The sequence below is a fragment of the Eptesicus fuscus genome, chromosome 15 (genome assembly GCF_027574615.1).
Source record: "Eptesicus fuscus isolate TK198812 chromosome 15, DD_ASM_mEF_20220401, whole genome shotgun sequence".
Taxonomy (NCBI): domain Eukaryota; kingdom Metazoa; phylum Chordata; class Mammalia; order Chiroptera; family Vespertilionidae; genus Eptesicus; species Eptesicus fuscus.
In genome coordinates this window covers 63,987,463-64,213,385 of record NC_072487.1, presented here as the reverse complement: position 1 = coordinate 64,213,385, position 225,923 = coordinate 63,987,463, and the positions used below count along the sequence as shown (strand labels likewise).

The 225,923-nt window shown below is 45.4% G+C and overlaps 5 protein-coding genes, 2 long non-coding RNA genes and 2 pseudogenes across 12 annotated transcripts; 6 read left to right on the top strand and 3 right to left on the bottom strand.

Moving 5' to 3' along the window:
* Nucleotides 1-2,671: 2,671 nt before the first annotated feature.
* Nucleotides 2,672-2,799, top strand: LOC114235355 (U2 spliceosomal RNA; annotated as a pseudogene).
* Nucleotides 2,800-22,388: 19,589 nt separating this feature from the next.
* On the top strand, nucleotides 22,389-70,409 carry GSN (gelsolin). Of its 3 annotated transcripts, XM_028161451.2 has the most exons (18): nucleotides 22,389-22,430; nucleotides 33,069-33,156; nucleotides 49,979-50,183; nucleotides 50,641-50,795; nucleotides 54,372-54,533; nucleotides 56,065-56,214; nucleotides 57,344-57,433; nucleotides 60,012-60,144; nucleotides 61,430-61,518; nucleotides 61,679-61,894; nucleotides 63,600-63,733; nucleotides 64,648-64,738; nucleotides 66,516-66,686; nucleotides 67,290-67,464; nucleotides 68,490-68,614; nucleotides 68,855-68,932; nucleotides 69,193-69,253; nucleotides 70,044-70,409. In XM_028161451.2, the coding sequence occupies exons 3-18, from the start codon at nucleotides 49,988-49,990 to the stop codon at nucleotides 70,211-70,213; spliced, it is 2,196 nt and encodes a 731-aa protein (XP_028017252.2). In that variant the 5' UTR covers nucleotides 22,389-22,430; nucleotides 33,069-33,156; nucleotides 49,979-49,987; the 3' UTR covers nucleotides 70,214-70,409. The 3 variants fall into 3 exon arrangements, with proteins under 3 accessions (XP_028017252.2, XP_008150356.3, XP_008150359.2); XM_008152134.3 differs by lacking the exons at nucleotides 22,389-22,430; nucleotides 33,069-33,156 and adding an exon at nucleotides 48,403-48,531; XM_008152137.3 differs by lacking the exons at nucleotides 22,389-22,430; nucleotides 33,069-33,156 and adding an exon at nucleotides 48,613-48,651.
* Nucleotides 70,410-74,257: 3,848 nt separating this feature from the next.
* Nucleotides 74,258-102,276, bottom strand: STOM (stomatin). Its single transcript, XM_008152138.3, has 7 exons — nucleotides 102,130-102,276; nucleotides 88,748-88,851; nucleotides 87,743-87,815; nucleotides 86,637-86,719; nucleotides 83,056-83,259; nucleotides 82,014-82,148; nucleotides 74,258-76,192 (listed from the first exon to the last, which is right to left on the bottom strand). The coding sequence occupies exons 1-7, from the start codon at nucleotides 102,188-102,190 to the stop codon at nucleotides 76,001-76,003; spliced, it is 852 nt and encodes a 283-aa protein (XP_008150360.2). The 5' UTR covers nucleotides 102,191-102,276; the 3' UTR covers nucleotides 74,258-76,000.
* On the top strand, nucleotides 76,147-76,560 carry LOC129151618 (uncharacterized). Its single transcript, XR_008558255.1, has 2 exons — nucleotides 76,147-76,236; nucleotides 76,397-76,560. It is a non-coding gene; the product is annotated as an uncharacterized LOC129151618 (long non-coding RNA).
* A 3,703-nt stretch (nucleotides 102,277-105,979) lies between the features above and the next one.
* On the top strand, nucleotides 105,980-180,836 carry LOC129151677 (uncharacterized). The gene is made up of 5 exons (XR_008558327.1): nucleotides 105,980-106,072; nucleotides 167,330-167,434; nucleotides 174,634-174,883; nucleotides 176,798-176,903; nucleotides 180,316-180,836. It is a non-coding gene; the product is annotated as an uncharacterized LOC129151677 (long non-coding RNA).
* Nucleotides 116,748-131,288, bottom strand: LOC103295708 (glycosyltransferase 6 domain-containing protein 1-like). The gene is made up of 5 exons (XM_054727417.1): nucleotides 131,224-131,288; nucleotides 125,247-125,326; nucleotides 119,823-119,870; nucleotides 118,043-118,180; nucleotides 116,748-117,586 (listed from the first exon to the last, which is right to left on the bottom strand). Exons 2-5 carry the CDS (start codon nucleotides 125,318-125,320, stop codon nucleotides 116,920-116,922), a joined length of 927 nt encoding a protein of 308 aa, XP_054583392.1. The 5' UTR covers nucleotides 125,321-125,326; nucleotides 131,224-131,288; the 3' UTR covers nucleotides 116,748-116,919.
* Nucleotides 133,113-207,397, bottom strand: GGTA1 (glycoprotein alpha-galactosyltransferase 1 (inactive)). 4 transcript variants are annotated; one of them, XM_054727412.1, is made up of 13 exons: nucleotides 207,332-207,397; nucleotides 178,488-178,603; nucleotides 178,016-178,070; nucleotides 171,467-171,555; nucleotides 168,556-168,591; nucleotides 166,425-166,490; nucleotides 165,630-165,716; nucleotides 160,429-160,566; nucleotides 155,365-155,409; nucleotides 145,160-145,192; nucleotides 141,625-141,675; nucleotides 138,117-138,248; nucleotides 133,113-134,392 (listed from the first exon to the last, which is right to left on the bottom strand). In XM_054727412.1, the coding sequence occupies exons 2-13, from the start codon at nucleotides 178,490-178,492 to the stop codon at nucleotides 133,678-133,680; spliced, it is 1,452 nt and encodes a 483-aa protein (XP_054583387.1). In that variant the 5' UTR covers nucleotides 178,493-178,603; nucleotides 207,332-207,397; the 3' UTR covers nucleotides 133,113-133,677. The 4 variants fall into 4 exon arrangements, with proteins under 4 accessions (XP_054583387.1, XP_054583388.1, XP_054583390.1 ...); XM_054727413.1 differs by lacking the exon at nucleotides 178,016-178,070 and having other exon boundaries at nucleotides 207,332-207,391; XM_054727415.1 differs by lacking the exons at nucleotides 141,625-141,675; nucleotides 145,160-145,192.
* On the top strand, nucleotides 187,870-188,579 carry LOC103295687 (60S ribosomal protein L19-like; annotated as a pseudogene).
* Nucleotides 202,768-210,036, top strand: LOC129151586 (basic salivary proline-rich protein 2-like). Its single transcript, XM_054726860.1, has 3 exons — nucleotides 202,768-202,838; nucleotides 206,914-207,653; nucleotides 209,720-210,036. The coding sequence occupies exons 1-3, from the start codon at nucleotides 202,768-202,770 to the stop codon at nucleotides 209,743-209,745; spliced, it is 837 nt and encodes a 278-aa protein (XP_054582835.1). The 3' UTR covers nucleotides 209,746-210,036.
* The last annotated feature ends 15,887 nt before the right edge of the window (nucleotides 210,037-225,923 follow it).

Here is a 225,923-nt window from a genome sequence, read left to right as displayed (position 1 = left end):
TATATTCCCCTGGGGAGAATTCAGACACATGGTCACCCTTACCACAAGGGAGGCTAAGCAAAGATGGTTTGGTGGGGCAGCCATGTGCCTGGCTACAGGTCTACTCACAGGCAAAAAAGGGAAGAAGGGTTTGGTGAACAGTCAGCAGTTTCTGCCATATGCCATTCCAGATAGCCTACATTTCCTTGAGGATCTGTGTTAGTTTCCTAGGCCTGCCATAACAAAGTACCTCACATTTGGTGGCTTAAAACAGCAGAAGTTTGTTGTCTCACATTCTGAAGCCCAGAAATCCAGGTGTCGTTGGGGCCACGCGTCCTCATGTCTTTTCTAGCTTCTGGCCACTTCAAGGAGTTTCTTGGCTTGTAGATGCATCACTCCCATCTCTGTCCTGACGTGGCCTTCTCTGTGTGTCTCCGCATTGTCTTCCCTTTTATGTGTCTGTCTCTGTTTCTGAATTTCTCTCTTTTAAGGTCCCCACATGTATTGATTAAGGCCCACTCTCATGACCTCATTTTTAACTTAACTATTTCTGTAAAGAACCTGTTTCCAAATAAGTCCACATTTCAGGGTTAGGACTTCAACATATCTTTTTGGGAGGGATACAGTTCCGTTGATAGCAGGGTCTAATATTTGCAACCAACTTTTGGGCACTGATATCTGGATCACTTGTAACAGAAGCAAATTGAAGAATATTGGGAAACTCCTGGAATGGAAGGAACACTTGAATAATCAGGCTTTGGGAGGCAGAAATCAGGGCCACCCCAGGCCCAAATGTGGACATCTCTTTAGGGCCTGCCTTCTAGATGACACCGCTCCTGAGTACTTCTGGCCAAGTTTCCCTTCTCTCAAGACACAAATTCTTGGAAGAGTCCCTTAGGTCAGCCTGTAGTGGAGTCAGGGTTAGGGGTATGTGGATGAGATAAAGTGATGGGCAGTCTAGTTGGACCTCATGGGGTGTGGGAGGGGTAGTTCCTCCAAAGAAAGAGAGGGGCTTCTATCAAAAGATGGGGAGGAATGCCTGGCCTGTGTGGCTCAGTGGTTGAGCATTGACTCATGAACCAGGAAGGAGGTCACGGTTCCATTCCCAGTCAGGGCACATGCTATGGTTGCAGGGTCAATCCCCGGTAGGGGGCATGCAGGAGGCAGCCAATAGGTGATTCTATCTCTTTCTCACCAATGATGTTTCTATCTCTTTCTCCCTCTCCCTTCCTCTCTTTGAAATTAATAAAAACAACTTTTTAAAAAAGATGGGGGAAAGATGTGTTGTGCAGGCAAAACCACAGCTGTTTGCTACACATTGTAATTCATTTGAGAAAGATTGTCAGCTCAGGCAGTTATATTTCTAAATATTTTGGCATTTAAAGGAGCCATTTAGTCATCTGGAAAATGCAAATTAGTGGAAAAATGCAGTATCATGTGGTAGAAAGAGCACTTATGGTGGAACTAGGAGAGCAGGTTTTGTTATGTTTTTTTTAAATATTTGCAGATGGTATAATCCTATGCTGAAACCTGAAGCAAATTAACTGAAAAGCTCTTGGAAACAGCAGGAATGCTCAACCAAGTATCAAGTTTCTAACTGGAAATAAAAATAATGCAGTATAATCAATTAGGAAAAAAGCATAACAGAACTGAAGATGTTATTCAAATTAGCTACCAAGGCAATTTGTAAAGGATTCAACTCAGCAAAAACTGCAAAGGGTCTCAGATTCTAATTGGAGACATAAAGGATGAAGGGTGGGAAGACTTGTGATTATAAAGATATCATTACTCACTAAATTTATTTATTCAGTGCAAAAATCTCAGTAAAAAAATAAAGTCACCTCAGCCAACTAAAATCTTCATTAACTTTTTAACTTGAAAATATGAGTGTAAAATTCATAGGAAAATTGCCTGACCTTGGATGTCAGGCCCTCATAGCCAACAAGCTTCCTTCCAAGGGACAGGGCCTAGGTTTTGACTCTGGCTCTGCAAGTAATGTAATCTTTTCGGGACATAGTGTCCTTACTGTGATAATCATATCCTCCTGCTTACAGAGCTGAAGCAAGTATTACATGAGAGAAAATATTTGAAATAGTTTTATAAATTGTAAGGCACTCATTAAGCTATAATACAATTTTCTAAAAGTCCTCCAGCAATGCAAGATAAATTCAACATTGTGAATTTAACAATCACAATGAGAAATGTTTTCATTGCTCTCATTTTGCAAAAGGACCAACCCCTTTTCTCTCATTAAACACAGTTACAGATGATTAGTAAATACCTGATTCCTTTAGAGGAGAGAGAAAAGCTAATGTGAGCTGCTTATTGCACTAGAGAGGCAGCCATTGGTGTGGCCACTCCGGGGTCATGTGAACTAAGCAAGATGCTCATGCCTTCCACACCCCCTCTGCTCCACCCTCCTCACCTTGAGTTATCATTTATCTTCTGTAGAATGAAAGGTTAGGGACTTCATGAAGTTTGAGAACAAAAAGCCTGAAGTCTTCACAGATCTCAGTTTGAACCCTGGTGCCAGCATTTACCTTGAACAATTCATTTTTTCTTTTCCTGGGTTTAAAAATCTATCAGACAGGATGATAATATCTACCTTATCAAGAAGACCCAAGGCTTAAATGTAATAATACATACAAAGTGCCTGGAACATAGTAAATGCTCAATAAAAATGGCAGCTGTTATCGATTCTCGGCCTTTTGGCTAAGATCAAGTGTAGTATCTGTTCTTATCAGTTTAAAAATGGCAGCTGTGGTAATTACCATAAAATATTATATGTTAATATGATGATTATTATTGCTACTACTCTAAGGGCCTTTGAAACTCTGAAATTCTAGGATAATATGTCAGAGAAAAGCTAAAACAGGAAGAAAAGAGAAAAGATTCCCTTAATAGGACTTGAGTCAGTATTTGCAAGTGGGACAGTTTTCTAGAAGACAGGCCCAAGTGCTCACAGAGCCTTATTTAACCTTGGTGACTCACAACCAGAACTCACTGGCCCTGTCTGCTCTGGAAAAACGGGGAGAGAGTTAGACAAAGCCAGATGGGGCTGAACAGGGGAAAGTCCTGGCCTGGGAGGCTGCAGCTGATGACCCCTCAGAGAGTCTAGTCAGAGAGTTAAAAACTCTTATAAAATATATATTGAACTGTGGATATTTTTTCTGCAATTAATTTTTGAGATAGGCACCACTGGTGGCCAACCCAAAGCTATGCCCCTCTCCTTCCTTGAGGACAGAATCCTGATGTGAGTCAGGAGAGAAGAATGCAGTCTCAGGGCAAGGGCTAGGAGGAATTTTGATCATTCTTGCCAGTGGTTGGCTTAGGAATGGCCATGTGACACCATTTTGGCTAATGAGATAGGAGGGGATGTCTACTCTGAGGCTTCTGGGAAAATTTTCCTCATTGTTTAAAAAAAAAAAAAAAAAAAAAAAGCCCTACCTGTATTTTTCATAGGACTGCAAAAACAGTACAACCACTATGGAGGATGTATTAGGTTCCAGTTGTTACAAATTACCACAAACTTGGGGACTTAAAACAATACAAATTAGTCTCTTAAAGTTCTGGAAGACAGACGTCTCACTGGGCTGAAACCAAGATGCTGACAGGATGTGCTCCATCAGGAGGCTCTAGGGGAGATTCTATTTCCTCCCCTTTTCCACCTTCTAGAGCTTCATTCTTTGTATTCCCTGGCACATAGCTCCTCCCTCATCTTTAAGACAAGCAAGATAGTATCTTCAAAACTCTCTGCTCTGTTTTCTTATGGCCTTCTCTTCAGTGGTAAACTTTCCCTCTGCCTCCCTATTATAAAGGAACCTTATGATTGTATTTAGGGTTTGCCTAGATAATCCAGGATACTCTCCCTCTCAATATTCTTAACTTAATCACATCTGAAATCTCTTTGCCATAGAAGGTAACATATAGGAATTAGGATCTGATTATCTGTGGGAACCATAAATCAGCCCTCCCTCCCTCCCTCCCTCCCTTTTTCCTCCCTTTCTTCCTTCCTTTCTTCTTTCCTTTTTTCTCTCTCACTCCCTCCTGTGAACCTCCCTTCATTACATCCTCCCATAAGCATCTGTTGGTTCCTACTGTGGATCAGACCCTTGGCTTGAAACTAGGGATTAAAGACAAATGAGACATGGTTACTGTTCTGAAAGAGCACAGCAGGGGAGACAGATGTATACACAGCCCAAAATGGACATAATGTGGATGCATCACAGAGGGAGGGAGGACATTTAACTGGACCTCAAAGGGTAAGTAACATCACCAAACAGAGCTAATGAAGAAAAGAAGGACATCCTGTGTGGAGGGAAAGGAAGAGCAAATGCTTGGGAAGACAAGAAAGCATAGACTGCTGGTAGGGAGGGTAGGGAAAAGGTCCTGGTGTCTAGGAAAGAGTGAGAGCAGATGAAGGTGGTGCTAGATCAAACAAGGCCTTGAAGGTGGTGCTAAGAAGCTTGGAAGGTGCCTGGCTGGTGATGCTCAGTGGTTGAGCGTTGACGAATGAACCGGTCAGGGTTCAATTCCCGGTCAGGGCACATGCCCGGTTGTGGGCTCGATCCCCAGTGTGGGGCATGCAGGAGGCAGCCGATCAATGATTCTCACTCATCATTGATGTTTCTACTCTCTCCCTCTCCTTTCCTCTATGAAATCAATAAAAAATACATCTAAAAAAAGAAGAAGCTTGGAAGGTGATGGTAGCTGTTAAAGAGTTTTAAAAAGGAGCATGGTAGGATCCTGTTTGTAAGAAAGATCACTTGGAGGCCTTCTTGTGGTGGATGATTAGAATGAGGTTAGGCTGGAGGGGGCCCTGAGTCCAGTTAAGAGACGGTTGCAACACTCCAGACCAGAGATGATAAGGTAGTGTCTGAGGCAATGGAGATGGTGAGGGGGGAGCCATTGCACAAGCGATTTAGGAGATAGATTTGATAAGAGTTGGCAGTGGAAATACCTGCAGAGTGATATTTAGGAGATGTGGAAGAATAAGTATGAAGTGGCGCCTGCCATTTTAATTCCTTCCCAAATAATGTGACCTTATCTTCCATTCTTTTCAGAGGATATGTTTATATGATCTCTCTCTGAAGCTACCATCTTTCTTTTTTCTTTTTTGTTATGAATGGTTCTTCCTGATTTTAGTGGGCCATAATGGCTTTTTCTTCTCAGCCCCTGTTTCCTGGGGCCTGGTTCCTCCATAAAGATCTTGGTGAAAACTAGCCATGCCCGGGGACTTCCCACTGGTCACCTGTGATTGGGCCAGGTGCTGGGCCAATCAGAATTCTTCTCTGTGGTCTTGAAACTGGGTCAGAGGATATGGCTGCTACTCTCTGGAAAAGAATTAAAAAGTAGGTAGCTGTTGGCTGATGGTTCAAGTGGCTGTTTTTTAAGAAGTGAAAAAGGCTGTTTTTCAGTGAGTGGGAATAATAAAGTATAGGCTCAGAGAAACATGAAAGAAGTAAAGAGGGCCGTGTGTGTTCCCCACAGCACTTGGGGCCCTGATTCATCCTGATCCAGAGGCTAGGATGTTTCTAACCGTGGGGTTCCTTTTGCTTTAGATAGCTCTGGCCAACATTACTGAGCCCAAAAGCACTTTAATATTTTTGTTTACAGAAGCTATTACAAAAGTCACACACCAGTGATTGCATCTTCCAGAAGTGCCTTTGTGTTTGTGCAATTTACTCTCCCAATACTTCCCTTTTTTGCTTCTTGTTTGTTTCTTAGAATAAATTTTTAAATTGAAGTATAATATACACACAGCCAATGTTCATTGTTAAAAGACCCATTTGCAATTATTTTTTAAGACACTACTTAAAGGTAAATAGAAGACAAATTAATCAATTCTTCCCCAAACATTTACTGAAAGAATTCCCAGTGCCAGTAGGTAATGGGGAAGTGAAGATGAATAACTTCCAGTCTCTATCATCCAGAACACACAACCTATAAGGGGTGGGTGGATGGGTGTGAACAAAGACAAACAAAGTATTATTTGAAAAATTCTAAAATAGAGCATTTGTTTGACAAATATATATTTAGTGCCCACTATGTGACAGGCTCTGTGAAAGAGTCTATGGCAGGAAGTCAGTCTCACGGACCCTAAGTGCTAATGGAAGTATCTATATATATATATAAAAGGCTAATGTGCTAAGTGTCTGTCCGGGTAATGACATCATGTAGCAACACCCGGCTTCCTCTTCATAGTGACTAGCCTCCTTGCAGTTTCTTCAGCCCAGGAGCACAACTTGCTTCATAGCCAGGTGGAAACATTTTATACTTTAACCAAATGTCTGTGAAGCATTTTCCCTTGCCTCATCTCATTTGATCCTCACAGAAGTCCTGGAGTAGGTAGATAGGAGACTCAGTGGAATCCTATTTTCTTTTCATTAGCCAGAAAACAGAGATTTAGAAAGCTTAGAAACTTGATCTGACTGAAAAGAAGTAAGAAATGGTGGACCTTGAAAATGACTTCAGGTTTTCTCACTGTGCAGAATATAGCCAAACACTGCTGCAGTTAAATAATTTACCCTTTGTTCTCCCTGCATGATCAACAATAATAATCTGCGTCGTGTTGATACTTACTGCTGTGTTGCTGACAATTACCTGAAAGAGAAGTTAGGGTGCTTCACTGGGCTGGAAAAAGTTTAAATCAGAAAGCAGGTCTAATTAAACAAGTTTATTCTATACTAGAGGCCTGGTGCACAAATTTATGCACCAGTGAGGTCCCTCAGCCTGGCCTGCAGGTTCGGGCTGAAACTGGCTCTCCAACATTCCCTGAGGGGTCCCGGATTATGAGAGGGCACAGGCCAGGCTGAGGGACCCCACCGGTCCATGATTGGGGCCAGGGAGGGATGAGGGAGGTTGGCCAGCTGGGAAGGGACCGCGGGAGGGCTCCACGGTATGTCCAGCCCATCTCACTCAGACCTGATTGGCCAGACCCCAGCAGCAAGCTAATCTACTGGTCGGAGCATCTGTCCCCTGGTGTTCAGTGCATGTCATAGCAACTGGTCGACCAGTCGACTGTCTGCCCCCTGTTGGTCAGTGCACATCATAGCGAGTGTTGAGCGGCCTTAGCATATCATTAGCATATTATGCTTTGATTGGTTGAACAGATGACTGGACGACTGGACACTTAGCATATTAGGCTTTTATTATATAGGATATATAAAAGGCTAAGTTGACTCACTCGTGCACGATACATATAAAGCTCTTGCTGGTGCCAGTTGCACGCATGTGTTTTGATCTGTCATTGTCGATCGTGAATTTGGTTGACACTTCTATTATAGAGAAAGGGCGAATAGCAATATTAAAATATTTCTTCTAATTCATTTCCTTTCAATGTGTGCAAATTCATGCACTGGGCCACTAGTCCTATCTAATAAAAGAGTAATATGCAAATTAACCATCACTCTGCTATACCCACAAGCCACACCCATAAGCCCCTCAGGAGCGAGTACACAAATTAACCCAACCAAGATGGCTGCGGCCATGGAGAGAGCAGGAGGGAGGCTTGGGTTTCCCCGGCGATGGAGGAAGCCAAGCTTTCCGCATACCCTGGCCAGCCCAGGCCTCTGCTTAAGGCTACAAAGTTTCAATTATAGAAGATAAATAAATTCTAACAGAAATGGCTGCCACCACGGAGTGAGCAGAAGGCTTAGCTCTGCTCCAGGCTACAAAGTTTCAATTGTAGAAGATAAATAAATCCCAGATACCAGGGCCTCCACTTGGGTCGTTGGGGAGCATGGCTGGCCTGTAAACCACCACAGGCCCCTCGCCCAGGCTGCCCCACGCCCCAAGGGAACCCCCACCCTGATCCGGGACAACCTTCAGGGCAAACCAGCTGGCCCCCACCCATGTACCAGGCCTCTATCCTATCTAATAAAAGAGTAATATGCAGATTGACCATCACTCCAACACACAAGGTGGCTGCCCCCATGTGGACACAAGATGGCCACCACAAGATGGCCAGCAGGGGAGGGCAGTTGGGAGGGACCAGGCCTACAGGGAGGGCAGTTGGGGGCAATCAAGCCTGCAGGGGAGGGCAGTTAGGGGTGATCAGGCCAGCAGAGGAAGGAAGTTGGGGGCAAACAGGCTGGCAGGGGAACAGTTAGACATCAATCAGGCTGGCAGGGGAATGGTTAGGGGGTGATCTGGCTGGCAGGCAGAAGCGGTTAGGGGCAATCAGGAAGGCAGGCAGGCGAGCAGTTGGGAGCCAGCAGTCCTGGATTGTGAGAGGAATGTCTCCATCCCTCGACGGGTCCCAGGTTGGAGAGGGTGCAGGCTGGGCTGAGGAACACCCCCCCCCCCAATGCATGAATTTTGTGCACCGGGCCTCTAGTAGTATATAAAAAGAGATGTGGCCCTGAGGGGCCAGGAATGGGGAAGGTGGCATTTGAGCTGGGCTTAGAACTTGGGAAAGTGGAGAAGGTGGAATGGGGGCATTTTATGGTCAGGAACCAGCCTGAGCAAAGGTATGGGAGAGCAATGGTTCAAGGACATGGCTGGGGAGCTGAGAGATGACTCACATGACCATAGGTAGATTATGAGTTGGGAAGCAGGGTAGTGGCAGGATATGAAGCTGGATGAGATCCTGGGGCCAGATCACTAAGAGTCTTGAGTGCTATGTATCACAGATATATTTACTGCTCACCAAATATCCATCTACTCCCCACATTTCCTGTGGCTAGTTTTACCAATGTGCTGTAAATGGAAGTCACATGTGTCAGTTCTGGGCTAAAGTATAAAAAAGCTAGCTTTCCGTTAGCTTTCCTAGGAGCCTACACATTGCCACATTGACCAAGAAGGCTACACATTCTAAGTGGTATAGCTCCTTGATGATGGCCCTTCCATTAGTCTGGGTCCGTGAGTGATTATGTGGAGCAAATGTACCATGTGTTAAGTCATTGGGTTTTGGGGGTTAATTTGTTACTGCAGCTTAACTTAGTCTATCCTAACTAATGCACCAAGTTGAAAATTTTGGAATTTACCCTAGAGATGGAGAGTAGCCCTCAGAAAGTTTAATCAGGTGAGTAATATTGTCAAATTTGCCAGACCCTGTCATCCAGATTGTCCCTATTTACATGTAACAGCAGTGTCATTATCCACTGTCCCATCTTAGGAGGATTTGAACTTGTTCATTTCAGCTCCCACTTTTCTCGTTCCCTTTCCCCCACCAGGTACAGATGCCCAGAGCTTTCTTGTCATCACTCCACTGGGTCCAGGGTCCCATTCCTTTGCTCTGGGCTTATAGGTTTTGCCCTGGGGCATATATCACCTGGAGTAATAGGGCAGGTTCCTGTTGAAGTTGAATGGTATGGATGGGCATCTCTCCAGCTGGGCAGGCATCCAATGATTTACCAATGCTAATGGAGTGACCTATTTATTCACCAGTTGCCTACAGAGGCACAGTGTATATGGACAAGTTTGGTGCAGGCAAGAGGAGGTTCTCTTTCCGGTCATGGCTGAGCGATCGATCTATGGCAGTGACTTAGCTCGTGCCCCGTGCCTTGTGTCCCTTAAAGCCTTCTTGGCTAGTCACCTGGCTCAGCTGAGCTTCATGTCCTCTTCCTTTTTGGTAAACTGCCCCAGATCAGCTCCTAGGCCAGGGCGGTGCTTGTGGTGACCTTCTGTCACTTTCTTCTCCTCTTCTTGTTCTCTGATTCCTTCTACTTTAAGAAAAATCTTTCTCTTTTTCTGGCCTCTTCCATGGTACTTACTTCTCTCTCTCTTCTGGTTCCTCTGTTCTTCTCTAGTTCTTAACAGACTGTTGATCTATTAAATCTAGGGCCTGGTTCATCAGCAACTAATACAAACAAACCAAAAAAGAATGGATTTTCCTTTCTTTAAGCATAGGGAGGGCTCAACATTCAGACTGCACAATAAGTGAGGAAAAATAATTGCCCTAAGTTGGCAAGAAAAGGGAGGCAACTTCAGACTGTTTTAGTATGAAAACAAATTGAACCTTCACATCCTGCCACACATATAATAGCAGGATTTGGCCTCCCCCCAAACAAGCCACACCCATAAGCCCCTCAGAGTTCTAAAAGCTTTCAGCCTTACACCATTATAGAGAGCCATCTCAGGGCTGGAGGTCCATTCTCCTTACTTACTCTTATTTAGGCCCTTCTCGTCCCCTTTTTCTCCTCCCAGTTCCCAGTGCCCCCAACTCCTGCCCCTGGAGTCCACCCCAGAGGAGATAAAGAATTACTTAAAATCAGAACTACCTTTTCACCTAAAGAGATCATCCTTTACTTTCCGATGGTTCAAACCTTTCCCTTCCAGACTGGGCTCAGAGCTTTGGCTTTACACAACCGAAAGGCCCTTAGAAGTTTTGTGGGTTTTTTTTCCCCCCCCCTAACACAGGAGCAGTTTTCTCCAGAGGATGAATTCTTCTGCCATCCCTTTAGTAACAGCACATATAGTAATATTTTTGTGTCTCCACCACGTGTGTTTCCTGTCTATTATTGTTATTATTTTGACTAGAGAATACAGTCACATGGTTTAAAATTCAAACACAACAAAGGGTACCTACACACAGAAAAATCTACTTTCAGTCCCTATCTACCAGCCACCAGTACTCTCCCAGAGGTGGCCAATGTTACAGTTTCTTATGCGTCCTTCCACAGTGTTTTATACAAGTACAAGCAAGCACATACATCTATTCTTTCCACTATTTTTGACTTTTCACACATGCTACACATTGGTTTGTACCTTGCTTTTTTCAGTTAAAAATATTAATGTAGCTTGGGAATGCCCCCATCTTACTACATAAAGAGTTTTATCTTTCTATGGTATTCAGTATATGGGTGTTATGTAATTTATTTAAATAATCCCCAGTCACATTTATGTGATTTCTGTGTTTTTACTTTATTTATTTTATTTTATTTTTAAAAAATATATTTTTCTTGATTTCAGAGAGGAAGGGAGAGGGAGAGAGAGGGAGAAACATCAATGATGAGAGAGAATCACTGACTGGCTGCCTCCTGCACGCCCCCCACTGGGGATCGAGCCCGCAACCTGGGCATGTGCCCTGACCGGGAATCAAACCGGTGACCTCTTGGTTCCTGGGTCGACGCTCAACCACTGAGCTACACCCGGCTGGGCTCGTGTTTTTACTTTAAGCAGTGCTGCCCTGATAATCTTAGATATTCCATTGTGCACATTTTTTTAGTATATCTATAGAAAAAAAAATCCTGGAGATGCAATTGCTGGATCAAAGAGAGTGACAAATATTCTAATTGCCTGTCTTTGGCTTGTTCCAAATTACAGTCTTGCCAGCCATTAAGAGACACCCCCCCCCCCAACCCCCATAGAAAACATGTATTTCTAGAAAAACCCTCTAGGGCCGTGTAGGCGTTGGATAGGAGGGAGAGGACCTAGTAGTGCCTATGAGGGAGATGGTTTGTTATAGGTAAAATGGGGCAGGGGAGATTCATTCTCTTTGGGGATCAGAGGTTCTCTGAAGGTGAGGCTCTGGAAGAACCAAGAGCTCACCAGACACAGAGAGGAAAGTGTCTTGCTGGCTCTTCCTGGGAATTTAATCTGAAGAGATAATTTTGGGCCCTGGCTGGGTGACTCAGTTGGAATGTCATCCTATACACCAAAAGGTTGCAGGTTCGATCCCCAGTCAGGATGTGTACACAAGGCAACCAGTCGATGTTTCTCTCTCACATCTCTCTCTCTCCCTCCCTCTGTCTCTCTCTAAAATCGATCAATCAATAGATAGATAGATAGATAGATAGATAGATAGATAATTTGGGGAGAAAAAAAAAAAGCTATATGCCTGAGGAAGTACCTTGCAGAATTACCAATAAGAGTAAGGAATAGAACATCATTTGGTAAGGGTTAAGTAATGATATTCTATGGAAAAGCAAAGTAGGACAACAACAATAATATCAGCTATTGTTTATTAAGAGCTACTATGTGTCAACATTGGATTAAATATTATTTAAAACCCCATTTAATCTTTATACCAACTCTCTGCATAAGGCACTATTATTTCTAATTTACAGATGAGAAAATGGAGGATCAAAGATGACAAGTAACTTGCCCAAGGTAACATAACAAGGAAGTGGCAGAGCCAGGATTCCATAAAGGGGTATGTGACCCCCCACAGCCTGCATTCTCCAATTCATTAGAATGCCTCCTCTCAAGAGCTCTGGGAGAGGTGTCATCGGAGATGAAGAGATTACAGGTGAGAAAAAAGAGGCTCAGAAGGATATATGACTTTTTTGGGAGGAAATATAAAGAGTATATCGCAACCTAGAAAAATGTTTGCTAAATAACGAGAGAAAAAGCTGGTGTATAATTGTTTAAATATGAGGATCACACCTATGTAAAAGTAGAAATACTTGTGGGTGTGCTGCTTACCCACCCAAAATATTCTAGGGCAGTCCCAGGTTTAAAGTTTCTGGTTGTTGTCTGTCTTCTATCAGTGCTATGCTCTGACTAGGAAAGTTGGGGCATTATGGTTACTTTACTTACAGCTAAAGACATTTAAGTAGTGACTGTATTTTTAATACCATGAGTATTTATTATGGAACAAACACTGTGATGTTGTGATATAATAAGAAATATATATTTTGGGTTTTATGTTCTGATAGTTGGTCTTTGACCCCTGTTCCTGACAGAGTGCCTGAAGTCCTTGGAATTTCTTGGGTGATAGGAGCATTTATTGTTCTGATGAGGAGACTCTTGATGGGCTCCTGATAGCTTCAGGGTGAGGTCTGGTCACCAGAAAGACCAAGCCGTGATTAGAAACTTGGAACTTTCAGCCCTACTCCCCATCCTCTGGGAAGGAGAGAAGAACTGGAGGTTGAGTTAATAATTGATTGTGCCTATGTGATGAAGCCTCCATAAAAGTCCCTGAACTACGGGGTTCAGAGAGCTTCTGGGCTGCTGAACACACAGAGGTGGCACACCCACAGAGGCAAGGAAGGAAGCTCCACGCCCCGCCCCCCCCCCCCCCCACACACACACACCTTGCCTGATGCAGCTCTTCCAACTGGCTGTTCCTGAGCTCTGTCCTTTATAATAAACTGTTACCCTAGTAAGTATACTCTTTTCCTGAGTTCTGTGAACCATTCTAGCAAATTTGGAAACTCAAGAAGTGGGTCACGGGAACCCTTGATTTATAGCTCTTCGGTCAGAAGTACTGGAGGCCTGGACTTGCGATCGGCCTCTGAAGTGGGGGTAGGGACAATCTTGTGGGACTAGGCCCTGAACATGTGGGATCTGGTGCTATTTCCAGGTAGGTAGTGTCAGAATTGAATCGAATTGTCGCTGTCAGAAGTGAAGTTCTGTGGGAGTAGTAGAAAAGAAACTAGTTTTCCCTTCTCTCTCTCTCTCTCTCTCTCTCTCTCTCTCTCTCTCTCTCTCTCTCTCTCACACACACACACACACACACACACACACACACACTCACACACACACTTCAGTGTTGCTACAGTGACTCAAACTTTTTCAAAATAGGAAACTCGGAAACCCCAAGAGGTGATATTTGATACAAATCTAGAAGGTTAAGGAAGCAGACATTTTGCGAGGATATCTTAGCCTTACTAATTAATGTAAATTGATATCAATGTCTTGCCTATTCATTAAAAGGCTACTACAGTCATTGGATTTCTGTGGTGATTGTTTTTTAAAGGTTAACCTTGACCAACTCCATTATAATTTTTCAGCAGTACAAGTGCACAGAAGCAAGGCAGGAGCCTTATATTTATTTCAAACAGTGAAAGTAACAGAAAGGTCAGTTGGAATTCCTTTATGTGATCATTTGTTCATCCTGCCTTCATGTTAGTTCTTCTCTGTACTCATTCAGTTCCTTCATTTATGCATTTATTCCACATTGACTAGTCTGTTGTGTGCCAGGTTCTGTGCTGGGCACTGGGAGCATAATAGCAACAAGACTTGGTCCCTGCCCATAAAGGGTTTGCTGGTAGGGCTAGAAACATAAACAGATGAATATAACACAGTGTGATGTGCCATTTCCATTCAAGAAGTGTGTGTTGAGGTCTGCTCTGTCCAGGGTGCTGTGCTGGGCACTTTCATAGGCAGTAAAGAATGAGATATCTGGCCCTGCCCTCAGGGAGCCCATAGGCTAGTGGGGGAGAGAGAAAACAACCTGGTAAACTAAATCATTACAAATACCATCATTTCTAGGGGGATTAAACAGGGTCTGGTATGAAGAATAAGAGGACAGGGGAACCTATTTTGGCAGGATGGTCCAGGAAGTTCTATGATGAGTCATGGCAGGGAACTCTGGGAGCCTGGAGGGGCAGCTAATATGATATCCTCTGGAAGAGTCAGGAAATGCTTTGCCAAGGAGCTTCCCCAAAAACTGAGTCTGAAAAGGTAGGGAAGAGTTAAATAAGGGAATAATGTCAAGATGGGCAATCCTGAGGCAGAACTGGGGTACAAAAGCTTGGAGGTGTCGAGATGACAGAAAGCAGTATCTGCTCGGGGGCCATGGGTTCAGGGTTCAGGTGGGAGGGGACAAGATGAAGTTGGAGAGAAAGCAAGGCCAGGTCATGTGTGGCCACCAATGTCAGACTAAAGAAGCTTGGAATTTGTCTGAATGGTGATAAAATACATAGCTTACCAACCCATGGCCTTGGCACAGGAGGTTTCCGCAGCTTTTCATGGGTCCCCTAAAGTCAGACTGTATCGATATATTTTATGCCATGATTAAGTTGTGTACTTGAGAGAGAGGTCACAGGTTGCCAGCTGAAGATTTAACTGTTTTTCTTTTTTGGCTCCGGGGACAAATGACATTAAATGTCCTTTTGGGGTAACTCACCTTTAACTACCTAATGGTTGCTCCTTCGTTCCTGAAGGGGGACATGTAGGGCACCTGGAGACAAGATAGGGGGAGGTTTGGAGTCCCTAAGGGTGGCTATGCAGACACATTTTGATTCAGAGCTCCTGGCAGGCTGGGCCTTGGAGAATGGCTGTGTGAGACACTGAGGACAGGAACTGAGAACACTGTCTGGGCCAAGGAGTAAGGTTGCTGGACAGATAGCTCCTGAGACCCTGGCCCAGGGACCTGGGTCTTAGGGTCATCTGTCTGAGGTCAGGGTCAAAACAGCAAGAGGGGTGCACAGGGAGAAAGCAAAACTCCAGATTGCCTGCTTGGTGTGGGCGTGGGCTGACTCTGCCCCCATCCCCGCTGCTGGGACTGCATCAGCCTCTGAGTTTGGGGCATTCAAGAGGAAAGGAAACCTCCAACCAGGAAACATTGAGCTTCTCCTTAATCAGGCATTGGGTTTCTCAAGTTGGTGGTTTTGATTTGAGAGAAAATAGATCTAAAGTGATTGCACTTGCACTGTGAGTTTTTAAAGACATTTTTTACAAATTACAGATGTAAAATAAGGTAATCTAGGGTGACTTGACCTAGAGGGAAATGTTTTGAAGGAGAGTTTACTAGAACTTATGAGACAGATGCCCTCTGGTTCTGCTTGGGCAGGACATTCATGCTGAGGCCAGTGTAGCAGAACCAGGGACTGGAAGAACTCCTGGTTTTATGAGCCAGATGTAATTGCTCTTAGAAATTGTTACTTCTACTGTCCCATTTTGCAGATGAGGCAATGGAGGCTGAAAGGATCATCCTGTAAGAAAGAGGCAGGTGGGGAGTGAACTTGGGTGTCCCAATTCCTCTGGTGAGGCTATTTAGACTCTAGCAAAGTGCTGCTACTGCTGAAACAATGGTGAGAAAGGAGAAGAGGAAGAGGTGGGGGAAAATGAAAAAGAAGCACAATAGAATAGGGAGAAGGGAAGTGAGAAGGAGCAAAGTGCAAGAGGAGGAAAGTGGAGAAGGGAGATCAACTTTAGACTAAAACCTTAATCCAATCAGCAGTTGTGGGTAGTTTTGTGTGTGTTCTGTTTTGTTTTTTGTTTTATTAGTTTCTCCAAATCTCCTTAGAGGTAACGATTTCTAAGAGAGGTTACATCTGGCTCATAAAACCAGGAGTTTTTCCAGTCCCTGGATCTGCTGCAATGGTCTCGGCATAAATGTCCTGCCCCAGTGAGAGCCAGAGGGCACCTGTCTCATAAGTTCCATGAACTGTCCTTCCAACATCTGCCTTTAAGTCAAGTCACTCTAGGTGACTTGCTGGCCTGTGTGTTTTCACTGCAGCATGGAGCACCAGACGGCAGCACAACATTGAAAAGCCCATTGTTCCGTGTTGTGATTATATACTGTAGTTCAATGTGCAAAGTACTGTCCCTCCCACCCTGCTGGTAACCTGGGGAGACAGCTGAATGCCTTCTGGTCTGCTGAGCCCAGAAGAGTGGGGCTGGGCTTTCAGAAACAGCTGGGCTGATTCATCCAGAACAAAAGCCAGTTCTTCCTGCTAAATCCCTGGCAGGCATGGGCTTCGAGGCCAGCAGGCCCCTGTGCCCCTTCTTGATCCGGTTCCAACAGTGTCAGTCTCCTGCATGAGAGCCTTTGACAACTTCCCCATCCCTCTAGTCTGGCATATTCTCAGCCCCCACCCTCAAAGAGTGGGAGACAGTGGCTTTGGAGTGAAATCTGGGTTCTCAGCTCTGCCATTTCCCAGTTGTGCAATGTAAACAAGTGACTTCACTTCTCTGAGCCTCAATTTCTTCGTCTGTGAACTGGGAGTGAGAATAGTTCAATCTGAGGAATTTGTTGTCAGATTTGAAGGAGATAATGCTCGGAACAGGCACTCATGAATCCCGTTGTCTTCTTGCTGTCCTGTTATCTTCTTGCTGTCTAGTTTCGTCTTCCATAACTCAGTCCATGTACCCTGCACTCCAGACACTCTGGGACATGCTCACTCATCTTAAACACCTCCATGCCTTTACCTACAGGGTTCCCATAATGATACCAGCTACTGTTTATAGAGTCCTTTCTATGCCCCACTCTTTGCAACAAGCAATTGACGTGGACAATTTCATTTTCCCACAACTCTTTGAGGTGGACACAATTATCAGATCAAGAAACTGAGGCACAGGGAGGTGTCCTCCAAGGCCTAGCTCATCTTCTTCTTTGTAGTCTCCTTGGACCCTGTGTTCCCCAGCCTCTCATCCCATCCCCACCTGATCTTCCTCTATCTTAATTCCCATAACACCCTATTGTAAATGTCTGTTTCCTTGGCCACAGACCCTGCAAAGATTGAGTCTATGACTGATTTATTTGTATGCCCTTAGCCCCAAGTGCAGGGCCTGCACACAGCTGGTACTCAGAAAAGCAGTAAGTAAATAATAGCAAGGAAAAATACAGAAAGCATAAACTCCTTTTGTGGGTACAGTTTGAAAGAATACAAAAATAGCGCTGCCTCCAAGATCTTTTTGGTGTATGTGTTCAAGGGGTTTTATGAGTTACTTTTTATTTCTACAGCATAGGCGTTTACGGTCTTTCTTAAAATAAGTCTACATTTCTCAAGCAACTCCAAATAACTTCCATATAAAGAGACAGTGACTTGTCATAAAGCAGTAAGTGTACAGGGAAGGGGCTAACCTCAAGCCCTAACATTGTCCAGATGAAATGAAATAATTCCTGATCCTGAATAGGAGGCATGGAAAAGACCTTCCCTTCCCCTTGACTCTCTTTCACTTCTGCTGTTGGAAGAAGCTGGGCTTTGGCGACAGACCTGGGTTCAAATCCCAGTTTACCACTCACCCAGCTCTGGAGGCTTACCCGGGTTACTTATCTTTTCTGAGCCTGTTTATTTATTTGAAAAATTTAAGATAATTATACCTAACCTGGATGACAGTTGTAAGGCTTAATTGAAATAATAATGCAGCTAACATATAATAAGTGCCTAAAAAGTGGTAGTTATAATTACAATTTTAGTTGCTATTATGATGAGTGCCACTGTCATAGGACCACCTGTGTGCAGCTTCGGACAGCAGTGACAGGCCCGGTAGAAGGAGAAAGGGCATCTAGGTGCCTTTGCTATTTCCTTTAAATTCTAAGCTGGGAGGCCCGGTAGAAGGAGAAAGGGCATCTAGGTGCCTTTGCTATTTCCTTTAAATTCTAAGCTGGGAGGTGGATGGAGGGGAGATTTGCTGCTGGATAAGAGAAACAGTGACCTTGCTCAGGCTCATGCTGTCCAGCATCTGACTGGCGTTGTTGATGGGGCACAGGTACAGAATCGTGCCTGCCAGGGATCCATCGATGTGGAAATTCAACTGTGGGTTTTATGGCTGAGCTGACAGTGATCACATGGAACCAATACTCTAAGTTATCATTAAAATAATGGGACAAACACATTCCTGCCCGTGGATTCAGAAGACGTTAGAATTGGCAGCTCTTGGAATTCAAAGCACAACCCTCTGCTGAGTCCTCCTGATGCATCCCAAATTCATCTCCCATTTCCCTCATTTACTGATTAACTCAATAAAAATTTGCTAAGCCTCTGTTCTGTGACACTGGGGATATATTAGAAAAGCAAGCAACCACTTTTTCCTTCTTCTGAGTTCCCAGCCACTGAGGGAGATATACACATAAACAGGCACTCAGTGTAGAGGGATGAATGAGGGAACCCAGGGTATGGGTAGTTGTGTGCTGGTAAATGTTAAACAGCGGGCTCTGGGATCAGGGAGAAGGGAAGTCTCAATTTGCAGCCTTTGCTGATTTCTCCCACCATGGCTGATTTCAGATTACCAGTGTGATGTTACTGAATGTGGAATTGGGAAGTTATGTGTAATAGTACACAATTATATACTATTTCCACTATATAGGTAAATAGGTAATATAATGGGGATCAGGCCTAAGCCGTCAGTTGGACATTCCCTGAGGGCTCCCAGACTGTGGGAGGGCACAGGCCGGGCTGAGGAGACCCCCCCACCAAGTGCATGAATTTCATGTACTGGGCCTCTAGTTTAATTATAAGTTTATATAAATTAATTTTTACTGAAGGCTGTGTTTAACAAGTAGCTATCAAAATTCCTAGAAATTTAACAACCAGCTCTTGCAAGCTGATTCTAGCACACCACTGAAGGGACGGAGGCTGGAGCCAATAAAAGACTCCTTCCCTTCTTCCAGGCTTGTCTTCCTCCAGCCGCCACACCTTGGCTTGTTCTGTGCCCTTAGCAGATGCCATCCCGTTCCTCACCTCCATCCTTATTCTTTCTGTCCTTTCAAGGCTGATGTGTCCTTCTGCCTAGTAAAGCTGTATTTTCTGCCTGGCTTCCCCTCCCCTTTCTCTCCATCCACAGGCTACAGTGGGAGCAGCCAGGTTTGTGCAGTTAGGACCCTGCCTTTCTGGCTAGAGTCAATTGGATAAAAGGTAGGCATCTGACCCAAGTTAGTTATGGGTCACAGACAAAGATTTTAGCTCGCTGAAAGCAGAAATGCTTGTCTGAAGGGACACAGAGCAATAATAAGATGGGCAGCAGTGAAAGATGGGGGTGAGAGCACCTCCCCAATTTCCATTAGTACTCCGGTCCTGCTTTTGGTCTGACCCCGGGGCCCACTGTATCCCTGCCCTAGGGCTCCTAGGGATATTCCAGGATCTCCTGAGAGCACCCCCTCAATTAATCCTTGGCACAAATTTTCCATTTTGCGCTCTTTACTTCTAGGAACTTGCTATAAGGCATTCGATGCTCAATAAATACTTATCCTAACAACTAATTTTTCTGAAGTGAACTCCAGGAGAGGTCTGCACCCAAAAAAGCCCCACAGGTCCAGAAGTCTCCCCTGGCTAGCCCGGCCTTCTCCACTCTGAGTTTCTCCACACCCATCTAGCCACTTGATGAGGGTCTCACTGGCTTTCTCTGTGGAAAATGGCCACCTCAAATGGTGACGTTAGCCTTCAGAGATAACCAGTCCTCACTGGCCTCGTTAATTAGCCAAAATGGTTATGTCCCAAACTCTAACCCCAAATTATGATAGTCCAGCTTGGTTCTGGTAACTTTTCTTAACACTGTCGACTGTGTTTGGGGTGGGTGGGGGTTATAGTACAAACATGGGTGCCTAGCAAGGGCCACCCCTGTGGATGGGGAGAGGCCTTCTCAGAAGAGGGACTAAGCAGTGCCAAATTGTCTACTGCATGGCCTGGATGTGGCCTTTATTTCCCCAATTCCTCATTGTTGGTGAGGAGGTGGACTTCTGATAAAAGGATGCATCAGAATTATTTGAGAGGAGATCCATATCAGCGAGAACAAGAAGACATTCACTCTGAAGGTGAAGATTCAGGGCAAAAAGTCTTCACGGAGACCTAGACCCAAGGCGGGAGGAGTACAGAAAGGAATCTAGAAAGAAATGAGAATAAGACACCAAGGCAGAGGGTACGTCTAAGCATCCGTGCAAGACAGACTTTACCTTGACTGAAAAGTCAGACCAAGATACAGCTTGACCACCTGTGAAACGCATGTGTTGATGTATGCAAAGCAAAACACTAGGAATTTGGGTGGCCCTCCAGTATAAATATTGGTTATCATCATTATTTTAAATTATTTCTGGTGATAGCCTAGGTTTACGGGCTTTTCCAGTACAAAATGGAGCAATCACAGAGTTATGGGTGCAAGTCTCTGCTCTCTAGGCCTGAGTTCCCCCATTTCTACATTGAGGGGTTGGACCAGATGTTCTCCAGTGTCTCCTCCATCCCAATGTGATATTCTCCAGTTCAGTGGACACAGAGATTCAGAGGTTAACCTCTCCGGGCCTGAGAGAAGTTGCCAGGGTTGGAAATGATATGTTAGATAATAACAGGACATGTGTATGCTGGAAGTTGTAATCAAAGAGCTCAAAGCCAAACAGTCTGCATTTCTGCTTTTCTCCCCACCTACCCCAGAGTGGGCCCCAGGAGTCTGGAAAAAGCAGGGATGGCAGAGAGGGTGTGAGCCTCCCTGAGGTTGGGCATCCTGCTTCAGTTATGGGAGAAAGTGGAACTGGGCAGAGTTTCCCAAGTCAGGAAGGGTGTCAGAGTATGACACAGGACATTGAGCAAAGGAGAGAGGGCCAAAGACTCAGTCTGTGTGGTGTCACTTGTGTGCTCAGGACAGCTATTCAAACTTCTCTATGCCTTAGCTTCCCTATCTCAAAACTGCACCTGGTAATGCCTACCTTGTGTGTATATGTTGGGGGCAAGGGTAGGGAAGTGAGGTGGAAAGTTGGTAGCACCTGGGAAGCCTAGAGCATGGACCAGGTGTTCAAGAAATGGTTCCTCTAATTCCAAGTGTTGTACAAAAAGAAGGGTCAGGAGGAAGAGCCAGGCTGGGATTCCCCAGGCCCTCTGCTTCCCTGGCTGCTACTCAATGGAAAAACCAGGAACTGCTCTTGGCCTCTTTACTGCTCTGATTCCCAGCCTGACAGGTACCTCGTGTTAGAGGGAGATTTAACCCACCTGAACATGGGGCTGCTGCCAGCACCTGTGCTGGGAATGGACATCTTGGTCACCTGGTCCAGTCTCCTGTTGTGTGAGTCTCCTGACTTGGAGCCCCAGAGCAGCTGCAGGAGGCCGGGGAACCCACATTTGCACCAGGACTGCAGTCCTGCTCCATCCTAAATGGCTATCTCTCAAATGCATGTGACGTGCTTTGAGATAAATAAAATATTACACTTGTTTACATTACCTTGCATTCATCTTTCTAACTGTGGATTTGCTTAACCACCTAAAATAATATCTGCCTTCACACTAACAAGAACTTCCGTTTATAGAGAACTCACAGTACCTGCCATTGTGCTGAGTCCTTCTCTCACTGAGTCTTCCCAACAGCCCCATGAAGTCGCAATTTTACAGAGAGGAAACTGAGACTTTGACATGTTAAGTCACTTGCCTAAAGTTACGGACTAGTGTCAGGAGTTGCAACCCAGGCGGCCTGGCTGCAAAAGCTCTGCTCCCTGTTTTCACTTAAGGACAGGGATGCAATTTGCCATTTCTTGTTTCTTCGCTCTGAATGAAGTTGGGAATCATCCTTCGCATTTATTCCCTATCAGCGGGTCTAGCTGCTGCTTGCACCTTCCCTGCTTTTGTGAGTAGCTCATTTCACCCGCGGAAGGCTTTACTTGGGAAGTAGGACCTCGCGGGAGCTGAAATAAGCCTCCGCTGGTCCTAGTGGAACATGGCACGCTGCCCATCCCAACTGAGCTCTCGGACTCGAGCCCAGCCCAGTCGCTCCTCCCCGCCTCCAAGCTCCAGCAGCTGTCCCCGGAGTGCCCCGGGCCTCAGTTTCCTCGCATCTAAAGCAGGGAGCTTGTTTCCTTCCTGGGCAAGTAGCGAGGGTTGGCCAGGAGACAGAAGGTTAGCCCGAAGGCAGTGGAAGGCAGTGTCGCCATTCTCCCGGCAGCCTAAGGGAGGGGCCGGCGCTCCTGCCCCCTCCCTTCCCCCCTACACCCCTATCCCGGCCGCCCCGCCCCGAGGGCGGCTCCGGCCAGCGCCCTGCCCATCCCGGCCCACCGACCGCAGCGCTCTCGCCCGGCCCTCCCGGAACCAGCTGAGCACAGCTGGACCCAGCAGCCGCCGTCGCCAGCGCCGCAGCCGCAGGTAGGGGAAGGGGGCGGCTACGACCCGGGGCATCTGGAGATCTCGGTCCTATGGGTCCTCCCCCTCCCTCCCCACCCCCGGCCCCCATTCCGGTCTAGAGCTCCCCTCCCGGTCTGGCGCCTGGACCTCGGACGGCGGGGGCAACGCTGGAGAAGGGCTTTCTCTCTCACCTAGCTTGTCTTCCAGAGGACCAAGGAGGTTTGGGTTGGGGGGGGGGGGGGGTGGGTGGGTAGGCAGGGGAGGAGGGGATTGGGCCTCACCCACAGGCCCCGTTGTGCTGCAAACATCGACCCCGCCCCCGCGGCTGGTGGAACTGAGCCCAGGGCAACCTCGCAAGGCACTCGGTGTACCTGACCGGGGCTTGGAGGTAATCGCTCGCCCGAAGTCTGGGCGGTGGCTCCGCTGGGGAGCCTGCTCCACGAATTCTTGACTCCAGGGTAATATAATGCCTTTGCTTGCTCGTCCTGGGTGATGAGGAGCCTCCCACCTCCTTCCTCGTTCTGGACCCAGCACTGTTAGAAAGTTTTCCTTGCACTCGTGGGAAATCTTCTTGCATTTGCTACCAGTAGGTGTGGTCTTCTCAGTGCTACAGTATTTGTTCCCTTCCCTGACTCACAGGCAAACTTCTTTCAAAATTGAAGGTAGTGATTGGAATCTCCCTTTCTCCCTGGGTCCCCAGACCTCTGGGCCATGCCGAAGGGCAAGCCTGGGTCCTTGGAAGCTTTGGGACATCTTCTGTAGCCCCTCATCTGCCCAGACATCTACCCTTTATTCTGCCCTCACACCTTCCTCAGAGCAGAAGGCAGGGCTGCTGGGGGAGGTTCTGCTTTTGTTTGGCCTGGAGGACTTCTCAAAGACTTAGTCCTGCACATCCTGTTATCCCAGGATCACATTTTGACCAGGGCACCTCGACCTTTTCCTGCACTGTACTTTACAGTGAGCATAGCTTGCTGAAGTCTGACCCCAGCCCCATGCCATAGCTGAGAGAACTGAAGTGCGTTGAGAGTTTGTGACAGGCTCATAGTCACATAGTGAGGAAGGGGCAGGGCTGGGACCCAGTTCCAGTGGGCTCTCGGGTGACTCCTTCTAGCTGGTGGTACCTTAGACTCTTTTTTTTTTTTTTTTTAATAGTTTTTTGGTTTTTTAATCCTCACAAAGGATATGCTTAGAGAAGGAAGAGAGAAAGTGAGGGAGGGAAGAGGGGAGGGAGAGAGAGAGACATCAATGTGAGAGAGCAACATCAATCAGTTGCCTTCTGTAGCCCAGGTATGTTCTCTGACCAAGAATCAAACCAGCAACCTTTTGGTGCACAGGACTACGCTCAACCAACTGAGCCACTCCCACTGGGTCTTAGACTCTTTTTTTGAGTTTCCATTCACTAAGGGTACTTCTCCTCCACCCTTACACACACTTGGGGGTGCTGGTTGGTGTTCTTTGGGGATGTTAAGAGGAAGAGGCTTAGAACAGAGGAAGAAGGGAAGGAGAGGAGTCAGTGGGCATCCAGCTCCCTTGAGACTCCATTTTCCTTTCTGAGGCCTCACTATTTATAAATGCCAGGGAAATTGTAAACAGCCGGAGGAGCTTGAGTTGGCACTGGCGTGAGTTATACAGCAGCAAAGAAGGTTTCCCTGTGAATCAGGGAAGGAAACTTTACTCCAGAATTTTCCATAGTCTTTTTTATTATGGACTAATGTGAACTTGGAAAGCAGGCAGCTCCCTGGAGGGGAGGCTGCAGGGTTTGCCTCTCATGGCATTTCCTTCCTCCCTGCTTCCTTGATTCAGTACTCTTGGGTCTAGTGCCTTGTCCTGCGAGGGCCCAAGAACCCCTGAGGAGGACAGAGCTCTGTATCCTCAAGATACTTCCCATCTGGAGTGGTCGACACAGTCATGGGATACTGATAGTCTGTAAGAGGGGTGACTATGTCTGGGTGACCCAGGCCTCAGAAATGAGCAATAGTTTCCCAGGAGATAAAGAGATGGAGGGAAAAGACATTTTAAGAAACAGGAACAGCTTGTGCAAAGGCACTGAGGTTTTCTGAGCAATCCACTTGGCTATAATGGAGGATGGGGAAAGGGTAGAGTGATGGGAGTTGAGACTGAGTAAAGATGGAACTTGATTGTAAACTAAGGGTTTGGACTTCATTTTAAAGACAATGAGGAGTCGAGAAAGGATTTTTGGCTAGAGCAAAGATAAAAACTCTCAATCTGGTGGCGGATGGTAGGAGATGCATTGGATTTCCAAACTTGCCATAAATTTCATCTAAAAGCAGACAACAGGCTTATACCTATTGGATAAAGCTGCTAAGTTATTCTGAGTTTTGCTGTGTTGTTTTTTTTCTTCTTTTTTAAGCAAATTTATATTGTTAAAGATTCAAACATGGAGAAGAGTATAGAGTGACTTTCATCTCTCCAAACCCTCTTTTCCCCCAGAGGTAGTTACTGTTAACAGCTGTGTGTGCACTTGTGCCAAACTATTACAAGCAAGAGCTGTTGTTGATTGGCTGCCTTCACAACGTCTTGGCCATCCAGTGTCAGTAGGTTACTTCCCCCTGCTCATCTGTGTGGGTAGTTTGGGTCTTTCAGGAGAAATTGCCAAGTCATAGAAATGATTTATTCATGGTCTGTAGTCCTTAGCTGAAGCTTTGGTCTTTGATTTTCTTCAAGCAACTTTACAGCCTAACCCTACAATCTCTAAGGATGTACATATTCTTATTCGAGACTGTAGGACTGAGAGAAGTTAAAAGCACCGACTTGGGAGTGGAGCCACACTGTTAATTCTTCTGAGTGAACTTGGGCAAGTCCTGGCTCTCTGTAAAATGGGGGTGGAGGGGGGCGTTGATCTGCATCATAATCATAGAAAGCTGCCTTTTCGAATACCAACTGCTGGGACATTAATTACTTTGTTGATTCCTCACTACCATTCCGCTGAGGTCGAAATTATTATCCCTCTTCGAGAGGCTAAATAACGCGCCTTGGGTTGTGAGACTATTGGGTGATGGTACCAGGACTCCAGAGCTCTGATGAGAGAGCCAGAGATCTTAATCACTGCAGACATTCTCCAGAAGGTTCCATCTCGCTCTGACGTGAGTACTGATGGGGGAGTTTTGTTGTGGCTGTGACAGTGAACACGAGTCAGAGTGCATGGCTTGATCTTGTAGCAGAGAGGCCTGGAGGGGCCTCCCTGGGCTGTTTGTAAACACTTTTCTGTACTATCAAGAGGACTCCGGCTCACTTTTTCCTTTATTTCAGACAACGCAAGACTTGCCCAAGGTCACCTGTTGAGTTGGGAACCCAGCAAGAACCAGTCCTCTGTCCCTTTACCATTTGAGCCCATGTTCTGGAAAGTTTTCTGGGAAAGCCAGGAAAAGTGGAAGCCCCCCCACCCCTGCCCCACGGTTATTCCCTGAGAAAATGCCTGCAGAAGCAGGAAAAAGCAGGAGTTACGCATTTTGGGGGGCAGGGAAAGAAAGAGACCAGTGTTTAGGCAGCTGGGGGATGTTAAGTAAAAATATCTCCTCTCTTTCAAGTGCATGAGCGTGTGTCATATTTCAGCCTGATGTGGTTTGTGAGTTTGGAGACCACAGACAGGCTGGGTTCCTGCTGCTCTCGGGCTTCCCCTCTCTTCCTCATTCTGCCATTTGCCTGGGACCACATCAGCTACGTAAGGGCAGGGCAGAGAAAAGTGGTGAGCGTGGTCCTTCCTGGTTTTGCCACTGACAAAGCACGGGGTGACTTGTGCTAATATGTACCTTTCTCTGGGCCCCAGTGTTCACTCTGCACTAGTGGGGGTGGACAGGGTAATGTCAGGCTTTCTGGGTTCAGATGGCCTTGAGTCAGAGGGCTTTTTGCTCGGTGCAGGAACATGGGACCTGCACTTCTGGGAGCACAAAGTGAGCCCACAGCAGCTGTCTGTGTTTAAGTTACTTGTGCCAGTGCCAGCTGGAGAGTCGACCACTTTTCATGAATTTGGTCTTTGTGGACTGAATTGGTTGCCCCATTTTGCAGATAAGGAAGTTGAGGTCTGATTCATTTATGCATCCTATTCCCTGTTCTACAAGCAATAAGAATCATGGCCATCATATGTATGTAGGATGCTTACTGTGTGTGCTCACCTTTTGTCTATACTGTCTTGTTTAATCTTTTAACAGCCCTGTTAAAGAGGTGATAATGACTCAGTTTTACAGATGAGGAAACTGGGGCTTGGCCTAGAGAGATGAAATGACTTACTTTTTCTTCTTTGAGCCTCACAGGAGTCCTGAGGTTGTCATTATGGGCCCCATTTTACAGGTGAAAAAATCGAGGCCTGGAGATATGAGTTCTCTTGCCCAGGCCACATGGCCAGTTAGGTTCCTCCCTGGGCCCTCCATCCAACTCCTTCCTGGTGCCTTGTGTTTTCTGCCTCAGAAGGAGCCTCTGTGCCTCTTGCTTTCAATGCTTGGACTAAGGGATAACAGTTTTCTTCCTGGGCTGTAAAGCATCCCTGAAATGTTCTTTTCCCAAAGGGACTCCAGAAATGGTTTGAGCCATGGTGTCTCTCAGGGAACTCTGATGAAGGCACCACACCAGTGGGAATGGGTTCGTTGATTCTGCTGTTGAGCAAACAGCCTTATTACTTTCCAGCCTCAACAAGGATATCATGTGGGACCAGTTTATTTGCCAAGCAAAGAATATTTTTATGATATATGTAAGCTTTCAGGGTGGAGCCTAGCCCTTCATTTCCTTCCATAGCACCTATGGCTGGGCTGGGCCCTTGGTAGATACTGGGTAAATACTAGTTAATTTTTTTGGGAGTAGCAAAGTGCTACGGGTGGAATACCCATGGAATATGGGGCGATTTTTTTCTCCCCTCCTCCAAGAACCTTTTTTTCTTTTTCTAATTATAACAAATGTTGATGATAGGAAATTTGGAAAATAAAAAAGTATAAAAAATAAGAACTGTCTATAATTCTGCCAACCAGAGATAATCACTGCTAACATTTGGGCACATTTCCTTCCTGATGTTTTCAGTACTTTTTTTTACCCTCACATAACTGTGGTCATACCACATTTATAATTTTCTATTCTGACTTTTTGTTTCTTTCAACAGTATAACATAAATATTTTCTCATGTTTTTCAGGACTGTAAGTTTAATTTTTGTTGTTGTTAATCCTCACCGAGGATATTTTTCCATTGATTTTTAGAGTGAGTGGAAGGGAGGGGGAGAGACGGATAGAGAAAAACACCCATGTGAGAGAGAGACATTGATTGGTTGCCTTCCGCACACGTCTGACCAGGGCCAGGGATTGAGCCTGCAGCTGAGGTACATGCCTTTGACCGGAATCGAATCTGGGACTCCAGTCAGCAACCCGACGCTCTATCCACTGAGCCAAACTGGCAAGGGCTCTAAATTTAATTTTTAAATAATTTTTAAAGTATACTATAACATAAGTAGATAAATGCATGTCTATTGCTATTTTAAACCTTTTGTTCCAATAGTCCAGGGAATTAAAGAAGTGAAATTATGCATTTTATTTGTAAAAAAAATCAGGTTTTACCTTTTTATTATGAATATATGTGCTGATCTGACTTAATCACTCTATAATTATATCTGAGGAATGAATATACTGTGTTTCACTTAACTGACCCTCTATCAGTAGGCATTTAGCCTGTTTATAAACAGTGCTGCAATGAACATACTATTGCTTACATTATTCTTTTTTCATTATTTCTTTGAAGGGTACCCAAGAATTGGAGTTTCTGGGTCAAAATGATGTATTTTACAGGTTTTGCTACATTTTGCCAAGTTGCTGCCCAGAAAGGTTGCAGCCATTTTTATTCTCACCAGCCATTTTTATTTTCACCAGCCATGCATGAGGGTGACTTTGTGGGAGCCTCAGAAGCTGGTTATCAAAATTCTAGCTCAGGGACCATTTACGGAAATATCATACTTCATTCATTCTTTTAGCAAATGCATTTGCACAGTTCAGCATCAGTAGAATATAACGGTTAAGATCCGGGCTGAAGAGGTAGAGAGACGCTGGTTCTCATTCTAGTTTCTGCTTGGCACTTGCCATAAGACCTTGAGCTTAAGCCAGGTCACTGCTCTACCTCTGTGCTTAGAGCGGAAGGGCTTGACTTTGTGTCCCCTTGACTTTGTTGTGACTGTGGTGACCCTCAGCTGAAGACCAATCTCCTGACTCCCTTCTCACCTCAAAACAGTTTCCGGTCTTCAACCTTTAGAGTTTGGACCTTGGGAATCGCCTGGCCCCAACCCCTTACTTCATGGCTGGGGATCCTCAGGCTCAGAGATGGCAAGTGAGTTTCCTGAAGCACACAGCAAAAACCTAACCAGTTTCCCTCCACTTTGCACAGGAAGAGTCTAAATCCCTGTTCAGGGCTCAGACAAGACCACAGATCTCTCTCTCTCTCTCTCTTTTTTTTTAAAGATAGTGACCTTACTTCTTCTTCTTTTTAATATGTATTTTTATTGATTTCAGAGAGGAATAGAGAGATAGAAACATCATTGATCAGCTGCCTCCTGCACTCCCCCCACTGGGGACCAAGCCTGCGATCCGGGCATGTACCCTTGACCAGAATCGAACCTGGCACCCTTCAGTACGCAGACTGACCACTGAGCCAAACCAGCTAGGGCCCCCAGATCTCTTAATGTCTTATCTTTGAGGCTCTTCCTACCCATTGTATGTGCCTCCCTCTTCTCTTCCCAAACACTGAGTCGAACTATTTGGTCCACAGCTATGAGTTTCTAGAATCTGAACAGCCCTTGAAATATTTTGCTGCCTAATATCGCAGCAAAGTAGGGCCAGCTCTTCTCTAAGAGAGCGTGACTCAGTAGGAAGCAATCTGAGGGGGGAGAAATACAGCTGTAGGACCTAGCATTTGGCTTAAACATTTCCACCTGAAGTTTTTATATTTAAGACTGTAAACAGCAATTTCAACCTATAGATTGCAAACTATAGCCCTGGGGAGCCCCTAGATTGTTTTTGCATGCCTCTGAGCTGAGTGGTTTTTACATTTTCAAAAGGTTGTTAAAAAAATGTACACAAAATAAAAATCCAAACCCAAACCAGGAAGAATATGCAAAAGAGAAGGTATGGGGCCTGCAAAACCTAAAAATATTTACTGCCTGGCCCTTTACAGTAAAAGTTTGCTAACCCCTGATCTAGAGTAACCACAGCTTTATGTTTTTCTCTAGTGAGCAAGAGGCCTGGCCTCATATCTTGAAATTTAGTCAGACCAAGATGTAGGGCAGGCAGCCTGACTCGGAAGGAACTTTCGCCCAGACCTTCGTGGTGTGACTGTCAGCACATAATTTCACTTCTCTGAGCTTTGCCCGTCCTTCACCACATGGGGACAGTGATATTGCCTGGCAGAGTTATTGTGAGGATGCGAGATGATGTATGTCAGAGTTTAACACTTGGCAAGTGATCAAGAAATGCTAACTGTTCTCACTGGGTGGCCGTTTGAACCCTTCTGGCATTATTGGTCAGATACCATGTTTCTCCCATCAAATCTGAAGGTCCTCCCCGTGAGCTGGGAGCAATCTTTTAGGAGAAAAACACTTCTGCTCCAGTCACCCCTACCCCACACCCCAGGGCAGAAAGCTCCTCTGTGGTCACCTTCTAGACAGATGGGGTTCCTGGGAGCTTGCATACTTTCACTAATGGGGAGCTCTCTACCTGAAGACCAGCCTTTGCACTGGTGGGCAGCTCTGACTGTTAGAAAGTGCCTCCTCTCCCTATGCTCTAAGATGTAATTCATCAAACAGCCACTTAGCAAGCCTGGGCTGGGATCTGAATGCCGGAAGGAGCCGCCTCTCTTTATGGCTCTGTCTGGGGTGTGTGGGCGATGGACTAGAGTCAGCGGTTTGTGGACCTTGTTTTTAAGTTGCTGCAGCTTTTAAGTCCAAAATGGAAAACAGACCAACTTGTAGTTAGCTGGGGCTAATTCTAATTCTAAACCCAGCCAATTTTAAAACTCTGGGGCTCCCTGTGCCCAAATGCTAGAAAAGAGTGCAATGCTCTTTTAGCCTATAGATGGCAGCACCTGCACTCTTAGCCAGCTCTGTGTGAAGGTGTGCATGAGTGTGTTTACACGCATGATTCACTAGTTTCTTCCTTTAGTGAATCTTGAGCTGTTGTGGCCCCAGCCCTAGGCTAGGTGTTGGGATACAAGGGAGCAGATCTTAGTCTAATGGGGGAGGCTACTTGGAAACAGATCATAATACAGTATGACAGGGAAGACAAGAGGCCTGTGGGATCTCAGATGAGCTCAACCTCTAAGGGGAAGGGGAGTCCAAGAAGATTTCCGGGAGGAAAGCTGGGCTTGATCAAAGTGGAAGAAGAAAAGAAGAAAGAGTTCTGAAACAGGGGAAGCAGTCTGTGCGAAGATTAGACGAGGAATTAAGGAACAGAGTGCAGCTGTCTGGCTGGAGCTTGGGTGTGTGTGTGTGTGTGTGTGTGTGTGTGTGTGTGTGTAGGGGTGGTGGGGAGACAGGAACTGGTGAGAGTTGAGGCTCCAGGGGCTATGGTGGGGGCAGGGGGAAGATCATACATGATGTCGAATAGTGTGTTAAGGATCTTGGACTATCTGGGGGCCATAGGGAGCCATGGTGGAATCTGAGCCAAGGAGTGACATGGTCTGGGCTTGCTCTGAGGAGACTGCACTTAGGGAAGGAGAGAGGAAGTGGGAGGACCAGTTATGAAGCATTGCAGTCATCTAGGTGAGAGGTGATATTACTTAGACCAAGATGTTGGCAGTTGAGGGGAGGGGGAGAGAAGAGGATGCAAGGACTCAATGGTGTTGGAGGCAAGAGTGACAGAGAAGGGGAGGTTGAAAAGAGCGGTGCCCTGGTGTCTGGCCTAGTGTGAGTGGTGGGTGGTGGTGCTGCTGCTGAGATGGGGAGCACTGGGGGAGGAACAGGATGCACTTGGGAACAATTGTAGCACCGCCAGTGAGGATGAAGGTGTGATTTGGAGGTTTGTAGAAAAGAGGGGAGCTGGATTTGAAAGTCTCATTCTCTCACAGAGTTAACAGAAAGTGAAAGGTCATTAATCATTGGCAGGAACAACAAAACCCAGCTCTGCTTTGATCTGTCCTACATGGAAGGCCCACAGAGGTGGCATTTAATACCGACCTAGGGCCCAGATAAGGGTCCAGCCTCCTTCCAGATCTCCTGCTGTGCACCCGTGCCACTCACAATGCAGAAATCCATCAGGAATGTCTGGGCCATTTAATGTCAGCTGAGAACAAGGCCCCTTTTGTGTCTGAATCCCAGGAGCCTGTAGGGCCTTGCTCCATTTGGGAACCTGCGCTCTCTCTTTGGCTTGGAGAAGCTGGTTAGGGCAGAGAATTTTTCCAATGTAGGCAGGAGCCAGCTTACTTAGCTGTCCCTGGATGCAGATGACTGGGACTGTGGGACATGAGGTTGTCCATGAAAGGTGTGTGTGTGTGTGTGTGTGTGTGTGTGTGTGTGTGTGTGTGTTTGTGTTCCGGGGGATAGAAGGAGGGACTGGGAGGCTGGGCTGCTCAACCCTAGAACCCACATAGTCTGGTCCTTCATTCAGTCACCTAGCATATAGCCAGTGGTCTGCAGTTTGCCAGGCCATGTGCCAGAGCCAAAGCTTCAGAGGCAAAGCAGTCTGACGGAGCTCATAGTCTGTCTGATGGCAGAGAAAGACCTGTCACCAGGTACTGATAACACAGTCTTGCAAGAATAGAATGATACTTAGCCATACAGGTAGGATTATGGCAGGTAAGCAACTTGGGTCCCTGAACTACACAAGTTCAGGATGAGAAAGATACAATTTCTAGAAAAAGACTTAGGATTTAATTAATAATCAGAGTAAATATATGCACTGTTCAAAACCCTTGACATATTTTATCTAATTTAGTCCTTATAATGACTCTGTGGAGTGGGTTCTAACATAATCCATTTTTTACAGAGAAGGAAATTGAGACTCAGAGAGGTGCAGTAACGTGGTCAAGCTACATAGTTAGTTAACTGAAGGACCTTCGTGTCTACCTCCAGAATCCTCAACCACTGCTCTGAAGTTGATTGTAAGGGTTATAAGCTGAATTCATTCATGCAGTGGGATTACTTTAAATGCTAATGGGACTTTAGGCTGGATTAATAGAGGCATGATATCTGGAATGATAGAGGTGAGCTTGCTTGCTGTGGATAGAACTCATTAGAATGTCTAATTCTGGGTCTTTTTAAAAAAATTATTTTGGGAGGGACAGGATTTATTTGGAGTAGATCAGGGAAAGAGTAAGGGAAAGGACACCCTGGTCTCAGGAAAAGCTGGAGGAAAGGGGCTGTATAACTTGTAGAAGACTGAGGGCCCAGGACCACTGTTTTCAAGTCCCCAAAGAGCCACTGGGAAACAGGATGACAGACCTGTCCCTGGGTGACCGCAGAGAGAGATTTTAGCACACCCTAATGACAATTTTTTTAAACCAGCCAAACTCTCCAATAGAAGGTCTTGAAGCCTTGGCAGGAAGTGAGTGCCCCATTGTTGGAGGTGTGCAAATAGGGGCTGTGTGACCCTGGTAGTGGGGCTGGAGAGAAGTGGACGCTTTTGATTTGACCAGATGACCTTGAGCCCTTGACACTGAGAGTCTTGGTCCTTTATTTACAGGTGGTGCTGACACCTGCTTGTGCAGCTTTTGCCGTGGTCCCAGCACCTGCCCCTGGAACAGCCCCCTTCAGCCTCTGAGCCCTGCAAGGTAGGTCGAGTAGTGCAGACCCCGAGTCCTCCTAAACTCGGGAAGTCTGAAGAGGACAGTGGGAGCAGTGCTGGTTGCCATAGTGGATTCAAAGGTAGTTTCTGAGGTGTTTCTAGTTAAGCTCTGAGTACATTTCTGCCCATTACCTCATTTGCTTCTCACCTGCCCTTGAGAGGGCGACCGGGCAAGGGTGATCCTGTGAGAAAGAGGCAAGGACTGACTAGGCTGGGTGCCAGGGTGCCTGGGCCTCCACCTGGCTGTGCTGCTTGCTGGCTGTGTGACTGTATGTCAGTTGCTTTCCCTGTCAAAGGCCTCTTTTGGCTCTTTTGTAAGAGGGTGGATTTCCCTGAGGAAAAAGGAGATGCACGGATTCTCCACAGGAGGTGAGAGAATCTGGGGTGTGGCTGCCAAGTCTCTGCTTGTTGACTGGAGGAGGAGAACCTGAGGAGTGTGAGTCACGGGGAAGGGGATGAGTCAGCGCCACCTGGGGACCGCTGGCAGGGCTGGCAGGGTGGGGCCACCTGGCTATCGGGATTCCCAGGTGACCCTCCCAAGTGACCTGCTGAAGTGGGCTGAGATCCAAGGGGTGGGGTGCCGAGTCCTGGGCTTTTTCTGTCTTCTCTCCAGAAGCAGGAGACCCTGGTTACTTCCCAGCTTGGGCCTCGGTTTCTCTGCCTAAAAAAATGGGTGTGTGGGTCTCCCCTGCACCCACCTTGCAAGTTGTAGTGAAGACTGCACAAGCTCGTAGATGCTGAAGGGCTTTGTGAGCTGTGAAACAGGAAGGATCCCTGCTAGGGAACTAACCTAGCTTCTAACGCTGGAAAGGAAGTGAATTTCTAACAGCAAGGATCTGGAGAGCCTGGAAAATACCCTCCAGCTCATGACATCATCCTTGGTTGCCAAAAAGAGAAGGGGCTGAATGCCTACAGGCTTACTCATTGGTGGCCCAGCTGACTTCAGGGGGTGACAGCGACCACAGACAGAGCTGTTCCTCTTTCCCAAAGCTGAGATGAAAGGGCCTTCTGATGGTCTCCAGAATGCTTTGTCCTCAAAGCCAGGGTTCCTAGAAGGCCCACCAGGCCCAGAGAGGGGACTTGTCCCACTTCAGCCGAAGCCTGTTGTTCTGCTGAGCAAGGAGCAGCCCTGATGCTGCCCAGAGTGGAGGGATGGGGGCCGGTCTTGGTTCTACAGCTCCAGCTTTTGGGACTGAGCCCTGACCACTCCAGCTCCTAAAGCTGAATTGCCTTTAACTAATCTGTCACCAAAGAGTGTTACTCTCTGTTCATGCTGTTGGTGACAATGACACAGACCTGTCTTCTGCTTTCCCCACTTGTGCAGTCCCTGCAGGGCCAGGCTGGCTCAGGCCCAGATGAGTACCTGTTAACTAAGCTTGGCTGGCTCAGCCCCCGCACTGTGCCCACCTCATGCCCACTTCTGCTGAACTTGAGTTCAACCAAAGAGGCCCCATTGAGCTCCTGCTTGTCCAAATCCCGTGGTGTTTCCTCAGATCTCCATGTACCACCTCCTTGGAGCAGTTGAGAACATTCAAGAAGCTCTCTCCCCTCTTTGCTTCTGGGAGGCTGCACCATCCAGTTTATCTCCATTTCCCTGGCTTTCTCTGGACTCTGCTTTTCTGTCTCTAATGTTCACCAGGATTCTGACCACCATCTTGTCTTGAGTTACATTGTAGGTCCACTCGTTCGTTCACTTACTCACTCATTCATGGGTGTATTCACTTGACATATTGAGGCCTTGACTGGGTGTTGGAGAGCAAGGTTTTTCCATCCCTCGTGATCTTGTAGTCCTGGGTCTTACAGTAAGTCATTACACACATAGCAAATTTATTTCTTCAGCCATAAAGGAGACAACCAGGGTTATGAGCGCATATGGGATTGGGTGGGTGTGATGGAATTCTATCTGGACAGATGAGGGAGGCTTCCCTGAAAAGCCCAGACCTAAAGAGGGAATGGAAGGTGCTGTGTGAGCAGGGGAAGGAGCACCCAGGCAGCGGGAACAGTATGCCGAGGCTCTGAGACAGGAGGTCCCTTGTGGAGTTGTTGGGGACCTAACGGAAGGGAGCTTGGTGGGACAAGGGCCTGGAGACCATATAGCACCTTAGTCATGCAAGCCCTTGGGGACCTTGGTTAGAGTTTGGATTTTATCCTAAGCCGCTGGGCCTTGGTTAGAGTGTGGATTTTATCCTAAGCCGCTGGGAAATTTTAAAGTAAGGGAGAGATTTGCCCAAATTTCATTATTAGAACCCTGGAAAGAGATAGACCCAAGTCCCACGCTAATAAACCCCAAAGGTGTAATGTTTGGTCCTTCCACACTGTGGCGTTCTGACGCTGTGCCTCAGATGAGGCTTGGTCTTGGGCAATCTTGGCAAATGCGCACTTCCCAGCATTCTCTGGGCTCCTTGCATTTTTTTCATTGCTGAGCTTCTGAATGGAGAGGGGCGATGAATCAGACCTGCCCTGCCCTCGGAGATCCAGAATTGTGGTGGCTGAGCCTGGAGTCTTTGGGATAAGTCCCAGAGGAGCCAGGGAGGCCTTTTCCTCCTGAGTCAAGCACTAGGCTGAGGGCGCGTCGGACTTTCAGGCAGTCACATGTGCAAAGGTTTGGCCACTTGAAGCCACTGTGCTTGGGGCCTAGTGAGCAGTGCTGCTGCAGCAGGAGTGTGGGGTTGAGGTGGGGAGTGGCAGGAGATAACAGGGAGTGCAGGGCTAGGAGAGGCATTGAATGTCAGGTGTGGATCCTCTGGGTGCCAGGAAGCCATGGACGCATTTTCAGCTGGAAGTGGCTTGATTGACAGGATTTGAGCAGGAAGGGTGGATCAGAGGGGTTAACGCTGTACGCTGGTTGGAAAGAATGAGTATCACTAGGTGAAGCCTTCTTTGTCACTCCCACTCACCTATACACAAACACAGTAAAACACTCAATCCCTTTCTGTCCCCAGCCCTTGTTGGGTTGTTTCCCCATTGGTTAAATCATGGGAGCTGCCCTGTGTTGTTTTACTGCAGCACTGAGGTTTGGTTATACTATACTGGGCTCCAGAAGCAAACAGGATGAACCTGAAGCATCACTCTGGCTTGGCTTGCACTGTGGCCCTTGACATGTCTCTTAACCCCTCTCAGCCTCAGTTTCCTCATATGTGAAATGGGGGTGATCATAGGGTCGTTGGGGATTGAGTGATGGGGAACTCAAGTCCTAAGCATATGCCTGATGCATAGGGATGGCTGTTTTTATCTTTATTTCCCCATTGGTTGCTAACGGCTCAGACCATGTCGTAATCTGCCCTTTGGGGAGTCCTTCTCTGCAGCCATAAAATCTGTAATCTGAATTGAGAACAAGGTGTTCCCTGCAGCCCTGAGGAGGCCTCTAATGGGACTCTGAGGGGTTTGGAAATGCCTTTACATTTCCCACACTGGGGTCTGGCCCGGCTGGGCTCAGAGGGCTGGATGAGATCTTATTTGTCTCTTTAGCTGCAGCTCTCAGCACAAGGCTGGCCTATCTTGGTTCTCATTAACACTAAACAAAACAGTTTTAAATTTAAAAAAGTCATAGACTTTGAGCATTGTCTTGCCAGCACCTTCATCTCATGGCTGGGGCCCAGAGGAGAGTGACTCATCCAAGGTCAGCCAGCCCTTTAGTGGCAGGGATTGGACCTGTTCATTTCTCCTGGCTCCAATATGTATTGCAATTCTAATTTTTAAAATGCGGATAATTAAAATTTCAAGTCAGCTGGGGGAGGGGTAACAATGGAGTAGGCATTTTGGGTTTAGGGGCTCCCCAGACCATTCCAGAGAGCATCCTGACTACAAAGGCCTTAAGGATATCATCCAACCTCCTTAGTTTACATTTTGGGAAACAGGCCCAGAGAGAGGTGGTAGCTTGCTGTGGGTCCCCAGAGAGTGGGACGCAGAGAAGCAGTCACAAGGCCCACTTTCAGTAATAAGCAGTAGGTGGGCGGCTCTTGCCCCAGCCCACTGCCTCATGTTGAAATGTAGAAGTGGAGTGTGAGCAGTGGTTTCCTGAGGAAGTTTTGGTTTTTAAGTGTGTCAAGGAGAAGGACCATTTCCAGAGCTGTGTGTGCCCATGTGATATCTGTGGAGTTGGACCTGGCACAGTTATTTCAGACCAAAGCCACAGGCTCCTATTTATAGGCCGATGTGATTAGGTTGATGTGGTCAGGAGAGGCCTGCCTGCCCTCGGCCCAGCCCAGCTATGGACGGGGAAGAGGCCCTCGGGGGCAATTCTGACCCATGGGTGAGTAGTGAGGGATCTGGGTGGTCCCTGAAGCCTGCTGGGAGGTGGGGCTCTAGGGAGGCCTCAGGGGAAGTCCCAGTCCTGACTCCCAGTTTAGCTGCCTGCAGCAGGCCCTCTACAGAGATGAAACCAGTTCCCATCCTGTTCTCTCCCTGTTTAAAAATCCTCCCTGTCTGAGATCAGTTCAGGACTCCTACTAGGCCTTCCTCACCCACATGCCCAGGTCTCCACCCCAGGCACACCTCCTCAGTGTTTGTATTTCCAGTGTGAGCCACATCTCTGAGCCTTTGCTGTTCTCTCCACCTGACTTGCCTGTACCCAGTTTCCCAAAAACAAACCTTCGCTCATTCTTTGAGCCTCTGCTCAAATGCTCCTCCTTTGTGGCTTGTCAGGTCCTGGGTGCTCCCTGCTTGTATCACCTGAGTGATACCCGAGTTCACGTGTGCTGTCCACGGGGCCAGGAAGTCCTGAGGCACGACCCGACTCAGAGGAAGAAAAGGAGCAAGGCACTTGTGGTTGAGCACCTTCTGTGGTCATTCACTTGACATGTTTAATGAAATGCAACCTGCATGCCACTCTGCGCAGCACATGTGTTTCAAAGGTGTGTAGGCATGAAAGTAAGACTTCAAGGTCAGATAGTCCTAATTCATACTTTGCCCTGCACTTCCTAATAGTCATCCTTGGTCTGAACCTTTAGAGCTTCAGTTTTCCCATCTGTAAAATGGAAATGATGCTACCTATGGGTTTTGGGAAAGCATTGTCAACAAGACAAAGCTTATAAGTACTTATGTTCCCTGGTCCATAATGAGCTTCTTTGTGCAATTATGGTACTATTTACAGGTGGGGAAACCAAGGCTCAGTACAGTGAAGCACTGTCTCTAAGGCCCCACACAAGTCAGTGGCCAAGAGGAGAGACCAGGTCTTGGTCCTGGCCTCCAACTCCACCCTGTGTTCTCCTCTCCTCCCTCTCTTAGCCCCTTGGGCCTATTTTGTTCGCCAGATCAGGGGAAGCTTTGTTTGGGGATTGTTTTTCCTAAGAAGTTTCCTCTGTGGGGCCACTGGATGACTCAGAGCCCTGAGTCACCCGAGGAGGCTAAGGGCCAGGATGGAGTGGGGGAGAGAAGAGGAGGGGAAGGAGAGGAAAGACAAGGAAGGGGGCCCCCAATTCCAGCCCTGGCTCTCCCATTGCTTGGCCTCAGTTTCTGCAAGTGTGAAAGGAGATGTTGGGCTTTGGTAAATGGTTTCCAGTCCAGCCTGAGCCGCAGAATCCCAGATTTCCTGGGCCCCACCCTGACCTACCCTCAGAGGCTGGGCGTGGGGCCTGGGAATCTCGGTTTTCTGGAACTCCCCGCGTGATTCTGCTGCACACCTGATCTGCAGAGGTGTTTGGGCACCCAGCTGCTCAAGGCCACCCCCGGCAGGGCCTCAGAGTGGTTGCCAGCCTCTGCGGGCTGTCTCCACTAACTCACAGAGCCATGCCTCGCTGGAGGCTTTGTCCGAGTGGTGCATGGGCAGTGCATGGGCTTTTTTCCTTTTTAAAACAGTTTTATTCAAGTGTAATTTACATGAATTGGTGAAGTAAACTTATGTATAATTTATATACATATATTTACCCAGTTTAATTAATTCAGTGATTTTTAATAAATTTACAAAGTTGTGCCTCCATTCCCACAATTCCGTTTGAGAACATTTCTACCACCCCTCAAGAAGCTGTGCCTGCTTGCTGACAATCTCCACACCCACCCCGTAGCCCGTCACCAATCTGTCCTGTCTTTCTGAATGCCCTGTGTGCACCTCCCAGCTTCACCCTTTCTGGCTGTGTGACTTCGTGCAGATGATTGCCCCTCTCTGAGCCTTGGATTTCTCCTTTGTAGGAGAGGGAAAACTATCCTCCTTAAAGCTTATTGTTTGAATTTCACTGATGTGGTAGAGTGTGTGATATATGGCAGGAGCTGGGGAGTGGGAGCCTGGCATGCAGTACCTGGGACATAGTACAGGTACCAGGACATCGCACTAGCAAACATTTTACAGACTCACGCTGTGCCAGGCACTGGGCTAAGCACCTTAAATGTACTATCTCTTTTAATTCCCATAACAGCACTTATTAGGTGAGTGCCAATATCATTCTTATTTTATAGCTGGAGAAACTGAGGCATTGAGAAGGGAGGTAACTTTCCCAGGTTGCATAGGTAATGGTGGGTAGGGGTGGGCGTCTATCTCCAGGCTTGCCTTCCTTAACCGTCACCTGAAGATGGGAATCATGGCTCAAGAAATACCATTTGTGAGCCCAGGACAAGGTTCAGGGCACACACTTTTAAGGGATAGGATGTGATACAGTGGACACCGGATTCAAAAGATGGCATGTAGTACAGAGTGCATCAGGTACCGGATGTGACATGGTGCATGGAGCAGGATCCAAGGAATAAGTGACATGGGACACAGGACATGGGACATGCATCAGGGTAGTCACGCACACAAGGTATGATGAACCCAGGGCCTGGTATGGGGCATAGAGAGCATGCATGGCATATGTGATGCTGGACAGGGTACATGGGGACATGGTACCCAGGGTATAGTGCTTGAGCTTCAACAATGGGCACAAAGAGACCCTTTTCATGTCAGTGCCTGGGGCCCCAGCATGCAGTGGCAAAATCCAATTTTCTCTTCTCACAAACACCCATATATGTTTTTCCTCCTCCTCCCTGTCTCTGATGCCAAAGAGTATGTGTCTACCAGAGGACTGGGCCCCAGAGTACATCCCATCATCCCACCAGCTGAGACGGAGCTCAAGGCTTGGGGCCAAGTGCATGGCTGAGGAAGAGCCTGCCAGGCCCCCAGATCCTTGTCTTTCAGAGGCAGCTGTGAGCACTAGGGCCAGAGCCCGGTAATTTTCCTGTAAGCCATCCTCCCTCCTGCTCCCCTCCCTGGCTGCTGCTGCTGGCTGTAAACACTGCATTCCAGTGCTTAGGAGAAAAAGCTTAGCGGAGAGAGCCAGCAATGCCACTGGGGTTGCTGGGGTGGAGGTGCAGGGAGGAGGCAGTGTTTAGCAGGCTGGTGGTTCCTGAGCCCTCCTGGCACTCACTCCTTTATCTTGTCTCATCTGCACAAGCGCCCCCAATGAGACTGAGACTCAGAGAGACCAAGAGCTTGCCCATGGTCACATACAGCCAGAGGCGGATGGAGTCTAGACTCCAGCTCTCCTGGAGGCAGGAAATTGAGGCTGTATAGAGGCAAGGTTAGGTGGAGTGGAGGCTGTTGATGGGGGATCAGCAGGTGATGAGGCTGCAAGAGGCTGGGGAGTCTTGTCTGCTTTCAGTACGCACTGGGGACTGTGGAAAGGTCTTATATAGGAAATAATACAATCTTTAGGTATAATGGGAGAGTCGGAGGCCGTGAGGAATCTGGTGCAGTGGGACCAGAGGAAAGGTGGGGACCCAGAAACAGGACAGTGGCTGGGTTGTGGGGTGGGAAGCGAATGTGAAACAGGGGGTGCGTGGGGTTGAGCATCGCAGCTCTGGCCTCAGCCCTTATGTGTAGTCCTGGATGGCTGACTCTGGTTAGGCCCTGCCTCTAAGAGTGTCCCAGGGGGTTCTGGAAGCCCCAGAGGTTCAGGCACTTGGACACCCAGAGGAGGATGCTGGTGACTGGTGCCTGAATGGAGGTGAAGTGGGAGCACACCTGGGGAGAGAAGACCACACGTTTTGGAGCCCTACCGTGTGCCAGGCTTGTTTTGTGTGCTGGATCATTTACTTCTTCCATCTGGATACGATTGTCCTCTGAGCTTGGAAAAGAACAAAAGCATTCCAGTGCCATACTTCTGTTTATATTTAAGAGGGGAGAGTACTTTAAAATCCTACTAAAAGGGAAAGGATTCGTAACAATAACAAATATCTTTGAAACTCTGGAAATTCTACTGCAGTTAAGAATTTGAGAGCAATTGCAACGAATCTCTAATCATGCTATAACAGTTGGAGTTTTCCTGTAACTGATTTTTACTAGTATCAAGGGCTGGCAAGCCTGTGACATAGTCTCATCACTCTGTACCCAAGGACACAGGCTCAGAGAGGTTGAGTCACTTGCCCAGGGTCACCCAGGTAGTGGGTGGCAAGGCTGGGTTCAGATGGTGACTCCAAAACCTTTGTTCTTTTGGGTGGGAGTAGACGGGAGGAGAGGAGAGGGTGTCGTCAGGAGAGACTCGAGGAGGGGATGGGAGGCAAGGCAGGCTCCTTAGATTCTGGTTTGAGGTTCTCTCCTGAGGTTCCTTCCCATCCCTGGCACCAGCCACTACCCTGGGCTCTGGGCCTTGGTTGGGACCCTCCAGCCTTCCCCAGTTTTGGATATGGGAACACAGAGGTAGAGCTCGGGGGTGGGTATGAGGGGTGTGACCTGTATGTGTGCACGGCCTGGGAGCTTACCTTTGGACGTTATGGTTATTGAGTGCCTGCTGTGTGCCAAGCACAGTGCCCAGGGCTCCCAGGCACCCCACAGGGTAGGAATCATCGCCCCATTTTACAGAAAGGAAATTGAAATTCTGCAGAAAGCCTGTTTGCCAAGTCCCGCATCCCCCCCTCCATGGTAGGGATTTGGGCTCTATCCAAATTCATCCAGACATTCCCTGTATTCTCTAGGCTGGAAGGTGAGGCACCCCTCCCCCTGTTGGTCACTTTTGGCATCCTGAGCTTACAGAGGCTCAGCCCCTGCTCCTGGGGAAGAAAACTGGCATTTTGAACATCTATTTTCTGCCAGGCATGGTCCTAGGATCTTTCACATTTATTCAATCCTTTCCTCTTGCCTTGGAGAAATTTTATACCTAAGGAACTTGAGTCTCAGAGAGAGAACTTACCCAAGCCCCCAGCTAACAGCGATCATAGTTTCCTTTGTAGGTGTATACTTTGCCCAGCTCTGTGCTAAGCCCAAATGTATTTACCTGGTAAAATTCCCACAGCAACCCTAGGGAGGCATTATAATCCCCATGTTACAGATGAGAAATGGGGGCTCAGAGAGCAGAAGGGACTTGCTCAAACCACACAGTTAGAAAGTGGTGGGTCAGGCAGGGACTTCAACCCAGATTTTCCTGGAGGGAGCTCCTTCTAGTCATGCACATTGTTTTCCTCCCTCTTGGAAAGCCCTTCCTCTGTGGCGCAGGGAGCTGCCTCCTGGGCTCCTGCTCCTGCTGGCTCTGGCTGGGGCATCTTAGGCCCTGTCTTCCCAGGAGGTTTGCTGGTGGAGATTCTGTTCCGTCTTCTACTGGTCCTGCAGCCACAACACCTGCATTTGGGCCTCCGTGACTTGCTGCTGATGTGTTTGTGCCTGGGCTCCCCTGTTGGTGGGCTACAGGGTACCAGAGTGGCTAGGCTACTTGTTTGAAGCTATTTGCAGCGCAGCTGCTGGCCCAACCCTTCCAGGACCAGCTCCTCCCCCAGGAAAGGGGAGACAGAATGTAAAGTGGGCCCTGGCAGGCAGGGTGCTGGGCTTGCACCCATCACCAAATCTGGCTGCTTCCAGGGCACAGGGTCAGGAAGTGGTGGGGTCTGGCCTCCTCTGAATGTCCTGCCCTGGCTCTCAGCACTATGTGGGGTTGCCTCCGGAAGCTGGGAAAGGGCCAGTGGCTCTGGTCCCTGGGATAGTTGGCTTCCTGGAGGTGTCTTGAGCCAAGCCCCGCTGGCTGTCCCCCCGACAGCTGTCCACACCCGGAACAGACTGTGCCAACATAGAGGTCCAGCTGGCCCTTCCAGTGAGCCCTATCATGTCATGGAGACAGGCCTCAGCTCTGGCCTGGTCGCCAAGAGACCTGAGTCCCAGCTCTGTTCCTCCAAGTACTTGCATGTGACTCTGAGAAGTCACGCTCTCGTTCTTGGTGTCATCATCTACAGAGAGAGGATGGACTAAGGCTGCTAATGAGTCCTACTGTGTGTAGTGGACTCCAGCAGTCTCTCTCCAGAGCTCCCAACTGTCCTGCAACTGGGCATCACTCTAGCTATTTACAAATGAGTGGCCCAAGACTCGGAGAGGGACAGTAATTTGCCCCAGGAAACACAGCCCAGACCTGATCTCAAGAATCTCACTGTGAAGTCTAACCTTTCTCCTGCCCCACTGCTGTCATGTGGTGTGTCAGGGCTGAACAAAGGCCTCTGCAAAGAAACCAGACAGTTCAGGAAGAAGGGGACTCACTGTTGGGGAGCTCATACTGTGTGTCGGGCCTTGGGCCTCCTTGCTGCCCTGTGAGCTAGGCATCATTCCAATTTAAAGATAAGGAAACAGGCCCTGGTCACAGAAACTGAGTCTCCCAGATTCTTAAACAAGCCTCCTTCTGAGTCCATGGGGCTCTCCAGACCTCACTGAAGTCCTGTCCAGTTTCACTGGGTTTCATAACTGGCGTCTCTGTTTACTGACCATTGTCCTAATTAGCAAAATCCCAGCCAGACGGGCGGGAGCACCGAGAGAACAGCCGTGAGCCAGAAGGCAAACAAGCTCCGCGAGAGGGCTTCCCATGAGTGACCGGCTTCTCAGAAATCAAGAACAACAGTGTTTGGGGTGAAGAGAAAAGAACAGGGCGGTGTCTCCTAGGCTGGCCAAGACTTCTTGTACACTGTGGCTGGGGGCGGAGGGTGAGGCCGCTGTTTCCGGACTCTTGTAGCTGCCTTGGGAGGTCCAGAGACAAACCTGAGGTCCCAGAGGGGTGCAAGGAGGAGCTAGTTGTGGGGGTCTTGGGACCAACTACAGGGGAGGGATGTGGGTTGTACAACTCCTCTCTGTGGCTTATACTGAGAAGCTGCCTAACTGTGTGGTTGGCACTGGGCAAGAGCCAGGAACAACCAAGATCAGAGGTGAAGGGGACCTCTGAGGTCCAGAGAAGGGAAGGAACTAGGATCTGCTCATATAGTGAGTGGTGGCAGAGCCAGGCTGCCTCCCAAGACAAAAAAAAACTATCCCTGACCTGAGTGCCCAGGAGTGGCATAGAATATAGGTGCCACAGTCCATCTTCCACTCAGTGGCCACAGCCTGGGGACCTTCCTGGGACATGCCTTTGTCCTGGGTGCTCACACAGGTATGTGGGGGGCTAGAGGGCTTTCTTGATGCAGCCTCCTGCCCTGATCTGGAAGGTGTGGTGGGGATGGCTGCCCCTGAGACTCCTGGCTGCCAGGCTTGGCTTGGGTTTCACTGGTTTAGCAACTGTAACCCTTTACCTGGAAAGGACACTGTGCTCCCTGCCTGGGCCGGATGGTGCCAGGAGGTCCTGTTTGATCTCCCCAGACCTCACTGAGCTTGGGGACTGGAGCCAGCCGCACTTGTGTTTGAATCTCAGCAATGCCTCTTTCCGGCCGAGTGGCCCCGAGCAAGTAACTGAACCTCCATTTATGGGAACTTTAATGCCCCTTTCCCCTGCTATGAAGAGACTCAGTCTTGGACCCCCCTCTACTTTACTCCCTTGCTTCTCCCAGAGATGTCTTGGCCCAGAGGAGAGGTGGCATGCTGCCACGGGTGATGTGGTGCCTCCTGCAGGTCAGGGGTCCTTGATCGTCAAGTTCGGAAGGACCTGTGGAGGTGACCTGGTCCCATACCATTTTACAGATGGAAATCCTGAGGGTCAGAGACATGTAGATTCTGGATATGGTTGCAAGCCAGTATCTGGGAATACTGAGCTGGGAATAACATAGGGGCCTACCCCATCTTTACAATGGAGACCCTGAGGCCCAGAGGAAGATAGAGACTTGCCCAGAATCACCCAGGAAGTCAGTGGCGGAGCCAGGCCTAGCCCCGGAGCCTCTTCTTTTACTCCTAGGGATCTTGTTCTTGCACCAAAATCCCCTCCACTCTCCTGAGTGCATCCTCTTTCAGGCAGGGGGCAGCATAAGACCATGCTGCCCCCATCACAGGCTCACACATCACTGCCCTGTAGCGAGTTCCTAGGCTGCGGGCTCTCTGGGGCAGGGGCCAGGGCTCCTTCACCAGGTTTCCAGTGTTGAGGGACCAGGCTCCAGAACTATGTGGCGGGCAAAGCTGCAGGGCCTTTGTGATCATTAACCTGAGAGCCAGTGACCCTGGACTGCTTGTCAGACCCCTGGGGCCAAGGCCAAGCCATAGTAGCCCTCTGTTAATCAGCAACTGAGGATGTCAGGGACACACTGCTCCAAGAAGGGACTGGGCAGCTGCCCGCTCAGGTCAGCCTGAGGGCTGGGATGACAAGGACATTTCTTCCTACTTGTTTGGATTTTCCAAATTGTCTAATGAGCAGCCATAACTTTAAGCATATTTAAAAATGTATTATTTCTAGATCAGTGTTCTGATAAAAAAAAACAACTATATTGAATACATACTTGTAAGTAGTTTTTAACCTACAGCAGGTTTTTTTTTTTTTTAAGCAAGTATTGAGGTATAATTCACATACCATAACAATTCACCCACTGTAAGCAAGCGTCCAGCACTCTGAAGTTTAGTAGATTTTTGGTTATTTAATCATCACCATAATCCAGTGTTAGAATGTTTTCATCACCCTGACATGTTTCCTGGTGCTGACTCCAGCAACCCAGCCACTCACTGCAGCCTAAGGCAGCCGTGGCAACATCTGAGAGGGAAATTCTCCCCATAAGGATGTTTGCAAAAACGGATACCCTTATAAAAAAGAGGAGAGGAGCCAATAGTTGTACAATTTGCTTTTTGCCCTTGGAGATCTTGCCATGCTTATTGAGTGCCTACTATGTGCCAGGCACAGCCAGATCTAACTTGTTCTGTTTTCATAGCTGCAGAGTGGCCCATTGTATGGCGGCTCCATAATTTATGTGACCAGGAAATTTGGGTCCTTTCCAGTTTTCTTCAAACAATGCCGCAGTGAACATCCTTGCACGTATATTTTTGTGTTCCTTTGTAAGTCATTCTGAAGGACGTGGATCTGTGGTTGCTTTGTGTGTTTTGAATTTGGATAATCAAACTGCTATCCAGAGAGGTGACATGAGAACTGTGGGGTTTTTCTTATCTTCTGAAATGCCTATGGAGACGGAAGAGCTCTCTGAATTTAGGCCTGAGCTGGCCTCCGCAGGCCCTGAGAACTCAGCATCTCCCCGTGACACCCCCCACCACCCCACTCACTGGGATAAAGTGTAGAGTCTTCTGTGTGGCAGACAGGCCCCTGTGACTCCTGCCACCCTCTCCAGCCTCATCTTCTCTTGCTCGCTTGTTTCAGACTGGATCCCTCCGTTATTCGCTGCGTGTGCTCTTGTGTTTGCTTGCCCTTTGCCCATGCTGTTCCCTCTCTGAAAATGCCTTTTCTTCTTAATCTCCCGCCTTCCTGTCCTTCAACACCCAGGTTACAAGTCCCTTCTCCATGAAGTCTTATAATCCTTACACTCTGAATCATCTTCTCTGTGTGTGTGTTCCTTTAGTCCTTTATCTGACCTACAGACCCCCTTAAGTACAAGGAAGCTATGGTGGATGGAGGGCAAACTTGAGCCAGACTAAACAGAAGCTGGGATCCGGGAGGGGCTGGGACAGGTGGCTATAGCTGTGGGGAAGGAGGACGGGAACTCCCACTTACCTCATTGTCAGCCAGGCCATTTTCACACATTGAGACTGATTTAATCCTCAGCAACTACTGTACCCCTTTAGTAGATGAGGTGACTAGGCATAGAAAGGGAAAGTAACTTACACACAGTGGAGGTGGGAATCAAAGCCAGGTCTCCAACTCCCCAGTTCTCTTTCCAGGCAGTTGGGAAAGGAATTCTGGGAGGCAAAGAGACCTTGGAAATAGAGAAGCTGAGTCCAGTAGGGCGGTGAGAGGGAGGAGAGAGGGGTTGGCGGGACTAGGTGAGTCTGAATAGCACTTCTAACCCGAAGACTGTATGCCTCAGGAGTGGAGGCTGGAGGAATGGGAAAGGGGCCTGGGAATGGGGAAGAGACTTAAACCTTGTCTTCTCCGGGTCGTGTGTGTGTGTGTGTGTGTGTGTGTGTGTGTGTGTGTGTGGGACAATAGCTAGAACCTAGAACAAACAAAACAAAAAGCCCCCAAACAAACCAAAATTAAAAAACTAGAAACAACTATAAGAAGCAACAGGGATTGTTACTTAAGACATGAAGGTTAACCCTGAAATCATCAGCTAAAGGGGGGTAGATGTGGTTGCCCTGGGGAGAGGTAAGTGGGGTTGAGATGGAACAACTTTGTACAAATATGTGACTTTAAATCTTGATAAAAATTACCATTTTAAGAATAAAAACTTTTTTGATCGTCTAATCACTATTTTGTACACCTGAAACCAATACTAAATAATACACACACACAAAAAGAATAAAAATGTTTTAAAAAGAAGGAAAGAGGGTGGTCTTGAGTAAAGTAGAATCTGCATTCTCAGGAGGTGAAAGGTCGGCCCACCCCTCCCTGAGTTCTATTGGCTCATGGGTCCAGTCTGCCCCTGGCTGGTGGGAGGCTCATGCTGCCTAGGTGGGCAGGCCACCCAGGCTGCCTGGGTTCAAATCTTGGCTGTACCATTTCCTAGTGTGTGCAGGTTGCTTGACTATTCTGCATGTAGTTTTCCTCTCTGTAAAGGATAAAGAATGTTTTGAGGTGTCAGCCTTCATATAACATGTGGAACTACTTCAGTAACTACTGAAGATGTTAGCTGCAGACGTGGGAGGGGTCTTGCGTGGGTCACACAGGAGCCTGAGCTGGGCTCTCTGCTATTCGTGAATGCATGCGCCCATTTAGTGTGCACCGAGTTAGCTCCTGCTGTATGCCAAGCCCTGTGCCTGGTCTCCAGCCCAGAGCTGGGGTAAAGGAGTGGCCACGCCCAGTCAGTTCGGGGTGGAAACCCGAAGTCTCCAAAATCCAGGCCAGATCCCGCCCCTGCCGGTCCGCAGGGGCCGGGTCCTGCCCCAGGCACTCCCTGCGGGGCGGTCCCGGCTTGGGCGGGATGGGCCGGCAGCTACTTAAGGTCGGCGACCCGGAGTGGGCGGCTGTCGACTGGGTCTTCTGCTGTCGTCCTCGCTACCATGGCTCCGCAAAGCTCCGTGCCGGCAATGCTCGGCGCGCTGGTCCTGGCGCTGTGCGCGCTGTCGTCGCCCGCCGGGGCGGCCACCGCGTCGCGAGGGGCGACCCAGGCACCCGCGACCCAGGGGCGGGTGAGTGCCCAGGGTGCTCGGGGCTCCCGGAGTAACTCTCTATTGTCAGTTCTTTCAGATACAGCGCTAGGAAAAGGGGAGTAATTCAGGTCTAGAATGAACAAACTGTTTTGTTGTTTTGTAAGTATCTCTTGCTGCTTCCCGGGCTTCTGTGGACGGGGGTGGGAGCCGTGCTGACCTGGCTGTTTCCCTCCCTAGAGGCTAACCTCACCTTGGCCACCACCTTCTGATTTCTTACGCATCCTGCCGCCTGGTTTCCTCCTTTCCTTGTTTCGTGTCTCCTTCCCTCTTCTAATTTCTTCCATTTCAGATTCCTCTTTTTCATCTGATTGCTCTCCCTCTCTAGTATTTTCTCTTCTTTCTTGTATGATCTCACCGCTGTCTGCTTATCATCAATATGATTATTTATTCTCTCTGATAGCTCCTCTGCCCTGTCTGATTTCTCCTCTCTCCTGTTTCCCTTTTGTGTTTCTCCATCCTCTGCCTGACTTCTCTCTGTTTTCTCTGACTTTTCCCATCAGATATGTCCTCCGGCCAGGTGACCTGTACGTGCTGACTTCTGACCTTGGGCCCCAGGCTAACAGTCCCACTCTGCTCCGACTCTAGTCCTCCTGCATGTCTAATGGCCTTTCCCCCATCCTTAACCACCTTGTCTCCAACAGGTTCCTGCAGGCCCTGGCTGCATCCTCTCTGCCTTTTACAAGAAATGGAAATTGGGGTGGGATACTGGGGGGCAGGAGGGAGGAGGCAGACAGCACAGGAGACCACTTGGACTAAATCATTTAGACCCCTCTTGGGGGTGTGATGGGGACATGAATGGGGCATGGGAAATATTCCCACTTCCAAAGAGCAAAAGCAAACAGACTGTGTGACGTTGGGCCAGTCTCTTCCCCTCTTTGAGCCTCAGTTTCCCTATTAGCAGAGTTGGGTTGGGTGGTGATCTCTTTTAGGACCCTTCTAGTTTTAAGAGCCTCTGAGGATGCTGGAAGGGAGCACATTGAGCCCCTGGGGACCTCCAGGTTTACCATTTCCCTCTGAGGGAAATGGTCCCAGAGTCCATGCTCTTAGAGCTTGGGGTAATTCCTGCTACATCATTTCCTAGCTGGGGGTCCTTGGCAGAATCACTTCACCTCTCTGTGCCTCAGCTGTCCCAACCAATTGGCACTACGAAGGGAAGAAGAGAGGTAGAGCCCTTTGTCCCCCATCACCAACGAGCTGAGTGGGAGAGACAACACTGACCAAGGAGCCCAAACTCCGCCCTGTTTGCTCACACATCGAGACAGGGCTCGCAGAAGGAGTTGGACATGCCTCGGGGGTGGGCAGAGTTAGAAGCTCAAGTGAGATGCTCTTGGTGCTAGAAACCACCCTCCCTCGTGCCCCAGGGTCTTGGGGTCTCTCTCCCCACCAGGGCCTCTGCTCCTGCTCAGGCTCCGCCCTTCTCTTCCAGTCTGGCAGCATGGCCGCAGAACACCCGGAGTTCCTCAAGGCAGGGAAAGAGCCTGGCCTGCAGATCTGGCGTGTGGAGAAGTTTGACCTGGTACCCGTGCCCCCCAACCTTTACGGAGACTTCTTCACAGGCGACGCCTATGTCATCCTGAAGACGGTGCAGCTGAGGAACGGAAACCTGCAGTATGACCTCCACTACTGGCTGGGTGAGGCCAGACCCCACCCCCATCAAGCACTCAGAACTGGGGGTGACTTGGGGACCCTGGACCCCCTCTACAGCTTCCCTGGCCCAGCTCCAGCCAGGTCCCAGTTTACCCTTCTGAGTCGGGAACCTGAAGTCCCTGTCACAGCTCTGCTGTGTGACTCTGTAAGTCCTGCCCCCTCGCTGAGCTTCAGTTTTCTATTGAATTGATGCTCCCAGGCCTGATTTCATGCTCAGCAAGCTTGAGTGAGTGCAGGGGAATGGCTAAGAGGTGAGTGTAGGGGATGTGTTGGAGCTGGGAGGACTCTTCGAGACCATGGAGTCCGGCCCCCACCTCCCCCATTATATAGATGGGTTAACTGAGGTGCACAGAAGGCAAGGGATTGGCCAGCTTTTATAGCCAGGCAGTGCAGTGCTGGGGGCTCTGGAAGCCAGGCTTATGCTGCTCTGACATCCCCTAGGCAATGAGTGCAGCCAGGACGAGAGCGGGGCGGCCGCCATCTTCACTGTGCAGCTGGATGACTATCTGAACGGTCGGGCTGTGCAGCACCGCGAGGTCCAGGGCTTTGAGTCGGCCACCTTCCTCAGCTACTTCAAGTCCGGCCTCAAATACAAGGTGGGTTCTAAGCAGCAGGGATAAGTATACCAATGGCAGGGCTCATTCAGACTCACTCTCCTTCCAGCCTTGTGGGGTGATGTGGGCAGATAGGTCAGAGCTCAGCCTTTGGAGCTGGCCAGCCCTGGGTTTGATTCCTGGACCCTTCCTAGCTGTGTGATCTTGGACAAATCACACTCCCTCTCTTAGCCTCTGGTTCCTTATTTTAAAATGGAGATAAGAACATTCATTATCACTTTACAGGGTTGTCTTCCTAGCCCCAGAAGAAAGGGGTGGGCCATGGGTGGAAACCCAGCCTCGCGCTTCTCCTGGCCTTGTGCTGTGCCCTATTTCTGCATCCCTTAAATCTTACGCCCTGTCAACAGAGGGTCCCATGTTAGGTATTTGAAAGGACATCCTTGATCACATTCCTCTTTCTGTTCATTAGAATCCCCCTTGAACTTGAACTCTGAAGAGTCTGAGCCAACAGATCTTTCCTCCAGCCCCCAGCCAGGTGGGGCTGAGCAAAACCAAGCTAAGAGCAAGCCTTGAGAGGCTGTGTCCTGATATGCTGTGTGACTCCTGGCAAGCCACTTGGCCTCCCTGAGCCTCCCTTTCCTCTTTGGTTACATGAGAGCCAGTTACACCTGCCCTTCAGGCCTGGGGAGAAGATTTGGTGAAGGTGTAGCTGGGAAATGCCTTGCATGGGGCTGGGCATCTTGGAAGGGCTCAGAAAAAGCTGGAGTTTTGCAAAGCAGGGTTTCTCTTTGGTCAGGATAGGGAGTGGGTCACAAGCTTTGATAGCCAGATGGGCCTTAATGTCAGAGTCCAAAGCTCTTATTTTCAGGGATGGAGGGGAAACTGTGGCACAGAATGATTAAGCAACTGGCCGAGGGTCACACAGCAAGTCAGTCCCAGAGCTGGGACCAGAACCCAGATCCCCTGACTCCCAGCCTTCTTTTCACTACACAGCCTGCCTCTCCAGTCAAGTCTGTGCTGCTGATGCGTTGTGTGACTATAGAAGTCATTGTCCCATTCTGGGCATCAGGGTGCTCTGTGTCAACAGGGTGATGACCCTGTCTGCCCAGATGGGACACAGGGAATTGAATAATGGGAAAGTGCTAGTGAGACTGAGATAGCAAAGGGCAGGGTGTGTCTTGGGAACAAGGCCTCAGCCCTGGGCTGGATGGAGTTGGGCTGGATTCCCTGGAGCTTACTAGCTCCCCCTGTCTGTCAGTTCACCCATGCCCACAGCTCCTCCTGCTGAGCTGTCTGGCTCTACCTTCTTCTTGCACCCAATTCTGGTGCCAGGGTACCTTGAAGAAGGAGAGGTGAGAAAGTTAGGACCCAGACCACTGACCTGGAGAAGTACCTGGCCTTTTCGCAGCTCCTGGAATAGGAAGTGGAAAGAGCACTTGACCAGGAGCCAGAGAGATTAAGGTTCCAGTCTTAAGGCCACTCCTCTAACTGCGAGGCTTTGGGCCAGTTGTACAGTTGTTTGTTGCTGGGTGTGTGCTCTCACACATTCCCCATTTGGCATTTATTCAGCAAACATTTATCTATTATGTAACAACAGTCAGTGTCTGCTTATTGATGCTGCTGTGTGACAAGTCAAGCAGCTTGTATAGCTAATAAGTGATGGAGCTGGGATTCAAACCTAGGTGTGAAGGGCTAGCACAGAGCTGGTTCAGAGAACATTTCAAGACCTCCGGTCTAGGAATTGGCATGCTAGCAAGCCTCCCCCATCCTCTGGGTTTTTTTTCCCAGATGTTCTTGGGCCATATTCTAAGGAATGGGTTCCCAACCCAGGCCCAGATTTAGGACTTCAATCCTGAAAGGCCCTGGCTCCTGGTGCAAATGTGAGGTCCCAGGCTGGTCCTGTTTTCCACCTTCTGCAAGCCCTCCTGCTGCCCCGCGCTTGGCAGGCCCAGCCCAAGGTTCTTGGCCTGGAGCCCTCATCAATTATAGATCCCAAGGAGCAGAGCTTGTTATGCAAGACTTGTTCCTGTGAAAGCCTGCACCTCAGTGCCAGTTCTGTCCCTGGGTGTGTGAGAAGGGGCAGGGAGGGGCAGGAGCGACTACTAGAAAGGGCTGTCACAGGGCCTGGCTAGCTCATCTTGTTCGGCAACCCCCAAATCCTTTTAAAAGTCACTGCACTTTTCAGAATCTGTTGATCCCTCCTCCTCCTCCTCCTCCTCCTCCTCCTCCTCCTCCTCCTCCTCCTCTTCTTCTTCCTCCTCCACCTCCTCCTCCTTTTTCTCTTCCTCCTCCTCCTTTTTCTCCTCCTCCTCCTCCTCCTTTTTCTCCTTGACTCTCAGACAGAACCCTAGAGACCCCTTAGGGCTGGGTTATTTGAAACCCTTTGTTCAAACAGAATCTGGGCCTGCTGATCCCAGAAGCCCCTGGCCCCAAGGAGCACAAAGGGAAACAGAGTCACTGGAAGCCTTTCCGTGCGCCTTCCCATTTCTCAGATAAGGAAGTCAGCGCTTAATGGGTGGAGGGGACAACCCCAGTCACCACATTTTTCTTTGTTTTATAAACAGTTTAACATTTTGAAAAATGTAAATCTTTATAGGTTTTGTCCTTCATTTGTCTATAAGAATGCTGCAAGCTTATTGTAAAATGTCAAACATAGGAATATAGGTTTTCAAAGTAAAAGTCCCCCATGATCCTACTCTTGGAGTATATATGTATATTCATATAGATGTAGAATTATCTCTATATATGATATATGTATCATTACTTTAATTTGGAAAATGGCTTTTAAAACAATTTAACCTATTACATTTTGTTCAAATAATTTGGTGCCAGTTGCTACTCACCTAATGGTTAGACCATACAAAGCAGTAACTAATAAAAATTTCAAGATATTCCTGCCCCGTTTTTGTAGATCCACTGTCTTCTAAGAGCTTGCATATATATATATTTTAAATCTTTATTGTTGAAAGTATTACATATGTCCCCTTCCCCCCTCCCCCATTGACCACTTCTAGCCTGCGTCTGCCCCTCGCCCCAGGCCTTCACCACCCTGTTGTCTGTGTCCATGGGTTATGCATATATTGCTTTTATTATATTGTTAACTCATCTCTTCAAGTCTAATTTTCTAGATCAGAGAGAGTTAATTAGGAAATGCATGCCCACAATAATTAGAAATCTAGTATTCTTTTATTTTATAAATTTATATACAGAGGATTTATTGGAACCAAGATTTAGTACACAAAACAACCTTTTAAAAAAGAGAGGCCAGGATGGGGTGGCTGCTTCTCTGGCCTTTATAAAAGTGCTTCCTCCTCTACCCCCATGGGACCCTTTTCTTGAAGAATGTCTTGGGGCTGGGGTTCCTTAGAACATCCCTTGGGAAATGCTGGTTTTGAGAAAGGAATGTTTGCAGCTTTTGATCCAGGAAAGTGGCCCCAGAAGTCCTGTTAGTGGAGTTTGAAATTCAAAGGGGTGGCAGCAAGGTGCAATGGTATGGCATCTGCTGGAAGGCCCCTGGTCCACAGGCCAGATTTCCTTCAACTGAACCCTATTCCTTTCCCCCATGTGTGCTGCCCTGGACCCTCTCCCTGGACTGATCCTGTCTCCTTGACCCAACAGAAAGGAGGCGTGGCATCAGGATTCAAGCACGTGGTACCCAATGAGGTGGTGGTGCAGAGACTCTTCCAGGTCAAAGGGCGGCGTGTGGTCCGTGCCACTGAGGTGCCCGTGTCCTGGGAGAGCTTCAACAATGGCGACTGCTTCATCCTGGACCTGGGCAATGTGAGTCCTGCCCTGCCCTTTCCCAGGGGACACTGAGGTACTCCTGGCCTGGCAGGCTTGACTCTAGGGAGGTAGACAAACCTATGGTAACACATGCAAAGACACAGACAGGGAAAGCAACAGGCACACGTGCTCTGGCCTTGAATCAGACACACCTGCAAAGACTCAGATACAGGTGTACCCAGCACTCATAGACCTCCACACGTGTAGACTTAAGGCCATCATGTCATGGGCACAGCCCTCCTGCACAGTGTACTTGGATTTCAATTGACATATAGATTCCTTGACATCTTGTGTTCATATACACATCTTGTGTACCTTTTTACATATAATCCCTCACTTAAAAATGCATGGCAGGCATGTGCAAAAATGTTAGGCTCTTGCCCACCAAGCATGGACATGGCACCATTATCAATGCTTACACACATAAACTTGGGTGTGTTGTTCAAGGACCCACATATATATGTGACAGACGTGCAGCTGCACATGCACACTTGTATATGGAAATGTGTGTGGGGCACACTTACCCAGGCCCAACTTACAGATGTGTAATGCTTTGTACCCATTCATCCCAAATCCATGGGCCCTCATACCTGCAAATGAACGTGGACAGACATTGCACCCAAACCTCATGTTTACATGTGGTGTAATGTCTATGCAAATGCAGGCACACACTTATTTAAAGTATAATAGGCACACAGAAGAGTGTGTGAGTCATGAATGCACAGCTCTGTGCATTTCACAATGTGAACACACTGTGTAACCAACACCCAGATCAGGAAACAGAATATCACCAGCCCCCAGAAGGCCCCTCCTGTCCTCTTTCAGGCCCTTCACCTCCAGGGATAACCACCATCCTAAACCCTCTCAACAGCACAAAGTAGTTTTGCCTCTTTCTGAACTTTATATACATGGAACCATTCATTTTTATGTTTGACTTTTGCTCAACATTCCATTTCTGAGATCCATCCATATTGTAGATTGATCATTCTCCTCATTTTTGAGATTTGATTGGCTGGATATGCCACAATTTATTTATGCTTTCTGTTGTTGATGGGCCCTTGGGGTAGTTTCTGGGTTGGGGCTATTCCACCTGGTGCTCCTCTGATGTTCTTGCACAGGTCTTGTGGTGGATATCTGGATGTACTTGTTGGGCATAGCCCTTGGAGAGGGATGGCTGGCTCATAGGATATTGATAGACCGAGCTTTAGTAGCTATGACCAGATGGTTTTCCAATTGGTTGTACCCATTTCTGCTCCCACCAGCAGGCCAACATTTTTATACACATGCTCTGTGTAGTTGTATCTGTGAAAAAACTCATATTCCGAGCCATACACTCACATATTCTGGTGCACTCAGATCACACACATTGTGCTTGATGTGCACCTGTGCATGCTCCACCGGCCCTCACCATGCAAACAGAGACCAAGGAGAGCTTACACACGCCCCACAGTGTCCTCCTGACCTTATCACTGGGCAGAGCTTACACAAAGGCTGGGGCATTGCCTTACGTGGGGCCCCTCTCTTACAGAATATCTACCAGTGGTGCGGCTCTAACAGCAACCGATTTGAGAGGCTGAAGGCCACCCAGGTGTCCAAGGGCATCCGGGACAACGAGCGGCATGGCCGGGCCCAAGTGCACGTGTCTGAGGAGGGCGCTGAGCCCGAGGCGATGCTCCAGGTACTGACAGCCACGTCCCAGGAGTGTGGGGTGGGAGCTGAGCATGTAGACAGGATGCTCTTTACTTTCTTCCATTTAGTAGGCAATTTTGAGTTGAATTTGCTTTTCTATCCAGCTGGATCTCTTTAGGAAATGGGGAAGAGCAGCTTCCCTGACAACTCCCAGACTCCCCTGAGAGGTGGGCTGGAATCCACGACTTGCTGTTTGCTGGGGTCGTGAGCCACACCCTCCAGCTGGGAGTCCAGGTCCTCCAACGTAGCTGAGGAAGCGGGTCTCTTGAGAGCAAGCCTGGTGCTGGAGCCAGATCATAAAAAGACAACCGAGACCCAGTCCTCTCTTTTCTGCCCATTCCTGGTGGTTTATGGCCTGTTTAGTCAACTGCGTGATACAATTGTCAGCCATTTTGCTTTGTGAACGTGTCATTAGAGGTAAACCTCACCAGGAAAATGGGGGACACTATGATCCCTGCTCCACCCACTTAGCTCCTGCTCATCTTGGGGTGTTGGCATTTTGGTTTCTAGGAAGAGCAGGGAGTGATTATGATGAGGAGGAGCCTGGAAACAACCATGGCTTGGGAGGGTTGGTAGCTGGGGCGGTTGAGGCAGTTGAGGCTAGTGTGACCAGGATGGAGGAGTGAAGCAGGCTCTGCAGTCACAGGTTCAGTTCTGCTTGGCCACTTGTAGCTGTGTGCATAAGTCACTCCTTCTCTTCATCTCTTGGGACTTCTGTAAAGTAAGAGTGATAACCTGTGCCTCCTAGCATGGGTGTAAGCATTAAGTGGGATCGCCTAAAGGCACTGGGTGGAAGGTGTGGTCAGTAGCTGTGGTTATCGGGCTTAGAAGGCCTAGGAGGAAATGGTAGAGTAAATATCTGAAGGACCGTCCTGGAAGCAGAGGAGCAGGGATCCTCCGGAACTCTTAGAGACAGGGTGACAGGCCGATGTGGTTGAGGCATGTGAAGATGCAGGCTGTCTCTGGAGGGGTTTTCCCCTAACTGGAGGGTCGCTATGGATGCCTGTGTGGTCCTTGCCTGCCCAGGAGGGGGTCTGTCAGGAGTCCAGGCCCCTCCTGTGGGAGGAGGCTGCTGGGAGCTCACAGCCACCCTTTCTTCCACCTCTCCATCTCTGCAGGTGCTGGGCTCCAAGCCGACTCTGCCCGAAGGTACTGATGATACAGCCAAGGAGGACGCAGCCAACCGCCAGCTGGCCAAGCTCTACAAGGTGAGCCTCAGCTGCTCTGTCCCCTTGGGTCATGCCAGGGAAGTGGGGCACTGAGCCTTCCTGAGCTCCATTGTGTGAGGCCTTGAGCTGAGCATGCTTGGGGGGTATGGTAGGGGCTTGGCTTCTGCAGGTTTCCAATGGGCATCCATCTACTGCCTTTGCCTCCTGCACCAAGAGCAAGAGAAAGCCATTGACCACAGACACATCTGTGTCATGTTCATCCATGGGGTCTTGGCAGTACGTGTCCTCTCTCTGGGACTCGGTTTTCTAGTCTGTAAAATGGGGAGAAGGGCAGTAAAGTGAACTTTGCAGAGTTTCTGAGGGTCCACAGAGAAAAATGACAGGAAAGCGTTTTAGGAAAGTACTTGGGGAAATGCTACAGAAATGGGCATGTGGTGTTTTGTGGTTGTTTTGTTTTTGTTTTTTGCAGGGGGAGGGTTATGGTTAATGACTTTATTTATAATTTCTTCCTTGTGATTTTTAAAACTGAATTGAGGCTGCTCTTGAGCTAAGGAACTTTGGCCTGGTGGCTGAGCTCCAGGAGAAAGCCCCACGTAGCTATGACATTCCTGTTGTGCCTTGGGTTTAAATGGGGCACACATGTTCATTACCTCCAAAGAAAAACCACATTAGTGATTTTTATTTTGATAAAGAATGCATATTCACTATAAAAATAAAATAGCTATACTAAAAAATACAGATGATGTCTTATAGAATTTACACTTGAAACCTATATAATTTTATTAGCCAATGTCACCCCAATAAATTGAATAAAAATTAAATACACACACACACACACACACACACACACACACACACACAATGAGAGAGAGAGAGAGAGCGAGCGAGAGCGAGAGCGAGAGAGAGAGAGAGAGAGAGAGAGAGAGAGAGAGAAAGGTCCTAATGGGCTTGGCTCAGTGGATAGAGGGCTGGCCTGTGCACTGATGGGTCCCGGGTTCGATTGTGGTCAAGGGCACATGCCAGGGTTACGGGCTTGATCCCCAGTAGGGGGCATGCAGGAGACAGCTGATCAATGGTTCTCTCTCATCACTGATATTTCTATCTTTCTCTCCCTCTCCATTCCTCTCTGAAGTCAATAAAAATATATTTAAAAAAAAGAAAAAGAATCTCCTTAATCTGACTGGTTTAAGATAACCAGTACTATTTTGAAATGTATTTTAATTTCAAAAGTAACAATATGCAATTTAAAAAAATGGTTCCCTTCCTCCCCTCTCCATGGGTTACCATGGTTACCATTTAATGGGGGGAAAAAAAGTCCAGATTACATCTTTCTGCATCTAATTATATACTTTGTCCATCTCTACTTGATACAAATAGATCCAAACTATTCATGCTGTTCTGTGGCCTTCATTTCTCCCCCTCAGCTGTGGTCATGAATACCTTTGTAAACTAGACCCACATGGCTCTTTATGGTGGTCCATTTCAGGAGCATAAGAGTTTCAGCATATCCTTAATGATGGACATTAGAGGATGTTTCCGCCTTTTCCGATTGCAGACAGTCCGATTGCACTTGTGCTAAATATGGCAATAGAGCAAGTTCCCAGACACGGTCACAGGAAGACACTAGTTCTGGAGTCAGACTGCCTGGGCTCGAATCCCAGGCTGGTGCTCTCTAGTGTGCAGGTTGCTTCACCTCTCTGCGCCTTGGTTTCCATGTGATAAAATGGGGGTAGTAGTAGAACTATCATAGGGTTGTGGCAAGGATTAAGGAGTTCTATAATTATGTAAGTCATCAGTTACACAAATTGCTCCGAACAGTGCTAGCACATACCAAGTACTCAGTAAGTACCGAACACTCATTATGTAAAGTTCGGACACATATTATTACCAAGCTGCCCTCTGGAAGAGCTCCCAAATAGCCCTCCCCGGGGGTTTGAAAGTGCTTGTGTGCCCAGAGCCTTGTCCAAACTGGGTATTGTCAGTCTTCTGAATTTTGATTGATATAGTTCACTTTAAAAAAATAACTTAATGAACTTTTTATTTTGGAATTGTTTTTAGGTTTTCAGAAAAATTGCAAGGATAGTACAGAGTGTTCCCATATATCTCCTTCATCAGCATCTCCTTAATATGTAACATAACCAGGTACATTTGTCAAAACTAAGACATTAACACCGGTTCCACGCTAGTAACTGAACTACAGACTTTATTCAGGTTTCCCCAATTTTTTATTCCAGATTCCAATTCACGCTACCACATTGCATTCACTTTTATTTATTTATTTTTCCTGATGAGATTAACTATCTTCTCAGCCAATTGTACCATTCTTCTCCTACGCCGCCTGCATTTTATTCCCTTGCCCTTTCCATGTTCCACCTGTGTGTGGGCACAGACATGGCCGTGACAAAGCAGGAAAAGAGAAAGAAGACCTGAGAGAGCCTCAGAGCCTTCCAAGATGGTGGCTGTGGTTGCTGACATCAGAGGATGCAAGCCCAGGCATTACTCTGCCCTGTGTTTGTGGCAGGGTTGGGATGTGGACTTGTGTTGGCTTGAGGTGCCCTCTGGGCAGCCTTAGGTGGTGGAAGTTACTCACATCTGGGCTCTTCTCCTGTCCCCTTAGGTCTCCAATGGTGCGGGCACCATGTCAGTGTTGCTGGTGGCTGATGAGAACCCCTTCGCCCAGGGGGCCTTGAAGACAGAGGACTGCTTCATCCTGGACCATGGCAAAGACGGGAAAATCTTTGTCTGGAAAGGTACTGGGGGCTGGGAAAGGACTCTTAACTAACGGGGCCTTGGTGGGAGCTCCTAGAGCCTGGCAGGCACTCAGCTCAGGAGGGAAATAGAGTGTGTTCCATGGACCCCAAGGCAGTGGCATGCTCCTCAATGGAAATCGGGGGATCGAGCTAAAGCCCTGGCTTTGCGGTTGACTCGCTGTGTGATCTTGGGTAATTCACTTGGCTCTTTGGGTCCCAGACTTCCTATTCGGGCTAAAACCAGTGTTTCCCAAATGTGTCATAACACCAGTTTTTGAAGAAGTTAATTGGCATCATATAAAAAATATGTAAAAAATTAATATATAGCTTTGTGGTCCAATAAGTTTATGGTCAACACTGGGTGAAATTATGCTCACAGGCTTGTTTACTGCAGGACTTGTCCAGTGCCTTTAACTTGCTAATGTACTGGGGGCTTTTCATAAAGGTGGTCTGGTTTCTGTTGGAGAAATGCTGAGCTGGGGGTCGTGGACTCTGTGGGCTGTCTTGGGTGCTGATTAAGGGAGGCTCCTGGAAGATGCTGGCCCAAATGTTTCTGAGCAGGTGCATCAGCACTGTCCTCAGATGCTTTCTCATTAGTCCAGAGGAAGAAGACACAGGGGAGGGAGGCAGTGGGTGCAGAACATGGCAGAGAGAGGGAGAGAGAGTTGAACAGGTGTGGCTATTGTCATCGTCGTCGTCATCATCATCATCATCATCTTCTTCTTGGCTCCTCAACCTTGGCAATGAGAAGACTGGGGCCAGGAGCTGTCCAGACACCAGACACAGGGATGCTCTCAGGGTTGGGAAACACTTCAGACTGTGGAGTTGGAGGAAAGATGGCCTAGGAGAGAGTAGGAGCCTGAGTGTGTGGTATGCAGGCTTCAGAATCAATGGGGCAGTTAGAGCTTTCCCACTTGCTGAGTGGCTATGGTCAAGTCGCTTAACCTCTCTGAGACACTGGTTTCCTTATATGTAAATGGGGATGAGATAATACTGATCTTTATCACACCTAGGGTCATTAGGTGAATTCAATGAAAATACCTATGTGTAGTCCTAATCAGAGTCAATTGTCCAAGATGGTGGCTGTGGTTGCTGACATCAGCCAGGATCCCTGCTGGACTGCAGGGGATCTAGGAATGGTCAGCTCTAGGAGAGGGTGTCTCTCACTTTGGCTGCCCATAGTCTAAGAAGAGGAAGGGGGAGGTCTGGCTGCTACCTTCTCTGGACCCCGGAATGTTAGGGCGCAGCCCTGACCCCAGGTCCCTTATCTTCTGTCTGCCAATAGGCAGGGGGGCCAACACCGAGGAGAGGAAAGCTGCCCTCAAAACAGCCACTGACTTCATCTCCAAGATGGACTACCCCAGGCAGACCCAGGTGAGTCTGGAGTCGGGTAGGAGAGTGAGGGTGGGTCCAGTTTGGGTGAGAAAGGGCTGGCCTGGGGTGTGTGTCCCCCCTCAGTGTGGACTGAGGCTCCTAGGACCCCTCCTGACCTGGGGGTCCCAGCCACATCCTGCTCTTCTCTGACCCCTTCCAGGTCGCTGTCCTTCCTGAGGGCGGTGAGACCCCACTGTTCAAGCAGTTCTTCAAGAACTGGCGGGACCCAGACCAGACAGATGGCCTGGGCTTGACCTATCTCTCCAGCCACATCGCCAATGTGGAGAGGGTGCCCTTCGACGCCGCCACCCTGCACACTTCCACTGCCATGGCCGCCCAGCACGGCATGGATGATGACGGCACAGGCCAGAAGCAGGTACCTGGGGCTGGGGTGGGCATGTCCAGGCCCTTCCCTCGCTCCCTCCTAGGCACATCTGGCCCATGTACTTTTCTCTATGGGGTTTGGACCACAGTTCTGGTGGATGAGATACGTTTGTCTTAATTTTTATAGCCAGCATACTCTAAGCACCTACTGTGTGCTAGGCCCTGAGTGCCAAGTGTCTCAGGACCCACCTGCCTATGAGAAGTGCCTGGCCTGGGAAGGGAGGTGACATAGTCACAGCTGATTGAGCAGACCTGTGTGGTCAGTGGAAGATAGGAGGCCAGCAAAGGGATTATGGGGACAGAGGAAGACAGTGAGGGTAGGATGGTCTGGGCAGTCTTCACAGAGATGGGGGCACTGGGTTGGCTCTTAGTATGAATATGGACTTGCTGCCAGAGAGGAGCCGCGGGTCTTACAGGAGGCTGGAAGCTGTCCCAGAGCCTGGTGCTGAGGACATCCGCAAGGAGGGTGTGGACTTACCCTTGCAACATGTGGGTGCTAGCGATAAAAGCAGAAATGTGACAGGCTCCGTTCTGTGCTGTCAGAACTCTGTGAAAATGGATTAGAGGCAGGAAAATGAAGGTAGAGACCCCACGATGAGGTTGTTATGGTAGTTTAGGGAAGAGAAGACGACCTTGAGACCAGGAAGACAGTGAAGATGGCGAAGAGTGGGCTGGAGTTTAGAGATGTTTATGAGATAGAATCTGCTTCTAGCAAACATGGATCCCATTCCACATGATAGAAATAGCAAAAAGGTTAATTTTTAGTATCATCTGTATCATTGGTATCATTCATTCATTCATTCATTCATTCCTTGAGTGGGAGGAGAGGATGCAGTGAAAATGTTCAGGGTAGGGTAGTATGGAAAGAGCCCTGGCCGCCTGGCTGTGTGAAGTTGGGTGAGTAACTTAACCTCTTTGAGCTTCACTTTTTTTTACCTTTAAAGTGAGGTTTAATCCCACTCCATCACCTTCAAGAATTTTGAAGGTCCTGAGATTCTGGGCTTCTGTTTCCCGGGACTTGCAGGACTCAGAGTCTGTGCAGCACCACCAGGTGGCGCTGCAGGGCCCCATGGCCACCCGGAAAAACCCTGTCACCAGAGCTCTGAAAAGAGATCTGCCCGCAGGGATCATTCTGAGGTCACCTAGTGATGGCCCTGCCTCTGGAGGCCATCTGTAGCGTCCAGACAATTCAATAATAATACAGATAATGGCAAAATTAGTAATAACAACAGTAATAATTCTAATAATAAAGTAGCTGCCTCACTGCAGAGCTAGCACCCTGTGCCAGGCTCTGTGCTAGACTTTCATGAATAAACTCACTTGATCCTCACAACAACCTTTCCATTTTTCAGATGAGGAAACTGAGGTTCATAGAGTTTAAGCAAGTTGTTCCAGGTCACACAACCTCTAAGCGGGTGGAGGCTGGATCGTATGTTGATTTGTGCCCTCAGCTCTCGCTGTGCTATGCTCACTAAAAGCCAGCTGCCAGTGCCTGTGCTAATCCCTCTGAGGAGGAAGTACGGGAGAGTTTGGGGGAGGGGGGGGGCAGGAATTCAGAGAAGGGTAAATTATTTAGCTTCATTCTGAGCCCAGGTGGAGTCACCTATCAAAAGCTTGTCCCAGGGGGCGTCACTGTGGTGGGGCTGAACTGGGGGGTGGGGTGCCGCACCATGTTGAGTCCAGCTTTGCTCTGGCAGATCTGGAGAATTGAAGGCTCCAACAAAGTGCCTGTGGACCCCGCTACATATGGGCAGTTCTACGGTGGGGACAGCTACATCATCCTGTACAACTACCGCCACGGTGGCCGCCAGGGCCAGATCATCTATAACTGGTGAGGTACCGGGGCCACGTGCTGTGGGTGGAATGTGGGAGCCCTGAGGGCAGGGGGCAACCGGGGCTGAAGGGTGTGTCTAATTGTATGTGGGCCCGAGATGGGACACCACTCTGCTGGGAATGGCTCTCATGCAAAGAGCAACACCACTTGTCTTATTTCTTGGAAGGCCTTTTAAGCTGTTCTTATAAAAACATTCCGTGGCCATTGTAAGAGATGTGGTGAATAGGGATGGAATAGGGAGAAACAAACCTGCAGAAAATCTCCCCCACATTTCACTCTAAGTACTGTGCACACAGGTGTTTATCCTTCCACCTATTTTCTAATGAAAAATTATTTTTAATTTTTTTAAAAATAGGTAACACATTTTTGTAATTCAGAAAATCAAAACAGAATTAAAAAGTATGTATTTAGAAATCTTGTTCCCAGTCCTGTTCTCCAACTTCACCCCTCCATGGGTCGCCACTTTTATTAGTTTTTTTTGTATAGCCTTCCAGTAATTCTTCATGCAAACACAAGCAAATATGACCCTATATTCCTAGTTCTCTCCCTTCTTTACACAAAAGATAGCATACTTTATATATTGTCCTGCACTTTGCTTTTCTCACTTATGCTTCCTGGAGACTAATCTGTGTCAGCGAGTTTCCTTGCTTTTTTTGATAGCTGCATAATATTCCAGGGTGTGGCTGAACTGTAGTTTAACAGATTTCCTGCTGATGAATACTTGGATTATTGCAGTCTTTTGCTATTATGAACATTGTGTGGTTGTTGTTCAGAGAACCCCTTGCCCTCTCTGGTATCAGTTTGATTGCCTGTAATCTGGTAATTTGTGGGTTTATCATGCTCAGGTGCAAGGAGAGATTCAGGTCTCTGTGTGAACCCCAGTACTAAGTATCACTTCCTCCCTCTTCCAGGCAGGGTGCCCAGTCCACCCAGGATGAGGTCGCTGCGTCTGCTATCCTGACTGCACAGCTGGATGAGGAGCTGGGAGGTACCCCTGTCCAGGTGAGCCCAGTCCTGCGCCTCTCTGGGCCACATTCTGGTCCTTGTCTATCTGTTCACTCATCTGTCTATTTATCAATCCATCCATCCATCCATCCATCCATCCATCCATCCATCCATCCATCCAACAAACATTTAGGAGGACTCCCATGTGCCTGGCACTGCATCTGTAGCCATGAACACACAGACCTGCGCCTGACCTGATGGGTTTCTAGTCTAGGGGACAGAAAGACCTTTACCAGACGTAAACACACTGGAGATCAAATCACACGCTGTTACATGCAGTGAGAGAAAACCCTAAGACACTGTAGGAGAAAAACGGGAGAGCAGCCTGGCAGAGCAGCTCAGAGCATGGGCTTGGTGGCCGCCTGCTTAGGGCTGAAGCCTGTCTTCACCTGTGGGCAACCATGGGCAAGTCTCTGAGCCTCTTTACACTTTGTTCTCAGATTGTGGATAATAACAGCACCTATCTGGTAGGAGTACTGTGCAGATGAAGAGTTAGTATTTGTAAAGCATCTAGAGCCATGCCTGGCCCGTAGTAGGCCCCTTATACATGCATGTTAAGTGTAAGGATATAGATCCCAGCTAGGATGTAATCCGATTAGAGAAGGACCCCTATCCTCACCCTCTGGAGGAAGGGACTTGCAGCTGGGGCCTAACGAATGGGTAAGAGTTGGCCAGGTAAAGTGTGCAGGCAAGCACATTCCAGGCAGAGGGAAGAGTTACTGCAAAGACCCTGAGGTGGGGGGGGGGGTCGGGGGGATATTGGGTATTAGAATGATAGGAGTCTGGAGAGATGCTCAGAGAACACAGAAGCCATGGTGAGGATGTTGACCTTGATCCTGAGAGCAAGGGGATATTGTTGAGGGATAAATCTGATGTGAGGTGATTTGGGCGTCTGAAAGGTTGTTCTGGCTACAGGGTGGGGCCCTGGAGGGCAGCAGAGCCAGGTTGGGAAGATAAGGGGGAAGGAGACAGAATTCTCCCTCCTCTATCCTACACCTGGAGTAGGTGGGACTCTAGGTTTAGATCCAAGGTCTGTGCCCTGAACTTTGTGACAGTGGTGGTCTCTGGATGCTGGGCATTCTTGGCCTCATTTTACGAGGAAGAACCTGAGAGGTTGAGGCATGTGCCCAAAATGTCACCATCAGTGCGGTGCTGGGATCTGAGCTCTAACCCAGCAGTGGGGGTCATACTGGGGAGTGAGCAAAGTACTCCCTACACACACATGAGATTTCCTCCTAGATTTAGCTCGAGGGGCCACAACTAGGATCTGAGTGGGCACATGGGCAGGAGCAGATGTGATGTATCTTGGCCTATACCTGCAGCCTGCATCTGGGGCACTGACTGTGCGGGAGGGGTCTCCAGATCTGGAAGGTTCGCTTCTCACCACCACTGGCTTTTGTGCCTGGAGCTGATGTCACCGTCCTGGAAGCATGTCCGCGGACAGTCCCTGTGCTTCCATTTAAGGGAACATTTGCAAACATGGGCTCTCTTGCTTCTTGGCCTAGACTCAGGGTCAGGTCAGCAAAGCAGGTCCTCTTGGGATGGGAGAGCGACTGAGGCAGTGCCCGGGGGACCTCGAGTCATAGCAGTGTCTCCAGTTTTCCCAGAATTCCCTTTGCCCTGCACAGCCCTGTGTGCTGTAGGGTCAGCTCCATACCACACACACACAAGCGTGATGGCCTCGTTTGGGAGGCTGGCCTGGGCCATGCTATCCAGGGAGGGAGGAAAGACTAATGCCCCACTTTTCTGACTTGCTCTCTTGTCTTCCTGCCAGAGCCGTGTGGTCCAAGGCAAGGAGCCCGCCCACCTCATGAGCCTGTTTGGCGGGAAGCCCATGATCATCTACAAGGGTGGCACCTCCCGCGAGGGTGGGCAGACAGCCCCCGCCAGTACTCGCCTCTTCCAAGTCCGGGCCAGCAGCTCTGGAGCCACCCGAGCTGTTGAGGTAACTAACACCCAGACCGTGGACCCCAGAAGGGTGTGGCCTCCTAGAAACCTCCAAGGCTGATGAGCAGACCTCTGGATACAGGATTGAGTGAGGGGTTAAGAAGCAACTTTTTGTACCTGCAGCAGGATTGTCTTAGACTTCCCCTTGTTCAAGGATGCCCAGGGCCCCTTGCACATCTTCCATAACGGGGAGCTCACTACTTGCAGGGCGTTCAGGCTTTACCATCTGGGCACTTTCCGATTACTTTTCAGCTGGCTACTGTCCCTTTCATGATGGAAGGTACACACCTGAACGTAATCCTACGGAATGGTCTGAGCAGCCTGAAAGAGAATAGGACTATCACTTCCTTTATTCTGGGCACTCAACCTCTGTTCATGCATCCCAGAATTCTAGAATCACCTTGGCTAGCCACAGGGCATTAGTGACTCCTGGAGGTCAACCAAGCCCCTCAGTGTCCAACGTCTGTGCCCTCAGCTGGAATGGGCTGTGCTCATCCAAGTCCCCACCTAAGGTGGTCCTGCTGCAGTGTCTCCCGGGCGGTGAGAAGGGGGCTGAGGGCGTTTTGTCTGGTTTCCTATTAATCAAACGCTCTCCTCCCAGATAATGCCTAAGGCTGGTGCACTGAATTCCAATGATGCCTTTGTCCTGAAAACTCCCTCGGCCGCCTACCTCTGGGTGGGTACAGGAGCCAGCGAAGCGGAGAAGACAGGGGCCCAGGAGCTGCTCAGGGTGCTGCAGGCCCAACCTGTGCTGGTGGCAGAAGGCAGCGAGCCAGGTAGGAAGGACCGAGGGGCAGAGGAGCCTGCTGCTCTCGGTGGACTGCAGGTGTTAGGCTACCCTACCTTCCTTCTCTTTGGGGGCTCTATATCCTCACCCTTTCTCACTGCCTGTCTCCTAAAGTGTGATAAGTAAAAGCACGTTGGATGAAAATGAGGGCTGTGGTATGAGAGAGAGGCCTCCAGGAGTTAGAGAAAGGAGAGCTCAGTGTGGGCTGGGGCAGTCAGGGAAGGCTGCTGGAGGAGGTGGTCATTTGCTAGGAAGCCTTGAAAGACCATAGGCAGGGGCAGCGGTCTCTTCTAATCTTTAGACTCTGTGCACCAAACTGCCACGGGCCCCCCTCTGTTTCCAGAACACGAGCCAGGAGCATCTCTCTGCTCAGTCTCTCTGCTCTTCTTTTAATCCCACTCCCTCCTGCTTGGTGCTGCACAGACCCGGGAAAGAGCCGCGTGTCTGGTGGAACCTTCTGAGAGGGTGGACATGCTCTTTATCTGCCAGGTCCAATTTGGTGGCCACCAGTCACGTGTAGCTAATGAGCACTTGAAATGTCACTGGTGGGAATTAGCCTGAGGAACTGAATTTTTCATTGTATTTCATTTGAATGAATTTAAAATTTAAACAGTCACATAGTCTTTACTGAACATAGAGCAGGTATAGTGGACAGACTATGGGGATGGGAGTTTGGGAAGATCTGCATCCTGGCTTCACTCGAGTACTGGCTGTGTGATGTCCAGTGTGTTGCTGCATCTCTCTGAGCCCCAATCAGCTCATTTGCTGAGTGGGAATAATCTTCCTCATCCTGCCCTGCTGTCGTGCATCTACTGCCAAGTCTGTCCCTCCGGGCTCCGTTTCATCACCTTCCAATCTCTCAGGCCCCGTCCCTCCTGGGCCCCCTGGGATTTTAAGATGGAGGGTGGGGACTGAGAGCGGTGGCTGCTCTAGGGCAGGGCTTGTTCCAGACTGATGAGAAGTGCCAGGGAGGCAGTGGTGTCAGATGGCGATTTGTGTGGCCTCCCCTCACAGACAGCTTCTGGGAGGCCCTGGGTGGGAAGGCCACCTACCGCACGTCCCCACGGCTGAAGGACAAGAAGATGGACGCCCACCCTCCTCGCCTCTTTGCCTGCTCCAACAAGATCGGACGTTTTGTGGTGAGTGCCTGCGTGTCCCAGGGGTGGGGAGGTGGGGGAAGTGGGGAGGGGCATGTTTCAGGGAGCAGGGCCCAGGGCAGCAGGGGCAGGGAGAAGCAGATCTGCTGGCACAGCACAGAGGAGGGAGCCCCCTGCTGGCCAGAGCCGGCTCTGCAGCTCCCTCTGTGCTATGGGGAGCCTTCCCAGGGAAGGAAGGGGGCTGGCTGGGCGCTTTGTTTCACCTCTTCTGTTCCTTCCCAGATCGAAGAGGTCCCTGGCGAGCTCATGCAGGAAGACCTGGCCACTGATGACGTCATGCTCCTGGACACCTGGGACCAGGTGGGTGAAGGACAGAAGGCAAAGGCTCTCAGGGCCCGAGGGAGTGGGAGGACCTAGACTTCCAGCTCCAAGGTGTTGACAGAAGACTTAAAAGAGGCAGTGCCAGGTGTTGCTGGAAAAGTGCATTTCAAATCCTAGTCGTCTGTGAGCTTTGCCAGCTGAGGGTTTGTCCAGACCTGCGCCTGGAACCTCCCCTCCTCGTCCGGCAGTGAGTTTGGCCAGGACCCTCATGCACTTTTTATTTCACATCTCACCTCCAGGTCTTTGTCTGGGTTGGAAAGGATTCTCAAGAAGAGGAGAAGACGGAAGCCTTGAACTCTGGTGAGGACCCAAGTCTGCCTGTGGGTCGTTTCACACGGTGGGGTGGGAGCAGCTTCCTTAGAGTCTGGGAGTTCATGACAGTGGGGTGGGGACTTCCTCATCCATGGTCAGTCCCTCGGGAGCCCTGCCTGGGGTGGAGAGAGAACAGCTCAGCGCCAGAAAGCCTCAGGTCACGCCAGGGAAAGGAAGGAGCAGGGAGCAGCTGCTCGGGTTCCCAGAATGCCCAAGGACTGATCTTCCTGGGATTTCTGTGATGGGAAACAGAATGAACTTGATTTGGGAGCCGGAATTCCCAGAACTGGTTCTTTAACATCTCCCATTAGGGGACAGCAAGAGAGAAATGATCCAGGCAGGAGGTTAAGCTGTAACCCCGTCCCCTCCTGGGTTCCTGGGCGGGGTGGTGGGAGAATCCTGTGAGTATCATTGCATTTAAGGGACAGTGGTGTCCAGTGCAGAGACTGGGCATTAGGGACAGTAGGACCAAAAACCATCTAAGGGTGGTTGGCAAACTGCGGCTCGCGAGCCACGGTTTGCCGCTCTGTTGACTAATGAGTTTGCCGACCATTGGGATAGGGGCTTAATCACAAGGAACAACAACAGCCTGTAATTATTGGAATCGAGAGTCTAGGTCAGTGGTCGGCAAACTCCTTAGTCAACAGAGCGGCAAACCCTGGCTCGCGAGCTGCAGTTTTCCGACCACTGATCTAAGGTAACTCCTGCTCTGAACCCTCTCCCTGGCGAGGGAGGCACTGAGGATTCTGTTTTCCTTCTCCTGTATGTGTGTATGCAGCTAAGCGGTATATTGAGACGGACCCAGCGAATCGTGACAGGCGGACCCCCATCACCATGGTCAAGCAAGGCTTTGAGCCCCCCTCCTTCGTGGGCTGGTTCCTTGGCTGGGATGATGACTACTGGTCTACGGACCCCTTGGACAGGGCCCTTGCAGAGCTGGCTGCCTGAGGAAGGGCAGGCCCCACCCCTGTCACTGGTCAGTGCCTTCTAGAACTGTCCATCCCTCATAGTAGGGCCATCCTGATGTGTGTGTGTTTTTTACAGTAGCCAAAAACAGCCCTGCAAACATTCAGGGTCCTATCAAAATTGTCTCAAAAATCAGTGCTTTTGGAAATTAAATTCAATAAAAGCTTTTTTGAAGTGGGTTAGCCTGCTGTGTGGCTCAGTGCGTCCTGGTAATTACTCTGAGGATGCCCAGGGAGGGGCCTCACAGGTGCCTGGGTACAAGTGCAGCAGCTGCATTCACTCTGGGTGTTAATCCTGGTCCTTCAAGAAGCAGGTGCCAAGGTAAAATGAAATGAGCACAGGCTGTACTAGGGGAACTGTGTGTGGAGGGAACTGGGGAAGGCCTGAGAACGAGCAGACCCAGATGCAAGTCCAATCCCAAGTGAAGGAAAGTGAGAGAAGCTTGGATGGAAGCATGGTACATGTTGGGCAGTCCAGGAAGGTTCGGCCAAGCTTCTGGGGAATCCTTGAACCGAAGTCCAAAAAAATGTTTTTAATGGTACGTTCCCGTTTTGTTGTTATTTTTTGTGTGGTAAACTATACATAACATAATATATATCATTGTGACCACTTGTAAGTGTACAATTCAGTGGCATTAAATACAATGTTGTGTAGCCATCCCCAAACATCTATATATATAAAAGGCTAATATGCTAAGTGTCCCTCCTACCATCCGACTGGTCACTATGACATGGGCTGACTACCAGGGGGCAGACGCTCAAAGCAGGAGCTGCCGAGCTGCAGTGGTTCTCAGGTGACGCACCCTGGAACCAGAGAAGAGGGAGCCCAATTCCTCACGGGGCCACACAATTCTACCTTTGACCATGGGTTATGTTGTTGCTGGGGCACTGTCGGCCCAATTCTGCTTTACTGAACATTTGCATTTGCGTTCCACACCCTGTACGACAGCAACTTTGCAGAGTGCCCTCTCGCACTCTAGGACCCCTCAGGGGATGTCGGAGAGCCGGTTTAGACCCGATCCCCGCAGGCCAGGCCAAGGGACCCCACCTGCCGGAGGGACCCCGCTCACTCTACAGACGCCTTTTGAGCCACAGTGCCATCCCAGGTGCGGCCAGCCAGGAAGGGACCATGGGAGGTTGGCTCCATGGCGAGTCTGGCCATCTGTCTCTCCCAGTCCCACCCCACTGGCCACCTTCTAATTAATTTCCTTTCAATGTGCACAAATTTGTGCACCAGGCCTCTAGTTTGTCATAATCCCCAACATAAAATCTGTGTCCATTAAACAGTAATTTCTTATTCCCCCATTCCCTTCCCTGTTCCCCTAGCCTGTTTAACCTTTATTCTTTATGCCTTTATGAATTTACCATTCTAGGTGCCTCATATAACTGTAATCATCCAATATTTGTCCTGTGTGTCTGGCTTATTTCACTGATTCAAACATTTTTTAGCATATGTAAAAACGCCATTCCTTTTTGTGACTAATATGCCATTGAATGTATATGGGTAGGCCCCTCTTTCCAAAAGATCCCATTAGGTCTCCATCCTTTTGCGTAAGATCAGAATGAGTACTGTAACAGCTTTTATGTAAAAAGTCTTCGGATTTCCTCTGGTTAGCTAAACCAGGTACTAAAGTAGGTCTTTCACAAAAGCAAAGTGGTGCAACTTGCACTTTTGTAAAGCGGAGGATACTCTTTGTTTGATGCCATTTTGGCTTATGAAAGGTTTCATAGGAACACCCTCATTTCGGACAGCAGGGTACACCACATTTTATTTTTCCATCGCTGGACATACGGGTCCTTTCCACTTTTGGCTATTTGAATAATGCTGCTGTGAACATTGGTGTACAAATATCTTTTTGATTCAGAGTTGTTGTTAAGCCTAGGACGGAGAAAGGGGATAACAAGATGATAGGTAGACAGTTATTTTGTTGGAGACTTTTTAGGGGCCAGATGCTGAAAATAATTACTAATAGTAATGGTTCCTTTCAGTCCTGGGACATCTAGTAATTTTCAGAGGGCTTAATTTCCAGCCTGTTTCTCTCCCCCCTCCCCCCAACCCCCCTAAATTTTTAAGGGAAGATTCCTAGGCTCCATTGTGGTGACTAACTTTCTTGAGTTTCCTAAAATCTCAGTTTTCTTAGTGGTTTCAATTTCCTTTCTTAACAAACTCTTTTGGCTATAGGGCAGATTGAAAAGGGCTTTATCCTATTAGCACATGTGAATCCTTTTTAATGGTACCATAAACAGAATGAACCTGATTTGGGAGCCGGGATTCCCAGAGCTGGTTCTTTAACATCTCCCATTAGGGGACAGCAAGAGAGAAATGATTCAGCCTGATCTGAGCCCAGAGCTGCTAAAATTTAAAAAGATGTTAGAGATTATCCAGTTCAGGGGTTCTTAAATCTCCTGACAGGCAGAGTGATGGGGTCAGCACAAATTTGTATGAAATTTGAAGTTGTGTGCAAATTTGTGCTCTATAGCTTCCAACACATTCTCAAAAGATCTGAGGACCCAAACAGGTAAGAGTCCAATTTCTTATTTTAACAGGTGAGGCAAGTTCCCTGATATAGTGGGAAAGCACTGAAGAATCATGGTTTTAAACTAGGCTCTGTTGAATTCTCTGAGATGCTTCAGTGATTTTATGACTATTTGATTCAAATTCCATTTTTAAAGTGATAATAAATAGCACAGAGCTCTTGAAACAAAATGGAGGAATTAAGGAAATGTAGAGCCTGATTTAAGGCTGAAATTTCCTTTTATAACTTCAATGATTATTTTTGTTTTTTTGGATTTTCATTTGTAACTTTATTATTATTATTTTCTTTATTAATTAAGGTATTACATGTGTCCTTATTCCCCCATTACCACCCCAACCCCTCCCCCCATTCATGCCCTTACCCCCCTGTTGTATTTCTGTTTTTAAAACAGCCTCATTGATTGACATTAAGTAAATGTTATAAATGTGAATTTAAGAATTTATCCTGATAAGACACTTCAAATCTTTTACCAGTGTACAGTTTCCTTTGGGGAAAAAAAGAGGATGGAGTTTCTGCTAAAAAGTTTGAAAACTACTGGTTCACTATTTACTAGCTGAGCAACCTTGGGAAGACCCGATGTTGTGAAGATCACAGAAATAATGTAGTTTAAAGGGCCACATAAGCTTAAAGGTCAATGGAACCCGGGTATCCTCCAGCTCAGGCTAGTGTTGTAACATGTCATGGTTACAAACCCCCAATCTACTACCCTCACTTGGACTGAACTTTGGCCTAGCTCTGATGGCCCAAAATGAAAGTTCAAATTTAAGGCCTGTTTGGGTTGGAGTGCAAAGTTTCACTAATCAAATGAACTGTCAGTCTTGTGAAGGTGTTTTCTGTATATAAATGACTGCTGCTGGTCTGGTGTATATGGGGGTGGTTGGAGGCATTTAGACATCCTGAGTCTTTGGCACTAGATAGTTCCATGTTTGATCCCACCTCTGCTCCATGTGACTTTGAATAAGTTTTAACCTTTAAGCCTCAGTATCCTCATCTGTAAAATGGGGATAGTAAAGTATCTTCATCAAGCTGTTTTGAGGATAAAATGATAGAAAGTATGTACAAGTATTTGAGCACAGAGCTGGGTACCTGGTGCTTCACAAATGGAAGCCACTAAGTCAAGACAGTTCTTCGAAGGTTGAATGTTTCAGGTAACACCCAAATGACTGATTTCATATCATTTATTTGTCTCTTTTTAAAGTAGACAGTATGCCTGTGTGATTAGCTGGGTGATGGCAAGAAGTGAGTCCTATCCTGTTTGGAGTAAGGCAAAGGGAAATGAAAGCAGCCAAGGATTCAGGGGATGCCTGGATCTCAAATTCCCAGGGAAAATGTGTGGGCAGGTGCAACAAAGGGAAAGATGGCAGATGGACTACGGTAGCCTCTCCTCTTCTTCCGGCCCTGGAAGAGCACGTAATAAAGCCAAGACAGGCAGCCCCAGACCGGAGGATCTGCTGTGCCACTTCTGAAAAATGAAAACCACACACACTAAATGCAGGAAGAAACAGCTCGCACCCGAAGAAAGTTGGGACAAGCTCGCTCTTTATTATGGACGGCATTGGGAGGGGAGACTGCTTGGAACACACTCTTGCACTCACACTCTCATCCTAGACCTCCTCCCTCCCAGGCGATTTCATTCCAGACTCTGGGCTTTGAAGCCACAAGGCAGAAAAGCAGAGACTGCTTGGTATCTGGAGACAGGGAAACTCAAGGAACAGAAAGCATTGTTACTCAAGTCTGGGAAGAGATTTTCAGCCAGGATATGTGGTTGTTTTCTGGTCCTCAGTGGTCAAGAATGAGCCACCACACAAACGAGATAAAAATCATTATTTTCAAATTACAAATGCCACTTGAGTTCAATCATATATATCTCATAAACTAAGCTGGGAATTAGGATACACGGTGTTCGAGGTTTTCTAAAATAAACTTGGAAATGGAGTGTAGGGAAGGGGACCCTCACAGGCTAGGATTGACAGTGATCCAGATAAGGACAGATATGAAGAGCAGCTCTGGTTAAGGAAGCAGCTATTCTTAGACTTCTCTAGGTGAACTCAGAGGAGGTGACACAAATGTCACCAGCCAGAATTCTAGACCAGTAAGAAGAATACAAGGTTGCTCAGTCACAGATGCTTGTGAAGTAAAAGGTGCCTCCTAATATCACAGATGAAGCAACTGCGGTTCAAAAGGGCTAATCACTTCCCTTTTCAGCATCAACATACATGATAGAAAAAGAACAAGTAGGCAAATGAAAAAGATAGACATCTATATAAATATCCTCAGTTTGACAGTGTTTTCCCAAGCTCATTGGATATGATGTGCCCAATATATTGTGAATTCTTTATACATTTAATGAATGAGATTGGTAACTGAGGTATTTCCCAGAATGCAACAGTTAATAGCATGCAGTGAGTAAAATACAATGGTTTTCTGAAGATTTTTTTTAAAAAAAGTATTAGTTCTTAAGCTATTCAATTGGCTATAAAGACAACTGCTGTAGAATTTAAATTTTTATTTAAAAAATCAAAACTATTTAGGATCTGATATATGAAAATAGGCAAAAGTGAGAAAAAAAGCACTTATGTGACAGGTATATAGCTAATCTGAAGGGCCACATTATTTCAAAGGACCTCTATTATAGTGGATTTAAAAGTCTTTCAAAGATTAGGGTAATCATTTTCATTGATCTTAACCTTCCTCCAGAGCTAACAGGTACTGGCAAGAGAATGCTTAGTCTCAAGTGAGGATTATTTTGAAACATGGTTTGGGTTTAGAAAGTAAACGGATGTTACAAAATTGCCTTAAGTAAGATTCCCCGGAAGTAAGGCACATGTGGCCCAGAAAGCTGGTTGAAAGCATTTGTCCAGCCAAGGGTGTCAGGTGGTGGTTTCCTTTGGCCTGGCTCCTGATAGAGGGTGTAGAATAATTCCATGAAAGTAAAAAAAAGAGGGCGTTAACCTGGTACATAATGATCTAAAAATGTGGAGTTAAATATTTAAAGAGTAAGAGAGTATCTTATATAAATCTCACACACAGTATTTACAAGCTAACAATCTTTACCTGTTGCTAGGATCCCTGTACATTCTAAGAACATCACTCTCAATATATGGAAAAGGAAAGGGAGAGAGAATAGTCAAGGTTCCCACCCTACCCTCTCCTTATGGGTTAAAGGCTAATTTGGTCCCCCACGTCATCCTCGGAAGGGACGAGCTCATCTCTGTGTTGGCCTCTGTGCCTCATTACTTTCCCCTCATCATGCCTTGCAGCAAATCTATGGGCAGAGGGAAGACGATCGTGGAGTTTTTCTCAGAAGCAATGGTGGTTAGTGTCTGAAGGTACCGGAGCTGAAGGGCTGCAGGAGATTCACTGATGACTATGGATGCTTCTTTCAGAGCTCTGGATGCATTCATTTCTCCCTCGGCTGCAATGACCTGTGGAACAGCAGAAGGAGGGATCAAAATGGAGAAAACGGCAGGTGCAAAGCAGCAATGGCAAAACTTTCCAGGGAGTAGGCCAGAATAGTTTTAAGGAAATCCACTTCCAGTTACTAGTTTCCATATTCTTTTTCCTATAACTGAGTATGTGCCTGAGGTCAAGACATCCTTTTTTACTGTTGCCTTTCTCCCATTTTCCAGGGTACCAAACAAAGACAATTCAAAATACTGTGTATGGGTTGAGAAAGTGAATCACTCTTATGACTGCATACAAATATATTTGCAAGTCAGAGGTATTTCAAAGAAAGGAAAGAAGACCTTATCGAACTGAAAGATGCTAGATCATTAAAAATATTTTTTTTGTATGTGAAAGAGCACTTTATTTTTTAGCATATAAATTCAGAGGCAATGCCAAGAATTGCATGACATGAAACCTTCCACTTCCATCTATTTATTTATCTAAACAAGTTTTCTTAGTCCTTATACCTATAAAAATGAAAAGTAATAAAATTGATGCTGAGTCTTATCTCATTCTAACCATAAGTAATGGGCATCTACATGAATTCATTTCTCATTCATCTCATTAAGAGAAGCATTTCTAGTAAAAACTTACGTGTTTAGGAGAAATTCTGAAACATTTATAGCCTTATTTGTAATCAGAGGAAATAAAATAATTTTAACTTATAGACTAAATGTGTTGCAGTAGGATAATAAAATAATTCATGAAAAAATAGATCATATTAGGAAAAGAATTTGTGGTAGCGGTGAAATGGAAATATCAGTTCAAGGAGAAAAAGGAACCATGAAAAATTCTTGGCTGTTAAAAAAGAGCTTATTCACATATTTTTAAATAGATGATGAAGTCATTATGTCATTTAAATTTCGCTGGATACATTTTTTAAAATGATGTTAGCAGTTTATTTTAAAATATCAATATTTAAAACATGCCAGGAATTACACACTTGACAGTATATAAATTTAAAATGAGAAATTTCATATTCTATTTATAATGTGTGATGAAACATACCGTTTTCCTAAATTCTTTTAGGGTTACATAGGAAAAAAATGTTTAAGATTCAGAAGTGGTGGGGAGAGTAGGGCCTTTGGACTTAGATGAACTTGAACTCAAATCCCAGACCTACCCCTTACTAGCTGAATGTCCTCAGAAAGGTTATTTAACATTCTGAGCCTCAGTTTCTTATTCTTAAAATAGAATAGCGCCTACTTTATAGGAGGAAGACAGAGAATGTATATTAAGTGTTGAGGTATGAACAGAAGCTATTCTATAGGAATGGCAAGTGACAAGTCAGGACTTGATTTTTGGATCTACCAAATGCTTCAATTCATAAAAGATTCTAAAGCCAAATCAGCCCTGGCTGGTGTGGCTCAGTTGGTTGTCATCCTGTGCACCAAAAGGTTCCTGGTTCGATTCCCAGTCAAGGGTACATGCTCAAGTTGCAGGCTTGATCCCTGGTAGGGGACATGCAGGAGGCAGCCGATTACTGTTGTGCTCTCACATCAATGTTTCTCTCCTCCCTTCCTCTCTCTCTAAAAATCAATCGTGTTGGCATATATATATACTAGAGGCCCGTTGCACGATGATTCGTGCAATAGGTCTTCCTTCCCCTGGCTGCCAGCATGGGTTTTCCTCTGGCACCCAGGACTCAGGCCTTTGCTCTGGCTGCCGCCTTCAGTGTTCGCTCCGGCCAGAGCCTTCAGTCTTTTCCGCTCCTGCCGGAGCACTGCTCCTGTAGCTCCCTTTGCTCCCTGCCCTCCCCCTCATAGCAGGCATCCTGCTCTGCCCAGCCACTCCTCGCCTAACCCATTTTTGGTGGGTTAATTTGCATACTCACTCCTGATTCGCTGGTGGGTGTCATGAAGGTATGGTCAATTTGCATGTTTCTCTTTTATTAGTATATATATATATATATGCCAAATCAAGGCAGTTAGCTTTAATTCATAATCCTAGGAGAGGAGGTATAAATATACCATAATCACCAATATTAAAAGTACTAGACGCCCACTGCAGGAAGATTCCTGCAAGAATAGGGCTTCCTTGGGCCTATTCCTGCAAGAATAGGGCTTCCTGCAGCCGTCTCCGCTGTCCCACCTGCTTCCCTCCCTTCTCCACCGCCCCGCTTGCTTCTCCCAGCTTCGCTCCCTTCTGCAGCGCTTGGCTTCCTTCTATGCTGTCTTCTGTCTTTGCTCTGCGCCTGGATATGCAAATTAACCACCATCTTGGTTGGGTTAATTTGCATACTTGCTCCTGATTGGCTGGTGGGCGTGGCTTGTGGGCATAGCAGAGGTATGGTCAATTTGCATGTTTCTCTTTTATTAGATAGGATAGTTTCACTAGGTTGTTCTTATGGATCTAAAAATATTAATGGTTTGTAATGCTCCTGTGAATATTAGAACTGAAAGCCATGGTCTTATGAGCAGTGAAATTTCATTCGCTTCTCTGGTAAACTTTGGGGGCCTCCTAGGTGTCAAGCCCCATGTAGGGGCTAGGGATAAAGCATGAACTTCCTTGCCTCCCTCAGCTCCTGGACAAGTAGGGAAGACAGCCATGGAAACAGGTCACTTCACTGCAGTGTGGCAAATGCTGACAGAGATCTGTATGAGGCACAGTGCTGCACTACCAGGAAAGCACTTTGTGCAGAGGGTGAGGTGGTGAAGTGGTAGAAGTTCAACATTATAGAATGAAAGCATTGTTGTTTGGATTAAGATGAGGTTTGCAAAAGCTGGTGTATTCCCAAAAAAACTCTAAATGCTGAATAGTGCATGAGGAAGAGGGGAAAGGTGGGGTGTGAACGGGCAGGGTCTGGAGGCCAGTGGAGGCCAGGGCGCTGGTCTTCATTCTACAGGCAGTGGGAAGCCACTGGAAGATTTTCGGTAGATAACCTCATCAGATGCAGGTTTGAGAACCCACCGACAGATGTCTGAGGATCGATGAGAAGCTGTTAGTGGAAGTGCTTCAGGGTGGTTGGTGCAATTCACTGGTGTTGGGGACAGAGGAGGAGCTGGATGGGGGGCTATTCAGGAGGGAGACAGTATTCTGGAGGCTGACTGGGTATGGGGAGGAAGAGGGCACAGAGGCTGAGTTCCAGGTTTCTAGGTTTCGGCCGCCTGGATAGTGCCATTCAGTGAGAGAGTGGATACAGGATATGGTACTTACTGAGAGAAAGGACTGTTTAGGGGATAAAGAGCTTAATCTATCAAGACAAACCATTATGTCCTACCTAAGTCTGTGAGATGGGGCACGTGCCAGATGTGCTCAAAGAGAATCCTGTAACTGTGCTCCATGGCAAGCACATAGAGAGTGCACAATACACCTGCCACGAGGTCAGCGGGCTCTGATTTTTTTCCATGTCAGCTCAGATGTCCAATTAGGTACTTCGTTGGTTTTTTTTGTCTGGACATAGACCAACTGCAAAGATACCTCATCTCCCACTATCAATCAATACACAATCTCTTGGCAGGGAAGCCAGACCCACCAGGATGGACACACATTTTGTTAATAGAAAAGCTGCTCCCAGGGAGCTGCCAGAGATGTGAACCCAATACCACTGGCTTTGTCTAAATATAAGCCAAGTATACACCGTGGATAGGATCTTAGAAAGCGAAGCAAGAAACACGTGGGGCTTTTGCCAAATGTGCAATAATCCCATGTCAATAAACACTTTGTACTTATAGACCATCGTTTTAAAATCTGGCATTTTCAAGTACATGGGATTGGTACTGCTGCCTCCTTCGGCAGCCCAGGTGGGCTGGGCTTGGAGAAGGGCAGAGAAAGGTGATCTGTATTTTTGCACTCCATCCTCTCAATTAACAGATGACCAGGCCAGGAAACAGGAGCTTGAAAGCACGTCAAACATTTTTCTGAGGGTTCGTGAAAAAGGAAATAAGGAAGAATGCAGCATAAAAGAGATTACATTTTAAGAGTTAATCTAAAAACTTTAAAGAGATTCAGCTAACATACTGTAAAACTAGTGGGAGAGTCTGTCTTTTGTGACTGGCTCCTTTCTCATTATTTTCGGGAGCACTTGTATACTCAATCACTTTGTTATATAGTATTCCTTCATTCCAATAAACCATATTGGAATGAAGGAATGCAACTACCAATGGACATTGGGGTAGTTTCCAATATTCCCAGCAGAACTTCAATTACGAAGTTCTGAAGATTCTTAGAACCAATTCTAAGCAGTTGAGGATTGTTGCCTAGAGTGCTATAGAAGGTCAGGTCTAAGCTTGGTGGAAAACAGTGCTGTGGTTAATTACTGGCATGGGAATAGGAGGGTAGAGCAGCAGCTTCTGGGCCAGGTATTTGTCACCTTCAGAAGATCATCCCTAAGGGCCCTTTGGGCTGATACTCTATGTAGTCTGTGCATGACAAATTTTGTTATTCAACATGAGTTGAAAATGGGGCTTTTGGTTAATGACATATCCAGGTATAAGTGATTCCTAATTTTCAAAATGAGTAGATTCTAGCATATTTAACATTATCACAAATATAATTTAGTCTTATGTGATGATTTTGAGAGGAAGCACTTGGGGGTTCTGTAGTGTCATCAGGTTAGCATCACAAGCATCAATGACCACATTAGAAAAACATAAAGTGTCTGGTCAGTAGAAAATTCTGGATGTATTGTGTCAAATGAGCTACTATTCTATTTGGGGCTGGCTAAGAAATTATAGTGACCCATTTGTGGCTTAAAGAGCATTCTAAGAGAAGGGCAGGATTCTGTGGTTAGCCAGTTATCACCAGCTACTGCTATTTTTCCAACAACAGTGACAAATCGGTTTGCTCCTGTGTCTTGGGAGCTCTGTCAAGTCCACAGTAACGCCTCCTACCAAAACTTCCCCTATTCCTCCATACATTCCAGGCAAGGGGCTCTGTGACCTGATAAGTTAGTACCTGACTTTACCCTTTGACCAAAGTTGGACCAAAGATAATCTCTCTGCCTTGAATCTGGAATCAGGGCTGGTCTGTCTCTGTCACTGTTCACCTGGAGCCAGATAGTCTCCTCATCAAACTATCTGCAGCGAGATGCGGCCCAGGAAATGAAATGACTCACTCCCTTCAGTCTTGACCCCTTTCAGGTCTCTGGCTCCAATGTTGATGAGGCTCGACTCTATTTCCTACCCTTGGGTTTGGTGAGATATCCCTGGGTCCTTAAGCATTAGCCTCTCAATGGATCCTCTTCTTTAGCTTAAGTTAGCAAATATTGCCTTCAGCACCTCTCAGAGGGTCATGCATCGATGCAGGGTTCAGACATAGGCAGGGATGATGATGAAAAGAAAGAGGGGAAAGAACAGACACCAAAAAAAGAAAAGTGAAAAATAAACAAGGAGAGAGGACGTGGAAACAGGAAGAAGAAAGTAGATACAGAGAAAAGAGAGAATGAAAGAAGATGAAAGAAATGAATGGTAAGCAAACTGATGAGGTTGCCCATTTGCTCTGAAGTCAGAACTGTAATCTGTCCTTTATAGGCATTTGGGAGACTAGAGTACAGGACACAGTCAATAAAATAATGAGGCAACTTCGTGTGTAGTGATGCCCACGTGATGTTAAACGAAAAGAGCAAGGTGCAGAACAATATGCATAGTGTGACCTACTTCTGTAAAACAAATAAGCCAGTAGTCTAACAACCTAGTCAAATAAAACCCAAATAAACCCCAAATAATACCCTGGAAGGGAGGGCTTTCATCTTTACGAAATATTCAGGATTATTTCTAATTTTTATAACAAACCTGTTTTACTTTCTGTAATTAAGAAAATTCAATAGGAAAAACAAACTAAAAAAAATAAATAAATGACCTTGGCTCGGGCCTCCCGGGATGCTTCCGCTTCTGCAGCCATAGCCCTCTGGAGCTGCACAGGTAGTTTCACGTCCTTGATTTCCACACGCTCCACCTTGATTCCCCAGTCGTCAGTGGCTTCGTCCAGGGTATTCTGATGGGAAGAGAGAAGGCAAACTAAGACATTCAGCCCCAGTCCAGAGGCCGAAGGTTGCTGTGTGCATTGGGACTGGGAACAGATAAGGCGCTGGCTCACTGAGGAACTGACCCTGATTCTGTTACTAATAAGCTAATGCAGACAAACTTTCTCTAAAAAGACCAGATAGTAATTACTGATTCTCAGCCTGCCACAACTATTTAACCCTGCCATTGTAGGTCAAAAGCAGCCATGGGTAATACATAAACCAATGGGTGTGGCTGTATTCCAATAAAACTTTACTTCTTAAAACTAGTATCACTTCTAGTATAAGTATTACTGAAGCTATAGTAGCTCAGTATTACTCCCAAGCTAATGTGACTCTGTGCAAGCCATGTTACTTTGTGCTTCGACTTTCTCCCTTTACAATGGTAGGAAAGAAATGATACTATCTATTTCCTATAGTTATTGTGGGTATCAAATCAGATCATAGATTTTACACACAATGAAGTCTAAACAAATAATAAGAGTTCAGATTTACAGTGCTTTTGAACAGGTCAGGTTTAATTCATCATCTATTACTCATGCAACATTGGAAAGCATAAGACTTGCAAGTCATGGGACTTACACAGAGAATACAGCTTTAACTGCACTCATGCTATGCAAAATGGCCTCTGAACTATTATGCTAAAAAATACTAATTCTGGGGGAAAATACACAAGGAGGGGGAAAATGCATGCATCTGAGTGTTATCACCCATGAACTATTTGTGTGAAAAACATCCCCTTCCACCAAGTTTGGGAAAACCTTTCCACGAGGAAAAAAGGCTAGTGGTTCCCCAACTTGAATTGGTGAGTTCTCAGCCACTGAGCCTTTGCTTCAATGTTCAATTTCTCGTGAGGTACAGCATTGGCGCACTCCTCACCTGCATGTTGTGTGCAATTTCTTCTCTGTCAGAGAGGATCTGAGCAAGGTTCTTGGTGCCCAGGACGTTCCTCAGAGTAGTCTGTGCTAACAGACGGGTTGCCGAGTCAGCGTTGGTGATATTTGCCACAGCCAGGATTGCATTCTGAACGCGGTAATAGACCACACCATCCACACTAACTGTCACAGAATCCTTAGTGAGTATCTACAATGCAAAGGAAGCAAATGTTACATCTGTCATCCAGCTCTTCCTTTAATGTAACTGCAAGGAATGTTAGCTATTCTATACAACCTCTTCAAACGCTAGCTGACTTCTTTAGAAAGTACTATCAACTGAATGTTTGTGTTCCCTCAAATTCACTTGTTGAAACCTAATCCCCGATGTGTTGGTCTTTGGTTATGGGGTGATTAGGTCATGAGGGTAGAACCCTAATGAGTGGGATTATTACCCTTATAAAAGAAACCCTGGAGAGCTCCCTCACCCCTTTTGCCACATGAGGACACAGGAAAAGACAGTCATCTATAATCCGGGAAGCAGGACCTCATCGGACACCAAATATGCTGATGCCTTGATCTTGGACTTCTCAGCCTCCAGAACCGTGAGAAATAAGTTTATAAGCCACCCAGTCTATGTTATTTTGTTATAGCAGATCAGACGGCCTAAAATAGTAAAGCATCAGAGATTCTTTAAATTTTTATAAGACACATGCAGTTATTCAGTAATTCCATTACTTGACTCAATCATTCAACAAATGAGACACCACTTAGTAGCAGGCAATGTTCTATGAACCAAGGTAGGAAAAACCTTGGTTCCTACTTTCAAAGAGGCTGAGGAACCCAGGGAGACTTTAAGGAACAAAACATGGGCAGTTGCAGGTGGCAGGAGTGGTGCTTGAACTGAGTCTTGAAGGAAGGAATAAAAGTTTTCAGAGGGTGAAGGGTAGAGTGAAAGAGTATTCAAGGCAGAGAAAATAATGTATATGGGAGAGCCTAGTTTTGTAAGTATTACTAGAACTATAAGTAGCACAGTATTACTAGAACAAAATGTGAATGGGGAATGTTTTTACAGGGCGAGTCAGGGTAAAAATATCTCCACAGCATGCTACATAAAAATTCTTCATTGGACATAATGTGCCAATGTTTCCTACCCGCTGCAGGGCAAAGTCCAAAGTCTTTTGATGCCTGGCCTTTTGGCATTTGGCTCTCTGGCCTCACTCTATCCTACTCCCTCCTGCCCACACTATACTAGACGAGGTGCAGCATGTTCCATGTCCCCTCTGCCTGGATGTCCTGTCCTCTCTCCCTCATAACATCAGACTGGCACCTTCTTACTCATCATTCAAGACACGGCTCCAGTGTCCTTTTCTCTGTGAAACTTCCCTGACCCACTTGGCAGAGTATGCCCTTCCTTTTGCATCTCACTGCAGTGATACTATTTCTCTATCAGACTATGAATTTCTTGAGGGCAGTTTGTCTCTGTATCTCTATCACCAGCAGAATGCTTGATACATAGCAAGTCGTCAATAAACAAGAGATGAATTAAATTGAAACGTGGTCCTAGGAACACAGTGATTGATGAGGAGCACGGGAGTGAGAGTTAGGAGACCTGGAGTTTCAACTCTGCCTGCACCTCTTGGTGATCTCTAGCTTTTAAACGGTTTGACTTACAGCCCCCAGCCGGCTTGGCTTAGTGGTTGAGCGTCAACCTATGAACCAGGAGATCACGGTTCAATTCCCGGTCAGGGAACATGCGGGCTTAATCTCCGGTGGGGAGAAAAGGGGGGACATGCAGGAGGCAGCCGATCAATGATTCTCTCTCATCATTAATGTTTCTATCTTTCTTTCCCTCTCCCTTTTTCTCTGAAATCAGTAAAAATACTTTTTTTAAAAAACTGTTTGACTTACAGATTCCTCACTTGTGAGATGGGGGTAATAATACTGCCCAATTCTACATAAATTTCTTTGAAGATCAAACAAGAACATGTTTGTGAAGGAAGCCCTCTTGGAAGTGTTAAGAGCTATGGAAATAGAAAATAGTAATGACAATTATATTACATAGCTGTTTAGTCCTGCCAGATCAAAGTAGTAATCCTTTTTTTAGGGATCTAAATATACTTCTAACTTGAAAGAGAAGTGGGAGATTTATAAATAAATGTATTCACAAATGGCATATACATCACCATCTTCTGTGAAAGTTAATTCTTTCCCATGATGTGATGGGGAAATGTGTATCATTTCTAAACAAATTCTTGACAGTGACTTTGCCACAACCGGAGCTTTCTAACGCTGCAGGCTCTCTGCCTACTGTTTACCATCGCAGCGTGTTTACCTCCCTCGCAGTAAGTTCACAGGGGTTCGGAAAGAGGCCTGCCTGCCAAGTTCCCATCCGCTCTGCCTTCAGCAGCTGGCAGGAAAGCAGAGAGCGAGCCTGCCAGATGCCTACAATGTTTATAGAGGAAACAGCTACCCTGAAAGGGGAGTCCTTCTGAGAGTCAGTCTTTCCTGAAAGATGGGAGAACATGCAGAGAACACAGCAATGCTCTCAATCTTGTTCTTGGGGGCAAAAAATGATTTCTGATGTCATAACTATGTGTGGATTATAAGGTCTGACCTCACTGTCTACTTGGCTCTGTAGCAGCAAGGAAGTTCTGAAGCTCGTTTCTGGATTTTGTGATAAGAGAAGGCAAACTGGCCAGGCTCCACCATCCTGCTGGATACCTTGCTTTTGGCCAGGAAATATGGACAGTATTTTTCTGTGCCTCACTTCATCGTGACGTTAGGCTTTCTGTCTGCAATAGTTATTATCCTCCTTAGACATAAGTATCAGCATGGCCACCTCTCCCTTAAAGGGCCACCAGGGGGCTAATGCAGAATGAATTTAGCATAGAGTTATGCACAAAGCACCAGACAGGGAATAGAAAGAGCTGGATTTCCGTCCTGCTTCTGCCACTGTAGTCTGGAGGAATTCCTTTGTCTCACAGCAACTATATACTTTCTAGGGATTCTACTGTTTCAGCTGTGATAATATTTGTGAAGTAGTTTGAAAAAGCATGAAATAATCACTAATCTAAAACATTATATGCTTTATTGAAAATGCCAAATGAGCAGTTTCTTTTTTGGCTTTTAACCAATTTATCTAGAATAAAATCAAGAACTTGAGGAAGAAGAATATTATACTAAACAGTGTTTTCTGCTAGAAAACACAGAGAGGAGAAATGTGGTAGTAAAAATGACAATGATGATGTTAACATTATACTTACATTCACATTACACTGCATTTTATAAATAATAAGCAGTTATATAGCACTTAACTGTCAGCCACTATTCGAAGCACTTTACACATAACTCATTTAGTTGTCACAAAAATCCTATAAAATAGGTGCTGTTATTATAATCTCTATTTTATAGATTAGGAAACTGAGGCACAGAGAAATTAAAAACCTTCTCAAGGTCACACAGCTAGAAAAGGTCAAAGGCAGACAGGCTCTAAACTTATGCTCTAACCACTACACCTGCTGCCTCTCATTGTCAAGCGCTTTCACACATGGTATTTCAGTTACTCATAGCAAAAGTCCACCTTACCTCTTGAGGAGGAATGTCAAATGAAATAATTCTCATGTCCACTTTGACAAAGGTGTCAGTGCACGGCAGGACGAAGAACAGACCTGCAACAAAGATCCGTAGAAGATTACAGAGAGATACCAGCATCTAAATGGTTTACTTCACCCTTCAATTCTAATAGCAGCAACCTAATGGACTGTAAGTCACCAGTTCATCTCAGTGAATGAGCCAGAAGCTAGGAGTGTTATTCTTTACTCCTCTTGCTCAGTTCCCAACCCTAACTGTCCCCACCAAGGCAACGGATTTCATTTCCTTACTCCACTGTGACTGTCTGTTTTCACTAGACCAATGCAATCGATTCCAAGACATCTTTCTATTTCTTCCAGTGCCTCTCCTCCCATCCATTTTCTAAGCTGCAAACAGAGCAATCTTTACTGAAATACAAACTCCTGAATGAATCACACAAGGTTCTGCATGACCTGCTCCCCTTACCTCTCTTTCATTCCCCTCCCTTCATGCTCTCCTCTCTGGCTGGGCGACCTGCAGTTCCTGGAACCTGAAATACTCTCCTCTATATGGCTTTGAACATGTTGCTATTTCTGGGAGGAACACCTTCCCTAATACCTTTTCATGCCTCAAGACTCACCTAAGTGGTCACCTCCAGGAAGCCTTGTCTCATCCTACTCGTTCTGGCCTTTCACTCCTCTCTGGGTTTCTAAACTACCTGGATCATAATACTTATCACAGGGGACTGTAACTATCTGTCCCCTTGGTATCCCACCACTAGACAGTAAGATCCTTGAGGGCAGAAACTGTGTTATAGTCTCCCGTGAATTCCCAGAGCTTGGAACATGGTAGGAACTTAATCGAAGTTTGCCAAAAACAATGACTCAAAGCCTTTATTTTAGTAGGGATTCTCATGCTCCAACACTTATCTCAAATGGGAAGGGGAAGGGAGAGGAAGGAAAGGGTGGTTACAGCAAGACTGTCTAGCACCCCTGCTGTTTGTTATACAGCTTTTGTTATAAGAACTCTTTTCTAATTCAACAGAGAAGAGAAACTATAAGGGAAATCGCATCAATAAAAGGAAGAATGGCAGTCTTCAAATCTAGAATCCGAGTACTGACCAGGTCCTTTGGCTCCTCCTTGTAAAATGCGACCCAATCTAAAGATGATGGCTCTTTCATATTCTTTTACGATCTAGATTAAAAACACAAATAAATAATAATTTAATATGAAGAGTACAAATATTTATATGCATAGCTTTTAAAATATATATTTCTGCTTTAAACAGGTTACATGCCTCCATTTTGTTTTCTTCTCTCTAATCCAAATTATATCCACAAATATGTCCAATGTTTAGTACCTCCACTAAGTATGACATTTATTTACTTTAGTTTTTACTAATTATAAAAGCAAAAGATATTCATTGTATAAAATCTGGAAAGTTTAGAATAGTATAGAGAAGCAAATCTATTTATAACCTCATTCCTCAGCTGTTAAGATTATTGAATATTACCTCCTGCATTAATATAGAAAAAAAAGCTGAACTTCTCATAGTTTGTCTCCTGATTTCTTAAATTATAATAATAAACTTACCTGAAAATTCTTAGAGCACATTCTTATCATTTTAGGAATATATAAATTATAGTCATTTATTAAAGTATTATAACTTTATAGAAAAAATAAGCAGCATTTGGGAAGCACATATCATGTGCCAACCACATTTAATTACATTAATTCATTTGATCTTCACAATGGCTCTATGGAGTGGGTGTTATTATTCCCCCCCGTTTTACAGGTGAGGAAACATGGTAAAGATCACACCAAAAACAATGGAGCCAGCAGTCAAACCTCAGCATCCTGACTGGAGAAATTCTCATAGGACCACCCCATATCCCTGACTCCAACTTCCAATGGTGATCTTAAACCCTCGGGAGAGACTGACTAAACTATGGCTGAAAAGAACCGTTAAGATTCTATTATAGTAGGTGACCAGAGTGAATTTTCCAAAAGAGAGATGAAGGAAAAAGAATTGCAAGCCAGTATGGTCTCTATTTCTCTTACACACATGTACACACCAAGTGGGTTTATGTTGACACCTTTCCAGATGTAGATGAAATATTATTTACCTTTATGCACATCCATATTGATAATGGGAAAGTTATAATTGTTAAAAAGAATGAGACATACACCAAAATCCATCCACAAATTCCAAGGCCTGCATCGGGGGTCTCTGTGAAAACAAAAAATACACAGCTCTTATCATTGTTACCAGCACAATCGCCACCATCTTCATTCTTATTCACTGAGCGCCTATGCTTGGCATTATACTAGATGTTTTACATAAATTTTCCCATCTAATTCTCATAACAACCTGAAGTGTAGGTGCTTCTTTCCCTAATATACTTAACATGATAACACAAGTATTTTTCACATTATTCTTTTCTTTGTCCAGCACCTAATATTGATTATGCACTGTACTTTGCACTGCAGTCATAAAAGTGAATAAGACCAATCCTAGCTATCAAGGTGAAAGTTTAGTGGGAAAGATAATCCTACCTAATAAGCCTATCTAATAAAAGGGTAATATGCAAATTAACCGTCACTCTGTCACAAAGATGGCGGCACCCATAGTCACAAGATGGCGGCACCCAGTCCTCTCAGCCCCACCGGAATCCCCCAGTCCCAGGGCAGCAGCCACTGAGAGCGGGCAGTGTGAGCAGCCTGGCGAAATGCTTGCTTTGTCGCTGTGCCTGGCTCAGGCCAGCCCCCCAGAACTGGAGCCGACATGGACAAGGACAGGGGGGCCGGCCTGCAGCCTCTGTGGCCAAGCACAAACCCAAGAGGAGACGGGGGGGGGGGGGGGGGCTCCCGCGGAAGCAGCATGGTCCCTCCCACCTCCCACGGAATGAACGTGGGTCTCTCCTGCCTCCCGCAGAAGCCGCACGGCTCCCGTGGAAGCAGTTCCTGTGGAAACAGCGTGACTCCCGGCAACGCACTGCGGTTTCCGCTGGCTCCTGCAGAAGCAGCAGGTGGCCTACTGAGCACGATATTGCACAATGGGCTACTAGTTAGATTATAATACTAGATGGTAAGTGCAAATATAGAGTATCTGCTCAAAATATTTTTAAAACACAGATTAGGGGTAACACACAGTTGGGATGGAGGTGAGAGTGGAGCGGGGTTGGGTGGGTAAGTGATGATGCTGGTTGTCATGGGGCCTTCTTGTGGGATGTAATGATTCAGGGAAATACCAATGAAAAGAAAGTAGAAAGAAGGAAAAGGACATTGAAGCTGAGGGTATAGCATAATTAAAGGTGAAAACTATATATGAGGATAAACTCATTTAGATCCTCTTTTTAAAAATGACACCTGTAAAATATTTCACTAGGTATATGAACCGTAATTTATTAAACATTTCCTGATTAGACAGTTGTTTCTGATTTCTTAGGATTATAAAAATGCTGTAATGAACATCTTTGTACATAGTTTTCCTCTCACATTTCTAATTGTTTTTCTTTTCTGTAACATGAAATAGCTTTTTGTCTGATTATAAAGATAATTCATGCCCCAATGCAAAAAACTCAGAAAAGTATAAAAAAGGGAAACATTACATAATCCAAAGATAATATTCTTCTAAATGTTTTCCTTGTACATGTTTTTATAATAAAATTTGTAACCTATTTTTCTTCCCTATAGATGTAACCCTAACCTTCAGCCTTTATTGCTATGCATTCATGCTTTTCCTGTTTTAGTTTTTTTTTTTTTAATCAGTTATACTTGCATCAAGTTAAAAGAATCAAATAGTTCTACAAGAATAACACAAAAAGAGAGCAGTTCCCTGTCCACCTCTTCCAATTTCTCTTTCCTCAACGGCAACTGCTATGGGTTATTTTGGTATTTACCTCCATGTTTTCAAATAGTTTGCTTATTTTGTTACTTCTTGCTTTTTCAGTTTTGAGCATTATCTACCGACTTTCCACTATGGAAGAGAATTTAGTTCTCTTTCCTCCCCTTCCCCATATAAATATACCCATCCTTTCAATAACATCATAATTTTTATTAGATCAGTATCAAATTTTATATTATGAATATCAAAATGCAATTCAAAGCTACACTATGTTGTAAAGAATAGTTTTCCTTTCCTATACAACTCCCCCCTCCGCAACCCCCCGGAGACATTGTCTTATTTTTTCCCTTTGCTTAGTTCCCTGCCCCCCGCCCCCACTTTGCTTAGTTTTCAGGTGCTTATTAATTTAACCTCAAACTTTTAATCAAATGTGTAAATCTCTCAGAAGGGTCAGGTACTCTATCAATTCCATCTTTCGAGAAAGAGTCTCTCTTGGAGCAAAGTCTGTACTCATTATCTCAGTTGGTGTGCCCAGCTGTCACTGTGATTGCCTTTCACTATCATCCTGGGAAATTCCCTTTACTTCCTGTATCTAGTGTCTTCCTTGTTTTTAGTTTGTTTTTCTTTGTTTGTGAAGAACAGAGGGAATGAGTAGGCCAAGGGATACCATCAATTTTCTTATCAACTACAGAAGGCTCCTGCTCTATTTCCAAGAATTGTTTTAATCATTGGAGGGAGACTGGCAAGAGGGGAACAGGTATGCCAGTCACTGCTCAGGGCAAAGATGGCAGAGACAGAACTGAATAAATAGGAGGCCAAAAAATAAACAAAGTTAAGGCTGGGCACATGGGAATAAAAAGAGAGACACAAGTTGCATCCAGGTCAAGTGCTCCAATGCACAGAGTACTTCGGTCATCTATGACTTCGCAGTCTTCCGATCCTGTGTCCTAGTGTGAGGTAAACATCCTTATGCATGCTTAAATAAAAGTGATCTAAGTTAATCCTGGAGGTTTCTAAGTTGTAATTTTGGGGGGTATACACATATTCACTGAGAGAATATACCCAGCAAGGCCACATACTAATAATAACACCTGATAGAGGCGTGTGGAGCAGCCTCTATCAGGTGTTACTATGAAATTGCCCTAGCCATTTTTAAATGGTTCATTATACACTAGGTGCACTGTGTCAAATTACTTTAGATGTATATCTCATTTACTGCTTACAAGGCCCTGTAAAGTATTTTTTTTTTAAATATATTTTATTGATTTTTACAGGGAGGAAGGGAGAGGGATAGAGAGCTAGAAACGTCGATGAGAGAGAAACATCGACCAGCTGCCTCCTGCACACCCCCCACTGGGGATGTGCCCGCAACTAAGGTATATGCCCTTGACCGGAATCGAACCCGGGACCTTCCAGTCCGCAAGCCGACGCTCTATCCACTGAGCCAAACCGGTTTTGGCAAGTATTTTTAATTCCATTTACAAATGAGGTGACTGCAGCAACATGACTTTCCCAAGGTCACACAAGGGAGGACCTGGGACTCAAATACAGGTCATCTTACTCCAAAGCCCATGTTCTAAATCAACTCACTCTGACCCTTTCCCTCTGAATAAAATAAAATAAATCTTCATTTAATTTTCGTGTTTGGAGCACTCTCTTAAGACAGTATTCAAACTAGGAAAGCAAGATAGGAGTTCTGAGAGTGAAATCTGATATTCCTACAGAGGAAGCTCTCTTAATTCCAGCCGTGTCTATTTATAGAAAACTAGTCTCAAGGCTCTTAGCCAGACTCAGGTCTAGGTTTCCAAAGTGAAATGGATTTCAAACAAGGAACAGATTGGCCACAAAGACTTATGTGACAGCTCTCGGTGCTTTCTAAAATACCCCTGTATTGCTCCAAGTCTCCCTTCTCTGTGTCTCAAATAGACTAGACTATAGACTCTCTGAGGGTAGGAATGTTTATTATTTGTTTTTTACTCTCAATCTCTAGCACAGTAACCATAATATAGTGGTTGTAAAATAAAATCTTACCAAGCTTTCCAACTAGATGTGTTTTCCTTCCTCTGAATCTTGATAGCACTTTTTTAACTTCTCTTATGACACTTATATTATACCTAATACTTTAATTTATTGTGCATTCATATCCCTTATTAGACTGAGATTTCCTGAGAATAGGGAGCATCTAAGTTTCCATTTAAATTCTGTTACTTCTTAGTTGTGTGATCTTTACCTCTTTGAACTTTAGTTCCTTCACCTGTAATCCTATCTAATAAAGAGGGAATATGCTAATTGACCCTAAAGTGGTCGCAAAGATGGTGGCGCCCACACCCAATAAGGAGGGAATATGCTAATTGACTGTCACGCCTTCAAAGATGACGGCGCCCAGTCCCCTCAGCCCTGCCAGGGTGGCAGGTGTGTGGCAAGGCTTCCGGAGTCCCCCAGTCCCCTCAGCCCCCCAGCTGCCCAGGGCTGGCCCGAGGTGCAGGTAAGCCTTGGATGGCGGCTTCCCAGCCGATGCCTGAGGCACAGGCAAGCCTCAGATGTCAGTTGCCCAGCTGCCCAGGGCCGCCCGAGGCTCAGGTAACCAGGGCCAGCCGAGGCTTGCGCTGCCAGCAGTGGCAGCAGCAGAGGTGTGATGGGGCATTGCCTTCCCCTAATCACCGGGTTGCCTCCCGCCCCTGAGGGCTCCCAGACTGTGAGAGGGGGCAGGCTGGGCTGAGGGAACCCCATGCACTGGGCCTCTAGTATAAGGATAATTACTAGTAGACTGGCTTTGTAGTGTTGAGGTAGTGCTCAATAAATATGGATGGCAGTTTTCAGTAATCCTCCTGATTTAATCAAGTGTTCAACTTTTCCCAATAAAAATGGGAAAATAGGTAGCATTTACCTATTTTGATAAAAGCCTCTAAAACTTGTACTTAATTTTCCCCTTACTTCATGCCTCCCTCCTGTCAGACTAGGCTTGGACATTCCAAGACCCTCAAAAATCTCATTTATTAATTGAATTACTAAATTTTTGAATAATTATCTACAGGAGGACAAGCCAGAATGTCTAGTCCAGTTTGTGTGTGTTTTTGTGTGTGTGTATGCTCAGTTTGCATTGTCACATTATAAGTATTCAGAATTATAAATCAAGAGGAACAAAAGAAATTAAGTGGATATTCTGAAAACTGGGCCTGGACTTTCACATTTCAAATGCTCAGCTAGAAGTAATCAAAGTGTATACAATGGGGAAATGTCATCATATTATTCTAGTGCCTTTAAAATAAAACTATCCTATTTTCAACCCTCAGAATTCTTCACTTGGTCATAGCTCAAAAACTCCACAAATCACATTCCTCAGAGAGGTAAGGTTTAAACTCCACCAGGCCATAAATGAACCTTAGTCACCTACCACTTATGGGCTAAACAGCAACATGTTCACATCTAAATATATATTTATATCCCATTGTTTCATGGAATATTTATATGATGAACATTTCAGTTGTGTCCAGTTTTCTCAATTACAAACTCTGCTGCATTTAATATACTTTTAGCAAAATTTTCATAATCCTTATTATGTATAGTAATTTTGCTGAAGAGATGAAATTGCATAATTCTTAAATTTCTCTTATTTTGGAGGTATCTTTTTATTACTACTAATAAAAACCATTTATTGAATGCCTATCACGTCAGCCACAAGCTCTTGTTTCTTATATACATTATTTCTAATGTTTACAAAAATCTGTAAATATGTATAAAGTATTCCTCCCAGGAATCCCAAAGTAATAAAGCAAAAGACTTTCTTGGAAGAGACTAAAGAAAACAAACAAAAAACATGAAACGAGTAAAAAAAGTTGTACAGTAATTTTTGTTTGGTTAGCTTCCGGAAAAGTAGTAAAATATTCTTTTCAATATGTTAACAGGCATAATTTCAGAGCACTGTATAGTATTAATGATCCCATGTCAGCTGATTTATGTTAAGGTCTACTGAACTTGGCACTGTGTACTGGCAATCACATGGAAAAATACTTTCCATTTAGTAATGCCACTTTATTCTAAAACTTAAAAGATACTGGATTTCCTCTTCAGGGGAAGGCCAGAAACATGTCTTACACAATATCTGAAAGTCTGACACAGATTCATATGCATGATTACACACACAGCAAGGAACGGATAAGCCAAAGAAATACCTAAGTAGCAACCTGTAAAGGACAACCCTTTCCTTCCCCTTTTCTGGAACAAAGGTGAAACACTTGATGTTGTAAATTGCTAAGAATAGTTTGGGTGGGGAAAGAGAGGATGGCTAGGAGTTTAGTCTAAAAAATACATGCTATCTGGTTCTAACAGCACCAGTAGGTCAAAATGAAATACTTTTTTAATTTTTCTTAAAAGCATATACATTAGGATATATGTTCTTTTTGACTGCTACTATTCCTCATCAGAAATTATATGTCAGGATTTGGCAAACTTCTCCTGTAAGGGGTGGGAAAATAAACGTCTTAGGCCTGGTAGGCCATAAGTCTGTTGCAATTACTGAATACTCTGCCCAGTAGTACAAAAGTAGTCAAAGACAACAGTACATAATTCTCTCTCATCATTGTTGTTTCTATCTCTTTCTCCCTCTACCTTCCTCTCTCTGAAATCAATTAAAAAATTTTGTTTAAAGAGTACCTCTTCAGGTAAAACTGTCATATTTCAGATGACATAATACTATATATAAAGAACCCTAAAGATTGTAACAAAAAACTACTAGAACTGATAAATGAATTCAGTAAAGTAGCAGAATACAAAATAAATATTCAGAAATCAGGTGCATTTTTACACACCAATAATTAACTATCAGAAAAAGAAACTAAGAAAACAATCCCATATACAATTTCTGGAAAAAAGAGAGAAATACCTAGGAATAAATTTAACAAAGCAGATAAAAGATCTAAATTCGGAAAAATATAAGACATTGAAGAAAGAAATCAGAGAAGATACTAATAAATAGAAGTATATGCTGTGCTCATGGAAAGAAATAATGAACACCATTATAATGTCCATAGTACCAAAGCAATCTATAGATTTAATGCAATTCCTATCAAAATATCAATGGCATTTTTCAAAGAACTAGAACAAACAAAACAAAAATTTGTGTGGAAACCCAAAAGACCCCGAATAGTGACAGCAATCTTGAAAAAGAAGAACAAATTTGGAGGTATCAAGTCACCTAATGTCAAACTATACTACAAGGCCATAGTAATTAAATCAGTATGGTACTGGCATAAAAACAGACACATAAAATCAAAGAGAGCCCAGAAATAAATCTACATCTATATCGTCAATTAATCTATGAAAAAGGAGACAAGAACATACAATGGGGTAAAGACGATTTATTCAATAAATGGTTTTAGGAAAATTGGACAGATACATGCAAAAAACGAATGTAGGTCACCTTCTTACAAGAATAAACTAAAAATGGATTAAAGACTTAAATGTAAGACTTCAAACCATAAAACTCCTAGAAAAGAAAACATAGACAGTAAAATCTCAGACATCTGGGAAACCATCAACAAAATGAAAAGACAACCTACTGAATGGGAGAAGATATTCATCAATGGTACATCTGATAAGGGGTTAATATCCAAAATGTCTAAAGAACTCAGACAACTCAACACCAAAATAATAAACAACCCAATTAAAAAGTGGGTAGAGGACCTGAATAGACAGTTCTCCAAACAGGACATACAGGTGGCCAATAGACATATGAAGATACTCAACATCACTAATCATCAGAGAAATGCAAATTAAAACCACAATGAGACACCACCTCACACAAATAACAAGTGCTGGTGAGAATGTGGAGAAAAGGGAACCCTTGTGCACTGTTGGTTGGAATGCAGATTGTTGCAACCATTATGGAAAATAGTGTGAAGGTTCCTCAAAAAATAAAAAATGAAACTGCCTTATGACCCAGCAATTCCACTTCTGAGTATACATCTAAAGAAACCCAAAACACTAATTTGAAAGAAGATATGCACCCCATGTTCATTGCAGCATTATTTACAACTAGAGGCCTGGTGCACTAAAATTTGTGCACTCAGCCTGCGCCCTCTCGCAGTCTGGGATCCCTCACGGGATGTCCACCTGCTAGCTTAGACCCGCTCCCCAGGGGATTGGGCCTAGGCTGGCAGTCAGACATCCCTCTGGCAGCCCAGGAGCCCTCAGCGAATGTCAGATGGGGAATAGGCCTAAGCCATTAGTCGGACATCCTTAGTGCTGCCTTGGAGGCGGGAGAGGCTCCCACCACCACTGCTGCGCTGGCCAGCCATAGGTGGCTTCTGGCTAAGCGGTGCTCCCCCTGTGGAAGCGCACTGACCACCAGAGGGAAGCTCCTGCATTGAGCTTCTGCCCCCAGGTGTTCAGTGTGTGTCATAGTGACCTGTTGTTCCGTCTTAGGGTCAATTTGTCTATTACCCTTTTATTATATAGGATAGCTAAGATATGGAAGCAACCCAAGTGCCAATCAATGGATGAGTGGATAAAAAGCTGCTGTACATATATACAATGGAATATTACTCCACCATAAAAAAGAATGAAACCTTACCATGTGTGACAGCATGGGTGGTCCAAGAGAGTATTATGCTAAGTGAAATAAGCCAGACTAAGAAAGACAAACAACATATGATTTCACTTATATGTGGAATATACAGAACAAAATAAAAGGACAAACAAAATAGAAACAGACTTATAGATACAGAGAACAGACGGACAGATGCCAGATGGGAAGGGGTTAGGGGGCAGAGAGAAAAAAGGTGAGGGGATTAAGTAGCACTAATTGGTCGTTACAAAGTAGGCATGGGGATGTAAAGTAAAGCATAGAGAATATAGTAATAATGTTGTGGTTATTGTCTATGGTACCAGGTGGGCACATGAATTACTGGAGGGAACACTTGGTGAACTATATGAATGTCCATCTGCTGTGCTGTACATCTGAAACTAACATAAAATAGTGTTGAATGCAAACTGTACTTGAAACATTTTTTAAAAGGTTAAAAAAAAAGAGGACCTCTTCAGGGGTTAGTGTGAAGAATAAATAAGCTAATATGGAAGATACCTAGTACCTAACAGGTACTAAAAAAATAATTGTCAAATAAATAGTTGTTGAATGAGTAGAGTGATTCTGCCATTTCTTTGGGAGGAAGACTGCCTATTACATAAGTGAAACTGAAACTGCATGCCAGCAGACAGGATCCAAGAAATCAGTTCAGAATCATCCTCTATCCCAAAGCATTGTCGTATTGCTTTCCTCAAATATGCTCTTTTCTCTTTTTAAAATAAGACCTTTTTGCCTGGCTGGTGTGACTCAGCGGTGGAGCACTGACCTATGATCTAGGAGATAAGATTTGGATTCCTGGTCAGGGCACATGTCCAGGTTGTGGGCTCGAACCCAGTTGTGAGGCGTGCAGGAAGCAGCTAACAAATGACTCTCTCATCATTGGTGTTTCTATCTCTCTCTCTCCCTCTCCCTTCCTCTCTGAAATCAATACAAATGTAAAAAAATAAATAAAATAAGACCTTTCCCATCCATGAAGTTAGAGAATTCAGAAAGGGCTGAATATGACCCATGTCTGAAAAAAAATAGCAACAGTTACATTCAGAAAAATGTGAGAGAAAAACAATTTCATAATGGTATTAATTAAATTTAGCCTGAAATATATTAGGCCTAAAATAAATTAAAACAAAACAAAACCCCCCTACTTTTTTTTTTCTTTTCAGCTCTTTCACTTGGACATCTTAAAAGTATCGCTAACTAAATTTTTCTTCTGAAAGTATTTGGAGGTTACCATCATTTTAATTTTTTAAAAAAATGGGAAATAGAAGCATTATGAAACTAGATCATAAGGCTCCTAATTCTTTAGCTGAGGCCCAACAGCTTAGCAGTAGCCAAGAGCTTGCTTGGAGATTTGGTGTCAGATTCCAATTCTAGCACTAAATTTTCTCATTAGTAAAATGAGGAAAGAGAACAGTACTTATACAGTTGTTAATGAAGATTAAAAGAGAAACTATGTAAAGTGCTTGACACTTAGGAAGCATTCACTAAGTAGTAGCCATTATTATTATCACAATTTTAAGACCATTATTGATATAGTTCATAGGAATAAACTTTTTACTAAACGAATTACCTTCTGGACCTGCACACCATAGAGAAAATATCAAGACTAACTATCTCCTTGGGGACTCAGACCACATTGGGGTAGATAAGTCAGAATTCTAAACTTTCTTGTACTGTCTTCATATAACTTTTTAAATTTTCCTGTATAATTACTAGGCTTTCTGAAAAGTCATTAACTTTTTTCTCTTCCCCATTAAATATCGTAATAAAATTTACATTTTAAAGTTGCAAGAGGACATTCACATAAATTTTCTCATTTGATATTCAAAACCTTGGGAGATAGATATTGCAGTAAGTTTATGCCCAATTACATCTGAGGAATTGACTATGGGAGTTGCCGAAGATAACCCAGGTAGTAAGAGATGGTACTGAGATCCTTAGGGGGTTCATAAAGAGAGCCCACAAACCTCTCAGGAGTACTGGTTCCCTCCACTCCCAGGGGCTCTTGGCGACCCAAAGGAATCATTTCTACGGATGGAATTTCAGACCGGATGACATGGAGAAAGAAATTTAGGGGACTGGGTTGGCTTTGCCAGCACCCCCACAAAGAACACTATAGTGAACTCATCTATACTGATTATTCGTAAAGCCAGCCTTGTCCGCCCATCCCCTATGAGCTGCATTTCCCTTGCTCAGCGAGCCTTGTCTTTAGTTCCAGGAGTATCAGAAGAATTATAGAAACCTTTATCCCCACTTTTCTCTAGTGAGCATTTTGTAGAGTTATCTTCCCAAATTAGGGGTGTAACCGATGGAAGGTGGGCAGGTCCTTTTCCCAGTACCCTGACCTTTTGGTGGGAGACAGAAAGTTTGGTGAAACTGCGGTGGGAAATCTGTTGCTAGAAGTTCTTTGGGAATAACCCATCAGGTGGTACCTAGAACCTATTTAATCATTAAAAAAATAAATGCCAGCTTTTGTATACTTAGTCTTCTGTTTGAGTTAACTTATAACCATTGATGGTTTAACTAGATTCATTATTTTTTTCATAAAAGTATTTTTTAACTAGATTAATTACTGAAGAAGTTACAAAGTTCCCCCCAATCTGATGTCTGTACCAACTGAAATAAACAATTAGTCCCTAGCTTCTACTTATTTTCAGGCATGCTCCCAAAGGAATTTGTTCTGTTGACATGACTCTTAATTATAATCATTTCTTTACAATCCATTTGCATTCAACTTCATTACAAAATGAATGCACTGGCTTTAAGAAAAATGAGTCCTTCCCAAGGTTTGGTCATATTCACGGTCCTACTGCTAATTATTAGCAAAAGCATAAAAGGGACAGAGTTAGGGCTTTTATATTCCACTACTTCCCTCAGAAGCACCCCTCTGGAGCTGTCTTATTCAAGAGATCTAGATTGAAGCTAGGTTCCTCTGGGCTTGCTTTATTTCTTTGTCTCTCACCTTCAGAGAAATACTGATCAAGATCCTCAGTTTGGATATGCATTTTGGAGGTAACTCTAGGATAGAAAAATGGTTTGGAAAACCAGATAGTCCAAGTTTGAAACCTAGCTCTAATCACACACAGGTGTGTGCCATTTTTCCACTCTGAGCCTCAGTTTCCTTGCAGTAAAATATTGGATAATGATGTCTTCCTTGGGGAATTGTTAGAGAATTGCAATTAGATAATGTTTGGAAGCACTCAGACTGTGGTAAGCACTCAATAAATTCTATTTAGTAATAAATTCTAGTCATGGCATTCCTACCAATGTCAGATCTCTAGGGTTTACATTAACAAAAAAAGTGCACTAACTGAAAACATTTTCACTGCAAAACAAGAGGTTTTCTTTTAGCATTTGTAGACGAAACAGGCATCAACATGCATGATTATTGCACTGGTAAGAACACGATTACCAACAGTTGTCACCGATGTATTGAAACAATCCAGCGAAAATAAAACAATGTCTGCATAGTTTTCATTAGATTCTTAAAAGATTTCTAAAATAAAGTGTAAAACCAAGAAAAAGAACATGGACGTGAAAACTGGTCTGTGACCATGGAAACAACCAAAGGGACATTAAGTACAAAGATCATGTTTATTCCCAAAGAACTTCTAGCAACAGATTTCCCACCGCAGTGTCACCAAATTTTCTGTCTCCCACCAAAAGGTCAGGGAACCGGGAAAAGGACCTGCCCACCTTCCATCGGTTACACCCCTAATTTGGGAAGATAACTCTACAAAATGCTCACTAGAGAAAAGTGGGGGATAAAGGTTTCTATAATTCTTCTGATACTCCTGGAACTAAAGACAAGGATCGCTGAACAAGAGAAATGCAGCTCATAGGGGATGGGCGGACAAGGCTGGCTTTATGAATAATCAGTATAGATGAGTTCACTATAGTAATGTTCTTTGTGGGGGTGCTGGCAAAGCCCACCCAGTCCCCTACATTTCTTTCACGATGTCATCCGGTCTGAAATTCCATCCATAGAAATGATTCCTTTGGGTCGCCAAGAGCCCCTGGGAGTGGAGGGAACCAGTACTCCTGAGAGGTTTGTGGGCTCTCTTTATGAACCCCCTAAGGAGTTGGATGATAATGGGTCAAGGTGACAGCTTTCCCAAGGGCACTAGTTCCTTCACAGGAGAACAAGATTGAGCCACTCACAGTTTCTGCTTTCAAGACTTAGGAAGGCCCTGAGAGGATGGGAATGAGGGCAGGGAACTTAGAATTAATTCCTTGTGAGGGACAAAAGCCCCTAGAGCGAGGTCACTGGGGCAAAGTAAAGCGGAGGGGGCAGGATGGGGCAGAAAGTGCAGCTGGGGAGAGATCCGGGGAGAATGCCAAAAGGAGACTCCCTCCTTTTCCTTCCGCAAATATGGCCCACTATGTTTGGGGAGCTGGGGGCGAAACCCCCCAGGTCGGTTTTGCTTCTTACAAGAAAGTGGCCAAGGTTTTGGGGCGGGGTGTGTGTGTGTGGTGGGGGACGGGGGAAAGAGAAGTTCTCTGCAGTTCTGGAGGAGGGGGCTCACTGGAGGGTGGGCGAAGGCTAGGTGGGAGGTGGCCTCCGAGGGGACGGGCGGGAGGAAAGGGGAGCCGGGAGGCAGGGGAGACGCGGGGTCCCGGGCGTGGAATGCAGGTTGAGCCCGCCTCCAGCACTCGCCGGCCCCGAGCCACCGGTGCATTTCCCCGTCCGCGCGCGTAGCCGGAGATAACGAACCGAAAGCTCTGGCGCCGGGCCTGGCATCTGGCAACCGCCGGATAACGCGAGTCTGGCGGCGACGGCTTTGCGCCCTGGAAACGCGCCCTGCTATCGGCGCGCCCACAGTGTGCGGGGCACGCGTCGTTCACTCTGCACCCTGACCACCCCAACCCTGACCCCCAGCCCGCGAAGTCGGGTTCATCATGCCCGGCGTACGAGTGAAGAAACCGCGGCTTTGAGCAGCGGTCGCACAGCCACGTAGCAGCGGAGACGGGCCTGGGACCTCCGGGCTGGGGCTGGTCCCGGAGGCAAGGGGTGGTGCGGGGCTGGGGGGGGGGGGGGCGACGGACGACCCCACGGGCCTCGCCAGGGGCGCGGGGCTCACCCTTGGAGCTGTCAGGGAGCCTCCGGGCTTGGGTGTCCTCTCCGAGCCGCTTCTCAGACATGCTGTCTGAGCGAAGTCACTGCTGTAGCGTCGCGATCGCCGAAGACGTAGTCGGAGCCTCAAGGAATGCCCAGTGCACACCCCGGGCACCGGACTCCAGAGGAAGCCCCGCCCCTCCCGCGGCCGGGCCAATCAACGCCAAGTTCCGAGGAGGACACGCCCCCCAGCTCCGCCCAACCGCTCTTCCCGCGCAGACGGTGAGTGGGCGCGACCCGCTGCGCCCCCGAGCTGAGGGGCGTGGCCGGCGGGGTTAGACGTTCTCCAGGTCGGTGGTCCGGCCGAGGGGCATCTCCGGAAAGGCGGAACGGGGCGGGGGGCTATCACAAAGCTTGCGGCCCGGGTCTGAAGCTATTGGGGAGGGGGCTGAAGGGATGGCCCGAGGAAAAGGTGCGAATCAGAAAAAGGCAGTCTTCTGGGCCGACGAATGAGAGAAGAAAATGGCGCCTTCCCTGGACGGGTGGGTCCGAGTGGAGGAGGGGCACTCGGGGGGCATAGTGAGGGCGCTGAGGCCACCCCGGGTCTGTAGGACCAATGTTGTGAGGGGAGGGAACCGACGCGACCACCCTCGAGGCCTGGCAGTGAACTCGAGTGAGGTGCGTTAATTCAAACAGCATCCTGGGAGAGCACCTGGCGGCTGCCTGGCGGCGTGCTCGTTGTTGGGGACAGCGGGCAAGGCACAGACCGGGTGCCGTTCCCACGGAGTTGATAGTCTGTGGACAGACAGGTTAATTTGTTTAACGAACTAACCAAACCGTTACCCGGGGCGAAGGAGGCGGTGAAGGGAACAAGGTGCCTAGAGAATAGCAGATGGCACCTACTTTAGTGAGGGGGCGAGGGGAGCCTTTGGAAGGAGGTGGCATGGAGTCTGGACCTGACAGGTGAGAAGGTGCCAGCCTTGGGAAGGGGGACGGGCGGTGCCGGGGGGCCGGAAAGGCTACCCCAGGCAGACGGAAAGCAGGTGCACGTTATTCCCAACCCCAGGCTACCGGTGGCTGAAACCTCACATTTGGAAGCCAAGCTGTGTTTTATTCTCCACGAGTTGTCCTAATGCAGATGGTTCCAAGTACCATGTTGATGTACATCGCAAGGTGCACTTTTAAAAACACTTTATTTTGAAATAAATATCGATTCACGGGACGTTGCAAAGGGAGTACAGAGAGGTTATGTGTATCCTCTTCCTGGTTTCCCCCAATAGTTACATCAAGTAGTTTACAGGAAATTGACAGTGGCATAATATGTATGTATAGTTCTACACCATTTTATTTTTATTTATTTATTTATTTTTATTTTTTTGTTTTAATTACTTTATTGATTAAGGTATCCCATATTTGTCATCAACCCCCCCCCCCACCATTTTATCACATGCATCGACTTGTATAATTACCACGGCAATCGAGGTACACAGCTGTTTCATCGACTCAGAGATCTCCCTTGTGAGGAGCTCCCTTCCTCCCTCCCTCTCTTCCTTCCTTCCTTCCTTCCTTCCTTCCTTCCTTCCTTCCTTCCTCCCTCTCTCCCTCTTCCTTCCTTCCTTCCTTCCTTCCTTCCTTCCTTCCTTCCTTCCTTCCTTCCTTCCTTCCATCCGTCAGTATTTGGCTGTATAATACCTAACACTTGGTGGTGTTTGGGTAATATGAAATGGTAGACTCTGGTTTTAGCTCTGGAGCCTTGTGGCTGTCCCTGGGGAACTGGAGTACACACAATTGTGACAGGTGTTGAGAGCAGCTGATCATCATTGCTCTGGGGTGCAGACTTGACTATGTGAGAAAAGCCTAATGGAGAGCTCCCCGTGTGAGTTCCAGTCACTTAAGGGCTTTCTATTCATGAGGGTGGAGTACAGCTTGGATCATGACTTGGTTTGTAAGCCTGCTGGATAAGATAAAGAGGAGCGTGTAGTAATTTAATTGCCTTTCTTTTCTAAATCATTCCTTGAGCAAGTCTACAGCTTCATTGTTTTTTTCCTATTTGCCATGGAAAAGCCCCAGAGGCATGAACTTCCTGTGTATGCTGTGGTTCCAAGAAAGAGGAGCAAATGTAGTAGAGGAGAGCTTGGTTGCAAATTGTATATTGTGAAAAAAAAGTATTTAACTTTTATTTTTGCTGGAAAGGAAAATATTTCAAAATGAATTTCATGTTTGTATTCCTACCTGCTACCTTGGCTCAGGTCTCTAAGCAAGCCCTAAGCAAGCATCACTTCTGGAGAATTAGAAAAGGCATCTCCCTTTGGGGCAAAGACTTAGGTAAACACCTGTTGGCTCTAGTTTTAGATTGCATCAATTTGGGAGCTGATTCCAGGCTCAACACTGAAAACAAGTTTTGACTTGATTTTTAAATTACTTTCAGAATGGATGAGAATTTCCAGATTTTGATTTCAAAATGCTGAATTCCACTTGCCCAAGAAACTGCTGGGTTGTGGCTTTCTCATGTATATTCTATATAAATGTATTTATTAAACATACTTTAAAAAATAAATGTTAGCATATCATCCTCTCCCTGGGGGGGAATTTCTAACCTTAAAATTTCTTCACAGGGGTCCTCAAACTTTTTAAACAGAGGGCCAGTTCACTGTCCCTCAGACCGTTGGAGGGCCGGACTGTAGTTTAAAAAAAACACCTATAAACAAATTCCTATGCACACTGCACATATCTTATTTTGAAGTAAAAAAACAAAACAGCAAAAACACCCGCATGTGGCCCGCGGGCCGTAGTTTGAGGATGCCTGGATTAGAAGTTAGAATGAATTTCAAAAACTTTATGCTTTAGAAACAGAGACATATAAAATTACAAATAATTTGAAGAGAGAATTACTTATAACTTCTAACAGACCTATTATAATTATGGTGATTTTTTTCTTTAGCTGTTATTTAAAGGCTGTTTGCATATAAGTTAAAATCAGAGTACTTTATATATTCCATATTTCTTTTGTGTTTTATTTTAATGTCATTATCCTAGCATATTCAGGGTATCAAATTAAGTATTGATTGATGGTGACAGTGATGACATTAAGACATGGAAATCAATTTGAAAACAGACATGCACCATGAATCCATAATTGAATAAGTCAGAAGGAAATTTAATTAGTCTTTTTTCCTGTGTCCACACAAGAAATGCTTTAATAAGAACAACAGGAAACTCCTTATTTATTTTTTCCTTTAAATTGTAAGTCTAGGCTGTTCTTAATACCTTTAGTGAAATCAGCTAACCTGATACTTTTGAGGGAACAGCAATACCAGCAAGTTACACCTGTTTGTGGTATTTTCCCCAGGATGGGACTAATAAATTTAATCTGTTTCTCTATGTGAACTAATTTACATGTATTGTATTACAGCAGCTTTTTTGTATTCTTAGTTCTTCTCATAAGGAAGTTACTCCAGAAATTGAGTCATAACAAGAGTTTCACCAGAGGATTTTATAGATTTGGACTGTGGCGGCAGATGAATTACACCACAGCACTTGGTCAGAACACTGGGAGTCCAGGTTCTCAGGTGTTATGAAAATAAAATAGCATTACTAAAACATTGTTGGTATTTAATAGAGTTATCTATGGGAAGAATTTTGTTAATTTGCTTTATTAGTTGACTCAGCAAATATTTATTGAACACCTACTATATGCCAGGTATTGTTCTGGGTGCTTGAGATACAGAAATGAACAAAAAAGACAAAAATTCTTGCCCTCATGGAACTTAGGTTCTAGTATTCCTTTTCACATGCATTGGCTTGCTAGGGCTTACATATCAAAGTACCACAGACTGAATGGCCTAAACAATAAAAGTTTATTTTTCTTACAGTTCTGGAGGTGAGAAGCCCAAGATCAAGGTTCAACAGAGTTGGTTTCGTCTAAGGGGCCTGAAGAAGGATCTATTCCCGGCCTCTCTTGTTGACTTGTAAGTGGCCATCTTCTTCCTGTATCTCTTTATGTGTCCAAATGTCCTCTTATAAGGACACCAGTCATATTTGATTAGGGACCACTCTAATGACCTCATTTAAACTTAAATACCTCTTTAAAGATCCTATCTCCAAAGACAGTCACATTCTGCGGTACTGGGGTTTAGGACTTTAACATATGAATTTTGAGGGGTTTACAATTCAGCTTATAGTATCACATATGACTAACATGTATCCAAATCTTTGTCCTGCTTATTTTCTCATATCTGCATCTCTGAGATATGCAAATACATTTATGCTTCCCTGACAAATGTATACAGGTGACCTAAAATTATGTGTAATTATTTTTCTAGACATGATTTATTCGTAATATATACTGAAAGAAAGTTCTTGATTAGGGAAGATAACTCTCCTTGGAATGTTGCTCCATCCAGTGTCTACCATATTCTACTATTTTTGTCAAAGTTATACAAATGAATTAAGGGGAAGTATGTTGGAGGAGGGATTCTCTATTCAACAGGTTATTATTCTCAGGGCACTAAAAATATATTTTCCAACATTGTATGTGGAAGGATAGAGAGGCTCAGATTGAAAGAGAAATTTCAAAGATATTAGTTGACTAGTTGAGGGAACCAAGAGATCCTGGGTATTTCATGACAGGTAAGGAACTTGACCTCTTGCAGAAGTTGGCATTACATGGATGGCTGAAGGGCCAGTTTTCTGATCCACTGTAGCCCTCTGTATATTTGCTCTCTTTCTCTTTCCCGCTCATCTTTCACTATTTTATATAAATTTTTTTGTTTAATCCTCACCTGAGTATTTTTTTTTTCCATTGATTTTTAGAGAAAGTGGAAGGGAGAGAGGGGGAGAGAGAGAGAGAGAGAGACAGAAACATTCATGTGAGAGACACATCAATTGGTTGCCTCATGCATGGGCCTGACTAGGGGCCAGGTATGGAACCTGCAACCCAGGTGCATGCTCTTGACTGGGAATCGAACCCAAGACCCAAGTGCGTGGGTTGATGCTTTATCCACTGAGCTACACTGGCCAGGGGTCACTTTTTAAAAAAATTTTTAGAGCAGTTTTAGGTTTACAATAAAATTGAGAGGAACGTACAAAGATTTCCCATGTACTCCCTGCCCGCACGCATGTATAGACTCCTCCATTAGGAACATTCCCCACCAGAGTAGTACATTTTTACTATGGACAAACCTACACTGACACATCGTAATCACCCAAAGGGTTCATTCTTGGTGTAGTACATTCTGTGGGTTTGGACAAATACATAATAACATGTATCTATCATAATATCATATAAAGTATTTTAACTGCCCTAAAAATCATCTGTGCCCCACACATTCATTTCTCTCCCCCAACCCTGACTACAACTGATCTTTTTATTATCTCCATAGTTTCACCTTTTCCAGAATGTAGTTGAAATCATAAAGAGTGTATTCTTTTCTCATCTTTTGTTTTTCCTACAATTTTGTGTGTGTGTTGATATTGATTTCCATTTAGTGACTAGGTTGCAATTTTTTCTTTATGTGCATTATTATAATTTTTATTACTTTTTGAAAGGTAATGCATCTATGTGGCTCAAAACCAAAACAATATAGAGCCTATATTGAGAATTCTCTATCCTGTCTCTGTCTACCTTATTCTCCTTTGTCCTGCCCTTATTAGTAACCACTTTGATCAGTTTGTTGTGTGTCTTTTTGGTGTGTTCTTTCTTCTCCTTCCTACATGATAGATCACATACTACTTATATTGTTCTATGCTCTGTTTTTTTCAGTGAATCTATATATATAAAAGTCTAAGTGACCATTATGTCCTGTCGACCGTATGACTGGTGGACCAGTCGCTATGAGGATGCACTGACCGCCAGGGTGCAGACGCTTAACGCAGGAGCTGCCCCCTGGTGGGGTCAGTGTGCTTCCACAGCCAACCTCCCGTGGCCCCTCCCCCTGGCCTGCCTGGTGGTTAGTGTGCTTCCACAGCCAACTGGCCTTGGCTGGCCAACCTCCTATGGGCCCTCCCCCTGGCTTGCCTGGTGGTTAGTGTGCTTCCACAGCCAACTGGCCTTGGCAGGCCAACCTCCTATGGGCCCTCCCCCTGGCTTGCCTGGTGGTTAGTGTGCTTCCACAACCAACTGGCCTTGGCCGGCCAACCTCCTATGGGCTCTCCCCCTGGCTTGCCTGGTGGTTAGTGTGCTTCCACAGCCAATTGGCCTTGGCCGGCCAACCTCCTATGGGCCCTCCCCCTGGCCAGCCGGCCCTGATCACCAGCCAGCCCATGCATGAATTCGTGCACTGGGCCTCTAGTAATATATATTAGAGCATAGAGAATTTCCTTGTTCTTTTTTATAGCTCTCTGGGTGTCCCAATGTTTATTTAACCAATTCCCTATAGAGACTGACTTGGGTTTGTTTCTCATTTTTGGCTTTGAATAATTTGTACAACCCTCCAGTTAGATTATTTGTATAACCCCTGTAGGTGTGTAGGTATATTTGTATAAACAGTTCCAGAAGTGGGAGAGTTGCAGAATATTGAACTAATATTACAATGCACATACAGAGGGATTAGCTGTCATCTATTTTGACAGTCAGGGACAACCAGGAAAATAGCAACCACTTCTAGTGTTTGCAACAGAGAAAATGTAATTCAGGGAAGTGGTTACCAGGTGATAGAAGAACTGAGTGCTTATTGAGAAAGTAAAGCAACCCAGATATTAGTAACAGCAGAAGAGCCACTGCTTGTAACCTGGAAAGACAAAGATAAGAAGGCTGTGTTACTGAATCCCAGAGATGGGATCATCTGTGGGAGGCTAGGATCTCTAGTGGGAGTGAGGGCCCCTAAGGAGTTAGTCACTACCAAAGAATTCCCTAGAATGGAGAGAGAGAGAGAGAGAGAGAGAGAGAGAGAGAGAGAGAGAGAGAGAGAGAGAGATAGATATCCTGGTTTATTCCTTCCCTTCCTGGTCCTCCAACCTTTCAGAAATCAGCTGATAGTGAGCCGGTTAATAGAGGTAATTCTATGGAGACAATAAGAAGATCGGTTAATATAGTACAGAGCAGAGCAATGAAAGGGCAAAGGATAAATTTGAGGAGATATGGGCTCAGAATCTATGTAGCCCACTGCTTTTGTTATTCAACATTTAAGTACACCCTTCTAACCATGCTTAATACCTTCATACTTCTGCCTGTTATACAAACAAAGACACTCCTTCTCCCAAGCCAAGACAGACTCCAAGTCCTATTAGTCATTGTATCCTTCTCAAGTTCAGGATTTACTGGTGATACTCATTCCTCTTCAGCAGGTCCAGATTTGACTTTGTGGCCTGGTGACTTACGAACTAAAATTGTAGATTAAGTTCCACTAACTAGCACTCCATACAAAACTATAGGAGAAGGGGAAGGGAAAAGCACAGAAATCATTGGTTACATAACAAAAAGGTGCATTCGTTCTAAAGTCTTTGTTGCTGTAAAAAGTCATAAGGTCAGAGTTGATTTTCATCACTTCCCTCTTCTACCATTTATTCCATATTTCTTTGTTTTTGGCTAGAACTGCAGGTAGTTGGCAGGCTGTCTCAGTCAGGATACATTCACAACAACAAAAAACACAGATTTGGTATTTCAACAGAGAGAATTTAATATAAAGAATTGGTTACACAGTTTTGGAGAACTGAAAAAGCAAAAAAAGGGGATAGTGAGCTAACCCAGAGATAGGAACTATGGGATGAAGCTACCACTCCTAGCTTAGGGGAGACAAAGGCAGCTTGAAGGAGAGGCCTCTCAGGCCTCTGAGGAGGGGGCTACTGCTGAACTGTTGCTGATACCTTTGATTAGGTGTGATGAGGCTGATTCTAGGAATGTTCCTCCTTCCCACAAAAGCTGAACATTATCATTGATAACTAATAGTCAGGAAAGAAATTTCTCTTTTCTCTCTCATCTGCCTTGCAGAATTGAACAGGAAGTCAACTGGCAAAGTAGAAATATAGTTCTCATAGTCTGCTCTAGCATCACAAAACAGAATATAAAAGTATGGGTTTGGACCAAAAGACAAATGGTTTAATAACTGAAACAGCTCATCACTTTGCCTACTCAATATCCATGCACAACTTTCTTTATCTATTTCAACTTCCCATACGGCACTAGCAAATTTCACCTTTTCTTTAACAAGATATAATTACCCTTTGTAGAAAAAGGCACTCTCACCTCCCCTGTCCCGCAAAATAAAAGGTCTCAACCCTGGCTGGTGTGGCTCAGTTGGTTGGAGTTTTGTCCCGTATACCGAGGGTTTGATTCAGGCACATATCCAGGTTGCAGGTTCAATCCCCAATTGGGGCACATGCATGCAAGGGACAATGGATCGGTGTTACACTCCTCCCTCCCTCCCTCCCTCCCTCCCTCCCTCCCTCCCTCCCTCCCTCCCTCCCTCTCTCTTTTCTTCCCTTTCTTCCTTCTTCCCTTTAAAAGAAATCAATGAAAAGCATGTCATTGGGTGAGGATTGAAAAAAGAAAAAAAAGAAAGAAAGGTCCCAATTGTCATTACATTAATCTCTAGATGATGTTAGTTACTCCTCAATCTTGGTTAGAGTCCCTCTTGAATATTCAGTAATCTAAAGATGAAATTGTAAAGTTAACCACTTCCATTAATTTGTAAAATTATAATGGGAAAGAAGAAGAAAAAAATGTTAATATATATAAAAATACACAAACACACACATATACATTAATGTTTAGGTATAGACCTTTTTCCTATCTAGTCATGACCCTGTAGTTGATATTTGTCAATTCCTTCTTCCCCTACTCATTTCATGTTCCCTTGCGCTGAGCCAGCAGCAATACCAAGTGGTGTGATCCAAAGCTTCATTCCTGAAGGCTCTGAACCTGCAGTGGTCTTGTCTTTTTCTTTTCTTTCTTTCTTTTTCTTTTGTTTTGTTACAGTAATTTTACACTAACTTGTACTGTGAGAATGTAGAGGAGGAAATGAATATACTTGCCACAAAGGAGTTAGAGTTGACAGACTTGGTGACTGATAACATAGGGAATGGGAGGAAAGAAGAAAAATCTGTACTTGTGTTAATAATTTTACACTATGGGACACAGTTCAGATAGGTCTGGGCTAAATGTAGAGTTACCAACTGCCCTGGTTTGCCCTGGACTGAGAGATTTCCTGAAACCTGAGACTGACTTCCTTTGCTAAAACTGGGAAAGTGCCTGGCAAACCGGGACCAGTTGGTCACCCTAGCCTAACATGAACTATCAGGGCAGATTAGCGATAGGAGCTTCTTGGCATGAGCACTGAATCAGTCATCTTCTGGAATAATCCGTCCTTAGGAAGTGAGCAATCAAGATGCCTTAACTTGGCCCAGTAAGAGAGCCATTAGTGATACAGGGAAATGGTGGTTCTTAAAACTCCATGGGGCCATTCAAATATGTCCCCAAACCTTGTAACCCATGGATCCAGTATGGGTTCTAGGGAGAGAGGATGTTGGAAGTAAAATGGGTGACCGCTTCTAATGGTGCAACCCAGACTGGACAGATGCTTTCTCACCACAGACAATACCATGGCTCTGGAAACTTGAATGCTCTAGTGTATTGGTGACTTCAGTTGAAGATAGGTTGGAGGTTACAAAGGATGGGGAGGAAGAATTTGGTAACGTACTGGCACACTGCAGAGCTGAAATACTTGGCAGGCAGAATAACATTTTTGCAGATGGATATAAATTAGTGAAGTTTGAGTTGTTCAGCAAACATAACATCAATAGGCTGGGGAGGGGGCGGCAACATTTTGAACTTTTTTTGAAGCCATTCCAGTGAGGTGGACAGGATAGGTTGATTAAGTTTACTTTCTTTGTAATATTGCGCCATCTAGTGTTAATTCTCATGTTCTCCTTTGTTCCAGTTAGATTATAAAAAAAAAAAAAACAAACAGATGAATTAAGAATCTGAGGACAGTTTCCAAAGTCATCAGTCATTTTTTAAATTTGTTCATGTGATTGAATGCTTTCTATATGCCAGTTACTTTTCTAGGCATTGGGATTACAGTTGTGAACAAAACGGACAGAAATCCTGAACTCATGGAAGCTTACATTCTTGTGGGGAGAAAGACAATAAATAAGAAAAATAAGTAAAATATATGCTATGCTATATAATTATAAATGTTAAGGAAAAAAAAGTAAGTAAAGGAAGGAGTAATTGTGTTTAAATATTTTGGGGGAAGGGAGCTTTGTAATTTAGATCAGATGAACAGGGAGGCCTCACTGAGAAGACTACTTCTGAGTAAAAAACAAAACAAAACAGAATAATGAAGGGAGCATTCCCAGCAGAGGCCCTGAGATGAAGGCATGTGTGAGTTTAAGGTGCAGCAAGGAGGAATATACTGAACTAGGGGAAAAGTATTAGGAGATGAGGGTCTTGGAATTATAGTAAGGACTACCCCATTTATTCTAAGTAAGATGGGAAATCATAACAGAGTTTTGAAGAGGGGCGTGGTTTTACAAAAGTAATATACAAGGTGTGGCAAAAGTAGGTTGACAGTTGTGAATATGCAAAACAGAGTTCATTCTTATATTGTTATTTATTAATTATTGTATTATTTTCCACACAAACAACTGTAAACCTATTTTGCCCCTCCCTGTATAAATGATAGCCTATGAGATGTGTCCTTCTACAGATGTTTTTTTGCTAAACATTATTCATTCACTCAATAAATATTTTTGCTGAAGTTTTCTATTTTTCATTTGTTTTAAGATAATTTGGAATTGCTTATAGTAACATTTTTTGTGTGATGGCTGTTCTAAAATCCTTGTCAGATCATGTTAGCATCTGATTTATCTCTAGATTAGCCTCAGTTGATTGCCTTTTCTTCTTTGGGTTGTGATTTTTCTGGTTTTTGGCATTATGAGTGATTTTTTAAAAATTCTAACATTTTGAATATTAAGTTTTAAGACCCTAGATCCTATTTAAATATTTTATTTCAGCAGGAGAAGTCACCTATTTATGTTTAGTGCATAGTTCTTGGCTTACTTTTTGGGCTGTGGTTCCAATGACAATACAGGTTTCAGAGCCTATACAACATTATTCGGGTCCACTTTGTTCAACTGGTACCAAAAGGCCCCGGGTTCAATTCCAGTCAAGGACATGTACCTCGGTTGCAGGCTCCACCCGGGTCAGGCGCATGCAGGAGGCAACCAATCGATATATTTCTCTCACATCAGTAGTTCTCCCTGTCTTTCCCTCGCTCTTCCACTCTCTCTAAAAATCAATGGGAAAATATCTTCGGGTGAGGAAAAAAAAAGGAGGGGGGGTCAGGGCAAAGGACCCAAATAGACACTTCTCCAAAGTGGACATACAGAAGGCCCAGAGAGCCCTGACCGTTATGGCTCAGTGGATAGAGCATGGGCCTGTGGCCTGAGAGGTCCCGAGTTTGATTCCTTGTCCAGGGCACATGCCCGGGTTGCAGGCTCGATCACTAATAGGGGGCAAGCAGGAGGCAGCCGATCAATGATTCTCTCTCATCATTGATGTCTCTCTCTCTCTCTCTCTCTCTCTCTCTCTCTCTCTCTCTCTCTCTTCTTCTTCTCCCTTCTTCTCTGAAATCAATAAAAATATATTTTTTAAAAAAAGAATAAGGCCAAGAGACATGAAAAATGTTCGAAGTCACTAATCATTTGAGAGATGCAAATTAAAATGACAATGAGGTATCACCTTACACCTGTCAGAATGGCTATCATCAACAAACCAACAAATGACAAGTGTTGGTGAGGATGTGGAGAAAAGGGAATCCTAGTACACTGCTGGTGGGAATGCAGACTAGTATAGCCACTGTAGAAAACAATATGGAGTTTCCTCAAAAAATTAAAATGGAATTCCCATTTGGTCCAGTGATCCCACTTCTAGTAGGATTATATCCTAAGAAACCCAAAAACACCAATCAGAAAGAATATATAAACCCCTATGTTCATATCAGTGCAATTTACAATAACTAAGATTTGGAAACAGCCCAAGTGCCCATCAACAGATGAGTGGATAAAAAAGCTGTGGTACATTTACATAATGGAATACTAAGCCTCGGTGAAAAAGAAGGAACTCTTACCATTTGCAACAGAATGGATTGACCTGGAGAGTATTATACTAAGTGAAAAAAGCCATTCAGAGAAAGATAAGTATCACATGGTCTTACTCATATATGGAATCTAATGAACAAAATAAACTGATGAACAAAATAGATCCAGAGACACAGAACCATGGAACAGTCTGATGAATTTCAGAGGGAAGGTGAGGGTGAGGGTAGGTGATGGGGGAGAGATTAACCAAGGAATTTATATACATATATGCATAGCCCAAGGACACAGACAATAGTGTGGCTAAGGCTTGGGAGGGGCGGGTGTAGGGAGGTGGGATCAATGGGAAAAAAACAAACAAAAACAAAGGGGACATTTGTAATACTTTCAACTATAATGATACATTTAAAAATAATACTAATAAAGCTTGGAAACTTATCTACATAACCAAGCTCACAGATACATGTTCTGTTTTCCATATAAGTGGAGGAGGCAATGTCATGCTTTCTGCCAATATGTAACAAAGATCCCTTTTCTCCAGATTTCAATAATATGTTCCTTACTTGCTTTTGAGCAGTGCCCTCCAGGTCCAGATGTCTACTAACCATCTGTTCAAAGAAACTTAGGCTTTCTCTATCATGCTGCAAAAAATCTTTCCAGCTTCCATCCACTGACTGCTTACTTCCAAAACCACTCCCACAATTTTAGGTATTTTTATGGCATCACCTCACTTTCAGGTATGAAATGTGTAATAATTATTTACTGTTGCATAACAAATTAACTTAAAACTTAGTTTAAAACAACACATGTTTATTATCTGACAGTTTCTATGGGTCAAGAATATGGGTGTGGCTTATCTGGATCTTCTATTTCTGGGGATATCACAAGGCTGCCATCAAGGTTTTGACTGAAGATGAGGTTTTATCTAAAGGCTCAGCTGGGGAAAGATCTGCTTCCAAAGTCACTTGGATGGTTGCTGGCAATATTCAGTTCCTGGAAAGTTGTTGGACTTCGGGGATTCAGGTCCTTTCTGGCTGTTGGCTGATCACTGTCTTCAATTCCTTGCTATGAGGATCTCTCCAACTTTTGAACTTGCTTCATCAAAGGCAGTGAGAAAGAGAGTTTGCTAGTATGACAGAAGTCACAATCTCATATAACCTAATCATGACAGTAAACATCCCATCACCTTTGTCATAGTCTCATCTGAAGGCTCAGGTGAGGAAAGAGCTGCTTCCAACATAATTTACATGGTTGTTGGCAGAATTCAATTGGAGATAAATCTCTACACCTTAGGTGGGTTGGGGAAGAGGGAGGGTAGATTACACAAGGACATGAATACCAGGGTAGGTGGATCTCTAGGGGCCATTGTAAGGTCTGCCTGCCACAGTCATTATCAATATCCTTTATAATTTTAGTGTTTAATAGCCAATAATACTTATCTTTTATAGAATACTTACTAAGCCTCAGTTTTCCTCCCATAAAAAAGGATTAAAATAATAACTCATTGTGACTTTAGACTCTCCAGTTTTTATGACTATGACATAATTCATCACTAATTTATGGAAACACAGTCAATATGACTATACTAGAGGCCCAGTGCATGATTGAATCATGCACGTGTAGGGTCCCCTACACGCTTTCGCTTTTGATCGCGGGGGAGCTGGGTGCCTGTCCGCTGGTGCACCAGGCCTTTCGGAAGCCTCCGCCGCATCGGAGGCTTCCGAAAGGCCTGGTGCCAGAGCAGACAGGCAACCAGCTCCCCCGCTTTTGATGGTCCTTGGTGGGATGTGAGCTCACTGCCCCAGAGGCCCCTTCTGTTCCGCAGCACAGCCATGGCGCAGACGCTGAGCTCGCGCTGCCACTGGCGATGTGAGCTCAGCGTCTGGCTGGCCCAATCGGCCACCCCGAGTCCCGCCCCCTGTGCCTCCCGCTGGCCCAATCGTGGGCGTAGCGGAGTGATGGTAATTTACATATTACCCTTTTATTAGGTAGGATAAAGGTTCTTATAGAGGTGATTACTCCCTTTCATAAACTACCATGACATTTTAACCATATCTTCTTTATGTATTTTAGCACTTTTATACTTGCAAAAGAGATATTTATAAATAGTTTTATTTCCCTTGCTAGACCGTAGGCTTCCTGAGGGCAAATTATGTATTTTTAAAAATCATTTTTCTATCCCTCCCTGACTGTACCTAGAAGAATATCATGGAGTTCAGTAGATATCTATTTTTAAAAAATAAAATTCCTGTAGCATGAACAAAATAAACTCAATATCTCTAACAGTAAGGTAAGATGCATATTTGGTAGAATGTCTCTAGTTCATCTATGTTCAATTAGATATATAGAAATCAAATGCTATTTGAGGAGATTAGTCATAGCAATATATATCACAACACTGAAAAACAGTAAATATCTAATGAGTGAGTGGATGAGTATTTATCTTTTTTCTTGCATATAGCCCTTTGACATTTTGTGGGTATCTATCTGTATTTTCAGAACTAGAGTCTGGGTGTATGTCTTCATAAAACATTCATTCTTATACCTCCAAAAATATTTCCACATTAATTATAATATGTAGATAATAACATTACTGTGCACTAACATTTAATTATCCATTTATTCAGCATAGGTAGATTTAAAATTATAAGGAGAAAACAAATTATTTTGAAAGATCACACATTTTGGTAAGTTTCTAAAACACTAAAAATTTTAATGTTTTATTTTTAAGTAATTATTATGACTCACTTATTAACCCATAAATCTAATGATATAACAATCAAATCCCAGTTGACTGCCATGCTATCTTAACATGTTTAATTTGTGGAGGAGTTCTAAAAGTTGGATCCCAATTGTATTCTGGTGATAACAACTTAGTAGGCTTATTGACAAAAAAATACTTGTTTAGGTGACGTTCATGTGTGCTACTAAGTTCATTTTCAATGTCATGAATTATTCCTTTTTGATATTCTGCAGTGAAGTTTAAAACCTCATAAGGTGTGCCACCAAAAATTGCACTATGATAATAGAAATCTCCCTTTCCAAAAGGGATGAAAGCTGCTGATTTAGGTCTTCTTTCATAAGGGAATTTTTTAACATTCTCAAAATACCACCATGCATGAAGTTGAACTACAGATTTGCCCAGGGTTTCCACTCCAAAGTTACTCTTGAAGATCTGGTTTATACTCATACTGAAGAGAAAGTCAACTTCATGCTGGATGTGTTCTATGATGTACACATTTAAGTTCTTCATGTATAGGGCATTCAAGTCTTCCCAGAACTTTTCTCTTAATATAGGCAATACTTTAAATGTTCGAAGGGGACCTAACTCTATGGGAGGTAGCAGGGAGAAATCATCCATCAAGATGTAAAAAATAACATTGTAGCCAATCATAAAGTGCTTATTAGCAGACTGGATGAACTGCTTCAGGTAGTGTCCTGTAAACCTGTAAGATATGAAAAAAAAACACACACACACACACAGGAAAAACTTATTTTGCTAAAAATCATCAGGAGAACACATCATTTAAACATGCTGTCATTATTTATGTCATTATTGCTAAAGAACTGCCAGTAGGTAAGGATAGAGAAGTTGGGTCTGTATCTTAAGTCTATTAGTTAATGAAACAGACTGTAGTGATTTGAGGGTCTGAGAAGAACCACAAAGTTTGTTGTGAAGAAAGAAAAAGAGAGCTAAATGAATATTAATGAAAAGATTCCCAAGTAGTGTCAACGACTCAGCCACTGTTGGAGAAAATAGATACAGTAGATAGATAGACATACAAGCCAGCCAGAAATAATGATTGGGGTTAATTATGAGTAGCTCTTTGAGTGTAGAAAATCCTTGGGTGCTTAACTACACTTTTCCAAAATAAAAAAAGATGAATATTAGTAGCACCTACTTTCTAGTAGACCATACAACCAAGCCTATGGTAATGTTCATTCTTTTATAATATTTTTCCAGGACCTGTCTATTGTAAGTTTCTTCCCATATGACTGGAGCGAGCCAGTCAGTTGTTGTTATTACATCAGGACGTTTTCTGTTGAACAAACAAGAAACAAATTAATCAGGCACCACTTAATTATGACAGCAGAAGTTATTGTCCAAGTGAATATGCTAATGATTATAAAGTACTTACTATGTGCCAGGCACCATTATTTAGTACTTTGCATTACTCATTTAAACCTTGCAAAGTCTTATACTAGAGGCCCGGTGCATGAAAATTCATGCACTGGACGGGGGCGTCCCTCAGCCCAGCCTGCCCCCTCTCAGAGTCCGGGAGCCCTCAGGGGTGGGAGGCGACCCGGTGATCAGGGGAAGGTGATGGCCCCATCACACCTCTGCTGCTGCCACTGCCAGCAGCACAAGTCTAGGCCGGCCCTGGATACCTGAGCCTCAGGTGGCCTTGGGCAGCTGAGCAGCTGCTGGAGGCAGGCTCACAGAGTGGCCGGGGCCGCCTGGGGACAGGCCTGGCATTGCTGCGTGCCTGCCGCCTGGGCGGGACTAAGGGGACTGGATGCCACCATCTTGTGGCTATGGGCAACGCCATCTTTGAGGGCGTGGCAGTCAATTAGCACATTTCCTCCTTATTGGCTGTGGGTGCCGCCATCTTTGCAACAGCGTGAGGGTCAATTAGCATATTCCCTCTTTATTAGATAGGATAAATTTTCACATAGTATTCTTGTGCTCTAATTCTGGATTTACTATTCTGATCTATTCCATGTTGATTTGATCACAGTGGTGTTGGAATATGTTTTCATATTTGTTAAGGCAAATTTATTTTTCACACTTTATTTGGCTGTTCTGAGATATTTATTCTTTTATATTTACTTTAAGCTTATAGTTTTTTCTTCTTTATTTTTTATTTTATTTTTAAAATATATTTTCATTGGTTTCAGAGAGGAAGGGAGAGGGAGAGAGAGATAGAAACATCAATGATGAGAGAGAACCATTGATTGGCTACCTCCTGCATGCCCTCTACTGGGGATCGAGCCCACCACCCGGGCATGTGCCCTTGACCAGCATCGAACCCAGGACCTTTCATTCCACAGGCCAATAGTCTATCCACTGAGCCAAACCAGTTAGGGCTAGTTTTTTGTTTTTTTTCTTCTTCTTTTTTAAAAATATTTTTCTTTATTGATTTCAGAGAGGAAGGGAGAAGTAGAGAGAGATAGAAACATCAATGATGAGAGAGAATCATCCATCAGCTGCCTCCTGCACGCCCCCCACTGGGGACTGAGCCCACAACCCAGTATGTGCCTTTGGCCAGAATCGAACCCAGGACCCCTAATCCACAGGCTGATGCTCTATCCACTGAGCCAAACCGGCCAGGGCTAGTTTTTTCTTCTTAATTAAAACAAAAACTGAGCTTTTCCCCAGATAACTCAATATTGAAGAGATCATTTTATTTTAAACAAAAAGACAAGAGAGGTCATTTTTCTTTCCCCTAATAAAACCAGGAATGTTAAACCAGATAATAGCTTTCTCATTCTGACCCTTAAATGCCTGACTCTTTATAAATAGACCCTCATTTTGTACATAAAAGTCTTAAAGATAAGAACTCTAAGTCCTGGGAGCCTCTCAGAATAGCTACAATTTGATGATGGGGAAAAAAAATTCCCTCTGTTAAAATTGATTTATACTATTATTGTTATATTGTGAGCAGAATTTTTTGTTCTTACTTAGGAGTAAACCAGTCTGATAGCCGAGGTTCTTCTGTTTCATGATCCCTGGGTACAAAGAGAAAATCAAGTTAAGAGTAACGCACTTATGCAGCAAACATATGTTGCATCTCTATAATATGACAGGCACTATTTAGTGCTGTTTTGGTAACTGAACATTTACATCAGCTCCTGCCTTCAAGAAGTTGATAAACTAGTGGGAAAGGCAAGATTAAATAGATAATCATAGTACAGAGTGTTAAGGGCTAATAGGGAAAAACAGATCTCCATGGGAGCATATAAATAGGGCCTCTAACTTAAATTTGGGCTTAAGGGAAACCAGCTGGAAAAGAAATATATAAGCTGGGTCTAGAAGGATAAGGACTAAAGAGGTATAGGGTGAAGAGGTCATGACCAAAGATAGAAAGGCAAGGAACAGTATGGTTCATGAATGGGGGACATATTTTAAAAATTAACAGAGCAGCTTGACTGGTGTTGCTCAGTGTTTGAGCATTGATCCATGAACCAGGAGGTCACCGTTCAATTCACCATGAGGGCATATGCCTGGGTTGCGACTCGATCCCTAGTAGGGGCCATGCAGGAGGCAGCCAATCAATGACTCTTTCTCATCATTGATGTTTCTATCTCTCTCCCTTTCCCTTCCTCTCTCTGAAATAAATAAAAACATATTTTAAAAATTAACAGAACAGGAAGAATAATGTATATTCAGGCAAAAATGCAGATTTAATTCATTCATCAAACATTAGTAGCTTCCTATGTGATAGATACTCTGTTATGTGTTGAAATAAAAGGGTTGAAGTAAGGACTCAGATATTCATCATTGATTTTCATTCAAAGAGGACCCACCTATGGGTTTGTTGTACTTTTAAGCTAATTATTTAATTAACAAGGTCATGAGGGAATTTCCCTTTTATAAACCAGGGATATTTTGTAAAATAACTTTAAGCGACTTCTGCTTCCAGAAAGATGAAATAGTACTACTTTTCCCTATTCCTATCACTAAGTACAGCTGAAACCCCTGAACATTCATATATAAAGACTCTGAAAGGTGGAGAGAAGGCAGATCAGGTAGGCACCTTGGGACTCAAAGATTGACGTGACAGTGAATTCCTTGGGTTTTCTGCCACATGTAGAGAAGCCAGCAGCCCAGAAATGCCAATGGGCACAGACACAAAAAGAGCCCCAAGAAAAGCCTGCTCTTTACAGCTAAAGGACCAGGAAAAAGGCAAGCTAGGAAGGATAGAACACTTAAACACTACTCACTGTACTCCAGCCCAATACCACAGAAAAACTGTCCATCCTTATAGCAAAGGCAAGTGGAGAGCTCAGATTTCTGTCCTCTACAGACTGTAATGAGGCTCCCTCCCCTCCTCACTGGTGTAGAGTTAGAGGAAGTTAGTGGGGGTTAAAACTCCCATCCCTGCTCAGCAATTGTGGCCACCCTCCTGTGGTTGGTGTCACTGGAGACCATATAGGGAGCCTGAACTTCCATCCCTGCTATTAGTAACAGGGAGCTCCTCCCCTCCAGGTTTCAATGGAGGCAGAGATGAGAACTTGAAATTTCACCCCTCAACTGACAGTAATGAGCAGGTGCTACTCATGTCCCAGCTTGAGCAGTATAAGAGGATGCCTATGAACATGCAAGATTTAAGTGAGATACAGAGCCTCATAATACCCAAAGTGTCCAGGTTTCAATAAAAATCACTTACTATACCAAGAATCAGGAAGTTTTCATACTAAGAATCAAGAAGATCTCTGAATGAGAAAGGACAGTCTGCAAATGCCATGATAACACAGTTGTTAGAATTATCTGACAAGGATTTTAAAGCAACCGTTATAAAAATGCTTCATTGTGCAATTACAAACACTTGAAATAAATGAAAAAAAATAGAAAGTAACAGCAAAGATACAGGAAGTCTTATCAAAGATATAGAAGATATAAAGAAGAACCAAATATAAATTTTAGAACTTAAAAATACAATAACTGAAGTAAAAACTCAATGGTAGGCTGAATAATAGCATAATGGAGAGAATGGAGGAAAGAATCAATGAACCTAAAGATAGAATAATAGAAATCACTCAGTCTGAACAACAGAGAAAAAGAATGAAAAAAAAAAATTAACAGAGCCTCAGGGAAATACGGGACTATAACAAAAGATCATGCAATTGGAGTACCAGAAGGAGAAAAGAAAGGGCAGGACTGAAAAAGTGATTTTAAAAATGGCTGAACACTCCCCATAATTTGACAAAAGACATTAACATACAGATTCAAAAAACTGAGTGAACAAACAGGGTAAACCTAAAGCACATGATAGTTAAATTTCTGAAAGTTAAAGAAAAAATCTTGAAAGCAGTCAGAGAGAGAAATGATTCACCTATAGGGGAAAACTCATTTGAATGAAAGTGGGTTTCTCATCAGAAATCATGAACCCAAAAGGAAGTGGAGCAATATTTTCCACTGTAAGAAAAGAACTGTCAATTAAAATGTCTCTCTGCAGGTGAATAGTTATATAAACTTTGGTACATCCCTTTGTGGAATATTACCCAGTGATAAAAAGGTATGACTGCCTTAGCTGGTTTGGCTCAGTGGATAGAGTGTCGGCCTGTGGACCAAAGGGTCCCAGGTTCAATTCCGGTCAAGGGCATGTACCTCGGTTGCAGGTCCTTGGTCGGGGCTCATGCAGGAGGCAACTAATTGATGTGTTTCTCTCACATCGATGTTTCTCTCTGTCTTTCCCTCTCTCTTCCACTCTCTCTAAAAGATTAATGGAAAAATATCCTTGGGTGAGGATTAAAAAAAAAAAGTATATAACCTATTGATATTCACAACATGGCTGGACCTCAAGGGCATTATGCTGAGTGGAAAATACTTATCTCAATAAATAGATCATATGCTGTATGATTCCATTTATAAACATTTTCAAAGTGACAAAATTATAGAGATAAAATTAGATTAGTACTAGAGGTTAGGGAAGGTGAGGAAAAAGAGGTTGAGTGTGAGTATAAGTGGTGGCTCAGAGGAAGTCTTCGTGGTTAGGGAATGGTTTTATATTTGACTGCTGTGGTGGTTACACATATCTATACATGTGATAAAATCTCATAATTATATACTACATTGTTCCATCATCAATTTCCCGTTTTGATATTGTACAATTATGTAAGACGTAACATTGGAGACACTTGGATAAAAGGTACATATCATCTCTTTGTACTTAATATTTTTGCAACTTCTTGTGAATCAATAATTATTTCAAAATAAAATATTTATAAAAACTGTTATGCCGAAACCGGTTTGGCTCAGTGGATAGAGCGTCGGCCTGCGGACTCAAGGGTCCCAGGTTCGATTCCGGTCAAGGGCATGTACCTTGGTTGCGGGCACATCCCCAGTAGGGGATGTGCAAGAGGCAGCTGATCGATGTTTCTCTCTCATCAATGTTTCTAACTCTCTATCCCTCTCTCTTCCTCTCTGTAAAAAATCAATAAAATATATGAAAAAAAAAACTGTTAGAAGTGCATCCCTTTTTGACATTTCAGAGGCATTTTTAGCCAAAGATATTTTATTTTAGGATTGCCCAGGCCTCATGCTTAATCAAAATCTAATCATTCATGCTGAACTCCATTAAAAATATACAATGACAAATGAAGAATTTTTCTAAAATTCATATTTTTTACTAATTTTGACTAAATTTCACTAATTTCTCAGGTCCTACACAATGGTCAATAGTAGAAAACGTGTTGACTAATGAGGGCTATCAATTATATCATCCTGGTCAAAGATATTTAAACTATAGCAAATGTCAAAAACTTGTCTGGTGTATAAGCATGTGAATGTGTGAAGTGAGAAAAATTTGGAGATGTACACATACACACATATACAGTTATATTGTGTGTGTAGAATATTTATGAACTGATACCCAAGAAATGTCTCAGTGGTTGCCTCTAGAGAATTTAGTTATTTTTCTGTACTTTTTGATTGCCATTAGCATTAGGACCCACTTGACTCCAACCAGTTTGCTCTCAATACAGTTTGTAGAATATTTATGAAACACAGATTCTTACCAGCAGAGACTTATCTTCTGTAGGTTCTTCTTTATTCTTTATAAATGAAAAAAAGAATGCATTTAGTGTTAAATTTGAACAAATCCCTACTGCAATTAGAATATCAAAAAAATCTAGAATTCAGATTCATTCATTTACTCACGTGTAATTATAGCCAGATAATTACTAAACACCTACTATACGTCAGCCAGAATGCTACAGAATATATGGAATATATGGCATCCAGTTCTGACATGACATTGGTCCTTCCTATTAAGGCATATTCCCCCAGAGGGCAAATAACATGTAGAACATGATACCAAAGCAAGGGGGCTAATTTTAAAACATTAGCTACCACAATATAGTTAATTTTCAAATAACATTCAGTAACAATGCATTTCTTATTTAAAAAATAAAACATAAGGAGGAATGTATGGCTGAGATAAGAATTTGAACTTATTTATCTAAGAGAATTCTAGCAGGTTAGCAAATTTGTTCTCTAGTACAACTGTGTTTCTACAGCAGGTCACTTTGAGTCTTGTTCCTATTAGATGGAACTTTGATATAATTTAAGATACATCTAAAATAGCCCCTAACACTTTCTATTCTGTTACCTTGCCTTACTTTCTTCATAGCATTATTATATACTAGAGGCCCGGTGCACGAAATTTGTGCACTGGGCGGGGGGGTCCCCTCAACCTGGCCTGTGCCCTCTCGCAGTCTGGGACCCCTTGGGGGATGTCCAACTGCAGGCTTGCAATCCAGGACCCCTTGCTCCTTACCACCCGCTTGCTCACTGCTCCTTACCACTCAGCTCACTGCTCCTTAGCACTGCTGCAGAGGTGGGAGAGGCTCCTGTCACCACCACTGCATTTGCCATCTGTGAGCCTGGCTTTTGGTTGAATGACGCTCCTCCTGTGGGAACACACTGATCACCAGGGGGGCAGCTCCTGTGTTAAGCATCTGCCCCTGGTGGTCAGTGTGCATCATAGCAACTGGTCGTTCCAGATGTTCTGCCATTACGGTCGCTTAGGCTTTTATTGTATAGATAATATAATGCTCCTGATAATATATTACATATTTCTTTGCTTATTGTCTATTTTCTTCACCTAGACTGTAAAGTTTCATAGGAGCAGTCACTTTGTTTGAGTTAATTCTTGGTACCTAGAACAGGGCCTGGTACCAAGAAGGTACTCAATAAATAATCATTGAATGTTGAAAAATGAAAGGATTAGTATATTTATTATTTGATTTATTTCCCAAACGGAAGATAATTTTTAATTAATTTAGGGAGTGTTTATTAATACTTTTTGGACAAAACTCAGTATTTTAGATCAACTCTGCCAATCACTAAAGATAATGATTCATTAATTTTTTTATATTTACCGGAAATGATGTTTAATCAATGTCAGTGATAAAGCAAATGAAACCAATAACAGTATTTTCCATTTAGAATTCATTCTCTGCTGGAAAAAAAAAAGAGGAGAAAAAGAGTGGGTGTTTTTGGAATATAAAAAAGTTCCTTGCCATCTTCTAATAACATATTAATTTATGAAAATTTGGCCACCAACCCAAGTTTCTGATTCTAGGCTGCTCAGCCATAGAAAGAAGGCAGACTTGAATTACGTAAACCACCTATATTGTTTGAAGTGCCTGCAAAAATCTCCCTTAGATGCCAACTGATTCTTTTTAGGTTAGGTAAAAAGTGTTGGTGACATTCATTTTGTGTACCTTTATCAAAGTCTACCATGATTGCATTAAGGAAATTTAATAAAACAAGTTTATTTACTTGTGCTTCTGTGAAGATAAAAGGAGGTACCCATGAAGACATCATTATACACTGGAATGTATTCTTTCCCCAAAGTTGATGTTTACATATTTGTTCCTAATATATTTATTCCAAGACTAATAATTTATTCAAAGACTATACAACTAGTAACCTAAAATTATATGAGCTGTCTTAAAGGTATATCCTTGTAAATAGTAATTAAAAGTCTAAATTAAAGGCATTAAACTCTAAAATGGAATATTGGCACCCTAGCAAGTTTGGCTCAATGGATAGAGCGTCAGGGGCCTGCGGATTGAGGGGACCCGGATTCAGTTCGGTCAAGGGCACGTACCTCAGTTGTAGGCTCTTCCCTGGCCTGGGGCTGGTCGGGGCGTGTGCAGGAGGCAACCAATTGATGTGTTTCTCTGACATCAATATTTCTCTCTGTCTTTCCTTCTCTCTTCCACTCTCTATAAAAATCAATGGAAAAATATCCTCAGGTGAGGATGAAAAATAAATAAAATAAAGTAAATAAATAAAATGGAATATTGGCCCCAGCCAATGCACTGAACTTGTGTTCAAGGTGTTAAGATTTCTATTTACAAGCGTAAACTGGTTTTTAGTAGGCAGGATCCAAGAACAGGCCCTGCTTTTGAATTATGTATTGGAGTAAATGGAGGTCTCTTATACTTATTTTTTAACACTTATAATTAATGAGCAAGATATTTTAGATCTATACCTTCCCATATTGTGGCCACTAGCAACAAGTGACTAATGAATACTTGAAATGTTGCTAGTCCAAACAGTGGAGTTTGAAGACTCAGTATGAAAAAAGTAAGATCTTATTAATATTGTTTATATTTACTACATGTTGAAATAAAATTTCAGATATAGTGGGGTTTTTTTTAATTGATTTCAGAAAAGGGAGAGGGAGAGAGAGATAGAAACATCAATGATGAGAGAGAATCATTGACCAGCTGCCTCCTGCATGCCTCACACTGGGGATTGAGCCCACAACTCGGGCATATGCCCTGACCGGGAATCGAACTGAGAGATATAGTGGGTTAAATGAAAAACACCATTAAAATAAATGTTATCTGTCCCAGATAAGAAAAAACTAAAGGAGTTTGTCACCACCAAACCATTATTGCAAGAAATGTCAAAGGGACTTTTTTAAGAAGAAAAAAAAAAGGTTAAAAATATGAATAGCCGAAACCGGTTTGGCTCAGTGGATAGAGCGTCGCCTTCGGACTCAAGGGTCCCAGGTTCGATTCCGGTCAAGGGCATGTACCTTGGTTGCGGGCACATCCCCGGTAGGGGGTGTGCAAGAGGCAGCTGATCGATGTTTCTCTCTCATCGATGTTTCTCTCTCATCGATGTTTCTAACTCTCTGTCCCTCTCTCTTCCTCTCTGTAAAAAAATCAATAAAATATATATATAAAAAAATATGAATAATAAAATTGACATAACTTCATACCTATCAATAATTTCTTTAAATGTAAATGGATTAAATGCTCCAATAAAAAAGACATAGAGTGGCTGAATAGAGAAGAAAACAAAACTCATATATATATTCAAAAGATATAGTCTGAATGTAAAGGGATGGAATAAGATATTTCATGCAAATGTAAATGTAAAAAAAATCTGTGTTGCTGCCATATCTTGGCTATTCTATCCTATATAATAAAGAGATAATATGCAAATTGACCCTCACACCCTCACACAAGATGGCTGGCCACATGTGGTCACAAGATGGCCTCCACAAGATGGCCTGCAGGGGAGGGCAGTTGTGGGTGATCAGGCCAGCAGGGGAGGGCAGTTAGGGGCGACCAGGCTGGCAGGGGAGGGCAGTTGGGGGCGACCAGGCCTGCAGGGAAGGGCAGTTGGGGGTGACCAGGCCGGCAGTGGAGGGCAGTTGGGGCAACCAGACCAGCAGGGGAGGCAGTTAGAGGTGACCAGGTTGGCAGGGGAGGGCAGTTAGGGGTGACCAGGCCTGCAGGGGAGCAGTTAGGTGTCGATCAGGCTGGCAGGGGAGTGGTTAGGGGGTGATCAAGCTGGCAGGCAGAAGTGGTTAGGGGGCAATCAGGTAGGCAGGCAGGCGAGTGGTTGGGAGCCAGCAGTCCTGGATTGTGAGAGGGATGTCTGACCAGGAGTCGGACATCCTCCAAGGGGTCCCAGATTGGAGAGAGTGCAGGCTGGGCTGAGGGACAACCCCCCTCCCAGTGCATGAATTTCGTGCACTGGACCTCTAGTCCTACCTAATAAAAGAGTAATATGCAAATTAACCATCACTCCGCTACATGCACAAGCCACGCCCACCAGCCAATCGGAGCGAGTATGCAAATAAACCCAACTAAGATGGTCACAGCCACAGAGAGCAGGAGGGAGGCTTGGGTTTCCCTGGTAACAAAGGAAGCCAAGCTTTCCGCGGGCCCGTTGTAGGCCTAAGCTTCCACTCAAGGCTACAAAGTTTCAATTATAGAAGGTAAACAAATCCAAACAAATGTCGGCAGCCACGGAGCTAGAAAGAGCAGGAGGCTAGGGTTGCCCCTGCTTTCCACACACCCTGGCCAGCCCAGGCCTCCACATAAGGCTACAAAGTTTCAATTATAGAAGATATACACAAACCCCAACAGAAACGGCTGCCAGCCATGGAGTGAGCAGGAGGCTTGGCTCCACTCCAGGCTACAAAGTTTCAATTGTAGAAGGTAAATAAATTCCAGATACCAGGGCCTCCTCTTGGGTTGCCAGGGGGCATGGCTGGCCTGCAAACCACCACAGGCCCCTCGCTCAAGCCACCCCACACCCTAAGGGAACCCCCACCCTGATCCGGGACACCCTTCAGGGCAAACCAGCTGGCCCCCACTCATGCACCAGGCCTCTATCCTATCTAATAAAAGAGTACTATGCAGATTGACCATCACTCCAACACACAATATGGATGCCCCCATGTGGCCAAAGATCCTGCCCCCATGTGGACACAAGATGGCCACCACAAGATGGCCAGCAGGGGAGGGCAGTTGGGAGGCACCAGGCCTGCAAGGGAGGGCAGTTGGAGGCGATCAAGCCTGCAGGGGAGGGCAGTTAGGGGTGACCAGGCCGGCAGAGGAGGGAAGTTGGAGGCAAACAGGCTGGCAGGGGAGCAGTTAGGCATCAATCAGGCTGGCAGGAGAGTGGTTAGGGGGTGATCAGGCTGGCAGGCAGAAGCAGTTAGGAGCAATCAGGAAGGCAGGCAGGTGAGCAGTTGGGAGCCAGCAGTCCTGAATTGTGAGAGAGATGTCCGACTGCCCGTTTAGGCCCAATCCCACTGGGCAGTCAGACATCCCTCGAGGGGTCCCAGATTGGAAAGGGTCTAGGCTGGGCTGAGGAACACACCCTCCCCTGCCTCCGTGCATGAATTTCGTGCACCGGGCCTCTAGTATATATATAAAAGGCTAATATGCAAATTGTCCCCATGGGAGTTTGACTGGGAGATCGGGAGTTCATTCGCTCACTATGACATGCACTGACCACCAGGGGGTGGTACGGAATGAAGGAAGGCTCCAGCTGGCAGCCAGCAGCTGGGGAAGAAAAGTCCCAGCCGGCAGCCAGAAGGCCCCGATTGGCCCTGATCGCCAGCCAGGCCTAGCAACTCTACCTTTGCACGAATTTCAAGCACTGAGCCTCTAGTTGTAAATAATGAACATTTTGATGGTTGCCAGATAGGAGGGGGGTTAGGGAGTAGGTGAAAAAGGTGAAAGGATAATAACTATGGTGTCAGATGGGTACTAGATTGATTGGGGTGATCACTTCAAAAATTATATAAATGTCTAATCACTGGGTTGTACACTTGAAACTAAAGTAATATTGTACATTAACTAATTGAAAAAATTAAACATTACTAAAATAAAAAAAGAAAGAAAAAATCTGGGGTAGTAATACTTATATCAGACAAGTATAAGTATTACAAAACTGGGGTAGTAATACTTATATCAGACAAGTCTATTTATATTTTAAATAGACTTTAAAATAAAGACTATAGCCAGAAACAAGGAAGGATATTTCATATACAATAGCCTAAGTGTCTATTGTTAGACATGGATAAAGACATGTGGTACATATATACAATGAAATATTACTTAGGCATTTGCATCAACACAGATGTACCTAGGGAGTATTATGATAAGTGAAATAACTCAGAGAAAACAAATACCATATGATTACACTTATAGGTAGAATCTAAGAAACAAAGAAAAAGAAACACTCATAGATACAGAGAACAAACTGATGGTTGCCAGATGGGAAAGGGGTTGGGGAGCTGGGTGAAAAAGGTGAACAGATTAAGAAATACAAATTGGCAGTTACAAAATAATCACAGAATATAAAGTACAGCATAGGGAATACAGTCATTAATCTATAATAATAAAAGCATAAATGCTAATTAGACCGGACAGCCGAATGACCTTCTAGACGTCATTCCGGATGTTCTTCCCAATGAAGCTGTGGTGGCAGGGGCTGAGTCAGAGGTGGTTAGGGGCAATCAGGCAGGCAGGTGAGCAGTTAGGGGCAATCAGGCAGACCGATGAGTGGTTAGGGATGTTGAGGCAGGCAGGCGAGTGGTTAGGGGTGATGAAGCAGGCAGGCAGAGGGGTTAGGGGCAATGAGGCAGGCAGGCGAGTAGTTAGGGGCGATCAGGCAGGCAGACGGGCAGGCAAGCGGTTAGGAACCAGGGGTTCCAGATTGTAAGAAGGATGTCCAACTACCAGTTTAGGCCCGATCACACCTAAACTGGCATTTACACATCTCCCAAGGGGTCCCAGATTGCGAGAGGGTGCAGGCTGGGCTGAAGGACCCCAAGCCCCCTGCATGAATTTTGTGCACCAGGCCTCTAGTGTTGTAATAAATTGGTATGGGGCCAGGCATGTTCTAAACTTATTGGAGAGATCACTTGGTAAGTTATATAAATGTCTAACCATTATAGTGTACATATGAAACTAATATTATGTTGAATGTCAACTTTAATTGAAAAAAAAAGAATTTTAAAAAATACATTTTAAGCTGAAATAAAATAAGGTAATTTAAGATTCAAAAAAATAAAGGTCATCTGTTCCTTGTTACATTTTTGCAATACAGTTACTAGAATATTTAAAGCTACAAATGTGAAATGACCAACTTTATTTTTTAAAAATATATTTTATTGATTTTTTACAGAGAGGAAGGGAGAGGGATAGAGAGTTAGAAACATCGATCAGCTGCCTCCTGCACACCTCCTATTGGGGATGTGCCCACAACCAAGGTATATGCCCTTGACCAGAATCGAACCTGGGACCCTTCAGTCCACAGGCCGATGCTCTATCCACTGAGCCAAACTGGTTTTGGCTGAAATGACCAACTTTTAAAGTTAAGTACATTAGAAATACCCTATGTATGAAGTAAGATTCTGTTTAACCAGATTGTCTTCTTACAATGTGCCCTCAATGACATTATTCTTAAAGCCAGAAACATTTTTATATGTCATCTACCTTGTACTTTAAGGCCAAGGTTTGAGGATGATCTCTACCTATGATTTTTCCAGGTCATCTAAACGTTTATACAATCCCTTCCTAAGAGCCTTACCTTTAGTTTTGGTGATGTAAAGAGAAAGTCTTAGAATGTTCCCGAGCATTATAATTTTGGGTCTTCGTAAAAAAAATATATATATATATATAAAGATATTATCTAATATTCTCCTTGTGTTTGAATCTTCTGGTAATGGTGATGTCATCAGACTCTTGATGATGAAAGCATTAGGGAGTCATAATGATACATTTGTTAGCAAGTTCTTCTCATTGTTACCAGAACTTTGTCCCATTTGAAAGAGTCAAGGATTTTAACTGTTTTGCTTTTAGTTTTTGTTGTTGTTGTACTTCCTTGCTGTTTTCAATGACTGATTTTTAACTTTATAAATATATTTTGGTGTGCTGTGTGTGTATATGCATGCATATGAATGACACAAAAGTGCAACATTTTTTTCTTCAGTGCCTCATTAGGCATTGTCTAATTATCTAAGGTAAAGCTAATTCCTTCTTATGCTTTCTTAGAATGTACTTATTTTCTGATTATAGAAGTACCACATTTTCATGTTATTAAATTTGTCAAGTGCATAAAAGCACAAAGAAGAAAATAATAATCAAATGTAATCATATTGTCCTGAGATAATCACTCTTAATTTGAGGTAGCATGCACCTTTATTTTGTCCTTCTTTAAAAATAAATTAGTTTTTCATATTGAAAAAGAAAGACACACACAGTAAAAAAATTCTAACAGAAAAAAAGGTTATGTAATGTATACTATATCATTTTCTCCCTTCAGCACCTGATTCTTCCCATTCCCCCATCTCCAATGGTAGCCACTGTTAACAGTTTACTGGTTTTTTTATATTATATATATAGTGTGTGTATATTCCCCCTTTTATTATGCAAATGGCAGCATACTAAAAACACTCTTTAATAATTTGAATTTCTCACTCATCAGTATATCATTTGAAGATCATTCCATCACATCTCATACATCTAATACTCTTTTTCTAGTAAACTGTATCCTATATAATAAAAGCATAATATGCTAAGTGTTTAGTCGTCCATTCAACCAATCAAAGTGTAATATGCTAATGATATGCTAAGGCCGCTCAACTGCTCACTATGACATGCACTGACCACCAGGGGGGCAGACAGTCGACTGGTCAACCAATCGCTATGATGTGCACTGACCACCAGGGTCAGATGCTCCAACTGGTAGGTTAGCTTGCTGCTGGGGTTCGGCTGATCGGGACTGAGCAAGATGGGCTGGACACGCCTTGGAGCTGTCCCATGGTCCCTCCCCAACTGGCCAATCTCCCACATCCATCCCCAGCCCTGATTGTGCACTGGTGGGGTCCCTTGGCCTGGCCTGCGGCCTCTCACAATCCAGGACCCCTTGAGGGATGTTGAAGAGCCAGTTTTGGCCTGACGGTGGAACAACTGGTCACTATGATGGCAGCAGGTGCAAGAGGCGGCTGCTGGCCCCGATCTCCCCTCAGGAGCAGGAGGAGGTGGAGAAGCCCTGAGGGGCAATTGGGGCCAGCAGCCGCTGCTCACACCCATTGATGGCACCAAGTGATCGGGGCTGGCGCTGGGAGCCAGCAGTGGGTGCGAGCAGGGTCAGCACTGGCAATAGTTGCAAGCGCTGGGCGGGACCACAGCAGGTGCAGGAGCAAATAATTTTCAGTAACCACCAGAGGCTTGCCCCGGTGGCAGTGACTGGTGCCCTGCCTTGGTCTGGTGCCCCCACTCACCTGCTCCACCATCCTGCAGCGACCAACGCCCACCGTGTTCCGCACACCCCACCCCCCCCCCCCTGGTGGTCAGCACACGTCATAGCAACTATTTGTTTGGTTGTTTGGTGGTTCTGGTTGTTCCACCATTCAGTCTATTTGCATATTAGCCTTTTATTATATAGGATATTGAGGGGCGGGTTTTCAAAGGGCGAGTAAAGGGAGGCTTTCAATTTTCTCTGTATATTATTTTTATTTTCATTGGTTTTTATAACAAACAATTTTGTAAGCTTTAAAATACATAGTTCTCTTTGAATGACTCAAAGTTTCCTAAGTAATTGTCTGCCCATCTGGTGGCAGCTTTAATGTCCTCAAAGTTTTACATAAAGAGTATATTAGTATAGTTGCAGTGACTTTCCCTTACCCACACTTTTAGACAATCCCTTTCCTTAAACAAAATGAGAAATGCATGAATACCTACTTTGGTCAATGAAAATATTTCAAGTTTCACTTTCTTGTGACAGGTTCTATTTTGTTGAATGTGATCCAACAAATAATATATCCTCAACATTGACAGAGAATATGAAATAGCTATATTATCATCTGATGTCAACAAATTCTTTCTGCAACTGCTACATCTCACTTTATACAATTTGAAATGAAAGTATGAGTATGCTGTTTGGTGGGCTTGCCATTTTGTTAGTGACTTTTTAGTGCTAAAATTTGTCAAGTGCTAATTATCTAAGATATAAGACAAAACGATGCTCTTAAATTCAGAACTATAAAGGAAGGGCTTCAATATTATGTGTTGCTCTAAGAATGTTATAATACTTAGGAGCCCAACGCATTTTAATAGCTTTAATTTCACTGGTACGTTTTGTATTAGTATCCCAGCTATATTCTGGAGATAAGAGTTTAGTAGGTTTATGGAGAAAGAAATACTTGTTTAAGTGACTTTCATCATGCCACACTGCTTCAATGTTATTTTTCTTATCATTCATGATTCCTTTGAAGCACTCTCTGGCAATGTTGAGAACCTGAATGGGAGTGCCACCAAATACAGCAGCATGGTAATAAAAGTCGCCCTCACCAATAGGTATGTATGCTTCTGATAAGTTATTTCTCTCATAAGGTACCTTTATAGGATGTGCATTATACCAATTAGAATGTAACTGAGCTACTGACTCCCCTAGGGTCTCTAATCCATATTTCTGCATGAAGACTTGATCCACGTCCATGCAGAAGAGGTAGTCAACTTCATATTGTATGTGATCTACAACATGCTCACTGATGGTCTTCATGCGCATCATACTAATATCTTGCCATCTCTTCTCTCGCTTAATTTCAAAAATTTTGATTGTCCGGAGGGTATTCAGCTTTATCCAAGGCAATTTGGACAAGTTATCTGTCAGAACATAAATTATGACTTTCTGGCCAACCATAAAATGCTTATTAGCAGATGATAAAAAGTTGAACAAATAGAATTCAATATATCTGTGAAGTAAAAAAGAAACAAGTTCATTTTCTTATATTTTAGTGGAACACATACTATTTGAATTATACTAACTATAGTTTACCCAAAAATGCTACTAAGCAACCAAGTATTAGATATGCTTCTTGAGTTGTATTTAAGTAGTATAAAAGAAAGTGAAATTATCTGCCTTTGCTCTTCCTGATGGGTTCTGTGGACAATGGGAGAGAAGAGGAATTCCTCACAAGAGTGAATGAAACTTGGTGAGATTAGAAACTGCACAGAGTCCAGTGCAAGGTGAGAGCCAGAGTTTTCAGGGCTATCAGAGCAATGGGAACCCGCTCTGAAGGTTGTAGGCGAAAAAGGCTTTGGGTCATTGCAAGACCAGTTATTGCTGTCTGTGGCTCACTTTATGAGTGGTCAGTTATGTATAAGCAGTCAGAGGTGAAATATTTCATACCAAATATCTGCACTAACTTATTTTGTTTTCTGGCCTTTAGTACTGTGCTAAGATTACTGGATTGGAAAATAAACTTTCTCATTTCCAGTCTCTCAAGCCAGTAAAAGAGTCTCAGATTAATAAATAGCCTCAGGTAAAATTTTAAAAGTAAAGGTAATCATATGTGCTCAGCTTCAGATAATGTTTATATACTAATCATTAAAATTAGTTCTGGGCATTTATTCAAAGGAAACAAAAATACTAATTGGAAGAGATATATGCATCCCATGTTCATTGCAGCATTATTTACAAGCCTAAGTGTCCATCAACAGATGAATGGATAAACAAGATGTGGTATATATACATATACAATGGACCATCCTATCTAGTAAAAGAGTATTATGCAGATTGACTATCACTCCAACTCACAAGATGGCTGCCCCCATGTGGTCAAAGATCCTGCCCCCATGTGGTCAAAGATCCTGCCCCCATGTGGACACAAGATAGCCACCACAAGATGGCCAGCAGGGGAGGGCAGTTGGGCAGGACAGGCCTGCAAGGGAGGGCAGTTGGGGGTGATCAAACGTGCAGGGGAGGGCAATTAGGGGTAACCAGGCCGGCAGAGGAGGGAAGTTGGGGGTGACCGGGCCTGCAGGGAAAGGCAGTTGGGGGGGACCCAGGCCTGCAGTGGAGAGAAGTTGGGGGGGGCAGGCCTGCAGGGGAGGGCAGTTAGGGGTGACCAGGCCTGCAGGGGACGGCAGTTAGGGGCAAATCAGGCTGGCAGGGGAGCAGTTAGGCATCCATCAGGCTGGCAGGGGAGTGGTTAGGGGGTGATCATGCTGGCAGGCAGAAGCAGTTAGGGACAATCAAGAAGGCAGACAGGCGAGCAGTTGGGAGCCAGCAGTCCCAGATTGGAGAGGGTGCAGGTTGGGCTGAGGGACACCCCCCCCTCTGTGCACAAATTTCGTACACCGGGCCTCTAGTTAGTAATAAAATGAATGAAATCTTGGAAGCTAGCAACTTAAATCTAAAACAGTCCAATTTATCTACATTTCTTTATGGTTAGTGCTTTTGTGTCATGTTTCTGAAAGCTTTGCCTCCTCAAGGTAGTGAAAATCTACATTTTCTTTTAGTAGTTTTATTGTTTTATATTTCACATTTAAGTCTATTATCCATTTGGATTAATTTTTGAGTGTGGCATGATATAGGGCTGTTTTGTATCAGTCTCAGCCTATTGATAATGATTCAAGGACTAGGAATGCCTGGAGCCACTCACCTGGAGCCCTTCTACTAGTGGTGAGACAATCCCCCCCTACCCCCTCATACACACACAGACATTTCCCTACCAACATTGTGGCTGGCTCAGTGCTTGTGGTTCTTATTATTGCAAGATGCACCTCAGAACAGCCATCAGGGAACTTTGAAAAAACAAGGCTCACAAGTCCTTTGATCCTTCTTTTGTTTCTTCCTTTCTCCCTTCCTTCTTCCCTCCCTCTCTTCTTCCCTTCCTTCCTTCCCCTTCCTTCCTTCCTTCCTTCCTTCCTTCCTTCCTTCCTTCCTTCCTTCCTTCCTTCCTTCCTTCCTTTCTTTCTCTTCTTTCTTTCTTTCTTTCTTTCTTTCTTTCTTTCTTTCTTTCTTTCTTTCTTTTAAATATAATTTTATTGACTTCAGAGAGGAAGGGAAAGGGAGAGAGAAATAGAAACATCAATGATGAGAATCATTGATTGGCTGCCTCATGCATGCCCCCCCCCACCCCCCCCCACCCCCCACTGGGGATCAAGCCCATAACCCAGGCCCTGACTGGGAATTGAACCATGACCTCCTGGTTCATAGGTTGGCATTCAACCACTTAGCCACACCAGCTGGGCTTTTCCTTCCTTCCTCTTTCTTTCTGTGGATTTTCCTTATAAAAAATTAGTGATCCATTACACAAAATCACATGAGGCCCGGGACCTCCCTCCCCGCCCTCCGTGCCATGGGACTGCCCCGAGTCCCAGAGTCCCGCCCAATGTGGCTGGCATGCCACTGGATGGCCCCGAGTCCTGGAGTGCCGCCCTGATGCCCTGCCTCTGGGCCCTGTGCAGCAGCTACTGGGCCCCGCCCCTGCAGCATGCACATGGGGCTGTGGAAACCCCAGCAGAAGTCGCTCGAAGCGGCCACCGGGACCCCTGTGCCCCTGTGGGGCTGCAGGAACCCTGGCGGTAGCTGCGCAGAGCGGCCACCGGCCCCACCCCCGCTTCCCTGCCCCCCATGCATGCCACCATCTTGTGATGGCGTTATGGTGTGGGGGTCAATTTGCATATTACCTCTTTATTATATAGGACTAGAGGCTCAGTGCACAAAATTTGTGCATGGGTAGGGTCCCTAGGCCTGGATGGCGATCAGGGCCGATCAGGGCTTTCTGGCTACCAGCCAGGGCCTCCCTTCCCTAGCTGCCGACTGGGGTCTTCCTTCATTCCGTGCCGCCCCCTGGTGGTCAGCACGTCATAGTGAGCAATCGAACTCCTAGTCTCCCAGTCAAACTCCCAAGGGGACACTTTGCATATTAGCCTTTTATATATATAGATAATTATCTATTTAATAACATGTTACTAAAAACTATAATTTTAATAAATAATAGATACATTGTTCAACTTTATGTAATACTTTCTTGTACTTTTTTGGTATAATTTCACTATCAAGGCAGCACTTTCTTCATTAAATGAATTGGGAAGTGTTCCCTCCTCTTCTGTTTTTTGTAAGAGATTGTATAGAATTGATGTTAATTGTTCAATAAATATTTGATAGAATTCACCAATGAAACCATATCGGCCTGGAGACTCTGGGCATTTTTAAATTTATAAATTCTATTTCCTCAGTAGCTATAGGGCTATTCAAATAGTCTATTTCATGTTGGGTAGGTTATGGTAGTTTCAGAGCCCATTTTATCTAAGTGGTTAAATATATGTGTGTAGAGTGTTTTGTACTATTCTCTGATTAACCTTTTGATATCTGAAGGTCCGAGGAATATACCCTGTTTCTTTCCTGATATTTGTAATTTGTGTCATTTTTTTTTCTTTGCCAGAAAATAAATGGATGATTGTGAATTTTTTTTCAAAGAACGAACTTTTTGTTCATGATTTTTCTCTATAGCTTTTCTGTTTCAATTTCATAAATTTCTGTTCTTATCTTTATTATTTCCTTACTTCTGCTTGCTTTGGCTTTATTTTGCTCTACTTTTTCTAGATGTTTTTTAGGTGGAATTATTGATAATATCTCATTTTCTACAATAAAAGGCCTGAATATATAGGACACATGGTATTACCTACCTTCCCACAGCAAACACAGTCAGCCCCACAGTAATTTTATGATGTGCATAATAATTTTCCAGTACTTCTTCTTTATAAGTGCTATGCCACACAATTGGAGCTAACCAGTTGGTAGTTGCATTCGTGGATGCTCTGTAAGAAAGACATAAGATTTATGAACAAAATGCCTTTTGATAACATTGCAGTAGATATTACTTATATATAAATCTTGTGTCTGATTGCAGCATTTCCTCTAAACCCTAAGCTTTTTTTTTTTTTACAATTTATACACTTTATTTATACACTTTATACACAATTTATATCAGAAACACTTAACAGTTAACCCCCAAATCTGTTAGTTCCCACATTTCTATTGCTATTGAAACAAAATTTAAAAAAATAGAAAACAAAATAAGAAAAACATTGTTCATGTATGTAAAGTCAAATAAGCATTAAATAATATTCTTTATTGGTGTTAGAGTCACTGATAGTTGTAAAAAATGATACATACTTTCCATAAATCACGGGGGAAAATGAAGCAAAGTCACAGTTCATCCTTCCTAATCTCTTACAGCACAGATTGTAAGAGGTTTGGAGTCACATCAGATATAGAAGTAAGGCTTTAACACTTCAGAAAATGTATCCATGAAGGAATAGATGTGAGACATGTCATTCAAACTATAAATGAAACCTGACCCAACTCATAGTCCAGATAGATGCCAATCCCTCTGGGCATTTCCTTCTGCACAAGGGTGACAGGAACAGAGCCTGGTGCCACATAATCACCATTCTGCAGCTGAATCGTCCAACATCTGTTCTTTTGTCTTGGCAGGTGCTGCTTTCTCTTCCTTTTAAGGAAGTCTTTTCAAACCCTCACGGCCCACTCAGGCTTGTCATCTACCTGGACCTCCAAGTAATTTCGGCTACAGTCAAACCCTTCAGAACCCAGGACTATTGGGTCGACTGCAAGTCCCTTTGGATTCTGATGAAAACTTTGCTTTTTCCTCACAAATCTCACAGACTTTGTATCCTCAGACACAAGCAGGTTAGGATGTGCGGTCTTGGGATCCAGGATAACTTCTCTAAATCTCTGTATAATTTTCTGCAGGGCTGAACACTGTGTAGGAAGACTGAATTCTTCTTTCCTTAACTGGTACCAATAGACAGCTGGGAGTTTCAGGTTATCACAACGGTGGAGGACACTCTTGATATCCATCAGCAATTTCACATTTGGCATCACATTCTTCTTCTCTGCCACTCCTTTTGTACACCTTTGAGGTTGGAAAGATGGTCTGAACATGCACTTGTGTTTGCAATGACTTTCTGTTGAATGTCCTTCTCTTCTTCAGCTAGCCTTGAGAGAACTTCCTCTTGCTTGCGCTCTATAAATTGAGACTCAAATTCAGAGGCTAATTTCTGTCCCTGTTTTTGCACCTTTTCTCTCAGTTCTATGAGTTTTTTGCTTTGAATGCTTATTAACTTCTGAGCGTGGTTCATCTGCTTACTGATGTAACTGTAGAGCTTCAGCCTGTGATGACAGGCAGCCTCCCCCAGGGGCCTCACCTGGTGGCCCTGGTGGATAGGGAGCTGAGTGCACATGGGACACAACAGCTCTAAGTCCTCCTCATGGAAGAGGGTCAGGACCTTGTTGTGCTTCTCGCACAAACCCCTCTCTTCCTGCCGCTTCTTCTTGCCCCTGATGGTCTGGAAGAGATTGGCAATGTCAACCATCCTTCCCAGCTGGGTGTTGCTCCTCAAGCACCTCTCTTGGCATGAGTGACAGCACACAGGGCAAGGGACCCTGTATTGTACATCAGCCCAGGACTGCTGGATGCAGGAGCTACAGACGCTGTGCCCACATTCGATGGTGACAGAGTCTCTCAGGTCATCCAGACAGATGGGACAGTTGATTTCTGCCGGGAGTCCTGCCAGAGCTGCTTCAACTGCCACTGGGCCCTGAATGAAGGACTGGACTGAGGTGGATTTTTTTTTTTCCGGGAGATTGGATTCTGGGAGATCCCTCCACTGAGAAGCAGATGCACCTTCAGAAATCACTGTCCTTTCTGTCCTGAATGGTTCATTCCTATGAGACCAGTGGCTGCAGGTGTCCAGAGGAGCTCTATTCACTATCTCCAGCCGATCTCAGAGTAGTTGAATCCTGGCTCAGAAATTCTTGGTCAGAAAGCAGATCAGGTTCTAAAGTGCCTAGTCATTCCTTGGGATGAGGAGAGATTGTTGCATGTAAAAACGGCTCCCACTGTGGTGCTGCTCACTGCCACATTTGAAGCAACCACTGATTTGTCTCTCTTCCACCACAACCCACCAAAACCTAAATCATCTACAATCGTGCTGATTGGGACTGTGGCAAGTGTATGGATTTGGGATGAGATCACCTATACCTGGGTCAGTTTCCATCCTTAGTGCCCTACCATCTGTTAACCCTAAGCCTTGATGGTTATGATAAACTGGGGAAACAGCTTATCAGAAATGGCCAGATCATTACAAAAGTACACTTACACATTAGTTATACTGTTTCCAAGATCTTTGAGGACACATAGTTGAAATGTTGCCCAAAGTCTAAAGTAACAATTTTATCTTGTATTTGGACAAAATATCATGGTCCTAGTATTTTTTACACTGATTATTTTCAGGAACCATATTTTGAACACAGAATTTCCCAGTTTTCATAATCTCAAGTGTTTTCAATACTAATGTTACTGCGTACTGCTAGAATCAACTTTGTCAAAACTCCGAAGGATAGCCAAAGGTTTAGAGCAGGCGTCCTCAAACTACGGCCCACGGGCCACATTCGGGTGTTTTTGCCGTTTAGTTTTTTTTACTTCAAAATAAGATATGTTCAGTGTGCATAGGAATTTGTTCATAGTTTTTTTAAACTGTAGTCCGGCCAACATATACACCAACATCTTAGATAACCTAGATGAAATGGACAAATTCTTAAAAACACACAAACTAAAAGAACTGGTTCACTGGCGGTCCCATTTATGGGACTATATCAATAATAATCTTAAATGAATGTCTCCTTCCAAATTTTAATTAGGTGAAGTCCTAAAACCCGATAGCATCAAAGTGAAAGATAGATGGGTAGAATAACAAGATGGAGACAGAGAAGGTAGAGGAAAGCTGTTGTATTAAACATGAAGTACACAGATAGTCCATCTGATTTGGGCTTTGGTTCTCTCAGTGGTGAAACAAGAAGAATCAACCAAATGGTCTCAAATACACCCTTACACCTTCCCCCCACCCCCCCCCCCACCCCGAATGCACCCTTACACTTTTGACCTGCCATCATTCTAGGACCTTTGAGTTTTTATTATCTACACACTAATTCATGGAGGATGCAGGTCCTAATGTCCCAATGGGTCTAGGCCACTGCTTATTTTTCCAAATGTAACCAAAGATCCATCTGCTCTCCCACATTTGGAATACCAGCCATGATACTGTTGCCATTCATTACCTTCTATTGAGCAATCTATGGATTAATCTCACATGTTAGATTGGGCATTCTTACCTGGGAAAAAACCAGTCTGATAGATTTAATTCTGGTAGAGTATTCACAGACCTATCGAGAAAAATAATGTGAAGAGTCACACTATACCTTATTAGAGTTTGAGATAACTTGAGTGTCTATCAAATCATGGGCTGTATTATAATAAGATACAGAATGCAAAGTGAGCACGAAGCAGTAAGAAAAACAGTGATGAACTTAGATAGTAGTGGCATGGAAAAATCACAATTTTCAACCTCAACTTAACCCTGTGTGCTGCCCAGAAATCTTTGTTCCCATAGTTACCATTCTTATTCTTCTAATAATAAGGGAAAATAGCAGCCATCAGATGAAAACTCCCTCAACTTTCTGCCATCTCACATCCAAATTTACCTATAGTGAGTGCCCTAGGTGGTTTGGCTTAGTGGATAGAGCATCAGACTGCGGACTGAAGGGCCCCAGGTTTGATTCTGGTCAAGGGCACATGCCTGTGGTTGTGGGCTTGATCCCCAGTAGAGGGCATGCAAGAGGCAGCCAATCAATGATTCTCTCTCATTATTGATGTTTCTCTCTCTTTCCCTCTCTCTTTCTTTCTGAAATATATCCTATATAATAAAAGGCTAATATGCAAATTGTCCCCTCGGGGGTTCGACCGGGAGACCCGGAGTTCAGTCGCTCGCTATGATGTGTGCTAACCACCAGGGGGCGGCGTGGAACATGGCAGGCAACCAGCAGTGGGCGGCGGCGTGCTGAGGGAGCTAGGGAAGGAGGAGGTGGGGAGGTGGGGAACCTGATTGGCCCTGATTTCCGGCCAGGCCTAGGAACCCTACCCATGCACAGATTTCGTTTACTGGGCCTCTAGTATATATTAAAAAAAAAACAACTTTAAAAAACCCACAAATTTACCTATAGTGCTGAATATTTTTCCCTTCTACCACAATGGAAATATATTTCTACTTTTGTCTAAGGTTAGCTTTAAATATCCTGCTCAGAAGCCTTGATTTGATTATTAATCTCAGAAGGGTTTCTCTGAAGCCCTTTATTTGATTAGTTGACACTCTCTTGTGTCAAGCCATAGTCCAGATGGGACTATATCAATAATAATCTTAAATGAATGTCTCCTTTTGGCTTCCTATGGCTTCAAATTTTCATGTACAACTAAACTTCTCCCAGGATTATAGGACTTCTATATCCAACTGTATTCTGAAGTCTTCTACTTGAAGTTTACACAGACACTTCAAAATGAAGATGTTAAAGTCATTATCTCTTCCCCAAAGTAGGGCCTCTTCATATGTTGCCTTACTTCTCCGGATCCACTTGGAATGGCAAGGTAGAAATAGGAGAATCATTCTACACTCAGAGCATTCCCTAAGTCCCAACATCAAATTCATTATTAAACCATGTTGGTTTTACCTCCAAAACATCTCTCAAATCCTTCCCTTATCTCCATTCCCTGCCACCACATGACTGCAAATCACCATCATCTTTTATCTGGGCTACTGCAATAGCCTCCTAATTGGTCTCACTGTACACTTTAAAAAGACTTTTTAGTGCAAAAAATTTCAAAGGTACACAAATGTAAAGAAACTAATATAATGGCCCTAGCTGGTTTGGCTCAGTGGATAGAGCATCGGCCTGTGGACTCAAGGGTCCCAGGTTTGATTCCTGTCAAGGGCACATAACCAGATTGTGGTCTCGATCCCCACTAGAGGGCAGGCAGGAGGCAGCCAATCAATGATTCTCTCTCATCATTAATGTTTCTCTCTCCTTCTCCCTTCTCTGAAATCAATAATATATATATATATATATTTATATATATATATATATATATATATTAAAAGAGACTAATATAATGAACCTCCATATTCCCATTCCCTACAATGAGCAATGTGTTACCCTCTTAGCCTATCCTTGCATTGCCCTTTTCAACCCATTCTCCATATTTCTATTCTGCTTCCAGTATCATGTTTCTGAAGCTCTAGTGTCATTATTCTGTTTATTATTCTGTTTAACAGAAGTTCAGTGGCGTTCCATTGTCTAAGGATGATGTCCTCATTCTTATATGGCCATAATATTTTCCATGATCTCACACTTCACGCTATCCAGCCACATCTCCTACCTAGCCTTGCACTTATAATTTTCCAGGCTCATTGGCCTTTTCCTTTTTTTAAAATTTTATTTCCTTAAACATGCCACAGATTCAACCTGCTAATTCCCACATCACCTTCAGGTCTCATTTTAAATATTCCTTCTTAAGGGAAATATTTTCTGATCTGCTAGATGATGTTAGATGCTTTTCATTAATAGCTAACACACCAACCATAATTGAAAATTTTTTTAAAAATTAAAGATATCATCCAACCAAAAATGCTAATACATATTGAATACTTTCCTAAGTATTATCTAACTTAATCCATACTTATAAGGTAGGAACTATTATTATTATTATCCCCATTTTACTAATAAGGAAATAAGGCACAAAGAGTTTTTATTATCTTGTCCATAATCACAGAGTGGGTAGAAACTGCCTGAGTCCTTACTTTTTCTCCTTGCTTTACACTCTATGGCATCCTGGCTAGGATACCTTTGGAGAGCTGACCCTGGGCTAAGTTAACAAGAGGATGGGGTTAAATCTTATGTCAGGGGACTATCTTTGTGCCTAGTACACAGATAAGAGTAGCTGCAACATCAGAGGTGTGAATGAGTTGTGGCATTCTACCTAACACCCACTTCCATTGACAACAATGCCTTTGAATGATGAGTATTAGTATGATAGGGCTATAGAAATCTGATTAGGTAATAGAACAATTGTTAGATTGTATTGCATTGAATACATTTTGCCAGAAAACATTTTAACCCATTCCTCCTCTATTTTCAGGTGGTTGAAAGTTACTGCCCCCTGTTAGTCATGGCTATATACAGGGAAAATATACTCTGCCTAGCACATGAAAGCCTTCTTACTGTATTATTTTCATGCATAGCACAGCTCACCCATGTATGGAGTCATGGTCTTAGTGGGGGTCTTCTAAATCATAGAACTATTAGAGAGACAAGGCCCCTGGACACAACAAGCATCAGAAAGGAAAGTTGCTTTCACTTCACTATGTGGGTTCCCATGACTAGAAGAAATTGAAGAACATATAATGATATTGGATCTTGCACAATATTTGGGGAAGTTTTCCTTTCTGCACACATTCTGATGGCATGATTTGGTAGGTGGCATATGGTTAATGCAATCTCCTGAGAGTCTTTTAGCCAAAACTTTATTCCTGTGTGTTGCCCATAGCTTTAAAAGGCACAAGGTTCCTAATAGGCTGAATTCTGACTCCTGTAACTCATTCTCCTGACCAGTTCCCACTCCTCTATCAGAGGCAGCAGCTCTGCCAGTCTGCTCTTTGACTCCTAGTATTCTGACCTTAAGCGAATATCTCCAACATGTGTTTGTAAAACTGCTTTGGTTTACCCTGCCTGTAGGAACCAAGGACTTGCAGGTTTTTCAGTGCCCTCTAACCAGTTTTGTCCTCAAAGAAGAGGTCATAGCATATTTATAAATACTTACCAGCATTGATATGTCCTCTGTAGTTTCTTTGTGCTTAGGATAAATTAAAAAAAAAAACAACAACACACATTTATTTACTTTTAAACTTATATGAAGGGTTTTCACATTTAAGATGACTAGAGTTATACTCAGTCAATCTATTCATTTTATTACCTAATTTTACCTAATATTACCAAATATTTAATGAACTTTTTAAGAGAGATCCCAGAGAGCTCCTTCACCCCTTCCACCATATGAAGACTTGGTGTGAGGATGGCTCTCTATGAACCAGGATGGCTCTCTATGAGGATGGTGCCTTCACCAGACACCAAATCTGCTGGCTCCTTGATCTTGTACTTGCCAGCCTCCAGAACTGAGAGAAATAAATTTCTGTTGTCCATAAGCCATCCAGTCTATGATATTTTGTCATAGCAGCCCGAATGGACCAAGACACATACTATATGCCAAGTACATTGTTGGTTGTAGATTATAGTAATGAACATGATAAAAGTTACTGAGTGATTTGACTGATAAATATTACTCATATGCTATATCTTAAAAAATAACTATTTTTAGATACAAATGAGAAAAACTTATCATTAAAACAATGAAATTTGCTAATAGCAAATGAAGTCTTTCTGCTTGTCTCAAGTATGTGGAGGGCAAATACCATACATAGTGCCTGAAGACATCAATATTAAGGATGTTTCTTAAAGAAGATGCCACCTATTTAAAAATGGCACAAATTTCTCCATAATATTTACTAATATTACATTACCATAATTATACAGTAAATGTCTTGGCAGTTTAACGTTGCTTCTCCTCACACATATTGGCCTACACAAATTACATTTAGCTTTTATTTCATTAGAAACAAAGAATTTTTATGCTGAAAGCAATATTTAAGCTGATATATTTGGATGTCATTTGGCTATATCTGGGTGTATTTGGATTGATACAGTTGCATGCTGATTTATCAGGATGAACGTAGAACCTTCCTGACATAACAAGATCCTTAAACCAAACACCAAAATAAAATATTCATTATTTTTTAAAGTTACCTGAATCGATACTCTCTTTGCAAGGCCCATAGAGATAATAAAATCAATAACAATAGAACTGTTTTTCTTTTGTAACTCATCCTTTACTGGGAGGAAACAGAAACATTAAAGTAGATTAAATAAAGTACAATGTATAGAGAATAAGCTGTGTTGAGTCCCTCTTATGACTTAAACTAGAAGACTTAATAGATTTTATCTGGGATTTAAGGCACCTCTGGTCACTAGATGTTGCTTTATATGGAAATAGAATTGAGTCAGTGAAGAGACAGCATCTATTTGAACTATCTGCCCAGTTGTAGGATATTAACTGGTCTGGTCTTGATACAAGAGATCTTATAAACTTCGTTCATCTTTTCCAAAGTACAAAGGACTCTTTTTTCTACAGAAAAATTACACCACTTTCTCTCCTAACTCTTTCAGAATGGGGTGTCAGAGAAAAGAGATAATTATGAAAATACTTACTTGGACTCTAAAGAGTTGTATAATTATAAAGAAAACTTAATTATTTGTAATTAAATTATCTTATGAAGTTGATCATTCCAAGATAGGTGATAGAACTGATAACAGTAGAAAATATGTGCCCCTTCTCAAAGCATTTGAATATATAATTGGTTCAGAGCACTCACTGGAGGCTAAACTGTAATTTTTAGATTATTTGTGCATTGACCTTGGAATTTTAGCCATCAAGTTTACAAAATTCCTTTGTAATATATAATCTGTGGGATATAAAATTGTGTGCAGAAAAGAAATTGGCTATGGCTTAATTTGGTTGAAATTAGGAACAAACTCTTACCTTTTGTTTTCCTAAGATCACACAGGAATTTTATACAGTTTCTTCCTTGAAGACTTAACAATTATGGTATAGTGGTTCAGGAAGACATATAGAGAATCATAAGAGGGCAGTTTTCAAGCAAGAACTTTTGAGACCTTTGAAAAATCATAAATCAGGTAACCTATTATTGGTTTTTGTGTTTATTATTTCAGTCTTCTGTGAGTGATGATGTCATCAGATTCTCTTGATGATGAAATAACTGGATACTTGTAATCATAACAATTCACATGCTTGTAACTTCTCTTTATCATTATCAGGGGACTGGATTTTGTCCCATTTTTAAAAAAAAAGTAGGATCATATAAGTTTCTTTCTTGTCGTTTTTTTAAAGAATTATAATACACTAGAGGCCTGGTGCATGAATTTATGCACATTGAAAGGAAATTAATTAGAAGAAATATTTTAATATAGCTATTCGCCCTTTCTCTATAATAGAACTGTCAACCGAATTCACGAACGACAATGACAGATGGAAACTCACGTGTGCGATTGGTGCCAGCGAGAGCTTTATATGTATAGATAAACTTGCTTAATTAAACCTGCTTTCTGATTTAGCTAAACTTTTTCCAGCCCAGTGAAGCACCCCAACTTCTCTTTCAGGTAATTGTCAGTAACACAGCAGTAAATATCAACACGAAGCAGATTATTATTGTAGATCATGCAGGGAGAACAAAGGGTAAAATATTTAACTGCAGCAGTGTTTGACTATATTCTGCTCAGTGAGAAAACCTGAAGTCATTTTCAAGGTCCATCATTTCTTCTTTTTATTTGGGTCAAGTTTCTAAGCTTTCTAAATCTCCATTTTCTGGCTAATGAAAAGAAAATAGGATTCCACCTAGTCTCCTATCTACCTACTCCAGGACTTCTGTGAGGATCAAATGAGATGAGGCATGGGAAAAGACTTCAAAGACATTTGGTTAAAGTGTAAAATGTTTCCACCTGGCTATAAAGCAAGTGTGTTCCTGGGCTGAAGAAACTCCAAGGAGGCTAGTCGCTAGGGAGAGGAAGCTAGGTGTTGCTATGTGACGTCATTACCTGGCGCCCACAGCCACCATTTCCTGGCTGAGCTGGGCTGTGTGGGCCACATTTTGTGCCATGGGGGTCTTGACAGCGTTAACTGCAATTTGGTGGGGTGTCTCTCCAGGGTGGTGGCGGGGCCTGTGTCCCACTTGGGGGAAGCCGAGTGTTGCTTTGTCGGCGTCAGGTCCACGGTGCTGTTTCTCTGTAAATGGCCAGTGCGCATCACAGCAGCTCCTGCATTGAGTGTCTGCCCCTGGTGGGCAGTGCGTGTCATAGCAACCGGTCAGATGATTGGACACTTAGCATATTAGCCTTTTATATATATAGATTTTAAATAGACATGAAGTATAATTTACATAAAATAAAACATAGCTTGTACACTTTACTGGGTTTGTTACACATGCACACATGTATGTAAAAAGCACCTTAATTAAGATATAGAACACCTCCATCGCCCAATAACTTTTCTTGTGCCCCTTTGAGTCACTTAATGGTATCCAATAGGTCTCTTAGGCACTATTCACTTTTCTCCTATCTTTTTTTCTATTCCTCAGACTTGATAATTTCCATTGTCCAATCTTCAACTTCACTGGTTCTTTCTTCTGCCTGCTCAAATTTGCTTTTAAAATCCCCCTAGTAAATTTTTCATTGCAATTATAATTTTCAGCTCTGGAATGCTTTTTTATTTTTTTGTTTTCTCACTCTTTATTGATAGTTCCATTTTGTTTATACAGTGTTTTCTTGACTTTCTTTTTTCAAATCATCCTATAGTTTTGAGCATCTTTGACAGTTGTTTTAAACTCTTTGTCAGGGTCATCTCTGAGAAGAGTTTCTGTTGTTTTTTCTTTGAATGGGCCATACTTTACTGTTTTTTTGTATGCCTTGTGATTTTTTATTGAAATTCTACATTTGAATCTAATACTGTGATAACTCTGTAAATAAGATTATCTCCCTTCCCCCAGGGTTAGCTGTTTTTTGTTCATTTTCATTCATTGATTTTTGCCTTTTTTGGTTGTTGTAAGCTGTCTTTGTGCCAAGGATCAGCCTAACTGTAACTTAAGGTCTTTTCAGAGCCTTTCCCTGGGTATGCATAGTCATTTTCTAGTTTTCCCCATATATGTAGTTGTTTTTGAATGTTCTATTCTTTAATATATGCCTCCAAAAGCGGGGGAGTGGGGAATGAAGGGAGGACAAAGGGGCATTGGCCCTTTAAACCCCCTGTAAGTCACCTCAACTGGAGGAGAAAGGGATTGCACCAATGGGAGAAGGTGCAACAACAATGGCTGTCTCACTGTTTGTCTGTATTTCCATGATGAGAAGCAACAATCAGCAATTAGAGCACAGGTTCCTGATATTTGGAGGACAGGGTCCTTTACACCCACCCTGGCTTGCATAAGCTGCATGCAAACTATTCCAGGAACACATGCACAACTGCCTACCAGATGGCTGGTGGTGGAGAATGAGTCGCTGCTACTGTGTGAAGAGTTGAAACTAACCTTAGTTTACCATCCAAGTTTCTATAGACTCCTGAGTTCCAAAATAGTTACATCAGACAGATTTTTGCCAGTGCAATTATTGTCTAGCTGAGGAGACAGATTCCTGGTGCTTCCTACTCTACCACATTCCCAGAATCCTCTTATTCTGGAAAGGTGTGTGTGGTTTTTCCCCCCAAAAGGTCTTTTTACTTTTTAAATTTATTGATTTTTAGCCAGGCTGGCATGGTTCAGTGGTTGAGCATTGACCTATACACCAAGAGGTCACAGTTTGTTTCCCGGTCAGAGCACATGCCTGGGTTGTGGTCTTGATCCCCATTGTGGGGTGTGCAGGAGGCAGCCGATCAATGATTCTCTCTCATCATTGATGTTTCTATCTCTCTCTCCCTATCCCTTCTTCTCTGAAATCCATTAAAAATGTATTTTTAAAAAGGTTATCTTAAACTTACTGATTTTTAGAGAGAGAGAGATCGACCTGCTGCATTCATGCATTCATTGGTTGATTCTTATATGTGCACTGACCTGGGATCAAACCCAAAACCCTGATGTATCAGTATGATGCTCTAACCAACTGAGCTATCAGGCCAAGGCCTACCTGGGAAGGCATTTAAAGTTCCAGTGTCCACCCCATACCAATTGAGTCAGACTCTCTGGGGTCAAAACCAGGCATCACTATTAATTCTCCTGGTAATTCCAGAATGCAGCCAAATTTGAGAACCAGTCCTTTATGTCTGCTACAAATAAGAGAGAGGCATAACTCTTTTGGGGTACTTTGGATTTTGGAGGCAGTGTCCCACACATGAGGGTATCCAGCTGCCTCCCATTTGACTGTTAACTGTAAAAGCAATGAGCTTCCAGTGGGAACCTGGACAACCGAAAGCTCCACCGCTGGTCTAGGTTGCAGGCAAGTTGCCCTGCCACTGGATCTCTTATGACCAATTATATCTTACATAGTTCAAAGGGTCTGAAGTAGACTGTGATTATGGATGTAGACTGTGGCTGGCCTTGATTGAGAACTTACAGCAGGGGCCCATTGAATTCTACAGTAAGGAAATGCCCCTTGAGCAGATAACCATTTTCTTCTAGAGTCACTAAAAAATGTTCCCCTCTTCCTTCCTTGTCTTGACTTCATAGTGTTTGGGTGTGTGCTGAATTTATTATTTATTTTATGGATTGCAGAATAGTTAGATGGGTTAAGGAACCAAATGAGAAACAGTTATGTGGAGATATTAGACTCTGAGAAGCCTGGCCCTCTGGCATTATCCGTGAATTCTATGGTCTGCTATTCAGAGAAGGGGCTGTGCTAGAGTAGCGCATAATGTTTTTGGATTATGGTAGCAGGACATATTTTACCTGTGTGAGAAGAAATGATTGATAGCCAAGCAGCTCTAAGTGGAAATGTAGACAGTTTTAGAGGCATCTAACTCAGCTCATAATAATAGGTCCTTGCCTGAGAAACTGCTCTATGGTATAATCCACCCTCCAATAAACCTACCCCATGGCATAGCTGCTGGGAGCAGGAGTGGCTGCTATGCCATTTGGGTTTTCTTTTCCAGAAATGTAGAGTTTTGAAGGAAGAAACTCTGAGTCTGGAAATAGTTGAAGCTGGGTCATATTGTCAGACCTCTAGGGGAAGTTCATTCTTTTCTGCTGTTGAAGCCCTTGAACTTCACTGGCACTTCTTCATGAGCTGGTATAGTGATGTAAACAACTAAAATTTTACACAACTAACTCCTAAAAAAAAAGAAAAGGAAAAAGAGACCTGATTTCTAGTGTTTCTGATTCCCATGGTGTAAATACTCCCACCAAAGCTAATACCAAGCTACCACAGCGAAGGCACTAGACAGAAAGTTGGGAAGTATTATGTACAACAGGCTCTCACAGCAGGAATGCCTGGATGTCAATTCTGCCTTGCATTCAGTGGAACTCTCCAGTAGCCTCTCAATATTCACTTTTGGGTTTAGACAGCTCAGGGGATATCGGTCCTTTGCAACCAAAATGTCTTTAACTAAAACACCTAGCTAACATAACCACCTTTTATTCTGAACAATTACAGTCAATTCATTGAAAGTGTGTTCTAACTTTGGCTGATTTTTCAAAGCCCCATACTTTAAATATTTATAGCTATTTTCATTTATATGTAAAATCCATAGCTATTTCTACAAAGGGGCAGTCTTCAACCAGGTCCAGAAAACATGTATGTATATATATATATATTTATATATATATATATTTATTAATATATTTTATTGATTTTTTTACAGGGATGAAGGGAGAGGGATAGAGAGTTAGAAACATCTATGAGAGAGAAACATCGATCAGCTGCCTCCTGCACACCTCCTACTGGGGATGTGCCCTCAACCAAGGTACATGCCCTTGACCGGAATCGAACCTGGGAACTTTCAGTCTGCAGGCCGACGCTCTATCCACTGAGCCAGACTGGTTAGGGCAGAAAACATATTTTTAATCACTGCAGTTGCTTAGACTAACAGTGCTATCTTGGGGAATTCTTGCCCTCCAGTGTCCAGTAGAGGGAACTACTCTACTCTTTTTTTCTTAGCTGTGAATGTTATAGAAGGACTAAGAAGTGAGTTGGAAGCTTTTGACACTCATCAAAGACTAATTCCAGGGTATAGACAGGTGGGCATTATGCATATTGGCTCTCCCATATTTCTTTCTTAATGAAGTTCAAGGGGATTTTACATTAGGGTTCCTCAACCTCATCACATTTTGAGCCAGACACTACTTTGTTGTGATGGCTTTCCTGTGCATTTTAGGATGTTTAGCAGCATCCCTGGCCTTTACCTAATAGATGTGTAGTAACCCCCCCTTCACCCTCCCGCCCAAGTTGTGACAACCAATAATATTTTCACTCATTGCCAAGTATCCCGAGGTCAGGGCGAGGGTTGGGGAGTGGAGGTGGTGATGGTAGTGCTGCAAAATCATCCTGATTGAGAAACACTGCTCTATATTGATGGAGCAAATTTGTCTCATGCACTACTGACCTTAAGCAGCACTGAACTCAGTAGGTTATGCACCAGGTTAGAACCTAAAGCTCAAGCTGCCCCTCCTGAGTTCCTGTACTGTGAACTACAGGAGGAAAATTTCCAGGTGCCAGATATAAAAGTATCTGAGTTCATAATGAAAAAAAATTTAAATTTAATTTAAAAGCACTTCTTTGAGGCATGATGGGAGTGGATGTAATGATTCATTGATTCATCTTGTAGATATTTGTTAAGCAGTGCCTCTGAGATAGGTGATGTAACAGGTTCTGGAGCTGATGCAAAGACATACTACAGGCCTGCCTATAAGGAACTAATTATTCTAGAAGGGTTCAGTGGGGGATATTTTCAGTTATAAGAGAAAGCTCAATTCCAATGGACTTAAACGATAATGGTACAATCCATGACAAGAATATACTGAGAAAAATAATTTATTCAATTATAAATCAGGAATTTTATTTTTATTTTTTTATGTTTAAGAACAACTATTCATGACATCTTGAATTTGTCTATTTGGGATTAAAATTTAAATGAATAAAAAAACCGAGATTCCCATAAACATCAGCCATTTAATCTTTCAGTATAGATAATTTCTTTGGTTTAAGACTTAAACCAGTAACTTTCCGTACTCTAGAATGTATTTCAGAAAACTTGAGTTAGAGAGAAGAGTCCTAATGAATGTGTAATCACCTCTAAAGTCCACTTCTTCAGGATTTTAGTTGGTTTTGTTTTGTTTCGCTGCATTGTGATTATTTTGTGGCAAGAAAGTGAAGAGTAGAAGGCACAGTGCAATGGTAGAGAAATGTAGGTTTCAATTTATCAGAGAAGCCCAGTATGCTGAACGTCAAGCCAGCACAATGATTCTTCAAATAAATCACTTAAAAAAGGAAACATGACTTGAACTGGAACACAAGCAAAATATAAATATGTAAATGTTGCCTTCTAACTCCCTTTACATTGAATTGCTTAACTTTAAATAATAGGTAGGATTTTATAACTTCTCTTAGAGAAGGGAATTGCATGTTAAGCTGTTCAGTTATGAGGACTGGGTCTCCCATTGCCATCCTGTCTGCTTTTGATATCAAATCAATTAACCATTAAATGCGTCTGGTTGTTACACCTCAGTAGTGCATATGAGGCAGGGGAAAATTAGGTTATTTGGAGGGAGGGCTTTTCCTCCAATCCATTCCTGATGTCAGCCCTCCAAACTGGGCACAATAGGCTGAGGGACTCTGAGGGTTAGAGCAAGTGGCAGTTGGACTTTCTGATGATGATTGTCATGAAACCCCAGACTGGAAAGTTCCTTGCAAGCCTCTTCAGTCCATTCTAGGCCTCTTCTCTGACACCATCCACTTTTTCTGGCCAAGGATCTGAAGACACTGTTGCAAAATCTGGCAGACTGAATGTGACTTGGGCAAAACAAAGAAGTATCTTTCATTCAAGTCCCCTCTGCTCTGGTTGTCATGGGATTAAGGAGGCTGGAGACCATCCACATTATCCCTTTTCCATTTAGCACCAGGATCCATGCTATATTGAAGTGCCAATCCATCTCGTGTGACCTCTCAGGTGCCATGGCCCAACCATGATCTTCCCACTCTCTTCTATTTCCTGGCAAACTCACTTTGAGATTTTGTTTCCACTTCCTTCAGATTCCCTGTGACTCCAAACATTTACCACCATGATAACCACTGAGAATCTCAACAAGTCTTTTGCACAGAAGCCAAACAAGATCCCGAGAAAAAGACACACGTACTCCAAAATGGCCTGAAGTGATCTGCTACTGAAACCATTTGAGGATTGCCAGGTAGACGGTGTCCTCACTGCAAGTTCTGCTGCAAAGCAACCTGTTTCCTTAGACTCAGCACCCTTTTCTCCAGTACATTATCTGACATATGTAGAGTGTTTCTGGCTTTTTTATGGCCTGTGACAAATTTTTTTTAAGTTCATCTGATATATTTTCCCCAAACCCAGGATAGGAAATCATTGGGAATTTACATCTGATTATCAGAGGTTCATGCTCCCATATTACAAGGCTCAAAGTTATGAGTAGTAGTACTTGCTGGGTTTGTGTTTTGTTAGTATTTTTTCAAGTTAAAATTAAGTGTTACTTTTCTGAAGAAATAGCCAGAATACTCTCTCAAATTCAGAAACCTACTGGCACAATTTAAAGTCATACATTAGTTCTAACCAAATTATATTCTTTTGTCTGCCAAGATACCTTGACAGTCTTAATATCTGCAGGCAGGCCTATCTGATAATCCCAGCAATATTCTGGAGATAAGATTTTAGTGGGCTTGTTGAGAAGGAAATACTTGTTTAGGTGGCTTTCATCATGCCACTCAGCCTCTATGTCATTTTTCTTGTCCTGGAGGATTCCCTTGAAACACTCTTGGGTAATGTTTAGGACCTGAATGGGTGTTCCTCCAAAAATGGCCGCATGATAATAAAAATCCCCCTCGCCGTACGGAATGAATGCTGCAGACTCCTTCCTCCTCTCATAAGTAAACTCAAGAGGATCTGCCTTGTACCACCAGGCTTGTAGCTGAGCCACTGACTGGCCAAGGGTCTCCACACCAAAGTTATCTTGGAAGACCTGGTCCACATCCATGCAGAAGAGGAAATCGACTTCGTACTGGATGTGGTTCACAATGTGCTCCCCAATGGTCTTCATGCGCATCATGCTGATGTCCTGCCACCTCTTCTCAGGTTTGACCTCAAACACTTTGAAGGAACGCAAAGGACCCAGCTCTATCAAAGGCAACCTGGAGACATCATCCATCATGATGTAAAATATGACTTTGTGGCCAACCATGAAGTACCTATTAGCAGATGTTAAGAACTCCTCCAAGTAATGCTCAATGTATCTGAAAGAAAGAAGAACAGGATCAATGTAACCTCTGGGACTCTGTAGGAGACCATGTACTTTCTAATCATTTTGTTTGTATTTTGAAGTTCAAGAGACAACTATTTTTCCTCATCGCAGATGTATGTTTTCATGTGGAGAGACATCTGTTACTATAACATTCCTGACTGCTCTCCACTGTTCAGTCACTCTGCCTTGGGGAAGTGGAGGGACTTATCTGACTGCCAATTTTGGAAAGGCGACTGGCCATGAACGGCACCACCCCCTCCCTCTCCTCTCGCTCTTGGAAACTGTATGTGTTGGAGATAGTATGTATGCTTTGGGCCTTACAGGATATTTAGTGGTACAGACACCATTCTGATGTACAGAGGTCTGGAGTTTCTAGTGCTATAGCTGCCTGGTTGCCTGAGTCTTTCTACTTCTGTGGTTCAATGTTAGGAGGCCTAGAGCCTACAGATATAAGCCACATTCTCCAATACCAGCCTCAACTGTAAGGAAGATGATATTTACTACCATTTGCCTTAGCCCTTTGTTTTGGTTTAGACTTTGGGTAGGCAAAAGGGATGTGAGTTCTTTTTTTCTTCCAAGCTTTATTGGTATATAATTGACATGTAGCACTGTATAAGTTTAAGGTGTACTAAGTGTTGATTTAATACACTTATATATTCAAAATAATTACCACCTTAGTTAGCTAATACCTCCATCATGTCACATAATTACCATTTCTCTTTTGTGGTAAGAATATTTAAGATCTACTTTCTTAGCAACTTTTAAATATACATAATATAGTATTGTTAACTGTAATCACCAGGCTATACATTAGATCCCCAGAACTTACTCATAACTAGAAGTTTACACCCTTTGACTAACATCAGGGGGCACTAGTCCTTTAGCCTCCCTCAAAAACTCCAACCTATATCCCAATGTTGCTACTACCCTACCAGATGCACCATGATGTGACTCTTGGGTCCTATGGAGATGCATTAAGCTGAACCATTGCCACTCTGGAACCCAGAGAATGGGTAAAGGGACATGGATATCCTTCCATATTACATATTCACTCTGTGAGCCTCCCACTGATCACCCAAAACTCCAACCCAGCCGAAACCGGTTTGGCTCAGTGGATAGAGTGTCGGTCTGCAGACTGGAAGGTCCCGGTTTCGATTCCGGTCGAGGGCATGTACATTGGTTGCGGGCACATCCCTGGTAGGGGGCGTGCAGGAGGCGGCTGGTCGATGTTTCTCTCTCATCGATGTTTCTAGCTCTCTATCCCTCTCCCTTCCTCTCTGTGAAAAACCAATAAAACATATTAAAAACAAAACAAAACAAAAAAAACCTCCAACCCATTGTCCAGACACCACCATAATAAGTTCCATCCAAATATCAAAGCAAACAACCTCTGAGTTAGCCTTATTTAAACTATTTTTTTTGTTTCGTTTTTTAAGTCTTTGTTTTTTACAACATTTTTAGGTTCACAGAAAAATTGAAACAAAAGCATAAAGTTCCCACCCAGCTGGTGTGGCTCAGTGGTTGAGCATAGACCTATGAATCAGGAGGTCACAGTTCAATTCCTGGTCAGGGCACTTGTCCATGTTGTGGGCTCGATCCCCAGTAGGGGGCATACAGGAGGCAGCTGATCAATGTTTCTCATCATTGACATTTCTCTCTCTCTCTCCCTTCCTCTCTGAAATCAATTAAAAAATACGTTTTCAAAAATTTTTAAATAAAAGCACAGAGTTTCCTTATACTCCCTTGTCCCTCCTCTCTCCCATTCTTCTCCACTTACAACATTCAGCACCAGGATGGAACATGTGTTGCAGTCAGTGTACATACATTGACACATCATTATCACCCCAAGTCTATAGTTTACATTAAGGTTCATTCTTGGTGTACATTCCATGGGTCTGGACAATTCTATAAGGACATGTATCTATTATTATGTATTATACAGAATTTTCATTGTCCCCAAAATTTTGTGTTCTACCTATTCATTCATTCCCCCAACCCAGCTCTGGCAACTACTGACCTTTTTACTATCTCCATAGTTTTACCTTTTCCAGAATGTCGTACAGTATGGAATCATACAATATGTAGCCTTTTCAGATTGGTTTCTTTCACTTAGTGTATGCGCTTAGGTTCCTCTGTGTCACTAATACAGATAATATTCCCATCTGGATGTACCACAGTTTATTTATCCATTCACCTACTGAAGGATATCTTGGCTGCTTCTCACTTTTGGTAACTATGAATAAAGCTGCTATAAACATTTGTCTGCAGGTTTTTATGTGGACATGTTTTCAACTCCTTTGTGTAAATACCAAGGAACACAATTGCTGGATTGCATGGTAAAGTATGCTTAGTTTTGTGAAGAATCTGCCAAACTGTCCTCCAAAGTAGCAGTACCAGAAGCAATGAGTTCCTGCTACTTCACAGCATTTGGTGTTCTCAGTGTTTTGGATTTTGGCCATTCAAACAGGTGTGTAGTAGTATTTTAGATATTTGTCTGTTCATTAAAAAAATACCGTGTTGATGTCTTCTGTGACCCAGCTACACACTCCCTTGTAAAGCTATGTGGATCAGAGAGAAGAGGAAGGAGTAGAAAGATGGCTTGACCCAACTCATGCAAACCCCAGATTTATGCTCAGTGAATGTGGACTGAATTTCATGGGCTGATCACAGTACTGGCCAATCATGATGTCTTGTGAGTAATAATAACTGGTACTTTTCACTTTGGTTGCTGCTTGGATCCCTTTCTTTACTACCAAATTAAAGTGTACTTATAATGGTGGCCGCTAGAAACCTAAGCGTTTACAGTATTGAGTCTTTAAATGGAGAACATGTATCTGAGCAGTATGAAGGACTTTGACATGGCTCTGTGGCTGATGGCCAGGAAATTCTTTGGTGTTTTGTACCTTTAAGAAAAAATTGTAGTGCTCTGAAGCTGGGAGACAATCCTGTGGGGAGGACCATTGTGTGGTCTAACATTGTTTAGAGATTGAAGCACTGAGGTTGCATTGTTATTTGAAAATAAACCAAACATCACACCTCCTAAAAGTCCAAATCCACTCTTGTGAAGATTTACTGCCGATGAATACACTCCTCTCCTGCCTCAGAGTGGAGAGCACAGGGCTTTCACTGGACATGTCATTTACCCTTTAGTTCTGCAGTTGCAACTGTGGACATAAAAGGGGGCTATACAGAATGTAAACTAGTTTATCAGATCATAAATTCCTAATTGGATAGATCATGGTGGGTAGTCATGCCCCAGGCTATAACTTCTTTAGTAAAAGGTTTATTTTTAACTTTAAGCAAGCCCTGTCCATTGTTTCTGTGCCTCTAGGTTAACACACCTTTGAAATAAGAGTCCCACCCTCAAGAGAGCACATAATCTTAACTATCCCATACACCATGCTTTCTTCCACCCTCATGTAATATTTCTTATATTCCCTCCTTAATTTCAAATGCATAAGAGAAACTGCAAAACTGTCATTCTCCAGAACATTTGAGGTCTTGCTTCCAGACAACTGTCATCAGTTTGGGTCAAATAAAATCCTATACAAATTCTTTATAGGTTTAGATGTTTCTTTCATTGACATAACTGTTGGTTGAAGTCATGTGGAGCAGTTCTGTTCTCTTTGGAAACACCAGGATCAAATCAACCTGCAGCATGGCTGGCTTGTCCCCTCTAGTGCCAAAGGATTAGGTGAGCTGGGCAAGCATTGGCTCCCAACTCAACAATACTGATTCTTCTAGTAAAAATGTCAAAACTACAGCTACCTCTTTCTGTTAGAGATGCTACCTAGGTCCCTGGGATCAATACAGTTAGTGACATTAGGACTTAATCGGTATGGTGCCGGCGATGGCTTCTGACCTCTGGGTTGGAGAACTTAGGAGGACTATCAGATCTACAGAGATCTCCTTTAGGTGCTATGGTGGGCAGAGCTTGAGCTTAGATCAACCTGGATCTTCAACTCTTTGTACTGAGCAAAGGGGTCAACTTTCCACATGGCTTCCAGAAAATGTACTGATGAAAAAGCCAGGACATGGGGCTGGAGGGTGGGGATGGGAAAGAAATAGGAAAATTGAACTTTTGCTTTTGGTTTTTTTTTTTTTGGGAAAAAAAATCTCCAAAAGAGTGAAATGCATTATAATTTAAAACCAATATTACGAGCTACCCATTTCAAGTAAGAATGATTGAAATTTGGGGAGAAACAAATTTTTAAAAAATATATATTTTATTGATTTATTACAGAGAGGAAGGGAGAGAGAGAGAGAGTTAGAAACATCAATGAGAGAGAAACATCGATCAGCTGCCTCCTGCACACCCCCTCCTGGGGATGTGCCCGCAACCAAGGTACATGCCCTTGACCAGAATCGAACTTGGGACCCTTGAGTCCGAAGGCGACGCTCTATCCACTGAGCCAAACCGGTTAGGGCGGGGAGAAACATTCTAAACAAGGAAATGGAAGCGGAAAGAGGAACCTATCCAACTTTTACAAGAGGAAGTTCTGGCCAGCCAAATCTCTGCGGGCCTAAGTCCTCCAGGAGGAACCCAAGGAAGAGTGGTCGGCCAGCTCCTACGTGGAAAACCACCACACTTAGATCACTGAGAACCTGCTCTAAGAGCTTCTGTCCTTGGTCCTGGGTCTTGAGAGCATGGAAAGAAAGAACGATGCACTAACTGCTGGCATTTTTGGAATGTCCAGAGAAAGCCATGTAGATCGGGGTGAAGGTGGCTGTGGGTGAGCTGTACACTCTGGGCTCAGTGTGTGTAGCAGACATTTTTACCTATATCCTGAGACCTCACTTTGAGGTGGGAAGGAGTCCACTCATATGGTTTTTGTCCTCATTTTTGGGGGGTCTCACGGCAGAAATGAGACTGAAATGGTCCCATTATAACATCCTCCCATCTGACCATTCAAACAAGTCATGAACAGCCTCTGTAGGCCCAGGGAGACCCTCACAAACATTTTGACAGTTGGAACAAGAAGTCAAGGTCAAGTTTAATAGTGATACCTACCTTCCGATAGCAAAAACCGTCAAACCCACGGTAATCTTCTGTTTGCCATAGTAATTTTCTAAGATGGCTCTGTTGTAAGTGCCTTCCCACACCACAGGTGCCTTCCAACTAGTCACTGTCACCACCTTTGGCCGTTTCCTGGTGACAAAACACAGAGTCCTGTAAGCGGGGACGGCTTTGCTGAGGTGGGGCAGAGACTGCGGAAAACCTGGGCTCGGCTGGGATTTGCAGTCACTGTCCCTGAATCCTGGCTGGGTCATAAGACATTTCAGGGCAGCCTCTTCCGGGTGTGGGATGGGAGGCCCAGGTGCCCCTGGGGGCCGTTATGGGGATCTTCCCTGCTCATCTCATATCCTCTTTCCTATCTCCTCAGCCCTTTCCTAAGCCATAGTGGCCTCTCTGGGTGTTATTATCCCTGTGGGTACCATCTGAGCCTAAGAAAGACCTGATCCTTGACACAGGGTGATGAGAAAGGGCAATGAGCTGAAAGAGAGAAAACCATTTCAATGTGCCTTTTACCAGAAAAGGATTTCTGAGTAGGAACCCGGTTAGAGGCCCAAAAGGGCCCCAGACTAGGGGATTCTGGTGTTATCATTTATTTCACAAACAAGGAGAGAGTCCCCCCCAGAAAAGAACGGACCCAGTAGAGGCCCCTCCAGCCCAGGCTGGAGCACCCAGCTCAGACCATGGGCCTCCTGACTAGGAGCACAGAGAGGAGGGGAAAAGCATGCTTTCTGCACTCAGAACACTTGAAAGGAACTTGGCAAAGCCAACACAAACACAGGAAGCAACGTCAGAGCTACAACAAGCTGAAGGTAAAGGCAGAAAGGCCCAGGAGCAGCTGAGGCCCAGGGAGAGGCTGGGACTCAGCCCGGAGCGGGTGGTGGAGACTCAGCTCTGACCCTCTTTTGCTCAGGAAGTAGCAGCATTTCCCCCCTTGGGAAGCAGAGACTGAAACAGACATTTCTATGTAAACTCCAGCACACACAGGCCTGACCCTGCTAGGCATTGGCTTATACTTCATCCATTGCAGGGAGAAGGCCAGTGTTGGGGGCAAAGTCCTGGTGGTCCCCATAGTCAGGTCCCTGCTAGCTGTGTGGCCCTGGGGAGGCTATCAGGGAGATGGCTGGCACATAGAACACATACATCAGCGCCATGAGAACTCTCCCCCCACCCCCAATCGCACATGGGTAAAGGCAGGTTTTCATAAAACTGCCCCACCCAATCAGCAAAGCCAGGTTTCTCCTCAGTGAGGATGGGCAAGGCTGGATCAATCCTACCTCGTCCCAACTCCAGCCCCAGCCCCAGAGTGAAAAAGAACCTCAGCAGACTGGTCCTCATCCCTCTTACCCCTCTGTCACCTTGCTCTGCCCTCTAATTCCTAAGCTGACTTCCCTCCCACCCCAGCCCTGTGCCTTGCTTCCTTCTTCCCCCCTGCACAGCTGGGATTGCCTCCAGAGGTGGGGGGGGGGGGGCACTTTCAGGCTGCTCTCCCGACCCTCCTCATCTTGTCTGGCGTCTCAAATTGAGACTCAGCTCACTCAGAGGCAAATTGAGACTCTTTCCTTGTTTGTGAAATAAATGATAACACCAGAATCCCCTAGTCTGGGGCCCTTTTGGGCCTCTAACCGGGTTCCTACTCAGCCCTCATAAGAGATGTGCTGGCCACATGGAGGACAGATTCTTCAATCATGAAAGAAGCTATTTTGGATTCTGCACTAACCTGTGCCAGGCACCTTCTCATACATTTTCTCTTCTGGTCCTTGCAACAGGCCTGCCATGTAGTATGTCCGTTGTACAGGTAAGAAAACCAAGGCTCAGAAAGGTTTGTTAACTTGTTCAAGGCCACATAGTTGGCCACCGATGATGGTAACTAACACACACTGAGCACTTCCTGTGGGACCAGGTACTGTGCTAAGAGTTTCACCCTTCAGAGGTGGATGTTATTTTGATTCTCATTTTATCAATGAGGAAACTGTACACAGAGAGGTTAAATAACTTGCTTGAGGTCACATAGCTAGAAAGGGGCAAAGCTGGGATTTGAACCCAGATAGGCTAAATCTGGAGTCTGCGCCCTGAGCCACCACCCTATATCACTTCTTATGTGGCCATTTACTTGCTATGCTGATGAAGCTGGGGCTAAAACCTGGGTCTGCCATTACTTACACTCAATTTAGCTACTTCAGTAGTTTTATCACTGCAGAATGAGAAATGAGCTTCCCCCCTTTTGTTTTTAGAAGCTTATGTGATGCTTTAGTCACACAAAACCCCCAGCTTTGTTGAATGACAGAATTTCAAAACACACATACACACACACACACACACACACACACACACCCCCCACTGCCATAGCCAACATTTCTGAACTTAAACTCTCCCATGCATTGTCACCTCACTGCAGTCCTGTTTGAGCTTGTCAAGGACCTTTTAACAGTTCTGACCCAGCCTAAGTCGTGCAGTTGTGTAGGAACTGGACATCTGGTAGGCAGGTAATATTTCTTAAAAAGGAAAAGAGGAGGAGGAGGAGGAAAGGAAGGGAACTGGTGTAGTGAATACTTATGGTACACAGGGGCTAAGTACTTGACTTTCACTGTCTCATTTAATCCTTACCATGGATTATAAAATAGATGCTGTCGTCATCTCCATTTTACAAATAAAGTAGGGGTAGGATAGGAGAAAGGAACTTGGTCTTTAGCCATTTAATTTATAGGAGGGGCCAAACCAGGGCACTCAATCTCTTGATATACATTTTGGAAGTTCCTTCTCCTTTACCAGGCCCAGTGCTGAGCACGGGGATCAGAGAAATGAGAACTCCCCACCCCCTACTACCCCTTGAGAATCTCAGTCCTGACAGGTGGCCAGCCTGCTGCACACTCTTCAACTGCATGACCACTCAGGCCACAACTTCTAGAAAGACTGAGTCAGAAAACCAGTGCTCAGTTTGGTTACTTGGCTAGGAAAGTTCCTTTGAGCAGGAAAAGAAAAAAAAAAAAGTAGCACTATTAAAAATTAATGTTTAATTAAAAATGTCCTATTTCCCATCTGTTAACTATTAAATTCCACAAGTCAGCGGCCCTGACTAAGAAAAGAAGCCAGATGACTTGCAGGCAGTGGTGGGGAGGAGATGGGGGACAGGATGAGATCAGTTTCCTGAATGAACCTCTGTATCAAGGTGTCTTAGTCATCAAAACCCTCAAACCTCCCTCCTGCAAACAAGAAGTGACAGACGGCAGGCCACACATGTGCAAGAGCTAGCCTTTGCCACTCTCAACTGCCAAACATGTTCAAGGTCACAAAGATGGGGCTCTAAAAGGAGGGGAAGTGCTGCTGGGAAAGACTCGGAGCTGCCCCCAAAACCTTCCAAGCAGGGTACCCACCGAGTTCACCAGTATAGGCCAAAGGCGTCCCACAAATTAAAAGGGCTCCAGGACCAAAACCTATACTCACTTGTGAGAGTGGTAGCTTTTTCATTGTATGTACTCATTTATGGGAACATTGTGGTATCTATCCAAGTGTTGGGTGGAGGAAGTGTTAAAATTCCATTAACTGTGCAGGTCAACAAAGATGTGGAATGCACACGTTACTTAGTGAACTCCTTCTAGGCAGCAGCTGCTGGAGAGACCCAGCAAAGAGCGTATGGCAACAGGGACAAGGGTGGGGGCTGTGAAATGCAGATCAGATGATGTGGGAAGAATTTTGGAGAAAGAATTAACAGAACACGTTAATGAATTAGACTGTGGGATGGGTGGAGGAGGAGACTGAATCAGAGAGCTGTCCCAGACCCTGGCTTGAGATAAGAAACGAGGAGAACAAGTGTGGGGTGGGATCACGTGAGACATGCAGAGACAGCAAGCAGGCAGTTAGACACAGTCAGCGCTCAGAGGAAACCTTTGGGCTAAAGATATACATGGGAATCAGTCTCACACAGGTGGTCTCTAATGCCCTGGGAATGGATGAGAGCACATGGAAGATGGTGTGTAAAGAAGAGATGAGGATACTGGACTCAACCTCCAGAAGCTCTCATCTGTGAAGGCGGGAAAGGAGAAGCCCCTGTCAAGGAGACAGAAGGGAGAATGGGGAGTAGGAGGAAAAATACGAGGATCTGGCGTCAAAGAAGCTGAGAGATCTTGATGTAGAAATGAATACACAACATACTGTGATGTTTTAGGTAGTTTACAGAAAAGAATACATTTATATAAATATATTTATTTGTTTATTCCATTGTTGGTCTAGTCATTTAGGTGAGAAACGCACTCTGGTGCCCTGAGAAGGCTTAAATTTGGTGCCGCTACAAACCAATATTCTTTAAATATCTGCTCGCCATTCCTTTAGAGAGAAGCTGAGCCATGCATGGGGGAGACTGAAGAGAATGACAGCTGGTGGCCCTCATCTGACCCTCCTCTGTTCCTAGTAATTCAGCTCTGACCCGCCACTCAAATCCTGTTCAGCAAAGCACAAGTGTCACCGTAAAAGTGTGCCACCCTCATTAGAGGGTGGCTTTAGTCAGGCTTACAGATCCCACTGCCACCTGTATTCTGATGGCTTCTCATCCTCCATCTCCACCATATATCTTCTGCTGAGCTTGGGCACTGCTAATAGATGGGACACACTGCTTGTGTGCTCCACATACCCCCACCCCCACCCAATTTATAAGTTAAAACCTAATCCCCATTGTTATGCCCTCTGATTGCCTATTTATTTTCAATTTTTTTGAAAAAAGCTGGTATTGACCCATTAAGCTACTATCTGAACATAGTAATGGAGAGTGACCGGTAGTTTGAAAAACACCAGTTAGCCTATCATAGGTGTTGGATAAACATTTGTTGCATGTTTGCTGAAAGGATGCATGCATGGCTCTGAGATTTTGCATCACCGTTGCCATTTTACAGATGAGTTTAACTGAATCTCAGAGAGATTTTTCTTGCTCTGACTCTCCATCCTGTGGCTTTCCACAACATGCCGTCTCTCAGACCACAGCTGAGTATTCTGTGATTCACCTGCTACCACTGGCCAGTCACCGTGTTATTGTTCCAGCAATTGAGTCAAAACATCCAGACTCTGTTTCTCATCTAATCTGTCGTTAAAGGTCTAAGATTCTGTCTCCCCACTGAGGGATGTTCTCAGTGGCACTGTTGCCTACACAGCCCCGTGCCACCTCCTGCTTGACCCATGGATTTACTGCACATGAGGGACACTCTTACTCTGGATTAAACCAGTCGGATAGCTGAAGCTCTTCGTTGTCTTCCTTTTCTCTCTCTATGTCTTCTTCCTCTTGGGAATTGTGGGTCCTATGTACAAAGGGAAAGCAGGGTGAGTAAGGCAGGGAGGGCATCTGTGGTGTCAGGAAGTCAGTGACTGGCAGGAGAAGGTCCATAATACCAAGCAGTTATTCATAAGGACATACTTTGGATGAAAAGGCACAGTACCCATCTTTGTTATGATGATCCAAGACAGCATAGTTAGCAGTTTAATGACACAACAGCCCTCAGATTATTTCAGGGGCGGGAGAATTTTATCAAACAGTCCACAAAAGGACATTTTATCTTATGATAATCTTTCCTACAACCTGAACTTCAGCCCAAGCCCCACTCACCCCCAACTTAAAAAACAAAAACAGCCCTAACAGGTTTGGCTCAGTGGATAGAGCGTCGGCCTGCGGACTCAGGGGTCCCAGGTTCGATTCCGGTCAAGGGCATGTACCTTGGTTGCGGGCACATCCCCAGTGGGGGGTGTGCAGGAGGCAGCTGGTCGATGTTTCTAACTCTCTATCCCTCTCCCTTCCTCTCTGTAAAAAATCAATAAAATATATTTTAAAAAAAACAAAAACAAAAACAAAAACCTTAGTGTTCCATTTTCAACCATGAAATAGATTCCTTGTATGACTTCAATAAGCCAGAAACACGAGTGACTGAGACGGCCATGGCCATGACACTATTTATCTGGACTCTACACATGCTCAGTCGGTGGAAACACAGACCAGCGTCTCATAGCCTTACCCATTTTCAAACCAGTTCGGAAACCACCAGCCCTTCTGACTGCCGTTGTCACCAAGTTCTGGGTTTCTAAGAAATGAAAAAGATGAATAACATTTTTAGAAAATGAGGCAGTCCCAGATTGGGGTTTTTCCAAATTCTTTTTATGACAGAAAATGATTAAACAAAAATTTAAAAACTGTCAGCTGGTAAAACAGACAGAAGTGAAGCTGCTCTGGGTGAATGAGAGAGGCCGGGACTGACAGTGCCCAGACCTCTCCTCCTGGGACAGGCCCCAGCACTCGCTCATCATCCGGGGAGCCCCGGCAGGGCAGGAGGAGAGGAAGAGAATGATGGGGGTGGTCGGGGGTGGGGTAGGGGGATGGAACCATGATGACGGACAGTAATACATAAACTCAGGTCTTGGACCTGCCACTTACTATTGTATGGCTATGATAGGCCATTTCCCCCTTTCTGAATCTCTATTTTTCTCCTCTGGAAAGTCAGATAATAATACTAATACAGGTGGGGCAAAAGTAAGTTTATAGTTGTGAGTCTACTTTTGCCCCACCCTGAATAATAATAATAATAATAATAATAACAACAATAATAATAACAATAATAAGCCTACCATGAAGGTAGCTAAATGAAATAGCATACATAAAAGAGCTTTCTAAGTTGAAAATAAATTTAACAGGTTGTGACCTTAATAAAGAAACCAGCGCACCTGTCCAAGAATGATCTCTTTTGCTTTAACTAGGAGAACTCGGGTTGCTACAAAGTCAGCAGTCACAGCCTCAGGAAATCTGAGGGTCTCTGCTTATGTGGTGTATCACATTTATTGTTGTTTGGCAGCTATTGTCCCAACCTTGAATCCCCGGAATAAATACCACCTGATCATGGCGTATGATCTTTTTAATGTGTTGCAGATATCTGAGGGTCTCTGAACCAGAAACTCAGAAGCCTATAATCAGAAGCCACCTTCCCCAACTAAATGCAGAAGTTTCCACACTCATCTTGAGAGTCTCCCCAAGGTAGGGCCCTTCTGGGGGAGGGGAAATGGGAAACCAGGCAATGTAAGGCCTTTTGTTGGGACAAATTGAGTGCTCAGGTGTGAACAGACATGATAATATTAAGAAACCTGTTTGTAAGCTCATTTACTTTCAGGAAGCGTTTAAGATGGTTTATGATTAAGAACTACAGTTACAATAACCAGGAAAATAATACCAGAATAAAACAAACAAGAGGGAACAGAAAGAGAAACATTTACTTAGTCATTCAGGTACGTATTTTCACATGACCCTGGTCATCCCAGCAACTCTCAAGAATAAAGGTTGTACCTCTATTTTCATTTGTAGCTGAAATATTGGCTGAGTGGGTTTGGGAAAACTGCCAAGATCCCATGGCATTTTGTAAGCATAAAAACCCAGACCTAATGCCACGAGATAAGCTGTATCAGAAATGAAGCCTGAGGAAAGTACAAGCAGTTAAGCAAACCACATTCTCTGGGCTTCCTGGCAACCAAGCCAAAGATAGAAAAATGAAGGCTTACATAGTTCTTACTGGCAACGATGATGATGACAATAATAATAATACACCCACTAGTTCAGTGGTCGGCAAACTGCGGCTCTTTGGCCCCTTGAGTGTGGCTCTTCCACAAAATACCACAGCCTGGGCGAGTCTATTTTGAAGAAGTGGCGTTGAAAGAAGTTTAAGTTTAAAAAATTTGACACTCAAAAGAAATTTCAATCGTCGTACTGTTGATATTTGGCTCTGTTGACTAATGAGTTTGCCGACCACTGCACTAGTTCATCAGAGTTCCTAACTTTTTTTCATGATCCTTTTTCCCAAAGAAATTTAGCAGAAGGAACCATTATCCACCCTGACTCTCTTTATTGGGAAGGCAGGAATGTTGCAAAGGACACCACTTAAAGAAACCCTTCATGAGAAAGAAGCAAGGGCAAAACACAGCCATGGCTCTATAAAGGCATGTCTAGGAGGCCAGAGGCATGCTCTTCAGATCTCTGGGGACCCGCCTCTGCCCTCCACCTTTGAGCATAGCACCATCACCAGCTGCCATGTTAAGAACGGACTGTAGGAGGTGCAGGAGTGGCCGTGGGCCATCCCAGAGACCTCTAGAATTCAAAGCACTTACTTTGAGTGATAGATCCACAAGAAAGAGCCTTCTGGGCTAAAAGCAAAAGGGAAAGAAAAACATATCATGTTACTTTTAATTCTGAGAAAAGCTATTTTGCAGCCATTATCACTGAAGCCCCGGGCTGAGTTGAGAGCCTGGTTTTAGCTACTCCTAGGTTTCCACCTTCCTCTGAGTTAAAACCAATGACCTCAGGATAATGGGAAGTTGCACTGCAGTCACGTCAGTATTTACCCAGTAAGGAGGTCTCTGGAGACTCAAATCTTAGTAAATAAAAAAGACGACAGCTCTTCATTGTGGCTTCAACGAGGGGAGAGGCTCACAGATGGGTTCCCTCCTGCCATCTCCTCAGGAACACCACGGCCCAGCCACCCCTCACCCAGGATTTACCTTCTTCCCCCAGAAAACAAAATGACTGCAGAGCCTAATGCCGCATCTAGCTCAGAGCTTCAGAGACACACTGTTCCTCCCTCATCTAGAAACTTGGACTAAGAGCCGGAGGGAGTGCACAGCACAGTTCCTAGTACTCGCAAACCAACACTCAGTAACTGGAAGCTGCTATCAGCATGATCGCCATCATCATCATTCTTTTACTGTAACTTTTAAAGTTTCCTCTGGCTCTAAAATTCTAAGATTTTTTTTTCCATCCAGCATCAAATCAAACACTGTCCTGGGTGACATTCGTTCCGATGTGCTGCTGACAGCAGTTTTATTTACTAATCGTTTGATGTGTTCAGTTATTTTAAAACCCTTTTTAGCCCATCACCGCCCACCTGTCTAAGGTTAGTGCCCTCAGCTCACCTCCAATCATCACACAGCCAGTTCATAAGGTGGCAAAGGATCTGCTGCCCTTTAAGCCCCTTCCAGGTATGCAAGCAGACTCCGCACATTGAAGAATGATGTGGCCACAGTCTGGGTGCCACATGGCCTGAAGAGCAGCCAGAACCTGCCCCGACTACTGAGCAAAGTCTGTGCCCGGCACTGCAAAGTGGCCCTCTTTGTGGGATGCTATTACCAATATGCACATTTGTGCCTTTGGCTCCAATAATTTAATTTGTGAACCCTCAAAATATGGAAACACAACTCTGGCTGCAATTCAAAGCACCACGGTTATCCAATCAAGCACTCACAGCTTGAAGGTTACCCACACAAGCATCCTAACTCCAGGCAGGACCCCAAAGGTTACTTGTTCTGTTGGATTCTTGGAACTGCTAGAGCTTCCTAACATCTGCCAAAATGCCCTGTCCTAGTCTGCCTCTGGAGGAGAGGACTATGGTGATGGTGATGATGAAGATGATGAACATAGCAGCTTGCATCTCTTGAGTGCTTATTAAGTTCCAGATATTGCTCCACCTGCTTTATACTCAATATCTTATTTAATCCTCCCAACAATCCTATGAAGCAGGTACTGTTACTATCACCATTTTAAAAATATATATATTTTATTGATTTTTTTACAGAGAGGAAGGGAGAGGGATAGAGAGTTAGAAACATCGATGAGAGAGAAACATCAATCAGCTGCCTCCTGCACACCTCCTACTGGGGATGTGCTTGCAACCAAGGTACATGCCCTTGACTGGAATCGAACCTGGGACCCTTGAGTCCGAAGGCCGATGCTCTATCCACTGAGCCAAACCTGTTAGGGCACTATCACCATTTTTAAAAATAGGGAAAATGAGGAACAGAGTGGCTGCGTAAATTGCCCAAAGTCACCGAGGGGATAAGTGGTGGCACAGGACCAGCCGCAGGCAGCCCTCACTGCAGACTCAGCCCTGGAGTACCTAAGCAGGCTCAGGGTCCCTTCACCTAACTCTGACTCATCTTTTCTTTCGACTAAGTACCCTCAGTTTCCTCAATTTGAAAGACCTGGTTTGTAGGCCTCCTAACTTGGTCACACTCATCTTGTTTTTCTTAAAATGAGTTGTTCAGAATGACACTCCCAAAGCAGTTAGATTATGCAGCACCCCAGGGTGTAGGGGGCGGGGGGGAAGACTCCCAAATTCTGGAGCAATTCTTCTACTGATGGACCTCAAGGTGCAGTTCCTTTTTTTGGTAGCCACAATGGTCCTGTTGGCTCATCTTCGAATTTAAGAATTGGAAGACATTCGCATGTTAATCCAGGCTGTCATGGTGAAATGTGGGGGCACTAAAACACTTCACCATGAGCATATTAATGGTGCCCGGACAGCTCTCCCTGCCTAGAGCTAGCTGTACGATGGACTTTTTGGACGAGCTGTACCAGGGCCTTTGAAGTCAAAGGCATCGTGCATTTTTGCAGCTGCTTGCGGAGCCCTCTTTCTATCAGAAGCCTCTCCAGCTGGAATCTCTGAGGCACTGTAGTTTCCAAAAGCACAGAAGCAGTGCGTTTGGGTGAATGCGCTCGGGAATGTTTCATTCCCTTTGCTTTCCAGAGTTAAAAAAGAAAAGAAAGGAAGTTTCAGCCAGGCACAAATGAATCACCAGTGATTCAAGTGTATTTTGCAACAAAAGTCAACAACTTGAGTTACTCCATTAAACTCTGCAAATATCCAGGATTGCAAAAACCAGGGTGGATTTCTCATGGAATTTGTTTCTGAAATTTCTTAAAGGTAATTTCTATATCTGGCCATATGGATTATTCTAAATTACATTTTGGGCTTAATAAAACCTTACTATTTCTGTGCTTAGCCTGCCTAAGTACAAAAATCAAGACATTGGGAACATGGCAGGAAGGAAGATAGTGAATTAGCCAGAGGGCACCTGGAGCTCGAAGGCTTATAAAGACAGTTCAGGGCTTAGGGGCGCCAGAAGGGTGGAATCTCTTCTTGATGGTTTCAGTTAAATCTCCCTTTAATTCAACCTGGTGACTTGGCTAACACTAACAGATCAGAGTCACTTTCATCTATATCATTTCAACATGTTTCATAATTACCTGTTGATATATTCCCAAAACACGACAATTACAGTTGAGACAACCAGCATTGACAGAATCACTTTTCCTTTGACATTCATTATTTTCTCCTGGGAAAAGAAAAAAAGAGGGGAAAAATAGACTCAATAAATCCAGAGCAAGATACAGTTTTTAAGAAATGCTTCCACCTATATCCTCTCTAAAAGGAAATGTTTATGAATATTTAACTAGAGCTAAGGAGTGTGCTCTACCTTAAATTGCATAGGTCTGCAATGGCAAATCAGGCCAGGTTGATGAATTGACAGGGCTCTTCTGCTGGGAAGGATGCTAAGGCCACTCTGGGGCTCAGAGGGATAAGTACCTGGACGATCATGAGGTCCGCCATGAATGGGGGGCATGAGGGAGTAACTGGAAGTGATTCCCATGGCTGCCAGCTGCCGGTACTCAGATGGCCCACCTCTCAGCAAGTGGCTGCAAGGAACCATCCATTTCCTGGCTTTGATTCCCTTAATACATTGACTACATGCCCTGTGCTCTGAGGGGAAACCGCTCAGTCCTTGACAATCTAGGCTCACCCACTTCCCGCCCCCACCTAGCCTTTCCCCTCCACATCCACAGCAAGTAAATGACTGCTGCATAGTAAGCGCATGAGTATTTTCTGATTGCTGCGTGAAATTGTGGTTGAGGGGGTAAGGGTGCTGGGTAGGAAACAGCAGGTTGGGAAGTACTTTAATTCGGGTGGCCGGGGAAGACCTCACTGGGGAAGTGACTGAAGCTTCTGAAGGAACGAAGACAGGATGAAGAGGGGTGAAAAGTGTGCCATGAGAAGGGATGAGAATATTTCGGACAGCAGCTATGACAGGAGAAAAAGCTGACAGGAGAAAAAGCTTCTTGTGTTTGAAGAAAAGACAAAAGCAAAAACCTAAACGAGAATCAATAGTGAAGTTGTCTCACCTTAGTAGCGGGAACAAGGGTAGGGTGGGCAGGGCAGACAGAGCCTGGGAAGGTTCGGAAAGGGGGTGGGGACCCACAAAAGCATCTAAAGCTGGGCTATCACCTGATCCAACTTCATTCAGAGGCCCCACTGGGGCTGGGGAGTGCTGGGGTGGGCAATGAATGTGGAGGCAAGGGCAGACCTGGGAAAGTGAAGCGGCAGGTTATTCCAGTGGCCTGTGCTATAAATGAGAGAAGTCAGTTATACTTTGGAGAGAGAAGTGTGGCTAGTGGTCAAACACATGGGCTTTGGAATGAGGCAGCGACTGGAGACCGAGCTCCGATACACATGAAACCGGGGAGCCCTGAACACGTGGCAGTCCCTTATCCATGTCTCCAAAAAGCTCTGAAAACCAAAAAACATTTTTTGTAATTCAATTGGCATCATGGCCCTCAATGACATGAGGCTATTTATAATCCTTATCCCACTGAGCAAGACTGTTTAAACGTCTCTTTGCATCAATATTGATGCATTTTATTATTTGGTGCTGCTGCACTAGGGGTCTCACATAATATATGATATATAATCTGCACCACACAAACTCTGCACTCCAGGCCCTAGGGTTTCAGAAAAAGGATTATGGACCTGTAACGGATCATATTAAATTGCTTTCCTCGTCTCTAAAATGGGGATAAAAATGGCCATGATTGCAAGAGATAATGTCCATAAAATACTTAGTATTGTGCCCTGAACCATATAAATGTACAAAAAAAATGCTCGTTCTTATTACTGGTGTCCATAAAACAGGCTGCTGGGAGGACCCAGTGCCCGGTATTTAGCAAGAGCTCAAAACATATTTGATGGAGAGGAATGAGGGTTTGGGAATAAGTAAAGTGCGGGGAGATGTAGATCAGGGACTCTAAAGGTTTATCCATCTGTTCTATGCTGCAGCCCCAGAAATAGCTCCTTGGGAGTGGGAGACTTCGATTTTCTTTGATTAAGGTGGGGGCCCTGCTACAACACCCTGCCTGTGCTGAGGAGGCCATCACACTGCCGGATGTGCGGCCCAGGCTTTATCGACCCCACCTGCTGAGGACCAAATGCAATTTGTCTCCCAGAGTGAGAAACGTAAAACAGAGAAGCACACAAACTCTCACGGTAGAGAACCCCGAGGCCTACGAGAGGGAGAGGCAAAATCAGACACATCCCCTAATCGCCTCTCCATGCAAAGTGTTGATGATTTTGCAAATTAGCATCAGAAATAATTCATGAAGCCCCTTTCTTTCTGAACTTCATAGATTGCTTGCACTGGCCATTCATCATGATTGGAAGCTACCCAAATGAGCCAATATCGCATCCTTTAGTGAAGCACTAGAAGTGGGTGTAGATGTGATTCCTGGTATCTGGAATGCACATCTCAGAGAAGGAAGGGTTGGCAGGGTGGCCAATGGGTCTTTTAAAACATTTTTCTATTTCTCTCTGGACAAAAATGAGGCATTTGGCAGCGTGGTCTAAAAGTCTTTCTCTTATGTGTTTATCTCTCAGAATTTTCAAAACTGTAATCCTGAAGATGGCTGGTTGACTCTCTTAGCCACCAACTAGGAAACATGGGGTTGCTTCTAAATTCCCCATTTAAAAGGTAGAGCACAGAAATAGGATTGCTGAATATTGACACCCTGCCTCACATGGGAGCGTGTAACTGGGTCACCTGGCCCCTACCCCTGAGAGGACTTGGTGAACTCAGCCAGACCCAGACCCACCAGAGCCCTCCTACCATCTCTCAGGCCCTTGTCAGGCGCTCCGGTTTCTCTCTGAATCCATCTTACCTCCCACTGGGCTGCTCCTGGGCCACTCCCAGAACTCAGCCCCTGCACAGGTTCACAAATGAAACAATACACACACCCCACTCCACCCCCACCCCCACCCCCACCCCCACCTCCAGGAACACATGCAGATTGTGCTAAAAACCTGGAGGCATTTCTTAAGGGCAGGGTCACCTTGGAAAGCCTGTTATTTCTCCACCTTCCCAGCTTTACCCTTCTCGTCTTCCTTTTCCGCTTCTATTTCCCTCGAGTGGCTCATAAATTAATTCTTCCTTACCCTCCTCCCCGACCTGTCCCACACAGAACAACACACACACACACACACACACACACACACACACACACAACTTCCTTCTGGGATTATAAACAGAAATCCTCTCTGAAAGGAATTGCAGTGGACCGTGGACCTTGTTTTCTTCATCTCGTGTCAGGGGAAAGGTGAAGGTCTCAGCTGAGTAACAGCTTGGAAGCCCTGGAAAAGCCATTATCTCCAGGAGCCGGAATTGCAGGGGGACAGCAGTGGCAGAGGAAACCAAACCTTCCCGCAGCTGAAGAATCCTCCGCTGCCCGTGGCCCCTCCCCCAGCCCTGGACCCCATCCCCTGCTCTCTCCAGCCTCACTCACTCCCGGACGACGATGGAGATGGAGTCAAAGATTCTGAGTGACAAGTGTTGTGAACAGGTAAGAGGCGGGGAATGCGCAGGAGAATTGGGCATTAAAGACCTTGGGAAAAACTGTCCACTGTCCTCCACACCCTCCACTGCAATGTTTAGATCCAGCATTCCAGGTAGAAATGAGGCCAGCACTGACTCATATCAGCAGTCCTGGCCGTAGGCCTTGGGCAAGTTTTCCAACTCTCTGAGCCGCTACTCACACAAAAAAATGCAGCATCAAGCATCCTCCTCTGGGGGTCTCGAAAGTTCGAAAGGACACCGGGTGTAGGAAGCACATTGTGCCCGTGGTCAGTAATTGCTCCCCTGATGGCAGCCACAGTGATGACGCTTTTTACTGTGTGGCTCTGAAGGCAGAGAGGTGGCTTCATCTGAGAGGCGGTGGGCCCCCAGGGCAGCACCACACAGAAGCTCAAGGCAAGCCCACCCCCATCCCCACTGTGACTTGTGACAGTCAGCTCCCCTCACCACCACCCAGGACTCGGGGCTCAGCTGCTCCCCGTATTTGCCCCACTGCCTGGAACTCAGGTTGGTCGGGGAAGGAAGCTGAGGCTAATCTTCGTTGGAAACTGGGGTCAGGGGTTTCTCTGGCCTTAGTCTCCCCATCCCTGAAACAAGTCATTCGGAACTAACTTTCCATGAGAGACCTTCCTAATTGACCCAGGCCCTGGATGAGAAGTCAGCCACGGCTGGACGTCTCATTATAAGAGGGTAGTTCACTTAGCCACGTGGAGCACATCTCGCTGCAATGGCCCCATAGGTTCCTTCAAGTACCGATCAAATGATAAGATTACTGGCCAACCGGAGTTGAGCCAAGAGGCCTACTTACCCAGAAGCTAATAAAGCCTGGCATCAGGCCCCTTGCAGAGTGGGTTGCGGGGAGAATGGGGGGGCGGGGTAGGGAAGGCCTTAATACTTCCCAGAGTGAGGAATGTCCCCTGCCTGGGGGAGTCACTCCAGCCTTGGGGCTTGGTCTGGGGCTGCACACCCGCCTGGGTCCCTGTAACAACTGAACCTAGGTGGACCTTGTAACACACAGGAGCCCTTCCTTTTATCGAAAGGAGAAAGAGCTGAACTAGAGGCTGCTCTGCTACCCACTCAGGGGTCTTGATGGTCAAGACTTCATGCCCACATCCTCCAAACGACCCCATCCAGGATCAGGATCAAGAGTTGTGTTGTCTGGTGCTCTGGCCTGAAGCCACCTGAGCAAGAAACTGCCAAAAGGCTTCCACATGAGGCACCTCCAATAACAAGTTGTGAAGCTGAAGGAAACTTTTCTAAACGCTCAGTAATAAAAACAACCGCTGATTAACCACTGCTAGAGGCAAAACTGGCTTGTCTTTCTTTTGTCTCTATTAAGAATGATACTACAAAATCACTGTCGGACAAGGCAACCCAAGTGTGTGCAGCCAAAATATGACTGGTGCATTAGACACTTAAGTAATGCTAATCATTTTTACATTGTTTTCACATTATTTCATTATGATGTTGTTGTCTGGATTTTGTCCTATTTGGAGTATCTGTCAGTTTTTGTAATTTTTGTGATATGTCTGCTCATATTCTAAATAAAATTGGCCCTTGAACAATGCAGGGATTAGGGGTGCTGAACCCCTGCAGCTGAAAATCTGCATATAACTTTTGACTCCCCCAAAACTTAACTACTCATAGCCTACTATTGATGGAAGCCTTACCAATTACATAAACTGTTAACACATATTTGTATGTTATATGTATTACATACTGTATTCTTACAATAAGCTAGAGAAAAGAAAATGTTAAGAAAAATATGTTTACAGTATTTATTGGGGAAAAAAATCCATGTATAAGTGGACCTACGCAATTCAAAACCTTGTTGTTCAAGGGTCAACTATATCCATTTCCATTACTAATATAGTATTTGCAATTTTTCCTTCTTTCTCTAAAGAAGACCCTGAAAATTGAATAGGCTTCAGGCCCTAACAACACTTGGATGCTCTCGGACTAAATCAGGACGGGCTCTGGGCTAACCACTTTGTCAGCAGTTTCTCAAGGTAAGCCTCACAGCAACCCTGTGAAGTCACTCTAGAATTATCCCCATTTTAAATATATGAAAATAGAGGCTCAGAGAGGTTAAGTAACTTGCCCAATGTCACTGAGCATAAAGTGGTAGAGCCGGGACTCAGGTCCAGATCCAGGACATTGGCCTCCGGTGCCCACCATTTTCACCACTCTGTTCTTAGAAAACCTGAGGGCTTACAATGGACTAATCACTCAGGTCTCTTTGGGGCATTCTCTCTTTTTGCCTCTCCTGATTATCACATAGTGATTGGCCCAAAGCTAGCCAATGAGGGGCTAGCCTCACTGAGGGCCTGGCTTCCCCTTCGACCTGCTGAGGAGCACTGGCTCCTCTGCCATTCCCAGGCATCTCCTGTGTGCCTGGTGCAGGTCCTTCTCACTCACTCACTCACTCACTCACTCACTCACTCACTCCATCTGTCCATCCCTCCTCATGGTCAGTGCCGCGGCTTTTTCACTGAGGAAACTGAGCTTTAGCGGAGGCTGAGGTGGCAGGCTCACCCAGACGGAGATGCCAATTTGAAAAGCAGACCCTATGACTCCCAGGCCCAGCTCCTGACAGGGGGCTGTGCTGGAGCTGAAGAGGGAGAGTGCTGCTTTACCCCAAAACTTCTCTAAGTTGGTGGGCGTAGGCCCTGGCCGGGTAGCTCAACTGGCTAAAGTGTTGTCCCAATACACCAAGGTTTTGGGTTCGATCCTCATCAGGGACATAGAGGAATCAAACAATGAATGCATAAATAATTGGAACAACAAGTCAATCTCTCTCTCTCTGTCTCTCTCTCTGTCTCTCTCTCTCTCTCTCTCTCTCCCCCCCTTTCTCGATAAAATAAATAATTAAATGTTTACATAAATAAATAAATTGGTGGGCATTATAGGGAAATGCTCCCCATTGGAAGAAACATGGTATAATTCCTGGAAAAAAAGAGTGCATAGAAGGCTGTTTCCAGTTATATTTTTCATTATGAGGGTCAGGGTAAACACAGACGGAGGAAACTCACAGACAAGTCTCAGACTAAATACAAGGCTAAGTGTCACTCCAGCCGTCACCAACAGTACAACCTGTTCTCTGAGATACATCTTGTCGTACCTTTTCTCGAGTCCCTTCTGAAATCTGAAGCCTGGATCCAGCCAGCTTTGCCTTGCTGCATGACCCCAACATTGTGCAAGGGTTTTTCCAAGAGAAAGAAGGTAAAGTAAACAAAGAGTCTACTGCATGGAGAGGGCTCCACATCCTCCTACGTGGCCCCTGCACTATCACCCTGCGTCCTGCAGAAAAAACCCCAGGCTGCAGCCACAGCCCGAGAGGTCCTGCCAGGGGAAGCCAAATCCAGGAAAACTTACAGTGACGTCCCTGAGCCAACATCCACTAGCTCCCACTTCTAGATCCCCTGCCGGGGACAGAAGGACTTTGGCTTCTTCTGGAACTACTGAGGGGGGGGACCAGCAAGAGGTTAGGGGAGAGCGAGGGTCCTCCCCCAGGTAGATCCTCACTGCTGCCTGCTCAGTTCCCCCAGTGACCCCAACAAGACAGAAGTAAATCATTCCAACATTTCACATACCTCATCGTCTGCTTCTCTCCCCTCAGAGTAAAAGGCAAAATAACAAAGTCCTGTTGAGCTCCGTTCTACAGAAGGAGGCAGGGCTGGGAGGAAGGGAAGGTGCTGTGGTCCAACTCCTGTCAAAAGAATAAACAGCTGTTTCAGGAAGAGTGGGGCAGACAAATCCCAGAGCAGCTAGAGGCTTTGTTCCCTGCTAGCCCTGGGAAATAGCTGTTTATCAGACTGTTGACTAAGAGCTACATGCCAAGGCAGAGCATATTTCTTTCTGGGCCCATGAACAGCCCGGCCTCCTTCAAGTGAAACTACGGGTCCAAACTAGGCCTGCTGTCGGAGGAGGGAAGGCCACCACCCCAGAGAGGGACACAGGCCGCCCATGTCACCACTCCTTGGCAAAACTGGGAACTGTCCTGAACCCAAACAACCCCAAGTGACTACTATTAGGAACAGCCAATGGAGATACAAAATCAAACTAAACTAAACTAAACTAAACTAAAATAAAATAAAATAAACTTTTTAATGTAGCGGGATGGGTGAAATACAATGTCCTCAAGACTGTCTCTGAAATGCTGCCTATATGTTCCTCAGAGAGAAGCCTGGCCTCCGCATCCTTTAGACCCGTGGTCGCCAACCAGTGGTCTGTGGACCACTGGTGGTCCGTGAGGTCCGCAAGGTTGGCGACCGCTGCTTTAGACTTTGGAAGCTGTTTTGTTTGAACACTATTTTTATAGAATGTTATGAGTGAGATCTCCCGCTTTGCAAACCGAGCTAGAAGAACTTTAAAAGGCCAACTGGCTCTTTGGCTGAATAATGCTTAACCCTTTCCACACCCACCTCCTGTTCCCAAAATAGAATTTCCCGGCTGGACGGGACCTTAGAGCAGTGCATTTTCAAACACGGCAGGAAAACTCTCAAAAACACATGAAGTCATTCTCAGAACTCCGCTGTGTGAAACAAAGGTCAACGGAGTGCTGTGGCCGAAGCAGGGAAGTGAAGCTCAAAGCCCCCTTACGCCTCCCCTCCCAAGTAGCCCCAGACAGCTCTCAGGAGTACAGTCTGGAAACCCCAGACTAAGAAGAGGGGACCAAAACCCGACAGGAAGAAGCCAAGGACTGGCCACCCCCATCCCTAAGGGCTGCCTAATCCAGCATCTTCCCTCCCCTTCTCCAAAGCCCACTTCACAGCTCCTCCCCTGGGGCAGGAGTTGGTTGACCAGGACCTTTAGGGTCTGGAAATTCTAACAACTTGCTTAAATCCTTCCTGCTGGTATCTATCAAAACTGAACAAATGCATACCTATGACCCAGTCATTCCACTCTAGGTCTACACCACAAATAAAACTCACATAAGCTCACCAAGAGACATGGACTGGAACATTAATAGGGCACCCAAAACTGAAAGCAACCCCAAGCCCTCAGTGGAACAGATCCAGCTTTCCACCCCACCCCCACAGCCCCTATCTCATTCTTCCTGAGGCTTTGGTCCTCCCCTCCCTCATCTTCCCCTAGGTGAGGGAGGTTGCTCAATTCAGTGGCTAGTCTTGTGGGGCCCATTCCTGGGGGCATCTCTGCCTTGGCAGCCCATAGGCCTGCTGCTTCTAGCAGAACGTGCTTGGCAAATGTATTGTGGTTTCCTTGCAGTCGAGCAAAATTTGCTTTTAACACTAGTTCCTCATCCCGTGCTCCTGCGGTCACCCAGCACACACCCTGTTTTAAGGGTACAGCCTTGTCAAAGGAGAGTTCAAAGAACTAAGCCTGGACGACTTAAGGGAGAAATACTAATATTTGATGCTCTTCTTCCCTCCTTTGGATTTCACGTGGTGGGCCCTACAGAGATTATTGCTTTTCATGACAAAGCCAGTGAGTTTCACGATGAGAACTGTGAAGCTGTTGCAAGGTCAGCGGATTCCCCACTACAGCCATCTAGCCTGGATCACCGCACTGAGGGAGAATGGCTGTTCGGGCCGCATGAACATTGAACTACTGTCAGATTTGACTAAACAGACTTCCCGAGACTAAGGTGTGCTGCTAGAAGGTCCTGGTCTTGCACGAAGAGGTCTCTTCCTAGCTGACCCCAATGGAGTCATCAAGCATTTGAATGCCAATGATCTCCCAGTGGGCCTCTGCCTGGTGAAAGCATTCCAGTTTGTGGGAGTCCATGGAGAAGTCTGCTTAGCAAACTGGACCCTGGATTCTCCTATGATCAAGCCTCGTCCGACTGCTTCCAAAGAATACTTGGAGAAGATAAATCAGCAGATCATCTGTGTGCACCTGCAGCTTCTCAAAAGAACCACAGTTGGAAGTTACTTTTAGCATTGCAAAGATGATTACGTAGAGAAAGCAAAAAAAAATAAACGATGCTTGCATTCATAAATCTTACTCTAAATGTTTTGTTTTTGTAATACTGGCTATGGCTTTTTAAACATGGTTAGTTATCAAAACCAAAACAAAACTCCAAAAAGCAGATCCTTTGTGATCGCATCGGGATTCGACACACAGCACTGAGAATGAACCAGTGACAGCTAACATCAACAGGATGAATCTCACACACACAGCATTGAGTGAAAGAAGCCCTGGAAGGTTCCGTTTTTATCAAGTTCAAAAATAGGCAAACCCTATCTATGGTGTTAGAAGTCAGGGTGGGGGTGGTGGACTGGGAGGGGACTGATCATGTTGTTCCTTGAGCTGGGTAATAGTTACACGGTTATGTCCACTTACTCATCACACATGGGACTTTTCCATGTCTATGTTAAAAACAAAAATGGCCAGGGACCTTCCTGCTGAAAGCTGCCTTCTCTGGGGCATTCTGTCTTCCCCTGACACTGGCTCAAGGGCCACAGGATAATGGACAGCCCTGCCTTTTCCTTCACTTGTGTTCCCTGCCCCAATACCAAGCACCACCAAGCACCTCACTAGGGGTTCAGGGAAGATCTGTTGCATTAATCCATCCATGAATCTGGACTTAAGGTCAATGCAATAGGAAAGATAACAGAGTTTGGAGGATAAGGAGCTGGGCTAAGATAAACTGGTCCTTTTGACGAGCGAGCGCGGATCATGGGTCAGATGGGTCTCCCATTTTTTCAGTTTATAAAGCAGCCTCTCCTTTTCTGAGTGATCCTCGGGATCCCCCACTGGTGGTCAGGGAGCAAGGGAGGCTCTGGCAGCCTCGGTGACTTGCTCACTGTCACCAGCTGTGGGTCTGGCATTGCTCTTTCCCTCAGCTGCGTCCAGGGGACATTCTAGAGGCTGTTCTAGTGGACTCCAGGCTGTTTAACCACAGCTGGACAGAGCCTGCAAACTGGAAGGCAGTAAATTGAACTAGAGTATCCAACCTGATCTTCCTCCTTCCCTGACATACTCTCATGCTCAGATTCCCCAAAAAGGAGCACACACTTTTGGCTATTCCTTAAGTGAGAGGCAGAGAACCACAGCAAATGAGCCTTGGCCATATAGCTCTGCTGATAAAAGGAGGCCAGAGGCTGTCCAGGTAAGAGCTTAGCAAGGTGCCTGGCAGGGCTGACTAATCTCATCATTCTAACCTTATCATTCGATGGGTCACTAAGGCCCCCTCCAGTCTAAACAGCCATGGATCTGGATCTGTCAGATAGCAACCAGCACGCAGTATCTGCCCATCTGCCAGACCCCGAGTCAAACAAGTGCAGGGCCTGGGAGTTGCGACCAAGGAGGCTACGGCCTGGGTGGGGACACCCTGGCTTGCATCCCAAACAACCTCTTGTTGGGGAAAATGAAGTCAAGATCCCCACCTTGCTTACCTGTGAGGATACGAGGATTAGCTGTTCTTGGCAAAGAACACTACAGACCAAACGTTGTAGGCTGTCGCTATTTGTTTAATCCTAAACATGTTTAGGGCAGCCACAAAGGACACGTTGGCTGATGCTTGCCTGTGACAGAACAGTTTGGTTGGTTTCCTCCTCTGTGTCGGGGATAACCATCATCCCCACCTCTCGAGGTGGATGAGCGGTGGTAGATGCGATGCTTACAAGCAGATACCCTGAGGCCAGGCTGGCTGGATTTGCGTCCCCAGCTCTGCCTCTTATGCTATGCAATCCTGGGTAACTTAACTTTTCGGTGCCTCTGTTTCTATATCTGAAGCCAGGAGCCAGGTTGCAGTGGGTCAGGGAATGAACCTCGGGTGAGGCAGTGATGTCAGTAAGTGTAAGGACCCCTTTCTTACCAGAGGGTGACAGCCAGAGAGGTCCTAGAGGAAAAGGCAGATGACTCCGGAGTACACTGCGGGCAGTGGGAATGCCTTGATGAGACAGAGTCAAGGAGAGAAGGGCTTTGGAGATTCAGAGGAGGGAAAGGACAGGGAGGAAGAGCAACCCTTTGGGGGAGGATGGAGGGGTTCCCCTAAGACGGGCAGAAGGTGCTTCCCCTTGTGCAAAACAGAAAGATACAGAATGGGAGGGTTGGTGATAAGTTTGGGGGACAAAGTAGGCAGTTGACAAGTTCTAATTCAGAGCTGTTGAAGTATGAAGACAAAGTGGGTGGGGTGTGCAGGTGGCAGAGAAGCTGGGGGGCGTGCAGAATCGTCACCAGGAGCCTTGAATCCCCACTGTGCTGAGGTATCTGCATCTCATGCTGATGGTGCTGGGACTCCTTCAGTGATATCAGGCCAGGGTAATGACACGATTTGCTTTATTGAGAAGAATTAGGTGACTGCAGGCTGAGTGTGGGTGGGAGAAGGAAAATCTCCAGCCAAGGAAGCCAGCCAGGGGACTGCTGGCTGATGTCCAGGTGAAGGAGTGGAGACCTGAACCCAGGGACTGAGATGGGAAACAGCAGCATTGAGAGAAATGAAGGAAGGGGCATCTTGAGACCTGGGGTTACATGAAATCAATTATCTTTCCAACTTGGCATCAATGCCACCTTCTTGGTGAGAACTTCCTGGATTTAAAATGCCTTTCCTTTTGTAGTTTACTTATTTACATTTTAAATTTCTTTCTTCCTCTACCAGAATGTCCATGCCATGGGCGGATACTTTCGTATGTTTTGTACCACGTGAAAGTACCTATTATAGCACCTGGCTTTCATACATCTCTGTAGGCTAAATGCATGCCTAGTACAGTGCTTGGCACCCAAGCGTTCAGTACATTTGACCTACTTTTAAAATTGACGGCAATAATGATATCAACAATAATAGTGAGCAGCGGGATCAAGGGAGTGAAACAGATAAGAGTCCAGTCCAATGCTACTCAAAGTGTGGCTCGTGAACGCATCACCTGGGAGCCTGAGAAATACAGAGATCAAGCCCACCCAGCCCCAACCAATCAGACCGCGCAGGGAAGGCCCAGGAATCTGTGTCTGCCGAGGTCTCCCAAAGCTCACTGAAGTTTGCCCAACTGCCTGGGCTGGTTACCAGGTTTCTGATTGAAGTGGGAGAGTGGATGGCGTTGCTGTTAACTGGAAAATGGAGTGGAAGGAATTGGAAGTGGGGGAAAGCTGATGAGTTTCTTTCTACATGTGTTGAGTTTGAAGAACCTGCTGAGGCCAGTCAGCTCAGCAAAGACATCCTAGAGAGACAACATCCAGGGTGGAGCCCGATTTGGAAGGTGCCAGCAGAAGGCAAGAGTGGGCAGGTCTGATGTGTGCTGACTGAGGGCAAAGCGGGGCGTCCTTAATGGGCACCTCCCTGAAACCTGAGTGAGTGGGACAGCCCAGAAGCAGGAGAACCAGAACAAAAGTGCGAAGACTAGAAAGGCTGCCAGGACACAGCGTGAGGGCTGCAGGGCAGAGTTGGGTAAGCTGCGCTTTGGTCCAGTCTAGGTTCTGAGCTTGCCTTCCTGCCCCCGCAGTGCTCTTATCAGACCGCTTGTGGCCCTATTTGCCTATGGAAGAGAGAAGGAGGCCTAGACATGTGCTGGCAAGGGTGCAGTGATCTAAGAACCCCAAGGACTGCCAGGCAAACAGAGGTGTGGCACACACAGAAGTTCTATTCCCTGCTCTGCCACCAGCCCCAGGTGGCTCTCTGCTACGCCTGGTTGATTCCCACCAGCCCCCTCTGTTGGATGGAACGGTTGAACTGGTGTGTCTTACTCTGCATTGTATCCCAGTTCTGGGGTTCATATCACCTTTCTTTTTTTTAAATTTCTTCATTGATTAAGGTGTCACATATTTGTCCTCATCCCCCCATTCCCATCCCACACCCCTCCCCACGGATGCCCCAACCCCCTGTTGACCTTAACCATTGGTTAGGCTCGTATGCATGCATACAAGTCCTTTGTTTGATCTCCCCCCCCTCCCCCCACCCTCCCCTATCCTCCCTCTGAGGCCTGATAGTCCGATCGATGCCTCCTTGTTTCTGGTTCTGTTCTTGTTCATCAGTCTATGTTGTTCATCATTTCCCCTACATGAGCGAGATCATGTGTCACTAGAGATATACTTATAAGAACTGAATGTGAGACGAGCAATAATAGTTATGCTGACAAGCAAATGAATCAGTCTGTAGTGAGTTTCTTTCTGCACCAACAGTTCTTTTGAGACCCAATATCAATGTCCACCAGTTCCTTATGTGTACATGTCGGCACTGACCCCTCAGCTCTGAATGGTGGACAAATGGTGGTAATGCAGGTCCGACTCCCTCTGGTTTGGTCTTGGCCGGACCCAGGGGCACGGCTTCACCCGGACTCAGGGGCACGTGGCCTCACCCAGACCCAGGGGGCGCGTGGCCTCACCTGGACTGAGGTGCGCACGGCCTCACCCAGACCCGGGACCCAGCCTCACCCGGACCCAGGGGCGTGAGGCCTCTCCCAGACCCAGGGGCGTGTGGCCTCACCCAGACCCAGGACCCAGCCTCACCCAAATCCAGGGGCACACAGCCTCACCCGGACCCGGGATCCAGCTTCACCCGGACCCAGGGACGCAAGGCCTCACCCGGACCCAGGGGTGCGTGGCCTCTCCCAGACCCAGGGGTGCATGGCCTCACCCAGACCCAGTCATATCACCTTTCACACCCAGCCACAGACTCCAGGCGGAGACCCCCTGCAGAGGAGCTGTTGGTGTTTCCTGAGCCGCAGGCACGTGATGAGGCTCTTGTGGAGAAGTCAGGAGAGGAGAGCATGGCTTTGGGTGGAGACCAGAAGGACTGCCTAATCCAAGGCTTACCCAGCTACCATCAGAACTGCTGAGAGTCAAGTTCTAAAGAAGCCTTCTCCTCCCCAGCTAAAAGGCCTGGAGCTAGCCAGGGGCATTTCACATGGGGGAAATGAAAGTTTTCAGGCTGTTTCCTGTCCTCCCTCCCAGAGGCAGGTTCAGGCTCTCAAGGGGCCAGCTCTCAGTCCCTGCCCCCATCTGGCTGGCCAATGGCACAGTCTTCTGGGTTCAAATCCTATTGCCCCTACTTTCTTGCTGTGTGACCCTGGATAAATCATTTCATTCTCTCTGAGCCTCTGTTTACTTATCTGTGAACCGGGGAGAATAATTCCTTCTCCTTGAGTTGTTGAAAGGATGACCAATAACATCTATAAAGTGTCTAGCACCTACTAGGAACTTAGAAAGAAGCAACCTGTATTATTATCACTGGTGCCTAAGAGACGGGACTGTCTCCACCTCCTCATGGGGCAGGATGCAGGCTCCCACAGAAGTTAGAGATAGGCCGGGGTGTTGGCGAAATGCATGACCTTGGGCAATCACTTAAGTCTTCTGGGCTCTGTAAAATGAGAATAACAATGCCTCTCTCTTAGACCAAGGTAAATGAGATGGTCACATAAAGTGCTTGGCATGGGGCCTGGTATTGGAGCAAGTAGCCCATAAATTGTAGCTATTCAATTCCCATTAATGATTATTCCAGAACTCTCCACCTCACAGGCTCTGGCACCACTTTTCTGTGTCCACAAAGAGTGCACTATGTTCCCGTCTCCTTTATACAAGGTGTTTTCAAATCCTCCTGCCAGCTGGAGCCCCTACAACCACCTGTGAGGCAGGGTGGGTGCTCCTCGTACCACGTGCACAGGAGTCCGGTGACGTGCCCGAGGTGACTTAGCTGGGGACTGTAGCCACGAATTTCTCCAACCGCCTCCTGCCCCACAGAAAATCTGCACGTCACTGATTCAGAGTTGAAGGGTGTAATATGTTAATTTGTTTATTCATTCATTCATTCAATAAATATGTCTTTAATATAGGCACCTATCATGTGCCAGGCACCGTTCAGACTACTAGGTCCACAAGGATCGGCCAATATGGCCTCTAGTGGGAAGCTGAGCCCAGAACACAACTTTCCCGCGACCAAACGCATGCAAACTGGGGTGAATGTCCTGTGACCCCCAAACATTCAGGCGTTCCCTACTCTAAGCTCCATGGACTTCTGGAGGACTCAGAGGGCAGCCGCACATGCCACCTTGCCCATGTGGCTGGAGGTCACTCTCCTCTCAAGCATGTCCTCAGTCTTCTGAATGGCTTCATGTTACAGATGAGAAAACTGAGGCACCAAGGAAGGGAAATGACCTATCCAGGCCACTCAGCAATGACAGGAGGAGCCCGAGACGGGTGTCCAGGTATGACATCTCTCCCGGACAAGTTGCCTCTTAACCACAGCACAGGAAACTGATGAGCGCAGGGACAGGGCTGGGCGCCTGCAGTCAACGGTCTTCTTCCAGAGTTCCCTTATCTGGACCCACCTGAAAACCCTCCAGAAGCAACTGCCAGGGTGGCCACATGACTTCCCTTCCCCACCCACACTGCTCTTGAATGAGTTGGGGAATGCCACAGCAAAAAGGTGAGCATTGTGTGTGGACTGCAGATATTCAATTCAGAAAGAACATCCCTCACTCGAACACAGACATAAAATAGCTCAGAAATGGAGTAAAAACACCAAAATATGTGCCCCACTTAGGAAACATCACACGGGTCTGTTCTGGAAAATGTAGTGTGGAAACCCTGATTGGACCCCATTGCCTCTGCCTTCCCCATGGGTCTAGCACCTAGAGCTCTTGGCAGTATCACCTGCTCTCTTTTCATGGCTGCTGCATTCTTTGCTGAGACACTGGCAGTTGTAGGTGCCTTATTGTTCCTCTGCTGAGCACTTGGGGCTGAGAGGTGGCTTTGGACTTTCTCCTCTCTCCATGCGGTTTCTCGGCAGTCAGTGGAAAACCTAGAGACTGTTTTGTCTGTGCAACCAGGTTGGTGACTGCAGCAGCTTGCCGAGTTGATGTTAGCATGCTAAGCACAGGGGGAATACTCTACCTGGGGTACTCCTAATGTACTACCACACATTTCCGGCTCTCCACCTTCACAGGAGGGTGTCATTTCTTGGTTTCCTTGTGGTTGGATAGGACCACGTGACTAGCATTTCATTGCCAGTGAAAGACCTTCTAGGGCTCTCTTTCTCTCTGCCATGGAGTACATTCAAGAAGGTGATTGCTGCTTTCCTTTCGCCGCTGCGGCAGCAGCCATGAGTATGCTCAGGCTTCAGAAGAGGCTTGCCTCCAGCGTCCTCCGCTGTGGCAAAAAGAAGGTCTGGTTGGACCCCAATGAGACCAATGAAATCGCCAATGCCAACTCCTGGCAGCAGATTCGGAAGCTGATCAAAGATGGGCTGATCATACGAAAACCTGTGACTGTCCATTCCCGGGCTCGATGCCGGAAAAACACCTTCGCCCACAGGAAGGGCAGGCATATGGGCATAGGTAAACGAATGCTCGAATGCCTGAGAAAGTAACCTGGATGAGGAGGATGAGAATTCTTCGCCGGCTGCTCAGAAGATACCGCGAATCTAAGAAGATTGACCGCCACATGTACCACAGCCTGTACCTCAAAGTGAAGGGTAACGTGTTCAAAAACAAGCGGGTTCTCATGGACCACATCCACAAGCTGAAGGCAGACAAGGCTCGCAAGAAGCTTCTGGCTGACCAGGCCGAGGCCCGCAGGTCTAAGACCAAGGAAGCCTGCAAGCGCCGTGAAGAGCGGCTCCAGGCCAAGGAGGAGGAGATCATCAAGATTCTGTCCAAGGAGGAAGAGACCAAGAAATAAAGCTTCCCCTCTCTTACCTGTACACCTGTACATAGTGGCCTTGGCAATTACATGGTTCAGTCATTTAATAAAAGTAGCCTTCATCTACCAAAAAAAAAAAAAAAAAAGAAGGTGATTGCTCCATCAGCCTGGCTCCTTAAATGAAGACCACAGCCCCCAGGTGATCCAGGATGCTCATATTAATTATAATCAGAAATGAACTTTTGTGGATTTGCCCTCTAAGATTTAGGGGTTGTTTGTTAATGCAGCATAACCTACTCCATCCATCTTACACAGAGTAGCATATTCTCTAGATATTAGTCTACCCACTTCCCTATAAAACCTTTACCCTCCTCATCATGAGAGCCCTGCAAGAATAAAGGAAAGTGAAGTAGAGGCAAGAACACTTTCCCATTGTCCTGTAGAATTGTTTTCTCCTTAAGTCCCAAAGATGGGTGAACATTCAGTCACATTTTAAAGGAGTGAGAAGGAAGTTCAGAGTGTTGTTCTCTCTGGCCTCACTTTTCCTATGAAATAGGAAGCTAGGTGATGCATGATGAGAGCAGGTGGGGCTAGCAGCCTGAGAGCCACCCAGGTGAGGAGCAGATGCCATGAGCACTGAGAGACAAGAGACGAGGACACTGACCAGGGACCAGGACACAGGGTGCCAAGCAGCCCTGCGACCCTGCTGAGGTTGTAACAGAGCAGCTACACAATCCCATTCAGCATCCCAGGGACAGTGGCAGAGATGGCAATCCGCTGGATTCATTGGCAGTTAGGGACTGACTTGTGGAGGGGAGGTGCAGAAAGTGAAGGATGGAGATATGGCTAATTAGGGACATATGATTTAACTGGCTGATGGAAGGGAAGGAGGTGTAGCTCACAGTGTCCCTGTCAAGTAGATTCTACCAGAGTCCCCATTTTACAGGGGAGAAAGCTGAGGCTCAGAGAGGGGATATCTCTTTCCCATGCTCAGATTGCTAAGGTCTGACCCAAGTCGGGCTGACACAAAAGCATGGTGCACTCTTAGCCAGAAGCCATTTCACTCTCTCTAGCCCTTCATCAGGCTGTAGTCCTACACCTTTCATTCTATCTTTAATTGTGAACTCCTGAAGAGCAGAAATCTATACCTTTAATAATAATAATAATAATAATAATAATAATAACAACAACAACAACAACAACAGCAGCAGCAGCAGCAAGTGCTACCATTTATTGAACGCTTACTACATGCCAGGACATGTTCTAAGCACTTTACACTCATTATTCAAGTCTCACTAAACTCTGTGAGGTAAGTACTGGAATCATCCCCATTTTACAGATGAGGAAGCAACTCAGTTTGAGCTGAAATTATAGTGAACATTATAACTATATAGTTCAATATGACTCATTTCCCCATTTTATTTTTCCCATTTTATTTTTCCATTTTGAAACATTCTCAGAAGGGGTCTGTCTGCAGGCTTCATCAGATGTGAAAGGAGTCCACAGCACTATGAAGGGTAGGCACCCCTGTGGAGGCAAGTGCTAGGGTTCCAGGGGCAGGATTCTGTCTCACATCTATGCCACAGAACCCGGAGCTCCTGGCTGGTACTGCGTAAGGGACCCTATCCCATCTTCATGCAAGGATGGGAGTGAATACTAGCTACTTTAACCCACCCACACATCATAAATACATAGATATCATGAATACTTTTATTTCAGCAGTGTGAGCCCATGTGTGATATCCATCATAATATTCAAGTCACTTCTTTCCCCAACTGAAAAACAATGTTAGCCCCCAGTATACTAATTAGAAAAGCATTAGCTGTTGATCGCAAATTGGGATCACAGGAGGGTTTGCAGCAGCCACCTCTGGCTATGATGCTGGCTGGCTCCCACCCCAGACTCTGCATCCTGGAGAGCTGATTGGCTGACCCCACCCCACTGGACTTGCTTTCTTAGCATCTGCACACTGGCTCAGTCCAGGTGGTGCTCATGTAGTATCCCCTACTGTATATGAAAGATACGAAATTATACAGACTATGATCTAAAGTTTATAAAGTAAATTCCAGACATCCAAACAGATACACCAATCACAAACCAGGCAGAGCCCTCTGGATTTCAGACAACCTGGGCTATTGCAGGACCCAGAGACAAGGCAGTGGGGCCAGTGCTCCCTGCTCAGACCAGACAGCTGCTCTCCTTGCCAGTTGGCCAGGACCCAGGGCTGAGCCTCAGGACAACCGGGTACCTGTCTTGGCACTGCCCTGATGGGCTGTATGACCTTCTGTAAGTTGTTGACAATCTGAGCCTTGGCTATCTTATCCTCCAAATATGGGGTTGTACCAGATCCAAGTCCATTCAACAAACAACCACAAAGCACCCACTGTGTGCCTGGCACTGTGAGGAATGCAGAGGAGCTCACATTCTAGTCGGGGATCCTGGCCGGGAAGCAATTAGCTATTACACACGGCAGAAAGAAGTAAGTCTGAGCGGAGACGGATGTCCCATGTTGTGCTCTGGGGCCACAGAGGAGGGAGTCAGCGGTTTTGCATGGGGCTGTGCAGCCGGCTTCAAAGAGGAAGAGGCTATTTTTGAACTGGGCCTCAAAGCATGAGTACGAGTTCCGTGGGTGGGGTTGAAGGGCAAGCACCTGTAAATGCAGGGAGCTGGAATGGCAAGCACCGCACAGAGGCCAGTGTGGACTGTGGAGCTGGGGGTTCCAGTCCTGGTCACATCCACATCCCCCGTTTTGGAGATGAGGGAAGAATCCTGAGAACCTGTATTTTTAACAAGCTCCCAAAGTGATTCCAACTTGCCGGCAGTGGCTGCTTTGTGTTGAGATGAAAATTAATAAGTGTTCAAAAATGAACTTGACCCCAGGCAAGTCCCTCTTTCTCAAGATGTCTACCCATCTTTCAAGTGCTGGATCAGACTGGTGGTTTTCAAACTGTGTGCCAGAGAACCCCAGAATCTCCCTAGATCTCCCAGACTCTCCCTCAGAGAGGAGAAGCGAAGGTCGAGAGAGCAAATCTCTGAGCCCCTATCCACCCTTCTTAGGTCTTCTCTCCTTTTATCTGCTTGCTATTACACTGTACACTGTGCTTTTATCTGGTATTTTGTTTGTAGTCAAGTTTCCCTGGCTACAAAGAACTTTTAAAACCAATGACTTGGATGACCCCCAGGAACCCCTAAGGAGAAATTTTTTAATTCCTTAAAGGCAGGAATCTAACTTTGTTGAGTATTTCTCAAACAAGTATGAACAGAGACCATTAGGCTGTTTACCAGAAGCAAGTTATTTTATCATCATAATTTAAAATATTTTGCTGTGATCCAGAAATCCAACGAGTGGAGGGGGGAAATGTGGCATAGCAATGCAATGGAATACCATGCAACCTGTAACAAACAATGTTTTTGAAGAATAATTAATAAAATGGAAAATTAAGTGAGAAAGTCAGATACAAAACTGTACATAGACTATGATCTCAACTATAGATGTTACACATCAAAATTATTGGACAGGGTGGTGGTTCCTCGAAAAATTAAACATAGAATTAGCATACAATTCAGCAGCCTACTTCTGGGTATGTATATAAAAGAATTCAAAGGAGACTCAAAGAGGTATTTGTATACCAATGCCCAACCAGCATTATTCACAATAGCCAAAAAGGTGGAAAACAACTCAAATGCCCATCGGTGAATGATTGGATAAACAAAATGTGGTACACACATACATACAATGAAATATCATTCAGCCTTAAAAAGAAAGGAAATTCTGACACACCCTTTAACATGGGAGAATTTTGAAGACAGTATGCTCAGTGGAATAAGCCATCACAAAAAAGGACCAACAATGTATGATTCTACTTAGATAAGTTACCTAGAGCAATCAAATTCAGAGACAGAAGAGTTTAAAATGTAACTTTTTATGTTATGCTATAGATATTTTACCACAATAAACTACAGTCGTGTGGTAATAGTGATGAATTTTGTGCAATGAGATTGTAAGAGTGATCACTTTATCCTTTCTACCTCTCTGCTTTTTCCAAATGTTCTACAATGAGAAATATTATTTTTAAAACCAAACAAAAAAGCTATTTAATTAAATATATCTGACACTTTCCAAAACTAAATTGCTGTAATTCATGTAAATGTAAGCAATACTTTCTGTACTTAATTAATAAAAGGAAGCCAACTAAAGTATGCCACAAACCGCTCAGTCAAAAGAAATGACAGGCAGAGTGGTCCCGTTATAATAATGTTATGGTAAGGGCTTAGGGCGTTCACATCAAGATAGTGAGGTGTTCACCAATTTGGAAGTTACAGAGTATTGGGGTCTCCACACAGCAAACATTTCACCCAATAATAATTTCACACTGTTGTTAAGGGGTTTCCTTATGACCATAACATTATTATAACAGGTCCTCCTTCCTAAGATTAGTTGTTCTCATATATATATTTAAATGAATTTCAAATAAAAACGGAACCAAAATAAATCCTCTAACAAGCCTCCCAAGAAACTGCCTGGCTTGTAAAAGCTCAAACACAAACTGAAGAGAGAAAGAAAACTACAGAAAAGTGGGGATGGCCAATGTTCTTTTAGGATTTTAACTCCCTGCAGCTGGGAGAGGGACACTGTCAGTGAATTTCTATCCTCCGATTTCCAGAAAACGTTCTTGTATGGAATGAATTCAGAAACCAGAAGGGGCCCACCACTTGTAAACAATGCAAATCCATTTCCTCCAACACACCCCACCCCAGAGAAATGTGGAACTAACGTTTAAAGAATCCTGCTTTGCAGGGCAGCCAGTGTGTCTGCCTGCCAGGGTGCCCCCTGTGTAAGCCACAATGGTTCACCTTCCCTGGCCCGTGGGCCCTCTGCTCAGGGCTGGCTCAAGGGCAGATGGACCAAAAGGTAGCCCCCAGGAGGAGGACCCGCCTCAGTGTCCTTATCAAACCAGTGGGAAGAAGGGCACGCAGGGTTGTCCTTGCAGGATGGTTGTGAGGGTTAAACGGTGCTGCCTGAGTGTCTGCTAAGATGTTGGATGCATAGTAGGTGCTCATTAACTTCCTTCTTTATGTCCTAGAACAGTGATGGCGAACCTATGACGCGTGTCAGCTGACACGCGTAGCCATTTCTGTTGACACGCGGCCACTGAGGCGGCCGCATGCCGAGGATGAAACACTTGCGAAATAGTGTTTTTTCCTCAAAGTGACACACTACCCGAGTTATGCTCAGTTTTTTGGCGAAGTCTGACACACCAAGCTCAAAAGGTTGCCCGTCACTGTCCTAGAAGTTCACTGTCCAACATTCACATGTGTCTTGGTGGGGCGCTGCAGGGCATTGGCATGTACCAAGTGTAGTTAATGCTGAGTGGCAAATTGCAGGGTTCTGGTAAAACAATGGGGTGGAGAGAGGATCCTTCAGACCTGAGGTTCAGGGAAGGCCCTGGAGGAGGCATGGGAGGGAAGCTCGGGCTCTGACATTGATTGGCAGGCACAGGGCCCTTTCACAGGCAATGTGTGTGAGATCCAAGGGCAGAAAAGCAGGTTCCACTTCAGAGATGAAGAAACAGAGGCTCAAAGAGGTTAACTGGTGTATTCAAGGCCACACAGTTAGGAAACAGCCAGTTTTAGGGTTTTCTAAAACTCCCCTGGCGTGGGCCAGGGAGATGTCCCGGAAATACCAGCTCAGCCACTAACTCATTTGTTTAGTTAGTTGTTTACCTCCTGCCTCTTTCCTGTAAAAACAATAGGTTTCCCAACTCATCTACAAAATGATAATACTGCCTCAGGACCTTTGCACATGCTCTTCCCTCTCTTCTTGGGACACCTTTTCCCAACCCCCCTTACCGCCATTCACCCTCCACCTGTGCTTTTGGTTTCAGCCACACGGTCATTCCTAAGGGAGTCTCCCCAGGGCCTCCCAATTCTCCTGGGTAGCACCCTGTTCTTGTCCTTTAGGGCACTGACCGCTATCTGGATGCACATGTGTGATTACCTGAGTCACAGAATCCATGGTATTTGTTGTATGTTGATTCCATAAACATCGATTCAAAGACCAACTCTATAGTCTTAAGGAAGTACTACCCTCCCCATCCACCTCATGGGAGGTGGCTGGGGCCCTCATTAGATTTCTGCCAGCTCACACAGTCTGTGATTCTATCATCCACCCCTCCCCGCCAAAAAAGTCAACAACAAAGAAAATAAACTAACGTTTAAAGAATCCTGCTTTGCAGGGCAGCCAGTGTGTCTGCCTGCCAGGGTGCCCTCTGTGTAAGCCACAATGGTTCACCTTCCCTGGCCCCTGGGCCCTCTGCTCAGGGCTGGCTCAAGGGCAGATGGACCAAAAGGTAGCCCCCAGGAGGAGGACACTGTGGCTACACCCAAGTGTGGCCTCCCTTGGGCGCCTCAGTGTCCTTATCAAACCAGTGTGATTCCAGACCCCAAACCATTGTGGTTCCAGCACGCTATGTGACCCAGGACAGGTTCTTACATTCTCTGGGCCTCAGTTTTCCTGTCTATCAAACAAAACACTTGGGCTCAATCTTCTAGGATCTTCCCGCCTCTAACAATCGCAATTCCTACCAGGAGGGCTCCACCCTCCCCCTTGCCCTTCACCTTGAGCTCTTAGTTCAGTCCAGGCACACAAACAGGAAGTGACATCCAGGAGCCGCACAGCTGCTAGTTTCTCTGCAGCATGGGCACCGATGGGGGAGCAGAGTTCCTCAACTTTGCAGCTAAAGCCAGGACTCCATGCCCAAGACTTTTCACAATCGGTGTGTGGGGAGGGCGCTGTTGGTACCTGCTGGGCCTCCCAGGCCACTGCCCCCCTGGTGCATTCACAGGGTTTACCTTCCAACCCCTGCAGAGGAACAGACTTCTACTCTGATGATTGATCGAAGGTGGTGAAACCGAAAGACAGAGAGAAGATGGAGAGCAGGGCTCCTGGGCTCCAGCGAGCCCCTGTGTGGCCTTATGGAAGCTCCAGCCCCGCCCTAAGCCTGGGTTCCCCAAGGGGCTGAAGTTGGGGCTGTGCCCGCTCCCCCTCACTCTGACGTTTTCTCTCTGAAGGCAGCGTGGTGCCATAGTGAAGGGCACCATCTCCTTGCCCGTGTCTGAGTCCCAAACCTTTCCCTTACCATGTGGCCTGGGAAATTTCTTCTTCTTACTGTGCCTCGCTATCCTCATTCGTAACACTGACGAAAAGGCAGGGCCCCTGTAAAGCTCCCGGAATAGCATCTGGAGTGAGTGTGCCCAGGAAGCGCAAGCTCTTTTGTTTTATAATTACTCTTGGTTCGGCAGCGGGTCCCTTTCCTGGTTTGACCACCTGCAGAAGGGCAAGGAGAGCCCCGTAGACCAGGTCCAAGCCCCACCCCTCAGAGAAGGCACATCTGAATCTCGGTTTGAGACAAGGCAGGAAACGAAACTATAGCGGAAGGCAGAAAACCCTGTGATGTGCCCCAGGTTCGAGGGCAGAAGCCTCAGGCCACACCCAGACTCAGTGGCAGAGGGAGGGTCCGGCCCATCCCTGGCTCCCGAGGAGAGGACGACCTTTCAGAGAGGAGAGGAGAGCAGTGAGACACAGATGCCGGCCGGTAGTATCTCTGTGGCTACCTCTGCCCTGGACCTCTCGGATAAAGAGGAGGCTGGACCCAGTCATCACGGACTCAACAGATAATTCTGGCTGACAGGGCTGTTGGCCTCCGACCCCTGGGAACATAGAGATGTGGGTGGCACCACCTCCCTTGGGTCCTCAACGGGAAGGTCCGGGTGGTGCCAGCCCAGATTGCAAAGAGAAGGGACTCCAATACCTGCTTCTGCCAGGCCAACTGCTGTGAGAATGAAAGGAGCCCTGACCACAGCCCCAAGGGACGACCCCAGGGGTGTGCCTCTCAACAGATGCTCAGACAGATGCTGTCTGCCCCTCCACGGGGAGGCACAGAAATGGATAGTAATTCATTCTTACTGTATTTTACCAAAGTATCAGCCCATGGAGCACTAGGAATAAAGGAAGGCGGAAAGGACTGGCCTTCTACCTGCTGCCCACAGACACACACTCCTGCCCGCTAGGGCCCCCCATTTGGCTCCAGTGCGTTCAAGGTAGAGCATGCCACCCAGTGGCACCTTGGGCCTCCCAATAGCTGCCGCCACTGAACAGGCTGGGAGGGCCTGGCTTTCTCTCGGGACAGCCCAGAGGCTGCACAGGGAACAGGCAGGGACACTCAGGGAAGCCATCTGCACTGTGTTAAAAGTGTCCACAGGGGAAAAGAGGAAAACCTAAGAACCAGTGTGCTTGCTCCGACCCTCGAGGATGCTCAGGGGAGGATGTTTGGCCATGCTGCATGGAAGGGTCTTTACCAGTTATAGAGACTTTTTGTCGCTGAAGGGAACGCTGGGGGTCTCTGCCCAAACCCTTTCACAGATGAAGAAAAGGGCTCAAAGCAAGTGTACTTTAGAGCGGAGGCAGGATTTGAACCCTTGAAGGCTCCTTGCCCTACCTCCATTCACTGGGTCAACCCATGGATACTGAGGGCCTAAGTGTTCAGTGGTGAACCAAACAGGGAAGTACTCTGTTCTCACAGAGCTTGCATTCTCGTTGGCAAATAAATAACATTAAAATTTAACAAATCATTAAGTAAGGAAATAATTTTAGGTGGTGAAAGGGGTTATAAAGCAAATAAAAGACACGAACACGCTATAGCAACAGCGGTGAGGTGGGGGCACTACAGTTTGGGGATGGCCTATCTGTGCTGGCTTCTCTCCGGGGTCCCCGAGGACCTCCCAACCCGGTCACGTGCTGGAGTTGGCTCATGCTGGCTTGCAAGGGCCAATTGTCAAATTTTCAGGAATTTGGCAAGCAGGTTGTTAAACACAGCCATTATTAAAAATTAAATTATATAAACTTACCCAGCCATTATTAAAAATTAAGTTATATAAACTCACAGCTAAATGAATTCTATTAAGAACAAAGGTAATCATCAAAACTCATCGCTTCCTAATCGTTTTTACGACACGGTAAACTCTTGAGGTCACTGAACCCGACTGCATCTAACCAGAGTGGAAAATAACAGTATGTTCCCGGTTCCTCAGGCAGCAGCTCGAGACTGGTTATGGTGGAAATATTTATATTATGAAATATGGCAACTACCACCTTTCGGGGCTTTCATTTTTCAAAGAGCTGATCATGAACCGTGGAGCAGCACACCGGGCCTCCGGCATGAACCCAGGCCCCGTGGTTATGGCAGGCTGCGCGCTTCCAGAGAGAGGGCGTGAGATGTGTGTGTGGGGACGGAGCCTCCGGTCACGTAGGCGTGAACTCTCCTCTTCCTTTTTTAAGGCTTCCACCATGAGGAAGCAAATCTGGGAACTCTAAACAGGCCTGTCTCTTCCTACCAAAGAATCTCTTCAACGCTATTTATCAAGGGTCTGTAAGATGGTGGTTCATTCACGTAGTTATTTTTGATCAGTGAAATCCTACTGTGAGTATCCAGAGGAGGTAAAGATTTAAAGGGACGCTAGAGAGAAGCTCTTTATAAATGTGTAGGGTCCCCTTTGAATTCCTCTAGATTGGCACACACTGGGCTTCCTTCCTCCAGGACATAACTGTTCTCCTAGCAGCAGAGTGAAGTTATTATTACTTTCACTACTACTAATGATAACAGTGAAGCCATTTAATAGTACCACATGTCAGGCAGGAGGCAGTTAAATTACTTCTAAAATCCACACCAGCCCATTGTACACATGAGAATAGTGAGGTTGAGCGGTCCCCAGGCTTCCTTCCTGCACTGCAGCTCTGGGACTCTCTTTACACCTGCAGGATTCTGTGGCACTGCGGGCTCCCCCGTCTCTGGTGGCTTTGGTGGACTTGGTGACTGCTGAGCTTAGTGCCAGGAGCCCCCTCCCACCACCAGAGCAGAGCGACCCAGGTGCGCCCGGAATGCAGGCGAGTGACCGGGGCCCGGCCAGTCGGCAGCTTTGCACCCTAAGGAAGTGGCAGGAAGGTCTGGATGCCGGTGAAACGCTGCAGGAGCTCCATGGCAGCACGATCTATAATTAGCTCCCGTGCGAACCCCTAACCATGTTGTCTGCTGCCCAGCTTCTAGTGGTTCTGGCCAGCTTGGTTTTCCAGCTGTCCCAGGGATACTGTGAACAACCAAAAAATCCTTCCAATGCGTGCCTTTTCTGCCTCAGTGAGCTGGAATCTCCATCTGTTGCCTGCGACCATGATTTCTGACCAGGACAGCTTCTCACCGGCTGCTGCATATATCAAACCCAAATGGTTACTGAGTATTTTCATGCTGCAGAATGACTTCCTAAGCACGCAGTTAAATCTGCACACAGGAATAGTAGTTCTCCTTTCCTTTGCACAGCTCCGGAATAACATGTAAAAATTTGCTATACAAAAACCCCACATGAGAATACTGAGGGTCAGCGGTTCAGTAACTTGACTAAGACCAGGCTGTCTCCTCTATGGACAACCACAGAATTAGTCAAAGGAGAGCAAGCCCAGACTCAGTCCCTGCTCTCAGGGAGCATTTGCCCCTTAAAGAAAATCCTGCCCCTGATTCTGAGAAGTGTCTTGTCTTTCCCCCCAGATGCCAAGCAAGTTCCTCTCAGGGGCAGCTGGCCAGCGTGGTTTCCCTGAGGGAGGAGAGAAGAGGGCAGCTGCACTTCTGCACGCAGTTGCTGCCAAACTCAAAGTCACCCCTCTGGGCAACTGGCCCATCGCCCTAGGCTTGCTCCTGCCTGTGTCCTCGCTGTGCCCCTCCAGCCATCAGGGCCGCCTGGCTTCTGGAACAGCCAGGGGAATGTCAGAATGACAGGTTTTTCAGTCTCTTCTTTCTGCCTGAAACTTCCCTCTAACCCTGTTTAAAGGTCACTTCCTCAGGGAAGCTCTCCCTGACCACCTCCCCCAACAAGTCTGGCCCCTGTGACACCCACTCTGCCCTTGTCCTTCACTGCTCCAGCTGTGCAGTTGGTTGTTTCATGACCATCTCCTAAGCTAAATCCTAGCCCCTGGATGGGCAGGGACTGTGTCTGTCCACAGCTACATCTCTGGTCTCTGGCGCAGCACATAGTAGGTGCTCAGTAAATTCCGGGCATGTTAATAAGTGAGTGAATTTATGACGGTGGCTCGGTGAATGTTGAATAAATATCGGATTCAGACATGAGTCTCTGGAACAGGTGCCTTTTCTAGAACCACAGTTCCTGGTGCCCAAGCTGGCAAGTGGGGGCCAAAACCGTGGGATCCCTCCAGGCGCAACAGCTGCTTCTCCTTGTAGGCTTTCAGTTTCAGTGTTCACTTCCTACAGGATTGGACTTGCTGTCTAATAGCAGGCGTTGCTCAGAGAGAAGTTCGCTAGATCACAGCCTCGTGCCATTTTGCTGGCAGGGAAACTGAGGCTGCAACAGTTCCCATCGCTGGCAGCACCAGCACGGGGTGAGACAAGATCAGCTCACTTTCAGCTCAGAGCTCTTTTCAGAATCCCACCCTACGAGGGGCCAAGTCCCGGGCACTTAAAGCAAGGCTCCTGAAGACAAGAGCACCCAGACCGGGAAGGAATTAAAAACACTTATTAGCTATATTAACTAATCACAAGTCCCAGCCCCTCTCTCCTCAGCTGCTGCTTTGTGCTCTCGCTGACTGAATTCTGTTTGAGCAGCGCCAGGCAGGGGCCCTCTCCTGGGCTGGACATGGATCTGTACCCAAGCATCTTCTCTGAAGCTGCCTCCACCTTTGAAACCAACCCCCACCCCCTGCACCTCACCCGAGTCTCCAAACCACACCACACCATGGTTGGAGTCAGAACAGGGCTCTCCTGCCTCAGTTCTGCCACTTCATTCTTGAAAGACTTTGGCCAAACCATTAAAACTTTAAGCCTCAGTTTCGCCATATGTACTAGTAAAACAACTCCCAATTTACAGAGCTCATGGGGTTTTTGTGAGGCTCAAGCAAGACGGATCTATGATCTCACTTTCTAAACTGTCCACTATGCCCTAACCGGTTTGGCTCAGTGATAGAGTGTCAGCCTGTGGACTCAAGGGTCCCAGGTTGATTCCGGTCAAGGGCATGTACTTGGTTGTGGGCACATCCCCAGTAGGGGGTGTGCCGGAGGCAGCTGAACGATGTTTCTAATTCTCTCTCTCTCCCTTCCTCTCTGTAAAAAACAATAAAATGTATTTTTTTAATTAAAAAAAAAACTGTCCACTAGTGCAGAGAACTCTAATATTAATAATCCTATCATTATTTTTCTGTTTCCCCCGGGGTCTTGATGTCAACCCATAGCCACCAGCTGATCTATCCCAGGGCCCATTCTCTCATCCAACCTCATAACATTCAACCATGCTGACCACATGCACCAAGAAACCCTCTCTTCCTCCGACTTCCCAGACGTGTTCGGTCCGGGCTCTCCTCCTCCATCTCAGATCACGCCCTCTCTCAGTTAGGACCTGGGCCCAAGTGGCAACTCCACACTTTTCCCCGCCTTTCACATCTGCCAAGGTCACATGGCTTCAGAGAACCACAGGAAGCACACGCCCTACCCTCAACTCCCTTGCAAATGCTTGCATGGGGTTTCCTGGGTGCTCAGAAATGTGAGCACTGAGCCTCCGATCTCCAGCCTGCTGCCACCAACACGTCTCCTTTATAAGATGCTCTCTGACAGTAAAAACCATGCAATGACCCCAGGAGCTCATCTGGGCACGTCCCGCAGCCAGGTCTGGACGGCATGCGTCCGAGTTCTCTGGCCTCCACCCTGGACTTGGACAAGCTGAACAGATCAGCTCTTTAGCTGGAGATTTAGATGACATATATTTACTTCCTTTTTTTTTAGAACTGAAGGACATTTTAAAAAATTATTATTTGGGGGGCTTTACTGAATTTATTAGGATGACATTGGTTAACCAAATATATAGGTTCCAGATGTACAATTCTGTAACACATCATCTGTGTATTGTATTGTGTGTTCACCACCCCAAGTCCAGTCTCCTTCCATCACCATTTCTGTCCCCTTTACCCTCTCTACCTTCCCCCGTCCTCTTCCCCTCTGGTAATCACCAAACTGCTATCTGTGTCTATGAGGGGTTTTTGTTTTCTTACTCTTTTCACCTTTTTCACCCAGCCCCACAACTCCGAACTGAAGTACTTTTAGAAATAATTCTGGATTGAATATACTAAATGATAACTCCTTTGCTTTCAGTCCATGGACCAGACATACACCACTCTTTGACTTCCCAAACAAACTCACCTGGACTCCCTCTCTCAGAGCGAAAGGAAAGCTCCTGTCAGCAGCCCTTTCAGCCTGGGCTACATGTGAGGTACCTTGTCCCAGGTCTGACAGTCATGAGGGAGGCTGACTCAGGCAGTGAGCCTCCAGAGCCACACTTCCTCACCACAGGGGGTCAAGTAAGGAGTGCTGTGGTCCCGCACAGTGTGCCCTCTGCTCCAGCAGCTCAATGAACCCAACAGAATATAACTGGGGACGTGTGCTGGAAGATGCCCAGGGAGCTGGGGGAGCATGAGGAGTCCTAATTCATGGGAGGCAGGATGAAGAGATTGGTTCGCAAAGAAGATGATGATGAAGCTGGGTCTTGAACGATGAACAGGAATCTGCAGGTGGGTTTGGGGAGGAGATGGGGAGGGCATTCCAAGCACAGGGAGGAAAGCCGAGAGGCATAAAACCTGGAGAAGGTTTCATGAATGGTGGTAGTTCCCTGAGGCTGGAGCAGAAATTCTAAGGAGTGAGGTGATGAGGGTGATGAGAAGTGTAGAGAACACCTCATTCAGGACCTTGTATGTCACCTATCAGAATATATGCTTTATCCTGAGGTCAGAGGGGAGGCTTGGAAAGACTGAAAAACCCAATCAGTTGGTGTCTGGAAAGAAGACTTAGGTGACAAGATGTACTAGAAGACATGAGCCTGGAGTGGAGAATGGGGAGGGCATAGAGCGGAGATCCAGGCTGGAGAGGGGTGCACCTCAACTGAGCAGGAACAGTGGGGATGGGAGCGAAAGAACGATTTGAAGAGTTGGTAAAGAGGTAGGAGTAACTGGACTAGGTCACAGATTTTATGACTTAGATTCAGGAAGGCAGGGTAGGAGGATGACTCCCAGACAGAGGATCCATGTGTGCAAAGATATAGAGACTTGAAAGGGCATTGCCTTGTGTGTGGAAACGGGGACAATTGTACCAAAGCCTAGGCTGTGATGGGGATTCCTTTAGAGAGGAGCGTTATTAACAAATCTATGTGGTCAACTGGATTATGGCTTTCAAGTATCATTCCCTGCCAATAGGCAGAGTATATACCTCTGACCCATTGATTTTTGGACTTGGCCAAATGACTGGCTTTGACCAGTGGAATATGGGCAAATGTGGCAGTCTGCCAGTCCAGAGTGGAGGCTTTAAGAGGTATCACATCACCTCCTCCTTTCTCCAGCTCTCACCACAAAAATAACAAATAGCTCCTTCAGCTTGGGTCCTGTGATGAGAAGGCAAATGGAGCAGATCTTCTGTTTGGCTGGCACCTGGAGCAGGGCCACAGAAACCATGCAGCTGCAACTGCCCTACAGCTGTCATGCAATGTGAACCATGAATAAACCTTGGCACGCACAAGTTAAGACTTAGGCGGTTATTTGTCCTGCAGCATAGCTGCACTAAGAGCTAACTGATACACACTTTATATGTGGGCTAAGGGAGCAGATGGTGAAGAACCCTTACATGCCATGATTAGTTGTGCATTTGGAGAGTCAACAGGGAATTTTGATGAGCTTTCTCATCTTCATTCATTCACATCTAATCTCAGAGGTGGGGACCAGCCATCCTCTTTCAGAGCCAACCCTCTCCATTCCCTCCTGCTCGTCTATTGCTCTATTGGCCGTCCCTTCCCTCTCCTGCACTGAATCCTCCTCCAGGGCCCATATCTCACTTGTCTTTTCCATCTGAAATTATTTCCTTCATCCTGTCTTCCTACAGCTCTAGGTGGATCTTTCTCCTGACCTTCTCAAACTTCTAGAAAGAGTTGAATATACTTACCATCTCTACTTTTTTCTCTCCCACCTATCAACAATCTAGCTTGCCTGCCCCACATTCCACTGAAACTGCTCTCAGTATATACTTCAGTAATCTCCAAATTGCCCAATGCATTTTCCAGTCCTCATCTTCCTAGACTGCTCAGCACAATTTAGCCTGGCAGTAAATTCATTATCTCCCCACCTCAAACATTCCTATTTACTAGTCTCTCAGCTAGTGGTTCCATTATTTATCCAGTGACAGAAAACCAACAAAGATAATGAATTCTGTTTCAGACTTTGCCTTTGAGCATTCAAGAAGAGATATGCACGAATGGCAGTTAAACAATGAGTTGAGGGCCCAAAACAGAGATCTGAACTGGAGATAAGGATGACTGTTAGAGAGGTAGCATTTAAAGCCATAAGTATGGATGTACAAAGACCAGGTCTTGAATTCTCAGGTAATATAGAGAGCTCTCCTGAGCCAGAAATGCTATGCCTAAGGTCACAGTTCCAACCATCATTTAATTGCTTCCCTCCCAGGTCATGGCTCCTAGCAGCCTCCACACCATCATCTTATTTCATATTCTGCCCCCTGCTCATGTTGTCTTCTCCAAGAACTCTTAAAAATCCATCATGAAACAAAAGGTAAAGATACCACTGCCCAGCCAAAATAAAAGACTGACAATACCAATTCTTGTCAAGGATGTGGAATAAGCACACATCTAATACATTGCTATGGAATGTAAAACGGTATACCCTGTGACTCAACAATTTTACTGCTAGGAAAAGGCAAATGTCCACAAAAGAATTCTATACGAAATAACAGCCCAAACTGAGAATAATCGAAATGTCCATTAATAAGAGATTAAGTAAGCAAATTATGGTACATTCAGACAATAGAACACTACTCAGCAACCAAAAGGAACCAATTACTCATATACCCAACAACACAGACGAATTTAAAAGACACTCTGTCCAGTGAAATGAGCCAGATGTGAGACATACAGTATGATTCCATTTACATGAAGTCCAGGAACAGGCAAAATTAATCAGTGGTGAGAAAACCAGAAAGTGGTCACCTAGAAGGGCAGAGGGAAAATTAATTGAAAATGGGAACTTTCTAGGATGATGTAATATTTTATATCTTATTTCGGGTGGTGGTTACAAACGTGTAAATAACTGTCAAAACTTGTTAAACACTTCAGAGTTGTGGATTTTATTGTATATAAATTACACTTTTAAAAGTAGAAAAAATACTTTTAAAAAACTTGATTGATTGATCTGAGAGATAGAGGAAGGAAGGGAGAGAGAATTTGTTGTTCCACTTATTTATGCATTCATTGGTTGAGTCTTATATATGCTCTGACGGAGGTCGGGGGGATGGGGATCCATATGGGATTATACGCTAACCAAATGAGCTATGAGATATCCGGCCAGGGCAAAATCCTTTTAAAGTATCTGTAAAATAAACACTAAAATAAAAATAAAGGGTAGAAAGCATTCATTTCAAATACAATTATATTTATACTATGAATGCACCTAGATAAGTGCCCAGTCCCCCCACTTAATGCTGCCCCCTTTCAGCCACTCTTCCTGCACCCTTGTCCCCACTTTGAGAACATCTGTCCATTAGCCACTTTCTGGCCATCATAAGAGATGACTTAATGGAAGGGCACACACCTTCGACCCAGACAGAGCTGCCTTCAAACTCGGCTGCAATTTAAGAGCTGAACACCCATGAGTGAACCTTCTCTTCCTCAACTGTGAAATGGGTTCATGTTATCTACCCTACCCTGCTGGGCTGGGCTAAGACGGGGCAGCGTGCTGACTAGCTCCTGAGGAACCTAAGTCTTTTTTATTTTTTTTACCTCAGCCTATGTGGGCTAAGAGAGCAGGTGGTGAAGTGTGCATTCACATATGAAGGTGGTGAACTCACATATGAAGGTCCCCCTAAAGTCCTGGAAAAGCTCAGAGGATGAGACTCACTGGCCTCTTCTGCCAGAAGAGTAAGGAGGCAGCCCTTGGGCCCTGGAGTTAGGGTCCTAAGCGAGCTGGTGCTGTGAGCTGGAGAAATGACTGCTTAGAGCACAGCGGCCAGGGAAAGGTACGCCCTCACCTAAAAGTCAGGTCCTACAGTGGTCGGCAAACTCATTAGTCAACAGAACCAAATATCAACAGTACAATGACTGAAATTTCTTTTGAGAGCCAAATTTTTTAAACTTAAACTTCTTCTAACGCCACTTCTCCAAAACAGACTCGCCCAGGCCGTGGTATTTTGTGGAAGAGCCACACTCAAGGGGCCAAAGAGCCGCATGTGGCTCGCGAGCTGCAGTTTGCCGACCACTGAGTTAGGAGATCCGGTCTAGCTACTGGAGGATCTTGCCCAAATCACTTTGCACACCTCTTGACTCAGTTTATCCAGGCTGGATCTGAGGAATTTGATATCAAAACAGCCCCTGGGGTTTTCCAATATAAAGAAGGGAAGCCAGAACCCTGCCCCCAGGGCCCCCCTCCCCCACCGTGTTGGTCCTTGAGCCGGGATCCTAGAAGCACAAATTGAAATCTCCTGGACCCATAAACCCTAGAGACTCTTTCCCTGTTTCCACCCTGCCTTATTCCATCATTAAACACTTGTTACCTGGAACAATAACTGGGGTTTGCACCTGCCCCCCATCTGGTAGGGGAAGCAAGGTACACCCAGAGATAACTCCAAACAAGGGTTTAGCATAGCCAAAGCAGCACAGAAGTGGAAAAGAATACCCATCTCCTATTACCCTCTCCCCCACCCCCCAAACACAGGCGCCCCTCCACACTTGGCATTTCCTTACTCAGAGCAATAGGAAACTGAGGCTGTGTCTGGCAAAGCATCTCCCAGCGAGGAGGCAGCAAGGAGGGCTCCTCCCTGCATCTCCGGCCTCCCCACACACACCTATTTCCAGGTGAACGAAGAAGGCCACAGGCGCCTGCCTACTGAGGAGCCAGAGGAGGGCCCAGGACAGGGGAAGCCACAAAAGCAGTCGCCCGGGCCTGGGTTCCTTCCTGCGGGGAAGAGTGGCACTGACACCCGCGCACGGCCCTCCTCCCTCCCTCCCTGCCGGAAGACTGGGGAATCTCAAGTTGTTCTTCTTTGCCCACGCCTGACATTTTTTTCCACTTTACTCTTTCTTGGACGCCTGTCAAGAGTTTGTGCAATCCTTCTGTTTAGCTGTTTTTCTGCCATTTTCAAACGTGGGGCGGTGTCCCTTTCGGGCGAGAACGGGGTTATCTGAAGAGTTGAAGGGGCCCTTTCACCTCCCATCACCCCAAATGTAGTAAGTAGGCCCTTCGCTGCCAAAGTTACAAAGTCTGAAACTTTCCGCATGCCGGGGTTTTGGCTTGGTGCTGGGCTCTGCGAGCTCTCACCTCTTCCCCTGCGCCCCTGCGCTCCGGAGCTCATGCGCCCCTCACTCTACCGCCCAAGCTCCTCTTCCCAGAGCCATCCTCTTCCCACCCAGTCCTGGGCAAGGGCCATGTCTCCTTCCTGCCCCAGAGGCGGGGACAGACCCCTCGCTGCTTCAGCGACTCCCTCGGCGGTCCTGCCCGTACCCCCGAGCCTCCCCTCTCCCGCCTCCTCCCCGCCGACCCGGTGCGGACACCTCGGCCCGCAGCCCCCGAGGCTGCAAGGCTGGGCAGAGGCAGCGACAGGGACCGGATGAGGACAGCGACGGGGTCCGGTTTGGAAGGCAGCGACGAGAACAAAAGCAGGGACGCAATCAAGGCAGAAACCGGGCAGGGCCGGAGCGGTGGCCCTTCTCCTCTCCCCACCCCGCCCGCGCCCCAGCCCGCAGCCCCCCGGGCCTGGCCCCGCTCGCGGCCTCGGGGAGGCTCGGGCGGCGCCCCCGCGGGACCCACCTGATCCGCAGAACTGGGCGCGCTTGGCGATGGACCACGCCTCGGCTCCCGGCTGCGGGGGCGCCCTCGGCTGTCCGAACAGCGGCCGGGCCGCCTCCGCCCGAGCCCGGCGGGTGTGCCGCCTGCGCTCCGGCCAGACGCCCGGCGCTCTCCTCCGAGGCAGCGGGCGGCGCGCAACGGGCCGGGGCGCGAAGGAGCGGGGAGCTCTCGGCAGCGAGCGGCGCACTCCCCGCTCGGCACCGCCCGAGGCTATTTATGCAAAGCGGGTCCCGCCCCGGACACAGACAGCGGAGCCGCCGACCACGCCAGGGCTCCTTTGCCGGTGGGTGCGAGGCTGACGGCCTGGCTGCGGAGAGGGTGTTTGTTTCATTTCACTCAGGCAGAAAAAAGCCTGAAACCAGCAAAAAAAAAAAAAAAAAGACGGCGACGGTGGCTGGGCCTCTGCCCCCTCGGGCCTGCACGTGGTGGAGTGGGGGTGGGGATGGGGATGGGAGACGGGAGTCGGAGGCTGGGGTGGGGTCTGTTGTCACCCTGCTCTGCGAGGAGTGGCCTCAGCGCCCCGGCGCACCGCCTCGCTCGGGGGAAGCGGAGAGCCTGGGAGGTCCGGGCCACCATTGTTTCCCGGGGAAGGAAGCGCGCACAGGCCGACCCCGACTGGCGGGCGGGCGGGCGGGCTCGAGCGCTCCTCGCCGGGCCCCCCGACTCCTGAGCTCCGGAAGTGCGGGGCTTTCCCCCCCGGGCACCTAGCGCGGTCCTGCCCCTACTTGTTCACAGACTTAAGTGATCTGGGAGCCCAGAGTTTCTCAAACTGGGTTCCCCACCACCCCTGGGGTTCTCCACAAGAATTGTCTCGAAGGGAACAAAATTATGTATATTTCAGAGTGGGTGCTTCTGTGCCCAGTGTGACAGCCATTCACTTCTGGTGAGTAAGATGTAGGCACATCCGACTGCCCTCACTTAGCTGGGAGGACAACAGCCATCTCAGCCCCAGCCTGGGGCTCAGGACCCTCTATTTACTGGTGGAAATTCGAAACTTCCTTTTGCCAGGATCATTTCCACTGAACATTAATTTCCGAGACTAGGAGATTAGCTTCTTAAATATTTTAGTGCATTGGGACTGTAAGTTGACACCAGGAAAAGTGAAGCAGAGCATGGGCCTGATGAATAATGTCAACTTGAGAAACATCCAAACCTGTAAGAATTTTTATGAGTTTATTTGAGCCGAGAACAATTGCCAGGGAAGCAAACTCTCAACAGATTGCGAAAATGCTCCGGAAAATGGCAGTTTTGCACCTTATTTTATACATAAACAATCAAAGGAAGAGGCGCTAAAGGGGTTACGTGAAATTCACTGGTGATAGATTAGGGGGAGTGGGGAAAGCAAAGTGGGGAACATCTCTGGGATTGGATAAAAGTAAAAACATACTTTTTTTTACACAGGTGGATATAGGTTCATTAACAGCAATTAGCATGATAATAACAATGAGGAGATTGGTGGTCTCTGCGCTGGTGAGGTGGTTGTGTTTTGAGGGGTAGGGGTGCGGTTGGGGGGCAAGGGAATTACTTTGATATTCCAGTTACTGTTATCATTGTAGAAGAAAAAAAAACAAAAACAGGCAGGCTCAGTTAAGGTGAAGATTGACCTTTATTAGGGAAAAATACAGGCCTAGGACATGACTACCCACCATGCACTGCTTTTAGTTAGAAAGTTTTACTTTCAGACCATCCTATGTGGTCACTTTAGGTCTCTGAGTTTGTAAGGCCCCCAGGCAGGCCTCCCCAGAGCTTGTCAGGTTTAGTATGTGGCCCCTTTTTCGTCTGCACTAATTTTTATTGTTTCATGCTAACAAGAAAAGAAAGGAACTGATCGAACATGTGAAGGATGCACGGAGGCCCGTGGGGGCCAGGTGTCCTGTTGGGGCTTGGGAGAGTGAAATTTCCTGATGGGTGCAGTGGAGGAAGGAGATGGGAGAACAGGCCCACATAGCGCCTCTGGAATGAGGAACGCCATAACAGTGAGCACAATGGGTCCTTTGCTAGAGCATAAATCGTGCCTTTATTGTCCTTGGTGAACACAACTGTAATAGTTCATTAATAGTGAGTATCGCAGTAAATATGCACTGAGCGATGTCATAGGAAGTGCATTATCTCCATTTTTCATCATCGCATTTGAGAATGTATTGTTTACATTGCTCAGCACATCAAACTGAATTATAAACGAGTTGTTTGTTTGTTTGTTTTGTTTTGTTTGTGTGTTTTTTTAAGAAAAAATGACTGCCCAGCCCGAGTGTCATCGCATGCACCAAAAAGTTGCCTGCAGGTTCGGGCTACTGATCAATGATCTCTCTCTCTCTCTCTCTCTCTCTCTCTCTCTCTCTCCCCCCTCAGGTGATGATAAAAAAAAGAAACAATGACTGACAGTGGCTCAAGTGATGGTACTCATCATGATCAAAATCAAATATGATGACACAGGAAACATAAAACATGTAAAGACATTACTCTGCTCCCGTTAAACCTGATGTCATGGTCTTGATTTCAGCAACACATGGTCAGTCACATTAGTTTGATGTTGCTAATTTGGATTTTATTGGTTTTGTGGTTATGTTTGTATTAGAAGATGTGTTTTGGTTTTATGGTTTGTTTATAGAACTGTGAGTGACAGGACTTCATGTTTAATTTTAGGTTTATAGTTCAGTAACAATAAAATAAACATAATTTAAGTCAACACTGGGTCTGGACTTCTTTTGTTTTGTTTTGTTTTTGTTTTGAGAGGAGCCATATAGTTCTCAAAATCTAACTAGCAATTCTATTGACTGAGTGAGCTAGAAAACACCTTAAAGATTATATATATTGGGTTTGGTGTCAGTAATTAAAGGCTCACAGCCTTAGGTACGTTATTCTTCTCTTCTGAGGCTCATTTGCCTATAAAGCAAAATGGGGCTGACTAGTCTGTGGGAGAAGTAAAATCAGAATGAGAAAACTGATGGTGGAAAGACTTTGGAGCCTACAGGGGTATTTGTGGAGGGAGAAGGCAGGTCAGTGAACACGTAGCTTTGACCACTGGGCAGGCTTTGCTCCAATGTCTCACACATATCAGAGCTCAGTGTAGTCCTCAGCACACCCTAATCACATCCCAGGAAAGAAAGCCAAGGCATGCCGATACTGGTTTGGCTCAGTGGATAGAGCGTCGGTCTGAGGACTGAAGGGTCCCAGGTTCGATGCCGGTCAAGGGCATGTACATTGGTTGCGGGCACATCCCCGGGGGGGGGGGTGTGTGTGCAGGAGGCAGCTGGTCGATGTTTCTCTCTCATCAATGTTTCTAGCTCTCTATCCCTCTCCCTTCCTCTCTGTAAAAAAATCAATAAAATATATTTAAAAGAAAGCTAAGGCATGCCAAGGTAAGTAACTTTGTTTACCGTCCCTCTAGGTATGGCCAAAGTGTTTTGGGGCCAGAAGACTTTCCTCCCTGTACCTCCTCCGTTCTTTTAACAAATATTTATTGGGATCCTGCTATCTGTCAGCCCTGTTCTTCAAGCTGAGGACACAAAAGCCAACAAGCGAGATAGCGTCATAGCTCTGGAGGAGCCTACAGCTCAGGCATTAAACTAAGAACTGTTATCAGTGGAAGTGGAGTTCTTTTTCTTTTTCTTTTTTTTAAACATACTTTTTTTTTTTTTAACGTTTTGGTGTTGTTGTTTGTGTGTGTGTTAATTTATTTTATTGATTTCAGAGAAGAAGGGAGAGGGAGAGAGAGATAGAAACATCAATGATGAGAGAGAATCATTGATCGGTTGCCTCCTGCCCGCCCCCTACTGGGGATTGAGCCCGCAACCAGGGCATGTGCCCCTGACAGGAATCAAACCCGGGACCCTTCAGTCCACAGGCTGAGCCAAACCAGCTAGGGTGGAAGTGGAGTTCTTGTGATATCCAGAGGAAAAGAATTTCCTGAGACTGGCATGGGAGGATGAGCAATATTTATTTGGGTGGAAATGTCCCATTTCCCTCCACCCCACGATGGAAAAATCCCACCATGTCTTCAGCAGATCTAGAATAAAGGCCACTGCCATAGTCTCTGCTCTATTTTAAAGTCCAGTCCAGTCCAGCTTCCTGTGTGTGGAGTCCTTACAGCCACAGGCCATGCATCTGCTAAGGAGAGAGAATGTGTGAGTCCATGGGTGATTGCATGGGTGGGGGGGGGGGGGGAGAGAGAGAAAGAGAGAGAAGGAATGAGAATTCCTTGTCTAGGCTTTTAACCAGGAGCTTCTTCAAACTAACCAATTAACTTTCCAAGATTTCCCAGGCTTCTGATGGGATCCACCCCTAGCCAATTCATTGTTCCCAGGCTAGACTGACAGGCAAGCACCTCCCCTGCATCACCCCAACTTCTACTGTGCATCTGCCTACTCTCCCTTCTCCCCGCAACAATCCAGTACCGGAAGGGGGAAGGGAGGGTGTTAATCCCCGGTGAAGCTCCCAGGTAACCATGCTTACAATGTCTGACTTCCCTTCGCTCTCTTCCTCTATTAATATTAACCAGCTAAGTATGACGATAACAGAACCCCTAACTAATGATCTCAGGACAATAGAAACGCAGGGTGCAGAGGACCCTGAGATGGGACGGAGTAGCTCACTAGGTGAAGAGGTGAGGGAGAGCAACCCAACCAGAGTCATGTGCAAAAGTCCTGGTGGAGGAAAAACACCGGTGTGTGTGTGTGTGTGTGTGTGTGTGTGTGTGTGCGCGCGCGCGCGCTAGAAAGCTTCATCATGAAAATAGCAATTCTCAGCCCTAGTCGGTATGTAAACTATGATATAAACTGAGTAGCTTCATAGAGTACAGATATAGCTTGTTTAAAACTAAAACTACATGGTCAATAAAATGAATGAGTTAAAAAAAAAAAAAGGCAGTTCTCCTGAAATCAACCTAAAAATTCAAAGCCCAACAGAGTTTTTGTGGAACTTGATGAGCTGCTCCTAAAATTCATAGGGAAGAGCAAAGGGCCCAACTGAATCGAGACAGTTATGACAAAGCAGGGGGCGGAGCCTGGGCACGTGCTCACCAGCTCTCAAGACGTCCCTAACCATGCAGCTCTAACAATGAACCTGCAGTACACTACTAGTGCTGGTACCCGGGTGGGTGATTAGGCCAGTGCCACAGAGCGTGGAGCCGAGGAAGAGCCCCACACCTCTGTGGAAAGTCAGGATGGACAGAGGTGGGATTGCAGATCAGAACAGACTATTCAGCAAGTGATGCTAGACCCCAAAGAATTGTGCACACAAATACTTGCTCATAGGATCTCTATTTGCAGTAGCAAAAAATGGGACCAACCCAAATGTTCATGAACTGATGAATGGATACGCAAGATGAGATACATCCACTCAATGCAATGTTATTTGCCATAAAAGGAATGAAATACTGACACGTTGACACATGCTACAACACGGATGAACCTTGAAGACGTTATGCTAAGTGAAAGATGCCAGACACAAAAGGCCATATATTATGATTTGATTCATATGAAAGATCCCAAATAGGCAAATTCACAGAGATAGAAAGCGGATAAATAGTTGCCAGGGGCTGGGGAGGGAGAGAGGGAATGAGGGTTTCCTTTTGGGGTGATGAATAACACTCTGAAACTAGATAGCACAGCTATGAATGTGCTAGTTGCCACTGAACTGTATACTTAGAAATGGCTCAACCATTACAAATGTAGATTTTATGTTACATGAACTTTACTATGATTTTTAAAAAGGTGTTTCTGGGAAACTGACTATTCATACAAAAAGTAAAATAAGATTAAATTCCTAATACACGTGCGCGCGCGCACACACACACGCGCACACACACACACACACACCATGTAATAGATGGGTAAGTGACCTAAAGACAAAGACAATATGTAGAGGGCCCCCTGGGAAGGCACATGGGCATTCTTTAATTATTGTCAGCTGAACCCAGTGGCATAGGCAAAGCCATGCCCTGGGAACATGCCTTGCCAAAAGGGCAAGGGTGTTGTCAGCTTGACCTTCATTTCAGCCCTTGGTGTGGGGAAGTGGGTTTTGATATCTAAATCCAGCCTAGCACCAGGAATGCTCAGGGCCTACTCAAGAATGCAAATAATCTCCTTTGTCTTGACCTTTTGGTGAAACTTCCTGGTATTTGGGGGTATAAAATAAACACGCTGCATCAGCTCTGGGTCACTGTCTCCCATCAGCAGTCCACCTGGCCTCAGCTTTTCTTTCTATCTCTGTGTCTCTCTCTTTCTTTTATTTCTCAATCCCCAACCGCCTCTACTCAGGAATTGGACCCGCTCTCTTTCCACGCTGGATGCGGAAAAGAGAGAAAATAGTTACACAATATTTTAAAATTTCAGAGAAAAATGTTATTGCCTCCACCAAAACCGGTTTGGCTCAGTGGATAGAGCATCAGCCTGCAGACTGAAGGGTCCCAGGTTCGATTCCCGTCAAGGGCATGTACCTTGGTTGCGAGCACATCCCCGGTAGAGGGTGTGCAGGAGGCAGCTGGTTGATATTTCTCTTTCATCGATGTTTCTGGCTTTCTATCCCTCTCCCTTCCTCTCTGTAAAAAAATCAATAAAACGGGAGGAACCAAGATGGCGGCATAGTTAAACAACTAATCTGCTGCCTCACACAACAATTTCAAAAATACAACTAAAAGACAAAAACGTCTACCACCCAGAACCACAGGAAAGCTGGCTGAGTGGAAGATTTACAACTAAGAAGAGAAAGAAGCACAATCGCTGAAAAGCTGAGGTACGGAGGCACGCGAATCGGGCCGGCGGCGGGCGGCTGGGTGCGCGGCTTTTCTTCAACCCGCAGGGAGACAAGCTCCCGATCACTCTGAAATCCAGTTTCTGGGGACACTCGGGGGACCCAGGCACCTACGGGGAGAAGCTGGACTCTCGGCCATCGGGTCGGAAAGTGAGAGTGACTTTTTTGCAGTGGTGCGCCCAGCAATCATTGTTTACTGCGCTGGAGCGCGGGGCGCAGGGACTTGGAAACGAGGAAAGGCAGAGACGGCTGACGGCAGCCATCGCCGTTGGCCACGCCCCAGCCTAGTGACGCCCTGAGACCCCACCCAGCCCTGAGGCCCCGCCCTGAGGCCCCGCCCCGGCTCCACACAGTGGCTTTTGCATATAAATGGCCTGTTCTGGAGCAGCTTAACCAACTGCAGCTCCAGTCAGACTGCTCCAAAACCGCCCAAGCAAAGGAGGAGAAAACTAGCCCTTGCTGTAGCTCCTGCTAGGGGACACACAGTACACAAGGGTACACCAAGAGTGTCCACCTCAAGTAACTGGGAGGCTGACCCGTTGAACCAATAGGACACCTAGTACACAAAACTACCCTACCAACTTAGGGAAGCAGAGAATATGAGAAGGCAAGGAAACAGATCACAAACCAAAGAAATGGAGGAGAACAAGCGACTGGACATAGAGTTCAAAACCACGGTTATAAGGTTTTTCAAGAATTTCATGGAAAAGGCCGATAAATTCCATGAGGACCAACTAGAAATTAAACATACACTGACTGAGATAAAAAATATTATACAGAGACCCAAAAGCAGACTAGAGGATTGCAAGAATCAACTCAAAGATTTGGAATACAAAGAGGCCAAGGACACTCCTCCAGAGAAGCATGAAGAGAAGAGAATTCAGAAAGTTGAAGATAGTGTAAGAAGCCTCTGGGACAACTTCAAGCGAAGCAACATCAGAATTATGGGGGTACCAGAAGAAGAGAGAGAGCAAGATGCTGAAAACCTATTTGAAGAAATAATGAACGAAAACTTCCCCCACCTGATGAAAGAAATAGACTTACGAGTCCAGGAAGCGCACAGAACCCCAAACAAAAGGAATCCAAAGAGGACCACACCAAGACACATCATAATTAAAATGCCAAGAGCAAAAGACAAAGAGAGAATCTTACAAGCAGCAAGAGAAAAACAGTTAGTTACCTACAAGGGAGCTCCCATACGATTATCAGCTAATTTCTCAACAGAAACCATGCAGGCCAGACGGGAGTGGCAAGAAATATTCAAAGTGATGAATAGCAGGAACCTACAACCAAGACTACTCTACCCAGCAAAGTTATCATTCAGAATTGAAGGGCAGATAAAGAGCTTCACAGATAAGAAAAAGCTAAAGGAGTTCATCACCACCAAACCAGCATTATATGAAATGCTGAAAGGTATTCTTTAAAAAGAGGAAAAAGAAGAAGAAAGATAAAAATTATGAACAACAAATACATATCTATCAACAAGTGAATCTAAAAGTCAAGTGAATTAAAAATCTGAGGAACAATAAACTGGTGAACTTAATAGAATCAGGCATAGAATGGGAGTGGATTGATAATTCTCAGGGGGAAAGGGGTGTCTGTGTGGGGAGTATGGGAAGAGACTGGACAAAAATCATACACCTATGGATAAGGACAGTGGGGGGGGGAGGTAAGGAAAGAGGGGGGGGTAGGAACTGGGTGGTGGGGAGATATGTGGGGAAAAAGGAGAAACAATTGTAATCTGAACAATAAAGATTCATTAAAAAAAAAAATCAATAAAATATATTTAAAAAAAAAAGTTATTGCCTCCGAAAAGCTAAGGGTTTATTTAAACACACAAACAGCACTGACCATAAAGAAAAATATAGATACATTTTAACTACATAAAAATGCAAAACATATAGGAAAGAAATTGCAATAAATTAATAGACAAACTAGAGATTGGGAGAAGATATTTGCAACCTAGAGAACTAACAAAGGATCAATATCTGGAACAGAGAGGGACTCCTGCAAACACACAGGAAAAACAACCACAGTTGTTTTCATTTTTCACATCTGACTCAAGTCCTGGTTGAAATGCTCCTGGGCAGGGTCCCTGTATCCCCGTCATGGCACTTTTCATAACTGTTTGGACATAACTTTTTGTCTGGCAACATGCCTTCAAAGACAATTGCCACATCTGTCTTGCCACATTACATCCGCAGCACATGCCTGGCACACGAGACATGCAATGTACATGTGTTGGCCAAATGGAGAAATGGGTGCATAAATGGATGAAGAACACATAACAAGAGTCCTTATACACCTGCCTTCTCTGGGCAGTGAGCTAGCTCCATCCTCTGTCCTCTCTAACCAATGTCTGATTCTTCCTCAGCTTCTCCTTGTCAGAAACACTGAGGTGAGGTGACTTGGCAGGCAGGGTTTGGAAGACAAATCTAGAAGGTTCTTGGCAGGGAAAATTGCTTCCTTGAGGCCTTGGAAAGAGAAATATTAACAAGAGTGGGCCAGGATGGAGGACTGGGTGGGGTGGGATGGAGGTAGGAGAGGAGGCAAGGTTTCCAGAGTTTGCTGAGCCTGTCCTATGAAATACCAGATCAGGGAAATTTGAGCCCTGCTCTGAAGGTTCATGAGATGGCCAGTCACATGCCTCCATTTAGAGATGAGGAACTGAGATTCAGATGGGGGAGTGACTTTCTTAAAATCACAAACTAGGAATTTTTGGAGCTGGGTTTCATTACTTCTCAATTCTTCCACGTACTCTTTGGTCCTAGACAGGTGAGGAAACTCCCCGGTCTAGAGGAAACTCCCAGGTCCAGAGCGGGAAGGTGTTTTATTTGTTTGTTTGTTTGTTTTAAATATGTTTTATATTGATTTTAGAGAGACAGAGGAAGGGTGAGGGAGAGAGAGAGAGAAAAAAACACATCAATGTGAGAGAGAAACATTGATCGGCTGCCTTCTGCAGGACTGAGCCTGAAACCCGAGCCTGTGCCCCACTGTGTCCATGGGATGATGCTAAACCAACTGAGCACTGGCCAGGGTATGGGAAGGTGTTTTAAAGTAGCTACCAGAAGAGGTAGAGTGAGTCAGGAAAAGCAGGAGGTGCGTGTAAGAGCTGAGTCTTGGAGGAAGTGAGGATGAGCAGCTGGGAGGGAGCAGCTGGGAGGGAGCACCTGGGAGGGAGCAGCTGGGAGGGAGCAGCTGGCAGGGGAGCTGCCCGTGCAAAGGCACAGAGGACCAGACAGACGAGGTCCCCACAGGAAGGCCCTGGCCATCAGCCCGGGGTTCGAGGGGCCAAGCTGGAGTCAGAGCGGAGAGGCTTTGGAGGGGAAGACCAGTGGTTGGCATTTTGTCCTTCCTACAGAAGGGAGGGAAGATGATGGAGGTTGTGTTTGGAGGGATTACTCCTACCCCTGCTGTCACCACAGAAACCCCAAGTCTGTGGATGAAAACATTTTCTACGGAAAGTAGCCTCACAGGCTGACCTGATCATAAATTCCTCCACGGGCTGGTCATGGTGGGTAGTCACGCCCCAGGCCTATAACTTCTTTTTAAAAAGATTTACCTTTGCCTTACCAAGCACTGTCCCCGCCTTGCTTTCTCCCACCTTCATATAATCTTCCTTAGTTCCCTTCCTTAATTTCAAATGCAAAGGAGAAATGGCAAACTGTCATTCTTCGGAGCATTTGAGACTTTGCTTCCTGACAGTTTGGCTCAAATAAAATCTTATAAAAATTCTTGACTGGTTTGGACATTTTTATGTCCACAAGTCAAAGGGAAGGAAATAAAGTAGGCAGGGAAGGAAGGCGAGAGTGAGAGACTGAAAGGAAGGAAGGGAGGAAGGGAGGGTGGGAGGGAGGCTTTCTGATCTGGGACCAGCATCAGAGAATCGCTTTCCTTCCAGCTGGACCTTAGATAAGATGGGAGGAATTGACAAGCCTGGAGACAGGAAACTGACTTGGCTCTTTAGAGGCCCATAAAATTCTCTGTCCTCTATTGCATCAAGAGAATGCTGTTAAAATCATTTCCAGGGAAGGAAATATCTTATCTTTTTACTTATTTTTGCACTTGGAAGTCATTTGTTTTCTAATGATTTTAGATTCCACTTCTGTCATTTATATGTATCTGGTTTGAAAAGGCACAAACAGGGAAAAAGCCAAGTATTTTTTAATGTTCTTGGGTTCATTTAAAAAAATTATCAGTGCTCCCTGGGCCAAAGAATTCTAGCAGCTGAAATAAAATTTCGCCTACCCAACCAAACTTACATTCCAGCAGTTTTAAAAGTATTCTTCTCCCGACCTTTAACACGGTCATAAAGGTAATTCACTTGGGTGGAGGAGAGGAGTTGAGGCATGCCTTCACTATAATCTGTTTTTTACTTTTGGATTCTAATTCCATGAGAAAGAATGTCTTAATCTGTTTTTCAAATTAAATACAAAAATAAAATAAAAACACAACTTTAAAAAGTTAACTTCTGGGCATTAGAAATAAAATTTGTCACCCCACCGGTGTGGCTCAGTGGTTGAGCATCAACCTATGAACCAGGAGGTCATGGTTCGATTCCTGGTCAGGGCATATGCCCAGGTTGCTGGTAGGATCCCCAGTAGGGGGTGTGCAGGAGACAGCCCATCAATGATTCTCTCTCATCATTTTTTTTTTTCCTATCACTTCTTTGTTTCTTGATTTTTTTAAATGAATCTTTATTGTTCAGATTACAATTGTTTCTCCTTTTTCCCCACTTATCTCCCCACCACCCAGTTCCCACCCCCCCTCTGCCCCTACCTCCCCCCCGCTGTCCTTATCCATAGGTGTATGATTTTTGTCCAGTCTCTTCCCATACTCCCCACACATACACCCCTTTCCCAAGAATTATCAATCCACTCCCATTCTATGCCTCTGATTCTATTAAGTTCACCAGTTTATTCTGTTCCTCAGATTTTTAATTCACTTGTTGATAGATATGGATTTGTTGTTCATAATTTTTATCTTTCTTCTTCTTTTTCCTCTTTTTAAAGAATACCTTTCAGCATTTCATATAATGCTGGTTTGGTGGTGATGAACTCCTTTAGCTTTTTCTTATCTGTGAAGCTCTTTATCTGCCCTTCAATTCTGAATGATAACTTTGCTGGGTAGAGTAGTCTTGGTTGTAGGTTCCTGCTATTCATCACTTTGAATATTTCTTGCCACTCCCGTCTGGCCTGCATGGTTTCTGTTGAGAAATTAGCTGATAATCGTATGGGAGCTCCCTTGTAGGTAACTAACTGTTTTTCTCTTGCTGCTTGTAAGATTCTCTCTTTGTCTTTTGCTCTTGGCATTTTAATTATGATGTGTCTTGGTGTGGTCCTCTTTGGATTCCTTTTGTTTGGGGTTCTGTGCGCTTCCTGGACTCGTAAGTCTATTTCTTTCATCAGGTGGGGGAAGTTTTCGTTCATTATTTCTTCAAATAGGTTTTCAGCATCTTGCTCTCTCTCTTCTTCTGGTACCCCCATAATTCTGATGTTGGTTCGCTTGAAGTTGTCCCAGAGGCTTCTTACACTATCTTCAACTTTCTGAATTCTCTTCTCTTCATGCTTCTCTGGAGGAGTGTCCTTGGCCTCTTTGTATTCCAAATCTTTGAGTTGATTCTTGCAATCCTCTAGTCTGCTTTTGGGTCTCTGTATAATATTTTTTATCTCAGTCAGTGTATGTTTAATTTCTAGTTGGTCCTCATTGAATTTATCGGCCTTTTCCATGAAATTCTTGAAAAACCTTATAACCGTGGTTTTGAACTCTATGTCCAGTCGCTTGTTCTCCTCCATTTCTTTGGTTTGTGATCTGTTTCCTTGCCTTCTCATATTCTCTGCTTCCCTGAGTTGGTAGGGTAGCTTTGTGTACTAGGTGTCCTATTGGTTCAACGGGTCAGCCTCCCAGTTACTTGAGGTGGACACTCTTGGTGTACCCTTGTGTACTGTGTGTCCCCCAGCAGGAGCTACAGCAAGGGCTAGTTTTCTCCTCCTTTGCTTGGGCGGTTTTGGAGCAGTCTGGAGCTGCAGTTGGTTAAGCTGCCACAGAACAGGCCATTTATATGCAAAAGCCGCTGTGTGGAGCCTGGGCGGGTTTGTAGAATGTGCGGGCGGGGCCTCAGGGCTGGGCGGGGTCTCAGGGCGTCACTAGGCTGGGGCGTGGCCAACGGCGATGGCTGCCGTCAGCCATCTCTGCCTTTCCACGTTTCCAAGTCCCTGCGCCCCGCGCTCCAGCACAGTAAACAATGATTGCTGGGCGCACCTCTGCAAAAAAGTCACTCTCACTTTCCGACCCGATGGCTGAGAGTCCAGCTTCTCCCTGTAGGTGCCTGGGTCCCCGCGTGTCCCCAGAAACTGGATTTCAGAGTGATCGGGAGCTTGTCTCCCTGCGGGTTGAAGAAAAGCCGCGCACCCAGCCGCCCGCCGCTGGCCCGATTCACGTGCCTCTGTACCTCAGCTTTTCAGCGATTGTGCTTCTTTCTCTTCTTAGTTGTAAATCTTCCACTCGGCCAGCTTTCCCGTGGTTCTGGGTGGTAGACGTTTTGTCTTTTAGTTGTGTTTTTGAAATTGTTGTGTGAGGCAGCAGATTAGTTGTTTAACTATGCCACCATCTTGGTTCCTCCTCTCTCTCTCATCATTGATGCTTCTATTTCTCTACTCCTCTCCCGTCTTCTCGGAAATCAATAAAAATATATTAAATAAATAAAATTTGTCGTAGAACAAGCCAGGGATCAGCCTGGGGTCTAGTTCTGCCTCTGAGATTCCACAGGTCATGTGACCTTGACGGGGGGGGGGGAGGAAATCACTTATCTCTGAGCCTCAGTTATCTTATCTTTAAAATGGGTATAAGTATCTACCTCTCAGGGATTTGTAAGAATTAAAAAATGAGATAATGTGTGTCCTTGTAAAAGGGGCTCTGAATACAATAGATACTAAATAAATGTGAGCTCCTATCATCAATTAGGTAAAGAGATTCTTGGAATTCTTTTTTTAAAATATATATTTTATTGATTTCAAAGAGGAAGGGAGAGGGAGAGAGAGATAGAAACATCAATAATGAGAGAGACTCACAGATCGGCTGCCTCCTGCATGCCCCACCCTGGGGATAGAGCCTGCAACCCGGAATTGAACATGTGCCCTGACCGGGAATTGAACCGTGACCTCCTGGTTCAAAGGTCAATGCTCAGCCACTGAGCCACTGAGCCACTGAGCTGGACCTTGAAATTCTTTAGTCACCAAACTCAGCAGGTATAGGGTGCCCCCATAATCATGCTGTTCCCTCTGCTCCTAGTTAACCCCTCCTCACCCTGCAGACCTCAGCCCAGGTGCAGCCTGGCTTCCTGGTCCCTTACCTCCTGCCACTCTTCCCTACCCCCTGGCCGCAGCCACACTCTCCTTCTGAGAGGCCAAGTACAATCCAAACATGGGCCTTGCACATTGTCCTCTCCGCCCGGGAGGCTCCCCTGCCCCCTTCCCCCACCCCTCACCCACAGTCACTTCTCTACTTAAGGGAAGCATGTACTTCTTAGATGTTTTTTACTCGAAACAAAACAAAAATCTTCTTTAACTAAGAAAGTGTATTAAAATCTGTCTCTTGATTTTATCAGGGTGATCACTTCACAAGCTTTATAAATGTCTAATCACTACGTTGTACACCTGAAACTAATATCATATTGTGTGTCAACTGTAATATAAAATAGTCAGGAAGTAAAATCTGTCTCCTGGCTTATGCTGTCAAAAAGACGTGCTGGGAGCCTCTGTGTTTTCCTGTTTTGTGACTCTGTTGAGAGGTTCCTGCTTGGAGGCCCTGGGCCTGGGTCTGCCTGCCTGTCCCCCATCAGGCAGCCTCATGCCCACAGGCTCCCACGCCTGGCTCTCTGGAGGCATCCCACGTGCAAGCCCCAAGCTACCCCATTTCTGAAGGCAAACGTCACAGCCTGGAGGACGGCCCCAGCGTTATCAGTGGCATCCCCAGCAAAGAGAGAGAGTCCTGAGTTCTAACGAAGAGGGCCCCCATCTTGGCTTCACTATTACAGCTGGGGTATTTGGGCAAGATGCTGCCCTTTTCAGAACCTCAAATAACTTTATTTGCATAATGAGGCATCCCACCTGGCAGGATCCAAAGAGATGAGGTGTGTGAGGCACCTGGCAGTATGTGATCACTATGGCAATTATCAGGCACTGAGGATGAACCTCAAATGGGGGAATGTCAGGAATTGGAAGGGGCAATTAGGAAGATATTGGGGAGGAGCTTTCTTGGGCTATCTCAGATCTTAACTGTAGGCAAAATCCAACGTCTGATACCAAAGAATCCACTCCTGTGTCTCTCTTTGAACAGAAGGTGGGGGCAACTTTCATTTTGAATGCTTACTATGGCCGCCATCATCATCAGCATCACCATCATCATCACTACAATCGCCATCATTATTGCCATCGCCATGATCACCACCACAAGCACCACCGCACTACCATCACCATCACCATCACCATCATCATCATTACCATCACTATCATCACCACCGCTAGCACCACCAGCACCGCCACCATCATCCTCATCACACAGTCCCATCAGGCTGTTGGTTGATGTGGCTGATGTGGGAAAAACTGCTCAGAACAGGATAGATAGACACCCTGGACACAGCCCTTGCTCAAGCAAGTTTCTGCCTTTTTCCCCAGCTCCAATCTTTTCTTTCTAAGGTAAAGGGACTGGGCCTGATAGTTAGGGCAAGGGGTGCACCCTATGACCAATGACTAGACCCTTTCCTCATTCCTCTAGCTTTCTAACCAAATTCTTCAAAGGTTGGATTCCAGGACAGATTTCACTCTTTTCTTCTAAGAGGTCAGCAGTGTCCAGCCCTGCCTTCAGGCAGTCAGGTTAATCTGAACAAAAGAAAAAGAGCTGGAGCAATGCAAGGGAAGAAAGAAGTCCATCTTCACAAGGTTTTCAAGTTGAATTTCTTAAAAATGTAACACAGTGTGGTAGCCACTCATCCCCTGAGAAAGATAGGAGGCAGACAGGACAGGAGAGTAAAGGAGGGGATGGAAAGGGAGGTGGGAGCAGGAGGGGAGAAAGGATGTGGGAGGGGCTGCAGGGAGAGGGCACCAAAGCAAGACTCTAGAAACACCCTCCATCATCTTCACTTACTGAGAAAGCCAACTGTTGTGATCAATTATCTCTCAATACACCTCGGGAAAAACCCAAAACTGGTGTGTGCACACCTATATATGTGTCTGTCTTTGTGACTGTGTGTATGCTTGAGTGTGCATCTGTGTGTAGATATGTTTGAATGTGTGCCTGTGTGTCCATGGATAGACAGTGCCTGGCACATAGTAGGTGCTCCATCAATTCGTATGTGTGTATGCCTGAGTGAACCTGTGTAGTGATGCATGTGTGTGGCTGAGTGTGCATTCCCGTCTATTTATCTGAATGTGCCTGCGGTGGGGGTGAAGCATGGATGGATATAGGTGCCTGGGTGTGTGTTGTAAGCACATGTCCCCACACACAGGTGTGAGAGTGCATTTGAAGTGTGAGTGCATGTTTCGGTGAGGCTGCATGGCTGAACGTGAGGAAGTGGGCGCATGTGTGTATGCATTCATGACCTTGTCTGCAAGGGTGTTACATGAGCACATCTCTGGTGTGTACTGTGAGGGTGTGTGTGTGCATTATATGTGCATGTATGTATTCTGTGGTGGTGTGTACATGCATATGTGCTGCATGAAAGTGTATGTGCATGTGTGTGTGCTAGGAGGGTATATGTGTGCCTGTGTGTGTGCTGTGAGGGTGAGTGCTTCCGGGCACCTGGGTGTGCAGGGAGCCTGGTAGCCCTGGGTTTATCTCCCTTCCCCAAGTCAGGAAATGCCTGTGGGTTTGTATGAGTGGTCAGTTCCCCTTTCACTTCCATGGGGCCATTAGGGCCACTAGCAGCCCCTTAGCAGCTCCCACACACCCAGTTAATTCTGCTTCCTTTGTGGGAGCCAGAGGGTGAGTTTGCAAGAGCTTAACTGAACAGGGCCCTGCCCTGAGGGAGGAAACACCAGGGCTGTGGCTGCAGTGGGAGCCCCTGCTCCGCCTCCCTTCCTCCTTCCCTCCCTCCCTCCCTCCGCACTCCTGGTTCCCTTCTGGGCGGCAGGGCAAGACCCCTTCCCAGCCAGCTGAGCCTCAGCCTCTGCAGTGGGTCGGGCAAGAGCTCTGGAGGCAGACCCCTGGGTTCCAATGCTGCTCCCACCCGTGGTGGGCAGGTGGCTGAAACTCTCAGAGCCTCCATTTCCTCACTGGCAAAGTGGGGTGCCTGATATCAAGATGGAATCTCCCGGTGACGCCAGGAAGCCTGAAGGGAGACCATGACTACGTGCAGTTACCCTGAGAGCAGCAGAGGCCTGAGGGTTGCAGACAGGGCCCTCCTCATTCCAGATCATCCGAGTCATGTCATGACAGAATGACTCCGCTCCACCTGTTGAGACATCTCCTCTCCACCAGGATGCCTCTGCGTACTTGGCAGCCCCCACACTCTCTCCTCACCACCCCGTGACTCAGGGTGCAGGTATTTTCGGATCACAGAGAGACACACCTAGAAATGACGGCCGCCACCACAAGTGCACCGACAACCCACGGGGGTCTTATCAACAGGAGTCTGACCCCAAAGATGTCCAGGGTGGCACAGGATCCTCCGAACAGAAAGGCAAGTCTCTGGGAGTCTGGAGACCCTACTGGAGGAGCTGGGATTCTCCACTTGGGCACCCTGCCTGCCTCCCCAATTCTCTCCTCCCACGTACAGACATCTACACACACTTCAGACCTGAGGTTTCATTCACCCACCATGTGGCCTGGCCCAGCCCTGCCCCAAGGCTTCTGGTTTCTCGGAACAGGAGGAGCAGGACACAGCTGCCGGGGAAGAAGACCCTTGGAAGAACATGGGTTTGTGGAGCACATGCCTTCCCAATGCCACGTGACAAGTGCCGGCTCCTGAGCCACAGACTGTGACTCCACCCCTGTCTGCAGGAATCTGCATCGCGACAGGTGTGGAGGCAGAATACTGCCCCCCACCCCCACCCCAACACCCACATCCTAATCCCAGAACCTGTGGGTGTGATACAGTACATGGCAAACAGAATATGGGGCAGTGCAGCAATTTTCAAGCCGTGTGCCGCAAGTATTTTTAAAACATGCATTGCCTAACTATGTAGTCAGGGCACTGACCTCTTTTCCCTTAGATTGTCAAATTAAAAAAAAAATGACAACAGCTGACACAACAACAGCCTCCAGGTGTGAATGCCCTGTCTTGAACCATAAATATATAGGTCACATAATAGAGTTGCATCTTATTGGTCACATTGCATAATAAGGTTGCATCTGATTGGTTAATTCTTGGTAACAGAAATCCTTATATACAAGTATAGTCACCTGGTTTTTGTTTGTTTGTTTGTTTGTTTTTTATATATTTTATTGATTTTTACAGAGAGGAAGGGAGAGGGATAGAGAGTTAGAAACATCGATGAGAGAGAAACACTGATCAGCTGCCTCCTGCACACACCTTACTGGGGATGTGCCCGCAACCAAGGTACGTGCCTGCAACCAAGGTACATGCCCTTGACCGGAATCAAACCTGGGACCCTTGAGTCCGCAGGCCGACGCTCTATCCACTGAGCCAAACTGGTTAGGCAGTCACCTGGTTTTTTTAAAAAGTCACTTTTGGAGCAAAAATGGAAGGTAATTACTATTATTATTATTATTATTATTATTATTATTATTATTATTATTATTATTTGTAGAGAGCACCTGGGAAGGCACATGAGCATTTCTTTAA

What these genes read in the sequence shown, in the direction of transcription:
- GSN (XM_008152134.3), top strand. Translation starts at nt 48,403, where the DNA reads ATGGCTCCGCAAAGCTCCGTGCCGGCAATGCTCGGCGCGCTGGTCCTG. An exon ending in GAGCCACCCGAGCTGTTGAG is followed by an intron (nt 66,687 to 67,289) that starts GTAACTAACACC and finishes CTCTCCTCCCAG; the next exon opens with ATAATGCCTAAGGCTGGTGC. An exon ending in GGCAGAAGGCAGCGAGCCAG is followed by an intron (nt 67,465 to 68,489) that starts GTAGGAAGGACC and finishes CTCCCCTCACAG; the next exon opens with ACAGCTTCTGGGAGGCCCTG.
- STOM (XM_008152138.3), bottom strand. Translation starts at nt 102,190, where the DNA reads ATGTCTGAGAAGCGGCTCGGAGAGGACACCCAAGCCCGGAGGCTCCCT. An exon ending in CAATATGGATGTGCATAAAG is followed by an intron (nt 87,816 to 88,747) that starts GTAAATAATATT and finishes TTTTTAATCTAG; the next exon opens with ATCGTAAAAGAATATGAAAG. An exon ending in TTGACATTCCTCCTCAAGAG is followed by an intron (nt 83,260 to 86,636) that starts GTAAGGTGGACT and finishes TTTGCATTGTAG; the next exon opens with ATACTCACTAAGGATTCTGT.
- LOC103295708 (XM_054727417.1), bottom strand. Translation starts at nt 125,320, where the DNA reads ATGAATTCTAAATGGAAAATACTGTTATTGGTTTCATTTGCTTTATCA. An exon ending in TTGATTAAACATCATTTCCG is followed by an intron (nt 119,871 to 125,246) that starts GTAAATATAAAA and finishes CTTTGTACCCAG; the next exon opens with GGATCATGAAACAGAAGAAC. An exon ending in GTTGTATGGTCTACTAGAAA is followed by an intron (nt 117,587 to 118,042) that starts GTAGGTGCTACT and finishes CATATCTTACAG; the next exon opens with GTTTACAGGACACTACCTGA.
- GGTA1 (XM_054727412.1), bottom strand. An exon ending in TTTTGGGAATATATCAACAG is followed by an intron (nt 168,592 to 171,466) that starts GTAATTATGAAA and finishes TTTTGCTTTTAG; the next exon opens with CCCAGAAGGCTCTTTCTTGT. An exon ending in ACTGTGTTTGCTGTGGGAAG is followed by an intron (nt 134,393 to 138,116) that starts GTAGGTAATACC and finishes TTTACTTCACAG; the next exon opens with ATATATTGAATTCTATTTGT.
- LOC129151586 (XM_054726860.1), top strand. Translation starts at nt 202,768, where the DNA reads ATGACTGGCTTTGACCAGTGGAATATGGGCAAATGTGGCAGTCTGCCA. An exon ending in CAGAGTGGAGGCTTTAAGAG is followed by an intron (nt 202,839 to 206,913) that starts GTATCACATCAC and finishes TCCTCTTCCCAG; the next exon opens with AGCCATCCTCTTCCCACCCA. An exon ending in ACGCCAGGGCTCCTTTGCCG is followed by an intron (nt 207,654 to 209,719) that starts GTGGGTGCGAGG and finishes CTCCCCCCTCAG; the next exon opens with GTGATGATAAAAAAAAGAAA.